General features: G+C 28.3%; 10 protein-coding genes and 1 long non-coding RNA gene across 12 annotated transcripts; 4 read left to right on the forward strand and 7 right to left on the reverse strand.

Moving 5' to 3' along the window:
* The first annotated feature begins 1,523 nt into the window (after positions 1-1,523).
* LOC123297911 (ciliogenesis and planar polarity effector 2-like) lies at positions 1,524-3,631 on the forward strand. The gene is made up of 4 exons (XM_044879740.1): positions 1,524-1,729; positions 2,314-2,818; positions 3,108-3,341; positions 3,402-3,631. The coding sequence occupies exons 2-4, from the start codon at positions 2,563-2,565 to the stop codon at positions 3,629-3,631; spliced, it is 720 nt and encodes a 239-aa protein (XP_044735675.1). The 5' UTR covers positions 1,524-1,729; positions 2,314-2,562.
* Positions 3,632-4,829: 1,198 nt separating this feature from the next.
* Positions 4,830-8,067, reverse strand: LOC123297535 (gamma-aminobutyric acid receptor subunit gamma-4-like). Its single transcript, XM_044879236.1, has 4 exons — positions 7,949-8,067; positions 7,132-7,417; positions 6,124-6,255; positions 4,830-5,588 (listed from the first exon to the last, which is right to left on the reverse strand). Exons 1-4 carry the CDS (start codon positions 8,045-8,047, stop codon positions 5,056-5,058), a joined length of 1,050 nt encoding a protein of 349 aa, XP_044735171.1. The 5' UTR covers positions 8,048-8,067; the 3' UTR covers positions 4,830-5,055.
* LOC123297536 lies at positions 6,500-15,274 on the forward strand. Its single transcript, XR_006535247.1, has 3 exons — positions 6,500-6,583; positions 8,405-8,407; positions 15,263-15,274. It is a non-coding gene; the product is annotated as an uncharacterized LOC123297536 (long non-coding RNA).
* A 5,386-nt stretch (positions 15,275-20,660) lies between these two features.
* LOC123298372 (protein king tubby 1) lies at positions 20,661-24,779 on the reverse strand. Its single transcript, XM_044880360.1, has 5 exons — positions 24,725-24,779; positions 24,503-24,623; positions 24,337-24,417; positions 23,238-23,401; positions 20,661-21,506 (listed from the first exon to the last, which is right to left on the reverse strand). The coding sequence occupies exons 1-5, from the start codon at positions 24,764-24,766 to the stop codon at positions 20,706-20,708; spliced, it is 1,209 nt and encodes a 402-aa protein (XP_044736295.1). The 5' UTR covers positions 24,767-24,779; the 3' UTR covers positions 20,661-20,705.
* A 2,099-nt stretch (positions 24,780-26,878) lies between these two features.
* Positions 26,879-39,319, reverse strand: LOC123297912. The gene is made up of 17 exons (XM_044879741.1): positions 39,111-39,319; positions 38,919-39,051; positions 38,653-38,765; positions 38,464-38,584; positions 37,945-38,377; positions 37,486-37,700; positions 36,739-36,942; positions 36,378-36,514; positions 35,468-35,494; positions 35,217-35,402; positions 34,503-34,845; positions 30,213-30,692; positions 29,872-30,040; positions 29,352-29,811; positions 27,973-28,174; positions 26,943-27,898; positions 26,879-26,885 (listed from the first exon to the last, which is right to left on the reverse strand). Exons 1-17 carry the CDS (start codon positions 39,233-39,235, stop codon positions 26,879-26,881), a joined length of 4,311 nt encoding a protein of 1,436 aa, XP_044735676.1. The 5' UTR covers positions 39,236-39,319.
* Positions 39,320-40,040: 721 nt separating this feature from the next.
* On the reverse strand, positions 40,041-44,145 carry LOC123297670 (uncharacterized oxidoreductase YjmC-like). Of its 2 annotated transcripts, none has more exons than XM_044879419.1 (8): positions 43,990-44,145; positions 42,096-42,923; positions 41,344-41,532; positions 41,096-41,211; positions 40,937-41,035; positions 40,683-40,878; positions 40,479-40,627; positions 40,041-40,406 (listed from the first exon to the last, which is right to left on the reverse strand). In XM_044879419.1, the coding sequence occupies exons 1-8, from the start codon at positions 44,099-44,101 to the stop codon at positions 40,239-40,241; spliced, it is 1,857 nt and encodes a 618-aa protein (XP_044735354.1). In that variant the 5' UTR covers positions 44,102-44,145; the 3' UTR covers positions 40,041-40,238. The 2 variants fall into 2 exon arrangements, with proteins under 2 accessions (XP_044735354.1, XP_044735355.1); XM_044879420.1 differs by having other exon boundaries at positions 42,096-42,853; positions 43,990-44,087.
* A 5,068-nt stretch (positions 44,146-49,213) lies between these two features.
* On the forward strand, positions 49,214-159,681 carry LOC123297539 (probable beta-hexosaminidase fdl). Its single transcript, XM_044879240.1, has 5 exons — positions 49,214-49,270; positions 84,305-84,384; positions 155,714-155,925; positions 156,318-156,567; positions 156,965-159,681. Exons 2-5 carry the CDS (start codon positions 84,373-84,375, stop codon positions 158,498-158,500), a joined length of 2,010 nt encoding a protein of 669 aa, XP_044735175.1. The 5' UTR covers positions 49,214-49,270; positions 84,305-84,372; the 3' UTR covers positions 158,501-159,681.
* Positions 117,992-134,553, reverse strand: LOC123297540. The gene is made up of 3 exons (XM_044879241.1): positions 134,315-134,553; positions 120,034-120,181; positions 117,992-118,418 (listed from the first exon to the last, which is right to left on the reverse strand). The coding sequence occupies exons 1-3, from the start codon at positions 134,488-134,490 to the stop codon at positions 118,074-118,076; spliced, it is 669 nt and encodes a 222-aa protein (XP_044735176.1). The 5' UTR covers positions 134,491-134,553; the 3' UTR covers positions 117,992-118,073.
* Positions 159,682-162,460: 2,779 nt separating the features above from the next.
* On the forward strand, positions 162,461-164,802 carry LOC123297913 (probable beta-hexosaminidase fdl). Its single transcript, XM_044879743.1, has 3 exons — positions 162,461-162,531; positions 162,608-162,857; positions 163,264-164,802. The coding sequence occupies exons 1-3, from the start codon at positions 162,461-162,463 to the stop codon at positions 164,800-164,802; spliced, it is 1,860 nt and encodes a 619-aa protein (XP_044735678.1).
* An 11,164-nt stretch (positions 164,803-175,966) lies between these two features.
* On the reverse strand, positions 175,967-181,108 carry LOC123298416 (DNA-directed RNA polymerase II subunit RPB1-like). The gene is made up of 3 exons (XM_044880410.1): positions 181,097-181,108; positions 177,414-177,678; positions 175,967-176,561 (listed from the first exon to the last, which is right to left on the reverse strand). The coding sequence occupies exons 1-3, from the start codon at positions 181,106-181,108 to the stop codon at positions 175,996-175,998; spliced, it is 843 nt and encodes a 280-aa protein (XP_044736345.1). The 3' UTR covers positions 175,967-175,995.
* An 8,284-nt stretch (positions 181,109-189,392) lies between these two features.
* On the reverse strand, positions 189,393-234,657 carry LOC123297487 (synaptic vesicular amine transporter). The gene is made up of 10 exons (XM_044879160.1): positions 234,468-234,657; positions 192,211-192,432; positions 191,978-192,140; positions 191,858-191,916; positions 191,094-191,360; positions 190,929-191,030; positions 190,644-190,870; positions 190,387-190,570; positions 190,186-190,319; positions 189,393-189,499 (listed from the first exon to the last, which is right to left on the reverse strand). The coding sequence occupies exons 1-10, from the start codon at positions 234,592-234,594 to the stop codon at positions 189,428-189,430; spliced, it is 1,557 nt and encodes a 518-aa protein (XP_044735095.1). The 5' UTR covers positions 234,595-234,657; the 3' UTR covers positions 189,393-189,427.
* Between the last annotated feature and the right edge of the window lie 53,701 nt (positions 234,658-288,358).

Below are 288,358 nucleotides of genomic sequence, written 5' to 3' on the forward strand. Positions count from 1 at the left end.
GACAAATGGGGTCATGGCATACCTAATCGTAATTTGACATCATAAACCTAAAATATGAAAAATTGGCTCTTATTGTCTTATTTTCAATTTCTCGTTTCAGCAATATTCGCATTAATTTTTCTATATTCACATTAACTTTTTTTCTTCTAAAATTTCAGTACCGTGTATCTAGAAAAGTATGCTTCTCGGCTATAAGTGAATTAAGAAATTTTCATTATTTTAACGATATCTACCATCTGATGAAATACTGCTGTTATATCTTGGAACATTTTGTATATTTTAACCTTTACCAAACAACTCAAATAGAAAATTCAACTTAATTATCTTTTGTTCGTATAATAAAGTTGAATTAATCCAACAAAAGGTCTTATAAATATTTATAATATCATCATGTAGTTTGGTACAATTATGATAATATTTATTATACAAAGAAATGTCTAAACCTATGGTTGTGTTTAATTTTAAGAAATTAAATCATTTTGTTTTATTTTTTTTATTTACAGCAAAATAACATTGTTAATGATAAACCACGAATGGACGTGTTAGAATATAATGTTTTACGCACACATTGTAAAATAGTTTAAAATGCAAAATAATTTTTAATTTTTTAATTTTGCATTAATTTTTTCTTTTTTACCATGATATTTTATTTAATTTTGTTATACTACATAGTAAATTTTGGCAAAATGATTGGTAATTTTTTTTAAATCTGATTTCTAGATTTATATCATTTAAATTTAAAAGAGTACCCATATTTTATATTTTATTGCTATAATTTATTTGTCAATAATGAATGACCATCAATCGACCAATATACAAACAAATATATTTATTATATGTATAATAAATCGATTATAAGTGAGATGTGCAATAAGTATTATTGAGTTTAATATTTTTGTAGTTTGACAATTACATACATTATATGCAACTGGCATTTCATATGTGTAATGCAAGTCACTTATCATACCAAATGCATAACTACAGTGTTTGACAGAATACAATTTATGTTCTGATCATGTAGACTTATCGAATATGCTGGAGTTGTCATACCAAGATTTATTATCCTATATTCTAACCATTATTTTATGTTTTTTTTATTATTTTCTTAAAAATGTAGCTTTTTAATATTCGACACGATATTTTACGAATAACTTATAAATTATATTGTCTATTCATGATCACGAGTGCATTTTAATATATAATTAATACATTTATAATATATACGACAATAAAGTTTTCTTTTCTTATCCATTTTTATCCATGAGCTGCATGAAAAATATTTAAAAATTGATTTGTTGGAGAATTTAAAATAACCTTTAAAATATGCTCGAGTAGACGGCTAACCCAAGTTTCTCATTCAATTAAGTTCTTCCCAGTAAAGGAAGTTATTGTAATGGGTCCGATTTTCGAAATCGAAATTTTCAACATATCTTTACGTTTCATGGTTAGGACAAGGAATTAACACCAATTTGGAGAAGAAGTATGCGTTTGTGTGTGTTTACGTATATATGTACGAAGTTTGTTTTTTGTCGTCGATTTCGCACGAATAAAACATGATATCGACTTCGTTGAGGCGATCCGAAAAGAATCTCATGACATTCGGTGGAGTCGTTTCTAGTTGGTCGAGTTTTTATTCGCACCATACCCTACCCACGGCTTGTTTAGCTAAAATTCACCTTTGTGCGAAATATCGGTACCAGGGCCCTACTATCTTCAAATCTTTCGGAAGGTAAGGTTAAATTTGACCACAAATTTGAAAAGATAGAGCAAAATTCAATTTCTTGGATTTTGATGACGCCATAAAGTTCAAAAAATCCATTTTTTCCTAAAACATCCAAATTTTATCAGATCTGAATGAAATTTTTTTTAAATCTACTAATTTTGGGTTTCAAAAAAAAATTTCCTATTTTTGATGTTTTGTTTTAACTAACATTTACCTTCGTGTGAAATATCGGTACCAGGACTCCACTATCTTCAAATTTTTTGGAGGTAGGTTAAATTTGAACACAAATTTGAAAAGTATGACCCAAATTTTGTATAATACCATTATATTATTAAAATTGGATATAATTTAGATGTTATGGAGCAAAATTCAATTTTTTGAATTTTGATGACGTCATAAGGTTCAAAAAATCAATTTTATTTAGCTGAGTGCTTTATTCAGTTATTCAGGATTGTGGGCATTTGCCTGTAGGAACGTTTATATTACGTCCTAAAAAGTCTTCTGTGACTTTTTGATTATAAGTGTTGAAAATATTTTCTTTTGTTATTTATTTACCATAATCAAAATCTCAAAATATTTTATTATTTCAGATTGTGGTTTGGGCTACCGACACCTGTCATGCATACCCATGTACTTTTAACACTTTCTATTATGGTACCAATCATATAATACTTACCTATTGTTACAATAGTTACCTGAACACATATATCCTTCTTGATCAAAAGATGGCATAGTTTTATAATAGCCATCAACAAACAGGTGGCTAAGCAGGTGTCAATTTTGTTTATCTTATTTAAAGGTATTTGTTTACTAATAAATAAATGTTTATCTGATAAACAATGGCATACCCCAGTAATATAATTTCAAATGACTGGCATCACATTATTGAAGCAGAATCAGTAATCCAAACTCTTTACGACCAAAATGGACAAAGAAGACAATTTGGTATTCTAGAAAGACCAGGTATATATTCTAATATAGAAGAAATTTCATACAAATTATGGTTTATTGGCCGATCTGGAATAGGAAAAACAACAGCCATTAATCGATTAGCTGGAGAAACAAATCAGCCACAAACTTATGTTGAAACATCAGGTAAAAATGTAAAATAAGTTGTTAATTTTTTTTAAACATTTTTAATTTTTACAGTTATCTAAGCACACCCTAAAACCTAGATCTATTTTTGTATTAAGTTATACATTTCGATTACAATGTAGACATCATCAGTATAAATTGTCTAATCGTACTCGTCTCTAATTTGGTGAAATAGATTGTAATCGAAATGCGTATTTATAATATGAAAATTGATTTTCTCTCAAACATATCTCCCTACTATTCTCATTATTTATATCTGTTACTGATAAAAGTTAATTTATTGTTTTAGGAATACGAAAAACAAATATATTTTGGCCAGCTAAAGTTTGGGAAAAAGTTTTTTTATTCAAATTGAACTGTTGGGAATGTGGAGATATTAGTGGGAAAAAATACAGTCATATAATTCCAGCTTGTCGCGATAAAGCTGATATTATAGTTGTAATATTTTCATTCACAGATCCCACAAGCCTGCGAGAGGCACAAAATATTCTAACAAGTATAGGAGACTCGACTGCTAAAATTGGTTGGTTAAACGTTAACTTGTATCGTCACTTTTATTTATTATTTTCAATTTTTTGAGTAGTTTTAGGTGTAAGATATAACCCATATAAACCAACAGCTGTAAAAATATCTGATGTTCAAGAATTAGCTAATATTTGTCAGGTTGAAGTGGCTACACTTGAAGAATCTGGAATTCATGAAGGTATATCTGAAATGTCACGTATTGCTCCAGTATTGAATGTTATTTGTCAAACATTATGGAAAAGGGATCAACAATTCGTTTTGATACAATCAAATCCAGTTCAAGTTTAAATTATTTATAACATTTTTTTTTAAATTAAAAAAAATTTTCTATAATTATGTTTTACTCTTTCATTTCTTCAAAAAAGTTCGTAAAAGTTACGAAAATCTAAATCATTTGACTATTAAACATGCAAGTATTTCCTTAAAAATTTTTAAAATGGATCTCAGAAGACAATCACCAATTGAAATCGTTTTTTATATATGTGCTTAATTTTTTTCAAATTTGAACCAAATTTTTCCCGTTTTTTACAATTTTCTAGCACTACCTCTTTGATTAAATCTAGAAAATCACAAACGAACTTTTTGGTTCGATATTTGTTAAAACTCGGTATATAAAGTAATTTTAATCAAAAATATTAATCGGGTAAATTAATTTTCTTTGACACCTCTCGAAGTCATGTAGGAATCTACGTATTTTGAAAATATTTTTGGCGGTATATCTAGAACTACTAATCTAGCTGCCAAATGGACCCGCTTTTTAGTTTTCGTGTTAAAATCACTTTATGTAAGTACTGAGTTTGATCGAAATGGGAATCAACAAATTTTTTTCCCATTTTTTGTAGTTTTCTTAATAACGAGCTTTATTGATTCGGAATTGAATAAAACTCAGCATATAAGGTAATTTTGTCACAAAAAATATAAAAACATGAATACATTTTATATATGTCTGGTTGAATTAAAAAGTTTTATTCATTTCAATTTAAAAAATGGTATTCACAGACTTTGAGGCACCTAATCCTTTATTAATATCAGTGGTTTATTAGGGGGCGGGAAGAAGGCCAGAGTCCGGGCCTTCTTAGCAAACCATGTATCAGGCTATTATACGAAATATTACTCAATTAGTATAAATTTCTATGTTATCTATTACTATGTTATCTATGTTATGGTATGAAAATATTCCTACTTATAATAATTTTAAATTATTTTAGCTAATTTTCTTTAATTATTTCATACTTGAAGTTTTTTATAAAAATGCATCACTTTGTTATGTTACTGAAAAAGTGAAAAATAAAACCCAACGTTAAAATGGCGGCGTATTTGTGTATAGGTGGAGTTACCACTTTGCCTGTGATGGTAACTCAGGCAACCATCACAGGCAAAATGGTAACTCCACCTATGGGCACCCCTGTGGGCTAATTATAGGAACCGGGCCATCGTTGGTCTTACTACCTTAATATTAACACAATTTCGAAAGATAGCCGACGAATAAATGTTATAAAAAAATTTATTTCGTTAATTCTATGTTTACAAATTATGTGTAATAATATTTGTCTCAGGGTGTTGCTCGTAAATGGCGAATACATTTCGTTTCTCTTTTTTTGGTTATTATGTTCGTTTCTCATTAATTAGAATAATTTTCAAAATTATTGGCATAAATAATTTATTCTAGACATTTCGTGTTTGTCATTCCATTTTCGTTAGTTAACTGAATTTTAAAACGCTTTATATGTTATGTAAAGCGCACAATAAATCACAAACAAAGTAAAGCTTAGAGTTGGAAATAGCAACCTCATAATATTATCAAACCATGGTGCAAAAGATGATTTAATTATAACAGGTGATGTTCTTTCATGTTTATGCCGTTCATATTCCATTAACGATGTTGTTGCTGGTGGTGCACTGGGTGCAGTTGACGTATAACTTAACGATAACGACTTTAAATATGCTATCAATATCGTATGCATAAATGCGTACAAACTTAATATAATACATCCCAAATACCAGATATCTAGTGCTGTTAATTTTGGTGAATAAACCGAACAAGATACGGTACTGTATAAAAATATTTCACCAATTATTGGTAACATTGATACGTAAAATCGAAATTGGTATACATCTTTAAAAGACATCCAAAAAGTTGTGTAGGACATTATGAGCAACAATATAACGGGGATAAATTTACACAAAATTATACGTTCATATCGTCGTTTAACTGTTAATTTCACCACTACGACAGAAAATTTTCCTAAAAAAAAAGAACATGATTTTTTACCAAATATTCCATATTTTTAGGGTACTTGACGGATCTTAAACTTTTATTTATTTTACTGGCATTAGCTTAAAATTTTTTAAGAATAATAGCTTACATCATTTTTTGGCATATTACGACTTTATCTCACATTGACTTGTTTAGCGGAAATGATTGAAAATTTTTGACACTTCTCAACCAAATGAGACCATTATTCATTTAACAGTTTCATATTTGCTGAGATATTTGAGTTTTAAAATACAAAAAAATGATTATTACCGAGAAATTTCAAAAAAATAAAGTTATCGTACTGACTCGTATACTTGAACTAATATAGACTTTTCGAAAAAGCTAAATTCTCGCAATAGCTTCATTTGTTGCTCATATCCTATTTTCCAAAACAATAAAGTTTATCCCGATATTTTGAATAATATTTTTACTTTAGGAATTTCAAAAGGTATCAAGAGATTTCTTTATGTGAAACATTAAAAATTGGTCAAATACTCTGTTCAAAATCTCCACTCTAATTTACCTGAAGGTCTTATATCCACTTCAGAATACGTTCGTACATTGATTAAATCAAAATCATGAAGTTGGGCCAAAGTCTGTATTTGAACAGGCATTTTTGTCCACACCAACATTACTTCATCAATTGAAAATCTATCTGCAAAGAATGGAATAGGGTATTTTTACTCTACAGGAGAAAAAAAATTTAAAAATACATTTTTGAGATTGCTAACACAAAAAGTAGTCGGAAAATTTTAGTTCTAGTTCATAAAATAACAAAATAAATTTTAAAATTCAATTCAAATAGTTTTCAGGTTTTTTAATCTGTTTTTTAACACATTGAAATATTAGCCGCTGTGTTGTTACCGTTATACGGCTAATAAAAAAGTTTAAATTATCATACAAAATATCAGCGCATTTGTTTGCACAGCCAACTGACGTCATGACCACAGAGCAATATGACGTCCACTGCGTCCAGCGTTTTCGTTAAACTACGTGATGATGATGATAACAGACTCAAACTGGGTTTCAGAAAGCGTTGAATAGATAAAAGGATCTTAAGAAAACCTAGTAATTTTCAAAATACTTTTCAAATGCATGAACAAAGTGTTTAACAAAAAAGTAGGGTCTTTTAATGGTTTATAGTCGTTGCATCGATCATTACTGTTTTTTAAGATTTAAGCCTGCTTGTGGCTGCAATATTAACTTCTTGCCGTCATTAGTTTTCCCAACATCGAAATCGCATCTTTTGGTTCGAAATTAGGCCTAAATCATGACTTCCATCAAAGTCATGTATAAATGATTTTTGTTTTAATTTTTGTAATTTTCTCAAATATCTAATTCAGAAACTTCAACAAAATAAAACAAGTAATTTTTTGCCCAATTTATATTTAAATTATTTTTGTGGGTAATTTTTACCAACAAAATGACGAAAATATTATTAAATTTAGTGACAACTCTAGTTTAGAGGACATGTTGGCCCACAACTTAGCAAATCCGATCACTCATAACAATAAATTGAAAAAATACTTACATGAACTCCACTTAATTAAACATTCTTGTGTATCAAACGGGTAATGCTTAAAATATCGGCTACATTGTACAATAAAAGTTTTTTTCGAATTATGTGTAACACGATGACTATTTGCACGCCAATATTGAGTTATTTCGTCTTGAACTCGATTTGTAAATCGCCCTTCAGTTAAAGTTATTAAAGGTTCCCAAATTTTACCATTCACAGCATCGGTTTTAGTTTTATCATTATTTTCGATACGGGAATCTTCCCATTCAAGATTTAAAAGTGTTGTGATTTCGACTTCCTAAATTCACAGAAAAAATATGATAATTCTTAAAGAAACATTAATAAAACTTATTTCCATTCTTAATATTTGACTTCAGAAACGGGATAAATGAGATACTTTCAGATCTTTACCATCCTCCGACTTGATGTTCCCACAGAAATTGACCCAAGAAATAGTGAACCAAGGATACTCTTGCTTACAATGGAAGGACGTGGTACTTAAAGGAAAGTTTAGAGGAAATAATGCGCATGTATGGGAATCGATATACATCACGCAAGAAAGAATGGCAAAGATTCCTGCTGGATAAAATGTAGAGGTCTAGCTAGCGAATATATAAGAAAATAAACTTGTACGTTTATGCTCGTAAATATATGACACTCTGGCCTACGATTAAAACAGCGCGCAACTTTACAGAAAATGGAGACAGTTGCTGAAATTTTTCGTATTTTATTTCAAAATATCTTTTGAGAATGACTAATTATCATAAAAAAAATGGTATACCAAAAAAATTAAATTCATATCATAAAAACTGTAGCTATATTTACCTACCATTTGATTCAAATTAACAAAATCCATTTTTAAAATAATTAAAGTGACATTTACAAAAACTGAGTTACTAGTTTCAAAGAAATCATTAAAATGTACCATTTCACATTGTGTACATGGTCTTATCACTTCAACGTCACTATAATCGATTTCAGTAGTATTCGTAAGTTTCAACGAACTTAATAAAAATGCACAAATAATTAAAATTAATCCCATATTTTCCAATTCATTAAAATCATTCTTCGGTACAAAACTAACACGTTCAATGTAATTTATCGAGAATATTTTTTGTTATTGTCGCATCAATATATTTTTTTATACAATGCCTGTTAAGATCATTAAAAGAATTTTATAAAAACAAATGTGTTAATTTTATTACAATATTAAAATTTATTAGAATTTCATTTATGAATTTAGATTTGATATAAATAAAAAAGAATAATTGCAAAAAATGAAAAGTTAGTCAAAATTGTTAATTATAATTTCTACATCCTTAAATTTTTGCTTACCAAAGACTTCAAGCTTCAACTATTTAATTGTTTTGATATACATTCTTTATAGCCAGTTAATAAATTAATTAATCATTATTATGTCCCTAAATATCTTTAATAAATCACCTTTTCGGAGAGCCCGATGATCAAATTCTCTGAAGAAAAATTAAGAGGCCTTTGCAAATCACAAACGAAAGATAATTATTAATTTATATAAAATTAAAATCGAATGTACTGATTAGTTTAGTGTGCCTAACGCGTTTATTGGAAATTTTGGCTTTTGTCTACCCAGCATTTTCAAAAGCTCCTGGATCCGGATTTTGAATCGGATATGATTTGTTCACGTCTAAATGTACAGTGTGTCCACGGATAGAAGTAACTATACCTGTAAATTTTCTTATTTTGCATTTTAAGAAAAAAAATCATTCTTTATTTTGCTTATTCTGAAAAATATGTAGGCATATTTAAAACTTCTAAATAAAATCAATTTACATGCATGTAAAAAATGATGTTTTAAATACACAGATCTTCTTGATATTTTGTATAGAGTCATAATTGTTAATTGCGAGCTTTTCTTAGTAACATTTTGAAGGATAGTTTACCAAAAAGAAAAATAGTGATTCCAAATTTTTGGCTACCGTGTACATTGTTAGAAGTTTTAACCTCATAATAACATTTGTCCCATATATGGGATAAAATATTTTACAACCGTTGAGCCCAATTGACAGATTGAAAAATATTATAACTATCGGATAATTTGAAAGTTTAAAAATAAAGTTTACTTAATAGTTTTTTAAAATTTCCCGTACATGGCACATAAAATATCATAGTTTGTAATTTTTCGTCATTTAAAATAAAAAATGAATGTCCCATATTTGGAACAAAAATTATCAAGTGATTTAAAAATGAATTAAGTGGCTGGTTATCATGAGGTTAAAGATGTCTACATACTTTTCATAATAAGCAAATTTTTTTTGACTTATTTTCTTAAAATGCAAAATAAGAAAATTTACAAATATAGTTACCTATATCTGTAAACACACTGTATATATTTCTTCACGTATAGAGAGTGTATATGACCAAATAAATAGTCGATAATCAGCGAGATGTTACATTACGCCGAAACAAGCATTTTGTTTAAAAAAAAAGTCATGCATCCGGAAACACATAGGGCAAAGATATCCAAAAAATGTTTCGAATATCTTTGCCCTAGATGAGATCAATTTCTGATCAATGACATTCTTTATTATACGAGCTAAATGATCAAAATATTCCATCGATAGTCAAATAAAACTACAAGAAATTTAAATAAAACAATACACTGTTTATTATTACAATAGTGATCAATCGTGAGAAATTACAATTAAAAATACGTTCTAATTTAAAATAAGTACAGTATTATCCTATAATAATGACTAGAAGTAATTTTTGTCAACTATTAATATAATAATTTTCAAGTAAAGGAAGTATTCATATTTAAAATCATAACATTAATTATGATATTATGGTAATTATTTAAATAATAAACAATCTGAAAGTTAAACGATGGTACATTTGAATGCCATAAACTCGAACTAGTTGAATATAGTAATTATCATTTACATGCAGTAAGTTTATTTAGATTTGTTCATGTTTATTTCATTTGAATGTACTTAATAAAAGGTATCTTAAAAGATATAATTTTACAGTTCGATCTGAATAATTTGTACTTTAAGGATATTCCAAAATAACTCTTCGTTCTTTCAAGATTTGATGCCAAAAATTTAATTTAATTTAATGATTCCATTGGATCAATTTTTAGCAAACATTTATTCGGTTTTCGCTCAATAGGTTGTTTCGGTATTTAAAGAATTTACGTTAACCGTAGTGAAATTAAGCAGATTGTTATTTTTTGTTACTTTTATTAGGTACGGATGAATTTTTGAATAAAATACGCAGTTATTTATCCTCCCGATTTTCTCGGACTTCACATTATTTTATCAACTTGCATATTATATATTTCGAAAATAAATCAAATTGATATTCCCATTTTACGTTTTTAATGTAATGACATCAGATCCTAAAAAACTAAGAGAATTGAAGAACTATCGATTTATATTATTAATCCGATACGATTATATTCGACTTAACAAATTATATTTTACGATTTTATCATTTACCCGATACGGTTATATTCAATTTTTTTGAATACTTCCTAATCTGTTAGAAGAATTAAAATAAAATTAAAATGACACCCTTGCAATGTTTATAGGAATGTCAAGAATTTATTCGAAACTATAAAATTTAAAAGATTTCAGTACATAATATTTTTAAAATAGCCTCTACAACAATTAAAATATCACTTATTTATAAATTTGGACAGTTTGACATACTTATTATTTTCGATTTTTATCAATTACATGATTTTGTTTCGCCCAACAATGAATTTGGAATTCCTTCAAACTACTATGACCTAATTCGACAATTTTCACTGTCGTTTATTTTATTTTGTCGTTTATCTTGAATTTATAGAAAATTTTTGGATATAAATTTTTTGTATATATGTTCGATTTATATTTAATTTTTATTTTAATGACAGAAACAATTTGAAAAACCTGGACTGCCAGCTTTATCATAAATTTATAGAGATTGTACAATTATTATTATTTTTTAGTATTAAATAATCAATCTATTTGTATTAATTGTAATCCTAACATTTTAGGATTGTTTGGTCATTAGATTTTGGATTCGCAATATATTCAAAACAAGAGAGTGAAAATTGTCAAATTGGACTAAAATTGTTGTTTGCAATAGTCCCAAGATATTGGTATGTATAGTGTGAGCTAATTATCCTTCTTTAAGTTGGTTAATGGCCTACTTTTGTTTTTTGTTTATTAATTATTTAATATAACTCTCTCCCGGCACCCAGTCAAAAAACTTTTGACTTATTATCCAAGTCAACCCTAGTAGCTCAGATGGTTAAAGCGTAACGAAATCCGTTCGCAATATACCTAGGGTAGCGGGTTCGATTCCCATCGTCACAAAAAAAATTAATTCAATTAATAGCTGTGATGGCCTGGTGTATTGCATGGTATATGCATGAACGAGATGCACTCAGCCTCTGAAAATAATTAAGGAACTGATAAATGAAATTATCAGCGTAAAAGGTGGTAAAACACATATATGGTATCACAATGTAGCTCTATAGCTTAAGTGCGACCTTTGTGGACAGCCAATATAACCTAACCTAACCTACCCATGCTATACGCATTTACAAAACTAAGGTTATAAACCAAGTTTGTTACTGTTGTTGTACGTCTCACACATATACTAGGAATGAATACACATATATACTAGGATGAATACAAATATACTCCCCTCCATTAAAAATAATCCTAAATGGTGAATAATTTTCATTTTTTGAATGATTCGAAATATAATATTTTTCAAAACATTAATTTTGTAAACTCGACAAAATTAAGGCTTGTCGTCTCCTTCCTCCTTCACCGGAAAAATTAAAATTATTGCCGTGTTCTCACGCTTCTTCCACACTACGTGTGTTAAAAATGGAATTTTTAATAGCATTTATCTCATGTTGGGCGACATAAATTATCTGCAAATTTAAACAGCGTGTGTATTAGGTTTAATCACTTATATTCGGCGTAACCCATCAGTAAGTAATGTTCCCATAAATAAGTAATGTTCAAACCATCCAAATTTGAACAAAACATTATTACTATGTAACAATTTTGATAAAAAAAACATTGCATCATAAAAACTAATCATATTAATAATACTAATATTTAACACACGTGTTTTTATACTGATACAAAAAAAAAACAGCTTATGATATAAAAATGCTTTCGTCAAAAAATATTTTTGATGTGTATACAATTATCCGAATTATTTGATTTACCTAAAGAAAATTCTTTCTACATGTTGTGTGAATAAAACATTCTTGATAACATTTAATTTAAATTCAATTCCACATTTAATATTAAACATTCACTTAAATTTTAATTATTTTTTCATGATTTCGATTCAGGTTTACATAATTATTTTGAATTTGTTATTTAATTTTTCAAATAACAGTCATTATTTATAAAAAATAAATAAATTCAAAAAATAGTCTAAAACATTTTAAAACATAATCTAAAACAAATTATTTCACCTACAAGCCCGCTAATTAAATGTCATTTATCCGCTCGAAAATACAATTAAAATCCCGATATCATATTCCCCCTTAAAGTAGTGAGCACCATTGTGTTAAGTTAACACGGGTAGTGATTTACAAACACTGAGTAACCACAAGGAATACTTTCAAAATTCTCTGATAACTTTTCAGTATAATTTCTCTTACTTTCCCTGATTTTTTAAAAATTTATACAGATTAAAACCACACTGAATTTTAAAGTCACTAGAAGGAACAATTTTGGGGCAAATAAACTTGATTCTTGTGTTTTACATCATAGAATTTCAAGCGATATCCGTATATTTGGGTACTGATTATATCATTACCTTTATATTTGATTTTTATACAATCTAAAAAAAAATTTTTTTATGAGAATTTTTAGTTTTTTTTTTTTGAGAATTACAAATGCCACGAAATTGTAGTTCTTTTGACTATTAGACAAATATTTTCTCGGAAATTGCCTGAAAACAATCCGAGAAATCGTTCTTCGTGTAGAATTTTAGACGTTATCTCAGAAATTATGCATCTAATCTTCAAATAAAAACGATTTTAGAATTTTTTTATCAAAATTGCCTTATGTACGTTTTATTGAAACTGGAAACAGAAAATTGTTCTCAATTTTCTTAAGGAAAAAAATTGAAAAAATCACAAATAACTTTTTGTTTCTGTATATAGAGTAATTTTAACCTAAAAATTCATTAATTGGATTCATTTAACTTTTGTTGTACGATACCATATATTTCTCCGAGGGAGTTTTGTCAGTGAGAAAGAAGAGAAATAATTTTGTTCAGTAAATAAAATTTTGCTTCCTTGTGTGAAGTAACCGATCGTTAGATATTAACTAGCGAGCTATTATTGGTATATGATTTGTCGGGTCAATTAATTATCATTAATAGTCACTATTTACATTTATATTACTAATTCCATTTTCAAGTCTATAACTTTCATTTATCCAGGACTGTCTTTACCAGGGTACAAGGGGTACGTGGCACCCGGACGTAAACGCTTGAGGCGCCTATAGATAGATTTACGAAGACTAATAAAAAACAAACGATTTACAAAAGTAAGCGAGGTTGATTTACGAAGACTAATGAAAAACAAAGGTTTTACAAAGATAAGAAAGGTTGATTTACAAAGGTTAAAAAAAGCGGCGCGGTTTGATTTTCGCACCATGACGCCCGATATGGTTAAGACGACCCTGTATTTATCAATACACTAAACACTTCCGTTTCCCTTAACTAAAACATTTGCTAATACCGACAATAATCACATACCAATTTTACCTACAAAAACACTAAATAAATCAAATATATAAAAAATTTAATGACCGTATTTTATATCTCCGACATAAAAACAATATTTTAAATACTATATGGTACTATACGGTATTTTTAAAATTTTAAAAACTAAAAAGATTTGTTCTCATTCTTCCATGGTGTTTCAAGCGATAATTTTTTTTTTAAATATCTAAAATTTAAATTGAGCATGATTTTTTTGTTGGTAATTTCCATTTGCTAAGTTTGCTAAAATATTTTTTTTAATACAAAAATGGCACCAAAATAACACTATACGTATCACCCACGTTACAAAATACAGTTTCTATTTTCATTGATGGCGTTAAATTTTCAGAGTTAAGCCCTCGACGCGTTTAAAGGGTTTTGTTTTTTACATGTTTGCTGGCTTTAACCTACTTGAGATAAAGTTTGTAAAAATATTGTTAGGCAAAGTTTTTTCCTAAAAAAGGACATAAATTTCCAAAATTGATTGTCTGGTAACGGAAATCACAGTTTTTAGATTGCAGTATTTCTCAAGACACTGGACAATACACAAAAATTTTTTCAATGCTTCAATGCATTGTTTTCCAATGCTTGATTACATGAGTTAAGCTATTGTAATAAAAGTTGTGAAAGTATCTACAACGTGGGGATAGAAATCACTATTTCTTGTAATTCGATAAAAATTCCGTTACTAATAAGTCTTGTATACAAACATGAATTTACTTATTTCCAAGGAAAAGCGATGGCCAAACCAATTTAATTATTTTCAAGTATCCATTATTAATTTGAAAGAGAAAATTTTTCTAAGGGCTGCCATAACTAGAAGTTCTTAGCTGCCTATGGATACACGGGGACATTTTTTCACAATCCGAGATCATAGATATATACATTTTTGTTTTTCATGATGAAATAAAACTGAAAATTTTTGTAACGTGCGTGTTAAACAAACTACAGGTATATAAAAAGTTATGTGATTGAGCGCTCATATATTAGAAAATAATCTAATTTGTTGATGAATAGATTAAAATTCTCATCTTATAAAGTGAAATTATGAGTATAAATAAATACCTAAGATTATTAAAAATATATTTATAAATTAAATAAAACTTTAGTAGGGTTTTTTTTATTGAAAAGTTTTTAGGCGGCTAATAAATTACTGGTTTTAGATTGTCACCAATTTCACTAATTAGTCTTAAATAATTATAAATAAATTTTATCAGGCACTATTGTTAATAAAATAAAATCTAATATTCCATATAAATAAGGAATATATTTTTTTATACATCACCTCCATTGTTTGTCATATAAAACATACCGTATACAGGCAGTACCAAAAATGTTTACGATCAATAACTACATATACTGACATATTCTCGAGTAAATTTTTATATAAAACGTAATAATTATAATTGAATACTTGACAATAAAATTAACGAAAATGATTGAAAAATGGAATGTTTTCTTATTTAGACATTTAACTATTTTGACGTCTCCATAGCATATTTTAATAAAGTTTCATTTTTTAAGGTATTTCAATATCCAGTGCACGTGTAAAAATGAAAAAGATACCAAAAATTGTAAATTTTATGTATCAATTAATCGCCCTTTTATACGACTTTTGTGAAAAAATCATATCGATTTTCTGTACGTTTTACGGGAAATTACCTATCAAAGTCAGTGTTTTTATCAAAAAAAAAGAGCATTTATACCAAAAAACGTGACTTCGATAGTTAATTTCTCATAAACCGTATACAGAAACAATATGAACTTTTCACAAAAGACGTATAAAAGGACCATTTATTGAAAAAATTTTTTTTAATTTTTTATACCATTTTCATTCCACTCTTGGTCACAAAAATGCACGTGTTTTACCATTCTAAGTGTTATAACTATAACATTATGTGTGAATCACATGTAATGTTATAGTAATAACACTTAGAATGGTTTAAATCGTGCTTTTTGAACGGCATGAAATATATATTGATATCGAAATACCTTAACTAGAGGTGTTTGTAAAACGTACTAAAACTTTATAAAATTATTTTTTAGTAGTTGATTTTATGAAGTTCTTTTCCCGATCGAAATATTTAGTAATTTCAGTTTATAAAAATTTTGAGAATCAAATATTCAATCATTTTTTACATACCTATAGACATAATATGACATATTGAATTTTTTTAATATTTTGTACAAATACGAGTAAATGGTAGTTTTTTAGTCGGACGCTAGAAATTTCTGTGTAAAATACAAAATACATATAACATGTTATTAAAAATATGTGTTCCGTAAAAAAATTTTCATTTTTAATGCACAAATTGCATTCTACTTCATTTATATTTTAACATTTAAAATCCCAAATTTATGCAAATAAGTGCTTCACTTTTATTTTTCCAATAATTAGAACAAAATTATTTAATTATATCCCTTCTTTCATAAAATTTTATATTTATTTATAATTTTATAAATTGGGGTTATTTAGTTGATCATTAAACGCACGCAACTTTATGCCCACATTACGTGTTATTCAAAAAATGAATTCTAACTTTCAAGAATGTTGAATTGTTTCATAAAAGTTTGCGATTCAAATTTTGATACATCATTATACATATATGAATAAAAACAATCGGTAGTCCGGACTGTATTATTTGCATAATCTTATCATTACATTAACATGGCAGTAAAAATTACACTTGTTATAAAATCAGTTCCTAGAGTATTTAAAAAAAAACTATATTATTTTACTTATACTCCAGTAACTCAAAACAACGTAAATCAGGCCTTACTTTATTAATACATTCAAATACAATAACGACATACTCTATTCAAAATTTGTACAAAACCCAACTGCGTTAAACTGAGTAAAACTGATCATTTTGTTATATCTGTTATTGGACGTATAGAAATGAATTTAGAATATATTGCTTTTTTTACTTATTGTATATTAATTATAAATTATATAATGTATTAAAAATTAACATTAAATATTTTTGCAATCACAAAACCTACTCGGGGTTTTTCCAGCTCTATATTATCTTCGCTTCAATGAATATGATTTAAAACAAGTATGGATTCGTGGAACTTCATGAAAGATGTTTTAAATATGCTTTTTCCTGCCAAATAATGGAAAACAAAGAATCGATTTTGAGGAATAGAAATTTTTGTAATGTTACCAATGCGACGAAGCATACGACTAAAAAGATTCTCTAAGTTTTAAGAAACATGTTGCACACAATTTTGTAAAACAGTCACCTTATTTATAACGTCGCCTAATGTATATTGACCACAAAATTGCCTTTGTTACTCAAGGAGGTAAACCAATCAGTGTAATTAAAAATCTTTTTTTTGTAATAATTGTTCAGTCAAGTCAGCATTTACAGTTATATAATTCCTAAAAACTATTTGCGGTACTGGGACTTAAGTTTTAAGGTAGCACGAACGCTAAGGCAAGTTTAGATTTGTGGTTGAAATTATTTGTATCTTATTTTCAACTTTAATGATGAATTTTATTATAACTTCATAATTGCAGACGAAAAATAAGAATACAATTTCCATCGACTAGTTTTGGAGAATGTTAAAAATATGTCTACTTTTGAAGTCATTTATTTATTTAAATAATTGGGCAATCTAAAATTTTCAGAATTGATTTAGACTTAGTACAATTTCATTTTTAAAAAAAATCAAGCCTTTTATCCAAAATTTCCCTGGCGCTCATACATCCTTAACTATTTATAATAACGTAAAAAACAAAAAACTTATAATCATACAGTACACCAAAACATAAGTTGCAAAATAAAACCATCTTTTTAAGACGAATCGTGCAATCATAACCCAGACTTGGGTACATTGTGTTATTTGGAATTATTTAAATGCACTGACATCCATTGAAACACACGTTACAGCCCTATTTATCAAAGATGCTTTTAAATTACCGTAAATTCGGCCTAAAGAGATTAATTTGATAACTGCCCGTATTTTTTGTGATTAACATTATTTAATTCTTTTCTATACGTCTCGATGTCGACGTCATTAATTTTTTAACATTTGTGTATATTATTCTATACATTTAATAATTTAGTAACACTTTAATGACTGGCACATTTAATATATTATTCAACAATAATTATATTGTGATATCAAATATGATATGGAATGTTTGCTTTTTTTTCATAATTTTGTTCAAAATTCGTAACATTTATTTTTTTCATATTTAAATATTATAGTCTATAATGTTCAAATTATTATCAGAAGTGTAATCATAATATATCATCAAACATAATAATATTAAATCAACGATTCAAGGCACCTTCACAGTTAAACTCATACACACAAAATATTTTTCAAATTTTATCTTTTAAATTTTGAGAATCTTATATATTATAATACTAATTTGATTAAAGCATTTTTTGTATTGGAATTCAGTCTAAAAATAAAAAATATACCTAAAATAAAGATAAATTGCTCAATGACATAAAACATAAAAATGATGGAACATATTGAAAAGACATTCTCAATTTTCTACGTAAAACTAATTATATATCGGATGTTTGTTTGTAAAAATAATTATAGAGAGCTTTGTATTGTGAAGTTCCATATTAGAATTTCGAAGGATAAAACTTCCAGCTGCCTTCGATATTTTCATTTTTTATTAAAATACAGTCTCACTAATAGAGACTGATTAAAAGCCCAGAGGTGTCGGATTACTGATTTTTTTCGGATTACTTGGATTGTATAGAAAAATTAATGTTTGTATTGTGCATATATCATTTTTAAGTGATTATACTCCCACAGACGTAGAGAAGGGTTTACTAAATGTTCAGATTACTGAGACTCTACTATACTTTTAATATTTTAAATGGTTGATTCTGACATGTTCCGTCTAATATAGACATTTTCAAACTGTAATAGTATTGGTTGAGTTAAACAGAAATATTAAAATGATATTTATGAACAAATCCCTGTCGGGAGGCTTAAATATACCCGCCGGATATTTCAGAATTTGAGTTTTACCGGACCCTCCCTCCAAGTAATAGTATACGTGGCCAGAGGTATGCTTTTTTTAAAACAGCTTTTTAAAATTGTTTTGTTAATTATTTTGAATTTTGTTCAGTTGTGATGTGCTAATCGTGCTTGGTGGCCAAGCACAGTTTTTAATTGGAATTTTTGAAACAAACACCCGCAATGAAAAAATTTGCAATGCAAGCAACTAAATATACTAACATATAAATAGGAGTGTGTGAATTTGGATAGAATCGAATAATAGTATCAGATTCGATAAATTTAATATTTTAAATAATTCAAATTCGTTTTTAATTATTCGATTTAAAAATTCGAATGCGAAAAATTCTAATGACCATACATCTGCTAGATTAAAACTATTATATGGATTTTTTACCTAACAAAACGAAACATTAAACTCTAAATGAACACACCTTAACGATCCGATATATGCGTGTATCATTTTTTATAATGTGAAACCTCTAGGTAGAATTTTCATGAAACGATGGTAGTTTTTTTGGAAAGTGCAAAACATTAAAAAAAAACATAAGAAAATTAATAAGAATGTCAAATAATAATTACGTAGGTAATAATTCCTCAAAATATGTTCTTTGTTGTTGTTATAATAATTCCATTTATCTTGAACTTATATAAATTACATTCTATTGATTACACTTCTGTTAGTATAACTAACAAGCATCATTTATATCAATAAAATTAATAAGCTCATCAATAAAAACTATCCAATTCAATAATAATTAAAAATATACACAATTTTACTGTTTTTTAAAAATAGGCACATTAATTATTAATAATTAAAATTACGTTACACAAATGTTCAAAAATAAACTTATCAATTTATTATTTATTCAAAAATATTGTATTTAAATCGAGTCAATTTACATAACGGATGTCACTGATAAATAAAACTGTTCAATGACTTTAAAATAAATTGATAAAAACGAAATAAAAATTGGAACGATTATTTATATAAATATAATCGAATATACTCACAAAATTCGAAACAGAGCTGTCTCGAGTACTTTTACTTTGGATTTAAAAAAAAATTACGATTGAACGTCTTCATTTTTCGCAACTAAAACTGAGATCATAATTTCAATAATATTCGAGAATTATCTTTGGTTGGTTTAATTTTTAATTTTCTAATGTGTTACATTAAACTATTTATAAAAAATTGTACATGGTTGCTATAAAAATAAATTTAATTTAACGTAATCGAGGACAATTTGCAGGAGTTTTTGGAACATTTTTAAAACACCATTAAGCACAATTAAAACAAATTTAAATTAAATATTTAATGTAATCGAGGCACAGTGTGATATTTTTACAATCTAGCTGTTAGATCTAGAAGAAGTTATTAAACAGTGTGCCTGTTTAGATACCATAAAAATAAATTAATATTAATATAATCGAAAATAATTTATTTTCGATTTTTATTTTCATTTCAGAATACAAATTTCATTAAAGGAATCGTAAGGTTTATTTTTGAACTTAAGTGCACGTCTCAGCCAATTTTATTTTCTTTTTAATTGAAGATAAATAAAACTATAATGATAAAAACATTTATTTTAATAAATTACATATTGCAATATAACTTAAAAAATAATGTAAAATAATTTTTCTTGTGCTTAAAAAAATATTACTTGCTAATAAATAAATTTGAGCTCGTCACAACTGAAATGTCTCATTTATAAAATATATTAATACCGCTCATAGTTAAATTTATCTTCTTAATATATATTTGGCTAGTTATTAATAAATATAAATTTAATTCACTTCAAAAAATTTGTATGTTTTGTTTTTTCTTACTCACAAGCTAATTTGCTATCAAAACTACTCAAGGCAATTGCAAAGGCTTGCAAAGCGCACATTGGATAACGGTAATCCATTGTAAATACATCTTCTGCGACTCTGCCAAATTGCATAACAATATAATCAACATCACTGTCATGAACAATTTGAAAATTTTTCACTGACGCTTGTGTCACACGACCATGAAAATTTAATACATAACTTTGTGTATCTTCATTCCACACTGGTGTTTTATTATGTAATTCAATAATTTTGTACATATTTTTAGTTTTCCAACTTTCTAACAACGTTTCACTATCGTCTTGTGGAATTATATCGACACGACGAAAATCTTGTGTCATACCTGGTAATATAACAGTCATTTTTCTAGGTCCTTTAAAACCTAACACATTTGTATCGTAAATAACAGCTGCCAATTCTTGTCGTACACTTGGACCATCACCTCGACCATCGTTTCGACGTGGTGCAACACCATTGTCATATACTGTAAATTGTGTACCTAATAAATTTGATCTTAATTTTCCAACAAATGAATCCGCGGTTCGTGATAGGTCAGTTGGATCAGTCGATATTAAATAATTACTTGTAGTACTCTTTTTTCTTTTTCTACCTGCCAATAGAAATACTTTTTTACCATAATCACGTTCTAAATGTAAAAAATATGTTGGATATAAGCCACGATCCATTCCTTTACGATCTCGTGTTATACGACACTTATAAAGCATTTTTTGATTTGCGGGTTCTAGTACGAATTTTTCTACATTTCCTTCAATATCACCTTCCAATTCTGCACTCTGAAAACACATAGAATATATAAGTATTGACCAATCACATCAAAAATTAATCTATGATTGGATAGATGTGAGTTCATTATATTTATTTGATTAGATTTGCTTTCCGAAATTTTTTGTAGTAGTTCAAATATAGATGTCAGCATTTTTGAGTTGTAGAAATACATAATTTTTAGAAAAAAAAGAATACGTAATTTGGATAGTTATTAAGATTGTTGTCTTCCTTCAATAAAATTTGTAAAAATGTTTTTGATTATATGCACGGTAAGAGTTTATAAGCTTGTAGTGAAATAATGTGTAATTTTTATCTCTGTGCCACTCAACCGCTTCTCATACAATATATAGTGTACGAACGGTTCTTTTAAATTCTGTTAATATAGTTTCTCTCAACTACAATATCCTAACTACAGTCATTTTTATTCAACAATAAAATTGATTAACTTTACGTTATTATATTTCCACAATGAAGCGGTTAATAATTTGGGTTTCTTTTTTTTAACTCAGAACAAATACATCAATGTTCAGTTAGTTTTTTTTTATATCTTATGGTTTTTTTCTAGAATTAAAAAAAGTGGTAAAAACGCAACCTCTCCTATGCTCTCCGTGTTAATAAATAATCCAAACTTTAATTAAATTTCTGAAGTTACAGACCGTTAATCGACTTCAAATTTTAATGGTAATTGTATTATAATATTCAACAACCTCAAGATAGATAGAGTACTAATAGAACGATATTTTTTAATATATCAGTAATCTATTAAATTTTTTACTAATGTTTATACCGCTTAGAAATACTATTGTTACAAAAACCTTTGATAAAAATGTTCATAAAAATATCTTATTAGTTCATTTCCGACTGCCTATCTATACATAAACACGGTAACTCAGAAACGAAGAGACAGAGAGCTGGCACGTTGTTATTTTCATTTGTTTCTATTATATAAGATCGAATAAATAAAAATTGTGTAAAAGTCGCAGCCAATTATCTTAATTAGCTGTTCAGTTAACATCCTAGCTTTTTTACTAAACGGCGCCGTTTAACTAGCGGACTAAATGATATTCAGCCGCGTAGCGTACAATATAACATTTAATGAACTGGCTGGCTGATGCTTAGGCTATTCATACAATAGGATGACCATTTCACAAAAAAAACATAATATCTGACATTAAAAATTGTTTAGTTCCATAATTTAAAATATAACATATTGTTATTTGGTAATCATGAGATCAAATAGCGTAAGTCAATAACAAAGTATACATGTAAGTAATTAAAATATTATTTGTTAACGCAAAGTATCTCTCAAAGAAAATTTCGTCGCCATAGTTTGTATCTGAGTACCACAACTCTTACCGTGAGAACCACTTTTTAATAGTACTATACTTAATTTCAACTTTTAGTTACTGCACTTCTTCCATTATATTTTTAATTTTTTTTTTTTTTGCGTCAACGCAATCAAACTGTGGAAAACATCAACAGTTGTTTGTCGACGCCATATTGACAGTGTGTGGATTTAAACGTTATCGATCCAAGTCATTTGCCTGAATGGCTGAATATCGATCAGGCTGCTAGTTGAATGGTGTCGTTCAGTAAAAAGACTAGATCGTTAATTTAACGGCTAAATAAATTTAGTTGGCTGCGACATAAATATTAAGAGTTTTTCAACTTCCTACGTAAGTACATATATCAGCAGTTGCTTATCGCTTGGCCAAGTTTAAAAAAATATTTGTACTTACCACTTGGGGTTGGGCACTAATAAATGTAGGCTGTTCGTTGGCCGGAACAATTGATGAATTCAAACAATTATCAGGTGTAAGTGGAATTGGAGTGGACTCTTCATCCTCGACATCATTTGTTTCATTTGAAGGTAGTGTCATTTCTTCAATATCTAAATCTAGCCCTATTTGATTGAAAAAATGTATTACTTTTAGAATAAATTATAAATTAAGAATAACCAAACTACGGTGTTAATTTAAAATCAAGTCATACATAAATTAAAATCAATTCAAAGTCTTACATTCAAGTAATTCTTTTTTTTAAGTAAAAAATATAGGCGAAGACAATTTTTTCGTATTTATCACAAGTGACTGAAGGATACCGAGAACTTGTGTGTACAGGGATACAGGGATCAATGTGGCATGTGTGTCCATGCCACATTGATTCTAGTTTATTATACTAAAATTTTTTAACAATAACTTTTTTTCCGGACGGTAGTGCACTGAAATTGTCGTTAAGCCGCGGTTATGGATCAATCTAAATAGCCTTTTGTATGATTTTTGTTTGTTTCGAAAGATATTATTCCAATAAGGATGAAAAGATATAAGCTAGTTGACTTCAAGAGGAAGAAAACAAGGTTAAAAATGTTAATACAATTCAATCAGAGTTTTCTCAAGAGTCTAAGGTTTCTACCCTCTAATTTCTACTTCAAAACAATAAAACGAAATCATTATGAAAGCTACACTACATAAAATGAACCATGGAATCAATTCCTTTTATGACGAATTTAAGAGTACACTCTGTATATTTTAAACTTAATAGTTAACATGTATTTTTAAATCACTAACAAACAATATAATTTCATTTAAAGTCCTTGAATTAATTAGAGGCAATTAACAATCGTTAGTAATATTATTCAAATTACGTCTAAAATGTTAGCATTTACATTTCTGACGCCTAGTTAACAATAAACATCATTAATTTTAAAAAAATTGATTTTTTCATTTCCTTCTGACCTAATTATGTCATAACTTTTTGAGTGACATTAAAAGTTTATATAATTTTCATAGCAATTACATATTATTCCTATTTGGCTAGTTAATTAAAAATGAAATGTACCTTGAACCTGAGGTGTTGCGGATATATTTAATTGATCTGGATTTTCTGGAGACATCATATATTGCATAGGCCCATCATACGCTACAAAGACAATGGAAAATCATCACTTAAACTGAACAAAATACACACCTGTAATACACATGTATGATCACAAAAATTTAATTACCGTGTAGTTCTTTACCCCGATGCGCTGAAGTAACCCTTAAACTTGATGGTCGAATGTTTGTGGATTGTACCATAATTGGTGTTTGTCTTTTTTGACGCATTTTTTGTTCCATAATTTGTCTCTATTGAACAAATAAAAATACTTTGTATTAATATTTAATGAATGATTAAAAATAGATGTTATGATGAATTGAAATTTATATTTAATTATTAATTACATTACCTGCTGTTCTAGTTTCGAATTTCTTACATTTAATGAATCCATGTCTGTAAAAAAATATTTCATACACGTAAATAATATTTTAGTTTATATGAAAATATAATTATAAAAAAATATTTTTAAATTAATCTCTTGCAATTGTAAAAAAATTTGTTTTGTTTATATATGAGAAACAGAAATACAGTTTATAGCGGTATTCAGTCACGTGACACAACTGTCATTGAATTTGTTTGATCGAAGTTTTCATAGAGGGCTTTGATTAGTCATACAAATATAATGTATTCCAGGCACGTCCCAGGCTGATTTTCATCTAGAATAGTAATTTATTATATAATATTATTGTATTGATTAAATAATACGTCTGTTGTCATCATTCACCTAATTTTATACAATGATATATGATTAAATGTATACACGTTTGATATCAACAATGAAAGCTTTTTTTTAATGTTTCAGAATGCGTGTAGGTACAGTATAATACGTATAATATAAAACTTTTGTATTCGATCATATACATGTTTATAATTTATACTTGGTTTATACTAAAAATTCTATTACCCACAGCTTCAAAAATGCATTTTGAATCTAGCTGTGTTGGGATAATGGTGTGGAAATTTGACTTAAAACAAATTTACTAAATAAATTTAACTTTAAAATAATTTATTCTAATTTAATTCAATACGAGAGATCAAAGGCTTACAATTTCCTTTAAAGTCCCTCTACTCTCCATACTCAAATAACTTTATGAACTGATATTGGGGATTGAATAGCGATTGATTTTATATACTATTATAATTTTATACTTTATTTAACATGTGGTATCGGCTTCGCCTCGAACGACAATGAAAATGAGATCTGAGACATTCTTATTACTTTTGCTCTCTAGGCGTGTAAGATAAACTGATTTCCACCAATGGAATTTCTACTCAACTATACTCATATTTCGTTTTAATAAAGAACTAAAAAAAGATCCAAAATTAGTTCAATTTACATATTTGTGACATCAATAAAATCGTTTATTTTTACTCTAGGTAAGAGTAACTTTTACTCTAGATTATTTTTAGTCTTAGATAAGAAAAAATAAATTTTCAAGTTGCCTTCCATATTTTATTACATAAATAAGTATGTTTCCATAACCCCTATAACTTAATTTCTGTCGATTCTACACGACTATATTATCTGAAATAATTTGAAAGGGGTAGTTCGTCAATTCTAATAAAAAAATGTAGCACTTGGTCACAGACTTATATTAATTATAGATTAGGAATATGTAATTTAGCATAATTGCTAATGCTATGTATATTACATAATATCGCTTTTATTTGCATAATAATCTATAGGAGTACACCAACATGTTGACAATCACTGGTGTTATTTCTTCAGTGTTATCAGTCTATAAAGTCTGATAATACTAAGTGTGTGCTTTATGTACTTTTTCTTGTATATTATTTTATAATAAACAAGTGAATACAAACCATTGACTGAGTTAATTGTTGAAATACGCTGTACAGAAAGTGTCGAATATCAACAATGCATTTTTTTTTTTATAAATTAGAAGAGTTTAAAAAACAACACAATTATGGCGTCATTTCGGTCGCTATTTATTTGATTTTCGAAATAATTTTTTTTCGTTTTTCGAGAATGTTTCACAAGACCACTTGCTGAACCTACCTGCAAATTTAGAACTCTCTATCTTTTATAGTTATGGAGAAAATGGACACCAAAATTTTGACTTAATTTGCGCCCACGGATAAACAGTTTCGTTTACGAAAAAATGTTTCAAACAAAATTTGTTTATTTTTTATAAGAACTATTTTTTACATTCAAACTTTCGTTCTATCTCTAACGGTTTACAATATGGGTACTTGACCCAATTGACATATGTTGCTCATTTTCGAACTCACACTTTTTACGTCTTAAACACGCTATACAAATTTCAGCTTATATCTCTTTACAACCGGAAATGGAATAATTAGGTGATTTTATGAGCACCTATATTAAAATTTTGTATGTAGCATCAATATATTTAGGCGTTAAAAAATTGGGACTAAACTTACTATACCTTGATGTTGATGATAAAAAAAATGTAAATTAATTTTTTAATTAAATTATGTACAAACATTTTATTTTAATCTTAATGTAAAAATAAATAAAAATTTACATGCTATAACACAAGTTTTGTTACATTCTAATAAATAACAATAATAAACAAAAAATTTAATTACTTTTTGTTATTTTCAACAACAAATTCATTAAAGTTTGAAAACGTTCGCGTATTTCAGGAATAGTCCTGTGTGGTAATAATTCACCAATAATATCAAATTTATTCTCACTATCACATTCTTGTTGAAATGTTTTTAAAATAATTTTATCCTCGTCGCGAGTCCATCCAAATGAAATTTGTTTAGTAACTTCCTGATTATCTGATACACTTGAATCACTGTGAATACTTTCCGCTTCAACAATTGAATCATTTTCACTCTCTGAACATGTTGCGGGAATATCTTCGTTGCCTTCTGATAAATCTTGTGAGGATTCTTCACATAAATCAGAACTTTCAACACTTCGATTTGGACTTAATTTTAATTCAATTGACTCAACCGATGCATTACAATCATCCCACTCCATGGGTGTTGGTTCTTGATCACTTTTTTCAATTTTTTTATTATTTTCATTATCAACATTATCCCCAGGTGTTATTGCCATTGAATCAACATCATTTTCAGTTCGAGTAGAATCTATTTTGACATTCGATTTAATCGGTACATCTTTTTTCGTAAAGTTTAAATTTGACTTATACTTTTTCTGGCTAACATTATTTTCCATATCACCTTTTTTGACTTCATCCTTATCACCTTTTCTAACATCACTTTTTCGAGATTTGATTAATGAGAATTTTCGAGACGAGTTAGTTTTAGGTGATTTCGTTAATTTTTTTGGTGAATTTTTATTACTTTTTGTACCAAAATGCTCATCGTCATCGAATTCATTATGTGAATGTTTTGATGGTGAAAATGGTGTTGATTTAGGTGACACAGCTTCTGATCTTCGTTTAGATCGATTCTTGTGAGCGATACATAATCGTTTATTCTGTTCTTCCATTGAACAATCCGGGAATGTAACACTCACAGGTTTAGGACCTTTACCAGTTTGAATAAATACTTTTCCTTGAATAAACTAGAAAAAAGCCATTTTGAAATGAAAATAATTTTGTTTCACACTAAAATTAGAAAATCTTAATCAAATTTTACCTTTGTTCCACAAGATAAACAATGGCGATTGCGGGAAGAGTATTCTTCGTTGGGTGAATTATGACATGTGCATATACAAGTCATGGTTCCATATGGATCATCCATATCTGGTACTTTCAATGATTCAAAACATTCAACATTTTCTTCTACATTTTTGCTTGTTGTGGAATCATAATCGATATCTTCCCATACCGTCATTAAACTAAAAATTAAAATTATTTCAGTCTAGCATCTCTGGTCAATTGAAGCAAACTTGTACTCAATTTTTGGACTTTTGAATATTTTTTGAGGAAACTAGCAGTTTTAGCATTACAAAATATTTGTGATTTTGACGATTTTATTTATATTCTGTTTTTTTGTAATTTAATTGACAAGCTTAAAAATTGGCAAAAATGTATATATATATATATATATATATATATATATATATATATTGCAAAAATTGCAAAAATCTAGTTAATTTGAGTGTTAGATAATTTTTTATAAGTCTGAAATCAAATCGAAAAATCGTATGAGACATTGGACTCCTAAAAATTATTTAATAGAGTTATTTTGATCCAAAAAAATACAAAAACTCAAAATTCAATATTTTCAGGAGATTTTTTGCGGTATCTCTAATACTACTCATTTACGATGGTGGAAAAAATATTTAAAGAAAGAATAAGTCTTAAAAACTCCTAAGAACTCTGACAAAGTCTTGGGAACTCTGAATTTTTAAACATTTTTGGACTGTTTAATTCAGAGTTATCTAGATTTATTAAGTCTGAATTAGATAGTCCAACAACGTTGAGAAATTAATAGTTATTCAGAGTTTCTAAGAGTTCTTAAGACTTTTTCAGAATTTTGAAGGCTTATTAAAATTTGTTCTTTCTTCAAATATTTTTTCGATCAGAGTAGTCATCAAATACTTTTTGTTTTGTTTTTTGTTGAGTATTTTTACCTTAATTATTCAAAAACATAGACAACGAAAATTTGAAATTTCTTGGTATTTATTTAAGCGTAGGTAAAAAAAATCAAAATATTCAAAAATCAGGAATAAGTAAAATCAAAAACATTCCAAAAACTTTGCTTTGATTTGAATAAGAATCATTGGCTAAGGAAATTCTCAAAAATAAAAATGTATTTTATTGTTGGATAGTTTCCAAAATTTTATGATGCTTCTTATATTTTCCTGATTTTTAAAATAATTTCCGATTGCTAATATTCCCTGACAATCCCCATTTTTCATGATGTTGTGGCCACTCTGTAGACTAAATCTGAAGAACTAAAAATAGAACCATATTTTCGGTATATGGTAGTCTCCTTCTTACATTAAGAGTATTATCTCTCCCACTTTATTATATTCATGAGTATGATAGCACTAAAATATTTAAATTTACCTTTGGGGTGGTTTTTCTTCAGAAAATATTTGCAAAAAATAATCAATTAAATAAGTATTTCCTTTCAACAACGGTAGTATTGTGGTTTTAACCAAATCAATATTTACACCGTCTTGTCCACTGAGTTCCACTAAACTATTATAAATTTTTCTTATTTGTGCTGGTTGTTTATTGTAATATGTTTCCAATTTTCGAAGAAATGTTGCCATTTTTGAAAACATGTAATATGGTATCAATTTTTCAATTTCTTTGGCTTGAGCAGGTGTTAAAAATGTTATAAATTCTTCACATAAATCGGGATGTTTTGGACTTAAAATAGCTGTAACTTTACTGTAGAGATCTGTTACACTATCGGAAGACTCATCATGATCACTTAAAGTTGCTAAAAATAAATTGTAATCTTCTGGAGAATTCTGGGTTAAACGTTCTTTCACTTTATTGAAATAGGCATGTGCGAAATCTAAAATCAAAATTTAATTAAAAACTTTTTTCTTCCAAAATTGTTAGAATTTGAACTTACTATTCGCTTTTTCTTCGGCTACTTTAGGACTTTCAGGGGACAGTAATGCTCTGACTGTTTCATATTCTTTCTGCTGCTTGGCTTTTTTCTTTTCGGAAGCTGTTATCTTTGGTTTTGTCTTTAAGGTACAATTGCCTTTAGTAGGTGTACTGGTTTCGACATCTTTACCCTAGATAATTTTAAATTTAATTAAATTTAGTTCGAACGTAATCTTTCGGCAGTTTAAATAGTAGGTTCATATAAATATTGGAGGAAAAATATAAAGAAACACGTAAAATTAGAGTTGAGAGTTATAGTAAATGCTTGCTAAGTCGGATCCTCCGACGTGCCGACGTACTTACTTTTTTTTCTTCTGGGTTACAATTTTCTGGAATATTTTTGCTTAATTTTTTTTCACCTCTTGTAGGTGCTACTTCATTACATACATTAGAATCTGAATTGATATCTGATGTTGACGACGATTCTTTTACCACTACAATTTCATCACAATTTTCAATATTTTCTGAAGTTTTCATAGGTGTTTGTTTAAAAGGACTGAGCCCCGGCATACTAGGCAACATGATGAATGTATTAGCAATCAATTTAGCACCTGGAGACTTCGATTTTAGTTGAATGCTTGGTGATATCGATTCATTTCGTATAATTTTCACAGGCGTTGTATCTTTTAGAATGATCGATTTGAATTTAACATATTTCGGTGACTTGACTTTAGGTTTCCAGCGTTTTGGTATACGATTTCGTATTGATTTGCTATAGAGTTTCGGTGATGGAATAGGAACCCTTAATTGGGTTGAATTGTCTGATAAAAACGGTTTAATTTGCTGAAAAGATTATTTTAAACTTAATAATTATTAATCATAATCACAATGTAAATAAAAATAATCAAGTTGACAGTTAATTTAATAGTATACAAAATTAACACAACCTACAAATTAACTACACGCGTGCCATCTACATAGATTATATGGATACATATTACAAAAACAAGCGGTAAACCATATAGTCCAGTGCCTTGGAGTTTTGACCTCGGATTTCCATAATAGTAAATAAATTTGTATGGTCGAAGTGGAATTGTGTTTTTTATAGCATAAATTGAAAAGCTTACCACTTTTTTTTGTGCTCTTTATTTTTCGATTTTCGAAAAAGTTTATTGTTTGAGCATATAATTATATTTTAAATAGTATGTATATCCAGTATATAGGAAGTATATAGCAAGGTAAAAAAAAAAGCAAGCAGAAGTTTTTATAGCCTGCTCACGACGTACAGAGTGAGTTTGCGTTCGTAAAGTTCAATTGAGTATCTTTTAAACCGTTATAGATAGAACAAAAGTTTAAATATAACAAATATTTCTTATAAAAAAATAAACAACTTTTGTTTGAAACATTTGGTAATAGACTACAAGCTCATGCTAAAATTTTACGGGTTAAATGACCCACCAGGAATTATGTTTAAAAGATGTTATATGCAAAAATAAGTTTGAGTACCATGGCGTCAGTTTAGCGTGGTATAGGTGAGAATATGAATGTCACATCCCAGCACCAGCAAATATGTACGGCGTTGCTGGAAACTAACTCTGCATAAGTATTCGAAGCGAATTATATAAATGCCGTACAGAAATATCCAGTAACTTCGATACCCGAAGTAAAAAAAATTTTTGATTTCCCATCAATTTTCGAAGCTCGTAAGTGATTTATTTCTGTAAGGCATTTATGTAATTAGCTTCGAATGTAGAGTTAGTATCAAGCAACTCCGTAGATATTTGCTGGTGTAGGGGCGAGACACCAAGGAGTGCTAAAATTATTTTTTCGTATAGGAGCCTCTTTTATAAAATGATTCTTCGTGGGTCATTTCACCCGAAAAATTTTAACATAGGCTTGTAGTCTATACTTACATTTAAAAAACTTAAATTTTCTTTCTTTATTTTTTTTTTTTTTTTTTTTTTACGTTTTTGTTAATTTTCAAATTGCGAAATGTTAATTTCAATAATCTTTTCCATTTAATAAGGATGTATTCTAATGTTCGTGCTTATTTTTGGGAACTTGGGAAGTTTAAAGTATTTATTTTATGAAAAAATAAAATTCAATTTAATTATTTTAGTTTTAAATATATTATTATTGACATGTAATCAAATTTTTTTTTTTTTTTTTTTTAATTTTAAATTAATTTTACAATATTTTACTATTGATTTTTTACGAGAATGTAGACACCTTCAAATGGAGTTTGGTTGCTGGCGGGTACGACTAGTGCCCTTGGGTTTGTATCGAGATTGTGATTGCGCGACAACATCTGAATAAAAAAAATCTAATTGATAATAGACCTCTTCAGTTTAAATTACGATTCGTTTTTTCGGACACAATGTCTGAAAATTATTCTAATTAAAAACGCTAAATATCATGTACCTTTCTTTGTTAACAGCAGCGCTATTTGACAAAAGTAAAAGATATTTAGGGTTGTTTTTTTTATTACTAGATTGATTTTTGATATTCTGTACGATACAAAAACGGATCATAATTTAAAATGAAAAAATTTATTGTGGTGTGCCGTTGTCGTTCTGGTTGGTAGCAGGCTTCAACAAATTTTTTATACCATGTATATATGAAATATATAAGTTTCATCCCAAGTTTGTAACGCTTAAAAATATTGATGCTACGAACAAAATTTTGGTATAGGTGTTCATAGAATCACCTAATTAATCCATTTCCGGTTGTCCGTCCGTCCGTCTGTGGACACGATAACTCAAAAACGAAAAAAGGTATCGATCTGAAATGTTTACAGCGTACTTAGGACGTAAAAAGTCAGGTCAAGTTCGTAAATGAGCATCATAGGTCAATTGGGTCTTGGGTCCGTAGGAGCCATCTTGTAAACCGTTAGAGATAGAACAAAAGTTTAAATGTAAAAAATGTTGCTTATAAAAAAATAAAAAACTTTTGTTTGAAACATTTTTTTGTAAACATCACTGTTTACCCACGAGGGCGTTAATTAGGTGCAAATTTTATAGTATGTATTAATATAGGAATATCAAAGTGAATATCTTTTGTTATTTACGTGACGTCAAAAAAACAAACGATTGCGCATCAACACTTGCGCATTATATGAGAATATCAGTTAAATATGTCAGATATGTATGTATGTGAAATGTGACAGAGTTATCAACACTGCCACATTACTGCCACACAGAGTTATTCAAAACTATTTATGCATGGTATTTCAACAATTAACTCAGTCAATTGTTTGTTTTCACTTGTTATTAATAAATAACAAATGATGGAATTTAAAAAAAAATTTTAATTTTGCTTTTTTCGTTGAAAACGAGAAAAAAAAAATTATTATTAGATTCTGCTATCAACCAAAGTCATTATTAGAAATAACATGTATAATTTAGAGTACAGCTACGAGAAAACCACCGTTTAAAATTTTTATTTTAGTTTTTGAATACAAATTGATACTGAAATTAATCATATATGCCTTAGTCTGCGAGACAGCACCCTTTTTGTTAAATGATTAAACATAGTTTGAAATTTTATGAGTGACTTCATTTTGACAAGTCTACCAAACTTTCTCTTTACGATTTTATTCGAAAGTGCTGCGTTTTGAAATGAGCATGATAACGTCAAATTTAAGCTATCGATCTGTAAAAATGTAGCAGGAAATTTGTCGAATACTAAAACCACTTGATAACATTAATTATTAAATAATAAAATATTTAGTCCGACAAAAATACTGCACCGATGATGTCTACCACCTGGAACATGCCGTACTTAAGTATTTTTGTTTTTCGATACTAATTGTTCACTTTTGCTGAATTGTTTAATAATTATTAATTATATCAAGAGGTCATAGTGTCCGACAAATTCCCTGCAGCACTTTTCAGATATATAGTTTAAATATGACGTTATCGCACTTTCGAAAAAAATCGTAGAGACAAAGTTTGGTGGATTGGCAAAAAAGAAGCCACTCACAAAGTTGTCAGTATGTATTGATCATTTAACAAAAGGATGCTGCCTCATTGACTACCTGATTGAAGGTGTATTCAGGTATAAAAGTAACGTAAAATCAATAAAGCGTCAAACCACCTGCCGAACGGTTCCAAACGTGCGGTCGCAATGTGTTTTGAATTGTGTGCCTCAAGCTACAAATTCGTAAATGTTTTGAATTTTAATGAAATTTTTAATATACTCTTAAAAGACAATTTATCGAAGCACGAACATCAGGCAGTAACATCATTAGAAAAAGGAGACTCCTAATATTATCTACGTTTGAAATCTTTCTAGATATCAACTAAAAATTTGTAGGAACAGGGAGTACGTTTGTATTAAAAATATCTTCATTACAAAATGGGAAAAAAAAGCATTTTTTTAATTTCTATCCAGTGCTGCATATCGGTTAAACAGGACATGCCGTTTTATATCAAAATATAAAACTCAGAGGAAAATCGCTTAGCATCCTAAAGTCCCACTTAGAAAAAATATATACCGCAAAGAACCACGATAATATAATTTTAAACGTTATTTTTCTCAGACACAAAAGTGACTACCATAGTTTTTAGATTAAACTCTTCAAATATTATAAAAAAAAAAAAAAAAAAAAAAAAAAAAAAAAAACTGTAAAATTACTGAGCTTATACAACTTACGTCTAACGAATTACGTTTTGGTTCTGGATAAATAAAACTTTTCCATGGTTCATTTAAAATATCTTTGTTCTGTCGGTTCACTGGAATACACTGATACGTGGGTAGCACATAATGAGTTGTTGGCGGTGCGACTTTGTGTTTAAAGTAGTAATTTATTGGATTATCAGTTTTTTTTCCATTTTTCAAAGCGAGAACGTGAGCTCGCAAACTCATAAAATCTTTTGCTGGCATTAAAAATCGTACAATTAATGTACATGCATCGATTATTGATGCTTTTCCATTTTTTACTAACTTTTCTGCGTGTAAATAACTGATAAACTGTTCCAATCCAATTGCTATTAAACTAAAAAAAAATATATTGTTATTTTAATCTCCAAATTTTACACAAGTAGCAGATATACATTTTTTAAGCCGGTTACACACATTTAAAGGACTTTTCCACAGCGGGTAATCGTCTTCCTAACAAAATTATCGTTGGCAGAAAAACAATTCAAAGATATGAATAATTTACATAACAATTCTAAAACTAGTAATTTGGTTTGATAATGAAACTGACTCCTGACTGAAACAACGTCGGCGAAGGGTTTGCTATTCTATGTGTAGACACTAACTTTTAATGGAGCGCGCTGTAGAAATATTCGCCATTTGTGTGTAACCATTTACTTAAACTTTAGGTTACTTGGATCTAAAAAAATCAAATTAACAACTACTTACGAATCTTCTGATAATGTATAAACTATCCTATTACTATTCGATGATGGAGCAGATACCACTGGTAAGAATGGCATGCATGGCAATAAAAATGGATACATAAATACATCACTCTTTGATATGGTTTGTAAAAGTAACGGTGGTAATTTTGGTTGCATTGTAGTATATTTTCGTTCCTTATATGTTATGCTGCAAAATGGTTACGTTTTTAACACACTCAAATTTATCAATTAATTATTTTAACAATTACTTACAATCTTTTTATTTGGGCATCAACAAACCTGTTCGAAATTTAAAAAAAATAATGAATAATGTAAAATATTATTTTAAATATATAGGAGCACTATCATCATATATCAGACAATATCTAATAAGATACTACTTTCAGCAGTGAAAAATAAATTATAAAAGATAAAAATTAAAATTTATGTAGTAATATTCTTAAATATTCTGATTTTGAGTCATAAAAGCACATTATTGTTTTATTATATTAAAATTAAAATTCGTAATTTTTAATATGTAAATCACGTGACCTAAAACACGAGCCGCCATAATGAGACATCATATAAGCAAGAATAATATGCATTAATTCTCAATTTTTTGGTCGCTGTCATAGTAATTGCAGTTTATGTTACCATCAACTTTATTTAAACATATAATAATTACGTACCCGACTGCTATTTTTACCAATATTGCGTCACCAAATGAATGACACCCCTTTTGCGAGAGTAAAAACCGTTGAAAATTTAAACGAAATTTAATTTAATTTTATGGCAAGAAAGCGTTTTTTGGCTATATATACTTTTTTGTGGCTTTTTATTAGGAAAATCAACATTTTGAAGTAGTTTTTCAAACATAGTAGAATACCGTATTTTTATGTTATCGTTAATTCAGTGAAAATATAAAAAATTTAATGTTTTTTTTGTAAATATCTGACGTGTAATTTAATTATTGAAAATTTGGAGCCCAGAACACAAGAGATTTAAGAGACATTTTTTCCACTTTGAGTTTTAGTCGAATTTTCTAAAAAATTTTGTTTAATACTAAATGTTAGCATTTTGCATTGGTGATTTTATAAATGAGTTATATTAAAACAAAAGAATAATTTCCTGCAGATGATAAACCTTCGTTCAATTTACGTTCATCAGACGTTATGGTACTTACTTCATCATTTCTTGTGTGTCAGTATCATTACTCGAAATTTTATCTTCCCAAAATTTCATTAATTTCAAAGCATTTTTTAAATTTTCTGCATTTAAACAAGATTTTGGATTTTTCTTTGCCTTTAAACCAATTTCTGTCTAGAAATTTTGTTATAATGATTAAAAATTTTTTTAATAATATTTTAAGCCGCGGCTGCAACATACAATACACATAGGCGAGTAAACAGGCACACATATCATCTAGCAAAGAATTGATTTTTTTTGTTTTTGCGATTTTATATCCTTATTTGACTCGTCTATGTGTTTTATGTAACCTTTAATATGTAATATGTGTGGCCGCGGCTTTATTATTTTAAACTTACCACCATTTCTTTTACGTTTTCGGAAAATTGATTATAAATAGGATGCTTATAGGTTTGCAGAAAATTTTGCGTTAATAGTTGAACATGTTGTCTTAATTGTTGTTCCAATAATAAAATTTGCTGTTTACTAATGACGTTACATGGACTATAGACAGCAGGATATTCGATGAGTATGGGTTGACTAGTTTCTGGTTCTGTAGTAGTCTGTAGATTAGAGAAGTTATTATATTTATGTCGTAAGGATTTCGTTGAATTGACATAGTAGGGATACAAGCTGCTCCTTAAAGAGAATATCTTGAAAATGCCAATCTTAGATAGAAGGAGGAACGTACTTGTAGTACTACAATACTACAAGGCAGATATGATCTGAGTACAATCGTAGGCGTTTTGAAATTCTTATATCGCTTAAAAGGACTATCGCAGGAATTGTCACAGTGGAGAAGAGGAAGAAACCTCTCCGACCTGAAGCCCTTCAAAGCACTCTTGCTGTTCTTAAAAAGCTCCAAATATTTTATGGAGTAGTGGAAAGGATGGGCCAAACCTTTTTCGGTATCAAAACGGACCCTATGGTCCAAAAGTGTCCCGCCCTTGAACAGTCACTTTAATCTAACCTTACCTACGTATTAGGGGAATTTCAAATAATAAGTAAGATTCTCATTAATTAATAAGTAAGAAGCTCTACTATTCTAACAAGCTTTAGTTATGGTACGGGTTTTATGAATTATATATAAAAAAAAAAATACTAACATTATTTTGAGACGTTGAAGGCATTTCTTGCTTATCATTTTGAGGCTTATTCTCTGTGATAGCTGGTTGCGTTTCGGAATCGTTTTCTGTTGTCTCATCATTTGGACAGGGTGGAGTAAATAAGTCAGCGAAATCAAATAATTCAGCAACTAAATCATTCAATTCACGTTTTGTTACTTTAACACCTCTATCTGCTCTTAATTCTTCTTTATCGACTGTAAAAAAATAAAAACGGAGTACATTTAATATTTGTATGGTTTGTATGTACACTCACTGTCAGAAAAAGTGCCACAGTTAAAACCATTCTAAGCGTACGCATCATATGTTATGTTATAATAGTAACACTTAGAATGTTTTAAAACGAGCATTTTTTGTGACATTGAGTATACAAAAGATGATAATTAAACTTTTATAGGAAAAATTAACTGTTGTTTTGGTACTAGAAAACAGCTTTCTTACCAGCATCGATTTCTTCATCAGCCAAGATATTATATTCAGGATCAGCTTCATCGTCATCTTCATTAGTTGCAGTAGTAACAGCTTGTAAGGGTAATGTAAACTCTTTTAAAAAATTTCGCCAATCATCATCGTCACATTCAATATCATACATATCCGTAGTGATATCTGGTGGTATAAAAGCTTGTTCAATACATTCTAAAGGTGTATCACTAAGTGATAATTTTGATCTGGTACGAAGTGCGATATTTTCTTGCGTTGGTTTTGAAATACTCACAGACGGGGACTTTAATACTTTTGTTGGGACTTTAAATACACCATCATCAGTCCAAGATGTCTGTGTACTACAATCTGCAGAGTATGAGTTTGAAGGAGTTGCTGGAGTTGCAGGTTGTGAATCCAAATCACTTACAAGCGTGCTCTGGTCATCATCGCTCTAGATAAATTAAAATACTATTAAAAAATTTATTTGAAAAAAGGAGAAACTTTTTCTTTTTAATTAGGTAATTAAATTGATGCTACCTCATCCTCGCCAGGTATGTATTCATCATCTTCTTCGTCTTCGGGTAGTTCTTGATCAATAAGAACATGAATTTCGGATTTATTAGTTCGTAACGGAGCAGCCTGATTTTTAAACAATTCTCTAAAAGAAATTAATCAAATCGTGTACTTTGAGTACCTGTATATATGATATTATTAAATGAAACTTACTTCACTTTAGCTCTGGTAAGCTTCGGTTCAAATGTTAAATTTTCTGTTCTAAATGGTTCGTCATTTGCTGAATTTCTAACAAGCGCTAAAACTTGTTCATTTGTTATGATATGCTAAAATACAAAAAATAATTTACTATTAATGGATGTACTTTTTAAATTTAGGTACAGTAAAGAGTAGCCCCCGTGAAATTTAAATAGGTACATAGCCAGGATCTACTAAAAAACATGATAATAATAAGTGCTTGGTCAGAATTAAATGCTTACTTTCAATATATTTTTAACATTTTGGGCACTCATATTTGTGTTTGCAGCTTTTTCTTCCAATTGTTTGTCAATTTCCTTATCAATATTTTCTAAAACCGCCTTTTCATTAGAATCCAGTTGGAGTAATGATTTTCTACAAAAAAATTTTGTATTAGTAAACGATGTTTTTTATTGATAGTTTCATAAACATACTTTTTACGTGGACTTGGACATTCATCGATTTCCAAGCCATCGGAATCATCATTATAATCTGATAATTCATCTTCATAAACAACAAATTTTAAAGAATTCTTATTCGCATTTCTGTTCGAAGTCATTTTTCTTGGTTGAACGTAAATTTAAAAAGATTTATATGAAAATACTTGCATCACTATGAACTACATCACAACCTTTTTATATTGTTTTATTTGGTAAATGTTTTTCAAGAAGAACTATGTTAATTTTACTAACCATGTTTCATTTTATTTGACAACTTTCATTTTTTATTCAAAAGTGTTTACCTACATGTCATAACTGTTTGGGATTTTAAATGATATGGTGTCGACATCTATTATTAGCCATATTAACGTTAATATTTAATTGTTTAACCGCTCCGCACTCCAATAGTTTTCAATAAGTTTAAGAATCCAAACTTTTCGAATCCTATTTAGAAAATTTGCAGTGGGGTCGCAGAGCGAAAAAATTCCCTTTTTCGTAAAAATGCAATTTTTCTACAGTTAAATTCTAAAGACTTGTAAAAAATAACTGTGTAAATATCTCATTTTTGGAAAAAGTGAACTTTACTCACTTTAACTCACTATCTATCGGAAAAGAGATACCTTAAAAATCCATAAATCGTTTCCAATTCAATATTAAAATTTTACTAATATTTCAATCAGAAATATCAAATTTCTGATTTTCTAACGCTGATTGCGAAAATTATTAGTAGCACAAAATTTATTCTAATTTGATTCTACATAAAGCCCAGTTTATTTTCATTTTTACCATATTTTAATTTTTGTTCCTATATAAGTTCCAAACGAAAAGACAATTGAAAAGACAGCCTTCACTGATTTCTCTGAAAGAAAAGTGATATGAATACAACAATTTTGTTTTTGAATACTAAAAACTCAGATATTTATTGATGAACACAGATAATACATTTTCAGTGTAAAATTTGCGTTTATGAATTGACACATTATAAACATTTAAGTTAAAACCAATAAAATAGAAATTGTACTGTTTAAACATATTGGACGTTGCTTGTACCAAATGTTAAACTTTGATGAATCCATCTGCTACAACGGTTTGGTTTGATGAATTCATTTGCTGTACAGTTGACTAAACATTGGGCTTTGCTTCTCCCAAGTGCTTAACTTTGAATTCATCTGCCACACGTTGACACTGACCCATTTGAGCTTTCAAATACTTGATACCTCCATCCATGTCAACTTGATCCGCAAATTTTCTTTCTACATCCCCAGGCATAAGTACACACTTCCCAGGTTTCTAAAATAATTGAAATATTCTTTAAAACTGAATTTACATTAGATATAGAAAATTTTAAGAAAATATTCTTACATAGGGTGGCATATTTCTTATGGTATGAGAGAACCACTTCAATCTATCAGCGAATCCACCAGCAAACATTTCAGGATTTATAGCGACATAAGTATGAGACAAGAAATGATGGTCTTTGTCTTTAGAAAGTTTTGGGCCAAAATCACTTCCTATAAAATAAAAAAAATAATTATATTGCTTATTTCTTCTAAATTACAATCTTACCAGATAGCATTCCAGTAATTGTTTCTAACATTAATCCAAGACAAAATCCTTTATGTCCCCCACAATCTTCACTGGTACCTCCTAAAGGCAGTAAACCACCTTTCTCCAATACTAGTGCAGGATCCGTTGTTGGTTTACCTTCAACCTGAGCCCATCCCGATGGTAATTGAGCTTTCATTTTACTGAACATTTCCACCTAAGTCAAATTTCAAATGAGATTTTTCATGCTGAAGTAGAAATTATTTCTGTTTTACCTTGCCCATACTACCGACAGCTGCTGAAAAATCGATATTGGCTGAATCGCAGATAGAAATTGGTGCTGCTAATGCCACTTGATTCGCTCCAATAGCAGGCTATAAAATAAAGTAAATTAATGGATTAAATTTCAATGTCATGCACTTATAAACACTTACTTCCATTGCCCTTGTAGGAATGACAGTCGGGGGTTGATTAGAAATTGCCATACCAATTAATCCATTCTTTGTAGCTCTATCAGCGTAAAATGTAGCATATCCAAATGGCGTTGCATCTAAGTATGGAATTGTTGAAATTCATATATTATATAAAATTAGAATTTCGTATCCTAAAAGTAGTGTAGATAAAATTGCTACGTGCATTTAAGGTTACGAAATCCTAAAAAAAAATCATAAAATTTACACACTTTTGCAATTGACAAATCCAAGGCCACAAATTTTAGCTTTCTTGATAGCTAAATCCATGCAATAACACCCTACCACTGCTCCTAATGCATGTTTTCCGTCAATATATGCAATACATGGGCTTTCATTTAAAATCTCAGGAATACTTTTGCCACAGATCTTTTTGTTCTTCAAATTACAGCAAGTGGTTTCTGGATAAAAGAAATTGATTAAATTTTACATCACTGTGTACAGTCGTGCAGAATCATAAAGGTATGACATGAATCATAACATATGCACGTTTTTCTTGGATCGTAAAATTTGAAGCCAAACTCTAGAGGCTTGACCCCTCCGCACACTGGTATGTATCCTGCCGTGAACAACTGTATTATTTCTGTTAATCACACGAACTCTGTAAAAAAAGCATGAGAGTACACTGTGCTAGCTCACTTTCATTTTTTACACACTGACTGTTCCTTGCCATGTCTAGATCGATTCAAACATAGTAAGCACGTAAGCAGGGGGGATGCTGAGAGTGCTGAAGCTCCCCTCACCCCTCAAGGAAAGTCTAGAAAATTCACTTAAATGTCAATGATTCATGTGCGCTTAATCAAAAACTAGTATTCTATTTGATTATCATAGTAGATATATAAGTTGAAAACTTAACTGGAACTTGCTAAATGAATTTCAAGTAATCACACATTAAGGGATTCGTGAAGTCCCTTTTTACGATGAAAACAGAACTGCTATATCAAAATGTACATATATACCATACCTAAACGAGCCATTCCATGACCGAAAACTCCCCTAGTATCCGCAAAAATCATCATGTCGGCATGAAGACTTGCATGCTCGGGTGAAGCACCAGCAGCCACAAAACAATCATACATAAATCGTCTAGCTTCCTTCAAAGGTATTGTAGGCATATCATTGTTTTTAGAATTCTCAGGGCATTTTTCTGGAGGTGGTCCACAAGTACATTTAGGTTCTTCAGGTTTTGAACAGCCATTTGTACGTTGGCCGTTTGCTCCAAGTGCGGCCTGCGCTTGTGGTGCTTTTGCATTTGATGGCTTAGTTTGTTCTGTATTTTGTGGTGTTACAGCGTCTGTTGGTGCTTCTGTTTCGCATTTAAGAAGAGGAGGGTCACATATTGACCTTGGATGTTCTGGAGGTGGAGATCCACACTTAGGGGGCTCTGCTGCTGCAGGTTGTGGCGGACATTGTGGTTTCGTTTCACAGGGTGGTTTGGGCGGCTCAGGTTTTTTTTCTGCACATGGTGGTGGTTTGGGTGGGTCAGGTTTCTTTTCGCAATGTGGCGATGATGTTGGTGATGGAGGTGGTGGTGGTACAGGCTTCTTACATTCCTTACTAGGTTGACTGAAAGCTACTAGCGGTGGTATAGGTTTTGGAGGTTCTGGCGGTGGTGGAGGTGGTGGAGCTACTCCACATGGTAGTGGAGGTGGTTTTGTTGCTTCACATTTCTTGTCTTTCTTTACTTCACCATCACACGACTCTTCTTTTTTTTTTCCTGTACTACACACTGGTGGTTTATTTTCGAGTATATCAGAACATTTTCTGAAAGGCCATGATTTTGGGACTGCATCTGTGGTTAACATTGTAAATTTTAACAATGAACTTTTGAACTTTTTGAAAATTTTGTTGAATTGTATAAAAATGAAATTTTTTTGTCACATTTGAATGTGTGGACGAGTAAATTTTGTTAATGAAACTATGTAATTATCACGTTACCATAGCAACATTGTAAAAGCTAATCATTCAAAAAAAAAAAAATTTTTAATCCTTCCAAAGAACTTTACAGAATTAAATTTTGATATTTTCTACATCAATCATTTTGCTCGTTTTCGAGTCTGGTGCTTACGAGCTTTTTAATTTAGATCAAAAATCTCGTTTAATTTAACTTGTTTTTATTAGCTTGGTATGTGTCTACGTATCCATGTAACGGAATCTTTGAATGTGATTGTCGTCGAATTGATTGTCGCACAAAAGATCCGATGACAATACAATAATTTAATAAGTGTGCCCGATTATCATCAGGATCTTCAGGATTAAAGATTTTATAATATAAAAACTTAATACAATTCTGGTGGAAGTGTAGATAACATTCTATAATATTCAAATAAATAGTAAGTAGTTTAAACAACTAAAATTACACGCTTTTTTAGCCATTTGAACTAAAAAGTAAAATAATAGTTTTAAAAAATTAAAAAAACGCGCTTTTGTAATTAGTTGTAATAAAAAAATAAGAGTAATTAAGAAAAAATCATTTTATCGTAAAAAAGCATGGGCTGCTTCTTACGATATTTTATAATGACTTTACTTTTACCAATATTTTAAAAAAGACTGCCTTAAAAAATAAAATATTTTCAATAATTGAAATCTAGCACCCCACGCTTTTTTGCTATAAAATTAGTTTTTTTCTGGGCTAGTTGCAAAACCGGGTTTTGTAAGGTTTTTTAAACTATTATTTGGCAAATAATGCATTTAATAGATATGAAGTTTGCATTATAAGCCTATGATATCAAAATCTCAGAACTTTTCGATAAGGCACCCATAAGTTTTAATCCCTTTCTGCGTTATAACTTTCTAAAATTCCCAATAAACAATATTATTAATATTTAATTGTAATAATATCTTCAGAACAAACTTACTTATGACATGACATCTATTTAACATATTATTCAAATGATGATATGCTTTATGGTAAATGACTGTATGTTGACATAATCGGGTCAGTGTTAGCAGATTTTGCGGTTTTAACATATTATTGATTTTAACTTAAATGTTTTAATGAGACACTACAAATTTTGAAGGAAGCCAAATGATTAAAGAAGTAGTTGTTGGCAGATAAACAGAATGAAAATACTAACTATAGCAACATATTATAAATATTATTTTGAAACCAAGTAGTTATAATGACATTTTTTAACCCTTAACTGCTGCTATAATGTTACGTATACACGGCTACACGAGGCCTGTATTTCAAGCCAACAACCCAGTGAGTCAGTAAAACTGACTTCATGTAAACAAAAATATCTTGGTTTCTACTTTTATAGCCAGCAAGCCAGTAAAAAACTATCAAGTCAACGCTAATCTCAAGCCATGCAATCCAGCAAGTTAGTAAAACAGCAAGCCAGTAAAAAACATTTAGCCAGAGTTCCACCCAGCACAATAAAACAAAATGAGTTCTATATTTTATTATGGACCTACTTCCATTGCCTTACTACACTTTGGTCACTGCTATTACTTCACTGGCCTAAAACCAAGCCTGCAAAATAAACCAACCCAGAACGATGGAATATACTTCCGTGTATCCAAGATATTATTGAACACGATTTACTCTTGCGATTTTTCTACAAGCGATTTCTTTAAAAATTGTTGAATCAGGTCTCCACGATTTCACAAAGAAATTCAGATGTTTCTTAAGCCTGATTTCACTTTTTTATCTCAGGGGATGCGTACTTTTGAAGTTCGATTTTTTGTCATTTATTCAATGTTACCAACGAAAATTTTGAGATTTAACAAAGCATATTTAACCCTCGTTGTTACGAATTCATATATACAGATCCGAAAAGGAACATTTAAAACTATGATTTGGGGAAATTTTGGCCCGTATTATTATAGATTAATTTTTCAGCCATATTAACAAAATAGAAAAGTCTGCCTGTGTTTTAAGCTAAAATAATTTCATTGGAGGAGGTTCGAACCTCTGTATGTAAAAGATCTGTATGTAAAAGTGTGTAAGGCGTTTAATTCTTTTTATTAATTTTGATTAATATTTTGAAGGAATTTGAAATTGTCCAGCAAAGTGGGAAGATAACAGCTAAGTATATAAACTATAAACTATAAATATTATTTAAAACTCAATGTAAGTTGTAATTAATTATATTTTTCAATTATGACATTTTTATAGCCTGTATATATGAAATATATATCAAGGTATATGAATTTTAGTCCCAAGTTTGTAAGGTTTAGAAATATAGATGATATCAAAACAATTTTAGTAGAGGTGTTCATAAAATCTGTGAGCACCATAACTCAAAAAGGAAAGAGATATTGAGCTTTTTATAGCGTGCTTAGGGCGTAAAAAGTGAGGTTGTGTTCGTAAATCAGCAACATTGGACAATTGGGTCTTGGATCCGTAGGATTCGTCTTGTAAACCGTAAGAGATAGAAGAAAAGCTTAGATAAAAAAATGTTCCTTATAAAAAAATAAACAACCTTTGCAGGAAACATTTTTTAGCATCTTTTTTTTACCCTAGAGGGCGCAAATTAGGCAAGTACATAAGTTTTCATTTTATCCAAAATTGTAAAATATAGAAGGTTGAAAATTTGTAGGTAGCTTCAAATATTTAGTCTATTTATTCTAATTTCATACCAAACCTGTCGAATAATATAAAGGGGGCAAATAGAAAATTTTTCGAAATTTCGAAAGGGCCGGTCGACCAGAAGATCATAATTTTATTTGACATAAATGTTTTTATTTTTTTAAACTTATATAATTTATAAAACAATATGCAAGGTGTGGTATTCGACACTGTCTATATAGCGTATTTCAATAATTACCTCAGTTAATTGTTTATTTTCACTTGTACATGATTTTATTTCAATGTAGCTGAAAGCTTCGTTTTACATTTAGTTGAACAAAGAAACCTTATACAAAATATTACATAAAAAGTGAAATTTTATTAGGCTTCTAAATAATTATTGTATACCTTTTCATACAAATATTCATTGTTGTCTCGTTGGCAGATACTCCGCTTCTTTCTTAAACGGCTTCTCTGTAAATTTGGCCCCCGTTATACATATGTCTGTTGTGATAAAAAAATAAATTACCTATGTAAATTGGTGCTTAATTCACAGAGATAGCATCCTTTTTAAAAAAGCGTGTTGTAAGAGCGAAGTTTATTCTGAACCAAGACCAATGTATGTATAAAGGAAAATTCATAAATAAAAATTTGTGTGAATGTCATGGGCATTCAAAAAGATGAGTAAATGGGACCTTTTTTCCGCCTACAAAAAGGTACTATTGAAATAAGAGGAAAAAACCATTAGATTTGTCCTTCGAAAATCAATTTATTCTTTATACTTTCAGAAATAGTTTATGGATTAGCTACCTGCGTTAGAAAAACATTTATTTGAATATCGTGGCCACTTATGATGTCTACATTTTGGCTTTTAAGCTTTTATTACGTATATTTAAATTAGATGGCATTTATTTCGGTTTTTTACAGGTTCTTTTTAATACGCCTTGTATAAAATAAATACAGAAGGTATAAACTTGGGGAGAGAGGAATTGTATTATTTTGGAAGAATTAAAATAAATAAATAAATCTGGTTTTGAATGATTTATTGATTAATATTACGGGTACTTGTAATACAAAAAATACTACAATTGCGATCTGTATTAGGGAGTAATTTTTCATATTGTTCACAAATTTTGATTCACAAATATATTATTGAATCGGATCGCCAAGAAATTTGGATAAAAAAATCAACAATTCAAGGCTACATATACAGGGTTGTTCAATAAGATGTTACCACGTAAATGGGAAATATTTTCCCCAAATAGTTCTCAAAAAATCACGTTTTCTGGGATCAGACCTTCTCATTAATGCCCTTTATAATCAGGTAAATTTTTTAATACCCATTTCGGAGTAAAATTTTTAGATTTGAGCTGTTAAAATGAGCGTTTTTAACATATAAATCCTGAAGTTTTTTTAAATGTATGCTTTATTATGTAACAAGGCTAATTTTCTTAAGATTAATTTATAAAAGTAATATTTATTAGTTCAAAGCAACAATATTTTCCTACAAAGAAAATTTTAACAAGCGACACTCGTTTTTCCATAAAATACATTTAAGTGATTTTCTCTAAATCTTTAGGCATCAATACCTATTTCAAAAACTATGGCATATATCGAAAAATTTTACTTTTAAATTTCGTCCAATTTTCTAATAGAATCCATTCTCAAAATTTGAAAGGAAAGTTTAAAATATTTTCATACACTCATTTTTTTTGTTCTGTGTCTTTTTTTTTTATGTCGCGTCTCTCGCATTTAAGTAGTAACATATTTTTGGCAAAAGGTTCCATCGTTTACGTGGAAACATCTTATTTAACAATCCTGTATATTAATTGATAGCCTTATGTAGTTTTTATTTCCATGATTAAGAAAATTGAGAAATAATATTTTTCCAGGCGAAACGAATTTGATATCCTACCGAAGAGACGAAATATTTTCCCAACACGATCGGGTTATTTTTTTAAAGGCTCTTTAGATTTCTCTCGCAATCATTCATAATTTGTTGAAGAAATATTTTGTCCAGTTTGGTTTTAAGAAAGGATGAAGCCTGGGTAACTTCAACTCTTACTTGACTTGTGTTTATTTTTTTGGTATAGCACAAGTAGCTTAGGAAATAGTGGTGCATACATTTCGAAAAAAATTTAAGTATTTAAAGTACAAATTTTTTCAAGATTAAAATTATCAACATAAATTGTAGAAAATAAAATTTGATATCAAAAATTTGGAATTTTTCGTTTGTAGAAAAATATAAAAATTAAATTTTAAAAATATTTTAATTATATTTGTATTTTGTTACGCTTCTTAATAACTAGACAATAGGTCTAAATTAGTTAAGCGCTGAAATTTGAATATTAAGAGGTCATATTTTGAGATAATTTCCTAAAGGTGTATAGCAATCAATTTTTCGGTTTGGAAGTATGTAATCCTGACGGCGCTCATGGATGTTAGTCAGTATGATTTTGAAACGCGAGCAGAAAAAATATTTTCTCACCTCCGGGCAGAAAGTGTCAACTTCCTGCAAACTGTGCAAAACGAAGTTATCGCTTTCCGCCTCCGCCGGGGAGAAAAATAGTATACACACTACGGGAGCAAGTAAAAAATGTCTCAGATTTCATGTCCATTGTTATGATTTCATGTCCCGAGATGCATAGCAATCAATTTTTCGGTATTTAAAGTAAGTAAAGTCGATTTTTTAGACCCATCCTAGTGTAGTAGTCGCGGATACACCTCTCTGAATGTAATCCTGGCGGCGCTTTGATGTTGGGCAGCATGATTTTGAAACGTAAGCAGAACAAATATTTTCACACCTCCAGGCAGAAATCGCCAACTTCCTGCAAACTGTGCAAAACGAAGTTGCCGTTTTCCCCCCTCCCCGGGAGAAAAATAGTACATACACATCTCATGTTTGTCACCCTCGGCTTCACCTCGGGCGACAATGAACATAAAAACCTGAAACCTTCCTTACTTTTGCTCCCTAGGTGTGTAATATACTATGCTCCTCGAATAATTTTCGTTGTCTATTCGCCATCCTCTCCTAGCTTACGAGAATTGGGAACTGACGAACTAACTGTACATACCTACACTACAACTGACTTGGTACTGTACAATATATACATTTTATTTTTAAACAGACATCACTACCACTCAGTACTTACACTTACACAGGCTGTAAGCTAAGCAGTGGCATATTATACTATATTATATTATATTCTGTGTTTAGTGGAGTGGGAAAAATCTCTTACACTCTCTTCTGATGACGATGTTTTTTTTGTATGTTGACGGCGATTTACCTGTTTCAATATAATAATAAACTCAGTTCAGGTGTGTAGTATTCAGTGTTGTTTAACTTTTAAACAATCTTGTGTCTACCGATTAATTGTTTTTAATAAATTAAGCAAACATTTCATTTATAATAAAAAAGTTTTTATCAAAAGTATTATTACTCTTTTTTGGAAAAATTTGTGCGCGTAAAGGTGTATTATTCAGTTTATTGATATTGTGCATATTATTTATTGGGCTTTATTTATAATTTTGTGTTATGTTTTTGGAAAGTTTTAAAAAATTGTTTGCCTAAAAAATTATGTTATTTTTTTATTGTTTTATGGCCAGTAATCAAGTGCGTTTTTGATGTAAGTAAGACTTCAAAAATGTATTTTTGCAAATATTCTAACAAATTGGTATGAAGCAAACTTTTTGATAATGTATCGATCTTATTGGTTTATCGATTTTTGTTTTAAAGAATAGAAATATTTCTGTGTTAAATTTAAAGCTTAGTATTTTGTGTAATCTATTCAAACTCCAATTACATTACTCTTACATATTATTAATTGTAAGCACGTGTTTGTATATCTGCTTTGTAAATGTAAATAAATAATTAGGTACTTATACCTATGTATGCAGACTTATTTCAAGGGCGGATATCTTGTAGTAACTTTTTTACCTGTTTTTTAGTATTGAAACCTGAATAAATGAATTACTGACCAAAGTTCTTTGACATGCCTGTATTAGAATGGCTTTTTTTTAAAATCTTAGCTTGTAAACAAACCGCTCTGATTGCAGGATACGAGATTATATAATAAGTGGATTTTGCGACGCTACTTAGAAATAAGTGCAAAATTCTAGTAAATACAAAATTGTTTTATTCTTAAATAATAGCTGAACTGAGTGTCCACGAGCGTAAAGATAGCACCGGCACCACATACATCGACAATCGTTTTATCTTAGATAAGATACATGGGGTATTCTGTCCATGGTCCTCTCGTCTTAGTTTTTTTATGGTCCGGGAGCGGACTGCTAAATCGTTTGACCCATCTGTAACCGGCTCAAACTTTGTAATAAAGCGGCAAGCAAACCCGTAAAAACAATGGGATATGGCATCCCTACCACACCGGAGGAGGAGGGGGAAAATTTATAACGCCATATCGAGATGCCAACTTTACCCATAAGGTAACCGGGTAATTTTCAAGTGAAGTTATAGCTTTCAATCTACTTTTTCAAGGAATGATAGGTTGACAGGTCAACTTTTCTTCCAAGGTTGCCATACTTTATCTATAAAGTTGACCTAGCAAGTTATTATTTCTTGAAAAGGTAGATTGAAAGCTATAACTTCACGTGGAAATTACCCGATTACCTTATGGGTAAAGTTGGTATCCCAATTTGGCATTGCAAATTTCCTCCCTCCTTCGTCGGTCTGATAGAGTTGCCATAGCCAATTGTTTTTACGAGTTTGATTGCCGCTTTATTACTAAGTTTGAGCCGGTTACCGATGGGTCAAGTGATTTTGCAGTCCGCTCCCAGACCATTAATTGTATCATACTTATAGACAACGTCAAATAAAAATAATACAAAATAAAAAAAACATTTTTCTACCTACGTCCTACACCGTGGGCTGCTTTGTGTTGAAAATTGAAATATAAAATATTATAAAAAAAGTTTACCTATTATTATTCCACGTTTTTACAGTTAAATTTTTTTGGTTTGTTGTTAAAAAATGGGCTATCCTTTATGGAATCCAATCACAGTCTAATAACATAATGAGAATACGGTACACGTTCTGCCGAAGATTTGACGAAGAAGGTTTAAGAATATTATATACTTTCCTATTGAAACTGAAATATTTATAAATTGTTTGATTCTAAAACTATCCCACCCCCCTTCTCCTTACTTGTTCTGTGTTTGGCCCCTGATAATTTTTAGCACGTTAGCATAAATGAATAATCGATGCGTTTTAATGTCTTTTGTCACCTGATCAAATTTGTTTAATAAAATTATACGGGCGGTACCGTAATATTCATTAAATAATGTAACTAAAATCTTACTGTCATGCTCACAAAGAATGGTAAAAACAGACCTTTTTAGGTTGTGCGATAATATCTATAAATTTTCTACAAATTATGGTAGTTTACCAATTGAAAATTTTAAAAAATTTCACTTATTATGACGAATTTGCACGGGTTGTTTTTCACTCGAGTAGAAGAAAAATACTCCATTTAATGTAATTTTATGCCTTTTTTGTATACGTTTCGCCTGGACTATTGGTATAAAATATGTTATAATATTTCAAGAGTTGAAAATAAGAGTTAAAAATAATTACTTCTTATTTTCCTTAACTATGATAGACTCCTGTAATAAGGCTTATTATTACTAGATATAAGAACATAATCACGAGAGTCATAAAAGCAATGATTTAAAAAAAAAAAAAATAATGAAAAAACCTTATAACAATTTATTTATTAATTCTAATCAATATTTTAACAAATTTAAATTTATTAATATTACCAGTTTAAAATCCTTAACAATGTACTACTATCACCTAACATTCACCCACAACATATTTGTAATAGATCAATGTGCGAATGTGCGAACTGATTGCCGAGTTTTTCGATAAACTCCCGGACATTTAATTAACTAGATTTGTACAAAAATCGATTTTTCGGACATTTAATTAATTGGATTTGTTCAAAAGTCGAATTTTTTTGTTCATATTTTAGTTTTAGAAGTTGTATTATAGTGTAAAATTACAAATTTTTTTCGTTTTTATATATTTTTTTTTTTTAAATAAAATAACTCCTGCATTTACGTAGTATCCCATAATAATGTACATTTACCTTAATACGGAAACTATGACACCGCAAGTATGTATTTCATCAGTTGAGGAAATCAGCTGAAATATAATAAGCATCTAGATAACGATAATAAAAATAACTTGATAACAATAATTGAATATTAATACCTAAGTTATTATTAGTTCTTAAATGAATTGTTAAAAGTTTTTGAGTTACATTCTACAAAATAAAGATATAAATATAAAAATATAGGTGATAGCCACTATGGCGCTAATATAAATCAATACTATTAATCAAACATTTGTTATTGTTCTCAAATTACAATAAGAGTATGCTTTTTGTCAAAAAAGTGTTGTCAATTAAATTATTTTTGGTAGCTAGATGTTTCTTGTCGACAAAGCGCTATCATCACGACAATTATTGTGTGCTTTTTATCAAATTTTCTTACTTATTACTTATTTAATTTAGTTATCTGCCTCAAATAGTTGCTCATGACTTTGATCTAGACGAGCTCATATCAGTTGAGATTCCTTTAAACATATGGGTTGCACACTATGCCTTCAATTTTCTTGATTTTAAAACAGAGTTGGGAAACTTGATTCAACAGCTTTGTCTCACTTCACCTTAAGTGTATAAAAATTCCATCGAAATAAACGATTTTGGATTCTGTTAAATCGGAGTCACAACCTATTTCGCTGCTACCGGCCTATTATTATAATAATTCAATTAATTTCAGTTGGACATATTTCCTTAAAATGATATTCAGCGCCCGTATAATATACTGGATACATAAATTGTATGATTAACGTCGTATTCAATGAAGAGAAAGAGATATAGACAGAGCATGTACGATAAAGATAATAAATCAAATTGTGTGAAGGGTAGATTGAAAGGGCTTAGGAGAATTACGTTATAAAAAACGTAACTGAGGAAAATACCAAGAACGTTGGTTAAATTTTGTTGAGATAACAAAATTAAATACCAAAAACAAAATACCTACTTAACAAATTTGAAATTTTCGGCAAAAAAAAAAAAATTTTCTAAAACGTAAATATTTATTTCTTTATATCATATATGTATATTGTAATATATTAAGGTATACTAAGTTTAGTCCCAAGTTTGTAACGCTTAAAAATATTGATGCAATGAACCAAATTTTGGTATAGGTGTTCATAAAATTCATTTCCGGTTGTCTGTTTGTATGTCTGTTCAACCTTCTGTCCGTAAACACGATAACTCAAAAACAAAAAGAGAGAACAACATAGACCAATTGGGTCTTGAATCCGTAGGATCCATCTTGTAAACCGTTTGAGGTAATACAAAAGTTTAAGTATAAAAAATGTTTCTTATAAAAAATTAACAATGTTTGTTTGAAACATTTTTCGTAAACATCACTGTTTATCCGCGAGGACGCAAATTATATACTATGTATTATATGGAAATATCAGCTATGTGTGTTACATGTAAGTAAGTGTTGTTCCCGTGCCCGCTCTAGGGAGGATAAGTCAGGTAACCGCCCGGAGCGGCAAATCCTTAGAATATTATGTACAGACGCAATGTTGCTGTTAGAGCTACCGGTCTATATAAAGCGAGATTGAGATATTTTAATACAATATAAAGTTTTGTTTACAGTCCGTTCAAACCAAAGTGGCACTGTACAGGAGAGAATGCAGATACGAGTGCACATACATATACATCATATACACTCTCTTGCTCGGTGCGACTTTGGTTTTAACGACCTCTAATTGTGTAATCATTTTTGTCAATACAAGATCTAGGATTCTAGAAGACGAGATCGATAGCAGCATGGTTCCCGTGTGAGCTGTAATTAAACCATAGGTCCTTTAATATAATACATACAGGGAAATAAAAAACTATTTTGTTATTTAAAATTTTTTGATAACAGAAAATAGTTATAGGTTACGAAGTGATTTTCCGCTGAAAAGCGATATCTGGCAACCCTGACCATCATATGAATCCGTGATAAATGAATTATCTAATCTAACAAATATCTGTTTGTAATATATTAAGTAAATTTTTAAACTATTTAAAGAAGTTTGTTTTGTCTCAAAATTTCTATTTATTTAAAGCACTTAAACATGTGGAATCAATAACATGAGTATATGGTTTTTAGGGGAAGATTTCAATAAACAAAACGTTTTATAATTGAAGTATAATTTTTTAAATAAAACAAGTGAAAACAAACAATTGACTGAGTTAATTGTTGAAATACCATGTATAGATAGTGTTGATTACTTTGTCACATTACACATACATACATGTCACATATATATAACTGATATTCCTATATAATACATACTATTCAATTATCGCATAATATACGCTTTCACGGATAAACAAAAGTTGTTTATTTTTTTATAAGACACATTTTTTACCTTTAAACTTTTGTTCTATCTCTAACGGTTTACAAGATGGGCCCTTGGACCCAAGACCCAATTGACCTATGTTGCTCATTTACGAACTCAACTTTTACGTCGTCAGCACGCTTTAAAAATTTCAGCTTGATATCTCTTTTCATTTTTGAGTAATCGTTTTTGACAGACGGGCAGACGACAAACAGGCAGACAACAGAAGGAATTGGTTATGCCTTAACTAACTGAGCTAATAAGTGAAATTTACAAAATTTAAAAAACCGCTGATAAATTTTTCGAGTACGGAACTTGAAACATAGCTAAGAAAACTCTCCATTAAATTACCTTTCAAACGAAACAAAAAAAATCAAAATCGGCTCATCCGTTTAGGCGCTACGATGCCACAGACAGACAGGCACACAGCGGTCAAACTTATAACACCTCGTTTTTTTTGGTTCGGGATTAAAAAATTGCAGTGTTGCCAATTCAAAGATGTGAACCTCTATAAAAACATCCTTTATACATATACCAAGAAAAGAAAATATAACTAACAAAACTATTCTTTGCGATCTACCATCTACAGCTTTGTAATTTAATGCATGACGAATATATGGTTGATTTGGCTGTTGCTTTATAAGCAAAAAAGTAATTTGAATTTTATAAGTTTGAATATTTTTTGCAAGTTTATAAAATTGACGCAATTTGGGTAAATATTCGTTCATATTATTTGTATTATAATCATCCATTTAATACTTGTTTGCTTTGAAACAGATAATAATTAAACTTTTCTAATATCAGATTAATACTTAATTGGTAAAAATTAATTATGCGAATGTATATTTATTATTAAATTATAATAATGATGAATTATTCAGGAAATAAGTGGGTTATAAAAGTTTTAATATTGTGTGGGTGTATCTATCTTTATGAAAAAAATATGGGTAAGATAATTATTTCAAGGAGAAATTATCATAATGAATATTACGTACCTATATAAAGTTGTTTGAACACGAATTGGCTAATTTGAAAATCAACTGGACTAAAATTAAATGATGAGTTAAAATTTGATGTACTGAAACGTATCCGTTGACGTATAGTTTGCTATTTTAGCACAAAATAAATTTTTTTTTTGGTAGTATGAGCGCCTAGGCTTGTTGGTTAAAGACTTGTGGTTGAAATTATTTGTACCTTATTTTCAACTTTGATGACTTGATGATTGAATTTTGTTTCATGAATGCATGACAAAAATAAGAATTAAATAATTAAACAAAATTTTCAAGACCAATGTTAAGCTTGCTTTTGAAGTCATTAATTATTTAAATAAATTTTTTTTAATTGATTTAGACTTAGTTCATCTTCCCATCTTCATATAAAATAAAAAATTAATCCTTTAATCCAAAATTGCCCTGGCGCTTGTACATTCTTAGAAATTGCAAAAAATATTGGGGAACATAGTGTCAATCGATCACCTTCATAAGGGCAGGTTGTCGCTCTGCATGTTTTAATGGATAACAATTAAGGGTATAATAAAAAATTATCTACCATTTGCATCAGACTCAGGGGTTTACGGATAAATATCGAAAATAGTGGTTGTTTTCAAATAGTATCAGTGATAACTAACTTTTTCTTTAGGATTGATATCAACACGTGGAGCGCTAGAATTGGCGCCACTTCTGACTAAGAAGCATGTAAAGTAAACTGCCTACAATCTATAAAGGAACTGATCGAATTTACATAAAAGTCGATTCGTTTTAAGGATGTAATTTTGATTATTTCGCTAAATAAGTATGCTATTCGCTCCGTGCATAAGTTTTATTTCATGTAGTAACCATAGTAATGACACACTACTTTATTAATGTAATTGTATGGATGGACATATAAATCTATGGGTTATATATAGACAATCATACATATATATATTTCTTGATCTATTTTTTTCAAGTGTCATTTTGTGAAAGGAAATACATGAATGAATTGTAGATCAATAATCAATGATCTATGTATCAAGTTTATGATTTAATAAAAATAAAATTCAATGATTTATTTATTTGTATTTCGTATGTAATTTGAGCGACCTTGAAATTCATTTGTAAATAAATATTTTGAATGAACGATTATTATACGATTTTAATATGTATTGAAGTCAATGTTTAAACTAAAGAGAACTTGAATTTACATTAATTATTAATAGAGTTCATTTTTTGTAATCACAACATTTCAAATCGTTTTAAAATTCGACATAAAATTATAGTTTCTAAGATCTTAAATCCAGTGATTGCACAGATAGAGGATATTCATGCAAAACCTGACACATAAACAAAAAGCTTTGAGTATGAGAAATTTAATGAAATAAATTACCTCTTTTAACAGCAAATATGAATCACAAATATTTAATAGTATTAATAAAACCATTAACATTAAATACTAATAAATAAAGCACAAATCTTCGCCTGCAATATAAAAAATAATTCTTACTTAATTGCACTAACAGACATAGCAAACGTAAATTGAATGAAACGGTAAATCGAGAGCGTCAACAATAATAACATGCATTGAGAGCAGGTAGATTGCGGCTTACAAAACAAGCGGTGAGCTAGATTCAAGTAACTTAAGTGACCTGTTTGTGATGTAGTGGTTATCTAACTACACCGAAAAACAACTTTCAATGCAAAACAAAAGAGTTGAGTAATATCATTCTTAGCATTTTGTTGAATATTTACAGATTTTAGCAATTTTGAACCAGCGAGGTGAATTACCCTTAGTGGGGGGATTATATCGAAAATTTGACTTTGGAATAGTGATCAGAGACCCCTAAAACTCCCGAGTATACGTTTTTAGCCCATATTTTTAATGTTTTAAAATTTTCAAAAATTATCTCAAAAAATGGATTCTAATGATTGGCCTTATTGGCCCATAGCAATGACTAAAATTTCTAGCGGCAACAAGTTAGATGTAGATTTTGATATATGGACCTGCCTGAACATTAAAAAAAAATTCTCTTTGAAATGCTAAAATGACACGACTACTATCAGATTGGAATATTCAGAATATAAAGAATATACAATAATACCAATCAGTACCATATGTGTGAATGTAATATATCATGATCTTAATTGTTAAATGTATGTTATGGTGTACTTTGCAATAGTAATCATATGTTCGATTATACATAACATACCTACGTAAATATTTAAAAAATGATACGCTAAAAAGTGTTATAATCGATACGATAACATTGTCTTGATAAGGATTCTTTTTTCGTGTTTTTTTTTTTTTATATAATATGGTGCAGGTAATTAATTAATAAATTTATTTTGAAATTCAGAAGATAAGATAATAAATATGTATAATTTGTGGAAATAATACAATATTATTAAAATCGGTATTTTTTGAAGTTTTATTTGCAGTTTTTTCCTCCGTAGCCACACCTTTCTATCTAATAATTTGACGCATAATAATTTGTATTTCAATAAAAGCTATTTCTACTTTTCGTACCCTGTTTATATGCATAAAATATATCAGAGTATATTAAGATTAGTGCCAAGTTTGCAAAGCTTAAAATTATTGATGCTACAAAAAAAATTTTGATGTAGATATTATTAAAATCACCTAATTTCCGTTTGTCCATAAGTCTGCCCGCCTGTCCCGTTTTTGTAGCCTACTCAGTTTGTAAAGGTGATATTCTAGCTCGTAAATGAGAAACGTGGGTCAATTGGGTCATGGGGCCATTTTCTCCAAAACTATAAAAGATAGACAGTTGAAAATTCGAGGTTATGTTCGATTTGTGAGTCTTGTAAAGGATTTTTTTTAAAACGAAAATTTTTTTTTTCTAGAGAATACAATGAGCAAACGCTAGCGACGTTAAATTTAACCTTCGTGTACTCGCGCACGGTGCCTCAGACCGAAAGTTTATCTAGTCTGTATATTTATAATTATATACTTATTACGTAATACTGTTTATTTTTCTTTAGAAGAGACTATAACTGAATAAAAAAACTGAAAAAATATTAGTACTTTAATTTTATTAGGTAGAAACTTTTAAAACTAGTCTTTTAAATCAGCCTCTTAACAAATTACGTAATTTTTGATACTCTAATTTAAATAACATAATTAAACTTTATTTTAAAAATAATAAAATAGCACAAAATAGTATAAATATCAAGTATACCCTCAAATGGTATCACGTATACTCGTGTCGGTCTCACGGACCGATAACAGTACGTAAGTAACACACGCCCACACGACATCAGCGCTTGCACTCCACTAAACAATGGCAAAAAACAAATGAAGAAGCTACTAAAATTCGCAAAGTCACAGTGTTGACAGTCTGTGAGAAAACAACGAGGAATTGATTTGTTGGTGGACCAACGCGCGAGTATACGAAGGTTAAATTTAATCAACAATATCGACAACAAATAAAATAAAAAAAATTTTAATAAAAATAATTAATTTCAATTTAATTGTTTCGAAAATATTATTATCAGATAAAAACATCGCTGTACGATTAATCGAATGTTTTGCCCACTCATAGTTCAGACATATTTGGTACCTGGTGCTCAAAAGTAACGGTAAAAAAATATGTCAGATATTCTTAAAACCCCTTAAATAATGTTCTGGGGACTACATAACAGATTCATCACACAATGCTCTACCCCTCCCAGCTGATCTTCGATACAATGCATAAGTCTATATTGTCGGAGAAAATTTAACTAAAAATAGTTGAAATATTTTCTTTGCATATACGTATTACTTGCTTGTGCTCGATTTTATTTGGGTAAATAAAATTGATAATCAAGCAACAAATGTAAAATATTTGAGTGATTATTGTAAATACTACATTTTCTAATTATCACGATAATTATTCAATATATTTACTAAATGTATTTTACTAAAATTGTTCATTTATAATTATTATGTCATCATTATTTGATATTTAAAAAAAATCGTAGAGCTGGAGCTGCGTTAGCTAAGCGAATTCCCTCATAGATAGAAAAAAAAACCACTTTTTTCTTAAAATCGAGTATTGCATTTTTAGTTTTTCCAGAATTTTTATTTAACAAACTAAGGGTCTAGAGAAAAAATCACAAGAGTACTCTTTTGCTTATAAATGATAAAAAAAAATACAAAAATATTTTTTATTTTGCAAAAATTCAAAATTTTGTACTTTGCACCATTTGTATTCAGTACCTGGCGAATGATTATTCCGTTGGGTACGGAACCATTGAATGCATAATTGTTTAACTATGATAACCTTCTAAAATGCATGGTATTTAAAGAAATACTGTTCTCAAAATAATTTAGTAAGATTAAAATATGAATAATAATTTAAAATGCAAATTTTTTTAAATAAATTTATTTATATGCAAAAATAACATGGAATAACTTTATTATAACGTGGCATAACTTCAAGATTATTTAAAACACTTTCAAATCAATTTAATTTCTACTGAAGTTTTAATTAAAAAAAACATTCCTACCTGCTGCAACAGGCAAAAAGAACTTTCTTTACTTATGTAAATTATTTGCGGTTGAAAAGAAGAAATTTTACGTGACGTATAGCTCCTTAGATTGTGGTAATGATTACGGATTGCTTAGCGTGATGAAGTGTGACATGGAGGAAGGGGAGGCTCGTTTGTTTTTATACCATGTATATATGAAATATACATAGTATATTAAGTTTAGTCCCAAGTTTGTAACGCTTAAAAATATTGATGCTATGAAAAAAATTTTGGTATAGTTGTTCATAGAATCACCTAATTAGTCCATTTCCGGTTGTTTGTTCATCTGTTCGTCTGTCCGTCTGTCTGTCAACACGATAACTCAAAAACGAAAAGAGATATCAAGCTGAAATTTTTATAGCATACTCAGGACGTAAAAAGTGAGGTCGAGTTCGTAAATGAGCAATATAGGTCAATTGGGTCTTGGGTCCGTAGGACCCATCTTGTAAACCATTAGAAATAGAACAAAAGTTTAAGTATAAAAAATGTTCCTTATCAAAAAATAAACAACTTTTGTTTGAAACATTTTTTTGTAAACATCACTGTTTACCCACGAGGGCGTTTATTATGTGCAAATTTTATAATATATATTAAGTAATATGGGAATATCAGTTATGTGTGGTGGCTATTTAAGAGTGGATATCTTTTTTTATTTAAGTGACGTCAAAAAACAAACGATTTCGTCATCAACACTGTCTACACATGGTATTTCAACAATATACTCAGTAAATTGTTTGTTTTCACTTGTTTAGATTGGACTGGGCCTAGGAATTGTGACGTTATATTGGCAGAGAGGTTGCGGAAAATGTGATGCTGTGTGACGAGGGATGGGTTCAAAAAGCATTTTTTTAATAACTACTTTGAATGTGTCTATGTTTCAATAAATAATCACAAAATTTTTGACAAATTTCATTCTTCCAACATTCTTCCACAAAATTTGTTGACATAAATATCACAATATTCGAAATAAGAAATTTTATTAGAAGATTTTATGTCGAGTATCGTGATATTTATTCCAATAATTATGTCTCAACTTGAAGTAAACAAAGGTTTGATGAATTTATAATAAAATTCATAATCAAAGTTGAAGATAAGGTACAAATAATTTCAACAAGTCTAAATTTGCCTTGTCGCTCGTACTACCTTATATCTTTTCACAAATTTTAGAAAAATGAAAATTATAATTTCTCTTACATTATGATTATATATTTCTTCGTATATCACGCTTAGTCTTTAATTGTTCGAATGATTATAATAATATAACATGACAAGGTCATATCATGTTATGAAGAAAATATAGTTGTTGTTTAGTTGAATATAAAAATTTAATTATTTGCATATTTCTTGTTTTTAATTGTCCTCGTTTATTAAGCCCAAGCAAATATCAATTATTATAACTATGCCATTTAATTGAGATTAAGTGTCCTTCAATTGTGTCACTTCGATAAATATATCTATCTATTTATTGTATTCCGCGTTTTAGTTTAAAACTATATCAAGAAATAAACTGTAGACGTCAGAGAAATTATATTCCAATTCGTTCAAAATAACGTATTAATTAAGCAATCTTTCTTTTTTTCTAGGAGATAATTATTGCTTCTTCCAGTATTGAACAAAAATAATTGTTGCTATTGTTTAAAGTATTTTTGTTATCAGTTTATTCAAAGTTTAATATTAGTAATTTTTAACAGCAAAAAACTAATAAAATAAACTATTATAATTCAGCCAAAATAAGTCAAAACAAACAATTGGCTGAGTTAATTGTTGAAATACTATGTATAAGCAAATAAAGATATCCACTCGTAGATAGCCACACATTCATAGCTGATATTCCCATACTATAATACAAAAAAATATTTCAAACAAAAGTTTTTTATTTTTTGATAAGGAACATTTTTTACCTTTAAACTTTTGTTCTATCTATAACGGTTTACAAGATGGAGTCCTACGGACTCAAGACCCAATTAAGTTATGTTGCTCATTTACGAACATAGTGGCACTTTTTACGTCCTGAACACGCTATAAAAATTTCAGCTTGATATCTCATTTCGGTTTTGAGCTATCGTGTCCACAGATAGGACGGACAGACGGACGGACAACCGGAAATGGACTAATTAGGTGATTTTATGAACACCTATACCAAAATTTTATTCGTAGCGTCAATATTTTTAAGCGTTACAAACTTGGGACTAAATATAATATAATGTATTTGTGTAGAAATAATAAAATGTAGAAATCTCCAAAATGTAGATTTTGCAAAGGACGTAGAATTTTAAAATGAACGTTTCTATGATTAAGTAGCATAATTATTAAATGAGATGAACTTATTCACCCCTTATTTTTTGGTGACTGTCTACAATAATACTTTTTTAACATACTGAACTTGTATAAGGAGGTCCTTCCGCCGCCAATGTTAATTAAAAATATTAGATTACAAGGAAATATAACTGTTTATGATATTTTTATCTATCGTATAGTGAACTTACACTTGTTAACTGTCTTACAAGAAAGTAAGACCCTACCAACTTTTCTTGAATTATACTACCAGTTATCGATTAGACAGCAAGAAAATACTTTGATATAAGATAATATTTTCTTGCTATACTTTAATTTTTAAGAAGTCAAATAATTATTTTATTGAATTAAGGAGGTCCTTTCGCCGCCAATGTTATTTAAAAATAAAATGTACAACATACTTCCAGCCAGTGAAATGACTACCTGCTAATGCTGAAAAACAGTGAACATTATTGAAGCAATTTGACCCTCCTTCTTTTTGATTTTTCTTCAGGGTTATAAATATAATATTGGAACGTAGCGATTTTAAATATCGAAGGGGCGTAAGCCTCTGTAAATTTTTTTGGAGTCTAATAGCAAAGTGGGCAAATGGGTCTTACTAGGATTAAGCGAGTCGGCGAGTCGAGAAGCAGCGAAACTAAAAGCAATGGAAAATTAGATTAACGATGTGTATTAAAGCGTACGAGTAGCGGCTAGTTTCTACATATATATATATAATTGATATATTATTATCGTATCGTATGTAAATTAGATAATGTAAAATAAACATTTTTTATTAGAATTTTGTTAATCATGTTTTATTCATGAAACAAAAGTGAATCATGAATATTGTTTTAAATTTTTTCACATACTGTGTTTTGACTTAATTTTCTGATTTGCATGTACACAGAATATTTAAAAAAAATTCTCATTCAAAGTACAATAATCCAATAAAACACAAATAAAATGGACATATTTGTGTTTTTATACCATGTATATATGAAATATACATAGTACATTAAGTTTAGTCCCAAGTTTGTAACGCTTAAAAATATTGATGCTACGAACAAAATTTTGGTATAGGTAAATCGATCCGAAATATCGTTTTTTTCGAAAATTACTCGGCCAAATAACTTTTTACGATTTTTTCGAATTTTTCTAAGGGGTACCCCTTGAAGAAATTGCAAAAAATCGATACAAATTTATCGTCTCCAATTTCGATAAAACTCTTTATATAAGGTAATTTTGACCCAAAAAATACAAAAATCGTTTTTTATTTAACGATTGGATCGCCAAATAAACTCGATTTTTGAATTTCTTGGGTCAAAATTACCTTATAAACTGAGTTTCATCAAATTCCGAAACAAATAATTTTTTACGATTTTTTCGAATTTTTCTAAGGGGTACCCCTTGAAAAAATTGCAAAAAATCGATACAAATTTATCGTCTCCAATTTCGATAAAACTCTGTATATAAGGTAATTTTGACCCAAAAAAAACAAAAATCGATTTCATTTAACGATTGGGCGAATAATTCTCGAGATAATACCGGAAATCGATCCGAAATATCGTTTTTTTCGAAAATTTCTCGGCCAATCGCCAAATAAACTCGATTTTTGAATTTCTTGGGTCAAAATTACTTTATAAACTGAGTTTCATCAAATTCCGAAACAAATAATTTTTTACGATTTTTTCGAATTTTTCTAAGGGGTACCCCTTGAAAAAATTGCAAAAAATCGATACAAATTTATCGTCTCCAATTTCGATAAAACTCTGTATATAAGGCAATTTTGACCCAAAAAATACAAAAATCGATTTCATTTAACGATTGGGCGATTAATTCTCGAGATAATACCGGAAATCGATCCGAAATATCGTTTTTTTCGAAAATTTCTCGGCCAATTGCCAAATAAACTCGATTTTTGAATTTCTTGGGTCAAAATTACCTTATAAACTGAGTTTCATCAAATTCCGAAACAAATAATTTTTTACGATTTTTTCGAATTTTTCTTAGGAGTCATAAGGTCATTTGGGTCTTTGCTGCGTAGGACCTATCTTGTAAACCGCTAAAGATAGAACAAAAATTTAAATGTAAAAAATGTTCCTTATAAAATATTAAACAACATTTTTTCGTAAACATCACTGTTTACCCGTGAGAGCACAAAATTGTATAGTATGTATGTTATGGTTATATCAGTTATAGTATCAGACAGAGTAATCAACACTGTCCATACATGGTATTTCGACAATTAACTCAGTCAATTGTTTGTTTTCTCTTGTCATGTTTCATCTTTGCACGTACCTAGTACGTAAAATACCTAGTAATAATTGTAGTAAATAAGGTTATGGTCTACTTTTAACTATTTTATTAACGGTAAAAATAATAATTTTAAATAAAACAACAAAAAAATTATACTTTCACCAAATAATAATACAGTAGGTATGATTTTAATATGGTATACTGTTCTATAATTAACTATAAATTTTTGTCTAACTTGAATTGCTTATGGCTCCAATATCTTCAGCAGTTTTAAGACCAAGTTCTAATCTAGGAAGACTTTATTTCTATAACCACTAAAGTTATTTAAAACGGTGTTGCAATACATATTATATATGATTTCTTTAACTGGTCTGGCTTTGGTATTAAAATAGAAGGACTCTTTTTGTCCAATCTTCGTTTCGCAGGCGTTATAGTCCTGGTAGCTGTTAATTAACATTTTGAAGGCTTATATTTCTGTTTGGTGTTAAGAATCAAAATTTAGTGCAAGGCAGAAAATAGACTAATCGCTGTAAATTGGGTCAGTTTATGGACATGTACTTCCATTTTGCCTCCGATTAAATATTGAGGATCATCATAGATAGGGTGAATTCTAGGAATCATGCGAGTGGGTATTCATGAGAAGGTTGTTGCTTCGAAACTGTATAAAACGAAGTAAAAATTCTTAAAAAAGCGGGCCTTAAAACCAGTCTGATTTTGAAGATACACGCGATTTTACTCTTATGTTACTCGTTGCTAATTTGGTGGCGGACTGCACATCGATGTTTTCGTGTACCTACAATTTATACTGTTCAAAGTATCTGTCAAATTGTAGTGTCATTTATGTCAGCCAATCGGCTTCCTTCAGTTGACTAGTTCTTGACCAGTGAGCATGATCCTTCTGCGCAAGGACATTAGAGTATTTTTTGACGTTTAAATTTTGACGTTTAAAATAATAAATTATAAATCAAACTAAAATTAAAAAATTATAAATAAATCATGAAAGTAAATAATCTTTCATTTTCACAACGTATTACCAATTTTAGAAATTCAACTTTGATTTTGCAATTTTTATTAAATCCGAATTTGGAATAGGTCCCTTATCCAAGTTCATTGTTTCATTACCCAATTTTTGAATGTTGATACTTTCATAAGCGTCTAATTCGCAAGGATTGGGTACTGCTTTTAGAAGTTTTAGGTTCGATTTGTGTTCGAACATCATCCATTGATGTGAAACGATAGATAGGGTTGTTTAAATTCCATATACCGTTCCCATGGTTTGTAGACGAAATAATTCTATGGATGCTATATAGTAGAATTAATGTTTTTGTATGAATTGATTCATTTATTAATATCATTTGAATTGAAACCTTACATGAATATTTATGTTAAGTTCATAAACATTATTCATATATGATGTTATATGAATTGTATATGTATAATCATCCGCTACCGTATATATATGAGACTATAATATACTCACATATGAACTCTTGCATATAAGACAAATTTCCTTCCGGTAAATATTAATGTTAATTGGAGCGAATAAAAAAGTAAGAAATTATATAGGGTGTTTGTGAAAATATTCCAAAACATGTGGTAAAGTTCAATAAAATAACAAAACCGATGGTCATAACAAGTTAAATTTACAAAATTAAAAAAACCCACGACAAATTTTTCGAGTACGGAACCCTAAACTCTCATTTGAAACATATTTAAGAACACTCCCCATTGAATTGCCTTTTTCCTTAAAGCCTTTTCCAAACTGAGTCGATTTGAAGATCATCGAAAATTTTTAGTTTTTTCGGGTACGGAACCCTAAATTCGCACTTGAATAACAAGAACACTCTCCATTAAATTACCTTTCAAACAAAACAAAAAAAAAAAATAAAAATCGGTTCATCCGTTTAGGCGCTACAATACCACAGAATGACAGACACACAGGCAGACACACACACACATAGCGTTCAAACTTATAACACCCCTTTTTTTAGTTCAGGGGTTAAAAATACAGATTTTAGTGAAGTCTTGTATGCTTTCAATATATGCAAACAGCTAACAGAGATAAAATTTCTTTACTTTTCCTCTTGGTTCCAGATAGCCGCAACAAATGCGGCATATTTGCAGCGTATGTCGTGTTTTTTTAATCAATAGTTAATTACAGAGTTCGACCTGTGGGAATGTAGGAAAAATTTGGATAATACATAGGGTAGACATAATCATCGGTCTCGCGGATTGAAGATCGACTTACCAGACCAAAACATGGACCCCGCATTTTGAAATTGAAACTCCGATAAAAATTGACATCCTCTCACATTGAATATTCCCTCCATGGATTACAAAAAATCGATCCCAAAAAGATAATTTGCTCAAATCTGGGTTTCTGACTTGGACATATTAATGGGCCACTAGTTTATTTTAGATCTTGCTCGTTGGTTTCCTAGGAAGGTTCACACCAGTTTTAAGAAGTGACAGTCAACCTAAATCATTTTGGCCCCCGAATTAAAAAAAAGGTTTGTTATAAGTTTGTCCGCTATAAGTTGGTGTCTGTCTGTCTGTGGCATCGTAATCACAGAACGGATGAACCGATTTTGATTTTTTTGTTTTTATTTTGAAAGATAATTTAACGAAGATTGTTCTTAGGTATGTTTCAACTGCGATTTTAGTGTTTCGTCCCCGAAAAAACTAAAAATTGGCGATAATCTTTAAATCGGGTGAGTTTGGAAAGGGCTTTAAGTAAGAAGGTAATTTAATGGAAAGAACCCGAAAAATTTGTCGGGCGGTTTTTAAATTTTATAAATTTCACTTGCCTGCGACTTTTTATTTTCGAAAAAATATCAATCAATCTGTATCCCACTAAAATTGCAATTTAGTACAATCAAACTATCAAAGTACTATAATAAAAAATATTAATTAAATTCAATAATTTCAATTCTATTGTTTGTATATTTTTTACTGTGAAGTTGATTGCTCCGGATTTACCATATTAAAACATTTTTATTTTTTGTTATTAAATAAGAGGAAGTTCCCTTTTTTTGCTACTGTGTAGGCACACACATATAAGAGGATCGTTTATACAAATATTACAGACAATATTATTATTAATTAATATCCCCTTTTAATATAATAATTGTAATTATATTTGACGACATTGAATGTTATATTTTATATATACGAATACGATCGTTATTATCAATACTAATTATCATTGAGTGTGAACAACTGTTCAGTTTATGTTACAAAATTATTATTTATTTAAAAATCAGGGTATGATTTACTACTGCTCTTTATGATTGAACTGTGTGCTTCGTACCTTATGTACTGGGTGATTCGTTTTTTCATTGAACATTGAATAAATCTATCCGAGCTGGCTAAAAATGTATAAAATGGCTTTTCGTATTATATATCAATCACGATATTGTCTATGAATTATTATTAGAAAAAAACCTAAAGAAGAGAGAACCATAAATGTTTTCGGGTGGTGCTTTCTTTGAAAAGTTTTATATTATTTTTTTTGGTAGGTCTAGTTGCCGCATCTAAAATGTTGCCAGGATAACTGAGACAGAACGCTCTTATCAATTTTTTTTTTAATTTTTCATCGTGCACAAGTGAAATTTGCAAAATTTAAAAAACTCCTGACAAATTTTGCGGGTACGGAAGCCTAAAGACGCACTTGAAACATATCTTAGAACACAGTTCATCCGTTTAGGCGCTACGATGCCACAGACAGACACTCAGACACACATTCATAGTGATCAAACTTTTTTAATTCGGGGGTTAAAAATAATTTTTATGAATATAGCTAAAGCATTTTGAACTTTGTTACAATTTTTCAGATTAGAAGACACTGGCTACAAATGAAAATTTAAATAAACACCCTACAAATTTTTCGGGTACGGAAGTCCAACCTCGCACTTTTCCGTACTGAGTACGCTCTTGACCTATGGGTCCGTAGAACCCATCTTGTAAACCGTTAGAGATAGAACAAAAGTTTAAATGAAAAAAATCTTCCTTATAACTTTTGTTTGAAACATTTTTTCGTAAACATCATTGTTTACCCGTGAGGGCGCAAATTAGTCGTAAATTCTATAGTATGCATTATATGGGGATATCAGTTACGTATGTGTGACATGTATATATGTGTAATATGATAGAGTAATCAACACTGTCTATGCATGGTATTTCAACAATTAACTCAGTCAATTGTTTGTTTTTACTTGTTTTTTTTATAAAATTGTTTCTAAAATTGTGAGTGAAAATCAACAGTGAAATTCGTTTTTCCAAAAAAATGAAAATATTGTTCATGATTAATAAAAAAAATTTTGCCCCATTTTCAACTTGAACTTGGTTACATTTTAACGACAATATCTTGATATATCAAAGATCGTTTGTGGTTTATAGTATTAACCAAGAGTAAAGATACAAGAGCTGGTTAGATTTAACACACCCGAGCTAACTAAGTAAAGAGATAAAGAGATCCCTTAACTAAGCTTCCTCAAGCTCAAACTTTACTATCGCGATTTTAATGATAAAATCCGGACCATCGATAAAATTTCAAAAAAAAAAAGCAATGAGAAAAATGGCAAGATCGTGATGATTGTGCTATGCTCGAAACTTGTGATCAAGAAAAGACAGGAGCGGGACAAAGAGATTAGTGAATTACGATAGGAATGCGATTAGAAAGAAGAATCGCTAGAGCTTCTGTGCTGTGCTTAAAGGAAATGTTTCAAAACTTGGGTTTGAGAGAGCATAGTAAGTTTTTAATCCAACTAAAAACAGTGGATGTTTATCATTCGAGTGAATGTCAATAACCACTCCGGTATTGACATTCACCGATTCTTTCATCGATCGACTCCCACAGTCTATCCGTTTTTAATCGTGGCTTTGTTTAGTTGCGGAGCATTATTTTATTTTAAAATTGTTTAACTGCGCACGTAACTCAAACAAATCACTCTGTATATTCTATAAATTCAATAAAGAATCACATATCATAATAATATGTATGTAATATCCCTCAATGTCTGCCTCTAAATGTAATAAATGCATACAAATATTATTACCGTCTATTTGATCTAAATTAGTTTGTATTTACATTTATATGCCTTTGTGAGTCACTGACCAGATAATTTAAATTCATTGCCAATCATTTTAAATGGCACGGCGTTAAAGATGGTTTTGATACCCCCAACATCAACAAATAAAAACTCCTTCATTTCGAAATAAATTAACTTTTTTAACTGGAGATTCTGAATTTGTTTTTTGAAAAATGGAGGTTTCTTTTAAGATTTTAAGGTTTATCTCTGCTCAAGCCCTGGGGATTAGCGGGGGAAATTCGAATTCCATTTCATTAGATAGGTTTTGCCCATGCTTGTTTACATACCATTCAATATTTAAAGCCATTTGTACACCGATGGAATGCAATTACAAGCCAACTTGTTTGCAACAGTTGTACAAAATTTGCGTACGCCGATCTTCGTCAATTAACGCAATACTTCTACCATTTGCTATTAACTTTATATGTGAATCGTACACACATAACTGACAGTTTTAGTATTTTGGAATTGATCGACCAAATCGAAATTTTATAATTAACTGGCTGTGAACTACTCGTTCGCTGGGCAATTTCAATTTTAAATATAACAAGGGAATATAAATATTATCGAAGATAATAAATGAGAACTCTAGGATATGTCGAAATAAATTTCGATTTTTGCCCCAATTCCTAGATCAGTTTTTTGTATTTTTAAAATACGTATTTTCGACTACCAAGTAGTCATCATCAGTAAGAATTAGCTAGTGAATGTTACTCTTTGCTAATTTGGCTCAGGACGTGCAGTCCGCCACCAAATTAGCAAAGAGTAACATTCACTAGCTAATTCTTACTGATGATGACTACTTGGTAGTCGAAAATACGTATTTTAAAAATACAAAAAACTGATCTAGGAATTGGGGCAAAAATCGAAATTTATAACAAGGGAAAACAAACAATTGACTGAGTTAATTGTCGAAATACCATTTATGGACAGTGTTGATTACTCTTTCTGATACTATAACTGATATAACCATAACATACATACTATACAATTTTGTGCTCTCACGAGTAAACAGTGATGTTTACGAAAAAATGTTGTTTAATATTTTACAAAGAACATTTTTTACATTTAAATTTTTGCTCTATCTCTAACGGTTTACAAGATAGGTCCTACGCAGTAAAGACCCAAATGACCTTATAACTCCTTAGAAAAATTCGAAAAAATGGAAAAAATTATTTGTTTCGGAATTTGATGAAACTCAGTTTATAAGGTTTTTTTGACCCAAGAAATTCAAAAATCGAGTTTATTTGGCGATTGGCCGAGTAATTTTCGAAAAAAACGATATTTCGGATCGATTTCCGGTATTAGCTCGAGAATTATTCGCCCAATCGTTAAATGAAACCGATTTTTGTATTTTTTGGGTCAAAATTACCTTATATAAAGAGTTTTATCGAAATTGGAGACGATAAATTTGTATCGATTTTTTGCAATTTTTTCAAGGGGTACCCCTTAGAAAAATTCGAAAAAATGGAAAAAAATTATTTGTTTTGGAATTTGATGAAACTCAGTTTATAAGGTAATTTTGACCCAAGAAAATCAAAAATCCCGTTTATTTGGCGATTGGCCGAGTAATTTTCGAAAAAAAACGATATTTCGGATCGATTTCCGGTATTAGCTCGAGAATTATTCGCCCAATCGTTAAATGAAACCGATTTTTGTATTTTTTGGGTCAAAATTACCTTATATACAGAGTTTTATCGAAATTGGAGACGATAAATTTGTATCGATTTTTTGCAATTTTTTCAAGGGGTACCCCTTAGAAAAATTCGAAAAAATGGAAAAAAATTATTTGTTTTGGAATTTGATGAAACTCAGTTTATAAGGTAATTTTGACCCAAGAAAATCAAAAATCCCGTTTATTTGGCGATTGGCCGAGTAATTTTCGAAAAAAACGATATTTCGGATCGATTTCCGGTATTAGCTCGAGAATTATTCGCCCAATCGTTAAATGAAACCGATTTTTGTATTTTTTGGGTCAAAATTACCTTATATACAGAGTTTTATCGAAATTGGAGACGATAAATTTGTATCGATTTTTTGCAATTTTTTCAAGGGGTACCCCTTAGAAAAATTCGAAAAAATGGAAAAAAATTATTTGTTTCGGAATTTGATGAAACTCAGTTTATAAGGTAATTTTGACCCAAGAAATTCAAAAATCGAGTTTATTTGGCGATTGGCCGAGTAATTTTCGAAAAAAAACGATATTTCGGATCGATTTCCGGTATTAGCTCGATAATTATTCGCCCAATCGTTAAATGAAACCGATTTTTGTATTTTTTGGGTCAAAATTACCTTATATAAAGAGTTTTATCGAAATTGGAGACGATAAATTTGTATCGATTTTTTGCAATTTTTTCAAGGGGTACCCCTTAGAAAAATTCGAAAAAATGGAAAAAAATTATTTGTTTCGGAATTTGATGAAACTCAGTTTTATAAGGTAATTTTGACCCAAGAAATTCAAAAATCGAGTTTATTTGGCGATTGGCCGAGTAATTTTCGAAAAAAACGATATTTGGGATCGATTTCCGATCGATTTACCTATACCAAAATTTTTTTCGTTTTTTTCTATTTTAACTCTTTACAGCACTTTTTTCTCATTAAAAAGTAGCATATGTCCTTTTTCAGGTTCTATACTATCTTGGCACCAAATTTAAAAATGCTTTCCAAAACTAATTAATATACGACTGAAAAAATAAAAAAATATGCATGGAACAATGATTAATTTGTTCAACTTAACATTTATATCAGCGTGGCTTACAATTGTAGTAACCTTGAGAATTTTTTTGTTAGTATGGAAACATTCTATGTGTTTAAAAAAAAAAGACAATCAACGAAATATCAATCATTTATAACATCCTATTTAGTTGTATTTTTTAATACAAATATTATTAGGAGCAGGATTTCTATGCATTCTACTAGTTTCTATTAATCGACATAAAAAAGTAACTTATACGGGCATTGCTATTTGTAATATGGGTTGATTCAAAAGAGAAACATCTTCTTGTTAACCTTTTATTGGAAATCTTTAGTACCGTGTTATATTGTACTTTCTTTTTTTTTTTTTAAATATGGCAAGGATGTCGGAATTTCTGGTCTAAAGTGGGAGAAACAAAAGATTTTTAGCCTAAAACTTTCATAACTTCAACAAAATATTGGCATAAATACATACTTAGCCATCTGAATCAATAGTTAGTTTAGGTTCAGGTTCATCTTGATATTTAAAATTGATTTAGGACAAAATTGACCGAAAATAATTTCTGTAATAGTGCCCCATTTTTGAACGCAAGGGCTAAAATTGCAGAACCCAACCAACTCCTCTATAGTCGATATACTCAATGCAACCAACTCGCTATTACAACAATATTCCTGGCCTATAAAATTTTCGGTTATTTTGTCCGGATCTATTTTTTCGGGGTCTATTTTTTTCGGGTCAACTTTATCTGATTACCATTTGAAATATAATATGAAGAACGATTTGACGTAAATAAAATAAAAAAATTTCATACGTGCAGTCAACTTAATTTTTTCGTCAACAGCCCAAAGAATCTTGTTATGGTCCCTTTCTGGAAAACATAAAAATCTTTGCCCTGAATTTATAATATATTTATTTACTCAACAATATTATAAATAAAATTATTAGTTTATGAGTTTATAAGTTGAAATATCCAAAACTAAAAAAAAAATATTGTATAATTATTTGGTCAATTATTGTTATAAAATATAATTAGTATTTATTACAAGGACACTAGTTCCATGTTAGTAACAAAAATTACAGCCATTTACAATGGTTACATGATAAAACAGCTAATTAATATATTTCTTTTATTATATTAATTGCGAGTAGTCAGATTAACAATAAAGTTATTAAGTTAAGAAATAATATTTTTTTGGAAAAAATATAAATACTTATGATTGCAACAACATAAATTTTTGAAATGTTTAATGGAAAAGCTTTCTGATTTTTGTTTAAATTGTATCTTAGTACTGCCTTTTTGTAAAATGTGATATAATTGATTCATGTCAATAAATATTAAATTGAGAAATTGTCATTATGCTAACGGTACTTATCATTTGATAAAATCTTGCAGTTATAACTTGGACTATCCTGTATATGTAAATATAAACTTGTAATTAATATAATCTGCTTATCTAAGCCCAATTTAATTGGCTGTAGGATGAAATTATACAAAGTCTGAGTCTGCACTAAGCAAATGAAATGCGAATTACAGTACTAAATAGATAGATGCACCTTTATTATTCGAAAAATAAAAAACAATGTAAATTTATATTCGGTAATTGAAGAGGTTAATAGAAGTCAATTTTGTCAGCCTTCATTAAACAAAAATAATATTTTTTGAATACAATTTATATTCATACAACAGCATTACAATATATAATGCAAATGTAGGCAGATTTTAATATATTGGCGTGGGAACTATACACTAGAAAACAATAATCAGTAAAAAAAATTATTATAATAATTACCAAGCAGTTTTCAAAACGTTTTTTTGTTTATAATCATTGAAATATAAACATTGTTAAGTATATAACACCCACGAAAAAAGTGCAATCTTAACGATAGTAATTTTATTCAATTTACCGTCATTAACGCAGCGTATGCTGCATAGTCTAGAAGCACATTCATTTTTTTATCAGATAATTATTTATTGATATTTTAAAAATACACCCAAAAAAGTGTTTAAAAAAAACTTCAAAAAGTTGAAACTTTAATTAAAAAAGTTACACCTTGATAAAGAAAGTAATAAAAGTTTGCTTCTTGATTGACACGCTTTCATTTTTCTCCTTTTTCAAAGTTTTTAATTATTTTAAATAGTAAAAACAAAATTATTCTTGTACGATAGGCGGTTATGTTATATGAAGAATACTTGAACGAAACTTCATTATAACTCGAGATTTTACAACCTTGTTGGAAAAAGTAGTTTCGAGAAAAACGCGTTTAAAGTTTTGAGTAAAGTTTTGTATTACAGTTTTATATTACACTTATATTTCATTAATCGGTGATTCCTGATTTATAAAATTGAAGATATATTTTTGAATATCTTGGCTTTGAAAATATAATAATAATAATAATGCCCTTGTATCGTGAATGGCTTTTGGTTCTTGGATATATTGCTATAAAAGTCCCTCAATTCAGTGTCAAATCAGTGTTTCCATTGAGCTCTGTCAGGAGCCACTCTCTTCCAGTGAGAGCCAACTATAATTTTTAGTCATCTCCAGTTTTGTTGGTCGATCAAGATACATATTTGTGACTATAGTCATTGCTCTTATTTGCGTTGTTTAACGAGTGCTCATCTTTCACAACCTATGTAATGCAGGGCAATATGTAGGTGTTGAAAACTTTAAAAAAAAAAAAGGAAAAAAACAAAGAAAGGCATTAAAAATATAGGTGCAAATATTTTTTGAAGAAAGTATATTATATACTTTTTAAAGTAACTATAAAACCATGAAAAATTTCAAGTCATTTGCATGAAAATTGACAGTTATAATGAAAACAAAGTTTTTTGTACCTTTCTTTTTATGTTTTATTCAGCACAAAAACTGAAAAATTTACCACAGGAACTAAAATTAATGCTTGCCGCTTTCCAATTTACTTTATTTAGGTTCTGAATTTTAGCAGTTTCCGATATATATTTTTTGAAATATTGCAATTTAAATGCAACAAATTTTTTCGAAAAAAAAAAGTCTTTTGAAATATGATTAAATAACTACCACCCTCCGGGCAAGATCGCACAATTTTTTTTAACTTCGTTAAGTACGCTTTAAACAATGCAGTCGAATAGTTTTTATAAAGATTCATAAACTGTATCTGGATTCCGAGGTATAAATCTTACGGCTCTCCATTAAGAATAGAATATCGCCGACAAAGCATTGCTTTATGCTTCATTTCTTACTTGATTGTATGAAGAGTGTCCATCGATGACTCTCGTAGCAGTTAGTTATAAGTAAATATTCACTTTTTGTCAAGTGTTCATAACGCCCTTCATCTTCGTAATTTTGAAATAGTTTACCGAAATGAAAAACATTGCCATTTTATACTAATAATAAATAATACTAAATTATACATTTATCACCGAAAGTTAAGGAGGATCCCTCACCAGTAATAGAAAAAAATAAATTAGTAGAAAATGATCCAAATTTTTAGTATGTTGTAGTTAACGATACATATTATTAAATAAAAAAAAAATTTGGGTATCTTATCGATCAATTAAGTTAAAGTTAAAATAACATAATCATCCTCATATCATGATATGTTATTTAGTGTATTTTTAATTAATTAATTACTCTCTTAATTGATCGATAAGATACCCAAATTTTTTATTTATTTAATAATATGTATCGTTAACTACAACATACTAAAAATTTGGATCATTTTCTACTACTTAATTTTTTCTATTACTGGTGAGGGTTCCTCCTTAAAGGTGTGATATCTAAAAGTTTTTTTTTTGTGTGAGTAGAAAAAATATTTATTGCAGAAAAAAATAATTCGATTAGAATTACCAATTTCTGAAAGTAACTGCTGATAAGAAATGTTTGTTAATAAACCTATGCTTAATTTAATTTTCAAGCAAAATTTAAATAAATATTAAATGAAATATAAAACATTCTATTAATTTCCATTTAATGTGATCAATTCAATTTAGTTTAGTAAGTATGTACTTACAGTTCCATAAGTTCTTACCCATTCTTTAGGGGTTTTTTTTCAGTTTTTGCACAAAAATCGACGTTTTTTAGATTGTTTTTTCGAGCAAATTTATTTTATTAAATAGTATATAACAAAATCTATTTATTTATTGTTGAACTGCACACCATGAACTATGAAGTATTTTCGAACTTCGTGCCATTATCCCTGAAATACGCGCCTTGATACATGATATGGCGCAGTGCAGGAATCTCAAAATTTCTGCCTTTGAAGTGTAATATACTATTGATTAGAAAATTATATTTGATTACAAATAATTTTTTCTTTTTACCTACATTGTTTTTTATTGTTTAGTAACCAAGACCGTGTAGTTTGAAACTTTGAAATTGGGGAAAACCAATTTTAACTCATTCATTTGCACCTTTATTATAAAATTTTAAAATTTAAAGCATTAATGCGATGTATTTTATATGGTAATTACTTATATTGTTAAGTATATTACATAATGCAGGAGGTATGATGTTATATATTTTGATGACCTCCAATTTGCTTGCTATTGAATTTAAATTTACTACTCATTTAAAATTGTTATTTAATATAATTCAAGCTATTTAATTCATGTTACCAAGATCTTTACCAGATACGGTTTGGTTTACAATAAGTCGATTTAGCTAAATTTAATACAAAATTGTATGGTGTTATACAGTCCCAAAGAAATTACTTAATTAACTTTTTTGAGTTACAAATACAATTTAAAAGTTATTTAAGAATTAAATTTATGTAATTTTCTTAAATGCATTTTCATGCAGTTGTAAGATCCGACTAATTTAGAAATTACTTAATTAGGTAACTTTATTTAGTAACAATCTTGCAATTTATTAAAAAATTCAATTTATTTAATTTTTCTAAATGTTTTTTATCCATTTCAAGATTTTCTTAAATTTGAATTGTCTTAATCTTAATTATAAACTATATTGCCGAAGGAAATGGAGCTTATGATGTCTTCATATTTAAACAAGCAAATTAACAAAAATTATGATTTTTATTAAAATATAAATCTGAATTGTATAATTTTAAAAAGCCATGTTATAACATGAGTACATATAAAATTGAATTAATTGTTAGATATTATTTTTTAATAAAGTAACCTAGGTTTTGTTTCAATATATTTATTGTGTAGATGCTTAGATTCAAATAAATACCATTATAAGCTAGCTATTGCTTTTGTAGATGATGGAATTATGACAAATTCTGGTTTGCGCAAAAACCAGAATTTTGACATACAAAATTTTGAATTTTTTCAAAATAAAAAATATTTTTGTATTTTTTGATCAGTTTTAAATAAAAAAGTACTCTTGTCATCAAATGAAAAATGAAAAATGTGTTATTTTTTTCAATCTCTTAGGGAATTCTCTTAGCTAACTAATTTTTCTGAATAATAAATTTAGAATTTATTAAAATGAAACAATAAAACATTAAATTAAACTTTTAAGACATTAAAAGTTAATTTAATGTCTTAATTAAACTTAATTTGCAATTTATTTAAAAATCAATTACTTAATTCAGTAATTTTTTTAATGTTTTCTTAAATTCATTAAATGTTTTCAAGTTAGTAAAAAAATAATTTGGAAGCATTTTCGCACACTGTATATATACAGTTAAAAAACTGAAACGAGTCGAGGTTTTAAATTGGCCACGAAAATTTCACTAGGGTCCGGCATACAAATCGTATCTATCCAACTGAATTTAACGACGTTTGCAAAATATTTAAATTTCAACAAAGCCGCGAGACACAGTTAGTTTATAATATATGCGGTATTGTACTAATGTATAAGTAGTAGATCGTATTGTATTGTTTTTTCAATCTTTTTAAATAAACACCGCATACATAGTATAAATAAATAGTTTACAATAAAAATAATTTATAAATAATAATAACTTTGTATATATTATTAATTATTCTATTCTTGTAGTGATGTACTGATGACGTATTTATTATTATTTTTTGCATTTCCTGTATACATTAATAGTTAAAAATGAAAATAAACATTTATGTAACCATTTTTAATACATTATCTTCAAAATGTTTATTTGTATATAGGTAACCACACAAAAATACTTCTATTTACTACGGAAGACTATATTCACCTTAGTATACAAAGTTGACATGACGTGTCTGCAGACATGACGTGTTTAGGTATAGACGAATCATTTTAGACGAAAAAAGTGTAGTAAATCGGAATGCTGACCTCGGAATCATGATCAGCGATTCGAAAACCCCTGGGTTTACTTTTTTGACCCATTTTGTGTAGTAAGGCGAGAATATTGCTGTTTTGGGCCTACTGGAGGCGAATTACCCCAGAAGGGGGGATTATATTGGAAAAACCCCGAAGTTTACCTATTTGGTCCATTTTTCGAATATTTACATAATGAAGCGATCATCGTCTCCGGAAACCCCCGAGTATACTTTTCTGGTCCATTTCGTTGAATATTTTCAAAATTTTAAAATTTGTAAATATAATCTCAGAAATGGATTCTAATAATTAGCTTATTTAGCCAATAGCAATGGCCAAACTTTCTAAAAGATGTTTTTCTCTCTATATAGGTCCATTTAACCCTCTTAACATCTTCTTCTCGGACACTAAGTAGGCCTCAGGCTTATGGCCTTTAAAGTTTGCCTTGCTTGCAAAATTTGCCAATAGCAATAAAGAATATATGGATGTATTATGTATAATAGATTCATACAACTTCGTTGATAAACCCGCCTATTTGTCCCTGCGCTGAACCTACTTCAAATTTTGTTGACTTGTTACATATTCATCCAAATGAATGAGATGAGATGAATTTATGAAATTTTAAGACAAACTTTCTGATTTGCCTTGCTTTGGGTCAAAAGCTGGGAATTCCCAAACTCGCTTTACAAACGACAATCAGCATATGAATGCACAAACGGACATTGAGTGATTTTTTGGTGTGAGAGCGCATAGACTATAAATACTTTAAGTAGTAACAAATTCATTTATTTTAAAGCTTTACACAATCATTATAAAATGTTAACACGCATTTCCTGGTACAAAATTTTATTGTAATTATATTTTGATTTTAATCTTTAATATTTTGTATTTGTAAATACAATGAAATGATTTACGATTAAAATTTTTTAAATATTAGTAAACGATTATACGAAAATTTTACCTATTAAGGTGTTCAATGAAGATTTTTTGTAATATATTACTCAATTCTAATCGTACTAAATAAGTTGAAAAGAAAATCGTTATTTGAAAACGTACCACTTTCGAAAAAAAATATAGAACAAAGCTTGGTAGACTCGTCAAAATGAAGCCACTTACGAAGTTTCAAGTATGTATTAATCATTTAACAAAGCACCCTTTCATTGAGTTGAATATGCATATAGATCAGGCATGAGCAAACGGGACTCACAGAAATCTCTGAGATTTCTGTAACTAAAGTACGAGTAAGACAGTGACAACCTAACCAGTGACAAACAAAAGTTCGTTTAAGACAGAGAGATAACTTTTTTTTTCTACCTATCTCATTACTATTAGAGAAACTGAGATAGGTAGAAGAGTCGTATTCCCGTCTCGTTTCCTCATCTATGAGAAATGCGTACTTGGATAAAAAGACACACAATAAAGTTTATGGCACACAATAAAGTTATAAAAATGGTGACTTCGACTGAAAATAACTCGCTCATGCCTGATATAGATATTCAATACAGATAACTTTTGTTGAATGAATTACAATGTGAATATTGCACATATTTTACATATTCTAAATATTGTAAAAGTAACAATAATAAAAGTCTAGTCTTGAACTATGATGTTACAATCGTAATTTTTTTCCCGTGTAGAGATTATGTTTTTGGGATTCGATCGAACGAAAATCAATTTTTCGTAACATTATAATATATTTATACATTATATATTGGATAGTTAATTATCGCCTTTGAAGCTGAAAATCTTCATGGTTGAAAAATCTTCATCTCTTGTATACTTTCCATAGTCCATAATAATTGAGGAATAATTTGTTTCATTTTTTAAACTGCCCCGAAACAAAATAGAATCTTTGAAATGAGCTGTAGATAATTCCGATCGAATCTTATTTTCTCGAACATACAGCTGTTTAAATATTCTGTTGGAAAAATTTGATAATTTCTTATTTGTATGGCTCGATATTTTTTTATAACTAGATTTTGTTAAATTCCATAGAAATAATTGGCCAAGAAAAGAAATCTTAAAAATATTAAAAATTATCGACAGCAAATTGATTTTCTTGGGCATAAAGAAAGCGATTTTTATAGGCATTATACAAAGACACTTCAGAACTGATATTCAATTGAAAAAAAATAAATTTTAACCATGAAAATAGGTAATAAAATTATTCTAGTTACGGTTTATTTAAATTAATAATTGTGTATAAATTTTTATCGGTAGAGTATTTTTTTGGTATTACATAAATCACTTGTAATGTGATGCATCGTTAATCATGCTAGCGTAAATTTTTAATTGTAATCATATTTCACTGAAATTATTTTATAGAAATATTATTTTATTATAAACTTGTCTTGTAGATCAAAATATTAATAAAAGTTTAGTATTAAGCAAGAAGAGAAAAATATTGCATTAAATTTTGTTCAAAACGTACAAAAAGTTTTTATTTTTTAAATAGACAGAAATTTAATGGTAGGATTCGTTAATCCGTTCTCTGCCAATCATGAGATGTTTCATAGTTAACTTATTTGTGCCTATAATAATGCCTAGTTAAAATCTTTGTTTGTAAAAACTGATAATAGCCAGAAATAAACTGCCCTAAACAAATTTGGGATTATTTAAATTAATATATGACTTCAAAAGTAGACATATTTAACATTAGTTTTATGGAAAAACTGTAGATGGATGATATGCTTTCCTAGATTTCGCCAAAAAAAGTCGGTGGTCTCCAAAATTGAAAAAACTATTTAAATTAAAATTAAAACCTAAATAAATTATTGAAAACAAAAAAAAAACATTGTGCCCGATTAATTAAGGATGTATAAGCACGGTAAACCACGGTAGTGGCGACACAAATTTAAAAAAATATATATTTTCAATTTTGAATTATGTTATAACTTGACAATATAAGACGAAAAGTAAGAATAAAATATTTGAAGTTATTTTCAAAATATTGAAAATTGAAAATTTATTTAAATTATTTAGCTTTCGATATTTCGAAAACCAAAGCAGATATCGAAAAATTTTATTCATGTTTTTCGTCTACATTTATGTAGTTATAACAAAATTCATCATCAAAGTAAAATGAAAATAAGATACAAATAATTTTAATCACAAGTCTAAACTTGCCTTGGCGCTCGTACTACCTTGATAGATTGAATCATCTATTATTAAGATGGAATGTTTAAATATAATTAAACTTTGTAAACTATAAGATAATGATGGCGGTATTATTAACGTACGGATGCGAAACTTGCACAACGAGTGCATAGCACGAGTTGAGAAATCGCAGAAATACGTTAATATTTTGTTATCTACGCCTCTAAAATGTGAAAATAGACGGTAATTATTTAAAAGTCATTAAAGTTACTATAATGGTTTCTTATTTGTATAAATTTTGACACTAATTTGGCTACTCAAAAATGCCTGACCATTAAGCCCACGAATAATGAGTGAGATAAATAGTTTTTATCTCACGGGCAAAGATAAAATTATTTATTCTCTTTATTTGGCAAATATTCGATAAAAACTAAACTAATCATTAAATCCACTTTTGTTGATTAAAAATTGATCGATTTCGTTTATTTTACCGAGGTAGTTTTTTCTTGTATTCAATATATTGAATCTATTACGTATTCAATTCGTTGTAGTTGATAAATTCAATCGAGAAGTTGTAGAAATCATTTTTTTTTTTTAAATTTTGTATCAATTTTTAATGTAAAAGAAGTCTATAAAATATTGGATTATTCAACTTTTATGAACAAATTTTAAGAATTTTGACCAGGCAAGGGCAAACGTGGCTTAGAGAAGTCCCTCAGACTTATGTAACTAATATACTAGTAAGACAGTGATAACCTAACCAGCGACAACCAAAAATACGAGTAAGACAGAGAGACAACATTTTTTTTCTACTTATCTCATTACTATTAGAGAAACTGAGATAGTTAGAAGAGTCGTATCTAAAATTCATAGTTTGAGGTAAATTAAAGATTTTTGTTCTTTAGCACAGAGTCTTAAGTTCGCATTCGCAATGTGCATACATTATTTCTAATATTAAATTTCAACTCATGAAATTTTACGTAAGAATGAGTTTAACACCTTCTCCTCCCACATAAGCACATGATAAGAGTTTTTAAACTCCCTTCCCTCAAAATGCTTACGTAATTAATGAATAGCTCCTAACGGGTAGTACCAAACTACCAAATAGATAATACTAGAGTGATACCCACCCACTTCGCAGGATTTAAAAGTAAAGATTGATAAAGACTATTTTTACAGAAATCTGTAATTTATGGTAATGTCAAATGACTACTTTTGCAGAAATCTGTAATTTATGGTAATGTCAAATTAAATTCGTTTAAATTTTTTTTTTTTATACATCTTTATAAATTATATCTCATGTGTTATTCTGAAGTATGAGCTATATTGTTGTACAGTTTCATTAAAAACCATTCGCTAGTTTTAGCGTAAAGGCGTAACAAACAAACAAAGAAACATGCTTACTTTCGCATTTATAATATATAGAGATTAATTATCGAACTATTTACAATGCGCCCTTATAATATTTTATAAACTTTCTGTATAATAATGTTCGTTTTAGTTTTTTGTATTTTTATTTCTTATGAAAGATTGATGTTTGATATAAAAGCATTATTTTACTTTTTATGTTTGGTTGTTATTTGCTGTTATTGTAATAATATTACGTTCACGTTATTCTGCACCGCTACGCCGACATCAACATCAACAACCACTTTACTTCTTTCTTCGTTTTGATATTTTACCTTTATAGACCATACCATAGTCAGAGGTAACGACTTTGATTGTCTGTTGTCGATCTGCTTTTTGTAGCACTGAACAAAGAATTGTTTAAATTCATTTATTATATCCATCTCGCCAATAATAATCATTGGTGCGTTTTATTTTATTTGTTCCTATTGTTGTTTTATATGTAGTCTAGTTAAATATGACGCTAGCCTATCGAAAATGACATTTTTGACTTCGGAATATCACCCCTATATGGTTTTAGTGAATATCTCAGACGCTGTTTGTCAATCAAAATTACTCTAGAAAATCATTTTTATCTTAAAAGAAGACAATAACATTTTTTTACTGATTTTTCTCAATTTTATCGTGGTTGAAAAACCTCAAATAATATATTTTAGTTTCAGAATTTCATTTAACTTGGTTCATAGGGTAACTGTGACCTCAAAAGTACAAAAATCGGGTTCACTTTTCAACAAATTTTTAAGATATCGCCTTAAACCATGTGCGAGAAATCAACCAAATTAGCGGCCAGAAGTGAAATAGTCACCAAATTAGCCACGATTAGTATCTCTCCGGAGAACAATTGTGTTTGCCTAATTCATAATAGTGATGACTGTATTATAGTCGAAATTCTTATTTATAATTCAAAAATTAATCTATGCATTGGGGCAAAAACCAATAGTTCTCAATTATGTTTTATTAATAATTTAAAATTTTATATTCTTATCGAACCAGAAATTGAACCATGGACTTCTCAATTTCCGGGTGAACACTAAAGCCACATAATGCTTTGACTTGATAATGGTTTCACCCACCCACATCATTATTTGTTAATCTTTATTTATTTAATTACAAATATATTTACAATTACATTTTGATGTGGGTGGAGTCGACAATGTGATCAATTCTGCACTCCCATTAATTATAAATTGTTCACACTGCCGCTGCCTGGATTTGAACCCGCAACCTACGTCTAAATGGACAAACAGACAAAGACAAACGCCTTAGACCGCTCGGTCATTTAGGCTCTCAAAAAATATATAAAATTGTTATAAAATTTTCAAAACGTCGGCGCCTTCTTACATCCGACTATAATTGATTCTCTGTTGTTGTTGTTTGGTTAGTTAACTCACCAAACTACCCATTGTAAATTTTTTGTGATTTAAGTTTACAGTCATTTTAAAATCACTTAAAATTATATATAGGAGTGAAATTTTGCAGCAAACAAAAACTGATCGAAATTTTTTAAATATTTTGCCATTGTTGATGGTAGATTATTTCGATTTATTTTTGGTACGTTCTGTTTAAATAAAATTCAAGTGTTTTTTTTTTGTAGCAATATAAACCAGAATCCGTTAATAAACTTCGTGAGATCGAATTTTAAATCAATGCTTTTTTTTTGTTTGTTATTTCATAACATAGAGTTAATTATAAATTTTTTGTTTACAGATTGCTGATTTTTATCTATGGGTTGAAGAAATTGAAGAAAGCATTACGTATGGATTTGTGAAATTTGAATGCAAAGAACGGTAAGTTTGGAAGTGCAGAAAATACTTCGAAGTTCAGTTTTCCTGAACCCTATAAAAAATGCACAAACTTCAGAAATAATTTATAATGGGGTTTAAAGTAATTGGAAGCTACATTTAAACATCTTTATCCATCTCCCAAAAATTGTAAAAGTCTACAAAATACTATTTCCTTTATTTGAATAAAAATTATAATCCAAAAATTTAAAAAAAAAACACTTATAACAAATTTTAATTAGATACAAAGTGTGCGATTCTGAAAACGCTATAAAATAAAAACACATCAATTTTTCTAAACATTTATGTAGTTTTCTTAAAGTTTTTTATCAAAATGTATTTGAAAATGTTATAAAAATAATTTGCAAAAGATAATATCTTTTCATTTTACAGTGCGTTTTCAAAATCGCACATTTCTTTGCCTCATCTATTTTCATTACTATTTTATACTATTTTTTTTCTAAAAAAATTTGAACGAAAGTATTGTATACTAACAAAGCAAAATACTGCCATCTCAAAACCATTTCAATAGATCTTGTATATTAGACAAAAGTCATAAAGTTAACATAAATGCCGTTTAACGAAATGATTATCCATAAATTTTCCAACTTATAACTGTAGGCGTTTTAGCATTCCAAACCGATCTTAAAACTCAATTTTCACCATCTTGAAATTAAACTTTGTAAGTTTTAAAATAGAATTTGAATATGCTACGATATAGAAATTTATAATATGGTGGAAGTGGTGGAAGAAATTTTCGATTTATGACTCTTCCTACGCGACCTATTAAAAATTAAATCCATTTCAACAATGGCCGGAAAGTTGATAGACGCGATATTTCTTGTATATAGGGGTTAAAATTATACACTTTTGTATAGGTCTAGCGCCATCCGTAATATTTGACATTCCCTCCAGAATCGTTAGAAATAAAGGAGGCCGTTGTCAAGGTCGTGCTTAACAATATTTTCCATAAAAAACTTTTGCTGGAGATTTGAAAAATGTTTAACTCAAAATAAGATGACGTCATTCATGAATAAGGAATCTTTTTGTATTTTTTGGTCAGTTTTAAGCAGAAGAGGGAATTCGCTTTTAGGTATCACAGCTCCAGCACTACGAATTTTTTTTTCTATGCTCCAATTATATGGGAATCAAATGAAAGGGTTTGCTTAGAACAATACGAATAATATATGTAAATGGACTTGTCAATCAAGTCATGCTTATCAAATATGTATATGATAAGCATGACTTGATTTTCCTATCGCTTCCACCATATTTGATATAAATTACTTTTTTTAAATTTTATATAATAAATTTAAATAAAAAAATATGTTTTTATAGAAAAGCTTTTATTGTACTAAAAGGTAGAAAATAATGATGTCTCTATGAATCACTCATACATGATTATTGGTAAATAACTGAGATTCTAAAATGGCTGTCAAATACTCAGTCTGGCTCTGGACTTTATTTGTTTATTTTACAAACCAAAAAATATTTTTTTTTGTTAATTTTCTTTTAAAAATAATTTAATTGATGTTGATTATACTTAATTTAAATATACACAAAACTACATTACATATTCACCATCACCACATATGAAGACTTGATGAAGTTGTCTAGACATCTTAACAATAGAAGTATATAATATAGTATTTTATGAGCAAATAATTTATGTATCGACTTTAATAAAATATTGCTCTTGTATTTTGTATATTTCAATGTCTAATTTTTAAAATTATGAAAAGGTAAGTTGAATTGAGTTTTTCATTTTATTTGCACTTTTCTTGAGAATTTTTATTAGAGTATTTAATTATTTTATACTCTTAGTTTTCAGTAAGTTTCTTTGACTACAGAATAGGGTATTATCGTAAGTCAAAAATAAATCATGAAATTTGAAAAAAGTTAAAATTTATGTAAAAATATACTTAAATATTCTGATTTTGAGTCATAAAAGTACATTTTTCTTTTAAAATATTAAAATTAAATATCGAAATTTTTAAACTTTATATCACTTGACCTAAAACGCGAGTAAGTCCTGCTGTGATGTCATAGCGGTATGAGTCATAGACCATCAATTAGTTCAGTGTAGACAGCTGGGCATAATGTACACATAGATAATAAGTATTTATATATATTATAATCAGATGTCTATGAATATATCTGTCAAACTTATTTGTGTTATTTCGTATAGTGATACCCATATTACGTCATAAAATTGGATGCCCGCGTTTTTGACAGTTTAAAAAAGGTTTAAAATTTAATTTAAGTTTTTGGCAAGAAATCGTGTGTATTTTTCCGAAAAAAATTTATGGTGGCTTTCTATTAGCAATATCAACATTTTGAAGTACTTTTTCAAAAATAGTGGAATACCCTATTACTGAGCCTTAAAAAAAACACACACGCAAATCTAGTTCAATTCCCTATGAAACGAAAATTTAATTGCGTTTTTCTGCAATTTTTGAAATTTAAAAAAAAAAAAAAAATGGTTACTGTTTTGGGTTAATTTAGCAATGAAATATCCCTTTAAAAAAATCGAGACAATAAATTTATTATTCCAGAATTTAATGAATATTGGAATATAGAATAATTTTGACTCAAAAAGAACAAAAATCGGATTAATTTTAACTATGAAATGAGTTGGAAATGGTTTAATTTCGTAGTGAATCAGAAGCATCTAGAAAAATATTCATCGAATCAGCCCTTGTTTACTCAATTACTCATTACTGCAATAAAATAAATGACTGCCTTTGCTTTTTAAAGTCCGGTATTTGTTTTGTACTTTAAAAAAGTTAATTTCTTCTTTTAAGCCCGTGCAAGATGACGAAAATAATGTGCAGCAAATGGAAACCAAAAATTATCTAGTTATCTTACTGAGTGGTGCGTAAACAGCGAAAAATCGCAAAAACTCGGAAAATCCTGGTAATAAGACCAAAAGATGCTTCTAACTTGTATTTCAAGTGCGAATCAAGTATTAACTGATTGAATAAAAAATGCATGAATATAATAAAATAATAGAAGAGATCGCACAGCGAATAAATTAACAATAATAATTAAAAACTTAAATACAAAAAAAAAAAAAAAATTTAAATGTATGTAAAATGTATATTCATGAAACTATTTGAACAATAGACATAATAATAGACTAACGGTGATTATAATTACCTTTAACATAAATGTGTTAATTATATTCGAAAATAAATATATTAAAAAAACAAACTAACAACTGTCTCTAATCAATATCACTTACATGTAAAATAATAATAATCAATGTAATGAAATACGTAACTGAACATATATTTTATTATATGTAAATTATAATTTTGTACAATGTAATAATTAAAATGGTAGCGAGAAACGGTTTTATATATATTTATTGGACAGGGTGATCTAACACAATGGTTTTGCTTTTAAAATCTGGAGTTGAACTGCGTTCGTCTTTACTATACACACATAACCATTAAAAAAAGAACGAGAGTAGTCGTGAGCACCCGGTAGGAATTATAGTCCTTTCATACCTTGGTACAATATAAATGTAGCTATTTTTCTGAAAATTTAAGATATTTTTCTGAAAATTTAAGGAATTAATTTTAGAAGTAAAATACTTGTTTCATTCTTTAAAGAATTTAATTTTATAGCTACGTTTAGTTTTTACTGTATGAATTAATTGTAATATTAGTTTAAAAAGATATACTTCTGATTTAGTAGTTAACCCAATATGTGCGGACAATACGTTTGGTTTGATCAGGATATTTATGACATAACATAAAAATTTCATTTTACTTACTTTAAATTATCTCTGTTATCTTTAACTTCTGATAACAAATACAAATTGACAATTATAATAAAATATTATTTTTCCATTTTCTCAAAATTCATGGCAACCTGAATCGATTGAAAAAGTTTGAGTTTTCTAAGTTATCTAGATAAAAATAGTTGGTTTTTGGTGTGTTTTTTTTTTTTTTTTCATTTTTTCTGGCTTTACCTCTCAAGTAGCAAACAAAACAGAACGGTATCGTGCGATAAGGAACATAGTTCCAAAACTAAATGTCAAAAACTATTATATATAACGGAAATTTATAGGTTTTGATTTAGTTTGGAGCATTTTAATTCCAACGTACCTTAAGATCCACCCGGTACTCTTTTAATCAAAGACATGAGAAACACCGTATCCAAGATAGTAATTCTTAATCATCTCAGAGAGTTATGAGTTAGATAAGTTTCAACAAATTGCATGCGAAAGGAACAAAAATAGAATTCAGTCTAATATTTCTATATAGAGTCTTAGATTGTATGAAAAAAACTTTCAAACAAAACTTGTTTGCCTTTATAAAATAAATATTTTTTGTTCTTAAAGATTTTCTGTATCTCTCATCATTTTAAAGTTTTCAAGATTTGATCTAATTAACGAGATTTGGTCCATAAAGACTAACGTTAGTATTTGAGCTCTCTTAGTAGGTTTTACTCTCCAGTTTATCTAGAGAGTGTAGAGTAAAAAAGTAGTTACAATGTAGATACACAGAAGTAAGAAAGTATAGATTAGCTAGACTAACATAATTCTATTCAGTATACTGAATAGAGAAACTTTTTATACCATGTATATATGAAATATACATAGTATATTAAGTTTAGTCCCAAGTTTGTAACGCTTAAAAATACTGATGCTAAGAAAAAAATTTTGGTATAGGTAAATCGATCGGAAATCGATCCGAAATATCGTTTTTTTTCGAAAATTTCTCGGCCAATCGCCAAATAAACTCGATTTTTGAATTTCTTGGGTCAAAATTACCCTATAAACTGAATTTCATCAAATTCCGAAACAAATAATTTTTTACGATTTTTTCGAATTTTTCTAAGGGGTACCCCTTGAAAAAATTGCAAAAAATCGATACAAATTTATCGTCTCCAATTTCGATAAAACTCTGTATATAAGGTAATTTTGACCCAAAAAATACAAAAATCGGTTTCATTTAACGATTGGGCGAATAACTCTCGAGATAATACCAGAAATCGATCCGAAATATCGTTTTTTTTTCGAAAATTACTCGGCCAATCGCCAAATAAACTCGATTTTTGAATTTCTTGGGTCAAAATTACCCTATAAACTGAATTTCATCAAATTCCGAAACAAATAATTTTTTACGATTTTTTCGAATTTTTCTAAGGGGTACCCCTTGAAAAAATTGCAAAAAATCGATACAAATTTATCGTCTCCAATTTCGATAAAACTCTGTATATAAGGTAATTTGGACCCAAAAAATACAAAAATCGGTTTCATTTAACGATTGGGCGAATAACTCTCGAGATAATACCAGAAATCGATCCGAAATATCGTTTTTTTCGAAAATTTCTCGGCCAATCGCCAAATAAACTCGATTTTTGAATTTCTTGGGTCAAAATTACCCTATAAACTGAATTTCATCAAATTCCGAAACAAATAATTTTTTACGATTTTTTCGAATTTTTCTAAGGGACCCCTTGAAAAAATTGCAAAAAATCGATACAAATTTATCGTCTCCAATTTCGATAAAACTCTGTATATAAGGTAATTTTGACCCAAAAAATACAAAAATCGGTTTCATTTAACGATTGGGCGAATAACTCTCGAGATAATACCAGAAATCGATCCGAAATATCGTTTTTTTTCGAAAATTTCTCGGCCAATCGCCAAATAAACTCGATTTTTGAATTTCTTGGGTCAAAATTACCCTATAAACTGAATTTCATCAAATTCCAAAACAAATAATTTTCTACGATTTTTTCGAATTTTTCTATGGGGTCATAAGGTCATTTGGGTCTTTGCTGCGTAGGACCTATCTTGTAAACCGTTAGAGACAGAACAAAAATTTAAATGTAAAAAATGTTTCTTACAAATTATTAAACAACATTTTTTCGTATACATCACTGTTTACCCGTGAGAGCACAAAATTGTATAGTATGTATGTTGTGGTATCAGACAGAGAAATCAACATTGTCCATACATGGTATTTCGACAATTAACTCAGTCAATTGTTTGTTTTCTCTTGTTTAGGTATATGTTAGAGAGCTCTATACTACTACAGGAAGGTTGGCCTAAATCTTTCAATAGTGTAAATAGTTATTTTTCTAGTAAAACTTAATGTATTTTTGCAGGATCTCAAACTTATTTCGTCTGCCGCTCACTTAGAGAAGCAATTATTTTTCAGCGCCTCCTATATATAGTTTTTACTCGGTATTAATGTGTACAAATATATTAATACTAAATCACAGCCTTACACCCCCTTCCCCTCTGTATATCTCTAGCGCTCACAAGGAGGCAATATCGCCCACTTTGAGAAACACTGGCTAAGATGTACGGAAAATTGATTGTGCTGAGTTTAAATTCTTAGATAATTTTAAAACTTTTTTTGAAAATAATGAAAATTATTAAAAAATTTTTATTTTTAACTGTGTATTTATTTTATCAAACAGTGCGTATTAAAATTTAAACGTAAAACATTAGTTATTCATAACGTTTTAATTGTAGTTTTTTGTATAAACAGTACAAGCGAATTATTCAAATTTATGTTGAAATATTTTAAATTTCATTTATTATTTACGTGATTTTTTTGTTTCAATAATGTCGCTCGCATAATTGATATCAAATTGTAAATACGAACAATTTATTATAATTTAGAAAATTTTGGGGTATTTTGCCCGTCTTTAGTCTCTACAGTTATTCACTCTAACCTTTCATTTACGTTTTTTTTTGAAACCCATAAATACAATCGAGTTAGGGAAAAAAATATTTAACCCCCTTTACTCTCAAATTTTTGTCTAGTCACTACTTTTTGCTCGACATTTCTTGTTTTCTTTCTTAACATTTACTGACTGAACTAAAATGGAAAATATGAGTCAATGCACTTAAAATTACTATGAAAATTTATGAGATAGTTTTATTATTCATCTATAACTTTGTCATTTTAATAATCACAATGTCCATTCAACTTGGATAGTTGAATAATTCAAATAGTGTTGTGGTAAGATAAAATATTTTATGCAATGACCTTGTATCTAATTTTGTTTTAACAATTTATTACAAAAGTAATAATTCAAATATTTCCTTTGTATGTTTTCAAAAACCATATTTTATCGCCGGACATAAATAAGTGACATTTCACAGAAATAATCCTAATAAACTTCACACAAAGTTAACGACATGAGATGGATGAGTCAATAGGTCAGTAGGATTACCTGTATAAAAATGAGAGGCCGTTGATATTAGTGAATTTTGTAAAGTGAAGATTAGCTATGCAACTAGGATTTCCTAATTGATCTTAGTTACACCGAGGAATATTTTAGGCAACGTATTCGTGATCAGCACCTCGAAAATCTTCGAGTAATAATTTTGAATCCATTTTATAACAATTTAGAGATAATGCTGGGGGTCAGGTGTACAACCAGGTCGTCCTGGTCACTAAGTGCATCGAGGAAATTTTTAAATATCATATTCGTGACCAAAATGCCCCGGGTATAAAGATGACCCATTTTGTTAATGATTAACCAAGTAATAAATTTTTTTTATTATGTCATAAAAATTTTTCATGGGTGGTACAGAATCAAAATAGGTGACAAATTTTGTAATTGACTTCCTGAATCGAATGCAAAAAACTATATCTCGATCTATCCTGCTCGAAATAATATCGATATCAAAACGTTTTTAGTGTTACATCGACGCTCCTAATGTCATCTGTGACAATCAGTTATTCAAGCAATAAATCTTCCTGCAATTAAAACGAAACCCTAAGATTTTACAAAATAATTTTATTATTAATTATTATTATTAGAAAAAAGAAAATAATTTATTTATTTATTTATATCTTTTATAGGTATTAATAGTTTTTCGTTTGAAAATAAGACAAACACTGCAACGCACCTTCGATTCGCTATATTCGGTTCACTATTATCGTCGTACGGCGTAACACGTAATCGTACTTGTGTATATAATTAGTTGAACTATTTAACTGATATATTAATTGCCAATAATTTTAACATAGAGTTAAAAACTCACTCACATATCAACAAAGGTATACAGGCAATCAAAAAAATTGATAGTATTTGAAAAAATCTTATATCGTTCATATTTTAAATAATACATTTATTAAAATGATGGCTCGTTATGTTTAACTATCTGCATTAAATTACTTGTAACACATGTCCTCATAATTCTTTGTCAAAAACAATTATGGGAAATTTTCAGAAAAATTGTGGAAATTTTTACAGGCGGAATTATGGAATTATGATCAGCCCTTAAAGAAATATAAAATTGTTGAAAATTAATACAGGGACTTTTGGGTCGTGGAATCAAAGTTTAATATCAATTTTAAGTTTTTTAGTATTTCAAGGGGTTTAAAATTATTAGATTTAAAAAAAAATTTCATTCGGATCGGATAAAGTTTGAGTTTTAATAAACGAAGTATGGAATTATGCTAATTTTGGGTCATATTTTTTAAATTTGTGTTAAATTTAACCTACCGCGAAAAGTTTTGAAGATAGTAGGATCCTGGTACCGATATTTCGTACAAAGGGGAATGTTAACTTTATAATAACATAAGAAATGAAAAGTTCGACCCAAAATTTTTGGGTTTCAAAACAGTCACATTCAGATCGGATAAAATTTGGGTGTGTTGAAATTGTTTTTTTGAACTTTATGACGTCATTAAAGTCAAATAATTGATTGTAGCTCTATCGCGTCCAATATGTATTCAATTATAATAAACCAAGAATGTAATTATACTAATTTTGGGTCATATTTTTTTAGTTTGTGGTCAATTTTAATCTACCTCTAAAAGTTTTGAAGATAGTGGAGTCCTGCTACCGATATTTCGTTTAAAGGTGAATGTTAGCTAAAACATAGCATCAAAAATGAAAAATTAGACCCAAAATTATTGGGTTTCAAAAAAATTTTTATTTAAATTGAATAAAATTTGTATGTATTATGAAAAAAATGAATTTTTGAACTTTATGACGTCATCAAAAAGAAATTGAATTTTGCTCTATCCACCAAATTATATCCAATTTTAATAATAATAAGTATGGACTTATACTAATTTTGGGACATACTTTTCAAATTTGTGATCAAATTTAACCTACCTCTTAAAGTTTTAAAGATAGTACCTAGTTCCCAGGTACCGATATTTCCCACAAAAATGAATATTAGCTAAATAATAACATCAAAATTGAAAAGTTCGACCTAAAATTAGTGAATTTAAAAAAAAATTTTATTCGGCTCGGATTATATTTGGCTTTTCGAATCGTTTTATATTGATACAATGTTATTTAAATTCGAGTGTACCCACCAGGAGATGATGTACCTTCTATTAAATGACGTACGTCCAGAGAAATACGTCTAACTCTGCACCTATAAAACAAATGTGGTATTAATAGATTTTCCTAAAAGATATTATTTATATATTTTATAAACGTGTTTATAAACTGACTTTAAGTTATTGTAGTTTTATATTTGAAAATATATTCGTAATCGTGAAATATATAAAAAAAATTTAAAATTTTTATTTTAAACATCTTGAAGTGATTAAGTTTGTGTGTTATGGTTATAAAATGCTAAAATACATAATCAGTTGTGTAATAATTACTTCATATTTAAGTGCTTTAACAAATGTGACAAATTTTGTGCATGGCGAAATAATGTCATTTCGAGTTAATAATCATTAATATTTATAATGACTAAGCAACCTTTTTCATCGCTCTAATATTTTTTGAATTATATAGATTTGATGGTAGATTAAAAATGATAATTAACTTGAGTAAATCGTAAGACGTTTACTTGAAAACATTTCGAACGAAGACTAATTATGTCATTACTGCTAGAAAACAAAGCTAACTTAAGTCATCTGTTCATTAATGTACATCAGTGGGTCATCAAGAATCGCCGAAAACGCGACAATTTTGTTAAGTTTTTCAAGTTTATGAGAATTAAATTTTTATGGTGTCTCATTTTTAAACTCTTTATATATAGACCGTGGGACACCACGTTTTTTTTAAAATGATAAATACATACTTGAAACTTCGTGAATGGCTTCCTTTTGACGAGTCTACGAAACTTTCCTCTACGATTTTTGGCGAAATGGCTGCGTTTTCAAATCGGATACTATGATTACTTGATAACATTAATAATTATTAAACAATAAAGTATTTAGTCCGAAAAAAATACTGTACCGATGAGAAGCTACTATAGAATTGAACTTCTTTTCAAATTTTGTTGGATTTCACCTTACTCTCGACTGTACTATTATGTTACTAGTAGTGTCCCACTCGCAGGCGAGAGTTAGGAGAGATCAATTTTACAGTAGGTTCCGTCATGATTTCTTCATATCAAGGCTATACAAAGAGTTTAAGAATGAAAAAATCAAAAGTGGTTAAATTTTCGTAAATTTGAAAAACTTTTGGTTTTGTTTTCAACGTTTCTTAAGGTCCGAGGGCACCTATCGCCCGCCCTTAGGATCGTTAGTGGACATTAATGAACACTTGACTTAAGTCATCTTTTTTTTTTACAGTCATGCCTTTTCTTACAGTAAATTTTCAAAATTTACTTTACTTATTGTCAGTTTCCACTAGTGGAAATACTTCGCATTTGTAACAAACAAAAAGTATAAGCTAACGATTTTTCAAATATATCTCGAAGAAAAATAAATAAAAAGCTGAAACCGCTAACCCATGACCACTAGTGTGTTAATATAAAAAAAATTTATTATTAGAAAAAAATCATAAAAATGAAATTATGAAGGATATTTTTACTATCAGTCCGTTTTCCAATTTTATAATGTAGTTAATCTCGTTGCGTTTAACACATAAGAAATATTCCTTAGATCATGTGACCAGAGGCTCCGATATTTTAATTACACATCTGTGTTTAAATTTTTTTAATTAGTTCTAGTTTTTACTTGAGGCACATGGTTATAGAGGAGTACATACTGGCACGTCGGTCGGAAAAAACCTCTTACTTCGTTATAAGGCTCAAGAATTTGTTTGGCGAAATCTTGTACAAATCTTGTTTAGTTCACCGTTTTCTATATATTAACAATTTAATATTTGGAAAAATCACAAAAAGCCATTTTCCATTAACAAAATTCTTTAAAATAGCTTTTCTTGAGTTAAAAAATCAGACTTTTGATCTTTATTCCCGGCATCCTTTTTTCCCGACGGATGCACTGGTATATGCTCTTCTATAAGTAAACATAATTAGATGAATCGATCTTGCAATAAATTAGTACATTCAGTTTAATTTTAGGAAATTAATGATTGTTTTTTCAATTTCGAGTGCAATAATAGTTAATATTATTAGAAAAATCAAATAAAAAATAGCTTTAAAAAACATTTATATTAACTGCCACACTTAATCAAATTTTATTGCTATTTCAACGTATTTAGTGTAATTTTGCAAAAAAAAAAAAAAAAAAACAAAAAAAAACAATTATATACCTTGCAGAAAAATATTATCAACAATCGTTTTAATTACAAAAATCTTTTTACAGTATAATCCAAGATCCCAGAGCAGTATGAAATACGCCAAAAAACATCTAGAATTTCCATTTTAAACATCACTGAAACCATTTTTCCTTTTTTCGACGTTGTGCCTTTATAGTGTACATATGTCTGTTTCGCATAACTCAAAAGCCAGTAGTTGCAGAATTTCAAAATTTTGAATTTTAGACTTTAAATTTCCTTGTACAGCAAGATCGAAATTTTTAGATTTCAATACCAATATATTTTTGAATACCCTTTTACCATTAGTTGACTACAAGTTGTAGGTTAGGTTAGGTTATATTGGCTGTCCACAAAGGACACACTTAGGCTATAGAGCCCATTGTGATACCATATATGTGTTTTACCATCTTTCCGCTGATAATTTCTTTAATCAGCTCCTCAATTTCCGAGACTGAGTGCACCTCCTTCATGCATATGCATCATGCTTCATACATATGGGCGCCACAAGAGCCCATCACAACTATTAATTAAATTTTTGTTGTGACGGCGGGAATCGAACCCGCTACCCTAGACATACCGCGTACAGAATTGGTTTCGCCTTAACCAACTGAGCTAAAAATTGGTTTAATCTTATATATTATTACTCTAGCAAGTTTTTTTTTTGTCCTATCCTTATCTTCCTTATTCCTTTATTAAATTCCATTATTCATCTCTCATTTTCAAGTTTATTATGTCTAGGTTTGACGAAAAATATACTCTCAGTCTAAAAATGTACCGCTTAGGAAAAACACGCTAGACGAATAATTTGAACGAAAAAATAGTTAAATAAATTTAAATAATAAGTTTTATTAGGCAAACAATTAGGTTTTTACAGATGCTCTTCTAATATTTTAGACATATAATACTCAAAAAATTATTAGGCGCACATGTTAGTTTTTACAGATGCTTTCCTAATTCTCTAGACATATAATTACTATTTTTAATACATATTCTCCTAATATTAATTTAAGAACTTTTGATATTTTTCACCGCTTTTCTAGGAAATTTTTGTTTGTTGTTTTTAGCCCCAGGTACAGGGTAGCCACGGGTTACGGTAACTACGAGATCGAAATTCCGCACGGATCGAGCTATACGATACTAATTGTTTTGATCCATCTCAACCCTTTTTAGGTATTTCATGATATACCTACTTATTTAGTACTGACATGGTTGCTTGGTCTAGAACATAAAAATCTTAAAATAATGTGTGTTCCACATCATAATAACATATGTTTTTGTGAATGTATATAATTATGTATTTATTTCAGAAAGAACAAAATATTTTTTTGGTGGTTCTATTATGTGTTTTTTTAATTAATAATATAATTTTTTAATCGTAATGTTAAAATAATTTTGCACAAACTAGTGAATTTTAATAATTAATATTGTATTTGGCTATCTAAGTCTTTTAGTGTTTGAAAAGTGATTGATTAACTAATTCTTTTACTAAAAACAAATAATGTAATTTTGTGAATGGATCATAATAATGGTAGTGTACAAAAAAGTTATTTATTTTTATATTCGAATTGTAAGTTGTTTATGTTACAGCCAAACTTCTTTAAATCAAACTATACTGTTGAAACCACTTGTAAATTTTAAAACTACTTGTAAAAAAGCAAGGTAATTTTACAAAACAATGACATCATTTTCAATAACTTACTTCTTGTAATAGTTATACCATTTGAATTTTCGAAAATTTAAAAAACCCCTGACAAATGCGGTTTTCTTCTTGTAGCTGTCCAAATTAAATCAATTTTCTTAAAACATAGCTTAGTACATTTTTGATTAACTTACCTGTCAAACAAACAAAATCTGTTCATCCGTTTGCGTTCCACGATATCACAGACAAGCATATTGACCCACACACACACACATATATAGCGTTCAAACTTAAAATACCCATTTTTTTCCGCCGGGGGTTTGAAATATTTCAAAAGTATTAAACTTGCTATAAATTTGTGTGATTTTACTTTACAATATATTATTGGTTTTTTTAAATTTTTTTTTATTTTTGATATTTTTTTTTATTTTGTAATGATAAACACTCCTGTAGTCTGTGGTCATTATCGTTAAGTTTTCAATAAAAATTTAGGTTCATAATAAAAACGATATTTTCAAAAATCAAGATTTATCTAATAACAGTATATAATTTTGATCCGGAAATAAACTAACATTATTACAATACTAAGATAGCACCTATAAAGCACTTGGCCTAGTCAAGAGAGGGTGACAAGTGGCAATAAAGTCAAGCGAGTTATTTTCTAATAATTTGCAGTTAAAGTTGCAGTATATGGATATTTAATTTCAAAAATTGGGTATGTTTATATTTTATGAGCGCCATATTCCTACTGTTGTCAGTATTTTAGAAAGTACAAAATATCTTCTAGGCTTGATGATAAAAAAAAACTGCGTACCATCCGAGGTTCTAAAGGCTACGGTAGACTTCATTGAAGGGAGGGGGGTTTCCAAAGAGGCTGGAAGGCGAATAAAACTTAAGGACGCCATTTTATATTGAAACATACCACTTTCCATACCTGAAACCAAAATGTGAGAGCTATTTTTCTTTTATTTCTGCTAATTTTATCGAGATATAAAGAAAGTAAAGAATATCACTGTCAAACTCAAATTCAATTTTTGGCGCTTTCTTTACTTAAACACACTAGCTTTCGGTCTGAATGCAAAATGATATAATCGAGAGTTATTTGTCTACTAATTTTGCTAAAATTATCGAAATATAAAGAAAGTGAAGAATTTATGATTGTTAATAACAGGAAATGTTGGAATCTTATCAACGAAATAATTAATTAAATTATTTAAGTTTTAATACCATTAATCCAATTTAAAAACATAAAATTATTTGAAGGTGCACTGTTTAAACCAAACCAAATTTAATTAAAATAAAGGCATTATTTCAGTAATTTCATTTGAATGTTTTAATTCAATAATTTATATTATTACATATAGTTTCAATAATGTATATTATTATTACATATATAGTATTTGGTAATCAAGCTCTCCTCGAATAACTCTGTCTCATGTCCTCTGTCTAGTTTTTAAAGGTATAATTTTAAGTAGTTTTTCTTATATTGGCTATCCACACTTAGGCTATAGAACCCTTTGTGATATTAGATGTATGTTTTTAACACATTTTCCGCTGATAATTTTATTTATCAGCTCCTCAATTATTTTACACATTTTTGATAGGCGTGAAACTTTATAATTTTTTTTAAGATTCTTCTTAAATATTCATTGATAGAAAAACTTTTAATTATAAAGAATAACGGTTTTCCAGATAAGGAAGGTTGAAGTTAGAATTGAATTTCAACCACTACGATTATACCCTTTACTCTATCGATTCGATATGTCATAGATATTTGGATATGTTATAGGTATTCATATTGTACCTGCCCCGGGTACTTTTATTTTTCGAAAATCCCATTAATTATCCCAATTTTCATTGTTTAGATCTAGGTATAGTGGAATAAAAAAAAAGCAACTGAAAACCGTCAGAAAATCAGACTCTATGAATTGAAATCGTTGTAGGTCTTAATTGTTAAAAAAAATATATTACATTACAAGGGCAGAATATACTGTGGTGTAGTAAAAAACGCACAAATGTCGGACTTTCAGCCTCTCTACAGAAGCAGCAAGTACATACTTTCGACCGAAAATAATGAATAAGTGAAATATACAAAGTTTAAAAAACCCTCGACAAGTTTTTCGAGTACGGAACCCTGAACTCGCACTCAATGGAACTCTAAACTCGCACTTGAAATATATATAAGAACACTCTCCATTAAATTACCTTTTTCCTTAAAGCATTTTGAAGATCGTTGCTAAATTTTTTGTTTTTTTTTTTCGGGTAGGGAACCCTAAATTCGAAATATAGCTAAGAACATTCTCCGTTAAATTACCTTTCAAACGAAACCAAAAAAATTAAAATCGGTTTAAGCGCTATCATGCCACAGGCAGACAGACACACATAGCGTCAAACTTATAAAATCGCTTTTTTTAGTTCGGGGATTTAAAATAGGATACATCACACGGGCATAAAGTTTGAGAGCCTTGAACTGTGAACCATGTATATCGATCATATCTCGGGCAGTACAGGAATCTCAAACTTACTGACCTAGTAATGTAATATACTTTTTTTTCTTAGTTTTTTAAACATGCAATACCTATACCGATTTCAATTCATAGAACCTAATTTTTCAACGGTTTTCAGTTTGGTACTGTTTATTTTTTATTAAGATGGTATGAAATTTAAGTTGAAAATAATAAATTTAATTGAATACAATACTTCTTTCTGTTTATTAATTTTATGGATTTTTTTTTTATATCTTGCAAGAATTAATTTGTGTAACGTTTGTGGTTTTAAAATATAATACAAGAATATTATTATTAATAGTTGATATTGATATCACTTTTATTCATTATAAAAATTAATTAAAAAATGTTTTTTTTTCCTTTTTAATTTTATTAATTTTAAATTATGTGCATCTTCAGCATTATGGATGGTATTATAATAAAATTAGTTTAACAATTAAAAAAATTGTTCATATATAAATTATAAGTGGTTTAATTATATTATTTTGTTGATTAAGTGTGGCCGTCAAGGAAGAAATTATGTTTTTGTATAATTGTGGGTTTTTTTTATGACAAACATGGAAATATTTGATTCTACGTTGAAAATTGTGATAATTCAATCAAAAATTACATTTTTTTTAGAACAAAAAAAAGTTTTTGCTTACATAGTAGAGTCTTGATAATACGAACTCTCGATAATTCGAAAAGTCCAATTATGTAAGTCACTTTTCTCCCTCCTTTTTCTAACCGCACGCTACGCCTGTGAGAATGCAATCGATTAAAAATGGTGTATGTAGTAGGACATTGATACTTTCATTTTTGATGCAATCCTAGTAATAAGAAAAAACCATGGTTTCTATTGAGTTTCGATTATCGAGATTCTACTATACTTTAGAAAAAATCGGCAACTTGTGTTAAATAATAAGCTCTTGTAACAATAAATTAAGGAAATCAATTGTTTACTTTTTTTTCTATTTTAAATATCAAATTTTGTACCTTTCTTATTGATTAATAGATAAAAGTTGTGCTATTGTTGAAAAAATAATTATGATGATACATGCAAAATACATACATGGATATGGTTTGAATCTTCGATAACTAACAAAAGTTTTCTATCTTCGATATTATTCAACAGATGACGTTACATGAATCGAATTAATAAGTTAATGGAGAACATCTTCCTAAATATCGAATTTTGTCGAATTTGTGTATAATAAAGGTATTTAAAAAGCTATTTTATAATAAATAATTTTGTGTTACCCAATAATTTTGTTAAGAATAACTCAAGTGAAAAAGATTATTTACATAAAATAATAAATTGGCAAGAAATTGTAGAAAAATATTTTTGTTTTCATAATATTTCAAATGTTTTTTTGAAAAATGAGATGCCTTTAAGCAATTATAATTGAAACAAATAATTTTATGATTGTCAATAATAAAAAAAAATTTTTATCATAATAAAATTGAATATTTAAAATTTCTACAATAATAGTAGCAACACAGTAACATATTTTGAAAACTAGGTGAAGTACTTTTTTAAACAAATTTTTATGTTATATAAAATATATAATATAACTCACCTTTTGTAATACATACAGTTAGTTGATAGCAGTGTTGAGAAAATCAGGTCTGATTTTTGTTGCTAGGAATAAAGATCTCTATCATTTTGTATTGGAAAATATTTCGACAATATTTTTTCATCATATTTTTAAATATGAACTATTTTTACACCACCTACTTACTTACGTTTATTCTAGCTTTCGAAATATCTTTTATAGAGAACTTGCATTAATTTTCTTTTGCCACAAATTAATGTATAACTGAAAGAATGATTCATCTAAAGTTGAATAAATTTGAATAAAAAAAACGGTAGTGAGATATTTACAACCGATGAAGCTGTTAGTAAATTGGTTTCTATGGAAAAATGCGTTATAATATAGTGAAAACCAGTTAAGAGACAAACCATTTATTATTATTCATATTATTTTATCATTTCTCCGTGCGATGGCGTAACGAAAGCGAAGTGTTGGCGTCACTGCCGTTTGAATTTTTAGTTTAGGAAAACCGTTTTAATTGTAAATTTGCATGAAAAATTAATTAAAAAATAATAATAATAATTTTTCTTAGTAATTTTTAGTAAATTTTTGAAAAAATAAAATAAAAAACATTCCAGTTTTCTATTGAAGATTTCCTTTATCTTCGGCTTCCCTTATTCCATGGGCTTGACCAACTTAAATTACGAATTGCGTCGAAAGAATTTCCATATTAGGTGAGTTCAAATCTAATGAATGACTTATTGTGTCATTCTCACCAACACTTTAACACGGACACATATTACTCTGTATTAATGGTCTGCCTTTGAAAAACTAATTCATACTGGACCGAATCACGAAAATCGAGCAAAATAACGAGCATTACATTAATTTTTATATTTTAGATATAAAAATTGAGAAAAACAATTTATGATGATAACAAAGTTAGTATTTTTTTGGCAGGTTTACAAATGCTGATTAAATTTTAATTAGAGTGAGTTTTTTGAGTTTGGCTTACCTCATTAATCAATCCAACTATTTTCCTTTTCTTAGAAAATTTTCAAAACAAAATAATCGAAACTTTTTTCGTCGTATTTCAAATAAAAGAAAAACCAAAATACACAGGACCTTGGAAATTTTAAAAATTATACAATATCAACGAATCATAAGTATAACTCATTTTGATTAATTTAATGAATTGAATCAATTTATGAATCAGTATTGATACACCCAACACTTACTGCTACTGCAGTTTTATGTTGGCAGTCAGTCTATAATGTTTAGACTTATACAAATACATTGCATATTATAATATGTTTTCATTCGTAATATGTGTATAGCTAGCTCATAGAAATATACAAACTTTTGATTTGATGAGCTTTATCATGTACATACGATTTGGAAGTTTATTAACATTATTTAATATGTACAATTTTGAAAATTTATTACAATGTATTAGTTTTTTTAGCTGTTATAATTTGCAACATTTAATCGATACATCCAAAAATCTCGAGTCTTCGAATCCTGTATAAAAATTTACATATTGTTGTTAGGATGAAAAATTTTTACATTTGTTTCAAATTTTTGTGGAGTTGTGTTTAAGTCAAAGTTGCTCATACATAGCACTTTAAATAGCTTTTTCCATCTCAACACATTATACCGCTTGCATTTGAAAAAATAGAAAGAAACGAAAAAAACTACACAACTATACAAATAAAATAACATAAAACACGGAGAGGCTTCATGTAATTGAGTTACTTACATAAAACATATTTGACGAAACTGGTTACATCCCATTCCGAATATCTCGAGGATCCGGACACGAGTACCAGCTTCTGCGTAATTTTTTCGTTTCTTTCTATTTGTTAAAAGAAACATACGTAATGTTAAAACTTTGACTTAAATAAAGTTCACAAAAATTTGACATCCTTTTATAAACCGTACTATTCGACTCTAAAGGCCTTCAAACGTGGGGATATGTCTAAATTTTCAATTTGCAAAATCGAACCCATTACAATATCTATGCCACTGGGAAGTTAACAAGATAGAAGAACACTTTAAATTAGAAGAAAATGTGGTTTAAATAATCAGACATTATTTTATTTAATTTAAGGGGAATACGTTAGCTACAGAAACAGGTTACAATGGCGTCCAGATAAATTTTCAAACTCATTCCAAGTCCAAAATTAAGTCTAAATGAATAATAAATAAAGTCGTCGTCGAATCTAATTAATTTTCAAAAAAAAAAAAAATCAATTTTCAAATTAAAATGCTACCTTTTGATGACGAACAAATTTCTATCTCTAAGTGTTATTCGATCTTTTATCGCTTAGGGATCTGAGTTCTGACCTGCAGCTCAAATTCTAATAAGATACTCGCCTTCAAACTCAGTAGCTTTTGCCGGAACTCAACTTTAATAGATGATGTATTTTAGAAGATTTTGAACGTAATATTAAAATAACCCACTTTTGTTGCGGTTTCAGTAAACCAATGGCTAATTTTAATACTAAAAGCCTGTTTATGAAAAATTATTCAGGTTTTTATAGTTAGGTATTTCATAAAATTGACAATGAAATAATTTTTTTTTTTTAATTGCATTAAGCTTACTCATCTGGCTTCCTGGAATTTTTAAATAAAATAGAAATAGATTTTTATTTGTTGAATATTTAATTATTTCACCCTCACTAAATTTAATGGTATGCAAAATTTCCTGTAAAATGGGATAATAATATAAATAGGATTTGAAAATCTATTAATTAAATTTTTTAATAATCATCTTCCAGAAAGAAGATGATAAACATGCTTATTTGACTTGTAAAAATTATTAATATTTTTCGAATTTTCAACACTCTTATACCTATTAACTTCTCGTGTAACTGGCAAACTATGTTAAAATCTGCAAAATCTTACAATTAATTTTGACCTACATCTAATGGTCCGATTAAGTTCTATATAACAAAACAAGAATTTATAAATTTCATCCTAATATTCTGACTAGGATCACCAAAATAACGATCTTATCTTTATTAGTTTAATAATGTTATCTTGAAATACTGATTATATTCTCAGCAGTCGAGAGGTATAGTGTATATGATATTCGCTACTCATGCAGAAGGTCGCCTGATCGAAACCTATCCACGTCAGTATCTACACAATTTTTTACTTAGCTAGCCTAAAATATAATAACTTTTTTCAAACCGCCACCAAAATGTTCTCAAATCGTCCGTAGTTCGAAAACAACTCGTTACAAATTTTTCTGACCTTGATAGTTTTTGATCAGAACGATCTGAAGAACATTTTGACATTTTGGAGGCGGTTTGAAAAAGTTTCACAGAAAGCCATGCGCAAAGTACAAAATTTTGAATTTTTTCAAATAAAAAATATTTTTGTTTTTTTATCAGTTTTAAGCAAAAAAGTAAACTTGTGTTTTCTCTAGACGCTTAATTTTCGAAATGAAAATTCTTGAAAAATTAAAAATGCAATATTCGATTATATATATATAATATATATATATAAACTAATATATATATATATAAAAATGGAAATAGAATTAGTATTCCTTGATATATTTTTCACATGTACAATGGATACGAGGATACAAGAAGACGGCACAACTTTCGAAACATTGCGGGCGTATATAATGCATCTTGAGTAATATTTACTTAAGTTATGCAGTTCAAAGTTCTGTCGTTTTCAAGACTTGTCCTATCAAGATGATTTAAATCGAACAAATGAGCAACGAATCTCAAGGTGTCTTATTTTCCCTAAAGGATCTTAAGAAAGTTTTTCATCTTATATGAATCTATTTATGCAATATAGATTTGTAATTAGTGATATTTTTAATCATGACTGTTTATTTGTTAAAACAAAAGTATGATATTTCTAAAAAATTTAAAATTAAATTATTATTATACAAAAAAAAAAAGAAGATATTAAAAATTAATTTTTTTTAAATAAACTTTTGAAAGGAATAAAAAGGTATAAATGAAACGCTTATGAATAAAATGTTAAAAAAATATATTAATGTTTATTTAAATTATTAGTTGAAACACGTTGAAAAATCAATTGTATTAATTTAATATACGATATTTAATCTCGGAAAAATTAACTTAGACATATTGCTGGCTTTAAGTAAATCCTTACAAATGAATAATTAATAGTCCTCATTGACCGTCTTCATATGTCAAAAATGTTCGGATGAACTTAAAGTGATCCAGATTGAATTATTTTTCATGAAAATAAAGTGAACAACATTTTTTGATAGGCCGGCATAGAATCGTAGATAAAAAGATAAATAAAATTTGTATTTAACTCATATATTGATGTCAAATAAAAGGTTTTAAAGATCTTAAATTCCAACTATACTTACAGCTATTTTGAATTTCATCGACCTTTCATATGGAATCAGAATTTTGATCTTTCTTTGTGCTATGATTTTTGTTTTTTTTTTTCCAATTTGCATGACCGAGTTCTAGTTTTCTAACTTTTTTTATGCAAAAAAACAACTGACATTAAACAGAGGAAGGATATGTACACGCTACTGTTGTGGATATATAACAGATATTCCAACATAATAATATATGTTGTAATTTATGCAGTAACTATAGGATTTGGTTCCAACAGTATAGGAACTGACATGGTTTTTTATGTAAAAATCGTATCCGCATAATGCTTAATAGTTTCATAGTTGTTGTCAATAAACAAACTAAAAGTAAAAAACGCTTTAGCTAAACTAAAAAGTAGAAAATAAGTTCTTTTAGTTAAAAAAAATAAAATAGAGTCATTAAGACAAAAATTATGTTATCGTAAAAAAGCCTGGGGTGATAAATATCAATTATAAATAGGTTTTTGAAAGATATTTATAAAATTAAAGTCTTTATAAAATATCTGAAGGATCACCCCACGCTTTTAACGATAAAATTATTTCTTTCTTAAACACTCAATTTGTCTTTTTTTTTTTTTTGAACTTATAGAAATTGTTTTTGTCTTTTTAGTTCAGCTACTTACAAAATAGTGTTTCTTTAACTTTTATAAACTATTGTTTATTTTCTACTTTTTAGTTCAGTTAGGAACGAAAGAGTGTTCTTTAATTACTTTAACTATTTATTAATATTATGAAATGTTATTTGCGCTTCCACCATCAAAGTTTTTTTAGTTAATTGCTAATCCGAAAAATCCTGATTTGGATAATCGAACAAACTAAATAATTTAAATTATTGTAATGTCATCAATCCTTGATAAGTGTGTGAAGCTTCAATTCAATTCGACTTTTCGAAGTTGGTGAAAATCATTTTTAAAGATTCCGTTTTATAGATACATAGATACAAACAAAAGCTTATAAAAGTGTGTTAAAAAAGTTTAAGTTACAAGAAAATAAGTTCTTATCAAGGTAGCATTAACATTCTTTATTATCTTAAATTAAGTATTGAAATCACTAGCTCAAGAAATATTTACTTGTTGTAAGAAGTTTAACAGCCAAGTAAACGCGTTTATTTCAATCGAGTAATATTTTTTTGCGGCGTGATTGCGAGCCGTAAAACCGAGCATTTTGAGATATTCGACCTCGAGCTCCTGAAAGAAGCTAAAATAAAAATTTTTGTCCTTACTGAGCATTACAGAACATCAAATGAATCTGTAACCTCGCTGTCAGCCAATCTTTTCAAGAACAATTGTTATCCTCAAAAGGGAGTTAAAATGAAATTTTTGTTCGATCGCGTAGTTTATGTAGTACTCGATACCATCTAGTTTGAAGGCTAGACAAATGTTTTTAGTTTAACATCTTCCAGCAATGTAAAGTCGAATATCTCGAAAAATTTGGGTTTTTCAACCAAGAAAAGTCTTATTACCAACTAACAGCCTATCAACCACGGATACAGTTAAAATTTTTACATAAAAATCCATGTCAACCTCCTAGATTACAATACGGAGTTGAGTGTATTTGACTGTGTGTAACTGTAGAGTTTTTCATATTATATTTTTTGAACAAAAAAAGCGAGAAACTTTTTATATTCATTATTAATATGGAAATATTATATTAAAAGTAATTCCACTTCTTTGTATTTATTAAAGAATAAAATAACATGAGACACATAATTCTTTTTAATAAATGAATGCCATTATTATTATTGCAGTGCATGTGTACTTTATTTTTTTTTTAAATACAGCTTTTTTATTGTTGTTGAACTTTAAACGATATTATTACTAAACTCGGCGTTCATTAAGCTCTAATTAACGAATTTTGTATAATTTATTACGATATATATAAATTAATAAATGCTTATTTAACTAAATGTATATATATTTCAGTCAATTTAGGTTATTTTATGTGTAATAAAAATATACTTTTTGGAACGTTCCTTAACGCCGCGGCCGCTTGTCATGGTGAGCAAACGAGTGGGCGATCAAAGCTACACATCTGTTTTATTTACTGTACCAATGTGACTAGGAAAATGACTTTTTGTGAAATTTTTTCAAATCGCCCAGAAAATGTTCTTCGTAATGTGCTGATCAAAAGGTCTCACAACCACAAAATTTTTTAACGGGTAGATTTTGAGCTAGGGGCTATATAGCTATAATGTATGTGTAGTTTTGATCGCTCGTAGCTCGAAAAATACCCAGTTAAATTTTGTGGCTGTGAGAGCTTTTGATCAGAACGATCCGAAGAACATTTTGGGGGTAATTTTAAAAAAGTTTACAGAAAGTAGCTTTGATTACCCGTAGCTCGTTTTGGATCTGAACGATATGAAAAACATTTTTGGAGGTGGTTTCACAGAAAGCCATTTCCTAGTCATATGCTAAAATTATAATATATTAATAGCTTTGGTCTCCTGTAGCTCGACAACTACTAGTTAAATATTTTTGTGGCCGTGAGAGCTTTTAATCAGAATTGTCCAAATAACATTTAAGGGTGGACTGGAAAAAGTTTTACAGAAAATCACTTTCCTATCTAATATTGCGGGGTCCTTTGTGTTTTGTTTAATTGCTATGGATTATTTAATACAGTTAACAAATCATTGTTAAATATTTTTATTTGACTAGCCTTTTTCCTTTTCTATTCATTACTAAAAAAAAAAAAAAACTGGCATCTTCATGAAAGCAGATGAAGAAAATTTGGAAAATAGGTCCGTCCTACATATTGACCAATATTTCATGATGTAGCCATGTCCAAAAGGCTTTTTCGGAATTATTTCAGTTTTAGAGTTTTATATTTCCCTTCTAATAGACCTTTTTCATGAAAAACAGAAATGCTTTTTGATAATTTTTAATGAAAATATAGGTCGAGTAGAGCCTGTAACTCGAAAATTACGCATTTTTAAGAATAAAAACACTATGAAAAAGAATTGTAAAAAAGTCACAATATTTAAAATAATTTAAAACGATTTTTTTTGGCTCCATCGCACACATGATCTGTGTGATGTCAATCCGACAAGCAATGACAATAAAACAGTGACAACAGTCGTATTATTATATCATTATTATCAACTTCAAATGACGTCAAACCAACCTTCGTGTAATATCGTGTGTTTCCGAATCGTTTTCGCCAATTTGATTTTTAATGATTTTCATTGTCTGTTTTCTCGGTCATATGGCTCCAAAAAAATCGGGGAAAAAATTAGTCCATTTATCAAGACATTTATTTTCATTTAAAAAAAGAAAAAAAATGTGAAAAAGGTCTATCGGGGGTAACGAGATGAAAAAATTAAATGATGACAAACGTCATAAAATTAAATAAAATACATTTGAAAATATAATTTAATTTGATTGACTTAATTTTTACAAAAAAAAAAAAAAAAAAACAACAATAATTCTATGAAACAAGCGATAATCACTATTTAAAAAAAAACCCACCAATTTGCTTGACAACCATAAATTATTTTATTTTAATTGCCATTTTTTAATAAATAGTGGGAGAGCTGATCGTAGTAAGACCTTCCGGATAAATTTTAAAATGCATAAGACAAAGTACCGTATTGGAAGTCTAAGAAGTTTAAAATACAGGGTAAGATAGACAATTGTGTGATTTGGAAAACGCTATCAAAATAAATTCTTTCAATTTTATCAAATTATTTTTTTACCACCTTCACTTTTTACGTCCTAAGTACGCTAAAAAAATCAGCTTGATATCTCTTTTCGTTTTTAATAGTCGGAAAGCCGGCCGATAAATATCCTATGGGTCAGATACATAAATAATATTTTGTGAGCAAATAATACTACCCTAGATGTAAATGACGGCACCCGCGAAATGAGCCAATTTTGCCCGCATGCAAAAATATAATGCATTTTTTGCAATTATTTTGAACGCAATTTCTACTCATTAGATTCATAGGTATAATTTATTTAGAAATATAGATTTTTATGCGAAGAAAGATAATATCGAGGGTCGACAAGTCGAATCTACCCCCTTTGCTAGTCGCCCTTTTTACATAAATTTTTTCTCAACAACTCAACAACTTCTTAAGTAATCCAATACATACAAAGTATAGTATCGAAATTAATCTACAAACTCTAAAATTCAGGTCGACAACGTTCATTCACCGGGACTTATTGTCGACCCTGCGTGAAGTTCAAAAATGTCTATTTTAATTCATTTAATCATATACACCGAACAAACGTTGTTAATGTTAATCTACTGAATCATTGACAACCAAAATTCGAAAGTTAAAACGAAAGCGAAAATGAGTTTCGGGTAAGTAAACGTTATCGATTCTTATTTAATAGTAATTTTAGAGTATATAGAAGAATTTTAATGCTACACAACGGTTGTCAATGATTTAGCACATTAAATAAATTCCGGGTGAATGAACGTTGCCGACCTATTTTTTTTAGTAATTTTAGTGTTTGTAGATTAATTTCGATACTATACTTTGTATGTATTCGATAACTTATGAAGTCAGTTGAAAAAAAAATTCTGAAAAAAGGGCGACTAGCAAAGGGGGTAGATTAGACTTGTCGACCCTCGATATTCCGTTTTTTCGCACCAAAATTTATATTTCTTAATAAATTCTACCCAAGTATCTTATGAGTAGTAATTATGTGCAAAATAATTGCAAAAAATCAATTATATTTTTGTATGAGGACAAAATTGGCTCATTTCGTGGGTGTCGTTTAAATCTAGGGTAGTTTTATTCGCTCACAAAATATTATTCATGTATCTGATCCATAGAATATTTAATCGGGGGACTCTTGGACTATTAGTTATCGTGTAGTCAGACGGACGGACAGACGAACGGACAATCGGAAATGGATTTTGTATAACACCTATATCAAAATTTTGTTCATAGCATCAATATTTTATGCATTACAAACTTGGAACTAAACTTAGTATACCTGGATATATTTCATATTTACATTGTTTAAAAATACAATAATACTGTATCCACCACCCTATCTATCTACTCTATATTCATACTCAAAAAAATATTTTTCTGATTTTGAAATTTAATTGCAATTAGTAGTTAGTAGTAGTGTGGTTTTTAGTTATACAGTAACATGATATTTTTTTAAATTAAAAATATATTTTTTAAATTTTATGATTATATAAAATAATAAGGTAAAGTTTACTTTTCTATATGTATTCATATCTTACATATTTTATTTTGTATTATATAAAATGGATGGATATATCCTAGTGATTTTGTTACTTATTATTTTATAATAAAACGTGGTGTGTATAGGTACTCACTATAAGAATTAAAGAATTATTATTTTTTAAAAGCTACTACTATAATACTACCTTCTTGAAATGTGTTCTCTTTTAGTTTAATATAAAAATATTCTACATACAGAATGTATCATCAACATTTAAGGTATTTCTATCGCAATAAGATAGAACACGTTACTGTAGAAAGAGGGAAAAATAAATATTAGTATATTACTTCAGTAAATCTGTCAACACTACAAAAAATACGATAGTATATTATCCATCTGTGTATTCGTAGAGAGCGCTATGAGAACGACATCTGACGGCAACATTAAATCATGCTCTTAGAAAATTAGTTAATATGTGTTGGAATGCCAATTATTTATTTTATAAATTAGAATTCAATTTTTTTCCTTGGATCAGCTGAAAAAATTAAGTAGAATAAACGCAATAACGAATACAAATATTTTGTGAACTATCAATTTGACATATTTCATCTGTCAAAAACTGTTTTTCTTTACTTGTATTTTCTTTACTTAATCTTTCAGATATAAAATGGAAATAATTATATACCTACTAAATATAAATATAAAATTTATTTTAATTCTGAATGTGAGCATTATTTAACGAAATTTTGTCGGCATCGAGGACTATGATCTACTCAGTTGAACTATTTTCCCAGTTTACTATTTATAAGCATCTCGTAGAAACAGCACACCGAGTTAATTGAACAATAAATATAGAGGTATCTAGCGAAAGACCCTGACGAAACTCTTACATTTTTCATAAACTATAATATCCGCAAAAATTTATCATGAATCAGAAAAACGTGCTATTTGCGACTCCTGTTAGCTTCACGATAATCAGGCATGGTCAATTGCCTATCTACTTAACACTTTGCGTTATGTTTTTGTGAAGTTAGGAGCATTGAATGGTTAGTATTGCAAGATTAGCATATAGTAATGTCAAAGGACCCCGCAATATTAGATAGGAAAATAGTTTACTGTGAAACTTTTTCTAACCCACCATAAATCTGCCATCTTCAAAGGGGTAATTCCAAACATTTTCTTTCAAATGGCCATTTTTAAAAACAACCAATACATGCTGTATGTACTATAATTGTATCATTTAAAAAAAAATAATTCCTGTATTATATACGTGCCGTTTTTGGTTTGTAGACATATAATAAAAAGTCGTCTTACTTACCTTGTTTTATAAACTTCTCTGAAATATAAAATAAATGTAGGTATACCTATATCAGATCAACGAACTTATTCTTACGTACCTATATTTATATATTCTGATAAAAATTGAAAAACATTTCACATAATATACTATTTTATTATATTGAATTATTTTAAAATTTGAAGCTTATTTCTTTTTTTTTTTCAATTCAATTAATTTGATAATATAATTGACAGCAGCCACACACATTCATTGAATGTGATATTCTTCAAATTGAATTATTTATTTATATAAACGAATAAATTTGTACATTTTTATTATTTATATTGTGTTTATTATGCATTGCGATTTGAGATTAGTTAGTTACACGTAAACATTAAAGTAGTTTGGCTATCATAGTCATTATGTAGTACATAATACTTAGATTGAGTATGTATACATATACTTAATGTAAACACACCACTGCATGTTTATATGTTTTTTTGTTTATCTTTTCAACAAAATACTCGCACGCTTCCCTTGCTCTCACTTACCCCCTTTTCATAACACTCGAAATAGGAATTGTTTTATAGGTAGGAGAAAATCAGTTTTCAACCTTGTTAAACAGATGGTTATAAATTGTATCTCGTTCATTCTTATAGAGCAGGCATAGGCAAATGTGACTCAGACAAGTCCCTCATACTTCTGTAACTAAATAACGAGCAAAATAGCGACAACCTAACCAGTGTCAACCAATAATACGAGTAAGACAGAGAGACAATATTTTTTTTCTACCTATCTCATTACTATTAGAGAAATTGAGATAGGTAGAAGAGTCGTATACCCGTCTCGCTTTTTCCTCTATGAGCAATGAGTACTTGGATAAAAAGACACCCAATAAAGTTTATGGCACGCAATAATTTTTATAAATTATAGCTCATGTGTTATTCTGGTCTGAGCTATATTATTGAAAAGTTTCATTCAAATCTTAAAATCCATTGAGTAGTTTTTGCGTAAAAGCGTAGCAAACAAACAAACTTTTTCGCATTTATAATATTCTAGCTTAATACCCGCCCGCTTCGTTGGACTTAAAAGTAAGACCACCGTCTTATAGACTCCACCTGTCTTCCTCTCACTTATCCCCCTTCCATAATACTTGAAATAGGGGTAGGGATTGTAGTAGGTACTATATTTTAATTTCATATCAAATTGAGAGTACCTACGCTAGAAGACATTAACTCGAAAACACATGTCCTTGGTCATGATATCCAATAACCAATGGTCACGACATCCTGTTCATTCACAGTAATTTTATTACTTACTTTCTTAAATTTAAGTTTTGAAGTCCTTGACATAGCTGGCATTGCTGAACCCGTAACTTCAATAAATCATATAAAATTTCATCTTATTTGATGGGAGTAATATTTTGGTATAAAATTAGAAGAAAATTTAACGAAACAGTTGATTAATTTGTATAGGCTTAATCGAGTACTCGAGTGATATCTTTTATTACTAGCTAGTCTACTTTCACTTCTGAAATATTTAATACATCATGTATGATATTTATAGAACACTCTATACATTTTAAACAATGTTATATGTTGGTGTTATAGATAAGATGGCGAAGAAACTGATTGACACCATTCTCTCTTTAGATTCAATTTTCAATTAAATTTATGTGGTATTCTAAACAATTTCATCAATAAATTATTTAGATAATTAAATTATTACTAAATTGTCTTATTATTATTTCTGAAGTAAATTTATATAGAACTGTCTATCTTGAAAATTACTATTTATTAAACTTTATAACTGTAAATACTCCTATCATCTCAGTTAGATTCACCTCGGAATCTAACGGAATAAGCTGAATTTTGTACAAACCTTTATTTTGATAGTACAAAAGTTGTCACAAAAATCACATATGGTCACGCTTTTGCGTCCTTGATGCTCAAGGTCAAAGGTTTCGAAAATCAGTTTTTTGTGAATATCTCGTTTCTCTTGCCCTCAATCGTATAAACATAATTAAATTTTCCTACACGTTTTGTCTGAAACTTTTTTTTGCACGTTGAACCGCTTTGGAAGTAGAGGGTGCAGAAGAAAACCGCATAATAGACTGGTTCACGATTGACCCTGTTTATTATACGGTTTTTTCACTTAACTATCGATTAAATACTACTTAAATAAATATTTAATACCTTTTGATGCTATGTTTAAGGAAAAGTTGGGCTATTAACGTGGTATCTGCTATCATTCCTTCGAACCGACGAATTTTTGTCTGCCTGCTTTTAAAGAAGTACACGATTACCGATCTTTTCTCTAAAATTTTAGAAACATAGTTTCATAGTTTTATCTAAAATAAACTATTTTAACCATATCTAAAATAATAATCGTAAGAACTGCAGACGTATAATAAATCGGAGGCATTCCGAAGGTTTTTTTTAGATCTTTGTAGGATTTCAATTAGCAATGTATTAGTGGACTCATCATTAACGCTAGAACTGTTTTGATGTCCTTGAACAGTTAGAAATGATTCGGGAGTAGTACCCGGGAATGGATACCCCCTTTAAGTATTACAAGCGACTAAATGATCTAAGTGTGTCTATCAGCTCCTGATAACTGTTACAATCTCAATGAAAACCGTGAAAAATTCAAAATACAAACTATTTAATTAACCTTAATTCAATTAACAAGTTTTGTGACGCACAATATTATGCAAGATGTAATAAATTTATATTAAAAAAACTTCTTTTCTTGTTTATTTAACATCTTCAAAAATAATAATCATTAACCCTCATTATGTTACGCAAATTATTAAGGGGAGGCAATATGAGCCAAGAATGCTTACAATACGTTTAATTAGCAATATTCTTCTTCTTATTATTATACAGAGTGTTTTGATCTTGTACTGCACTATTTGAGTTATGTGTTCTCTACTACAAAATACAGAACAATCAAATAAATTGATTACCGCTTATTATAATCTTGTGATAACAAATATTGCAAAGGGGCAAAGTGAAATGGATACAAATACTGTACGACCAAAGTTTGCCATACGTAGGTAAAGGAAACACCGAAACAAAGTGACTTTTAGTGTCAGTACTAGGAGATAAATGACCAGCTTCGAGTATTTATTCTTTACCGTTTGCAATTCGTCGAAATCTTTATCGACCGGGAGGATAAAGAGTGCCATTTTCTCTAGGGCGCCTTTCATTGGTTTCTAACGTTTTACGATTCGGTATTCTTCGGTTTGGAAATTTTTCTTGATATCGTCGAACATCAACACCATTAGTATGTAACTCGCCATAATTTAAAAAAATGTCTGTTCTCTAAAAGTGAACAACAAATTTGTTGTAGTATTTGTCATGATATTAAACAAATTTTATTACCTCACAGTATTGCCTCACACGAAAACGCACAGAACATTCTTAATACAGTGCCGTGCCATTCCCAAGCACCCTGTACTTTCTAATTATTTCATGTGAAACTCCTTCAATGTAAAACTTTACCAGCTATGCTTATTAGGTTTGCATTTGTAGGCCCTAACTGGATTTTCTATCTTTTTCAATTCAAAAGCTAATTCGTTATCATAATAACCAGTGGAATATTTCCCAAAATTCTATGTGTATTGAAAAAAATGCTGCAAATGATTTTACAAGAGCTTTGATAGTGTTTATAGTTTATAGGATAGAAGAGTGTTTATAATTTCGGAGAAATTTTAGTTTTCTCGGTCGATTTCAACAACTTCTGTCTATCATTTTTGCAGCTGAGAAGAAAAGCTTAAAGCTACATTTGAAATATTTAGAAAGAACACTTTATTATATCTGTTTACAAAACAAACAAAACTTTTTATACATCAGTTAGAATATATATAAAGTAAAATTGTTTAACGAATTTATTTTCTTTCGGATTTTATTCATTTGGCATATTTTAATTAACTGAATGCTAGACAATTAATTATTTATTTTTCAGTTGATATATGATGCTAATTTATTTATAATTAAATTTTGATTTTCTTTATTCGACAGAAAGAAACTTTCATAGGAAAACTCAGGTTAAATATGCTGTTTAAATGTTTCGGAAACAGCAGGCTATCTGTTTAATTAATTAATATATGCCCTGTCAGTTCAGTTTGATTTTCCGTTTCATTTAAATTCGAAAGTTTGTTTCTTTCTTGTTCTTTTTCTAAACAAGTTTATTTTTTCTCAAATTGTTCGTAATGAAATTGCTATTTGACTTACGAAAATGGTTTGAGATTTTCAATTACTTATTATTATCGTGATTATTATTATTCATTTTACTTTTCGTAGTTTTTGATAAATCCCGTCTTTATGTTACAAAATCTGTCTGATTTATAGTGTTTGGGGTAAATATTCTGGATTTCCGACCTGACGACCTTGAGCATGTAGAGCGAAAATCATAGACACTACACCATTTGGAGGTTTTAGTTTCTGTCAATATTTCAAGATGATGTTATTAAAATAATAAAGATAAGATCATTCCTGGTAATTCTAGTCAAGATCACAGATTATAAAGATTTTAATTTTTAATTAAAAACAGATCTGCAATTTCCTGACAAATTTTTACTATTTTTAGGTCTAAGATGGTGCTTTACTCCAAGTGACTCTACACGATTAAATGATTGGGTCATCTATTAGTTTGGAGAACAATAACCTATTTCAATGGTTGTTGGGGAAACAATATTTTTATATTTTAATAAGTTTCTTTTGTGTATTCTAAATTGATTTATTAACTTTTTTTGGACTATTTGTTAGTGACTTTATTTAAGTGTTTAGGTCATTTTCATTTTGTTTATTAACTATAATTAGTATAATTTAGTTAGGTGGTTTTATATTTTCTGATTTTTTTATGGTGTGTAGTGAGTTTATTTTAGTTTTTAGGTCTTGTAAATCGTGGTGATTACCTTGGCTGTGTTTATTTGTGATTATTATTGACTAATAACGAACTAAAATGGTTGGACATTGCATTTAACTTACACCAAACTAGTAAATAATAATTTTGTTAATAATAAAATGATTGCTTTTTTGTTTCAAATATAGCAATAAATTTTTATTATTTTATGAATACGTGTAATTTTATTTTAAAAACCTCAGTTTATTTTATAAGAAGACAAATAACACCCAATTCCCGCTATTAAAAAAAATAGTTCACTTACTACAGGGGGCTTACTCCAGTTAGAAGTAGGTTAAATTTGACTTCTAAGATTTTATTATCTTCTTAGCTACAAGTGAAGTTAATATAAGCGTGTTAAAAAAATGTGGCATTACGAACTGAACTTTTAAAGTGTTTCCATTCAATTTGCCTTTCGTGCGGTCTAAATTATTTAAAAAAACGCAAACAAAAATTCTTTTATATCTATTTATTTATATTTTTTACAATTTAATAACACTAATAAATATAGCTTCTTTTTTGACAAATATTGCCTGTAATTTTTAGGCACACTGTAAAATTAAACTATGTTAAGTTATAATATTGAAATTGTAATATTAGATCGATACCTGCAAAAATAAAACATAAAATATAGTAAAAGCACCATAAAATTTTTAACTATTACTTTTCCAACGGTATTTAATTTTGTTTTCTGTCTCTGTTAAACTAAGTAATAAAAATTTATGAAATAACAACCACTATTATTAATAACTTTTTATACAAATACTTGAATTTCGCGCGTAGCTGTCGACTTAATAAAAATAAAAACTATATCTCGATATGTTTATCTTTATGTTTTACCAATAAAAATTAAATAAAAAATATCAAACGTAATCACCGGCTTCTAAACGTAACGCGGCTTCGTATGTAGGAAGGCCTGTCTCATCACTAGGTAATTCATCTCGTAAAACTACTCCACTAGTATTATTTGAATTTGTCCTTTGAATTTTATTATTATTGTTATTACTATTATTGTTATTTGTAAAATTAGTTTCCATTTCAAATTGTTCGTCGCGTGACGATGCTATTGAATGTTTATCCTTCTCAGCTGCAATTACTGTTTCATAGGCGGGTGGTGGTCCCGGTGTTGGAACACGTGGAATACATGCAGCACTGTTACCATATTGATCCACATCATTTGCCAAAAATAAACCAGCACTTTCATAACACTGAAAATAATATTATAAATTATTTACATATAGTACAAATAGTAATTTTAGTCCAAGCTTCTCTAGCAATCAAAACTATGTTATAAAACACGTAGAAAAAATTGCTGTTTCTAGTGAATAAGGTGATTACGTCACTCAAATTCTACATTAAAATCGCAAAACGCGATATATAGCTGTGTAATCCGCGAAAAACTGCAAATTTTGGGACTTTTTTTAGTTTTTGAAGTTCAATTGAAAAACTAAGAGCTTTATATTCCTTATAAAAAATAAACAACTTCCGTTTGGAATTTTTTGTTGTAAACGTTATTGTTTTCTCGTGAGGGGTCAAATAAAGGCAAAACTTGCATTTGTTCAATGATTTGTTACATTTGTTCAATGATTTCCAGTGATGTGTTTAGTGTGGCAGGCAGGAGCTCACGTAAGCCTCTGTTTAGATCATGCTATAATTTGCGAGTTCATTTTGTGTGAAGTGACAAAAAAATAGACAAAATTCAATTCCTGTCTATCTAAGATTTTCAATTATTTTTCTTTCTTTAGCTGTTTTTAGCGAATTTTTATTTATAAATATTTAGAATAAGTATTATTTCTACTCATTGATATTATTTTTTTAAATTAATTTATTTTGTTTATTAGTAACTCCCTTGCTAAAAATCTCCTAGCATATTACTGATAATCTTCTTATTAGAATAACAACAAATATGGTAATCCGCCAATTTTATCCCGGTAGACATTGGAACAAACTATTGAATTGTTTATTAATATTTTGGTGTGTTAATACGTGACATATGTGTTACTGTCATGGGAGTTTGGACTATTATAGTATAAAGAGAATATTGTGTTTGAGGACGAATCATTTTATATGCTTGAGAATATATAGGTTGATGGCCTCGATTGGATATTTAAAAAAATTTGTTTCTCTAGTAAATTTTTATTTGATTTTATATTTCCTCTATTTATTTCATTTTATTCTATTATGTATTCAATTTGAATATTAATTTGCTTTAAAAGTAGTATTTTTATGAATAGGACTGCATATTTAATTTGATTTACAGAAAATGATTATATGGGATAATCCAAAACTGTATCATTCCTTTACAGTTTTGGAGTCGATGTATTAATAACAAAATATTGTTTTGTTACTATTATCGTTTGAAATTTTGAGAGTTTTTAAATTAATATTAATCACTAATGACGCCAAGCAGTCAATATGGCATTACTAAGCAGGCTATAATCTATACAACAACAAAAAATCAACAGGGGTTTATGGAACGACTTGACTAGAAATCTAGAAAATTGGGCTAATTTTACCCGACTGCTAAGAAGTCGGGTTTTTGATTTTTTTAATTATTTATTTTTATTTATTAGACAGTTCATTTATACATTTTAACAGTATTATTGTAGGTAACTATGGCTTTTATATTCATAAATTAATTCAAAGCCTGCAGAAAACTGTTAAGCCCGTTATCCTAGTTTTATTTTAAAGCACTATGGCATGGTAAAGTGGTTTTTATGACAAAAAAAGTTGTAGTTTATATTGCGTAATAATCTAGATGTTATAAACGCAGTATAATTTAAAATAAAATTTGTGTTTATTCATCACCAAAATTTTACTTACATGTGCTTGTGCTGCTAACGTAAATACTTCTAAGGGTACTTCTGGCTCTCTCCAATACGGTGAATATGGTTGTGAATTTTTTCGTATACTTCGATGACAACAATAACATACAAAAACAACCACTAATATTACGCCACTAAGCATAGCTCTGAAATTAAAAAAAAGAAACTATAAATACATTTTTGTATCCTCTTCTGTGTAAAAGATTGGAGAATGAAAATATTGTGGTTACGCTGGGAAGAGAGAATATTGGATTTTGATAGAGCTTAACATTGCTGTAACCTTAAAATTGAGCTATGCACTTTTATTAATTATTTGGCAAATTATATCAAATATTGGCCTGAAAATAACCACATTTATTTAATAAGATATAATATATAAATTCAATATGTTGTCACTAAATTTCCATAAAATTGAACCACATATCAAGGTCACTTTTAAATTTCAAATAACGTTGCAGCACCAGGTGTAATCGATGAAGTACATATATAAATAAATTCGGTGAAATAAATATAAAGTATTGAGAAATGCATAAGGTAATGTTTTATGTAATTTAAGATAATGATATTTTGTGTTGGGAGAAAAGATGATTTGTTGGTACTGATTAATAAAAAATAAGTCATAGTCTTGAATTTAACATAATATTTCCGGCGGTAATTTGAAAGTTCAATCGAGTACATAACGGATGAGGAACGCGAAATAAGTTCTTTTTCATAAAATAACTATTTCGAAATGATATAAATTACTATTTTCAAAGTGTATTCCTTATAGGCCAATGATTTTTCTATTTTAATCACTAGTGAATGCAGAGCTGTCTCGACAGACTTGCCTTTACAGTACGTATGTTGTGAGTTAGATATAATCCTTGTTCTCATACCTTTTACGTGTATGTACATCCAAGAGGCTCTCCAACGTCTTGAGAAGAAATGATGAGAGGTTTATGTGTCGAAAGTTCTTGCAGATACTTTGTAATGCACTTCCCCCTTTTGGAATAAAAACGACCTTTACCTGTCTCCATTTTTTAGGAATGTGAGTCAAGTCTATGCAGGCCTTGTAGATGACTTCCAGCCATGGAGTCATTCTGTCGGAGATCGCCTGGCATTTGATATTTTCTTTATCGATAAGCACTTCGGCGAAGTTATACAAAATAGCTGTAGCCTTTAAGCCATTATATTCCCGCTGCTTTTGACCAGAGAAATGGTTATTGACTAGAAGCTCCAGAGTGCTCAAACTTGATTTCGTCCATTGGCCAGTGATAGTCTTTCAGATATCCTGGTACCGCCGGACTTGTAGAGAGAATTTTTCTTAGTCGGAACGCCTCCGAGGGCTTGCCTCTATTTTCTCGCAGAAGTATGCTCAAGAGGTCCTTTTTGCAAGCCTTAATTCTTTTTTGTAAGTGTTCAAGCTGGCGTTATAAGCGTTCCACTCATTTGTTCTGTTGTCCTGATTGAATAAACGTCGACAATTTTTCCTCAGGATGCCAATTTCGGGAGATCACCATGGAGGTTTTGATTTCCCCTTGGCTATCGTTGTTGGGCACGATGCTCTAGTAGCTTCTTTGCATTCCACAGTTTCCACTATTTGGTCTAGCTCTTCCTTAAGGTTAAGGTTGGAGGGACCAGAACCCTTTCTGGCTGTAAATTTTGAAAAGTATCGGCGTACATTTCCCAGTCTGTCTTACGTCTGTTAGTATAAGTATTAACTTTGGGTTTTGGTACGTCTATGGAGAACTCTATATATCGATGGTCCGAAAAAGAGTGTTCGCTTGAGACTTTCAAGGCCTCAATCATACCGGGAGTGAATCTGAAGTACACTAACTAATTTATCACTAAAAAATTGGTGGGCGTGATATTGAGTTATTCGTCCTTTTTGTAGCGCACATAATTCAAATTTAACACTTATGGCTGCCATTGTCAGAACTGGCATTGAAATGAGACCACGCGGAAGGCACCAGCTTTCAAATAGAAAAATAATCATCAAAATCGGTCGAAAGTTCTGAGGTATAAACATTAAAATAAACATTTAAAAAAAAATGCAGTCGAATTGAGAACCTCCTCCTTTTTTGTTTGAAGTCGGTTAATAACCAAAAATTTTGTTTCTTTCTGACGAGTTTGTGAGTATAATAAAACTTTGTTATAAGAATGAATCGTTCATTAAGAAAATATCGGATTTATATCTGGCCATTGCTTTTCGCAGCTTTGTATCGCATTGTTCATTGGGAGCACTCTAATTTTTAAATACAAGATTAGTATCAAACAAGCAAGTCCGAAAAGGCAGGAAATTACTAAATTTTGTAAAGAAAATGTTTAATCGTCTCAAACTTCAAACGGATGGCTTAATAGCTTAAAGCATCCCTTCATCTGTTCATTTTCCCACCGCCAAATCTAGATGATGACAAATGCTTAAACATACACCGTTTTAATTGTATTGTGTAGGAACATGAAAATGCAACTAACATTATTTGGCCTGGTACACCATTTACTCTCGGTGAACAAATTGCTTACATTTGTCCACGACCACCAAAAACTTACAGTATATATGGTCCTCTTTAGGCTATAATCTTTTTTATGATTTGATAGGATGTGGGAATTATGTGGGTATCTTAAAATTTAAAAAACTAGACATTTTTATAGTAATATGAAAATGTCATAAATCAACATTTCCAATTTCCACGACTGTATAATATGTAGAAATAAATCATATTTAGATATATTGATATTTTTACCGAATTGAGGGTGTTCTAAAAGGTCTATTCAACATTATACCAGATATTGTACAGACAAGTATCGAAAAAATACAACATTGGTTGAATAAGTGGCGTATTCAAGTTAACGAGATGAAATTTCATTTCTCAAAGTGAAAGTTAACGTTCACTTTGAGAAAAAGAACGTGTTCAGCTGTTATAATGAACGGTGTCAGTTTTCCACAGTCAAATGAAGTCAAATATCTGGGTATACACCTTGATAATAGACTTACTTGTCGTAAACACATCTGGTTGAAAAGAAAACAGCTAAGCTTAAAATTTTCTATTTTATACTCGCTCTTGGGTCATAATCATCAATCCATTTTGAACTAATGATAATTAACGATATTTTTAGATTTTAACGAATATCTGGGACAATTGAATGTTTTCATAGTTCAATTTTTTGTTGAAACTCATTCCAATTATTTAATTTGCTTATTTCGAGTGAAAAACCATGAGGATAAACGATTATTACCAAGAGTACCTCCTTTTTTATCTTTATCCTCCAAGGGATATCCCTTTCTACGCTACTGAATTGATGATAAATATAATTTGTATCTGAGCTTTTTTTGTCCTATAAAGCAACTTTAACATACCCAATTTTAGTAAAGAAGCATTTCAGAACTTGATCTATACTAAAGGTCAGTATTGCGCTATACACACATTTAAGGGCAATCCTGTATATTTTAAGAGAAACCGCACAATATATATGATGTATAAACATGTATCAAATTACCTAGAAAGCTACTAGAATATATAATAATTTAAATTTATAACCAAAAATAAAGAAAAATAAAGGCAATACAATTTGTTTTTATTATTGAAAATATATGTCTGACTCTGAGAACGGAATATCTACTAGATGGCTTTTTTTTTCCAAAATATTATATATTATTGAAAATATATATTTGTTTAGTGGCCTTGATAAATTTAAGAATTTGTATACACATTTTGGCTTGAAATATTACAGCAAAACCTTTATCAATATTAATACCCCATGCAAATTCATTGAAATCAACTAAAAAACCTTCTATATTAAAGTAGTCGACCCGTACGGAATTGTGCGCACCCAATCATTTTGTGTGACATTCCATTCTTTTCAATTTGAGATTTTAAATCTCAAATTTAAGAGAAGTGGCACATTTCTACTTTTTACTAGGTATGTTTTTAGAATAATACATTTAATCATAGATTTTTAAGCAAGAAATAATTCTATATATTTGTAACGTCTTCAGTTTGAAAAGTCGGAGGCATAAATAATTTACTTTGACGTAAAGACATTAAAATAACCTGACAATTTTATATGACATTTTAATATTTATCTAAAGGTGATATGCAAAAGAAAGTTATTACAGTTATTTTATAATGCATTTTTTAATGTATAATGCAATTTTTTTTCTTTATATTATTTTAAATAAATTTTACATTACCTAGCTTATAAATTCGATTGACGTTAAAACATTTATTCAAGTTATAAAAATAATAAAATTTCTGAATAATTTAGTAGTCGAACATTTCGCATTTTTCCCCCCTGTGGAATTTTTCGTGACGAGAATTTGCGACTATTTGGAAGCGGTTTAGTATGTACTTCGTAATATTTACCTAATAAATGCGTTTGTCGGGGCCTTACTTGCGAATATTTGAATTTTTTCAAGGAGTTCACCTGTAATTAAAAAATGGTCCGAGCTACAACTGCTTTAATATTGAAAAATACACATAAAAATGCTTAAAAATAATTAATAGTTTAAAATAAATACGTTTTTGTAACTAAAAGGTAGAAAATAATTTCTGTAAACTATTATTTATTTTGTGTTTTTTATACTATTATTTATTTATCAAAAATTTAGTATAAATATGGTGGGAGCGCAAATAAATGTATATATTTTCAGATATTAGGATAATTAAATAAACTTATGAAATTATTATATTGCCATCGGCTCTTCATAAGTTCAAATTTCGAGTTAATCCGACGTTTGGAAGGGGATCAAAGTTATGTTCAAAGTTTCTGTCACATATTAACAAACGTACTAACACACTAACATACGTAAGAAGCTAATAAAAGCGTGTTAAAAATAACCATTTTCAAAGCTGAAAAGTAAATATAAGTGAATAAATTTTTTTCTGTTGATATTCGAAAGTGGTCAAGAGGAAACTCTCAATCGGCCAATGTCTGTTCTTTTGACCCAGAACTGATTTTTTAATCAAAGAGTGAAAATTTTAGAGAAATGATATTTTTTATTCAGATATCGAATACACGCTTTTATAATGAAAACAGATGCAGATGAAAATAATAAGTTGGGAGTTGGATAATTGGACAAACTTTTAATATCTGTATTTGTTCGTAATAAAACTGAAATATGACATAATTTAAGAATTTTTTTTAATGTTACATATAATATATAAAATAGATCGTGAGTCAAAAATGCAGAGAAATTAACATGATTCTTTATGTCTGCGTTTTTGAGAATTAATAAAAGTTAGTTTAATAATAATCGAATTTTTCGAAGACTTTTGTCTGCCTTATATGTTGGAAAGAAATTTATAAAGCCACGGTTAAAATTCCAATTCCTTTATTACCAAACTTACGTTTATTTATCCGCAAGAGCAATTTTAGATTTCGGGTTAAAATTATTTGTGCCTTATTTTAAACTTTGATGATGAATTTCATTATAACTTCATGAATGTAGACGAAAAATACGAATAAAATTTTTCGATATCTGCTTTTTTTTGGAAATATCGAAAGCTAAATAATTAAACCAAATTTTCGATATTTTAAAAATTACTCCAGATATCGAAAACTTTTATTCTTACTTTTCATCTTATATTGTCAAGCTATAACATAGTTCACCACCAAAATTGAAAAAATATATATTTTTTAATTTGTGCTCCGAAACCGTGCTTATACATCGATTTTGTAAGCCTATGGTATTGTAAAAAAGTTTTGGTTTATTGCACGGTACATACATATAAAACAAATATATGCTTTGTAGTCAGGTAATGAGTTAACTTTACAATACCACGCAACTACAAAAATATATAATATATTGTGTGCAAGTGAGGCTTATAAATTTGATAATATAGATATCGCTCTTCTCAATACTCTAACTATAGTCGTACCTGTTCATCAAATGATGTACTCATAATTAAATAAAAATTTTTTATTGTTATATCATCAGCAACCTTATATTTTTATGGTATTATTATAAACTACAAGATTGTCTAAATATCTTAAATTGTTTTTTATCACACTCTCTAGATTTTTTTGATATAGAGATATCCAATTGAACAGGATAACCTATATGATTCATTATTTTTTCAGCCAACTTTGAACGATAAAATAATAATAAAAAGGCCGGTGACTTAGGAATTTTTTGTAATTTTTGGAAACTTTGTTCAAAAAATGTATTTATAAAGTTTTATTGAAATCCCTATTATTATTCAATCCTTGCATATCTACTTAAATATGCCTACTTTTGAAATCATTGATTTATTAAAATGATCGAGCAAAGCCCTCCCACCCCTTCACGAAAATTTTCAAAATTGATTTAGATTTAGTCCAACTCCATATAAAATAAAATCAAGCTTTTTATTTACAATTGTCATGGTGCTAAAAAGAACCATGGATATTTCGCTTCATATTGGGCTCACGTTCTATAATAATAATAATTGCAATATCAATTTCTAAAGTAAAATTATATACGAAACGAACTACTAATAAATTTTATATAAACTATTAAGCTAATGATTTCTCTTCTATCTATAATATTATGTTTGTTTTGTGTTGATCTAGTTTTACTTTCTGTGACGTACGTATGTCAGCCATGTCTTCATTAAACATGTCGTATAGTATATTATGTCACAATATATTATATTATAACTATATATACACATATATTATATTTTATAAGCCGCATGCATATTGCGGTTTTATTCTAGTTTAATTATTATTTTATCATTTGTTTTAATTATTCGTTTTATTTAAGTGCGGAATGGGATGTATAGCACAAAATAATCAAAAAAGTTCGTATAAAAATACACTGAAAAAAAGAATTATTAATATCAACCGATATGAGGTTGCCTCAACGTACGGGGTTGAGTGGTGAAGTTGACACAACGCATTGTTTGTATGAAAGTAATATATCTACTGTCTAACAAATATTGTTGTTTTGAAATGTAACATAGTTTTAAACAATCTTTTTTTGATTGGTTATACCACTTATAAATATTATATCAAAATACTGATGTGATTGTCCCAACCACATGAGCAGGTTTATTAGGTTCATTTTTTTATTTGATTTTTCGAGTCTGCTATACCGATTGCGCTACTGATGGTTGTTTTATTTGTACACAGTTATGCAATATATACTAAAAATGAGTTTATTTCAAACTCACTGTAAGTTAGCAATAACAATCTTCATGTAGTTGACACAATCACATATGGACTAGACATGAAAGCTATGTTTTCGTAATAACCAAATCCTATGTTTAAAGCAGCAAATATATCTCAACTTAGTACAATTGTCTTTTACATCAATAAAATGCATGACTTTAAACTAAAATCAATCTCTTTCATGGAAGTAATGATTTTTTTTATTTAACTTCAGTGATTTTGTATCAATGAATTCATATTTTAAATTCAACCCCATTCTATTGTAAATACAAATATTTAGCTGTACTTGTTCCAATCATTAGGAAATTGTTTGAAAGTATTTTTACTTTATTTCAATATGAAACGGCCAACTTCCATATGAAGTTGTCATTATTTTACTTTTTTTTTCAGTGTATGGTCCAAAATAATTTATTGCTAAAATATTAGATTAAATAAGTATTTACGATACAAGTGGGATAAAAACATTATTAACGTACGCCTGCGAAGTTTGCACAACGAGTGCGTAGTTGGACAATCCCAGACATACGTTAATTATCTATGCCTCTAAAATGTGAAAATAAACGGTAATTATTATTTAAAATTTGTCATTATTATTAAAAATATGTCATGGTTTATTAAGAAAAATAGAAAATTAAAAAAGTTGCTATAGTAACTGAATTCATTACCGCCCTTGTACGGGAATGAAATCATTATTACTCTAGGGCGGTAATTAACTTTTTTTTCCCACGCATACTGAGTGATAAAAGTACTTCTTTTCTCACGAGCATAGATAAACAATTTTTATTGTAAACAATCAAACATTCAAAGGATTGTTCAATTTTATTTTGTCCGTATAAGGTTCGACTTAACCAGTCGATTTACATAGAAATCTCTCGCTTCAGGGATAACGCCGGGGCTTTTAGTGCTACTCTTTTCTACTCTTTTTATAAAAACATAGTTAGCAAGGTTGGTCCTAGGTAGGTAGCATGAGTATTATTTTTGAAATAAGAAATATTGATGAATTATGTCTGTACGGCTTGGTACCAATATGGTTTATATATTTTATTATGTCAAATCAAAATATCAAGAAAAATAAAAAAAACGAATAAATCTATTTTTAATTCGTAATATTTCAATTGGGAATGTATAATATTTCATAATAATATTTAAGGTTGGTATCATTTAGTCAAATCAGCAATCATTTTTGAATCGTCTTTTTACAATGCGTTTAAATGTTTCCGATAAACATCCGAGATAGAAGCCAGTTGACTTAAGTTTGTTAGCTCAGTTTATTTGCTAGCTCGTAAGTTTGTCGTAATTTTATAAGCCCACGATTTCTGGAATTGTTGAAAATGTACACTCATAAGAATTTTTGCATAACTTTAATTAATTTTTAGTTTTAATTTTCCTTCCAACTTATTTTCTAGCCTCAAGATTCAATCTTATTTTCAAAAATGGTAATAGGATTAAGAATACATTTACAAAATAATTATGGAATTTTTGTTTGAAAAAATTTCTTCGAAAATTGAATGGATTTAGGGAAAACCTAACTAATATGATTATTGTAGATAGTCTATGCCTTTCAGGAATTGTATCGAAATAAACTATTTTGAAATTAGCATGTATTATTTAAATTTCAATGCTTTTTTTTACTTTTCGAACAATATTGAACAACCAAATTGAATTTTCGTTGAAAATTGCAATTTTAAATTTTTCTAACTATTGATATGCTGTACGTGGATTAATTATATTTAGTTTCCAATTGTTTATGAAAATAACAAACTAATTCCAATTATTTGTTTCATATACATTGATTGCATCGCTCTAGTGTTCGTGGAATTATATTCTCTCGTAGAAAATATCATATCTGCAATTAAATTTTATTTTAGGAAAAATATCTAACTGATTTAGGGTAGGCAACCCGCAGGGATATAATATGTAATTAACACAAGATGTCTAGGTAATTAAATATCATTATTACATTTATAGAATATAGTACTTGAATAATATATAAACAAGGTGTATCAGAAATAAAGGTAAAAAGTTTAGCATCAAAATTTAAAATATCACAGTGGAAATGGCTTCTTTTTATAGCAATTCTACTTCTATGCTTTTTTTTATTTTTTTCAGTATTTAATGACAACCGGCTATCCACTAACTTGTGATCCAAGGTACATTGTGTGATATTCATGGTAAAATTTAACAGTATCAAATTTTATCACGTTTTACACGTTAATGTACTTAGAATCACTTCGATGTACCTAGAATCATCGATACACAACAATTTAATATTTTTAATTTTTGATTTCGTTAAAACTTCGTAAAACTCATTATATTTGCAATAAGTTTAACTTTATCGTCTTTGAAATATTTTGTTCTGCTTCTTATGCTCAATTTTCGCTTTTCATATTCTCTTTCCCGCATGGATTATATTACAAACTAATCTAGCGTCGTTATTTTTTTAGGAAACGATCAAGAGAGTGATTTTCAAGACTACGAGGTTCCTTCTTGAGTCAGCATCCTCTCTATTACCCGCGTTAAGTCCTCAAATTTTCCATTTTTCGAATGAGTTTTGCGAAAAAAACCGGATGTGACAAAAGTTTTATAATATATGTTATTCAGTTTTACTGAACAGAAATCTGTAAGAAGCAGTTAAAAATCATGTAAAGTCTTTTAGTTGCATACCTGCGAATTAGCGACAATTTTTCTAACATTCTGTAACTTTCAAGAACCATAAAATATATAATGTCGTTAAAAGTGTATTATTTATATCTATCTTAAAGAAAATATCAAGCAATACTTAAAACATCAAGTATTATAAAACAAGCTCTCTTTTGTAGTAAATAGAGGCACTTATATGCCTTGTTGGATAATACAATACAACACAATGAAAATGAAATAACGTTCTGTCAAGTGTATTTTAAAAGAATATTTTAAGCACATTAAATATGTTTTGAATTGAGTTAATGAGTGTTAAATTTTAAAAATTGCAATAAACAAAAAAGAAAATTATATGTTTTTAAGTAGTTTTATTTGATATTCTTTTTTTTTTACATAGCATTTTTTAATTAATTAAATTTTCTTATAGGCCGGAATTTGGCCTGAATAAAAAAACTTTTAACAAAAAAAAAGAAACGACTTAAAAAAAAAAAAAAAACAATTCAAAAACAAATTAATATTAAAAAGTAAAAAATAACAAAAATATAATGTAGTTACAATTGTTGTTATTTTTGGAGTCGACGTGTCAGCCAAGGAAACAACTGTGACAGAACAGTTTGCTACATTAACTTGGCTGACACCTATTCCAAAAATAACAATAATTGTACCTACATGATATCTTCGTTATTTTTTACCTTTTAGTGCATATTAATTTGTTTTTGAAGTTGGTTTTTTCTTTATTAAAAGTTTTTTTATGTTATGATTATTAGTGAATCTGAAGTACACTAACTAATTTGTCACTAAAAAATGAATCATCCAAATCGTTTGTCGTGATACTGAGTTATTCGTCCTTTTGTCGCGCACATACTTTATGCAAATTTCAGACCTATATGGTTTTCACATGGATACCATTGTCAGAACTGGACCAAATTGAAATGGGACCACGCGGAAGCACGAGCTTTCAAATAAATAAAGAATCATCAAAATCGGTTCACCCAGTCAAAAGTTCTGAGGTAACAAACATTTAAAAAAAAAAATACAGTCGAATTAAGAACCTCTTTCTTTTTGGTTTCAAGTCAGTTAAAAATTGGGTGAGACTCGGATTCTAACCTAATCAAATTGTTTGAATATCTTGAAACATAAATTATAGTTTGTTACGATAAAAATGTTACCCTGTAATCAAACGTAATACGTAGGTAAAAATAACAATTTTCATAAAAATTATCTATTTTTATATGTATTCGATCACACATTTTTTTATTTATATAATATACAGAATGGATGCGATAGAGAAGTGTGCGATTTCGAAAACGCTATAAAACAAAAATACATCAGTTTTTCCAAATTATTTTTTATTATCTTAATATATATAAAATTAATTAACTCTTTTTTGCTTTTGCGTTTATCGGCAGAGAAACAAAATTGTACCTGGATGGTTCAAATCCTACAGAATGTAAGGGATAACTTATACTTGTGAAAGAATGTGTGCCCCTGAATGGACGCCATTTTACTCCATTTACCTAATTTTTTAGCTCATTTATACTTTGGTTATTTTATTGAAGGCTTTTTTATATAATTTACTTTTATTAGTTAAAATAAAATTTATAATTCATTTGAAAATACAATTTATGAAATTTTCTTTGATATTTTTAGAATTATGTTCCTTGCTTACGACGCTATTTTCATAGTTAATTATCATGAAATATTTATAGTATTCTCATTGAGCAATGGTCTTGTGATTATGGTGGCCGCTCCTCATGCAGATGGTCGTCAGGTAAAAAACCTGACGACCAGGTAAAAAACCATCCGGGTTAATAGATTTTAAAGTACCTACCCGGTGTCCCACAAAACCTCTCGCTATTATTTGTTTATGTATGTTAATATGGAAACAAATTAGATGGAAAAATTGATGAGTTTCGATTTACAGCGTTTTCAAATTTGCATACTTCTTTGTCCCACTTATGTTCTTAGAAAAAGTTTTTTTAGAAAGAGGTTTTTCTTCTTCTTATTACTACATTATTATAGACAGTTTATTAATTTAAAAATGACACCTAGGTGATCGATAGAAAAAGTATTTTCAAGTATTATTAGAGTTTATATCTTTTTTCTCAACGGTGAAGTTATGTTAAGAAAAAATCATACATCATTTTCATAAAATTTTTTGTCAAAGTTATAAATATTTTATTAAGTAGTATAGATTGTTATAAAAGCTTATACAAAAAATTTCGAATTATTTTTCATATTTTAGCATTCTTTTTGTATAAAATTATTTAACACCAAGCGACTACTATTCCGAGTAAAAATTTGCGACTAGATTACTCAGCAAAGTGGAACAAATATTTTTATATTTAAAATTTTGGTTTGTAGTAAGCACTTTCTATTCGGTCGAGCTACTCAACACGATTTTCTTAAAAAAACTTGTCCTTGGGAAATTTCTGATATGCAAATATTTTAATTATACGTGTCTAAATAAGCATTTTCCACATCATTAGTGAGCTCTTAATGACTCGTTGGGATTTTCCTGCTCAAAGTAATTTTATATGTATAAGCCGATAGATTAGATAGATTATAATATAACAATAACCCATGGATTTGAAGAAGGTCCAGATCGATGAAAAGAGGCAAATAAAAACATCATTTTATTTTGTCTATATTTTTCATTAGCCTCAGGTCAGACACATCACTTTCTTGGACACAGTACTTTCTTGTTGTAAGTAAGGCAATACATTATAGTAAGCAAATTGATTGGCGGATTTTTATTTAAAGCCACGGCAAAAAAAATTTTCAATTTGAAAAATATGATTGTCTCATAAAACTGGCCTATGATAAATTTCTGAGTTGACAAATATTCGATTGTATGCATTAACTTCCTAGACAGAAGTCAAACAGTGACGTTTTTCCGGGGTAAGAGTATTGAAAACTCGCTCAGCGGCAACGTGACACGCGGTCTCGTTAGAGATAATTTTAAGAACTATCATTATTTTGTTTTTCTAGTTTAAAATATACGTTTTTCCAGGCATATTGTACTATTTGACTGCAAAACGAGAATCTTTCAATTGTGCTACTTTTCTGGTGCACTGATCATATGATTCTGACCTCTGAACATAGCGAATAAAACTAACAAAATTAAACTACATATTCTCTTTTATTATATTGACATAAGAAATACTAATGTTTTTTAATAAAATAATAAAAGTATTGATTATAAATAAAATTTTATTATTCAATTAATAAAATAATATTTATTCGAATTTAAAACAACATCTAAATGAAAAAACTATAACATATTTACAGTGATGCGAAAAAATTATTCTTAAATTACTTTCAAACAGTTCTAGATAAAATGTTGAAATTTATAGGAAATCAAGGGAATTACAATACGATTCTTCTAACGACTATATCATTGACCTAAGGTCGTACTCTATTGAATGAGTTTGACAAAAAATTAAATGTAAAAAATGTTGCTTATAAAAAATTAAAGAACTTTTGTTTGAAAATTTTTTTTGTAAACATCACTGTTTACCCACCAGGGCGTTAATTAGGTGCAAATTTAATAGTATGTATTAATATAGGAATATCAGTTATGTGTGTGTGTCTATTTAAAAGTGGATATCTTTTATTATTTACGTGACGTCAAAAAACAAACGACTGCGTCATCAGCACTATCTATACATGATATTTCAACAATTAACTCAGTCAATTGTTTGTTTTCACTTGTTTTTTTTTTTTTTTTTTTTAATTTTTTCTCTCTCGATACTTTTTGCATTACTGTGTGTTGATAATTTAAGGATAATTTTTTTTTTTCATTTTTTCTTGCATGATACTGTTTGAATATCTGTGCATTGGAAAATTCAGTGTATTAATTTAAGAAGTCAAATACTTATTTTATTGTTTAAAGAATTGAATATTATAGCTACTTTATGAATATTATAGCTACTAGCTTCTATATGAATTAATTGTAATATTTGTTTAAAAAAGACATACTTCTGATTTAGTAGTTAACCCAATAAGTGCATACATTACCCACAATTTGTTGGATCGGGATATTTAATATGGACATAACATAAAATTTCCTTGTACTCACTTTAAATTATCTCTATTATTTTTCACTTCTGATAACTTACAACTCATTTTTTTAATTGAAAAACATAAATTTTCTAGGTAACATTCATGTTTTGGTTTTACCTCCCAACCAGCAAACAAATCGTAGCATGCGATAAGGATCATAGTTCCAAAAACTAATCAACCGACGCGTTTTATATCATCAGAATTAGTTCGAGACAAAAATTTTTAGTAAGTTTTTCAAAAACTCGATGTATTAATTTGACCTCCTTTCAATTTAAACAAAAAGGAATTCCGCCCCTTCCGGTATTACATTCATTTTGAACTAACAAACATTTCACCCCTTCATCTTGAACCGTTTGAAGTAATTTAAGGGTTTGCGAACTTTTTTTCCATCACTGTATTATGATAAAAATAGAATAACTTTTACATAGATAGAGTTTACTTACCCTCCTAATAAAACATTTACATTACCATGTATAGAACCATTTCCACGACCACTACCACTATGAATACCGCCTCCTGGTGATGTAGTCATATTTGCTCCTAATATTGTGTAAGTACCATTTAAACCACCATTACTATGTCCAACTGCAGCTAAAATAGCTAACCGTTTCATAGACATGACACGTTTTTCACAACTATATTTTCATTAAAATTAATTGTTTTACTAGGTCTTTACGTCTCGTCTTTTTATTTGTATTTTTTAGTTTAAAAAAAATATTTTTTTCTTCACATTTTCATTAAATTTAATTTACATATTTATATTAATTTAAAAATATATTTTTAGAAAAAAAAAAAGTTTTATATAATAAATTTAATTAATACGAAATCAGAGTTTTATAATTAAACATATTTTTGTTTGAAAATTTGATTCACGTCATTTTTATTTAATTTTTTTTTTTGTTACGTTATTTTTCTTGTTGGGTGATTTATACCATGGTGAAGTGTCCTGAAAATGAATGTAAAAAATAAATTATTAGAACAATCCCATTTCACTCATTTCAAACAATTTCCATTAGAAAAATTAATTTAATTATTTAGAACATAAAAATTGTTCATTTATTCTAATTTATTTGTAAAATGGAGTAATGAAAATTATTTTTCCATTAGAAAAGTAGTTTTCATTCAAGTTGATTACATTATTAAACTAATTGAAGTTCCCAAAAAGTTTCCAGGGAGTATGGAGGATGAGGTTTCCATAGGGTATGCCTATTCAGGACTGAAACCAATTCTTTTCGTCTATAACATGGTACCTTAACCGTCGTTTAAAATAATTAGACTATGAGACTAATGCTATCTTAAAACAATTCAAAACAAACGATTTACTGAGTAATTGTTGAAATACCATGTAAAGAGAGTGTTGATTACACTGTCACATTACACATACATACATGTCACATATACATAACAAATATTCCCATATAATAAATAGTATACAATTTGCTCCTAATTTGCGCCCTAACAGGTAAACAGTGATGTTTACGAAAAAATAATTCCAGCAAAAGTTGTTTATTTTTTAATAAGGGACGTTTTTTACATTTAAAGTTTTGTTCTATCTCTAACGGTTTACAAGATGGGTCCTACGGACCCAAGACCCAATTGACCTATGATGCCCATTTACGAACTCGACCTCAGTTTTTACGCCCTAAGCACGCTGTAAAAATTTCAGCTTGGTATCTTTTTTCGTTTTTGAGTTATCGTGTTCACAGACGGACGGATGGGCGGATAACCTGAAATGGACTTATTAGATAATTTTATGAACATCTTTGCCAAAATTTTGCGGGTAGCATCAATATTTTTAAACGTAACAAAATTGGGACTGAACTTAGTATATCGTTTTCAAAAAAATCGTACTTATTAAAACGTAAAAATTTAGTATTTCCCTCCTTGGATTCGGCTCTCTAACCGATATAATCTTGTGGTAGTGATTTAAAGGGTATCAAAAATTTGGTTAGCCTAGCTTTTGGTCGGTATAGGAATTAACTTAATGAGAAAAATATTTTGTACTAAAAGATAAATCTTGAATATTAATTTTTCCTTCAGATTCTAGTCATTATCAGTCAGTTTAGCTTGGTTACTGATAAGAGATAGAAGAATACTTAAATAAAAAAAACTTGTTCGTTAAACAAAAGCCTTTTCTGCTTGAAACATTTAAGCAGAATGAAAAAATGTAATTTTGAAAGTCGAACGAAAGAAACTGCAATTGAAAAATAATTTTGAATCCAACTTCTACCCAATCTATCTTCAAAAAAAATCATTTAATAAGAAATTTGAATTGACTTTTAAAATTAAAAATAGATTTTAAAATGACTCTGGATACTCTGAAACTCAAATGACATCAAGGATACAGGGTATTTCACATTGAAGGGTGGCTATAAGAGCATAATTATATAGACCAAAAATTGTAAGCTACTAATTTTCGAGACGAATGACTTCCACCCATATTAAGTATATTGATGATTTATCAATCAGGGGAATTTTCCTTTAAGAGATTTTGTGTCAATTTATCTACTAAAACAAACATTTAGGATAACAAAATATAGTAACCCCAAACAGATTTGAATTGAAACCTCAATAAATATATGTATTACGTTGATTTTATATATACAGTGTGATCATTTCAAAAGTCCACCCTTAATAACACTTGACCTGATGTGATTATTGCTTTGAGTGAAAACACGTCGATTTAGATAAGTCTTCGTCGATATCGATTGGGAAGTTCAAAAATGGTACCTAGAGAATTTTAAGTTCCACTCCTAAACCCCTTCGCCCCTAGCCACCCTAGCTTTGCAATTTCAAATAGCACCTCTTACCTTGTTATACATCATTTGAAAGTACATAAAATTCTCTATACACTATGATAAAAAAATGAAATCGGTCTATTGGTTTTTAAAATGGACCACAGAAGATTGTATTCATATCTTCCATATTCTGTTTAGTCTATCTTAAGAACCAATCGATCGATTTCATTTTTGTTATCATAGTTAAAGAGAAAATTTTATGCCCTTGTGAAACTTAAAGTTATCTAGGTATCATACCATTTTTTAACTTCCCCTTCGTTATCTAAATGGACTTATCTAGGTATCATAGCATTTTTTAACTTCCCCTTCGTTATCTAAATGGACGTGTTTTCACTCATAACAATAATCACATCAGGTCAAGAGTTATTAATGGTGAATACTTTTGAAATGATCACACTGTATAACATTCTAAATAGTCGATATCTCTTTATCATTACCAATAATAATGCATTATATATTTAGTTAAATTAGATTTAATTAGGCTAATTGACGATTATTTTAATACTCTTGACAAATGGTCAGGTATGCATTATGCATTCGTAACATGAACAGTGAATACACACATTAAATATACATACCAAGTGGGTACCTAATGTACCTACGTTACGATTACCTATATATGTACTAAGCATTTATATAAATGTGACTGACTATGGAGTGTTTGTTTACATAAATAAATATAACGAGATTAAACTAGATTCTGATTTCGTAGAATTGTTTCTACTTCTACTTCTCTCTCTGGTAATATTGGGGTTTTCATTAAGAATGATAGAATTTGAAATGTAAATTAAACAACTCTGGGCGACACGTTATAATTAATCTTAAGCAATATAAAACAACACATGCAAATTATTGAACTTAATCACAAATGCGATAAAATACTATTTCAAATAAAATAAAATAAAAAATTATATTTCATTCACAAGTAATTGCATTAAATGAAGGTATTTAAAACAAACTTTTTTGTTAATGAACCGATTTTGATCTAACATCTATTGAATTCGACTTTTATGTCCCGAATTTCCGAAACGTATTCAGTTTTTAGCAGAAATCTCTGTATTAACCCCCGATAATATAAAACAGAGTTAAAATAAATATATTAAGAAAAAAAATGATGTCTTAGGTAAAATTCGAAAAAATTCTCCTAGTTAATTTTTTTAATACGCTCGTATAAGGTAAGGTTATAAACTGATTTAAGAAACTTTTTCTAAATCCAATTACGAACAAAATGAACTGTATTAGATAAAAATCGGTTCAAAATTAGTTATGCGACCCATATTTTACCATAATTTCCTGCACTAAGTTGCTTATTTTCAGTCTAAAATTCGATCATTGTAAATATAATTTTTTTCTCAAACAAAGTGTAGAAATGAAATTTATTCGAAAGAAAATTTTTAATTTTTGGACTTTGAACGTTAATTTTTTTAGAAACATTAAACTTAGCGAAATAATAGTAATAAATTGTATTATTCCCTATTTTACTCGTTATACAAATTTCAATTAGTTATGTATTTTTCCTATAATTAGTCGAGAAATTCTTAAAATTTAAAACGATAATTAACAAAGCCCTAACTTGTTAACGATGCATTATATCGAAGAACGTCAGATAATTTTTGTCTTATAATAGACTTTTGTCCTAAATTGGTTTATACATTAGTCTGATTTACACCAAAAAAGAATTATTAATAAAAAAAAAATTATGCATTATGTAAATTATGCATTTCCAAAAACCAATTCAAATTTACTTCGAAAATGTAGAGTGCCTCTTGACATCACGACTTGGCATGCAATCATTTTTGTGTATGCAACTTAAAGCAGTTGTAATAAAGTAAACTGCTTCGCTCTTTTAAAATGTAATGTTGATTACATAGCGTTTGTTATGGCGTGACGTAATACTTTCAATACTTTCTGATTTGCGTTTGTTGTCACGTGACTGAATACCTAATTTTACTAAAATTATTATATAAAAATAATGATAGTCCTTATTTTTTATAGAAAATAATTTTGTGTATTGTTATTTACAGGTCATTATTAACCATTTGAAACTTTTATTCAATCGATTTATTCTTAGTGGAGCAAAGCCTATTACACCCCTCTATACTACTATACTATTTTTGGTACCCTGCATATTACAATAAAATTTATGGACACACTTACTTGAAAAATGCATATGGAATAGATGTTGAATTTTTTTTAAAGTTTTAACGTTATTATGTATTTTGAACACTAAAAAATCCATGGATATAAACTTTCCTAATTTTAATCTAGTTGACACATCCGCACCGGTGCTTGACTAATACTGCGAACCTTTACACCGGATAGCAATTAATTTTTTTATGGATGTTTGAATAGTGAAATTGAAGAAATTGTAAAGATTTTCTTGTAAGAGAAGTAGTTTTGATTAGTGTGAATGTGAGTGGGTAATTAATTTTGAATCATAAGAAGGGGTTTGACTCAACGAGCCTCGTTGATTTGTATACATATGAGTCAGTGGCTTTGTTTTGGTGGTTGAGAAAGTAAAAGCAGATGTATACTTTTGAGTGGTTGGACGATTGGGTAGGTATAAATTGCTGGTCCGAAGTATGGGTGATTGTGTGTATGTGCGGGAGTTATTAAGCGATTTTGGCAGAATGAGTGAAGCGTAAGATAAGTTTTGGCTACCTGGACGATTCAGTAAAAGTAATTGGGAAGTTGTAGTAGGTGAGTATTTATAATTTTTGGAGTAAGTGGACAGAAATTTCGATTGTGTGTATGTTAATGATTTGGAATGAGTGTTCGGTTGGCTATAGTTAAGTGAATGTGGCTTTAGTGTGTGGGAAGAAGCTAGTGTGCTTGGGTGGGAATATGTATGGGGGTGATTGTGAGTGTGGTTAAGTTTGTGTTTAAATGTATGTGGAATGTATGGGGTAAGTGGTTTTGGATGCGTATGTGTACATTTAGGTTTAAGTAGTTTTGGATGAACGTGTGGATAAACGTGATTAGCAGTGTATGTATGTGTGTGCGTGTGTGGTTGAGTGTAATTCGGTTTATTTTGGTAAAGAAGGGAGGCGCGGTTATTATACATTTAAAAATAGTATGTGCTAAAATTGAAGTCCGCTTTTATTTATATTAAAATTGATCTTTTGGAATTGGTTTTTTGGTGTTCCTTATCGCACGTTATCATTCTGATTTGTTTGCTGGTTGGAAGGTAAAACCATAAAAAGTGCAACAAAAACCGACATCTAGGTTACCTAAGAAACTTTTTCAATCGATTCAGCTTGCCATGAATTTCAGAAAAATTCAAAAATATTTTCTATAACTGTCAATTTGTATTTTTTGTCAAAATTTTATGTTTTATCATTTAAAAAAATTGAGTTGTGAAAGTTATCAAAAGCTAAAGATAACAGAGAAACTTTAAGTTTAGTTGTCTGTAGCATCTAGTTGTGCACCTTTCCTTTTTTACTTCCTCGATCAAAGCGATATCGAAAATTTTCTAAATGTTATGAAAAACGCGTATCGCGACTAGTTTTAGTATTATGATGTCCACATTGTATTTTTTTATTTGCACTAGACTGTTAATTTTCGTAAATGCAAAAAATTAATTATTTATTTATACGATATACTATTTCACTTATATTACTTTTTTTTCAATTAAGCAAAAAACATTATTCTACCATAAACTTTTTTTAACAAAATGTCACAATTTTTTTTTAATTTGAATAAATGTGTGCATTAATTGTTTAATCAATATTCACAATAATTTATTCATGGCCATAAAAGCATTCTTTTCATAATTATTAAATAATTTATTTTTAAATTTATTCTTTATTTATTTAAAACATTGCACTAACGTACTTCTGCGTTCGCTTGATTAAAAGCACCTATGTATAAATGATTTTTTAAGAAATTTTTATGATTTTAAGAAATTTTCTTAAATATATTTTTAGTATTGTTTCATTATAATGAAATATAGAGATATATGAATGTAGAAATTTCTACATTTGTACAAAAGCATATGTTAAACCAATCGAAATGTTTGTTGTTTAGAAATGAAATATACAAAAATGGTGGTTGCTACCTTATTATTTTATTGTATCTAGTTCGTGTTTAGTAAAATCCATATTACGATCTCTGAATATATATATAGATTTCTAGTATTCTCGTCAAAATTTTTTCTGCTGCCAGTTTTTAAGTTTAAGTGATGGATTCAAATATTATTGGATTAATCTTAATCCAAATCTTTTAAAGCCTTTCAAAATCCTTGAAAAAAGTAATAGACTTTCAATGAATCATATTCCAAAAATTCGAACGGAAATTCTTATAGAAATCATGGAAATCGAAGAAGTACCAACAAATATTTGTCACTGTCCAGACAAACTGGACAAACTGGATTTTCATTTTAATTTCATTGGTATCTAATTTCAGCTACCCAAAAAACTTTCATGACCAGTTTTCGAGATTTCGCCAAAAATATCTTAAAGTATATCCTAGCATGTAGGATTTTGGATGATATCATAGAAAATACCCGAACATCTGTCGAATTATGTGCAATTTTTTAAATTAAATTTTAGCGGGCTTAACGTAATCGAATTTGTGTAGTAAAAAATTGATCTGTCTCAAATAATAATACTCAAATAACTATACGAATTTTTATTGTTTAGCTCTTTAACTACAAACAAATATAATACAATTCACAACACTTTTATTTTAATGTTATTATGGTAGATGAGTTTTTCACTTCACTCGTTCTGTAATTAACTTATTGTAATCTCTCGTGTTGTAATCTAACCGTACTGTAATCTCTCTGCTAAGTTTATATAGTTACAATCAATTGTTATAGCAAATTCTATAACTGTCACGTATGTTCTATTGCACATATCTTACTTCTAATTGTTACCATAGAGCCTAGCAAATTCTAGAACTGTTATGTATGTTTTATTGCATATATTTTACTATAAAACGATATTGTTTGTTTCTTTTTAGAATTGTCTAAATTACATTTGTTTTTTATATGTGTGCTAATTGTTAACACCACAAATCGATTACAAATAAACTTATAACCAGAAACCCGTATATTGCTATGATAAGAAGACTTTAAATTGTTTATGGAGGCTATGTGATTTTCACATTAAGTGCTTAAAAACGTTCATTTCATACCTAAAACAATTTTCAAATGACACTACAAAATTTAAATATTCTCGACTGAACCTTGAATAGTAATTTATCATGAAATTAAAGAAAGTCTCGTACAATATATTTGAATATTAACAAAAAGTAAATTACAGTTTTTTTACGCAATTTTAATTGTTTTTTTTTTTCTAAACAATAGTGTAATGAAAATTTTAAATGTAGTTTTTTTTATAATATAAATAAAATCGAAAGTTAATAGCTATTGTTTATAAAATTAAAATATTCATTAACACTGTAATTAATATAGCTATGAACTTTTTTCTGGTGTGGCCAAGATTTGATGCAATTCGAAGTTGCAATGGTACAGAAAATCCATCTTTGAGTATACGATTTCGGAGACGTGCAAAACACTCAATATAACTGGGTTTTTAATAAATAGTCAATACCTCGTCAATACAATTAAGGCTATGTGGCAATCACGGCTGACACAAGCCTTTTTATAAAGGAAATATGTTTCAGAAACATCTATCTTTATTTTACCGAATTTGATTGCTCGAAAAAATGTATCTGTAGATTAAAAGTTTTTGGTATTTTTATGAGAAACATTTTTGTAAAAGATATTGAGCAAACTGTGCGAAAACTATTGGAGATTAGCAAAACTTATAATTCTAAAATTTTTTCAGATAAAAAACCGACAATTTTTATTGGGATTTTTTTTGGAAACTCAACCAATCTTGTAAATTACTAACATCAAAATCAGCTCAGCCGATCGGGGATTTATCATATTTTATATAATTTACAAAAATGTTAAACTTCTCGTTTATGTCCATGCAACCATAATATGCCACAACGAAGCGTGATAGGGTATAGCTATACTTGAGTTGTTTTATCGAAGCCATTTTTTTGAACTTTAAGGTGTGTTTTCGAGCCTAATAATACAATTTCATTGATTCGAAATTATATTTTTGCTAAATATAAGTTATTTTAAATCAGAATTAAATGATCGAACTACTTAAATTAATCTGTGTGCTTTAAAACTGTACTTTGTTTTTTTGTTTTTTTGTTTTTTTTTTAAATGTTGGCCTCTATAAAACAACTCAAGTATAGTAAGTTCTCTGCTGGAATATAATTTTCTAAAATTTGAGTAAAAATGCAAACTAAATTTAAATTAATCTTAATAATAGATGACTTCAATTAAAATTTTATACATCCGAATAATTTAACGTATTGTTATTATCCATGTATATGTATAGCAGTGGTTTTGTCATAATCGAGGGATGAACGTACATCATGTAATCGAGAGTTGTTACGGATTTCAGTTTTCGAAAGATAATCAATATATTTATTTTAAGCTAGAAGAAATCGTTGACAAATTTTTTTAGGCTTGAAAGAATAATAAACTGTGAGTCTGATTCACACACGATGGATTCCGTACCGTCTTATTTTTAAAATTTAAGTATTTTCTCTGTAAGTCTTGTTTTTAAAAATTTGGGTACTTCCTCATGAGATACAGAAATAAAAATCGTAGGGATGTACACTGAAAAAAACAATTTGAATACCAACCGATATGAGGGTGTCTCAACCTCATCGCGAGATTGTATATGGCGAATGGTGCAACTAATGTGATATGGGGTTTAGAGGTGAAGTTGACATAAACGCATGAGTTGTTTGTATGAAAGTAATATACTGTCCAACAAATTTCAAATATTGTTGTTGTTTTGAAATGCAACATAGTTTTAAACAATATTGTTTTGATTGGTTCTACCACTTATAAATATTATAAGAAAATAGTGATTATTAATATTATAAAATTTTTCAATATGTTTATTTCAAACTGTCTGTTAACTGGTAACAACAATCTTCATGATGTTGGCTCAATCACATAGGGACTAGACATGATAGATATGCGATCATAATAACAAAATACTCTATTTAAAGCAAACGATTACACGATTACTTATCCCAACTTAGTAAAATTTTATCAATAAAATGCATGATTTTAAACTAAAATCAATCTCTTTCATAGAAGTAATTTGTATCAATGAATTCATATTTTAAATTCAATCCCATTCTATTGTAAATACAAATATTTAGCTTTACTTATTCCAATCGTTAGGCAATTGTTTGAAAGTATTTTTACTTTATTTTAATAAGAAACGGCCAACTTCGGGATGAGGTTGTCATTATTTTAATTTTTTAACCCCCAAACTAAAAAAAAGAGGTGTTATAAGTTTGCCCGCTATGTGTGTGTCTGTCTGTGATATCGTAGCGCCTGAACGGATGAACCGATTTTAATTTTTTTGGTTTCGTTCGAAAGGTAATTTACGGGGAATGTTCTTAGCGATATGTTTCAAGTGCGAGTTATGGGTTCTGTACCCGAAAAATTTGTCGAGTTTTTTTAAATTTTGTAAATTTCACTTGTTTTTAGTGTAAAAATTGAAAAATAATTTATATTATGAAAAAAATTATAAATTTTCTGGAAGCATTTAAATTTATTTTCTTCCCAACGCCTTTACCATACGTTGATTTACATACGTTCAAGTTTTTTAGGCGTGGGTTTGATATCTAATAGGTCAATACAGTAACTTCAGAGAAAATATTATTTTTGCTTTTTTACAATAATAGAAGCTTGTATGTGCATTTTTTACTTAAAAATTAGATATTTCAATTATCTGTTTTGAATTATTTTTTGAAACGCTGTAACATCCCTAATATTTTATACATTTATATTAAGAGAAGATTTGTCTAAATTAACATAGATGAAAACTATTAAAGTTTGTTAGAAATTTGACCTATTTTTTATTTTATTCCAGTTTTGTTGTATATGGTATATTTCTATACGTGTCGGGAAAAAAAGGAAAATATTTTGAAAATTATTTACATTAGCATTTTTTAATAATAATCATAAAAACTCATATATATTTATAAAATTTTTCTATATGACAGGCAAAATGGTTTTTTAATTAAAAATAAAAATTATTTATATCAAAAGGTACACTTCAGAGACTAAATTTTTTTAAATATATTTTTTCATCCCTAAAAGTGGTTATTTAGTGTTTAAATTAATATAATTAAATATAATAGTGCTTTTGAAAGGATAAGAGGAAAAAATTAGTTCATCAACAAACTCAAAATGATATTTTATAGAAAAAAACAAACGTGAGAGAATTTTTTAGTGGAAATAGTACGATTCTTACTGTCATAAAACTGGATAACAAAAATCTGACAGCAAAAAATAGTTTTAGTTTTACGTAACCATAAAATACGTCATCTAAAATTTCGCCCCATTGAAATCTTTGCTCCTGCCTTGTTACGTTGCGTCACATGCAATCCCCCTGGAAATATAACAAAACAATTTTTACTCTCCTATAAATAATCTAAAATTGACAAAGTATCGAACAGAAAACGTCACATTTTCTTTAAGCCCTCCTTCCCCTTCTTGCCACGGTTCATCATGCCAAGCAATACTCTCAGAGTCCAATACTTCGCAGTGCAATTGACTTACCATTGTTCAAAAAATTAGCATCATTCATTTAATGATTTTAATCGCTTTTAGTATCTTGCCAATGATACTAAGATCAAAGGTAACAAGACAATTGGTCAAAAAACTCACAAAAGAAATTGCATTATATCGCTGAAATTCTACGATTTACTAGAAAAAAAGCTAATGATTTTTAAACAGCAGGGCAGATTTTCATCAATCTGTGAAGTATCGACTAAATCAGTTCAAAAAATACAAAATCGGCTGACTCTATTGGGAGCTTCAAACATAATCGGACAAAAATAAAAAAGTTAATATTATGTAATGATGGCAAACATTGGAACCAGTCATTTTTTTGATAAATTGAAATGTTCAATTTACTGATCTGCACTTCCACTCTTTTGAAAATGCTATCGTAAACTATGAAACCTTTAACAAATTTTCATCAAACATAGATCAGAGCCATTCTTTTTTAAATGACTTAAACTGACAGTTTGATTTATACTTTTGCTGCTAACAGACAAATACACAGAAAAGTTTGACTTAACGTAGATTTTCAAAGTTTTAAATAGTGCTGCTGGATAGTTACTGCCAATGGGCTTGATCACCAAAAAAGCGGTGTAATTCGATAATTTATAGTAGCAAAAAAGATTTTGCTGAAGAAACCCATTGTGCAAACTAGAGATACTATTAATTCAAATAGAACAGCTTTTAGCTTGTGAGTTTCTACTAAATATATGTTTTACTGTCCTCTGACCTTTTTCCTCCCACTTCACACGATAGAAAATCATTTTTTTCTGTGTGTCGCGCAGCAACTGCCATTTTCAGCGAGTATTAGCTTGCGAATAACTTTCTTCTTACATGGATCATTTCAAGATAGTTATATTTTCTTAAAGAATTGTTTTTAATTCAAAATTGCATTAATATAAAACACGAAAACTGGTGAAAAGTATTTCAACCCCTTCTTTAATATACCCTTATTATGTAGATATAGATATGTATAAGTATTATGATCACGTGGCATTAAAACAAGTCACGCAATTATGACGTCATGCCTTTTATGTATGTATGTCATTTTCATTAGCTGAAAATACAAGGTGGTTATAAATCATTCTATATAAACGGAAAGAAATGGATTTTAGAGAGTAAATATTTGTTTTAAAAGCTCGTAAATTATTTTGTAAGTGCTTTTTAATTTTTTGATATGGATTCTGTTAATAATGTTGTATTTTTATGGAAAAGAAAAATTTTGTTGAAAATTATAAGAAATAGTTTTTCGTATATTTATTGTTTCACTTTTTACTACATAACTAATTAGAAGAGAATTATAAAGAATATGTTAGTTGATAAAGACTCGCACTTTATTTTCAGAACAATTAAATTTTATAATTTGATATAAACAAAGGCAAAGAATGTCCACCCTTACAGCCAAGTTTATAAAAACATGCTGCTATATGCGTACACTATTTCAGACAACAGGCTTGTAAGTTAGGTAAAGGCTGTCCTGGGGTGAAAAAGAGGAGAAGTCGTCAAAGAAAGACTGACTGAAGCGAGTCTATCTCCTCATTGCAAGAGCTGGACAGTGATACATCGTTTCTTCCTCCTCCTCACTGTGGCAGCTCCTAAATAATCATGAAGCACTGGTTATACCCAGTTGTTCAGTGTGCCTGTCGGCTAACCAGTGTACTGTATTAACCGCAACGATTTTACTTATATATCTCCTTTGAGGTGATATAAAACCTTCGGAACGCCTATAAATGAACTCAGACCATATCTGTCTTGTAGTACCACAATTGTGTTCTTCCCTTCATTTAAGGTTGACCTTTTTTAAGATACCTGAATTCAGGAGCAGCTTGCAGTTTGCAATCGGAACTCCGGATTTCTAAAGATGTTTATGTCTGAAAGCATTTGTGCCATTTCTAACAAGCTCGTTACTTTCACAATTCCCTGTTTCCTAGTACATTTAAGGACGTTTAGCAGTGCTGTAATACCTTTGAGGTGAGATAGACTGAGCTAAAAGATTTTATGAGAATGTGTTTAGTCGTACACAATCGGATGCTTCGTAAAAAGCCATCACTTCTGCTTTTTTCACGCTACACTGATCCGCAGTGGAGGAGTAAGGGGTGGCTAAGGAGCAATTGCTCGCTAGACTCTCGAAATAGTTAGGAAATCACTATATCAGTGTCGGTGTGAATGCCTTACTCATTTGACCATTGAGGGAATAGTAACATTACCAATATTTATGGTGGACGAGTCAATATATTATAGGCTCCAGGCCAATACTGGTTGGCGATATCATAATACTTCTGATGGATATAGCCCTATGCAATACTGTAATATTAACTAGGCTAACAAAGATACTATATGTAGTATCTGTTTCTATACCATACCAGCATTGTAGTGAGCGCCATACATGTGTTACCGGGTATTTTTTTTGAAATACATAGCCCCTAATCCAAAGATACGACAATAGGAGCGATAATAATAGGAGCGAAGACCCTTCATCCAGATGTATGAATTTATCTTCGAACATAAAAACGAAAAGATACCAGACATAACAGAAAAAAAAAAGTTGAAAACCGTAAAAATACATTTTAAAATCATTAAAAGCCATACATATTTTTACGGTGCCCAAATACCTCCCCAAAAAAATCATTCTTTACATTTTTATATCCATAGTTAGTCAAATAATTGAAACATTTCCAAAAAAGATTTTAATAGTTTAAGGCTACCGCAAATTTTCTTGTTAATATAACATCTATTTTAAATACAAGGTTGTTCAATCTATTTATTTACTGTATACACATTACAACATGTTATTGAATAACAATAAATAACACAACGGTCAATGTTATATGTTATATTAAATGCAATTTGTAAAACTCAAAGCTCTTATTACATGTTGAAAAATTAATGTTAAATAACATTTTATATAATAAATTATTGATTATTTTAAATAACACAATAATTACAGAAACACGATCATGTTACTAAACTAAATAGAATAGTTTATGTAGATGAAGAGTGAAAAGGAGAAACACGCTAAGGGTTGAGCTTATTTAAGGTAGAATGTTTGTAAACTCACTTTTTTACAGAATGGAATAAAGTTTTGAGTAGATGTTAAGAAGTTTTGCCCAAAAAAAGATATTCGCTTTCAAAGTTGAAACTTTGCATGGGTTAAATGTACCAACTGAAAAATTTTAAATCATATCATAAAAACTTTTCTACTGGTTTCATTTGAAAACAAATTAATAATACATAATATATGACGAATATTTTGGTATCAAGAAAATTTTGGACCTAGTTCTTTAAGTTTCGTTAATAGTCAATTTAGATCTTAAACGGTAAGAGATAGACAGTTTAAATTAGAAAGTTGATCCCCATAAAACACTTATATTTTTTGTTTAAATTAATTTTTTGAAAATCGTTAGCTTTCGGAGGAAATGCTTCTTAAAAATATGTCATTATTGCATTTAATCGAAAGAAAATGCGCTTAAAGTTTATAGAGAATAGTAGGTCAACGTCATGGACACAGGCGCCCTTGACAATAATGCTATAATGAAAGGTGTCAATTTTCGAAAAAAATGTTTTGATGAAAAGTTTTTTTACGAGGATCTAAATTTGCTATTATAGAAATTAGTTCCTTAATAACTAGTTCCAATCTGATATCAGAACACGATGTCCCTCATCAAACTCTGCAACTTTTGTTTGAGTTATTTTTTGATTGGTTAGCTACAAATCATTTTATATTAAAATGGTCCACGCTGCATAAAAATGAGATTTCTCTTCGTGTAAAAATGAGGACTATTTTTAAACGGTTATGAATCACAGTATGCTTTTATAATACTTACCGTGATGATTCCCTGCTTTTCTTTTACTTATATACGAATTTAAAACTTTTTAAGTAACTTTTATGTGTTTATGATTATAAATAAATAATACATATATTGCAGCCACAAAAATAGTTCATTACCAATTTACCGAATTATACCACTAGGAATAATAAATAAATAAGCAAATTTCACACTAGCTTATACAAGGAAATACGGTGGGCTGACCTAGACAACTTTCCCCTGTGTAATGTAGATTTTCGTATACATACAAACTGTATGATAATATACGGAGTTGTTCAATAAGATCTTACCACTTACATGGGAAACATTTTGTCCATAAAAATGGTAACACTTGAATGGGTGAGACGTGTATTTTAAGAACATTTTATCAGAGTTATATTTTATTATAAACAAGGTGTTCTATAATTGACTCTCAGAACTCTTCACTTCTTAAATAAGTTTATAAAAACGAACGAAAAGTTCTTTAACATATTTCGACTAATTTCCGAGGTAAATAACCAAATAAATTAATAAAAAACTAATAATAATAAATTTATTCAATGGCGGAACACTTTGAAATATAAAGATGTCGTTATCAATGCATTTAATTATCATATTATCTATCTCATTTTTTAAAATTTTTATTAATTCAACCCAGTTACTTGTGTGAATTATAACATACCATGGTAATTACTGGGTGGGTTTAATAATAATTTAGAAAGTGCGATAAATAATTTGATAATTAAATGCAACGATAAAGATAGGAATTTTTATTGTATTATTGACAACAAAAATTGCTATCTTTATCGTTGCACTTAATTATCAAATTATCTTTATCATTTTCTTAAATTTTATAAACTCCACTCAGTCACGATCAAGATATCCTTCTATTTGTAAGTGCTCTGTCATTGGGTAAATGTATTCATTGATGTGGTTAATTATCTCGGAAATTAGGTCTTATATCGAGCTTTTTCGTTCGTCCTAATTTACTTATTTAGGTCCGAAGTCCGAAGTTCTAAATTAATTATAGAACACCTTGTATATAATATATAATATAAAGAACCAACTGACTGACATATCAACGAAGAGCCAAAACTGTTAGGGCTAGAATCGTGAAAATTTACTTGTGAGTTTCTTACACACTGTAGGTGAGCATTAAGAAAGGCTTCTTGGAAATTTAACTTCTAAGGTCATGAAAAAAGGGACGGAAGTGATAATGCATAAGCTCAAAAACGACTTAGCCGATTAAAAAAATTATTTCACCTATAGAATTTCAGATTTCACCATGGAAAAGGCTATAACGCGGTATATATTTAAGTGGGAACCTCTTTTTGGACAAAGTGATGACTATTTACGTGGAAGCAACTTATTGGACAACTCTGTATGTTAGAATCGGTTCATACCAACATGATCTTGAACTAACTAAAGTCAGTTTGTCTGGTAGCAAAATAATAAAATGGGAAGCAGAATCAGAAATCCGCGTTTGATATATACACATAATACTTCTTTTTTATAACTAAGGAATTCTTATAGAACGGTAAAAAAAACATAACAATCTTTTTCGGATGTTTTTAGGTACATATTAAAATGAATTATTACGCACCTAAATATATGAATAACGTAAACGTATTAAGTATCGCTACAAGGAATATGATATATCGATTTATTGATTTATAATAGCATTTTGTTAGCATGGAAAAATAAATATCTAATATATACATTTGTAAATAAAATTGAATTTATGAATACTACTACAAGAATGCAAGACCACAACTTTTAAAATTGCAATATCAAAATGGAACTTCTCATGTTATAGCTTTTAAAAAACACTTATCGAATCTCTTATCGAATTTAAATTATACATATATTCGAAATTGTTTAATAGAAGCCAATTTGCAACTTTTGTAGTAATAAAAATTGTAGCATTTTGATTTTGTATATATTAGTTTTAATTAAAAATGGGAAATCAAAATTTTCATTTTCTTTTTAGTTTTATTATTGAACTACAACAATTTGAATATTCAAACTTTGTAACAAAGGTTGAAGTTTGTGATACAATGTTTATTAATACATGTACCTACATTATAATTTAGAATCTAAAATTTATAACGGTTAAAAGAACTTAAATCAAAATAAAAAAGGTTTGCTTGTCTTAAAATAACACTGAAAATTGTCTTAAAATAAGAATGAAGCAAGCATTTAATGAAAATTGAGGAGAACATTTTGTTCACAAGATTTTACGATTTTCAAAAAAGCTTTATTAAGTATATTTAAAAAAAAGATCGAGAGGTGTCGTGGGACACCAGGTAGGATATATATTCCTTGTCCTTATTGCATCTGTTATCGAGGTTTAACTTCTGGTAACTTTCACAACTCAATTTTTTAAATGATAAAACATAAAATTTTATAACAAAAAATACAAATTGACAGTTATAAAAAGAATTTTGAATTTTCTCAAAATTCATGGCAACCTGAATCGATTGAAAAAGTTTTAGTTTCCTAGGTAACCTAGATATTGGTTTTTGGTCTCCTAACTGCAAACAAATATCATGCGATAAGGAACATAGTTCCAAAAATTACTTGTTTTAAATTTTATATTAGTTTTTTAAATTTGGTCATTTTGACCCAAAAATTACAAAAAAGTAATGTATTGTCTGTCTATTTTAAAATCCGACATAGTCAGTTCATTGGATTTTATTTTTGAGAACCATAATTCGAAACGAATTTTAATGAATGTCAACGTCATTTCAAGATATGACGTTGACAGTTCATTGAATTTTAAATTTGAGATCATCCAGTGAATAAACCAATCCAGTAAATAACCCTGTGATTATCCAGTAAATTATTCAGTAAATAAACTCCGAGAATTCGAAGTAAAATTTTTTCCAAATTTTTACGATTTTCATCAGAGAATAATAAATTTTTTTGTTTTCGCTTATTTTACCCAGCTCTTGCGTCACAAATTTTTCTAGTCATTGTGTGTATATGAAAAATAAACTAAACAATAAAAGTAGTCACAATTAATAATAATAGATCACTATGTATAATTGTATTATATTTTATGTATAGGAAGGTCTACAAACAAAAGAAAATTACATAAAGATTATTAATCATTTTTGTACATGATGTGCTTCTTAAATATTGATTCATACAAAATTGTACTCTGTAGTCGGTTTATAGTATTATTGTGTATGCTTTATATGAAACAAATAAATGTTTCTTAATTAAAATTTGTAATAGAAAATCGACCACGAATATTCTTTCATTTGAACACTCAATTATTAACTTGTCTTTTCTATTTATTTATTTAGTAACAATGCTATTCGAGCTTGCTTATTCTATGGAAATGTTTAAGTGGCCGGTGACAGCAACAAATATTATCAATTAATTATATCGTTTATGATCTTCGATACACGAAACTATAAAAGTTATAGTTTGGAGCAGCTTTTGTTGGGATCCGTGCTATATACAACCATATGTACCACATTTAATTTACTGTCGGCATTTATTTCATTCTTGATATTATTAATATAGTAAAATAACAAGGTTGGGCATGAAAAAAAAATATATTTGCGCTTTTTATATGATGTACTATTGACTTTCATTTTACTTATAAATCATACTTTTGTTCTGTGACTCAAATTCTGTTGCTCTTGTGCCACCGGTTAAATTTGTACACAGTAAGAAATGCATGTCGTTTTCTACAATGCTGGTATGGTATATAGATAGATACATATATTATCTTTAAGAGCAGAAGTAATATTACAGTATTGAATACGGCTATACACCAGAAGTATTGTGGTTATCGTCAACCAGTATAGATCTAACGGCCAGTCTGCATTGACTCGTCCGCCGTAACTATTGCTAATGTTATTATTCCCTCAATATAGTATGCAGTATACCGTTCACACCGATACATAGTGATATTCACAATAAATATGTTATCGTGTTTGTGCCGCTGCAGCCAATATTACTTGAAAATATTTACTACCGACGCCGGTCACGTAGACATTTCCCTTGTTCTATGGCTATTATAACTCCTCTAGCCTATTTGTGGTGTTCCTCGCTTCGTGTTTGTTGTATTATTCGAGAACAAATAATGAACATTAGTCTTTTGTATATTGTTTTTATTCTTTTTTCGTTTATTTTTAGTGTTTAATGTATAGTTTGTTGCTTTTTTTTTTCTTTTTGCACTTCTTATTCTTTTCTTGTGTATTATGTAATTTTATTTTATTACTGTTAAGTGTAAAGAATAGTAAATTTTTAAATTACATTTTGAAATGAAAATGAAAAATATTTATACGATTTAAGAGGTATGATATGTTATTAAGTTCTCGACTTGTAGATTTTACAGATATTACTGCGAAAAGTCAATTCCCGTGTTATCAATCAAAAATATTAACGGAAATAGGATTTTATGATGCTATTAACAATTATTTCGGTACCCCAATCATTAATCGAATAGCTATTACATTTAACAATCTAGAAAACTATCGTGTCTACGAATGGTTGTTGGCAGAATAATATCACTCATTACGAAATGGATAATCAAAATTTTGGTTTTAGATTGACTTACATACATATTATTAAAAAATGAAAAAAAGAGTTTAAGTTTAATTTCGAATAATTTTTTATTATATTGCTAATAAAAGTTTTTTCATGAAAATTTTACCACTATAAAATATTTTATGAACTTATAGTTCAAAAAATAGTAAAAATTTAAAAAATCGAAAAATATAATCAAAAATTCTCAAATGGATGAACGAATTTGGACGTATAGGAGCTCATTTTCTTCAGAAAATTATTGAGATAAATTTTGCATATACATTTTCATAGCCTCATCTATTTTGGCAATGGATTCCTCAAAATATATTGCCACTCACATTCATTGTGGCATTTCAGAGGAAATGGAAAAATGAAAAACAAATTTCCGTATTTCATGATTTTTGTTATTTATATAGATATATATACATATAGTATATATCTTAATAGTAAAATATAAACGATATTTCGGTATTTTCTGTAAGACTATTCTCTAATCTCGAGAAAAATAATAAAATAAGTAACATCTTATTCAGAACTCTATCATGAATTTATTTAAATATTAATTCCGTTTTTACAAAATATAATTTGAAATATACTTTTTTGTGTCATCATTCTAATAAATTGCATAAATATCGAAATAATAAAGAGAAAAAAATTATATACATATTTGCTAGTCTTTATTAGTCCAAAAAATTAAAGGAAAAACTGCAATTATAATTAAGTTTCATTCCTATTTCCTTAAAAAAAACATTTTGCTATATATTGGTATTTTCCTCATTTTGATTAAAATTTGTAGGAAAATATGACTGCATATCGCATTTTATAGAAGAAAATGCTTCTACGAAATTAGAAAATTTTTGAAATTATTTCTTCATTAAGCGAATACAAACATTCTTAAATTAAAATTGGGTGTTGCATAAATGATTTATTATAAGATGTAGGGTATCGTCAAAAAAACATTGTAGCGGCCAAATTCACTTCATCGAAAAATATATAAAAAACCTCCGAATAATTCATACTTAGGTATTTAACTCAGTTTGCTAAAAACAATATTTAAAAAATTGGCTTCATGAAGATTTAAAAGAGACAAAAATTAGAAATATAAAGAATGTAAATAAAATTTAAATTGGGTTAATAAATTGATTCTAGATTTTAAAAATGATGATTCATTTTTCTTAAAATCGAATATAGCATTTTTTCAAGAATTTTTATTTCGAAAACTTAGCGCCTAGAGAAAAAAATCACAGGAGTACTTTTTTGCTTAAAACTGATAAAAAATACAAAAATATTTTTTATTTTGAAAAAATTCCAAATTTTGTACTTTGCGCATTCTGTCACTGCAACTATACCTATCTCTCACGATAGCTGGACCTAATCGCTGGTTATAACAACTTCCCTTTCAGCACTATTAGAACGATTTCAAATATCATTACAATATATTAAAAAATTAAACAAATTCGATGCTCTTGAAATAAGGTACATACAGTGCAACCTTAATATAACGAACCTCAATATAACGAATTCCTCGATTTAACGAATTTTTCGCAATCCCCTTGAATTGTCCATAAGAGTCAATATAAAATATACCTCTACATTACGAATATTTTTTGCGAACAGCCTCTATATAACGAATTTTCAACTACATAAAAAATTTAAATACCTCTATATAACGAAATTCGTCAATTCAAAACCTTTATATAACGTATAAAGTCCCACCAATATATGACAGTTAGTATACTCCATAGTATGTAATTCATGTCGCGAGAGGTTCCGACACTTTTTTCCTCTTTATAACGAATTTTAGACCAACTTAACCTCAATATAACAAACCTCAGTTTAACGAATTACTTGATATAACGAATATTTACTGGTTCCCTTCAGATTCGTTATATCGAGGTTGCACTGTATAAAGAAAAAATCTGTATCCTTTTTTGTAGTCGGATTCAAAACTTTTGCAAAACCATTCATTTTCTGAGAGTTTCCACATTATTTACAACACAAATGAAAATTCTAAATTTTTATGACACCTTGAAAAAATAATATTTTTATCTAATCGTAATTTTTGTTTTGTTTCAGATTTTGAGAACAGTGGGTGGTTTTGGTAACCGCATGGCTTTAAGCAATAATGGAGGAATGCGCCGAGCGCTTTTTATTATTTTACTTATATTTACCTGTGTTTTTACGTATATGTATTGGAATCAGATGCGAACTGATGACGCAGTTTCGTTAGCAGCATTACCACAACAATTAAAACAGCAAAAAGGAGTAGGAGAAGTTTACGATGAAATGTAGGTGTATTTAATATCCTTTATAAATTATGTTTTTAAATAGCTATTTGTGAACGGTGTTACAATGATTTGCTGTTTCCAATTTTATTTTTTGATGTTGTGTGACAGGGGAAAGTATTCTGCCTAGGATCAATATAATAATGTTAATAGTTTCTTCGGAAAACACATCATTTTTATACAGGATTTATTTCTTTGAAAATTTAAATCTTAAACTACTGTTGAAAAAAACTAAATTTATATATTCTTTGTGATTCATGGTACAAAACCATAATATACCATGGATTTCATCCTGATGTTCACATTAGAGAATAGTATCAAAAGGTCTCTTTTGTGAGCGTTCAGTAACTTCTTGTATTGCTTTTTTACCTCATGAAGTAAAATTTTATTTTCAGATATGCATCTTCAGAACCAGAGGTTGTACAACCATGGATTTGGGTTTGTACAAATAATCACTGTGAGCGGCGTCTAAAAAAGCAAATAGGCACAAACGATGAAAATAATGGACATTCCTTTCGTACTTGTAACATGTTATGTGGTTCTACTCAATTATGGCCACAACCTACAGGTCCCATATCATTGGGATCAAATTCCGTATCATTCCTTCCAAACCATCTTTATTTAGAGGCAGAAGTTCCAGCTGCAGTAAGTTCTAAGGTTTTTTTTTAAACAGCCGATATTACATCACAGGCAAGACCCTTGCAAAAAGAATTTACTTGCAAAAAGTGTAAATTTTTTGAGCCAATTATGTCAGGGTACTCCTGTATTGGATAATTGGATATATCCTACTATGATCCTTTTTTCAGCCCTAGCAAATATATAACTGTTTAAACACAAATAAAAAAGTTAAAAAGACTCTGAACATTCATATATCAAAAATAACAACCATTACCAATAAAAAGTATCGATATTTTGGAAATTAATCATCCTCACAAAGTTTCCATTTCCATTTTATTTTGATAACAAGGAATTTTTAGGGATAATTATCTAGATTCTGCGTTACAGTTTGAAACAAAATTTTTAGTTTTTCCTTTTTTTCCAGGTTTTACAAATGGTAAATACAGCATTCGAAATATTCAAAACTAATGTTCGTGTGATGTCTCGCACAAAAAATCCATACACACCTGGTGTGCAGAAATTTATGGTCAAAATTAAAATAGTAAAACCCATTCAGCGATTAAAATTAGAAACATCAGAAAGTTATACACTACATATACGTTATTCACACGAATCGATTATATGTTCAATTGAAGCAGACACATATTTTGGTGCCAGGCATGGACTCGAAACATTATCACAGCTAATATGGTGGGATACTGAAATGAAAAGTTTGCGGGTATTAAAAATAGCAAATATTGTTGATAAACCAAAATTCGCATATCGTGGATTAATGTTAGATACATCACGTAATTATTTTTCAACTAAAGCCATTAAACGGACTTTGGATGGCATGGCAGCTTCCAAATTAAATGCTTTTCATTGGCATATAACAGATTCACAAAGTTTTCCATTTGATTCACCTCGCGTGCCTGAAATGATTGAAAATGGTGTACATAATCGATTAAATGTGTACTCAGCAAAAGATATCATTGAAATATCCGAATATGCCCGGATACGTGGAATACGTGTGATTATTGAAATCGATACACCAGCGCATGCAGGCATGGGTTGGACATGGGGCCCCTCAAAAGGCTTAGGTGAATTAGCTCTTTGTGTTGGTCAACAACCGTGGAATTTATATTGTGGAGAACCTCCATGTGGACAATTAAATCCTCAAAATCCTCATGTTTATAAAGTACTTGAAAATTTGTATAAGGACATTATCGAATTAACCGGTGAGACAGAAATATTTCATATTGGAGGTGATGAAGTTAATTTAGAATGTTGGAGTCAACACCAACATTCAACGTCATCAAACACGGATCGTTTTAGCAGTTACATGGATTTACACGAATTATGGGGAAATTTTACAATAAAAGCATTAGCTAGCTTAAAGGCTGCAAATAATGATAAAATTCCATCTGCAACTATTTTATGGTCAAGTAATTTATCCAAACGTCCTTACATTACCAAATATTTGGATCCAGAGCACGTTGTAGTTCAAGTATGGAGTCCAATGTCATGGGAGGAACCAAGTATGTTATGGGACGATGGTTATCGTACAATTTTATCTCATGTCGATGCATGGTATTTAGATTGCGGATTCGGTAAATGGAGAGAACAAGGAGATGCCGCATGTGACCCATATCGAACATGGCAAAAAGTTTATAAACATCGGCCATGGCTCAGATCACGAATACCCGAACATAAATGGAAACTAATAGTAGGAGGGGAAGCTTGTTTGTGGACAGAACAAGTGAATGAAATGGCATTAGATGGTCGATTATGGCCTAGAGCTGCTGCATTTGCTGAACGACTCTGGAGTGATATACCAGTCGATAGTGAGTCAATTGTAGAAATTCCAGAAGATACTTATACAAGACTGGATACACATAGGTATCGTTTGGTTGACCGTGGTATTTCAGCTGAAAGTTTATGGCCAGAATGGTGTACTTATAATCCTGGTATGTGCCTTTAATGGCAACAGTATTGAAAATATAGTTATTAGTCATTTGCCAAATAATTTCGGTATAAAATGTTAGCAAAAATTGTGCCTTAATACCAAAGAGTTTAAGCAAACATATTTTCTATACGAAATTCCATTGAAATATATTTTTAGACAAAATTTGAAGAATGCTAGGTATAACAGGGTTTTACCAACAGTATTTTATCTTTTGAAGCAATAAGAAAGGACAATAAAATTTAGCTTAATTAATATTCATCTGCAGCTGGAATATCATGAATTTATGTTCCTGCAAACACGATTATCTACTGACTTTTTTTTAGTAATTTTTTAGTAAAAAAGGTATTGAAACCTTTAAGTTAACAATAGTACATTGTTTGAAATAATCTGTGACCTAAGAAATAAGGAGACGATAGCTGATGATGTATAAAAGGCATGATAAATAGAAAGGGAATGTAACAAAACGACCATTTGAGACTGATCGTGGAACAATTATAATGGAATAAACATATCTAGTTAGCCAATCACAAGTCGTTTTGTTTTTCGTTTCATTTCTACTAAAATTTACTTAGAGCAACTATGAAAGGGATATTATAGTATTTTGTTAATATGAAGATAATGAAATTGATTAGCCAAAACTACTTCAATTCAGTAGGTTGCTTTAATACCAACAAACAGTTAACAAAAAGTTATAATCTATCGTCCATGGTATCAGCTGAAATTAATTTGTATGTACATATTGTAATCCGCGTTTCAAACAAATAAGGGTTGTAATAACTCAAGTTAACAATCCACAGATTGTAATTCATTTAAAATGTTGTTAAATCAAAAGGTTTTAATTACTGGACTGTACATCCATAATAATAATATAACCGCCTGGCAAAACAGGAAAAACTTTATTGACATCAATTTTATAGTGATACAATGGTAACAGGTATGGCAAAGTCCAGATATTAAAATCTTCGATTAAATCATTCAAGTACTCCATGTTTTCGTTACAATCCGGTTATTTTCAAAATAAACATTCCCCCAGTTATTTTAATGGTGCACCCAAAATGCAAATTTGGAATTTAATTTCTTTATAATTATGTATATAATTTATTCCCGTTATTAGTAGTATTAACCAGTATTCCTCAATAATATTAATGGTGCAACTTTATTAGTTAGTAAGTTTCCATTTTTGTAAATATACGCTTAATCATAGTTCTAAGATAAACAAACAATTCTGAAACAACAAAATTGAAAAATATACTTAAATTAAAAATGAAACAAAATTTTATAATTATTTTGTTATTATTTCCGGTCCAGTAAACCTGATATCCGAAGGACCCGGGTTCGAGTCCCGAATTCTGTATAAGTTTTTTGGTTTTTTCTAGTTTTTCAAATGAAAGTACGTAATCTGCGTTTTCTATTGAAGTTGTAATGTAAGAGCAACCTCTTACAAAGTGTACATTCTTACTCTCATATGTTAAGTGGTATAATGTGTTCGGGTGACAAAAGCTATTAAAATTATCATGTATGAGGGACTTATATAAATTACACAAAAATTTGAAAAATAAATGTAAAAATTTAGTTCCATAATAAAAATATGTAATTTGTATCACTTATACAGTAGCATGAAATGTTTGTGTGTTCAGTATATACAAATGGAATAAGGACATAAGGCGGTTACACAAAATTTGAGTCACTCAAATAGAAGGTACAGGAGTGATGGAGTTTCTACCCGGGCTTGAGAACCAGATTCAGAGTAATTTTTTGTTTCTTTCTATTTATTCAAATAAATATTAATATGTTCGTAAATTTAGAAATACGTTATTTATTTATTTTTTCCAAAAATTATTTTCTTGCGTTTTGGTAAAAATCTTTACATTAATATGAAAATCAATAAATCAATAAAAGAAATGAAAATAATTTATGAAAGTGAAATACTGAAATAATACTGTGAAACAAATAAAAATAATTATTTATCATATAATTTGTTTATATATTATATAATTTAAAATAAATGTGTAATCTAACAATAAAATATGCCGTCGCATACCTTAAAATGACTAATCAAATTCACCTAGGTCCAAACACAAAAATCTATCACGAATAAATCAAATTTCTGAAAAAAATCTTTAGATTTATTTTTAAAACATTTAAACCAATATTTTATATTATAGAGAACTAGCATGTTTTATAATTTTAAAATTAATGCAAGTTCTCTATTGGAAATTTTCTTATTTATCAACGGTCGTCAGGGCCGTGCGAAAGATTTTTTCTGTAATATGAAATTTTAAGAAAATTCTCATATTGAATGTATTATGTTTTTCATCATTTCACTAAAAATTTAAAGTTTTTGATCAACTTTCCGGTCAATATTAATAAGCTTTTGGGCGGTTTTAAATTCCAAAACCCCTCCCTTGTACACGGCCCTGGTGCTTATGTTCTTGTTAAAGACATTTCAAGCCAACTAGTAATAGTAGACATTAGAAAACACATTAATAAGTATTTTAAAATTGTAGGATTTAAGTTGTTAATTGCCTAGTTTTATTATTTTTCCTAATGCCTGTATTTTAAGTAGACTTTTATGTGATAATTTTTTGTTGTTTATTTATTTAAAAAAAAGTGCTAGAACTTAGTTTACACTGTTATTGAAAGTTAATTTAATTTTTAGATATATGACTGTCGAATTCGCTCGACGCAAAGAATAGATAACAATTTTTTTCGAAGTAAAAAGTAATTAAATTATTCATGAAGCAATATATAATATCTTTTGAAAAAAAATATAAGGATTTATACAGACTTTAATAGTAGCGCGTGTGACCTGTTTTTTCTTGAAAAATTATGTTATTTGATTTTCTTCCTATGTAATATTTTTCAAATGGTCTCTGAAAATGGTCGTCACTTGACTTGAAGGCATGTGAAGAAACCATTTTACTTTTTTGTTTGTACAAAAAAACTGAAGATGTTATGGTTGTTTTTTTTTTAATCAATATATGATAGAGACTGTCACATTTACATGTTATGTTTAGTAATAATAAGAAAAATCGATTAGAAAAATTTTAACAATATCAGTTAGTTGAACCAATCAATGTGCTTGACTAAATGTTTATGTATTATAAATACTGTTTTAAGATTATTTTTATATTAAAAAATTAATAAGTAAATAAATGTCTTTTTTTTAAATTGTGTGTTTTTTTTTAGATAATATTCTATTTATATGAATTCTGGATGTCCTTGCTGCCACAATTTGACGATAGAGTACTTGTTAAATATATTAAACTAAAGCGAAAATGAAAAGTATCAATTTTCGACTTTCGACTTGGTTTTCGAGGAATCAAAGCCAAAAGTGAAAAAAAGAATACTTGGCTATTTTTTACTGAATTAATATGTTCCCTTGGAAACCAATACTTGGAAACCATTTATCCTCTGTCAATAAAATTTTACATTTTTCAATCGCATAAATAAGTTTAAAGTTGAAAGCCGTGCTAGCGCGACTCCATTAAAGACATGGTCTACCCATACATCAGTGTATGAACACAATCACAGGGTTAACCAAAAATTCAAAAAATCCCTAGACACGTGCTTACTGGACGCCACTAAAGCCAAGACCAACCCGCAATCAGTAATTTATTGCAAATCCAGGGTTAACCAAAAACCCAAGCTTGCAAAACCGTAAAGAAATTTTTCTAATAACTTTTAACAATTTCGAAATTAAGATTGATTCAGTTTTCGGAGTAAGTATATACAGTGAAGTATAAATAGGCCATAAATAGGCCTTCATATTTTAATACACTTCAGTAACCCTAGTGACTGTAAATAATAACTAATGCAAAAACAAATCTAAAAATGATTAATTTGCAAATTTTACTTTAAATTTGGCATATTTTAGTTCTAATTGAAATCTAAAAAGACGTTAGGTTCTTGATTACCGAATTTCGATATTATAAGAACAATACAAAATTCGTAAGGCCGCCCATAAAAGTGACAATGAAGGATATTGGAACAAGAGTCTGTTCATTGGCTTTCACGTTTTTTATAATTGTCGGGAGTAAACCTTTGTATAAACTTTTTTATTTCCACCTGATGCTTTATCAAAGCATAAATTGAATAATTTAGGCCAAATTAATTTTTTAGATATGCTTCTTCAGATCGTGAGGTAGTGCAACCATGGATTTGGGTTTGTACAAATAATCACTGTGAACGGCGTCTAAAAACGCAATTAGATAAAACTGATGAAAATAATGAACATTCTTTTCGTACTTGTAACATGTTATGTGGATCTACTCAATTATGGCCACAACCTACAGGTCCCATATCATTGGGATCAATTTCCGTATCATTCCTTCCAAAACAGCTTTATTTAGAAGCAGATGTTCCATTTGCAGTAAGTGCAAATTTTATTAAAATAAAAAATTAAAGTAAAATTCATATTGGAACAAAAGAACTCATATATGTACACATCACAGCCCAAAACCATTTTACGTAAATGCAAAAGTGAGTTATGTTTAGATAATTATGCCAGGGCACCCCCGTGTTGGATAGTGCGTTAATATTCTTCTACGGCCCCTTTCTCGTCGTTAGAAATTATAATCGCAAAGTCTATTCATGAATAAAGAAGTTAAAAAGTAGTTTTGATTAGTCAAAAGTGGTTTTGACTCAATGTTAACAAGAGCAACGGTTACCAGCAGGTAATAAAAGTATCAATATTTCGAAACCGGAAACAACAATTTTTTTATCTTGATTCTGTGTTAAAGTTTGAAACAAAATTTTGAGTTTGTCGTTCTTTCCAGGTTTTAAAAATGGTAAATACAGCATTCGCAATATTCAAAACTAATGTTCGTGTAATGTCTCTCATAAAAAATCCATACACACCTGATGTGCAGAAGTTCATGGTCAAAATTAAAATAGTTAAAACCATTCAGCGTTTAAAATTAGAAACATCAGAAAGTTATACATTACTGATTCGTTATTCGCACGAATCGATTATATGTTCAATTGAAGCAGACACATATTTTGGTGCCAGGCATGGACTCGAAACATTATCACAGCTAATATGGTGGGATACTGAATTGAAAAGATTACGGGTATTAAAAATAGCAAATATTGTTGATAAACCGAAGTTCGCATATCGTGGATTAATGTTAGATACGTCACGTAATTATTTTTCAACTAAAGCAATTAAGCGAACTTTGGATGGCATGGCAGCTTCCAAACTAAATGCTTTTCATTGGCATATATCAGATTCACAAAGTTTTCCATTTGATTCACCTCGCGTGCCTGAAATGATTGAAAATGGTGTACATAATCGATTAAATGTGTACACAGCAAAAAATATCATTGAAATATCCGAATATGCCCGAATACGTGGAATACGTGTGATTATTGAAATCGATACACCAGCGCATGCAGGCATGGGTTGGACATGGGGCCCCTCAAAAGGCTTAGGTGAATTAGTCGTATGTGTTGGTCAACAACCGTCGAATCGATATTGTGGAGAACCTCCATGTGGACAATTAAATCCTCAAAATCCACATGTTTATAAAATACTTGAAAATTTATATAAAGACATTATCGAATTAACCGGTGAGACAGAAATATTTCATATTGGAGGTGATGAAGTTAATTTAGAATGTTGGAATCAACATCAAAATGCAACATCTTCTAACACAGATCGCTTTAGTAGTTACATGGATTTACATGAATTATGGGGAAATTTTACTATAAAAGCTTTAGCTAGCTTAAAGGCTGCAAATAAAAATAAAATTCCCACAGCAACTATTTTATGGTCAAGTAATTTATCCAAACGTCCTTATATTACCAAATATTTGGATCCAGAGCACATTGTAGTTCAAGTATGGAGTTCAATGTCTAAAGGGGAGCAAAGTAAGTTATGGAACGATGGTTATCGTACAATTTTATCCCATGTCGATGCATGGTATTTAGATTGCGGTTTTGGTAAATGGAGGGAAGACGGAGCTGCCACATGTGACCCATACCGAACATGGCAAAAAGTTTATAATCATCGGCCATGGCTAACGTCATCAATTCTCGAACGTAATTTTAAACTAATAGTAGGAGGGGAAGCTTGTTTGTGGACAGAACAAGTGAATGAAATGACTTTAGATGGTCGATTATGGCCCAGAGCTGCGTCATTTGCTGAAAGACTTTGGAGCGATATACCACCCGTCGATATTGAGTCACTTGTAGAAATTCCAGAAGATACTTATACAAGACTGGATACACATCGGTATCGATTGATTGACCGTGGTATTTCAGCTGAAAGTTTATGGCCAGAGTGGTGTACTTATAATCCTGGTTTGTGCTTTTAATGGCATCAGTATTAACAAAATGTAGTATAAGAACCGAAATAAGGTTAACCTTCACCCATCTGCTTGCGTAATGAAAGCTATTTTTTATAAAATATAAAATGTTATTAAATTCCCCTGCAATGAGTTGCATAAAAAATATGGTCAAAACTACTTTTAATAAAAATGCCAAGAGTTTTTTTTTCCGTACGTTTCGCGCTTGTTTAACAGATTATGGTCTGTTCGAAAGTAAAGAACATCAAGAATATGCCACAGCTGAGTTTTCTACCTTTTTTTGATTACTGTCATTGTATTTATTCGAATTAGTCTTATTAGAATGAGGTGAAAATGATACCACCGGTCAAATCCGTTTTGAATTATGGTTTTTGAGATATCAAAATCTTTGCTGTTTACGAATTTAAAACCCAGTATTGCACTGACAACGAATAAAGCTTGGAATAAACAATTAATACGTTCAAATAAATAAGATTTTCGTAATATTTGTATCAAAATTACGAATGATTTTCATTAAATTGGGACCCAAATTTTTTTTTATATTTTTTGGCAAGAATCTCGTCACAAAAAAAAAAAGAAAGAAAAATCGAAACAATTTGATTAAAATTTTGTTTGGGCAATATTCAAGAAAACGTCATTTAAGGACATTTAGAACTGGGCCAAAAGATGCTACCGACTATTCAATGTACGTTTAAAATAAAATCTAACCAAGAGTTTATCGTAATTTTAAAAAAAAATCAGCTTTATTGAGATTATTGTTTTCTAATTTTGTCCAGTCAGTCGATTTTTGTATGTATAAATTGAATAAATATAAACAGAAAATAATCATCGTTTACCCCTTGTCAGTTGCACCAATGTTAATAATCCTAAAGATTAAGCTATTAAATTTATAAAACGATTATCTAAAAATGTTTATTAAAAATAATTATGATCAATAAATTTATACAGATCGTTTGTATGATATTGATGTTGGAATCTCCTCTATGCTTGCTAATGGCAAGCTGCCTTAGCTACATAATTTTGTAAATTTTTTCAGTTTTTATTCTAGTTTCAGTTTTTATCCTATTTTGAAATTGTTACTAATGTAAAGTAGAAAGGTTTTAAATTTTTGTCTAGACCAGTTTTTAAATATGTGTGCTTCAAATGACATTCCCTAATTAAATAGCAGGCAGAGACAGGCTTACTTTTATTTGGCTCTTAAGCCACGGTTGACTGCCACCTTTGTATAGCGAAAATTGATTAATAGAAACTTAATGAAAAATTTAAAAATTTAAGTCAAAAATGAACTATTCTTTACGCAGAATGTTTGTAATAAAAAAATATTTTGCATAAACTAACAGTCGTAAGTAAAAAGAATTTCCAATTTGTGTGAACAAAACTTGAATAAATTTCAAATAAATTAGTTGTAAGAAAATTTAATAACATGTTTTCCACCCCTGCCAGGAAGCAATTTCAGCTTGATATTTGTTTGAAAAATAATATAGCGCTATTTCGAGAGTTGAAAAAATTAATTCAAACAAAAAGTGAAAATAAAAAGTTGACTGAGTTAATTGATGAAATATCCTACATTGGCTGTGTGGAATACCAGTGGTATTATTATTTTATTAAATATGATAAGTTTAAAAACACAAAAAACGTATGTAGGATAAAATGGCGAACATTTCTCAACGAGAGTTTCGAAATTTTCGGAGAATTTATGGAGCCAAAATTACTTCACTTTTTGTCATTTGTTTTTAGCGATTGGTAGGTCTTTAAGCACAATTTTGAAAATAATCTCAATTAGAAATATGTAGTTATAATGAAAATTAAGCCAAACTACTTCTCTCTGTAAAACATTAAAAGTTCGAAAAGCTTCTAAAGTTAAAAAATTTTTAACAAAAATACTAAAGTTCGCGTTTGTAAATCTTGAACTTATAAGTTAATTCACACCACAAGAAAACAAAGCAAAAGAAAAATGATTATTTACAAAGGGGAGTAGAGAAGTGTGTGATTTTGTACATGCTGTAAAAAGATATACTTACCTTCTTACTACCTTAATTTACATGAAAAAGCATTTAAGAAAATCGATCGACCATTTTCAGATGAATTTTTACCACTTCTTGTTGAATCCGCTCTTTCAGTGCTTCAATATTGTTTTAATAAAATGCTTTCACGATAAAAACGGTATCCATCGTTCAGTCACGCATTGTGACTCAAAGAATGACAAGCGTGAAAGAGAAAATAAGGGAAACATGAGCTACTAATTTTTAACCCCCGAAGTAAAAAGAGGGGTGTTATAAGTTTGGCCGCTATGTGTGTGTGTCTGTCTGTCTGTGGCATCGTAGTGCCTAAGCGGGTGAACCGATTTTAAATTTTTTGGTTTTATTTGAAAGGAAATTTAATGGAGAGTGTTCTTAGTGATATTTCAATTTTCGAATTGAGGGTTCCGTAACCGAAAAATTTGCCGGGAGTTTTTCAAATTTTGTAAATTTCACTTGTCAATACAATTTATTTTATTAACAAAATTCATTTAAAACTATGGTTCAGTTTGCTTTGATTTCCAACATAATTTTCTAAGGTAGTTTAGGAGGTAAAAAGATAATTTGGAATAATTGATGGGATTTCATTTTACAGCGTTTTCAAAATCGGCAACTTATCTGCCCTACTCTATATTTGATAAAATGATATAATACTTCTGAATTGTTTTTTATTCCCAGACTGAAATGGTATTCAAATATAAAACTTTTTTCGTATTATAAACAAATTTCTAACTAAACTTTTCAGGTAGACGGTGTATCCTCTCTTTGATTGGCATATATAGAAATTGATACAAGACATTCTGAATTTGATAAAAAAAAAAATTTAAGTGTCCAAATGTCGTATCCCTTGTCACATATAATATCCATATAGAATTCAAATATATATTTCTAGAAATATATATTTTCTTATTTAGGCCTGTAGACATTATGCAGGCTCCCTTTAATTTTAAGTTTAGAAAGTAAAAACATTTGTTTTTATTAAAAAAAAAACTAATTCTGTAGTAAAAATTTACTCAAAGTATCGAAATAAACATAAAAATTATTTTTTTTACGAAATTTTGGTTATAGCTCCTATTTATTATGTAGTTTAAGAATCTGGTGATTCTCTAACGATCGCGGAAGTGTTATTAGGTAAGTAGGTTTTTGTTAGGGAGGGTACAGGGTCGAAAACTAACGTGTTCGGTATCGATTTATATGTTATTTCCCATGGCGAGTCAGATAAAAGCAATATCGAAATCTTTTAATTAATCCTTCGTTAGATAAGTGAGTTTTTACCTCGAAAATATTTACGAACATATTATTTACGAACCAAAAATAGGAATATGGATGTGGAAATTGGTGTTTGGGAGTGCGAAAGAGAGAAATTTGAGTAAAATCTTAATTTTTCGAAAATTTAATTATCTAAATGGTATCTTTTTATATTTATTTGTCGATGAGGAGTTGATTCGAAGATTCCCAAAAGAATGAAGACGTTAAACCTTATTTGTAGGGGTATACAAGTGGTAGATAAATATTATCAAATTATTTTGCTTTTTTTTTGAAACTTAGAGAAATATGTACAAGGAGAGAGATGTATTAGTAGATAAACAAAATAAAATCAGTATAATAGGTAATATGATAACCACTAAACAAACCACTAAATATATATAAAAATAACTATATATAAATCTCTAAATCAGTAAATACATAAACTATAAAATCAGTTTCGTTTATTCAGCATCGGTTACGTAAAGAAACGAATTTAGAAAACGAAATATTTCCAAGCATATATAGTTTCTTAAAACTTAAATAGCTGGCTTCGATTTTTACAACTTTTTCGCGTCAATACTAAAAGTATTAAAATAAAGTCTTAAATATTAAAATACTTTTTTTATGAGACAAATTAATTATTAAAAAATTTTTAATATTTCTAGATTGACATTCTAAGAGATTGCTAGCAAATTTTTCGAAAAATGTTTATAGCCTTTTTTTAATCCAAGCACCTTTTTTTAGAAATCAGTGCTTTAATTTTTCTGTTCTTGATTTGGAATTTGTTATTTTAAGTAATATCTTTATGATGTGTTTTTTAATGTCTTTAATACTAAAGGCAATACATGCATTAAATATACTGTTCTAACCTTTAACCTTATGGGCCTATTTGTACCCCTTCTTTCACCAAGAAAATTTACAGCCTATAACACAAATTCAGGAAGGTTAAAAATTCCATAAATTTTTGAAAACTTGAACAGGTACAAAAACCTGTGTGGTGTACTTGTTTCTTTACTTAAATTATCAAAAAAAAGCGCTTTAAAAATCGGCCGTTGTGGTTTTTTATTAATATATTTATGGGGTGATTTAATACACATTTGACTGCTTTTATTTTACTTTTGATATACGAGAGGCAAGAACGAAATATTTTTCGATCTAATAAGTGGCAAAGATTTTGTTGAATGTAATGCAGATAGCCCTTAAAAATAACGAAAATAAAATTTTTGAAATTTTTACTCGAGCTAGTGACGATTTTACGTCAATTTGCTATATTTTAAATTATATGAATGCTCGCATGGTAAGTGGTTATACGAGATTTTCCGTAACGGCAGCAAAAAATGTAGAATGCTTCGGGAACGGGAACGAAACTCAATTCGTTTTTATTAGTAATCAATTTCAAGTAAAATTTATTTCAAAATACCATTTAATCAGTAAAAATTATTTTACCTACTACAAATAATTACGAATAACTTCCTCATAAGATATTGCTTTGAAGTCGAAGTTAATTATATGTTACGAAAAGATTTTACTTTTCAGCGTCGAGTTTAAAAGGTACGGGTTTATAAGCAAATTATTCAAAAGTTTTAACTGAAATAATTTTTATTTTTTAAAGAAATTCATTCATTCTGATCAAAAATAAGAATAACAAGTTTCCAAGAATAATTTAGTAAGCTAAGCGTTTTCTAATAAATGGGGCCGAAATTTTCTACGTTAAGAATTTATTAGTTCAACTATAATAGGCTATCCAAGATATGTTTATTTATTTATTTATTTATTTATATAACTCTGCATTAATTGGCTAAGGAATTTTTATACGATTGTTAAATATATAAATTTTGAATACGATATTATGCGGAATTTTTTTAACGTTTTCAATAATTGAATGCTTTCTATCATTTTTGGTTTTATGAGGAAACACAACAGTTTTTTATTTCAAACAAATAAAAATGTTTAAAATAAAAAAATTTCATTTCCCAAAAAAGTCTAAACAACCGTAAAAATTAAATAGACCTTCAAATTTTAATATAAGTATGTTTACAAAACTCTAATCATGCATTTAAAAACACAACACTGTTTACTGGGAAAAGTACAATTTTCATAATTATAAGCGATAAGAAAAACAATTACCTGCCGTTAATAGAAACAATTTTCAAAATACACAACAGCGTTCTTAAATAAATTGTCAACAAATCCGTTGCTATGAACAACAAAGTTATAAAACCAAATCACCAATACAAAAATTTGTATACACACTTTTCAATAAAAAAAAGTTTTTAAATAAAAAATTTAAAAGCACACAAAATAAGTTTATTAAAAGAAAATTGTATCGTAAAAAAATTTTCACGTAAAATTCTTAATATTTTTGTTCACAGGAAAAATTAAAAAACGAACGTTATACGTTTTCCGTACGATGTGAAAATTATTACTACTGCACTTATGACGCAGATGATATGACGACACTTCTAAAACATTGAACCAGCTGTTTCCCTACTATTCCTGTGGCGCACTGTGCGCAACTAGTGGTGAAATCAAGTTAAATCGTTTCACAACAACCTCTTTTTCGTAAAAATGATAATAATATAATGTTATGTGCTATCACCCCTATTCTATATCACATGGTTTGAACAAAAATCTCTGTATTATTTGTATATGTTATACGTATATTAAAATAAAATCATTCGTTGAAGTTAGCGTTAAATTTAAGTTCAAATTTTAATTTTTAAAGATGTCTCCAAAAAGCTTCACTTATGTTTCCACCCATTAATCCCGAAAGGGCTGGTCGAAATGATGATTTTTAGAAACAAATATATGTTTGTAATCTTGATTTTTAGAAAATATCAATTAATTCGGTAGATACCTATTGATTTTCCCCAAAAAAAATTTATAGAAATTTTTTTTTTAAATAATTATTTTCGAAACTATGAGGGTTACTTTTGAAATATTTCGGAAAGTTTCAAGCAAAATTTGTTAAAAATATAGTTCAAAAATTGTTTACCTGACCATTTTTGGAACTATTAGAACTATGTTCCTTATCACACGTTATCAAAAAATTACTCCAAAAACCGATTATTTTTATCTAGGTTTCCTAAGAAACTAAAACTTTGTCAATGGATTCAACTTGACATGAATTTTGAAAAAATGCAAAAATATTATAAGTAATTATCAATTTGTATTTTTTGCCAAAGTTTTATGTTTTATCATAGATAATTGAAAATGAGGAGATACAATACAATTTTTATGTAATGTCATAATAAATATCTGGATCAAACCCAACGTTATGTACCCATATATTGAGTTGACTACTAAATCAGAAGTATGTATTTTTAAACTAAAAATAAATTCCTTAAAGAATTAAACAAGTATTACTTTTAGTTTTTGTTTACTTTTAATCATGTATACGATATTTATTTACATCATAGTCTCTCGATTATAATTGATGAATTTTAACATGATACATAGAGCGTAAACTAAATATTGACAAATATCTTGTCTAGTAATCTTAATTAAAGAGAATTGAAAAAAATTACACTCGAACCCGGACTTCTTGGTTTCATGAAACTTTGGCGCTTGACATGAAACCAAGAAGTCCGGGTTCGAGTGTATTTTTTTCAATTCTCTTTAATTATTCAAACAAGTATTTGACTTCTAAAATTCATGCCTTAAATTTTGAGAAAATATCTTATAAATAAAAAAAAGTTAGCGCTACATTTATAATATACCAAGATACGAAAGGAATATAGTTCCTACCGGATGTCCTACGACACTTCTCGTTCTTTTGGTTCACATACAATTCATATTTATTGAGATAATTGAATTCTCTAATTCAAAATAGAATGATAGGTACCTACTTTTTGGAATCCGAGGCGAATATCAACACATGAAAATTTTCCTGACTTCGATTTGACGCAAACTCAGTCTGTCTTTTTTTTCAACGTTTTTATTATACTGATTTGACTTTTCATTTTATGCATAAATATTTATTTTTCATATATATTTGTGAAAAAATAACAAATCATTCAAGGTTTTTGATTTAGTAAATAATATAAATTATAAATATTGATATGAAATAAAATATTAATTTTATTTCTATTTTTAGAAAATCACATTTGTTTAAAGGACCCCGCAGTGTTAGATAGGAAAGTGGCTTTCTGTGAAACTTTTTTAAACCCACCCTAAAATGTTTACGGTCACAAACATTTTTAACAAGCAGTTAACAATTTTTGTGGCCTTGAGATTTTTTGATCAAAATGATCCAAAGAACATTTTAGAGTGAGTAAGAAAAAGTTTCACAGAAAGACATTTTCCAATCTAATATGGTGGGGTTCTTTGAATCTCTATATTGGACATTAGTTTAACATTTTCCGGCAATATGAGTTTATAAATAATTTTGAATTTTAAATGAATAATGAGTATAGGTAATACACAATATTTAATTTTTTGAGAAAAGTTTGATGTGCGATTTTTATTATCCTTACTTCTTTACTAATATTATACATGCGAAAATAACTCTGAATGTTTGTCTGTCTGTCTGTTTGTATGTTATGTGTAAACTATTGAACCGATTTAAATAAAATTGGGTATAGACATAGTCTAGAATCTAGAACCTGAGAAAGGACATTGACTACTTGTTAGGGGATGCAGTTTTGTAATTACGTATGTAATTTGAACTGATGATCTCTTCATTATAATAAATACAATAAATTTGTCAAAGTCGAAGATATTTTTTTAGAACGCATCGAATCTAGAAATCGTTTATTTTTGAAAATTTCAAATTAAGGGGCAACTGAATAATAGCAATTCTTCAAACTTAGTTAACGTAACTGTTCGTTACAAATTCGTTATAAAAATTGTGTTTTGATGTTTACATTTAATGATTTTATTGTTTAATAATATGTGACATACATAATGTAATACTGTTGCAGTTAATGCTATTCCAAACTCTCTACCGACGCGACGCTTCCACCATTGTCCTTGCATTTGATCTCTGCATGATACTCTATGCAACATGCGGTGTTATTGTACATAGCATAAGAGCAATCGTTAAGGTAGGATGTCCGTTATATTATCATGTATACGTATGTGCTATTTGTGACAGTAGACGTGTAACTGTACATAATACTTATACATCATATTTATTACATATACAAATAATACGTACACAACTGAATATTATAAATTGTTTTTTGTGTTATGTTTTATAAGACGGGTTTTCTTAGTACCGAAAAATTCGTCATAAATTATGGTAGGTATTTTGAAGTTTTTGTTGAGGGAGTTTACGGACATTCTTCCTTAAAAACACACCTCTTGATGAATATTGTTGCATATAATACATGTAAATACCTATACTTAAAATGTCATTAAGGATGTACGAGTTCCAGAGCAAGTCTGGCAAAAGGCTTGATTTTTTTAGATTAAGTTTTGATAAGGCAAAATCAATTCTGAAAATTTTAAGGGAGGGAGTTGCCCGATTATTTAAATAAAAAGTAGGCATATTTAAAATTAGTGTTATGGGAAAACGGTAGATGGAAGATATGCTTTCATACATTTCTCCAAAACTAGTCCGTGGAATTTAAAAAAAACTATTTTAATTAAAGTTAAAAAAACCCGTTGTGTCCGATTAACTAAGGATGTATGAGCACGGTAATGGAGACACAAATTAAAAAAAATAAATATTTTAAATTTTTATGGCCAATTATGTTATAACTTGACAATATAAGACAAAAAGTAAGAATAAAATTTTTCGATATCTGAAGTAATTTTCAAAATATTGAAAATTGAAAATTTTGTTTAATTATTTAGATTTTGACATTTTGAAAAAGAGAGCAGATATCGAAAAATTTTATTCTTATTTTTCGTCTACATTTATGAAGTTAAAAAAATTCATTCTGATCACTTACGTTTATACGTAGTTTATTCTAGACTGAGAAGAACCAGGAGTAATGTCCTAACTACCTTCCTTGGAAATTTTTTACAAATACAGTGTGGGAGTCCAGACCTAAAGCTTATTTAATCAAGGATAGAGCTCCGTTTCAACAAATTTAAAAAAGAAACGGTAATTTTGACATAAAACTGAGCTGGTTTGAATAATTGTGCTAACATTTAAAAGTTAACACTTTCGGAAAATATAAGCAATTTTCGAAATATTTTTTTGATTTTGTTTATGCGAGCTCAACTACTTTTAATGCAATTATGTGATCCATTTGAAAATCAAAAGTTGGTTGCTGCATCTCCTTAGATGATGGACCAATAAAAAACTTTGATTCACTTTAAATAAACCAGATTAAAATTGATTCAGAACATTTCTCTTATATTTTCCAATTTTCACATCCTAAGGAAAAAAAGGTAGAGGAGCGTTGAAAACTGGCCATCCTGTATAGCTGTTTATATGCCTTTTTTGTTGAGTATCCTAAAAGAAAAGTTAATTATCTATTTTGTTTTTTGAGGAAAAATGATAATGTTGTGAAATAGTTTTTGTCGTTCTCTCAAATCTAAAAAGTCTCCAGCCAAATGTTAATATGACCTTTTTTCTTATTTCTATGAAGGAAGAAATCCCATATGAAATTCCCAAAAAATCATTTACTTTACTATTTTTGTTAAATAGTTTATCATCGTGTATTTCGAAAATAGAAAAATCTTCAGCCATTTTTTTTTAGTTTTAATGAAGCATAAAGTTTAATTAAAAGTCATTGATTATCATTTAAGAAAATATGCTGAGATAAATTAATTTTGACCAAAAGCTCAAAGACTATCTTCGATATTGTGATTTTCTGAATTTAAACTCACAACGAATACTTTTTCTAGTCGGAAAAAAGTCTAACGAAGAAAAATTATAATGCATGAGTATTACCGACATCTAACGTCCTATATTTGAACTATGTGTTTTCATATTTTCATGCATGGAAACGTTTTGAATACAATATCCTGCGTTTGATTAAAAACTGGAAATATATTATGTACATTTTCTCCATTTACATTCAGATGTCGTTGCTACGTATCATCATTTATTAGATATGCATTTTCCTGAATAAAGAAAAGTTTTGAATTGAAGTTTTTAAGAAGGATTATCTCAAAATTTTTATAAAATTCATCCAAAATAATATCTCTTTAGCTTTCGTGGTTGTTGATCTCGAATATTTAGTCTAAAATACTGCTCCGTATACCTGAGGATCAGGGTGTAATGGTTGCAGAACAAATCTCCAGGATTTTTTACAAAATTGGTCACGAAATACATCCAAAATCGGTTCTAGGTTGGTTTTCGATGTCGCTGATCACGAATAAGAAATATAAAATATTCCTCGGTGAGCTCGGCGACTATATTACGTTAGTTTTCCGGGTAAAAATTATCAATTTCAAATTTTCCAAATTTTTAACAATCCAAAACCCCCTGTGTAACATAATTTGGGCGAGATTGTATAGAATAAAAATAGGCCACAAGATTTAAAATTGAGTTCCTGAATCGAATGCAAAAATGATATGAAATTTTATTATTTTTGATAATTGAAACATACTCTATGATTCAAGCTGTCCTACTTTTTGTGATACTTAAATACATTAAAAAAAAAAAAAACTAGTGAAGTATTTAATATTCAAATTTTATTTATTTTTAAAATTTGAATAATAGTTTAATTTAAATGTAGCGACTACACTTTTAACTCACACATTTTTTATGGATTTCAGCGTTTTTTCGTTATGCCAATTGATATGGTAAACCTTGTATCTTTTTTATGTACCCAAAGCCAAATCGATTGTGAAAATTATCTCACCAAAACAAAAAATAAATAAATAAGCTTTTTATAAAAAATATTTTTTTATTATTTCGTCAAAAATTTAATTAATAACACAGTAAAAACAATCAACTACTTAATTTAACCTAAAACTTAAAAATAATAATACTTTTAAAGGCCGTTGTTTGACTCAATAATGAAAGAAATTTGATTTATCCACCAAATTCAAATGAATATCCTGAACCAAAGGAATGTGGTTTGCCTGGTTCTACACTATACGCATCATGTTCCTCATTCCTTTCAATTGCATTACTTGCTGCCCGGTATTGTGGAACTGCTGGCCTACTAATTGGCTGTTGCGAAACATATTTAGGTTGTGAAACATATTTGGGTTGTGAGACTGGGGAGAATGTTTGTGGACCTGCGTTTGTGTATGCAGCTTCACCACGATATGAGCCATCATCTTCATCTTGTGCATTATTGTATTTTGAATAGACTGGTGATGGTGCGGATTTATATTGTGGAATTGATGATTGATATTGTGGTTTGTATTGTGGCTGGTATTGAGATTGTGGTGGTTGGTATTGTGGTAATGGTTTTTGAGCACTTAATTGTTCAATAGCTGGATGTGGTTTTGGTATATGAGCACCTTCTAATATTTTAAATCCATCTTTACCAGCTGTATATTTGACACTAATCGTTTTGCCGTTTGGATCGACATATTGGTAGGCACCTGTTCGTGTGCCGTCTGGAGCAATTGATTCTCCCTGTTTTAAACCTTTAAAAGACGCAAAAACATGTAACATTAGTTGTTTGTGATTGCAGCATTTTACTTGTAGACCCTAAAAAGTCGTAACATGATTTTTTTATCTTCAGTAAAAAAAAAGAATAGTTCCATGAAAATAAGTTCCGAACGAGGTAGGAAGTAAATATTTTCTAGGTTCTAGAAAATATATATTTGTTTTACTTTCATTTTTAAGTAGCATATATTGTTGAATATAGCGTTGGGAACGTTTCCTCAAGAAATTTTTACTTCTTAAGAACAGCAGGAGAAAATAAACGTGAGCAAGAAAATTTTTATTATGTGGCAAGCTTCAAATTGATAATTATTTATTGAGGACGACATATAAATAAAGATAGGTGTTTTCGAGGTGGAAAATTAATTCCGTGTGTTAGATAATTTAAAAAAAACGCATATAACGTGTTATGAGTCTACACCTTGAACAAATCCAGAAAATTTGTGTCAAAACGGTGCCTTTACCGGTACTGAACAATATACAAAAATCTATTCAAAAGACTCTCTAATTGCAACGCAAAGAAACCAGCCGTTGCGATAGAAACCGTGTCAAATCTAACCATTTAAACAAAAGAAGTTTAAATTATCTAAAAATCAATCTAATGTTATGCCATTTGTATTGCAATTTTACGAGAGGAAAAAAAAGAAATTATTGCCTTTTTGGCATCTGATCTGATCGATTCAGCCTAAGCGTTTCATAACTTGAGGCCTGTCTATATTCTGGGAAAATGTGGAGCCAAAGAAAGCAAAAAAATTGTGGGAAAAATATTTTTTGCTCATTTTCCATACGATGATTTTTTGGAACAAAATAATGAAAATGGTATTAATATTTACCGTTATCGGCAGCAAAAGCGTAATTAAATCCACCATCATGTGTTAAGGCTTGCTTATGCATAATAATTGCTGGTTGGGGCTGTAAAGGCTGTTGGGGCGATGTATACTGTTGTGTATAATCAGCTGCTGCTGCAACTGGACGATATGCCTGTCGTGGTTCTTGATAGGCACCTCCACTTGCACTTGATCCACCGTCGTAATCATAATCACGCGCTGCGCCTCGATATTGTCCATTAGCTGTTAATAATACAGCTGACAAAATCACCTGGAATAAATTTAGATTTTTAATTATAAGAAATTTGTAAAAATTAATAGTTGTTAATATTTCCTAGCCTCTGAGAACGCCAAAACGGTCATTCGTCATTTTTTTATTTAAAAAATCTTATAAATTTTATATAAAAGTTTTCTAAAATTGATTTTTAATAATTAAAAATATTTATAAAAGTTAATTATATTAAAGTGAGACATCTTTAAGTGCGTTTTTAAAATGTGTATTAAATACACAAGCAATAAATATTTTCCAATGATTATTACTTCATTTTCAAAAGTAAACATTCTGATTAAGTATGGAACAGTTTTTCATTCAAATAATTTACTTTGCTTGAGCCTTTTGATAGGTTTTCTCTTAGTCAGTTTAATTGTGTCCTTCAAAGTCTGAATTGTCTGTAGATGATTAGCACAACATTTTTAATTGACTCATCGTAAATAATACAATTTTTTTTATTATTCGAGCTTGTATCGACTCATTTCATTCAACAGAAATATTTTACTAAATTCCTGTGAAACTCCGACTGTGAAAGAAAAAGTCGGAGTTTCGAATGGGTGAAATAAACGCTAGTTCAAAAACTGAACTAGAAATATGCTCCTTCATATATGATGTAACCAAATTTATATTTGACGTGATCGGAAAAAATTATTAAAAACAAAATTTTAATTACTTATAATCAAAAACCGAAACGAAAGTTATTAATAAAGTTAATTATGACTTAAATTATTTAATTAAATGCTTTAGGTACATAGTAGCTAATTGTAAAACATTTATACGACTACCAACCGATACCTACAAATGTTTTACTTTTAAAATAAACAAATAATTATAATGTTTAGGAATAATTTATGTTTTATTTTTTGTATTTTAAGTACTTTATTAAGTTAATTCCACCTACAAGATATAATAATATTACCTACTTATTTTATGAAGGACTTTCATTAAGAGTAGGTATTTTGTGTATTTTATGGCATTTTGTGTTAATATTATAATACCAGCCAAATTCATACGAATAATTGAATATTTAATTGAAAAAATGAGTGTTCAATTTGAGCCATTTACCCTGCATTATAGGGTATGAGCTATATCACCAATATTAGCTGAGTATTCATTGTTTGGTAAAACATTTTCAAACGCTGGCCTAGTAAATAACTGGACAACATGCGAACGTCTTCGAAACTAGAGGTTTGACTGAAACAACGCCATTGATGGTATTGAACTGAATTTATACATTTGAGGAATCGAAAAATTGTATTTTTCGCATACAGGCCTTCCAACGAAGCTGTAGACTACATTTGGTTGATACTATATCATGTTTATCACACAAATTGCCATAAAATATGTATAATATCTCATACACAAGTTGTTTACTTAATTTTATGTTCTATCACTCTTAACGGAAAACCCTTTGCTAAATAATAACATATATGGTAAAAAACTTTCAGTAAATATATGATCAGTCATTGGAACGATAAAAAACTCTTTTGTAAAATTGTATTACTAGTTTATTGAGTGCTATGTAGACTAAAACAAGTTGGTATATATATATACTATGTGTAATTGAAAGCAAAATTTTGTTAGTTTTTTCTTTTTCTTACGTATTTATTATATAACAGTAGCACAGAAAGTGAATTTTAAAACATGTTATATGTACTTATTTTTCGGAACCCTCAATAAATTGAATAATAAAACATATCAGTCAGTCTTCTAACAACCTGCTTTAATTTTTTTCTACTCTCAAAGATTTATACGTTAAAATATCTACTTTTAAGATTTTATACTCTTAAATTACTTCGCTTTTTAATAATTCTTTAAAAAAAAAAATTTCTCAGGTTAATTTCAATGGTTTATCATTTTATTCTATGAATATTATGTTGGTGCGCCAAAAAAAACCGAAGTTGCCAAAATATTTTGATTAGGAACGGATATTAAAGTCTGTAATCAAAAATTATGGCTGGTGATTGCTAAATTTTAATTTTCCGAGCTGACTCAAAATATTTAAACACCTCCATTTTTTTATTAGCTTAATATATATATCTATGTACCTATATGTAATGAAGTCTTTGAACGTGATTTTCACGCACTTCAAAACGTCGAATTAAATAGAAACCTCACACATTTATCAATAACCGATGACAATGTAATAATTTTATAAGTTTGTACGATTATCTTGATCAGAATCTTTATAATTAACGATTTTATAATGTAAAAAATTCACATAATTCTGGTGGAAGCGCAGATAACATTCTATAATATTAATAAATAATAGTTAACTAAAAAACACACTTTTGTAGCTAGCCGAACTAAAAAGTAGAAAATATAGAATAGTAAAAAAAACGCTATTGTAATTAGTGGAACTAAAAAGTAGAAAAAAGTTTGAGTGATTCAGAAAAAAAGCATTTTATCGTAAAAAAGTAGTGTTCCTTGAAAAAAGAATTATAATGAAATCATATATCTTTAAATGAGAAATACTTATATAAATATTTGAGAGTTGAATTATTTTGGAGACGAAAAATTTTAAGGCACGTTTTTTGCAAAGCAGTATTATTTTGGAGTTCCTATTTTGAAAGGTATAATTCTTACGACGTTTAACGTAGAAGTAGATTTAAAAAAATATTTTTAAAGGAAAAACTGCTTTTTAGTAAGCTTCTTGCTAACCAATTGTTATCCTGAGACAAGTATTAATTTTTTTCATTCTAACTCAAATGTAGCTGGAAATAGGGAATTAAACTACTGAATGGATAAGTTTCCTAATTTTCTCTCTTTATCTATAATAAATAATACCATGTATTTAAAAATATTATCCTTACAAGACTGTCAGGTGTCAACTTTTGCCGGATGTGTATATAAATATTTTTAAAATAACAATACTTCAAAACGATCATAATAAAAATAAATAATCCAAATTATTGTAAATAACAAAAATAAAAAATTGGTTAAAATGGAAAAAATAATAGCTTAAAATTGAATTTCAAAGAGGAAATCCTTAAATAATAGTATGTAGACGAGTATAATAGAGGTATGTTTACAGATTGGAACGAAAAACTGACTCCTTCGACTGCAAAGGATTTTCTATACAATATACAATTTTCTATTCAAGATTCAAGTATTTGTTTGCGTTTATAAGTCAATTTTTTCAATATTTGCAGTCGAGCGTTTTCTAAATTTTCTTTAAAGAAATCACTTTTCCAAAATATAATAATAAATTCACAATTCACTATGAAGTGACTCAATTTTTTTAATTTCCGCGAATTTTCACGTAATACACAAAAATAAAAATATTTGTGCTACAAGACAAAACCATGAACTTTTACTAGGTATGTAAATATAAACGCACAACAAAACACTACAAAATTTTCACAATTTAAATGATATAAATATAATACAATAATATTAATTGCATTTTTTTACTTACAAATAAAAACATTTTATAATAAATATTATTTCAAACAATGTTTTAAACAGTTTAAAAAATAATTTTTAAAAACGAAATATAATTTATTGATTGTGTCTTTTATAATAACACTTTTGGCTGTGTTGGAGAGGGATGTATATGATTACCCTTCTTACTTACCAAATGCATTTATCATTTTATTATTGTTCCCACTTGAATTGCTGTTTTTTTTTTTAGTTAAAAATATTTCTATGAATAGCATTCACTGATATTGTTATATGAAACTTATTGTTTGAAAAAATTACATCATTTAAATATGTATTTTTCTTTACTCACGTTGGATAAGTACTTTCTTTCCGCACTATTTTTTGTGTACAAATTGCTAGTTTACTTGGCAAGTAACTCGATGAAAAATTCGATATTCATTCTACAGAAAATAGAGTAGAAAGATATAACTGATACAGCATTCGTTAAAACAAGCACATCATCGTAGAAATAAAAGATCTGTGAAACTCGAGCGAATTACCTATTAAATGTGCCCGAGTGATAAAAGCACAATTCGTTCGTGTTGCTAATTTAACTATCGCCATTATTAACCACTTGTTGCACAATGTACTACTTATCTATACATATAAAATGTTTTGTCCTAATGGCTGACTGACTGTCTGGTGGATCAACGCACAGCCTAAACCACTGATCGAAGAGACCTGAAATTTGGAGGGTGTGTTCTTTGTATGACGCAGGCATCCGATTAGAAGAATTTTCCGAAGTTTTACTCCCAAGTTTGTAAGGGGCAACGTGATTCCTTGGTCTAATATACTTCAAATTTTGCATAAACTTCTATACATATAAAAAAAATTGTGAGATACAATTTATGGTCATCTGTTCAACCAGAGTTTTCTGATATACTCAATGACGACTATTTTACATTTTAAAAAATATTGAAAACTGTATGTGTACTTTTATTTGTGTAAAACAATCCCTATCCTTATTTCAAGTGTTATAGTGAGAGCAGGGAAGGTGCAGTCTTTAACGCGGTGGTCTTTACTCTTAAACGCAGCGAAGCACCTGAGTATAATGCTAGTTATTCATAATATTAAACGATTAAGCTGTAATTAATTAAGGTAGATGATCAAAAAGCCGCATTTAATAACTTTTATACCATGTATATGTACATATATGAAATATATTAATCTATATTAAGTTTAGTCCCAAGTTTTTAACGCCTTAAAATATTATACGATTCCGTAATCAACATCGTATTTCGACAATCACATATCGTATTTCAACAATTAACTTAGTCAATTGTTTGTTTTCACTTGTTACTTATAAATATTGATGAATGTTTAATTGTTTTTAACGTTATTTAGGAGGCACAAGGTTAATTGAGAAAATTTTTTTTAGAAAATTTCTTTTAATATTAAATTTCTTAAACATAATTAAATTATAAAATAATGGAATAATTTTATGTAAAATTTGATGGTAAAAAGCTTAACGAGCTCTTCACGCGTTTTTACAATTAGTTATTTTTCAAATATCAAGTACCTTACCCTTTTTAGCAACAAAAAATTTTAGATTATAATTAAAATCATTTTATTATTTATAGTCCGTTTTATAGTATAAAAGATGTAGATTACTACTATTTTTTATTTAAATTTGCTTGGTTAAAAAGCGTATGATATATCAAAATACGGTGGAAGTGTTGGGAAGAAGACAGAAATTTACTCTTACAATGCTAAAGAAATAAATACTCGTAAAAATAAAGTAAAGTATTTTAACAATTTTGGAACAAGAAATATTTTTTAAGGGTACTGACTGATTATCAATACGGTGATAATAAATTCGATGTTTAGTTTAGATATTTGATAATATTTTTTCAATTTATTATCGAATTTCAATTACTGTTCTACTGATATAATTACAGCAACATGCAAATATTTTTATCAGATATTACCTCATAATTACAACGATTACAATTCTTTAATTACAATTATCGAGCAATAAATAACAAATTATTAATTATAACAAATTATTAATAATTAAATCAATAATTAATTATGAGGTGATATTCGATATTAATATATGCAATTTTTATATAGTATCAAAAATAAAAATCAACAATAATTATCAAAAACTTGAAACCCGTAATAGTAAATAGGTAAAAATAAATGCCTTATTTCTCGTTAATATTATTCCTTTAAAGCATTTGTATACCACTAGTTCGGGCTACATCTAGGCAAATAACTTTCACAGAGTACATGCGTTAAGCAATGCATCTAAGTAAGAGGTATTATTGATGTTATATGAAATTGGAAAAATGACTTGTATCGTGGCTTCGATGTCTTTTAAGCTATACAACAGTTCTTCTGTTGTGTGCCTGCAGAAAGTGGGGGTCAACACATATAAATAATACCTCTCACTTAGATGCATTGCTTAACGCATGTATTCTGTCATACTCGTGATATTTATATGCCTAGATGTAAATCGAACTAGTGGTATGTATTTAATTATCTATTTTTAAAAGTAGCTTGTTTTTAAATATATTTTTTCTACACTAATGAGAAAAGAAGTAGGTACTTTTCTCACTCAGTATGCGTGGGGAAAATAGTTCATTACCGTCCTAGTGTGATAATTTATTCCTACACAAGGGCGGTAATTAATTCAATTTTCTATTTTTCTCAATAAGCCATGGCAAATTTTAAATAAAAATGGCAAATTTTAAATAATAATTATTGTTTATTTTCACATTTTAGAGGCGTTTTGTACAACATACGTGTCATTACGTATTATTAATTAACGTACTTCTGCGATTGTCCAACTCGTGCTATGCACTTGTTTTGCAAATTTCTCAGGCGTACGTTAATAATTCTTTTATCCCACTTTTATCGTAAATAACTATTGGTTTCTAAGAAAATTAATTTCTCAATTAAACTGCGGTATTATGCACTTCTATTTAGATAGTTACAGCCTGAAAAATAAAATTTATGAAATAATTATGTTGTGAATATTGCATGAAACATATTATTTGAATGTCAAAATTTAATATCATTTGTACATTATTATTTATTGTTGACGAAATAATTACTTTAAAAATTTAATTTTAATCAAATCACAACGTTTTTGTGCTCTTACACCTGCCAACAAAGTTAAACAAATTATTTAAACATCAAAATATTTGTTAACTACTATTAATTTTATAATGAATTTTTAATTATTTTAAATTAACAGTGTGTCTAAAAATCAGTGTATGAAAAGAATAAAAAACGCTTTGAGTTTATCGGAGACCCTAATTTTATGTAAATTGATTTCATAGGTTGAGCTATTCGATTAGTACTATCAAATATAATTCTTCATGGTTTTATAATGAACAGATAGTTCTATGATTTGTATTCATTATAGTTCTTCTGAAGGATTATAGAGGTATGTGTGGTCTTTCGAATTTTGCCCTTAATTTCCTATATCAATTTTTGTATTATTTATGCCGACCGTAACCAAATTAGCAACGAGTAACAACGCAGCAACATACGCTATTTATAAGAGTAATTATAATTAGCTAATTCATACTGATGATGACTAAAGTACATAATAGTCGAAATACGTATTTAAATAATAGAACAATTGGTCTAGAAAATTGGGGAAAAAATCAAACTTAAAGAAAATTGAGTTTTTAATCGTAAATCGAGTGTCGGATTTATAAAAAAAAAACCGCGTCTTCTTATTTTCGTGTTCGCCATTTTCTACCTTATCGAACCAAACAATCTGGACATGGGGGGAAAGAATGCAAAAAAACGCACTGAAGGAAAATTCAAGTTAAAAATAAATTGTTTTATTGAAGAAACCGAAGCCTCAAAAAAAGACCACCGAAACCAATCATTAATAGCTTTTAAAAATTTATTTCACACTATTTTTTAAATTTCACTCTAGAGGTATCAGAGCGAAAAACAAGAATGCCGTACATTACACTTTTTTTTTGCTACCTTATACCATTTTTAGAATTGTTTTTTTCTACTGAATGCAAAAAACTGCAACCCTCTACGTTTTTGGAAACGAAAATTTCAAGTTAAAAGATTTATTGATCACACTAGTACTTTAAGTCACTTAGTAAGTAATTTTAAGTTATTTTTATTGCTACATAATATGAATTTAGTAAGTGAAACTATTTATATTATGAATGAATGTGTGTATTACTTATGTGTCGCAAAAATTTACATTATATTATTTTTTGTTTTGCACCAGAAAACATTCTTTAACTTTTTAATTTTTTAATATTTTTGGTTAATAAGCTGAAAGTGCATACAATTTATATTGTAATAATCATTTTTTAGATGATTATTATCATAAATTATTAATTTAAATTATTTAAAATTAATATTTAATTGGCGTGCAACAAATATTTTGTTTTCGAATTGATTTTTAAATTTAATACCGTCTTTGTAATTTTCACTTTTATGACTTTTCTTTCTAAATAAGGATTGCCTTTGTAATTTTGAAATTAAAATCATCTAATTTGAAATATTTTGGGTCAGCTTAAAAATGAAACTCAGAAAATTAAGGCACTTATTTAGAACCATAAATAGATTAAAACCTACCATCTTATACCAGGCATGGACGAGTTATTTTAAGTCAAAGCCACCAGTGTTATAACTTTATTGGGTGCCACAAACTTTATTGTATATCCCTTTATCCAAGACCGCATTGCTCATAGAGGAGGGAGGGAGACGGGTATACTACTCGTCTACCTATTTCAGTTTCTCTTATAGGAATGAGATAGGTAGAAAAAAAATGTTGTCTCTCTGTCTTACCCGTATTTTTGGTTGTCACTGGTTAGGTTGTCACTATCTTACTCGTATTTTAGATACAAAAGTATGAGTGTCTTCTCTAAGCCACGTTTGCCCACGTATGTCTTATACCATAAGCCTAAAATGAAATAACCATTTATTGTTTCGTATGTTAACAAAGCAAATTTTTTATAAGTTTTAGCCATGGCCCAAGTGCACAATTTGATTTTATTGTTTTTAGACGATTATATTGTTTGCTTTTCGACTGTTGTAAATTTTCTGTTGATTCCAATTTTACATTCAGACAATGGCCAAAATGTTTTATCAATCTTCCAAAATGCAGACAAAAATAACCATTAAATTTTCACTTTATTATAAACTTCTATTCTTAATAACTTAATCTTTTATTCTTTGAAATATGGTGAAAATCTGATACAATTTATTTATAATGCATTATACCTTAAATAAGGAAATCGCTTTAAAAAGTATTTTTCAATAAGATATTTTCAAGCTAAATAATTCAACTGGATTTCCAATCTATTCCACTATTTTAATTTTTATTTAAACATCATGATATATTTTTTGCATTTTCTTCAGAAGATCTAATTCAATAAGAATTGCAAGAAACTTTGATTGCAATTTTTGTATCAGGAAGACTGACAGACAACGACAAAGACAAGAAGACGTAGTACAGTGTATATTTAGTGGCCAAGGCTATGGAATTTTGTCTTTTAGTAGTTACTGAAAATAATTTCCTCAAATTCAATCAGTAAGCAAAGTTTGAAAATGAAAATATTTTAACGAGACTAGTATCGCGTGTGGTTGTGAAGGTCTAAAGGGATACAAGTCTGATATCATTTTAGTGATATGAACAGTTCCGTACAGCAGTCCATATGAACAGTTCCCTACGAGCAGCTAATGTGAACGGATTATACTATAGCGTAGTACGTACATGCGCGTACATAATTCATATAGTTTTGAAAAACTTAAAAGTATATCAAATAATTTACCTTTTTTTTATCGAACATAGGGGTGGGGGTTAAGAACGTTACAATATTTTACTTATAAAATGAAGGTTTTAAGGAAAAAGGGTGAAAATTTTATTAAAAACACATTGAAATCGATCTAGCTTTGTACCATATATTGCACCATTTAATAATACAATTAGACAATTTACAACAAGAATTTAAACATATTACTTTGTTTTAATACATCCATTTAATATTAATTAGTAAATATTGATAAAATTTTTATTTTTTTAAATCAATTTTTTTTTTTATTTGAAAGAATAATAAACACATCAATAATTATGATTTTTGTTTTCATTAAATGTAACATAGATTATTTATTATAGATGAGATTTTTGTAATGTTTTTTTCGTAATTAATTTAAATATTTTTTTAAAATATTTATCTTGAATAATGTGGAATAAAAGTGAATACATTATATAGATTTATCTAATAAATGTCATAAAATTTATTTTTTACTTTTTTCAACATCGATGTTTTTGTAATTATTATTTTTAAATTAATAAATATTTTTTTATTTAAAAAAAATTAGATTCCAATATAGATATCTCATTACTTTTAGAGGTTATTTTTAGTTCATCATGCATTGCGAATTGTTTTTTGTTTCTAAATATTTAAAGTCTACATACGTTTAATACTTTCTATATATAGACTAAAAAGAGCGCGAGCCTCTTAGAAAATTTGAGTTTTTTTTCATTTTTTATTAAATAATCACATCAATTTAAAAATTAATTAGTCACACAGTTATGAATAAATGTTTTAAAATTATTTGTGTTTTTTTCGGACCCTTACCAGCTTTTTTTGTTCAACAAATTTTTTTGGTGTAGTAGCAACAACAAATATCATTTTTTTAAATATGCCATTAAAATTATTAATAAAATTATTATATTTTTTTTATAATTTTTTTTCATTTTTTTGGGATTATTGTCTATTTCACAATAACCTTGGGGAGAGCTCACACTCTACCTACAGTTTTATTAAAATTGAATAAAAGAAATCAAAAATTAAGCGAATAATTTATTTATGCTAAAAAAAATTAACGTCTAAGTAAAATTATAATTTTTTTAACTTTGCTAACACAAAATAACGTAAAAATTTCGATGTTTTTACGCCCAACAAAGTTAAAAGAATTTTTACTTTGGATAATCTGATGATCCCCCTTAATCGGCGACTTGATTATAAGCAAACGAAAAATGCAGCCACAAAAGTTTTTATTCAGGGCATTTTAATTTGCCGATTTTTTTACTCGAATGATTGATCAGCAATTCTTTCTGAAATAGTTTTTTTTTCGGCCATCCTTTATTTTTAGACATTTAATTTAAAATTAATCGAAAATTAAGAAAAATTTATATGCTGATTTTGATATTATATTTTTGAAATTTTAATATCTATAGGTATTTTTGTCGCATGCAAACTAATTTTAAAAATTCTAGAAAATTTTTGAATACGATAAAAGCATTTATTTATTATTTTTCTAATGCATCCTTAAAATTATGAAATATTCATCTAAAATTGTATACCAAGCATTATTATTTTTTTTCGTATGAATCAGGAGTAAATTTTTTTTTCATTGTCGATTTTTTGTTAATTATTAGAGGGGATAAGAGTATTTATAAAAAGGACATCTTATATAAAAAATTTCAAGGCCAAATTTGTGGGGTGTCAAAGTATCTTTTTCAACAACCTCGTTTTGTATATATTCGTATATAAAATAAATTAGATTCTGCGCAGCCATTCGAAGAACCCTTCGACGAGGACTTTGACAAATAAAAACAATTATTTACTTTAATTATTATATAAATCTATATACTCTTATCAATAAATTGTCTAAATCGGTATGTAAAATCTTAAGTCTTATCTGTCATTTTTTTTAAATTAAAATATTTCCTTTTAAAAAATATATATAGTGATTTTTTTTTTTATTATTATGGTCCCCAGGTATTGTCAGGCCTACAATGATAAACTCGTTTAAAAAATTAAATCATTTTGTTTTTAGTAAAGACAAATCGGAATACTAATTAAACTTGAAAAAAATAATAATAAGTGTTTTTAAAGTTTAATTAGTTTTTTTTCGACGAATGTTTTTTGTTGATTTTTTTAGCGGGAACTTTTCTGTGACCTTTTTTTATAAAATATTTAGGTCTTATCATATTTTGCACATATTTTTTCTTAAACTTATCATAGCATCATTTTTATTTGTTTTGAATATAAATATATTTTTATTTTTAAAGCCATTGAAGTGAATATAATTTTCTATTTTAAATTTTTGGCACAATTATTTAATAATAATACATACATACTATAATAATTTTTTTTGGATAATTTCTCGTTCACGAAAACATGTGTAGATACCTATTAAATTTTTATTAATAATATTTTTTTTCAATATTTGTTTTAAAATTATTATTATTTATTAAATATATATATATTGATATATATTTTATTCATTTTTTTTCAAAAGATATATTTATTTTATATTTATCTTTGATTTATTTATGATATATAATTTGAGTTATTTTTATCTAAAGAATATATTAAATATTTTCTTATTCATCATCTTCTTCATTTTGGTATGTAACATATCTAACTGATGAAGCTTTCTCGCCAACAATAAGTGACTGTAATATAAAAAAAAACAAATCGTTAAGGTTAAAATATGCCTTAGTTTACATCAAATGGCCTATATGTACAATTCTTATTATAATGTCTTTCAAATTAGTATTAAAAGCGCCAGTGACATCGGAATACTTGAAGTGGTGCTTCGGCTCTATTCCAGAGGCGTAAAGAGCTCAAATGGCTGTATTTGAAATATTAATTTAACCGAGCAAATAATAATACAAACAATCCACAACCGCAAAGCCGTGGGAACTTGTATTAACCATTAGGTATGTTAGATTATTGCTAGCTTACACGTAAGGGCCTTTGAATAACCTGAAACCTCCAGTGTAAGAGACGATAGGTCCGTCTGTAAATATGTAATGCACATAGAGAAGACCGCATCTTGAAAAAACGACAGAAATGGATTCAACAAATGTAAGACAAAACTTTGGAAGAGCACTAAGTGACAAAGCTATAACTTCATGCAGAAATTATATGCACTTAAAATATAATACCGGAACAAAAAAAAAAAAAAAAATAGAGCGATACTGTACGATCGAGATGAAAAAATGGAAAGATTTTAAAGCGAATTCCAAATTGAAGACCACTGAGTTTTTAAGACAAAGATTGATTGAGCCCTTAATTAAGAGTTATATTTGACAAATCAAATCATATAATTAATATTTCTAAACTGTTGAAAGATTACCTTTTTCTCTTCCTTTGTTGGAGGAGCTCGTAAACAATACAATAATGGGGCATAAAGGAAATTTAATATAGCAATTCCAAATAACATCCATTCAAAGCCTATAGTTTTAACTAATGTTCCACTCATGGCAGGTCCTGCAAATATCAAAGAAAATAATTTAAAAACAAAACTAATAATATATGACGTAATGTCCTCGCATACCAATAGCAAATCCCAAACAAAAAGCAACATCGCCTATGGCATATACACTTCCATAAACAGCTGAATGTCGTATATCAACTAAATATCCAAGTTCTGGCATCATAGAACTGTCAACCATACCAATTGCAAAACCTAATCCAGCATTAGGAATAATAAGATGATCAATCCTCGTAGCTAATGGAATCTACAAAGGATATTATTTTTTTATAAAACCATAAACAAATTTCAGTAAACGGTTAATGAAAACGAGCACTTACACACATCAAACATACTCCAATAATTAGTAATCCTAAAAGTGCAGCTAACCATCGGCCCATACGATGTCCTAATGGACCAAATAAATTTGTTCCAATTAAATATGATATACTCGCTGGTAAAAATGTAACACCTTGCTTCCAACGTTCTGCGCCCATTGTATCCATCATCCAAATAGGTAATGATGGTTCTAACATTGCAATACCCGTATTTGCAAATGTAATTGCTCCTAGAGAAGTACAATTGGTTATACATAGAGCTTAACTGAATCGACAAAAATTTCATACCTGCAGCAATTAAAATATATGGATCCATAATTAGAGCTTTTAATGATGGTGGATCTGATTCTTGCCGCACCACTGACGGTTGTAACATTAACAATTGCAAGACTGTAAAGAAAAATTAGCAATTATATTGGACAAGAAAATACTTTTCTTTTGATAAATACGTACGTCCATCTCCTAGCGCTAGAGCTGATAATATTAAAAAGGGTGCTGTTTTTCCAACAAATTCATACATAACACCTCCAAATGGCGGCCCAATTAGCACACCAAGAGCCAAACCACCTAGTGCGAAACCCATGGCATTACCACGCTCTTTATCATCAGGATATCGTTCTGCAAGCATACCCATTCCTGATACACTTGAACATGATGATCCAATGCCTTGCAACGCTCTTGCCAAAAATAAGACACTGTAACTTCTTCCAAATGCAAATACTGTATAAATTGAATAAACGAACAAAGTTTTAGCTTTAATAACATAAAGGTAGAAATAGGAAAAATGAGTCAATTTTCAGTGGAGCAAACAGTTGATTCACCTTTCTGTAGTATTTGAGTAAGCAGGGCTGTCTTTAACCATTTGACTACTCTTTTTTGAAAATATACAAACTCTAGTCATTTTACAACTAGATCGAGAATACACTTCATTTTTTATGTCTATGTACAGTGGCGGATTGGAGGAAAAATGCTCAGTGAGCAAAATATCCCTAGGGGCCCTTTTTTCTAGTTTTCGTTACTGAACTTGGATCTCCTCGTGGGGACTTTCCATTGAATTGTGTACTTAATGCGCAAAATGGAACAACAGTTTCAAATAATTATTTATTTGAGGGCAGGTGGGGGAGTCGTTCGACCGGGGACCCTAGGCACTTGCTCATAGCATACAGCAGAAAAGAGAGACCTGCGACTGAGTCAAAAAAAAGTAAGATTTTACTTACTTAAGGTGGACAAAAACATGATAATAAATCCACAAAACATTGGAATACTGTATCCAATCCTAGAAAAGAGTTGTTTTATGTTTAAAGAACATAAAAAAATTGATTGGTTTTCAAACTTACTTGTGCGTTAAAGGTCCAACAATAGGATTTGTTAAAAGTTGAACAAAAGCTTTGGATGCAAACATCATTCCCACAGCCACAGTTTCTTGTATTAAGTCTTTATGACGTTGCATATCTTCAATTTGTTGTGGGCTTTGAGTTGTTGTAGTACCATTTTCAGAACCTATTTAACAATTTTTCGATTCAATGAACAACAATTTTGAATTCAAGTGGAATCCAAAATAAGTACTTACCAAAAGGTGTTAATTCTGTGGTTGTAATTGCCGGGGACAATAAATATTCTAATCTACTGAATTCGGTTTGATTTGTTTGATTGCGTATCCATGCTAAACATGGATTAATTGTTGGAAAAGTTGTGCCAGGTATTGTTTGCGGTGTTGTGGTTCTTGTAAGTGCATCATGTAGCGTTGCATTAGGATGGTCGATATCGTATAAGAATTCAGGAATAATGGGTACTGAAACAAATAAAATTATGAATTTAATTTCTTGAATGAATTTTTCAAATATGGCATTGATAATAAGTTTTAATTATGTGATCAGCCTGAGTTTATTTGTTAGAAAATTTGATTTTCCAAAAATATTACTACTATTACTACAAATAAAATTATAGATTTATTTTTAATATCTAGAGTCAGTGCACAAGTTCTTACTTACAAAATAACAACTGATATAGAAACCTGTTGTCGATTTTTGTTTAGTGAATGTGTACTGAGAAAAATTTGGTCGCCACATATTAAAACATTTGTTTAAGGTATTTTAAATATGTTTTAAGTGCAATAAAACCAGGCTGTCCCGCAAATTTAGAATATGTTTTAGTGATAATAAGTTCTATTTTCCTTAAAGAAGTCATTTAGTCAGACTTAAATAGCTAAATCGTATCTAAATTGTATAATTGTACGGGGAATTGTTACAGATCGACTTTTTATTTTATTTAGAATTTGTAACATTATAAAAATCAATATTATCCCAATGAAAAATGATATAAAATAGTTAGTTTAACATTACCTAAATTACATTAAATTTTAATGAATCAGCTTTTTGTAAAATATTTCGGTTAATCAAATTTGGAAGATTCATCGATTTCCATGGATTCATCAATTTCCACTGTGGTAAAAATGACGAAAACAGCTATTTTTTAAAATCGGGTTAAAAAAAAGTATTTTTTAACCCTCGCTATGTGTGTGTGTCTGTCTGTCTGTGGCATCGTAGCGCCTAAGCGGATGAACCGATTTTGATTTTTTGGTTTTGGCTCAGTTTGGAAAAGGCTTTAATAACAAGGTAATTTAATGGAGAGTGTTCTTAGGAGAAAGTTCACTTGTTTATATTTTTAATTCATTGTTTACACCGTTATTACATAGTAAAAAATATAAATATTGTTTAAAAATGCTGTAATTAAGTGTAAAAAATTAATTAAAATAGAGAATTATTTATTTAAACGCAATCCTTTTGGCGCTTTCTGTTGATGACGTATTAATATATGACCTGTCAGTTGGTGACAGTGAATGCACTGTTTACTACAGGTGTAATATCCACGTATGTAGTAATAGTATATATTCATGGTAATACCATACAAAATATAAGTAATTAATACCATAGAGTATGTCAACAAGTCTGACAAGCCAAATACTATGACGCCACGTACGTTTTAAAATTTGAATTTTCGTTTTAGAAATTTGAAATTCTCTCACTGAATTAGTACTTTTATTATTTAATTTTAAGTAATTAAAAAGATATTAACTACTAAAATAATGGTTTAGTTCAAATGCCCAGCCAATAAAGTTACGGGAAAAAATACATTTGAACCAAAAAATTTCATGAATATTCCCTATTTAATGGAAGAAAAAAATTCCTTAAAATTTTTGCAATCATCGCCATTTTATAGATTTTCGAAATTAAGATTTATATAAAAAAATTAATAGTAGACATAATAGAATGAACAGAGACCATTTTGATGTTATAAAAAATAACTCAAACGACTTTCTCCTATATTTGTTAAATAAGTAAGTATTAGATGGCATAATTAAAATATAAAATCTATTTTATAAGTTAATAATAAATTTATACATTATCAAAATAAATTAACACTCATAATTGAATAAATATCGCAATATTTTTATTAATTGAAAATAAATTCTATCAATTTACTTGATATGAAGATGTGTCTGTTCTTAGATTATACCCGTTACAACGACTATCTTCTGTGTAGTAATTGCTCGTGCATATAAAATTGATTGAAATTTTATACCATAGTCATTTTGACTAGCTATATCTCAAAAATACAAACAAGATGAAATATCGTGAAAAATAGTGCTTTGGAGAGGCAATACGAAGAAAAAATGTTGGAAATATGAAAGAAACCGGTTGTAAGATTTTTACTTTTTTATATTATAAATATAATAAAGTATTGCGATCGAATAAAAAATCGATATCGAGGTTTCAACGGAAATACACGTTTTGAGGGTCCCTGATTCCAAAAAAAGTGGTTTTTAAAAAATGTTGTGTCCGTCGATATGTCAATATGTCGGTATGTCTGTTACCAAGCTGGAGCCTTCAATTTTCAATCGATTTTTCTCAAACTATGTACATAGGTTCAGTTTAGTCATAATTCCAGATGATTTTTCATTTTTTCCCTAGGCCTTTTTTCAAGGGTACTAAAAACAGGATTTTTGGGGTTTTCTCAAAAACGGCTGTAACGATTTCGATTAAACTTGGCACGAAGCTAGACCTTAAGGTGTTCCTAGGATTGGTATAAGCCACATATCCGGGAAAATTCGAAAGGCCCACACTCTTTCCAAATACAGGAAAAAGGGATTTTCTAGGGAGAGGTTGAGGGGACAGCAGTGAAACTTGGTATCAGAGTTTATATCAACAAGGTCCTAGGTTTGATATAACTCCCCTCTGAAACCCCTTTCCCTGGAACCGTGGAGCTGGAGGGGATGACATCGTCAAAAGTGGTCAAACAACCCTACCCAAAATTGATCAAATATTATTTAAAATGTCTTTTTAAGTAACTTTTGTAACTTGATAATCTTTGCTTAACCTCACTCTTACCAAACTACATCTTTCTAAATATTATATTAAATCCAATAAATACCTAAGCCTGTTCCTCATTATCACTTTACTCACTTTTAGAGTCCCGCAAGAGCTTTTCCTTGTTTTTAAATATGTAATTCTTACAATTGGCTGCTTTCAATAAAAATATTACAATAATAATATATCATTTTAATATAATAATATATTATTTTATAATATAATCAAGTCTTGTCCGATGTACCCGACCGTTTATTTGAGCTGTGTGCGGTTTTTAGTCCATAAAACTTTCTTAAAGTTTTAACTAAAATTTTGCATTCAAGATTTACAATAATACTCTTATCTTGTAATCGAAATTTTAGTTTTCAAATCGAATAATAATTTCTTTTGCAATATTTTGAAAATTCTTGGAGTCATAAGTTTTTTCATAGAAAATGAACGAATTTCGGACACCTAACAGATAGAAACTTGTTTAATATATATATATATATAGATTTTACTCACCAAAAACAAAATTTTGTTTGAATAGTTTGTGGAATAAACGATTAAAATGATTGCAGTAATAATTATTAATATTTATATTTTATAAAATAAATTACATGTAAATTTAACGAGCAATATAATTTTCTTTTAATCATTATTTTTTTAGTTATTTAATTCTTCTTGAATATCAAATATTATGTGATTGACATGAAGAAAATTACTATTTAACTATTACGTAATAAACAAGTTGTCAATATCAGTTTAATATCCAAATAAACAGATGAAAGTAAAATATATGTGATTTACACGTGGAAAAAGAAAGTGCTTTTTAGTCAGGGGCGGATTGTCATTTATGGGGCCATGAGCTAAGAACCCTCAAGTAGGCCGCTCCTGTTTTTAGTAATAATATTTTCATAGTAATAACTTTTATTTTTACCTTTTTTCGTGCAACATTACTGTGTGCAATCTTTACTAATACGATTAAGTAAATGCTATTTCTATTAAAAGGAAAAAAGAAATTTGTTCTATTTCTCTAAGATTCAAATAGAATTCTTTGATGGCATTTATAAACAGCCTAGGTACTTCCGTTTTTTTTTAATTCTCTTTTTAAATACAAAATCATGACACCAACAATAATGCTCATTTTCCGTAAGAGTGGTTTGCTCACGCCATCAAATAAACGCCAATTAAACGGTCGTGTTAATTATTTTATCATTAAAATCACAAAATACTAAATAATACTATTTTAACTAAAAGATAGTCATTAATCGATAAATCGTAATTGCAAAAATTGATGAAATACTGACAACAAAAAAACGCAAAAAATTTATGTTTTTCGTATAATCAGATTGTGAATATATAAATCACATTACACTTTATAAATATGTTACAAATCAGTTTGCTATTGTCCGTCGTTCTTCCATATATTCGACGGATCACGATTGATAATAATATGTACAATCATGAACAAAATAAATATTTTTATCAAAATACGCTTAGCAAAAAAAAGTACACTTTCTGTTTCGTTAAAAACACATAATATTTGTAATACACACAATAATATCGTCCGTCTGTGAACACGATAACTCAAAAACGAAAAAATATATCAAGCTGAAATTTTTACAGCGTATTCAGGACGTAAAAAGTGGGATCGAGTTTGTAAATTAGCAACATAGGTAAACATAGGTCAATTGGGTCTCCGTAGAAACCATCTTACAAACCGTTAGAGATAGAACAAAAGTTTTAGTGTAAAAAATGTTCCTTATAAAAAAATAAACAACTTTTGTATGAAACATGTTTTCGTAAACATCACTGTTTACCCGCGAGGGCGCAAATTAGGCGCAAATTGTATAGTATGTATTATGGGAATATCAATTATGTTTGATATCAATTATATGTTTGATATGTATGTATGTCTAATGTGATAGAGTAATCAACATTGTCTATACATAACAACAATTAACTCAGTCAATTATTTGTTTCCACTTGTGAACTATCTATTTTATAAATTAATAAAAAATATTTAAAGGAAAAAATAGACAAAATTTGTTTTATTTTTCCAAAATTCATAATAAAAATATAAATAAAAGTTTTTTTTTTGTGTGTGTACGATTGTACTGAACGACGTAGTATGTATACAACATATTGACTAACATATTTGTAGACGTTAGTATCAATCTCTTCTATACTGTATAACAAATCCATTTTCATTTCATTTATTGCCTTGCTTACACACATATACATAGTATATGTGAGCCTTATTTTCAAATTCAACTGGCTATACAAGTAGTAGAATTCCCTTAAACTATACTATGTGTGTAATAATAATGCTCTAGGTCGGATTAGGTATGAGGAATAAATTTACACACTTGAATAACTTTCTTATCAGTACACACATATGATGATGCTGTTTTTTTTTCTTTAATATACAGTATTCGACCACACTACATTATCACCCATATATGTATATACGGTACTTTATCACAGCGTATAACATATAGGATTGGATTTGGGCTTTAGGGGACCAGATCAATGACTTCCTTGTTAAGTAAAATATTTTTTACTTTAAATCCTTGTCCTTAGCCCGAAAAATGGGCCGAGAATCTGAACTGGGCCGGATTTAACTATAGCGCCACCCCTGAGCAAGTGAAAATTGTCAAACCATTGTCGAAATTTTATATAAAGTGAATAAAGTTTCGATATACAATTTTTAAATAAAAAAAATGGCTCAATTTCCTTGTTAAGTAAAATTTTTGTTACTATTGATCCTTGTCCTTAGCCCGATAAATGGTTCTGATCTAGGTCGGATTTAACCATAGCGCTACCCCTGAGCAAATTGAAAAATGCCAAACCATTACCGAAATTTTACATAAAATGAATAAAATTTCGATATACAATTTTTATATTTAAAAAAAAATAGCTCATTCATAGCAGAAAATTTATTGTAAATAAAATGTAAATTAATTGTAAAATTACATTAAAATATATATAAAATTACATAAGTCTATACTTTTAGAGTCACACGTGTCCAACTTTTCGATTTGCAAGTGCTCAATTAGTGCTTCACATAATGTAAGCGTTGACGTGTATCTGATTCGAAATAAGTTAGAAAAACTATAGCAGGGAATTTGTCGGACACTATGACCACTTGATATGTATTTATCATTTCAGGTTTGTATTTTTCATTTATGTTGTTTCAGGTATGTACTTGTCATTTTAAAAAAACCCGTGGTGTCCTACGGTCTATTATTATTTCATATAAAATATCGCTAAACAACTGTTTTTTGTTTACACAAATTGTTTGGGCCGGACCAAGTTTATAATTTTGGTCGAATTCATTTGGTTTAATATCAATACCAACAATTATTTAACAATTCAAAAAGTAATTTTTTAGATTTTTGATATTTTTTGGTTATTCGTTTGAAAGGAAATTTAATGGAGAGAGTTTTTAGCTATTTTTCAAGTGCGAGTTTAGGGTTCCGTATCCCACACAACTAAAAAATAGGCCATGGTACTCAAAACCGGTTCAGTTGGGAGACGACTCTAAGGAAAAAGGTAATTTAATGGAGAGTGTTCTTAACTTAACTTATGGTAGATGCGTATTGATGTTGTTGTAAACAACAGTTTGCTTATAGAGCTATCTTTTAACTACAAAATTTTCAAATATATGTTTTTTTTTTTGTTATCGAGATAAAACAATAAACTTCCTATCAGAAAATTAATATAATAGCAAAGAGAGCACAGGAAGACGAAAAGCATTGAATAAAATTCATGAACTTATATAATATGGATAAGTAGTAAAAATGGTATATAAAGGATATTAGTAAGTAGCCACAAGTCAAGCTCCTAACATAACAAAAGGAGTAGGTACAGTCTATGTGTTGGTTTCTTGGTTGTATGTAAGTTGGAGTTCAACTTCCTTCCATTATCATCATCTATTTTTCTCTACCCATAGAATTTGTTATTATAATAAGTGTATAACACTTACTTTTAACGAAATGTATTAGATAAATAAATAAATGAGGTACAAGAAATACTGGACGAAAAAAAACTAAATATATACTGAATTTTTATTTAAGAATACATTTTATATTGAAAATGTGCGGCGGTGATGGTCATATATTATTTTCCGTCTATTTGTTGATATGGTTTGTTCTTTTGTTTTGTTTTGTTTTTTGTTTTTTTTTTTTTTTTTGTGTTCTAATCTTTAATGTCAAGATATTTAATTTAATAAATCGGTTCTGTATGTTTTGTTTGTGTATTTGTATATTTCAAAACATTATACAGAGTGTGTCATAAATCATGTTGAATCACAGGAAAATGCTTTCGTTCCATTTATTATACAAGTCATCATCATCTGATTCAATGTCCTCAATCACTTGCTTTAAAATAATAAATTCAAACTTTTTTACTGGTTTAAAAAAGTAAAATTCTACTGAATTTAAATTTCATTTCACAATCTAACTTTCATTTTTGTTGACCAAATTGCATTTTAGGTAATTTGGTAAAATAGGTCAAATTTTAAAACACTCTTTTCGCGGTTTTACGCCTATATTTTTTTAACGATATAAGGAATATGTGGTTAAAATTTCAGCTTAGGTATCCATGCAAATTTTAAAGAAAAAACTAATTGAAAATCGATATATTGCTCTTATGGAAAAATCTAAAAAAAAAAAACATATTTTGAAAGTTTTTGATAATTTTCACTTTGAACGAATTAAACAAATAAAAAAAAATGAATAGGAAGTAAACATATTAGCAATAACGTAGAAAGAAAAAAACCAAGTGTCCAAGTGTTAGAATGATATATCTGATTGTTTTGCAGAAGAAAACAGTCGGTACGTCCGTCTCATTAATTGGAATACACGGCTCTTTTAGTACGTTTTGTATAATAATAAAAAAATATTTGTAAATAAATGTAATCCTCTCAAAAAAATATTTACAATTACTTTATTCAAATTCCAAATAATCATCAAAAATCAATTAGGCAAAATGTATGATCTCGAAATCTATCAAATAAAGTCACATGCATAAGAAAACAATTATTTCAGGTGCTCTCTTCATTGACTGGTATTGCTATTTTGAATTTTATAACTTATTTTGGATAAATTTATTCTCTAAAACTTAGAGATGTATGATACTTTTTGTGTAAATAAGGTTTTACGTAGGTATTATTTTCATATCAAGAGAGAGAGTTATAAAAATAACTCTAGGTGTTTTTGTAATACATTACAGGATTAGTTTAATAGAAGGTACTTTCCTCGTAATTTATTACAAACATACCTTCACGGATATTTAAAATAAAAATTTTCCAAGGACAATACATTCGCAAAATGGTGTCCAAAATATGTGGATTTCTAAATAAAAAATTCGTATTTTCTCGTCCTGAAAAAAGAAGTTGTTTTCTGCACTCAAATACGCTCATCGATACCTACACATTTTGATTCAAATTTAAAGTAAATTTAATATTTTGTTTTACACAACTTTATTATATAACCTTTTACATTATTATAACATGTATATGATATATATCAAGGTATACTAAGTTTAGTCCCAAATTTGTAACGCTTTAAAATATTGATGCTACCAAAAAAATTTTGATATAGATGTTCATAAAATCACCTAATTAGTTCATTTTCAGTTGTCTGTTCGTCGGATTTTTAACACTATAGCTCAAAAACGAAGAATGATATCAAACGAATTTTTATAGCGTGCTCAGGACATAAAAAGTGAGGTCTAGTTCGTAAATGAGCATCATTGGTTAATTGGGTCTTGTGTCCGTACGACCCATCTTGTAAACCGTTAACGATAGAACAAAAATTTTAGTATAAAAAATGTTCTTTATAAAAAAATTAAGAACTTTTGTTTGAAACATCTTTTCGTTAACATCCCTGCCTACCCGTGAGAGCGCAAGTTAGACTCAAATTATATAGTATATATTATATAGGAATATCAGTGAAATGTGTGTGACATGTATATATGTTTGGCTATCTTTCTTTACTTATATGACGTAAAAAAAATAAACGATTGCGTAATCAACACTGTCTTTACATGGTATTTCAACAGTTAAATTAGTCAATTGTTTATTTTCACTTTATTGTTATGAATTTAAATGCACTAAATAATAATCGGTTTATCATAAAAGCACGCATTTATTCATTTTATAAATGAAATATAATTTCAATAATTGTACTGTTTAGTAATTAAAAAGCATTAAACAATACATAGGTTTGTATAAAAAGAGAATTTAATAAAACCATACACCATTGATTAAATTGTTACAGGAAGTTAATAACAAAAAATATATGTCAAATTGTCAATTTAGTTCCGTGTTACTTATTACTTATTATATTTTACATAGGTTTTAATTTTAACATACATAAAATATGTCTGAATGTATTAAATTCTCTGTACGGTATCCCCTGTAAAGCGAAATTTTATGAGTCACTTTTATGATTCAAAGCATGGATCGGGAAATATGATTGTTAAATCCTCTGTTTCTCAATTTTAAACTACCTTCAGGGCTGCAAATATTGTTATTTTTATTCTTTTAGTTGCACTAATTAAAAAAATATATTGTAAAAACAGTGTTTAACCCATTTTAATCACAAGGGATAAATTTCATCAGACCTATGTTTCAAACGAAAATCGTCGGTATATTTTATTAGATGGAAGCTTGATCCAATGTTTCTAAGGCAGGCATGGGCGAGTTATTCTAAGCCGAGGTCACCATTGTTATAAATTTATTGTATGCCATAAACTTTATTGCGTGTCTCATTATCCAAGTCCGCATTGTTCATAGAGGAGGAAGTGAGACGGGTATACGACTTTTCTACCTTACTCAGTTTCTCTAATAGTAATGAGATAGGTAGAAAAAAAATGTTGTCTCCCTGTCTTACTCGTATTATAGGTTGACACTGGTTAGGTTGTCACTATCTTGGTAATTATTTAGTAACAGAAGTCCGAGGGACTTCTCTGAGTCACATTAGCCCTGCTCTAAGGGTTTGTCTTCATAGGTAGTCTTGTTTTCAAGGGTCTTATGTTTATCCGGTGTAATTTTTTCGAGAACTGTTTTGGAATTACTTCGAAAAATATTTAGTTTTTGAATGATTTCCTTGGATGTATCTCTCAAGATCTATATTTGGATTTATAAAAAATATCGAATATAATCCAGTTTAAATCAATTACCCACCACTTTTTTAAAGATAGAAAATCAATAAAAGATATCTCGGGCTTAAAATTGCTTCAATTATGTTTAGGAATATCAAACTTTAATAAGAAAAGAAATAATATTTTTTGACGGGTTTTTTACTAATATATTTGATAATAATAAAATTCAATATTTCTTATGAAATGTTATACTTTCTCTCAAACATTTTTGTTGTTACATATATTATTAAATAATTACTAATTAGTTATTTAATCAATTTATTATTTATTTATAAAAATACATGTCTATATTACTTTATATTATTATTACTCCAATTTCAATTATTATTTTTTGTTTATATGATTATATAATCAATTTAAAAAAAAAAAATGTTTATTTTAATTGTTTAATTTATGAAAAATATTTTATTGGTGTGGAAAAGAATTTAAACAATTTCAATTCAATTTAATATAAAATAATAAAATAAAATACATTAAAATTAGGTATAAATATTTATTCTTTTTATTTTAATTTAAACCTTCATGCTTAAATATACCAATAGGCTTAAAGTTGCAATTGTTTATAACAAATAAATTTTAAGAGGAAAATTAGATCAAGATTATTTATGGTATTTATAAATTTTAGTAAAATACCTTGTTGACCGTAAAAATGTTCATAATTTGATGTAAATAAATATATTTAATCAATTTTATGAATATATTTAAAGAAATTCTTTATGTCAAGGATTTATTTTTATAATAAAGCTATTGTTAATTTGGGATTGTCACAAATAACTGTTTTTTATTATTATTCAAAATTACCATTAAAAAAATAATTTTTTCGATTTGGATTCCGATTGAATAAACACAAATTTGTATTTGTGTGTCGTATAATTTTGTTGTTTCTTTGCTTGTCTTTATTTTCCATTGTCAGTTTTTTTACAGAAAGTGTTTGATAGGATTTATACCGTATCTCTATTATATTTTATGGCTTAAGAATCTAAGAACAAAAGATCAAGATACTTTTTAATGAAAATATATAGATGTTAAATTTTTTATTCTAGTTAGGTCTTTTAAAAAAGTCTGCACTACAAAGAGTTTTATAAAACATATGAAACATCACCTTGGACAAAGTTTCATTTTTTAAATTTTTTATTTAGCTCTCTTTATTCTATGATAGCATCTCTTTATTCTATAATGATCCTTCGTAAGTGCGTTTGGAAGGATTGATAAAGGTGAGTATGGTCATGTAGAAAACTAAAGCTTCTATGGTTGCGCGTATAATTTTTTTTTGTCTATAAATAGTGATATTATAAAGAAAGTTCGAGGAAACATATAATGTTTAAAACAACTCTTTAGCAACACAATGTAAAAAAAAATTTCAAGGTAATTGAAAGTTTCAACCGTCTTACATACGGTTTCAACCGCTTTCTAGGCTTGCAAATTTCCGCAAATTTACTTTGAATGAAAACCACGTTTAGTAAAACAAAAATTGTTATAAAATCATCCGAAGAAGGAGTACATCAAAAAGGAGTCTGTTAAAATATGCAATGTTTGTTGTTATCATTTTCCAAAAAATAATAAATTTATTATTAATATGATTATTATACGGTTTTAGTTTATGAATAATAAATAAGAATAATATTCTAACAACCTGTTGGTTATATCAGAAAACAGTATAATAATATATAGAACAGAGTAGGGATATTATTACTACTGTTGCTGGTTGCTCTGTGAAAACCATCGTTATCCTTTATACGCGTCACGATGCGATGTTTTAATGTAGTTGAAGAGGATCACTTCACATACACATACATAGTACGTGTATACCTTACCATGTAATACAATATTATTAGGGGAATAACGAAACGTGTTTTACTACACACATAAACAATACCAAGATACTACTACGAATGAATTACTACGAATGTGAAAATGTTTGCTGTTGTAAAACTACTTACTAAAAAGAATTTGTAAAATATCGAAGGTGGGTTAAAATCAAACTTCTTCTTTAATTGCTCGAATTTCTCGATAGATATTGCTGTACATGATATTATATGAAGCCAAATTAGAATTATTAGAAGAAAAGCAACGTAGAGAATGATTATATATAAGCATTTGTTGTCAAATAAGTGAAAATAACTTTATTAATCCTTATTCCAAAAAAGTGGTCAACCTCGGTATCTAACAGAATAAGTTGAATTTTTGTACAAAAGTTCATTTTGATAGTACAAATGGTGTGGGTCTACTTATGTAAGCTTAAAGAGGAGGGGTGAAAATTGAATCAATTTGATCATAAATTCGAAATCCCGAAAAAACTCCCTTAATTAAAGAGGTTTAAATTTTCAGAAAAATGGTATTTTTTATTTCGGGGTACCATTTATGTGGGTTTAAAGAGGTTGATGATACAAACTAAACATTTTGACATAAAATTCGAGATCAGTGACCTCGAAAATTCCCTTATACGTCGTCAAAAATCTTAAATTGCAAAAAAATGATATTTTTTATTTCCAGGGTTTCCTTATGTAAGCTATCAGAGGGGGGGGGGGTGTGAAAATTGAATGAATTTAGTCATGAATGCAAGATTCAGTAACTTTAAAATCCCTCTTAGGTGCCTCAAATGGAAATTTTATATATATCCGTGATATTAATAAAAACCTCCTTATACGTCATTGAAAATCTTAACTTGCAAAAGAATGGTCGATTTCATTTCAAGAGTCTTTCAGATCCCCGAAAGGAAAGAAGAGGTGCATAAAGAAGTTTATTACTAAAAAATATCTTAAATTACGGGTTCCTTAAGCATTTGGACTTAAAATCTTTTAAAATTTACCTGACTTACTTTACGATATAAATCCCTTTCACAATGGCGCGGGGGTTAAAACTAAAAAGTTCCGCTTTAAACTATAGAGACTTCTTTTAGGATAATTTTCTGAAGCCAATGCAAAAAACCGCCTAGAAAACAATTTTTTCGTAAGAACAACATACAGGAAATTGTGTCAAAAATTGTGACAAGAGGAGGGATGGTTCTCCAAATCTTGAAAATAATGTGATGAAATCTATGAATGATCAATCCGCTGATTCTTATGAAAGTTTTATTGTTTTAAAGGTGTTAATTATATTATCTCTTTTATTACCGATAAAAGCAGCATATAAATATTATGTATTTATATTATTAAAAAATATTTTTAACACTATTTAAATGTTTTTGTAGCTTATCAAACCCTTCTGATTGTTTCACTTCCCCCTATATTAATTTCAAACACTTTGTATTTGCCTGTTGAATGCTAAAAGTGATTTAGGTTGGAAAATATTATTATCTATGTGAAACACTTTTAAAATAAATGATGTAATTTATTTTTCACAGATGTGTTACGTTACTTTTTACTGACTTCGTCTTCATATTTGTCATATATTGGTTTTATAGCATGTATATAATACATACCTACAATATATTTATTTATATGACAATATAATCATTAGAAATTACAGTTTTGGTTTTGTTCCACTTCAATAGTATTGAATTACTTCTTATATATTCTGTATATAATATATTGTGCACATAGTTTATTGAACAAAAATTGAATTCGCATATTACATTTGCGAGTGTTAGTCTATTTATTAAATTATAATATTAGTTACAGTTCGCGCAGATATTCTTCGTGAAAATTCTAGCAACAGCAAACTTAGTTATGTCATGTGTAGATTATTAAATTTTTATGATGGAAGCGCTGTGATTGGCATATATTTTGCTGTTATCAATAGAGAAATTCAATTTTATTATTGACACAATATTTCTTCCTTATATCTATCTAATCACATATAGGTAGGTATATCGTGAACTCCATGTATTAACGCGTTGCATACTTTTTTACGGGGTAACGAATAGGTGCCCTAGATTTGAGGTATTGAAGTTCATTTGCAAGCAAACATGAAACTTATATTTTTATTTAGGTTGTTCTGTCTTTAACAAAAATACGAATTTTGAAAGAAAAATACTTTTTTTATTTCAAGCATAGTGCAATTCCTTCTTTTTTGTACTTGTACTTTGTTCTTGGTGTACTTTATATCCTGAGTTTTGGGTCCCTTATAAACTAGTCCTTCCCTTAATCTGATTTTGCTCAAAAACAATGACGCTCTTCTACTTATGTAATATATAGTAATTGATTGAAGAAGATTGAGAATTTGGAAAACAAATAGGATTTTTGAATTTGTGTTATTTTAAACTTATAACTCCAAGAAGTCCTCTAAAGTCTCAAAATAAAATTGTTAGCATTCCTTAAATTTTTATGGGTATTTGAGAAAAATCAACTTTACACATTGGGATTTTATCAATTGAAAAAACATATTCCGTCCGCACAAGATAGATACTACACGAAAACACAGTATTTTCCCCAAAAAAAAAAAAAAAATAAAGAAAATAAAAACTTATTAAAATTTTGATAGTATTATCTACTTGAATAAATATTCTACCGTTCTTGTTACGTTCCAATATGTTATACCGTTTATAATAAACCTTTTTTATAATCTTTTTGTGATAGTATTTTCTCCAATTTTCAATTATTCCGCTTAGATTGGTTGAATGATTTTTTACAACATTCTATTCCATATTTAATATCTAATGGTGATAAAACTTGTACCATCATGTTTTGGAGATGATGGGTTTTTAAAAAAATCCATTTTTAGGACTTCAAAATTGTCGCTCCTCGTTTGGATGTACCCAGTTGTTAGTAGCGTGGCGTTCTTATAAGAGCGCAGCAGTTTTGCATTGGATAGGATTAGTTTATGAATGAATTTAATAATATTTAAATTCGGAACTGCACAAAAAAACAATGTAGAACTGCAAAAATCAGAAGTATAAATTGCACAATTTGTGTAGAACTATACTTTAAAAAAAGTCTATTTTCTCTACATATTCTTCGAAGTTGTTAGTGGTCTGTCATTAACTGTATAATATAAAGTGGCTTAGGACTCACCAAGTATGAGTTGAAATCAAAAATCTATGAATGAAACAAAATCAAAACATTTAAAACTTATGAAAAGATTAGAAAAGCTTTATACAAATGATAATTTTTTAGATTTATTCTATTTCTTTCATTTTTTCTTAGGTTTGCCACTGCAATTCTTAGTAAAACTGATAACGGTAGTATAATTCGTCCTTCAAATAACTTCAAGCAAATGTTGTATGAAATTTTTTTTAATTATGCACCTCGCGGGCAAAACAAATCCTTAATACCTACTTTTGTAACATTAATCTCTTGATTTTCCTAATTGTCATTCCTATTATGTTTCTTCTTTGCTTAATCGATTTTGCAATTTTCAACCTTTCCATACTTGAGAAAAGACCCATAATCAAAAGTCACTGTCAAGTAACTTTGTTATCTTAATATTTTTTAAATACGTTTAGAGCCCTTGCCAAAATATAATTTTTTTTCTATAAAAATGCATTTTAATTGCTTAATTGACACAGTAAATTTATTAATGAGTTTTTTTTAAATAATAAATTCAAAATTTCTATCGCATATTAAATGTTTTACTTTTAAAATATGTAAACTTCCTAGAAAGTGCAATTAGTGTAAATTATTGAAGATTTATCAGCGAAATTTACACATATAACGATTGTTTGGAAAAAATGTTAATTGATGTTGAATTATTCACAAAAAAAATTTCACTAAGAATGAGTATTATTATCATAATAAGGGTTCTATAACTTATACAAAATCGGTATTTGAATGTTTTAGTCAAGTCATTGATTCAGAAAACATTAATTTTTATTTCAAAATTATTTACCGTTTAGTTTTAGTAAAACGGTTTCAGAAATTATGCTATTAATATCACGGATATATTTAAAAGTAAATTATTTCATTACAATTTAATTTTATTTAACCTTTTAGCTACCGGATCATATATAGGCCTCTGGTTTTTAAATCCCCCCTCTCCACTACCAAAAAGTATTTTTTTTTAGATCAAACTCTTATCGAATATGTACCGTCATGATCGCCAAATTTATGAAAATATTACTGGTGCACTAGTAATATAACTAAGCAACTAGTTTTTCTTTGGTGGATAAAAGTATCATGCCTGCATAAAATTTCAATGTGAGTTGCATACCAGTTAAGTTATCGATAAGAAAATAGGAAATGAAAATTGTTCTTTTTATTCGTTTTTGCGCTTTGCCCTTCTATATTTAAAAATAGGTAAAATAGTTCTTTCAGAATATTCAATTACGTAATTATTTTGTGTATATGCAAATGTTGTGAGCCAGAATGTTTTGCTTGAAATTCCGACTGAACTGTGTATTTTGAGCTCGTATGTCTTTTAGTTACGGAACTCTAAAAAATCCACATATTAAGTAATGTAATTGGAAATTAAACACGACTATAACAATTTATTTTTGAAAAAAAAAAATTAAAAACTAAATTTGTTGCTACAAATTATATAAAAATGTTACACACGAATAAATTCAAGTTATGATATCCATATTATAAATAATACTATGATTAAATTATTTAACAAATTAGGTAGATATCTCTACATAAGTACTACAAGTAACTTGGTAGCCATCTATGTACCTGCTGTATACTTCATACACTTACCTACCCAATAATGTTCAAAAAAGTTGAGCTCATACGATTATACCTAAAATTAATATAAGATTATTATAGCACAGTTTAATTTAGTTTGCTATTTCATAACGAATAGACCTACACCAGAATGTTTTTTTGTCAGAATAATGTTTCTATTCGATCACATGATCGAAAGCATAGTCAGACATTAATGGCATAAAATTACTTTTCCAATAATGATTAATTTTTTTGTTTTTTTCTTTGACACTTTGTTTTATTTTAATTTAAAATTGTGACTGTGTAAAAAAACCTATTAGAAACGTACAAATCAGCTGTAAAATAAAGAAAATCAAATAGGCTATCAAAATAAAAATTTATTTTTACTATTCTCTTATGGATGTTATTCAATTTGTTCAATTCTTTTATTCTTGCAGTATATCTATGAAAAATTGTGTATATCACGGATTCGATGCATGTTAAAATGTACTGATGCCGGTAAAGGAAATTGCACTGCCAACATTTTTATTAAAATTTCACCGAACTTCGTATCGAATCGTATTTCAAAATATTTATATTTATTTATTTTGTAATTATGAAGTTTCTACTTTAAGGGGACTTTTCACCTTGAGATTTTGTTGAAATTGATTTTTTTTTTATATAACCGTTAAACCTTTAGAGTATTAACCTCATATTTCAGAAGAAAAAAAAAATGTTTTTAAGTTATTCGTATATGTATAGTAAATAATAGGGTTTCTTTTTCTTTAAATGCGTTTTTCTCAGCTTCACGTTTTTCAAAATTGTTTTCAAATTGATAACTGATTGTCATTTCTATTGATTTTGTTCTAGTTGATCTTATTTTGTTCGTATTGAGTTTCTTCAAGTATTGATTACAAAAAATTTTGTTTTGTATAGCATTTTGAAGTCAAATTTTAAGTTAAGATTGTTTTTTTTCTTCTTTTAGACCACATGAAATTGAGATGTTAGGGAAACAGTTGAAAAAACCAATTGAATTTGACTATATCTACAGGAAAAATATGCCAGCAAAATCGGTCAAATATATTTTTGTAATCTTAAAAATATATATCCCTTTCTTATATATTATAAATGTGAAAGTAAGGATGTTTGTTTGTTTATTTGTGTGTAACGCTTTTACGCGAAAACTAATTAATGTATTTGAATGAAACCTAACAATAATATAGCTCATGCATCAGAATAACATATGAGCTGTAATTGATAAAGATATATATAAAAAAAATAATAAAAATCAAATTTAATCTGACATTATCATAAATTACAGATTTATGTAAAAATAGTCAATGTAAAACAATTCATGGCCATCTTTTCTGATATACTCAATGAATTATGACATTTAAAAAAATTGTACATATACTTTACCTGTTGTACATATATTTATTTTGCCTATGTAAGACAATGCCTACCATTATTTCGAGTGTAATGTAAAGGGGATAATTGAGAGCAAGGAAGGTGAAGGCTATAACGTGGTAGTCTTTATTAACATTTACTTTTAAACCCAGCGAACAAGCATCAAGCTAGTATAATAATTAAGAAGACTGTATATTTATAACTCTTATACATTTCTTTAAATTTAAACTCAAAGTTTTCATTTTATCTACAAACCAAGGTGAAAAGCCCCCTTAATAAGTTACTTACACAGTTACAAGTACGAGGTGTGTACCGGTAATCCATCAGGGGACTCATATAATAGATTCTTAAAACAGCTACAATTCATTTCAGATCAGTTCAATTTTTGTCACAATCAATTGTACATTTATACACGGTAGATACACCCATGCCCTTCAAAAATTGATATTTTAAAATAAATTAGAATAATGGAAAAAAAAGTATGAAAACGTTTGTGGTTTCAAAAAATATGTATAAATAAATAATTATGTAAACTTTTATTATATATTTCACATCCCAATTCCTTTTGTTACTGTTTGTTAAAAATACTGATGAAATTCATTATGTCCTATTTTCTATTTTACCTATATTTATGAAAATTTATTTGTATTATTATTGAAATATAAAATTATTGTATTATTATTTATTATTGAAATATAAATTTTACGCTTTTATTGTCATTATATTTTTAATGAATTTTATTATGTTTTGTTTATTTCAACATGATTTTGTTATGTTTTTTTGTGTTTCAACGTAATTTATTTCGATGAATTTTTAGTTTTCGACACGAGTAATTTACCTAATAGTACAGGTTATATAGAAGATAGTCTTGCCCATAATGCACTAAATTACAGGAGTTATTTTTTTTATTTAAATGCGTACAATATCACGTACTGAATGTAAATGCACAAAATCCTTACAAAAGTAGGCGGGGGGAAGTGCTTCCATTTTAAGGAAAACCGTTTTAGGCTATATCTCCATAACCGTGCATTTTTGACAAAAAATGGTAGTAATATAATTAAATTACATACTTTTTTGTAAAACAATTTTTTTTTTGTATCACTAACCATTTATGACTTATACGAGTATGACCATTTACTTATTGACTATATGACCCATATCTCTTCTCATACTTGTTAAAACAGAAAAATGATAATAACTTTACTTTTAAATCTACAAATTTTCTCAAACTTTTTTTTCTAATATTAATATTTATGAAGTTATAACGCGTTTAATTAATAATTTGCCTTCTTACCTGCAAAAGCAGCGGCCATCCCTTGAAATTTTTTTTAAGATTAAAATAATAAAAACTGAATAAAAGGAAAATAGATTTTGGACTTAAAGTGCACGGTTACGGGGTTATAGGCCGTAACGGTTTTTCTCAAATGGCAGCACTTCCATCCTCCAAATTTGTAATGATTTTGTGTATTTACATTCAGTACGTGATAATAAACCTATTTTTAGGAAAAAAAACTCCTGTAAATTATTGCAAGAAAAAATTCTCAATTATCTGTAGCTGTAATTCAATATTGAACGCGTAATATCTTTAACAATATTAATTTTAGAAAGAAAAGTTTTAAGTAAAAGTTTAAAAAAATTTATAGATTTAAAAGTTAATTTATTATTTTATTGTTTAAACAAATCTTAGCAGGAATATCGGTCAAATAATCAATAAGTAATCGTCATAGTAGTATACCTAAGTCATAAACGGTTAGTGATACAAAAAAATATTTTACAAAAAAGACAGGAAAAATTATCTACAATAAAGACTACTTCCACTTTTGGTTTAAAGTGCGCGGTTATGGAGATATAGCCCAAAATGGTTTTAATGGAGGCACTTCCCTCGCTTATTTTTGTAAGGATTTTGTGCATTAAAATGTAAAAAAAATTGGCATTAAATTACTTCTTTGTAGTCTGAAGTATAATGTGGACATACAAATAATATGTTGGTGCCTCTAAGATGATATAGTTACAAAATGTTCAAAATTTTAAAATGTTTGAACGAAAACATTTAACGTATCTTAAACAAATAACTCCCGACATAAACAAAAAAAAACTTTTATGTCCTTGTTTTCAATAAAATTACGGGTTAAGGCAATTAGAATCCAAAGGGTCTTGTCAATGCTGTTCAGGAATTTTGGATCGGATGTTAGTTCAAGTTGCTTTTAGTAATTTTTGGATGATAATTACTAGATCGTGGGACAGAAAGGGTGTTTTGTTAAATAATTAATACATATTTGTGAGTGACTTCCTTTTGACGAGCCTACCTAACTTATCTCTAGATCTTTTTTCGAAAGCTCTACGCCTTCAAATGAGCATGATAAATTAATATTTAAGATATCGGTCTGAAAAAACGCAGCACGGAATTTTCAGGCACTATTTTTTATAATTTTTGTTTATTAAAGCGTAACAAATTAACGTATTCTGATTTGTTTTGAAATAACTGATTTGAATAATTCGACCATGCCTTGATTAAAATAAATAATTAGTTGATACCAAATTTCCAACGTTAAAAAACTAATGTGTACTCAATAAAAATGAAACTTATCATAAATAATTTTGCTTATAGTTGATTTTTAAATTAAAATAGATTATGGTTTTGAAAAATAATAAAATCAAATAATCATACCTCCACATATGACAAAAACTGCATCAAAATTAAAATTTATTATCGTAAAAAATAAATCATTTTAAATCAATATAAAGGTAGATATTGAGTAATTCGAAAAAGTATTACATATTTTTTATACCATGTATATATGGAATACATGTCAAGGTATACTAAGTTTAGTCCCAACTTTGTAACGCTTAAAAATATTTATGCTACGAACAAACTTTTGCTATAGATGTTCATAAAATCACCTAATTAGCTCATTTCCGGTTGTCCGCCCGCCCGTCTGTGAACTCGATAACTCAAAAACAAAAAACGATATCTAGCTGAAATTTTTACAGCGTACTCAGGACGTAAAAATTGAGTCGAGTTCGTAAATAAGCAACATACGTCATTTGGGTCTTGGGTCCATCTTGTAAACCGTTAGAGTTAGAACAACAGTTTAAATGTTAAAATGTTCCTTATTAAAAAAAAAAACTTCTATATTATTGAATGTATTATATGAGAATATCAGTTATGTATGTGTGACATGTATGTATGTGTAATGTGATAGAGTAATCAACACTGTCTATATATAGTATTTCAACAATTAACTCAGTCCATTGGTTGTTTTCACTTGTTTTAAATAAGAATAAATCTATGTAGAACAAAATTAGTAATGTTATGAAATTTCATTTATATAATTAAAAGATACTTTTTATGGTAAAAAAACCATTAATTTGAACAAATTGAGTATAGCCAATAATATTTTTATAAACTATATAAATATTTAATATTTACAACTGAGCTGGTGAATATCATGAGAACTAAATTATGGTTGATAAGAATTTGAAACCTTTCCTAAAAGAGAACATTATTTCTGCTTGTTAAAATTTATGTCAAAAAGAATCATACAATTGTCTCGATTTTAAACTATTCTATTTGAAAATTTAATTTTTTTAAAATTTGTTGGACGGTAATTAATATTCCTTCAATTCCTTTTTTAGTCTTACTCTACTTCTACAACAAATTCAAAAAAATCTTTTTTAGTTTCAATATAAAATTCCGAAGGTAAATAAAACTCGTTTGATTGGAAACTCAAAAGTTTCAATGAGCATTAAGTTGTAGATAACTGGATCTTCAAATTAACAAATATCTAAAAAAATGTAATCACACATACGATTTATTTAATATGACATTGCTTCTAATTCGAATTCGTATATTTTGGAAATTGTTGTATTTTTTGGGTCATAGTTATCTCGTAAAAATTTTTTACGGAAATTAATAAAAGGTACCCAAATCTGTTTTCAAATTGTGCGCTTTCCCCAATGCTAGAATTTTCCCAACAAAAAAAATTATCTTCAACTCATTAACCAATGTAATTATTTCTTCTATAAATTCTATAAAAGAAAAAAAATTGAAATAATAACCTATATTTTCGTACATCATCATCAGATCAGAATTCTTACGATATATTTCACCGTCACAATACAAAATGGCCCAAGCTTCAATAACAGTTACAAATGCGTCATAAAACACTTAAAAACAAAGACTCGCTGGGTAACGCACCTTATTTCAAAATTTTGAAGCAGGCGAATAAAAATTGAAACATTGACAATACCTAATACACGAAATCTTGAGAAATATTTGTCTGAGTAGCAAAATATCTAGACTAGCTTTACCCTACCATTAAAGACCTGTCTAAAGGTATCGCACAGTTTTAGCTGTTAATTTTGAACATTTCTCCCCTAATCAGTAAGCCTTTGATCTGTTCATTCAACTGTTATTATATTAATAACCTTAATCCATATTGGCAATCCTTTCCTTGGGACGACTTTTACATCTTTCTTTATCTTCACCTGACGTAACAAAATTATGTTTTCAATACCCAAAATTGTATCCTTTAATCGGATATAACATTCCTTTTCTAAAAGTCTATAGATGAATTATTTTCATTTCTACTATACTTAAATTCTAGAATTGTTCACTCTAAGGCTAGGCTTTAGTCATTCTGCCACCTCTTTGCTGACACGACCTATACCAATATTTAACATATCGATGTAGATTGTTGATGGATTAGCCTTAAGGGTATTTGTTTTAACCTTATTTTTTTAGATGCTTAATGATATATTAGTTTAACGTACTGCCATGAGACCTTAGTCTATAATATTCACAGCCAAGATGTAAAGAATTCATAATAATATTTAGTACGCACACAAAAAATAGAAGAAAAAAGAAAAGAAAATGAATTGAAAAAAAAAGAAAATATAAGAAAAAAAAATGTATAAAAGGTATTATTCAATAGAGAAGTAATATAAGAAAATGTTGAAAAAATCAAAGAGTGTAGATGGCAAGGGAGACAAATATTTATTTATGAAGAATGGGTAATATTATATGTGGAACGCGTTGAATGGTAAAAGTATGAACAAAAAAAAACTGATGGTATGATAAATATGGCAGGGACTGGGGTGCGGTGATGGTATATTCTATAATGTTCAACATTTCTTTCCTACCTACCTACCTTTCAAGAAAATTGTATAGAACAATCATAAAAATTTTATATATTTGAATATAATTTTTGATAGAAAAGGATAGATTATTAATTGCATGCATGATTATTGCTAATTATGGACATACAGAAGTTAAAAAAATGTTTCATTTGAAATGACCTTTATTCACTTATCACTTCTATTATAGCACGGATATTTATATCTTGAATTAAGGTAGGGATTAAATACTTTTTGTATCTGAGAGTGGTTCCAACAAGGCGGTTCTTAGTTCCGCCTGGGAAATTAAAATTGCATTCAATAGAAAAAAAAAAAATACTAAAATTTAAGCTCCAAAAAAATAATTTTAGTACGTTTTTTTAGTTTTTTGCCGATCCGCGAGATTTTCCTTATTCCTTTAATATCAAATTTCATGATTTATCAATCAACCGTATCGTGTCGGTTTATGATGGAAAATATACCGCACTGCAGAATTCCTCACAGTTCGACTAGTTATATTTTGTAAATGATATGAAAAATAATTTAAACAAATTTTCATGAAATCAATCTTTTCGATTTGTTAAGACCAAAAGTAGGAATCATGCCTCATTGATTCTTAGGATTTAAAAAAAAAAAAAACACTTTTTAAAATTTTACGTTTTTTTAAGTTTAGTGAGGTTTCACATACCTACTCCAAATAATTTCAAAACGACATACTTTCTAAATGCTTGCACTAGCAATACTGTAGTTTTAATGGCTGGAAATATATGTTCAGGGCATAGTCTTACGGTTATACATAGACAAGGTGAGAGAATAGATTCAAAATTACATGGAAAATAATACCTCCGTCTCACTATGCATGTTACTTTTAAGGGTAATTATAAAGCTTTCATTTTAATCATTTAATTGCTGAAATATATAAACTATACTTTTTGCAGTTTTCAAGATGTCTGAGGCAATAAAAGCTTTATTTAATTTAGATTATTTAACACCTTTAGTTCTTTAGCTGAGATTATTTAACAGATTAACATTTATTCCAAATTTATATTAAAATGCTTATTTTTGTACTTGCGAGTTTATATAAGAAACGGTTATATTTGGTAAAAAGAAAGGACAAACACTAAATTTAAATTCGAAAAAAATTTTATATCATATTATTTTTGGAGTCTAAAAGATCCTACCAGCCATTGTTTCACCTGGTATTCGAAGTTTTCAACAGTAAACATTATAGATATTTTGGCTACAAACAAAAATCTCTACCTTCGAAAAAAATTATTTTTGATTACCTGTCTTCTTTAAAATAATGAAATGTTGGTGCTATAATAATTGATAACCTTTCGATTGAATATATATTGAAGTACGAACAGCAAATAATGATCTAAACAGCTGCATGCGTTACTTGCTGTAGTAATCTAAGTCTTTTGGTACCCTTTCGAGAAGAAAAGTAACAACAAAGTATTTAATACTGAATTTTATTTGTTTTATATTCCATTTATTTGAGATTTAACGTCAAAAAATACACTCAGTTATTATTTGAAAAATTATATTCTTAACGTAGCATCAAGTATATACTTTCTTGGATCAAGAACATTTTTAAGCAATCAAATACTCATTTTCTTGAATAAAGAATTTAAACCGATGGCTCCAGAAATATTTACTTATTTACATCATCAGCCACGGAAACGAGTTTACTCTAATTCAGTAATTTTTCTACTGTGATTACGAAAAGAATAATTAATCTACAACTTACTCGCAATATTTTACAAGAAACTATAAGTACTACTTAACCTACTTGAATAAGAAATAATACGCAAATTAAATAAATTATCGATTTTCATATTGTACTATTATTTTTGAAATAAAATAATATGAAAAGATAACCAACTTCTAACGTCATTTGTACGCGATTTGTCACCCGTGAATAACTTCTTTTGCAACTGTAATATTAATTGAAATTAATTAACCATACAATAGGCATGAAATCGTATTTTACTTGTATTCTTTATTAATTTAAAATTTTATTTTATTTCAAGCTAATAATATTAAAATTTATGTCTTTATTTTTGTTTGATAGATTCAAATTTTTGATATTTGACATCATGCTTTATTTTTTACAATTGAATTTTTTGTGTATAAATCTTAAGGCTTTCTTATACTTATACAAATAAATATCTTTTAGATTTTGAAGTTGATGAATGAATAAGTTTCTATATTTTTTTAATGAAAAGTTAATTTGACAGGGAGTTCAATTATGACAGTGTAAGTTGTAAAAAGTCATATTACAATTTTTAGTACATTTAGTATGGCAAAATAAAGTAGTTAAATAGAAAATAAGAAACCAAGGAAATTTTTCGTTCGATCCCAAGAATCTGGAATATGGTGGATTGTGTCTCGGATCCAACGAATTTACTAATTAGCAAGTTTATGTTTTAAAATTGTATATATTTATTATCTTCCTAAAAACTATAAAATGAAAATGAAAAAATAAAGATCTATTAACAGCGTTTTGAAATTCGAATCTTATACTTTTCTGCAAAAAAATTATGACCATATATCTTAATTTGAGATCATACCTTTTACAAAATATAAATCTTTTAATACACACTGTCAAGACTACATCTAACATACAAAACATCACTGTTTACTCGCGAGGGCGCAAAATAGGCGCAAATAGTATAGCATGTATTAAATGGGAATATCAGTTAAGTATGTGTGACATGTATGTATATGTAATGTGATAGGGTAATCAACATATTGTATACATGGTATTTCAACAATTACCTCAGTCAATTGTTTGTTTTCACTTGTTCTAGCTATTACTTGTTATGTGAGCTTTTCTGTAGAGCGAGCTTTTCATGAAGCCTGAAAGTTTAGGTCAAGTTAAATATCTGCGGAAAATAATAGTTATTTTTCGAGTTTCAAGCATATATCAACTTAAAAATGACACCCTATATAGAATGTAAATAACAAGTGTCTATGAACGTCATAAACCATTTGTAGATCTCTATGTACAGGAAACTAAATCATTTTGATCTATTATATATTGTAAAACATTAATTTGGAACATCCTTCAGTCTGAAACCTGCTACACGCAGATTCTTTTATTCACATACGTAAATAAGCTGAGTATATACGTACACATGATACAAGATATATACGTATTATATAAGCAATAGTCGAACTTTAAATGTAGGGAGACCTGATATACTTGTCAATTAATACTCTTGTTGAAATTATTTGGCAAGGTCCTCTATTAACATGCTTCTAACATAATATTCAGTAGTAATACTTTTGCCTTTGCGGTTATCACAATTTACCTACATCAAATTAACTAGTCCACTCTATAAAATACAATATATTTATCAGTGTGAAAGTTATATGGGTTGTACTACAAACTATAGAAGAAAATGAGTATGATTTCGGCTTAACAATTGTACATTATACTTGCAAAATTCAGTCTACTATCAAGAATGAAGAAAGAACACAAATGAATTTAGCCTATGATAATTTTACTAAACCAACTATGGAACTATACTAAATTTGGATCATTCAAATGTAACTGACCTTGAAAAGTTTTGAAGATAGTGGAATCCTGGTATTGATATTTCGCACAAAAGTGAATGTTAACTAAAAGATAACATCAAAAATGAAATTTTGACCCAAAATTAGGGTGTTACAAAAAAAATTTCATTAAGATCGGATTAAATTTAGGAGTATTATGAAAAAAGTTGATTTTTTGAACTTTATGACGTCATCAAAATGTAAAAAATTGAATTTTGCTCTATCACATTCAAATTATTTCCAATTTTTATAAACGAAGGATGGAATTATTAATTAATTTTGGGTCATACTTTTCAAATTTCTGTTCAAATTTACCCTGCCTCTAATAGTTGTGAAGGAAGTACGTCCTTGGTGCCGATATTTTGCACAAAGGTGCATGTCATGAAATTCTTTTCCGATCATAATGTCGTTAATACGCTTCGATCGACACGAAGTCGATATCATTTTTGATCGCGCGATATCGTTGGCGAAAAAACTGACTACGGGCGTGCGTACGTCGTACACACACACACACACACACGCAATGACTTGTGCAAGCCACGAAACGTAAAGAAATGTGGAAAACTTCGAATATCGGACCCATTATAGGTAGTAACTTCTTTTACTGGAAAATTAATAAATCACAGTAAAATTTTGACACTTTAAATATTAACTACGTTAAGAAAACAATTTTAATTTAATCTAAAATAATTTTTAAGCCCAAATAGAATAAAGTCAAAATAACAAAATGTTATACAAATAAATTACTTATGATACATTTTCATGATATTATAGCTGATACCCTGAAAATTCCTTACTTTGTAGAACTACCCATATATTTTAGAGAAATGTCTATTTGAACAAAAAACCAACTTCACTTATTTTCCCAAGTAGCTTGACAATACCTTACTCACACATACACACATTCATACATACATACATACCATACACACATAATAATAATGGAACAATTTTCAGTATTACATATAAAATATAAAGTATAAAATTATAGACTCATTTTTATATTCACTTAACTCTCCTCTACACATTTTTATATAACCAAGTAAAGAGTAAAGAGTAAAGAGTATGATGTGTGATCCGCACAGAACTAGATGGAGGAATGAAATAGTTAGTATTTGGTAAATATGGGGTTTGGGGTATGGGGTATTACTTCCTTATACATATATAATATAATATCTCATACTTATTCCATTTCTCACACAACAATAGTCACTAAGTTATCACCACACTACAATCTAAAAATCATAATGGATATAATAATCATAATAATCGTAGCAAAAAATTTTAACAAGCTGTGGTGGATAAGACTCCAGACACCAGATCAGCAAGTTTTTGAGTCGGTAAATCATTGAATTTATTGCTCAAGTATTGGAAAAATTACAGTTTATGTAAAGTAATCAATATGACGTCATAAGCAGTCTTAAGCCTTAATAAAAACAAGTGAAAACAAACAATTGACAGAGTTAATTGTTGAAATACCATGTATAGACAATATTGAATACGCAATCGATTGTTTTTTAACATATGAGTACAGAAATATAGAAATATAGTATGTATACATGTCACACACACATAGTTGAAATTCCCATATAATACATACTATATACTGTCAAATTTGCGCCTTATTTGCGCCCTCACGAGTAAACAGTGACGTTTACGAAAAAATGATTCAAACAAAAGTTGTTTGGTTTTTATAAGGAATATTTTTTCACTTCGTTTTATCTCTAACGGTTTACAAAATGTGTTCTACGGATCCAAGACCAAATCAATATATGTTTCTCATTTACAAACTCAACCCCACTTTTTACGCCCTGAGCACACTACAAAAATTTCAGCTTAATATATTTTTTCGTTTTTGAGCTATCATGTTTTCGGGCAGATGGACATTCAAACGAGCAATCAATATTTTTAAGCGTTACAAACTTGGGACTAAAGTTAGTATACCTTGATATATTTCATACATACATGGTATAACAACAGTGGTCTAGGATACGACCGAAAATAAAAAAATTTGGGTTTACTAAATATCTATCTATTAATTCAACGCCTGCTAAAACCCTATCTAGAGATATCCAGCGACAAAATCTTAATTCATGGGCAAATAGACAATCTTAAAAATAATATTTTCGATTTAGATTTTCGGGAAGAAAACAATAACTTTCTACCAAAAAGTTAAATTGTCAGCTTGTAGAGTGTTAGTATTTTTTCTATTATTTCTATCATTCGTAGAAATAAATATAGTACAATATTTCGTAGAAAGATAAACATCATGTCATTTTTGACAATAAAACATATTTTCCGACGAATTTTTAATCTGTTATTACTCCACAGTTCGTTTCGCGTTGAAAAATATTTTTTACGGACCGAATATATTTACTTACAAAATAGGTTTTAAAATGATGATAATATGAAGGTAAAAACGTTGTCAGTTATTTTAATATTTTAGGAAGATAATAGATAATTTCTAAGCAGTCTGGAAGTTGCGGTAAAAATGAACAACGAAAGAACAAGTTTTTATTTAATAAGGCAGTTAGAGTATTTTCAGGCAACAGGTGAGACTGAGCATCTCGGCTGAAAATAAGTAAATTACGAATATACATACAGGGTGGGCCATTTAAATCTATACACCTAAATGTCTCGTTTTGTATTTAATCTATAAAAAAATAACCTAAACGTAATTTCATAGTTTGATGGGAGACTTCATGTCTGTTATGATTCATCTGACATCAGATTGGACCTTCGGGTATCTTTAACAGCCAATTTAAATCCTAAACGGTAACGCTAAGAGATAGAATGACACTTTAAATTAGAAAGTTGATTCTCATAAAAGGACATTAACCTATGTTCATGACTTCGACCTTCAATTATCGATAAACTTTTCGCGTGCTTTCTTTCGATTAAATGCAATAATGACACATTTTTAAGTCGCATTTCTCGCGAAAACTAACGTTTTTCGAAAAAATGTTTTAAACTTAAATTGTTATTTTTTTTATGAGAATCAACTTTTTTATTTTTTTTAATTTAAGTGTTATTCTATCTCTTACTAGAACTAGGTCCAATCTGATGTCAGAACATGAGGTTCCCTATCAAACTTAGTAACTTTTGTTAGGGTTATTTTTTGATTGGTTAACTACAAAACGACATATTTAGGTGTATAAATTAGAATGGCCCACCCTGTATATATTAGTTTTGTATATAATCAGTTTATTTTATAAGAAACTTTGTGATTACAATCAAGTCTAATGAATACTATTAGAACTCGGCGAAAGTAGACAAGTAAAATCATATTTCTGATATCTGTTTCATTAAGATTTCGGTGCATGAAACTCACCAGAAATTATAACATGGGCAAAGACAACAAAAATTACATTCATTTAATCAAAATTCATCAGTTATGCAAATTAAAAATAAATTATCCGAACCAAGAATCAAAGAATGAAAAGTACAAAAAGTTTCTCACTCCTGTTTTTTTCATTATAAAAGAAAGATACCTTTTTTTTTTTTGATGGTGTCATATTTACATTTTAAATATTTCCTGGCTATAGATACATAAATTGTTCATCTAGAAAGAAAAATGACAAACCAATTGACACACGCTCACTTTTTTACCCTTCATATTTTGCACATCCGTGCACCCGCATACTAATAAATGCAGAATTCATAATAATTCATACTTGAATTATTTACATTTTTCTAGGCACGGGAAAGTAGTTTTGTTAGAGCTATAAAATAATTATAACAAAGAAACTTTTGAATCAAAATTGAAACAAAAGTTACTTTATTTATAAAGAAAATAGAGTATATTATCAATAAATTATTTGGACAAGAAGAAAAACCCTTTTGAATTTTCTTTTTTTTTTTTTTTTTTTGTAAAAAAAAAAACCTTAATTTTAATTATCTATATTGGCGAACTTGCTTAATTAGCTGTTCAATTAACAGTCTAAGCATTATACTAAACGCCCTGAGCCGTTCAACTAGCGGCCCGAACCGAAATGATAAACAAATGTATCGTCTGATACATAATTTAATGAACTGGCTGGCTGAATGTACTATATACAAGCTGCTTAATTTCCCAGCTCCTCCACCATATTTCTCGAAATTTAAAATAAACCAATTTTCGTCATTTAATACGGTAATTGGTTTATTAGCCAACTAAATATTTTAAAACTTCACTTCATGTAGTGGCAATATTGAAATTACCTAAGACTTTATTTGTAAATTTAGATCGATTCTGAAAAGTTTTCGTAATATAGCTTTCTCTCTCTCTCTCTCTCTCTCTCTATTGCCGTTATTTGAGTAAAACTTAACGAAACAATCAAGAAATGAAATCTTTTAAAATTCATTAATTTAAAAAAATGCAAAAAGGTTTTTAAATGTTCAAGGTAGAAAGATTATACTGAAGATAAAGTATCAATACTATTTTTCTGAAGTGCAATTTGGCTTTCATTTACGTAACTAACTATGCCGGAAGAATAACAAGTAATTTTTCTTATAAAACCTTTTCCATAATGATAACTTTAAATTAAAATTAAACAACTTGTGTGTAAAAGATCTTTATTAAACAATTAGTTATTATTTTAAAAGAGTATTTTCATGGTAATTTCTGTGATATATGATACCAGACAAAAGGCTTTCGAAGCTTTTCTAGGCAGCGAGATATAATTAACATCATGCAACAGTACATTCATACATATTGAACAACGCATGCAAATTATTAATTATAACCTGATTTTCTCATTTTGATGTTAAAAATGAGTGCTCAGATCAAGCTTCTTTTACAAGCAAGTGTTTTAATCAACGGTTTAATCAACGGTTTAGTAAATAATCAAACAACATGCGAACGTCGTCGAAATGTGTGGTTTTGTCGAGTGACATTATAAGACATTATAAACACAAACACGCGAAGCCACGTGTTACATTTTGCTAGTATCATATATCACCATAAAATACTCTTTCAAATCACTATAAAATACTTAATAAAAAAATACAACAATATCATGTATACAAGTTGTTTAATTTAAGTTTTGGCAATAGTAAGGGAGCCCAAGAGGGAATTTTTGTAGTAACTCGAGCGCGTCAGAATAAGATATGGGGGTTCCTAGGACCTTCCTTAGTACGTCTACCAAATATCAGCCCTAGATAAGGGGGAACGCGCGTAGGACAGACGGTCAGATTAGTAAAAACGAAATTGCGATATTTGAATTAACTCCAGCGCGTCAGATTAAGATATGCTGGATTTATTACATGCTAAAAAATGTACATTCCAATAATCTGACGATTTAAACGAGACCCAAAGATATGGAAGGCTTTTAATATTTTCGTTAAAACAATGCAGGTTGTTGGAAAATTATATACATTTAAAACCCAATATTGTTCATGGATATCATAATACTTATTTTTAGAATCTGCTTCAAGTATCGTCACCGTACTACCTTAAAAATATAAATATTTAAAAATATATAAATACAATCTAGGTACCAAAGAATAAAGTGAAATGACAGAAAAATGAATCTCTTCTTGTTATGGTTCTGTTATTATAAAATATCACTAATAATATGGAAATGATAATATTGTTGGCAAAATAGAGGAAAATTATTTTCATACATTTACCATAACATACAAATATTATATTATAACATGAATGATAATAACAATAATAGAGATATTCCGATATTGTACAACGGAAATGAAGGACAAAACCAAACATGTCAACTTCCAACACATAGACAGACACAAAAGAAGAATATTTTATCAACTTTCGGATCGAAAGTTGTGTTCAACCCGAAAATGTATATGATATCTTGGAAGAGTCAACAATAAAATGATAAAGATCATTATCGCGCGATTTTACCTCCTGAAAAGTAAGCAGAATACTTAAAAAATATTATGTGTCTATCTGTTTATCAGCCTTAAGTCAGATTTTTTGTCAGCGTAAATTTCCAAACTAATGAATCAAAATTTAATGGTAGAATTCGAGGTGGAATCGATTTGACTAATTTGGAATGGACTTATAGACTAAAAATGTTTGAGTTCCATTTGCGAACTGCAAGTTGCTCCTCAAAGAGGATATCTTAAAAAAGGTCAATCTTAGATGGAGGGAGGAACGTACTTGTGGTATTACAAGACAGATATGGTCTGAGTACAATCGTAGGCGTTCCGAAGATCTTATATCACTTCCAAGGGCCTCTGTTAGCAAAGTTGTTGCGACTATTACAGGACACTGGTTGGACGGCAGGCATGCTGAATGCCTGGGCCTGGCAGTGCATCACAACTACTGCAGCAGATGTCTCATCTCCTCTGTTACTGCCCAGCTCTTGCCATGAGGAGATAGACTTACTTGAGCCAGCCTCCAAGTCTCTAGCTCATAAGGAAGTTAGTTTAAAATCAATTACAAAATTCCACCCTGAAATACAAAAAACATGTCAACAAAAAATCTGCCGCCAACCGGACTTAATTTTACTAAAATATATAATAAATAATAAAGTTATTGACTTAGTCCCTAAATGTCATATCCACCATGGTTTTATGTCTATGTACGTATTGTGTTTTGTACGGTTTTTGAAAAAGGAACGATTTAATCACCATCATATTCACTTACTTCTGTGACTCCTGTCGTTGGCATAGCGGGTCATATATACCACGTTACACACTACTCTACAATAATAATTCCGTTTTAATATTCATTGTTTGATATATAAATAAATTGATAATAATCGTTCTTGTAAAATGGTGATGATATTCACAATAATTTTACAAAGTGTTCTAGGCGAATTGAATTGTTTTATCATATTATGCGATCTTTTTATTTGATATTAATCTTTATGTATTCATTCGATTGATTTGAAAGAGCTTTATTGTAGTCTTGAATTGCTGAATATAATTATAACATTTTGAAAACCACTGTCATATTCAACTAAGCACGTAAAGTAAGCACGTTTAATTGACAGTTGAGGTTTTTATAACAAGTTATTGTTTCTTGAGTCAACGATCCTAATACTTAATTCAAGAAAATAAATCTTTAACTACTTAAAATTTAAAGTACAAGGAAATTTTAACTTGCTAACTTGTTAAGAATATATTATCTTGCATCTAGTACTTTTTTACAATGCCTATGTTCTTAAAGAATTTAATATTTATAATTTTCAAGGTTACGATGTCTTCAACGCAAAATAATTGTTTGGTTTATTTATTAGAATAGTATGAAGTAATTGACCACGTGGTCTGCTTTATCAGTGAAGTCCCGACGCTTAAATGCAACGGGAAACATGAAGCCTATATACCATGTGAAGCCTATGGGAATATATCTGGAATCCATTGTAACCACCGAATCCATTGTGAAGCACTAAAAGGTAATATCGCAAAAATAAGGAAAAGAAGGCAGGGATACGACAGAGCAGAGATTATTTTATCCCTACAAGGCTGTAGGATTACACGATTATCTACGTAGAGCCACAGCAAATTTACATTTTTTGGACAAGATTTTTGTTCTTCTGCAGAAATTAACCGAGAAGAAGGAGCTTTGCAATAAATTAACTGAGATCAATGCATTTTTAGCCTCGGATCTTCAAATGAAGCTAGTTGAAGCTAACCTGCACCGAGTATCTTTAAAAATATACTTAATACTTCTTTCATTTTCATTATTTAAAATATTTGTCTATATGAGTGGCTTGTTAAAAATTATGCTTTAGGAGATTGCAGGAGATTTATTAATAGGTAAAATTCTTGATAAATATTTACACCAAAGCTATATATAAGAAATCTCTCCAAAAAATTAATTTTTTTCATCGAACTTTGTAAAAGCTTTCAACATCCTGTACACATGTCCTATACACAAAATATAAAATAATGCCAAAGGCTAAATTTAGGATTAACCACTAAACTCGAATGAGACAGGAAAGAACAGAAATCAAAGATGGTTTTTAGAGAAAGGTTTTGTTATTGAAATAATCTTAAACAATTTTGGTACACATGTACATAACACTTAACATACGTATCACCCAAGTTCATTTTATCCCCCACAACTTTATTATTCTATTTTAAACAACATTCAATGATTTCAAATTAATTGAAATTAAATACATAGTTCTTAATAGAAGTCCAGTAAGGGATTTTAAAATCTTCAGTCAGATTTTTAAATACACGATTACTTAAATTGATTAGTCAGGTTTTGCAATTTTATAGATTCAAAACTATAACACACGTTTGTACAAATAAGAAGTTGAATATTTTTGAGAAAAATCAGTCTGGATCTTGCAGTTTTGCAAGTCTTGCGAGACTAAGATCAAGACTGCAACACCCAAGACTACTACTCATATGAACTAAACCTAAGACGAACACTAAGAACTTTTAATTTTTTTCTCTTTTTAAGATGAATTTTTGTGAAAATGATTTTGTTATTTCTTGCTGAATAAATTTGTATAAGTCAACGAGTATTAATTTATTATTAAAAAATGTAAGTAATTATAGGTAAAAAAATATGATCAGACGAAGAAGGTATTTTGTTTTCAAACAAATAACCGTGTGATAAATACTTTGTTTAGAAACACTTTTAACTTATCAAACATAAAATACTTTTTATAAAATGTTTTTCATGCTTTCGTTATTCTTGAATGTATCAAGTAGCTTTTTATTTATAAAATCAATCTGTTATTAAAAAAAGGAAAGTTCAAGAAAATATCTTTTCAACTTGCGTTTAAAACAAATTGTTTAATTTTTTCAACTTTTTTGTAAAAAACTTTCGACAACTAGATTTTCGAACACATTTATATTTGATTGTCATTTTATCAAACTTCATGTTTTGTAGCATAATTTTCGAAACACTTTTTTTTTTCAAAAGTAATCAAAGTGCAATTAATCAATTAGATGTAGTGATACAATTGATCAAAAACGAGCAATTTATGATAAAACAAGTGAAAACAAACAATTGATTGAGTTAATTGTTGACATACCCTATAGAAAGTGTTTAAGCATTGACACTTGCATTATTTTTAATAAATTATAGGAGTTTAAAGAACCAACACAATTATGGCGGCATTTCGGTAAAATTTGTTTCGGTTTTCGAAAATTTCGAAAAAGTTTTTTTTAAATTTTTGTTTTTTTTTAATCCCTGTATTTTCTGTAACGATATACAAAACTCAATTGACCTATGTTGCATATTTACAAACTCAAACTCACTTTTTAAGTCTTGAGCACGCTACAAAAATTTCAGCTTGATATCTCTTTTCCTTTTTGAGTTATAGTGAATTATAAGGTTCGCTATTTTATGAACACCTTCACCAAAATTTTGTTTTTATTATCAATAATTTTAAGAGTTACAAACTTGAGAGTAAAATTAGTATGAACCTTGATATAAAATTTCAAAAATACCAGGATATAAATATCCCGTGTTTTATGAGCCCATTTTTTTCCAGAGGTCTTTACTAGTCTACAGTACAGAGGGGGGTATGACTTCGTGACTAACACACTCACGACACTTCGTGAGTGGTTTCATTTTAGTGTAACCTACAACATTTTTATTTACGAAAACTTTGGAAATTGGGGCGTTGGCATAATAAAACATACAGTCATTTAACTGACGTAGGTTTGAGAAAACGGCTGATGAAATATGTAGGCCAGTAGAACAACCGGCTAATTTTTACACAGTTGTTTAATAAATATAAGTAAAATTAAATGTACAAACTGGTCTACATATTTCATGAGCCGTTTTCTCAGACCTACGACAGTTTAACGACATATGTTTTATTATTCTAACGCCAATTTTCAAAGTTTTCGTAATTAAAAATGTTGTAGGTTACACTGAAATGAAGTCACGAAGTTTCGTGAGAGTGTAAGTCACGAAGTTTCGTGAGAGTCTATGTCACGAAGTCATACCCTTCTCTGTACTGTAGACTATACATTTAAGTCTTTATTTGACCTCCACCTAATAAAAAAGAAGAAGGCACAAAATTTTCGATTTCGTCTTTCGGAGAGAAACAATTACTTTTTATAAGTTTAAAAAGCTTTTATAATTCCATAACTAACTTTAATTTAAACCTGACTCTATACATTTATTTGAATAGCAAAAGGAGGTTATATTTAATGTTTAACAGCACTTAAATTTAAAAGATGTCAATGATGGTATGGTAAAATACTACTCACTTGAAACCTTTTTGAATTACTAACACTCGAAAAAACAGTACAATAATTAGATAAAAGACATATTATGCATTATACTAACACACATAATTGTACGTGGTAGGTACGTAAGTAGTAGTACAATGATTTCTCTTCTTAAAAAAATAAAGTTTTCTATTCAGAAAATGTAATTTTAAAATATATTACTTCAAAGAAGAAAAAATATTGTATAAAATTAAATAAAAGAAATAAACTTTCTTGGATTGTTCGTTTCTTCAAGTTCGAGAAATATTCAATAGATGTTGTTTATTTTGATTGATCAAAATTTTCATTAAAAAAAAATGTTTAGAATTTAATTTAAATATTTTATTTTTCGTGGGGTACATCTGATCTGATGAAGGATTGAAGCTTGAGATTGACAACTTTAAATTAAAATTAACGAAAACTATTTTTAATATTAATGAAACTAGCATTATTGAAAAGTTAATTAATTTTATGCCATTAATGGTTAGGTTACGTAAGAGTTTCTGTCCTGAGAGGGTAAACACTTAGATCATAGTATCAGTTGTGATACCGAAAAAAGGTTGGTCCATTCTCGGCTACTACCCCATGAACCATTTGGAGCTTTTTAAGAACAGCAGAAGTGCTTTGGCGTAAACGGACTTCTGGTCGGAGAGGTCGTCAAAGAAAAGCTGAGGCATCGATTTTTCTTCTTGCCCATTGTGACAACTTCTCCAATTGGCATGATACACTGTCAAGCCCATACGTTCATGTTATTAATGTGTGAATATGATTTCGGTCTTGTGGCCAAACTTTCGTGCAGTTATTTCCACTTTTTGAAAATTAAATTTTGTTGCACAACTTGAAATTAATAAAAAACAAGAAATTTTTTTTTGAATATCAATGAAACTGACGGTTTTGGAAAGATAATTTTATGACATTAATATTTGAATAAGATTTCGGTCATGTGGCCGAACGGAATCATTATTTTGATTTTTTTAAATATTCAACAATTTGTAAGCGTTGCTCTGGCGTAAGTCTATTCATTTAAAAATGGCAAACCAAACTAAACCAAAAGCAACTATCTGCAATCAAATCCGTTTTCAAACAAAAGAGCATTGCCAACTCAAAGATGTGAATCTCTAAAAAAGATATCGTTTACATTGTACACAGGTAGAAAAATTTCCCGCTGCATATATAATTTAACTGACGTGTTAGCAGAGTGATATTGCCAAGATTGGCTCTACTATTACACATTTAACATACTTTCAGTTTATTTCTACACTTTGTAAATTTCAGGAAGGTAATACGACGGATATCCTTTTTAACCAACAGAGCAACCTCATCTCTCTATATATAAGAAAAGCGTCAATGTCAGATATATCTTTAGCATCTGTCTCTATTTGTAAATCACTTCATCATCATAATATTCTTCTTGATAAATAAAATTATGTGTACAAGATGTTTCAAAATTGTACGGCACTATAATGAGCTTGTTTTGCAGTTCAAAATAATCAAAAAAGTTCGAACAACAAATGTCTGGTTCCCTCACGCTAAGTATATAAAAATCCCGACGCACTTTGCATTTTTTATTGTTAGTAATAAATTTTAAGGTAATTTTTTTAATCATCTTTAGATTGACTTCTAGATCAACTTCTCAAGATCATAACCTCTAAATCAATTTCTAGAGATCAACTTTGATATTAAAGTTTTAAAATCATGTTTTTAAACCTTCGGCTTCGGCCGAAGGTTGTGGCGATAGCCGATTAATCGGCTTCGGCTTAGGCTTCGGCCAAAAATCGACCTTCGGTCGGACACTACAAATAATTTACAATTAAATAATATTGCGACTATAAATTGAGATGTGAGCTATCCTATATTTCAAGTTGGATCAAATGGCACACGGTGTGCAAATCAAATTTAAAATCGGTTCAGTAGTTAAGGAGTCCATCGCGGACAAACAACGTGACACGTAATTTTTATATACAAAGATTTTATATATTACCGAATATTGATTATATAATATTGATTATAAATAGAATTTTTTCAAACTTTGGGGTACATATAGTTCACAGATGGAGAAAAATTTTTAATTTTAAAGTTGGGCCACCATGTATTATTAAAAATTTATTTTTTGCTTAAACAGATGATTTTTCGACATATAAATGGTGACAGACAGTAAAAAAAATACTGAAGATATTCTGAAATAAGTAAAGTAATTAAATATGTTCTTGAACCAAGATTGTCACTATGTTGAGAGCATATTTTCTTACAGCTAGTACTTTATTTAAAGTCCACAAAAAGAAAAAATATTTATATTGATAACACCACCATTCAATAAATCAATTTCCGCTTAATTCGTTTTGAATTCTTACAATTCTTAAAATACAATGTGAACAAAAGTTCCACCAAATGCGACATCGAACAATGCATTAAATTTCTACTTTATCTATATCTTGATTTATGAAAAAATATTGATTCTATTATACCTAATAACTCTCAAATATTATATTTTTTTTAGATTCTATTATATTTTTAAAATAGAGGAATATTTATAAAATTTTTGAGACTAATATATTTTTGAATCTAGCTTACCCCACAAATATTAAAGAGTGGTTATAAGCAGTCATGAGTGAGACATACGGTATGATAAGTATATAAGTTAACGTATAATAACTGTGAAACTAGCATACTATAAGTATAACAAAAAGGAAATGTTGAAGGAATAAGCTAACTGTACATTTTCTGTTAACTTTTAATGAGAATTGTTCATTATTATCATGTACCTATATTATAAATAAATTAAATAAATTCGTTCGGAAAACTAATATATCTATAAAATAAATTATATTTCGTATATTCTCGATTAATAATTTTAAAAATTAATTATTATTTTTAAGGATTCTAATTGTTTTATAATAATTAATAAATTTTATCTAAGATATTTAAGTACGTAAATAAGTCATCAAAATTCTTTCATATTTTATTTCAGTAAGTATTTTGAAAACTACCAAATTCGACTTTTAATTTGAAATGAACAAAATTCATGTAAAAATCTTGACAAATTCTATTTTAAGGCAGGCATATTTTAAAATTTTATTTAATTCGCCATAAAAATCCAATTTTTTCCTGTTTTTCAACCACAAAACTTCAAAAAATTCCAGTGTATTCTAAAACCTAAAATAAAATTTTAATCAAATATAAACTAGTGATGCAAACTAAAAAAAGGGGGTGTTATAAGTTTGACCGCTATGTGCGTGTGTGTCTGTCTATCTGCCTGTCTGTGACATCGTATCGCCTAAACGAATGCACTAATTTTGATTTTTTTTTTTGGTTTCGTATGAAAGGTAATTTAATGGATAATGTCCTTAGCTATGTTTCAAGTGCGATTTTAGGGTTCCGTACCCGAAAAATTTATAGGGGGTCTTTTAAATTTTGTAAATTTTACTTGTTAAACAAATTTTGTGGCATCTGTTTGATTCTGGTTTATTTCCCAGCGACAAACTAACTTATATCTTATTGAGTTTCTTTAGAAGGTAATTTTGGTTTAACAAAATAGAATTGTTAAGGGTCTTTCAGCATTCGAAAATTTTGCGGTAAGTTTTCGAAGACATGGTTTTCTTTTAAAAATTATAAAACTTTGTATAACAAAGCGAAGATGTTTATTATCCTGTGTGGATGTTTTCTTTTGTAAAAAGATTTAATGCCCCCATTTGTTAAAATGATGCAAGTTTAGAAAAAAGAAATTTAGTATATATTGAGGTTAAGTCTTTTTGCATTTATGTTCTTCATATTTTTTATGTAGTAAAACATAAGAAAGTGTTATGATATAATCACCGACATCCGTGCATATCGTTTAATTTTACTAACACTATCAAAGGTTTTGTATGTTTCATTATATAGAGCGAACAAAAGTAAAAATCTGAGTAAATATAGCACCATAATGTATTAATTAAATATAGACGTGTATCTCAATGACAATGTGGAAAAATACACAAATAAAATTAAAAATGGAAAATATCTTAGAGCAGTTTTTGGAATTCAATGCCCATTTATTCTTGAGTAATGTTATAATTTGAGTGTGACTTCTTTCATTTTTACGGAAAGTGCAAAAAATATACATGTTTGGCGTCCACAGATGATAGAAAAAGTAGCTATTTTTGTAAATAAAATATAGTTTAAAAAAAAGCTAAGTTATATATTGTGTACTTTTTAGGTAAAAAAAAAATGTTTAAACTTCGATGAGTTTCTACCTCATGATGCTTCCGCATGAGGGATAGATACCATCAACACAACACTATCTGGCCGTTGAAAATAAATATTAATATTTCAAGATAGATAATATTATTAAAGTAATATATGTATTGTTAATATTATCCTGGCGACCCTGGTCAGAGCACTATTCAATTCTCTGATAAAACTCACCTGAAAAAGAATGCTGGAATCATATGTTAAGAATTGGTATGCTATATGATTTAATTGCGCTTCCACCATCACTTATTGTAACTTAATTTTTTTAACTAAATATTTTTTGAAAAACTACAAATTTAAGCTTTACAAAATTTTACTCAATATGTTGTAAAACGCAATATCTGTTTTTTTATGAGAAGCATGGCTTTATCTGAATAGCCACTTCTAAAATCTACTTCTAAATCTCAAACACAATGTTGTTCACGCCACTTTAAAGAAACTTTCTCAATAGTCTTAATAGAAATAGAAATTTTTTATAGGTTTCATAATTCATGGTTTTTAATTTCAACTTTTCTAATTCGAAAATTATTGTAAGTGGGACGTTCTTTTACGGACATTAAATATTCAATCTAGTGGTAGGCATTTAAAATAAATAAAAACAGTTTTTATGTTTATTCTTTCAGAAAATAATAAATAATTTTGCCGAAAATAAATGTTAATTTAATTAATTAATGAATTTTCTTTGTTTAAATTACAGTGTGAACACAATTTCCAAAAATCCTATTCAATCGAGTGTTCTATCCTTTTCTTCCTTATTCCTTAATCTTCCATGATTCACTCGTCATTTTCAAATAAACAAATAAGTTGAACGAAAAAAAGTGTATTAGGCAGACATATTAGTTTTTGCAGATGATCTGCTAATACTCTAGACACATATTTACTATTTTTAAAACATGTTCTACTAATATTAATAAGAACTTTTGATTTTTTGTTCTACTAATATTTATAAGAACTTTTGATTTTTTTGACCTCTTTTCTACGAAATTTGTTGTTTGTTGTTTTTAGCCACAGGTACAGGATCTCCACAGGTTACGGTAAGCAAAAAATTACGAACTTTCAATAATTCTACTCAGCTCCATTGGAATTTTCGAAAAAATCTCGAAACTTTCGACAAATGTATTATAGGTGACAGTTACCCATATTATATTTACACAGTTTAAAATTAATAATTTACAATTAATAATTAAATATCGACGGGTTTCAATAAAAAATTAAGTGGTGTTAGAGTAAAACAAATACATTTTTAATTACAAGAAAATAAATTGATCTAATATCGTGACGTACACTAAAAAAACAAAACATATAAAGCGGTGAATTACAAACAAAAAGCATTTTAAACTTACCTACAGTTGTTAGAAGCATATTATCTAATAGTAATGCTATTGCTACCACCACTAAAACTAGCTTACGGGATTCTCGACAACGTTGAAGCCATCCTTGGATACCAGTACTTGAACAATCTATCGTCATGTTTATTTTTTTAAATGTATTTTTACTTCAATAGAACTACAAAGCAGTTGTGGATGGGAACTACAGGATCTGTAACAATTAAATTCACTTTCTAAATAATGGCGTGTGTAAAGGACAAAATGCAGGACTAAACATATTTTATAAAACACTTAAAAACACATTTCTATATTTTGCATTGTGCCGAAAGAAAACAAATTCAAAAACATACATTATGCTCCACTAAAAAGATTTAAAGTTGGTAGTTCCTGGAAAATTTTCTCTTATAACGTACGAACCTTTCTCGTTTGATTTTGTTTTGAACTGAACATATTAAATCTTTTTACTGTAGGTAATTAAAGAATACTTACAAAATCATGACGATTGAAGGTAATTTGGTGTTTTTCTTGATACAGACGGATAGATTAAGGTTTCAGTGATTGTTCTGGTATGTGAATACTTAGATTTTTAAGCCTATTGTGGTGCTCGAAGAAAGGCTTGACCTACCAGAAACAACTATTTTTTGAACCATTTGAAACTATTCAAAAAGAGTAAACGAGATTTGAAAATAGGCTAATGAGATTTGAGAATTGTTATGTCGAAGGAAGTTCTCCCTACGGGTAAAAAAACATAGGTAATCGCCTGTATCTCGAGTAAAACTTAAAGCAGGCAAAACCCTACCAGCACCAGCTCAAACAGAATGGCCGGAATAATTTATTTCTATGTCAAAATCATCTCCAGTTTCAAGATTCAGATACATCCATTCGTAAACAAAAAACAGCCTTTGGAATTGAATTAAAAAACCAATCGTGTAAAATATTTTTTAAATGTGTTTCAAGATAAATAAATATATGTATAAACGTATATAAATCTCTTTAATGTGTGTTTAAAACTGTAACTAAATTAACTATAATGGATGATGGTAGCATAAATGTTTTCACCCTAAGGTTAATTAAAACACCTATTGGCATGGCGTTAAAAAAATAAATTTATATATATAAACCTAATTTGTAATATTATCACACTTGTTTTAAAATTATGTAACATATTAGCATGCCTATACAGGTATAGAGATATTATATCCCTAATAGTGTGTGTATGTTCTATTGGTTTAATGTATACAATAATATGTAATTTTATTGATTAAATTAACCACTATAAAATAATTAGTATACAAATATTTAATGGCTAATCATATAGAAAACATTTACAACATATCTAAATTTCCCATATATAACATGATTCGTTATATATATTCGTTATATTTATTAAAACGATAGTTTTCCATAAAAATTCACAAAGTCTTAAGCACTTATATCCAATATAAACACGTTTTTTTGAGAAGACCATTTATTTTCCCTATATATTATAAATGTGAAAGTACGCATGTTTGTTTGTTACGCTTTCACGCTAAAACTAGCTCTATATCAGAATAACACGTGAACTATAATTTATAAGGATATATTTTTAAAAAATTTAAAAAAAATTTATTTAACATTTACCATTTTTTAAATATTTACAGAAATCTTAAGTTTATGGTTCAAAATGATGATTATGGATGGAGCAGATCTATTATCATCATTTTGAACTATAAATTAAAGAATTCTGTAAAAATTTAAAATAGTAAATGTCAAACAAATCATGGCCAACTTTTCTGATATACTCAATGAATCATGACTATTTTACATTTAACAAAATTGAAAAATGTGTATATCAAGAGAGGGTGCCCAGAGGTTTAGGCCTAGTGAAGCGGGCGGGTATCAATCTAGTACATATATATATAAAACGTATACATATAGAATATTTCTATAATTTAAAGATCCCGTTGTCCGATTTCAATAATTTGATATGGTACTATTCTTGTAGGCGATCTCCTGGAGGTCCTCCAAAAAAGTTGTCAGGCGGTGAGCACCATATCTCTGATTTGAATTATTGAAAATGAAAAAATCTAGAAAATTTCTTTACCTGATAGATGAATACAAGCATTCATCGAAGGAATAGACAAAATTATGATTTTTGACAAAATGGCGGCTTCCAAAAAAAAAGCTAAATTCTTCAAGAAATTTCAACTTCAAAGTGGTCTAAAATATCGAAAAAATTTTTTAGAAATCTTATTCCTTCGATTATTACCTGGAAAAAATATCTAAAATTTGTTTTTTTTTTGGTGCGTTTGTCTTCGTGAACATTTCTCGGATCAACTTGTAATATCCATTGGGATAGCCTTACATCGATTTTCTTCACTATCATCATAAAATGTGATAAATAGAATTAGATAAATCTTATCACAATTTATGTAGCACCACTTCTCATAAAAAATCAAATAAAAATGGTCCAGATACTTCTTTTGCTCCATTTCTTATCATTTTAATATGATAAGAGATGGTTCCTATAGTGTCATTACTAAAAGAATCAAAGTGCGAATGCCAAGAATTATCTAGTGCCTTTATTTACTGTTAAGTTCTAAACTGTAAAAACTTAAGTAATTCACTTTTACAATAATATTCAAACATTAGGCATTATATTTTTGAAATATGTGTACCTTATTTTTAGGATCAGATAAAAATACTAACACGTTTTACGGTTATAATAAAATGACAATATTATATTCAAGAAAAATGTAAAGAATTCATACTCATATCATCACTTCTTACTAACACAATTTGAAATATTTATATGTATTATAATAATAGGAAATAATAACGATAATCTAGGATAATTCTATGAGTTATGTGTAACGTCCATTTGTGATATGAATTTCTACAATCTTATATTTATATTATATAGGGGAGAGTGTGCAGTACGAAGTATCAAAGAGATCTCTTCTACGTTTCTGATCTTTAAAGCCATTTTTTATACCATGTATATATGAAATATACATAGTATATTAAGTTTAGCTCAAGTTTGTTTCGCTTAAAAATATTGATGCTACGAAAAAAAATGTTGGTATAGGTGTTCATAAAATCACCTAATTAGTCCATTTTCGGTTGTCCGTCTTTCTGTCGTCTGTTGCTCGTCTGTCTGTCCATCTATCATCAGGATTACTCAAAAACGAAAAGAAAGAGATATTAAGTTGAAATTTTTATAGCGCGCTTAGGACGTAAAAAGTGAAGTCAAGTTCATAAATCAGCAACATAGGTTAATTGGGTCTTTTGTCCTTAGGACCAATCTTGTAAACCGTTAGAGATAGAACAAAAGTCGAAATATAAAAAAATAAACAACTTTTGTTTGAAACAGTTTTTCGTAAACATCATTGTTTACCCGTGAGTGCGCAAATTAGGCACAAATTGTACAGATTGTATTATATAGGAGTTTGTTTTCACTTGTTTGAAATATAGTAATGGTAAAGTCTCTTCCTATACCACTGTTATTCCTACTCTAGGGAACATTATCATATAATGTACGAATTGAGACATTGAAAATCTACAAGTTTCTCTTCTCTAAGCGTTCCGTAACTATTTCACTAGTGCTACTTTTATTAACTCGAAGACCTTTTTTTCTCGACGTATAATACGCTAATCTAACCCATAACGAATCACAAAATAATTATAAAATTTTTTTTAATAATTGTCAAATTTATCATGTATCAGTAGTACAGAACGTTGTTTGATCAATATTTCAAGATGGTGGGTCTTTTATAAGATTTCTGCTCGAGAAATTTGTCTTTAGTCGAGACGAAAAAAAATCTCAACGCCTCGAAAACTGATGAATTCTGTGTGCTAGGTAATTAAAAAGAAAAAACGCATAAAGCAGGTTAAGTCTACACTTTGTACATATCCATAAAATTTGTTCAAAAACACAATGTGAATTAAGATGAGCAATTCAACGTTGGCAGTTGGCTTTTCTGGTACTGAAAATATTCCACCGGAGCCATAAAGATAAAGACTCCTTAATATGAAGCGTAACGGAACCAATCACTAAAAGAAATCTTGTCAAAGTAAGCCGCAAGATACGGTCTAGTAATTCATCAAATTACTAGAAGCGATTTTCTAAGAGAGATTCAACGAAAAAGGTTCTGTCTTAAAAACTGTCTTAAAAGAATCTGATTTATATTACAGTATTACGAGAGGAAAAAAGGAAACCATTCTATGTATTTTCGGATTAAATAAAATAAAATGTCAATAAAAACATGTCTTCATAGAGTTGCTATCCCTAACACCCTAGCAATGTTTGCCGAGAAACTATGTAATGATTTAAGGTAATTGTATCCAAGGTACTACATTTTTCCATATTATATATATTTGTTGAAATCCATTTTATATAAATTAACTTTTATATCTGCGAAGAATACGGTTTTATACCATTATATTCATTCGTTTTGGGCCAATAAAATATTCTTAAATATCAGAATTCGGGTTAAAATGACGAAAGTCAGAATTATTTCTAGAAAATACAAAATTTACAGACAAAGAAAGGAAGATCGATTTTTCTTTAAGATCAAGCCGTTGGCATCTTTTCAGATTAATGTATCCTATAAATGATCAAACGGTTTCAAATAGGCCAAAATTCACGAAACTAAAAAAATTTACTTGTTTATGAGACTCTACTGGATGAAAAGAAGGATGAAAATCAATTTTTTCTTAACAAAACAGCAAAACTGCATTCAAAAAGATAGCTGCAATTTTCCCTTTCATCTGCGGAAATTAATTCTGATATCAGTGCAATAAGTCGACCATCAAAATGCACGTTATGTGAAAAATTCAATTAAAACGTTAATTTTCTGAAAAAAGGGTCTGAAAATATAAAGTTTTTATAATATACATCTTTCATTCAAAATGAATTTTCTCAACAAATAGAAATTTTTGCATGAGGGAATTGAATAAATCTGTTTGTTGAAGTAAAATTAGGGCAACAGAAATATTTGTTCCATATAGAATTTTAAAATACACTTAGAAAATACAAATGGAAAATATACACCGAACGTTATTAAAATATTCTAAATAATAATACACTTAACTATACAGCAATTTTTCTTGTGCAATATATTTCATTTAAAAATTAATATTTAAAGGAAATATTTGCAATCAATTTATTTTTAATAACGAATCGATTATATTTTATTAAAATTTATCTTACATTTTTTAAACTGTACTTTTAAATTAAAACAAAAAATATTTTTTAATGATTGACAAAGAAGTATATATGAAGTATACACTTTCTTCATTAATTAAAATTACAGCTTTTGTGAGAACAGAAAAATTAATTAGAAAGTCTTAATTTTTCTTCAAAATTTGTCTTAAAAATGCTGAAACGAACAAATAATACAATATAAAATATTATTAAAAATCAAATGTTCGTTTTATACTGCAATGAAATTCGAATATGACAATTTTTTTTCAATTAGTACCATTGTCCTTTTCATTGATTTATTTACCGTTTCATAATAATTTTATCATTAAATTATTCGTAAAATAAATTCAATTTTGTCCTAAGCATACCGCTAACGGAATTGGTTACGCCTTAACCAACTGAATTAATAGGGCGACACTCTTTCATATAAGTAAAGACTGATTCTTGCTTTTGATTCCTGCTGCGTGTAATAGATTTATGAAAAAATGTTTCCAACAAAAGTTCTTTATAAAAAATAATTTTCTAATTAAAATTAAAATTAAAACGGTTTCTGTAGGATGCAAAACGCCAAGTAGAATAACTTTTACTTACTTATTTTCGAAAATCCTTGATTGAAGAAATTTTTTACTGGATTGTTTAAAATCGTATATATATCAAGAAATATAGAAAATAAAATTAAAATTAATTCTTCTTTTGAGAAGAAAACGAACGTAATATGAGAACAAACAGTTCTTAATTACAAAAAGGAGCAAGCAAAAGTGTGCAAACTAATTATATTTGTGTATATGTCACAAGTGTAGATGATTTTAATTGAATATTAAAATGTTATTAAATGCAACTTGAATGAATTGAATGAATAGAGATGAATATCTTATGTTCTAAGTGATGTGTTTGTGTATGAGTGTTATCGTAACTAAGTTAATAAGGATTTGAGTAATTAGTCAAAATTATTATAAGATTTAGATCATTGTACAATGTACATGTATGAGAAAGCTATGTTACCTACACTTTAAATCATCATTTTACTTGGAAGATTAGGAAATGTTTAAATGACTACAAAAAATTTGGGCAATTCTATGTATACATATGTTCAGTTTTAAATCGGGACAAATTTTATTTATTATGTCAAGCGATATATTGAATTTTTTTTTATGTTGTCACAGATAATCGTTTTGACGAAAAAGCGTAAATTGAAAAGACGTAAAAATTTATCTCCTCATCTCATTTTTTCGCATGACATTTGTTTGCTAGCTGAGAGCTAAAATCATAAAAGCTGCAACGACAACAACAACAACAAAAACCGATATCTAGGTTTCCTAGAAAATGCCAAAATATTTTTATAACTGTCAATTTGTATTTTTTGTCAAAATTTTTTGTTTTATCATTTAAAAAATTGAGTTGTGAAAGTTATCAGAAGTTAAAGAAAGCAAAAATAATTTAAAGTAAGTACTATGACATTTTTATGTTATGCCATAATAAATATCCTAATCAAATCAAACGTAATGTACTCACGTTTTCGGTTGACTACTAAATCAGAAGTATGTCTTTTTTAAACTAATACTACAATTATTTCATACAGTAAAAACTAAAAGTGGCTACAAAATGAAATTCTTTAAAGAATAAAACAAGTATTTGATTTCTAATATTAACTACCTCAAATTTTCAGAAAAATATCTTGTAAATAAAATAGTAAGAGCTACATTCCTGCTAGGTGTCCCACGACACCTCTCGATTTTTTTTTTTTATAATTAAAAAAACATTTATTTGGACTTGATATTAACTATTCATATGTAAATGTAAATACAAAATTTGAAATAAGTTGATTAGTAATTTGTAAAATCTAATTATGTTATGTGTCATAAGTTCAGAATTTTGAACAAAATTTCTGAATATTAGGCACCATTCTTGTTGAAAACGCTCACATAACGGGACAATATAGAAAATAATCGTCACATAATTAATTGAAATCGATAAAATTATTTATAGGATAATAAAAATATTTTTATTCGTAGCAAAAATAAATTATTAAAGTAAGTGAATTTTCATCAAATGATCCGGCACTATTTTATACGGCCTTTAAAAAAATGATTCTTTTACAGAGCCAAATAGGTATACAAATTTCAATTTGAATACAAAAAATCGAAAATTAATTTTGTATAATAGCGCCTACCAAATACTAATCCCCATAAATACGTTTAAGACCATTTCGTTTTTACCTTATTTTTTGACATTTAAAAATTAAAATATGAATTTGACAAATTAAATAATGAATATTGAATTATCAACATTTATCAACAACATAAATTATGAGCAATATCTCTCTGAATTTTAATATCTCTTACATTTCTTCAATTTGACATAAAATAACTAAAATTATAAAGCTAATCTAACCGCTTAATTTCCACAATGAAAACTGAAGTTGATTTTTGAAAATCTTTAGAAATATGCAAAATATGAACGTTTAATTAAATAAAGAGGAAGGTATAGATTAGTGACGTCATTGCACGGTATCACCATAGAGATTAGATATAAAATTCGGTTTTACAAGAAGGGATGGGCAACAATCTTTGAATGCTTATAGCTTCATCGTTTTTTAATCAATTTTATTTTAACTTTCAAATTTTGTTATAGTGTCAAGTCTAATTTTACATTTTTATGGGGCAAATTAGAAATCAGTTAGCTACCTAATTGAACATTTGCATAAGAAAATCCCTTGTTACTTGTACTTAAATATTTTTGTAAATGGTTTGAAAATCTGTACTTTCATATAAAAAGTTAAATAACACCATATAATATTAATTTGTAGACGCAATTATTCTCCGTTACCAATGGCTTGATTTGTTTTATTAAATAATATAATATTCCTACTATACAAAATGTATACAAGGTTTATGAACAGAGTGTTTACCAAAGAAATAATTTTCGATAGTATTTACTATTTTCGATAACATTTTATAGAACTTCACATTTACATTTTCTGAACTAATTTTTGTATGTAAAACTAATTTTTGTGTGTAATACTTTTTTGTATCCATCCTGTAAATAGATGTCCATATATATGTCACTTTGATTTATCATCTCAATTAATTCGACAGATTGTTTCAAACAAAACTTTTTGATTTTATGTTTTTTTTTCACTTGGCTAGTAAAAATATTTTTTTATCGCAATTAAATAAATATTGCAAAATCAGTAAAAAACTAATTTTTTTTAACAGTATTTTATATGCTTGGGCCGTTTTTTCTCAATTGTAAAAATACCGAATATATTGTTAAGGTGGTTGGTGCAGAAAAATATAAATATTCGCGTATGGATTTTACTATGGTTTTTCTTTATTCTCGCCTGATTTTAAACATAAATAACTTTTATTTTTCAAATGATCGATGTGGTTGAAACTTTTTCTATATTCATATAATCGTATCTCTCTTCGAGTAATGAATTTTTCAGATTTTTTCATTCTATCTACAATTAAAATCTTCTTTTTTTTTCAATTCCTTCAGAAATTATAAGAATTTCTCTCATTTTATTTCGATTAAATGCATTAATGACATATTTTTAGGTCGCATTTTCTCCGAAAGCTAACGTTTTTTCGAAAAAAATGTTTTAAACAAAAATTTTTTTATGAGGATCATCTCTCTAATTTATTGTTTTATTCAATCTCTTACCATTAAGGATCTAAATCTCTATTAAAGAAACTCGAAAAACTAGGTCCAATCTGATGCCAGAACATGATGACCCCCATTATACTCTGCAACTTTTGTTTAAGTTATTTTTTGATTGGTTAAATACAAAACGAGATATTTAGGTGTATAGATTAAAATGTCCCTGTATAGTACGAACAACCTTAAATCATGAGTAGGCGATTTTCAGAATAATCAATCAAATTTTCTTATACTAATAAATTAGAAATTCTCTATGGCATGTATACTATAAATTTAAACTTCAGTTCTACGAATGTTATAAAAATGACATTAAATAACTATTACGTTTATACAATGTATCATGAAAACAATAAATTGAAATTGTTAATTATATATAAAAAATAATAATGTCGTTTTATTCATGTTTTCAACTAGACATGGCAAAAAATTTTACAAAAATGTGGTGTTTTTTTTTTTTTTTTTTTTTTACTGAAACATTTTAGTTATTCATCGAAATCGTAAAAATAATACAAATTTATTTAATTTTTTAATAATAGAGAAGTTGCATGTTTTTTAATTTAATTTTCTTTTTCGATAGTTAAAAATTACTAAGAGAAATTTAAAAAAAAACTAATATAATATAACTTTATATAATTTTACAATTGTAAATGGTTTTTTTAAACTACAAATTCAAACTTATTAAATTACTCCTTAAAGTACTTCTTTGTGTTTACAAACTTAAAAATAATATTCGGAATTTTTAAACTTACAATAAGAAGACTGGACACTAGGCAAAAAACTTTTAACCAAATTTTAAAATATTACCCATACCTTTGTAACACCTTTCCCAATATTTTTCCATATGATGAGTTCAAAACTCAAAAATAATGTTTTTAACTGATGATAAATTAAACAAAAATTATTTTATTTTCGATAAAGAAATCAGTGAGATACTAAACGTAATACAATTAAATTAAATACATTTTAATACACAAGAGAATTTCAAAACAATTATTACTTTTGATAATTAATATTTAAAAAATAATAATATTTTTTTTTTTTATTTGACCTAAAATGATTTTTAAATACCCCCATACATTCACGAAGTATTAATATATTGAATGAAAGGTTAATAGTGCAATTTAAAAGACAATCATCTTTATCGGAAATATATAATCGTTTTATCCTTTCTTACAATTCTCCAATGGGGAATTGAAGTCAATATAAAATTTATGATACAAGAAAATAGTATATATAATGGTCCGCCAAAAATGAAATTAATAAAATCAAAAATAATTATGTTTTCAAACAAATCTCTTACGCCACTGACTTCATTGCAAATATAAAAACGATAAGTAGGTATTCTTTCATTTTTAATTAAGTCAGTGTCGAGAGAGTTTTTTTTCGAAACAAGATCATGGCACGCATTTATCACCATAAAGTAAAAATCATGAAGGATCCTAAGATGATATTGTGTTTAAATTTCACTTTTTGTGCACAGTTTTCCCAAAATAGTATAAGTGAGTTGCGAAATTAACATGGCACTAAAGTTATCTACCTCTAGCAGAAATCCTACTATGACCAATCGGACCACCTATTATGTGATTTTCAAAAATATTTAATAAATTTATTAGAGAGAAATAGAGAAAATATTATAAGAAAATTTGTATAAAAACTACGTCTATCATTTCTGGACCAACGTATATATTACAATACTATATTAAATATTAATAATACCCCATAAAATATATATTTGAAATATAAAATATCTCCGCAATAAATTCACATAATGAAATATTTAAACAATTCATTTTATCAAGAGAAGGGTACATTTTTCAATATTTAATATTCTGGAAAAAGTTTTATTTTTTTAACGGCAATAAAAGAGCAAGGAAGTCATCACACAAAAATCTGGTTTTTAATAATTAAATTTTCTATTATTATTATTTTTTTGTGTTTACTTTTAATCATGTATACGATATTTATTTACATCAAAGTCTCTCGATTATAATTGACGATTTTAATATGATACATACAGCGTAAACTAAATATTGACAAATATCTTGTCTAGTAATTTTAAACGAAGAGAATTGAAAAAAATACACTCGAATCAGGATTCGAACCTGGACTTCTTGGATTCATGCCAAGCGCCCTACTAATTGGGCTACTCGAGCTCTAGACACTTTGCACAGTAGTAACATCTTTTTGGACAAAATGTCACCCATTTACATCTTATTAAACAAGCTTGTATAACGAAAATTTTTCTTAACAAGTGTAAGTAAAATTGAATAACTCCCTATAGAGAAATAGCTGAATAGAAATTTTATTCTCCCAATAATAAATCTAAGAAAATTGATCATTCGTTAGAAGGCTGTGATACAGTTTTTTGTAAGTGAAAAGTTAAGGCTAAAGAGTAAAACCATAAATTATTCCACTTAAAAATTTTCTATCTATCATATTTTTAATAATTAGATCCAATTATTTTAAGGATGGCACCTGAATATTTCCTTAGAATAAGAATTATCCAAACACATGATTTTGTTTACAGAATTTTCATGATTTTTAATTAATCTATAAAGTTTATCAATGAGGTTAATTATTTATTTATGTTTATTTTCGATTTATTTATAAATTTTTATTGAATTTATTATTAAACATGTCAATATGCGTTCATAGTTCCTATTTGAACATACAGATCAAAAGTTATACAAAATAAATCGTCATTTTTAATTGTTAATAAATTAATTCATTTCATTTACAAGATTATTAATTAATCGTATTTCGATTAATCATAATTTTTCAACATATTGTGATAATTAAAAAATTGACGATTTACAATATGTTGTTAATAACAACTATATTTGTTAAATAAAATTTTTGAAGTGAAAACTTCTTTTAGCAGATTGAACACTTTTAGGGTGAACAAAAACTTGAATCATCGTCACCGTCTGCGCATGTGTTTGCAATTGAACTCCTCCTAAACGAATGGACCGATTTCTGATGAAATGTTTTGTGTGTATTCAAGTGAATGCGAGTATGGTTTAGATTCACAATTCAGTCCATTAAAAAATGTTTTATGGGTTCCGCACCAAAAAAAATAAAAAAATTAAATAAATGGTGGAAACGCATATAAATAATATTTTACATTACATCTTACTACTCAAATGTATTTATTTGCGCTCCCACCATATTTATCTAGAATTGTGAACAGCTATTTGAATAGTATTGAGGTATGATTTGTTATTATTCCGGTATTGTGAATAGGTATTTATAAGAGCTATATACGAGCCAGGAAAAAAGCCAGTTATTCCGAAGTTTCAAGGTTTCACTTCCGTCGACAGTTCCCATGACTGACTAAGTGGGTGGGCTAAACATAGTAAACAAAGTATAGCTATTAATGAATGGAAGTTGCAGGTTAATTAAGATTAATAATCGCTTTTTAAAAGTTATAATGAAATAAGTTGTAGGTGAAACGAAGTTCACGGGGTCTCGTATGTCATAACACTATAAGTAATAAATTAAAGTCTGCTGAAATTATATCTTTAATGTAGTTCGCGCCATCATTGTTTTAAAATGGTTCCTAAACGAAATTTCGTACTTGATAATTAATTATCATAGTAAAACAATTAAAATAATGATAATAAACATATAATGTTCTCATACAAAGTATATTTACCATACGTACAGGTAAATATATGATAATATAAATGAATTAAACTTTTTATCTAAACTCTAATTAATAATGACATTGATAAAACATTTTGTATATATTATTTATATTTAGTAAATATATTTTAAAATAATAATGTTCATATCATATTTATTAGTTACAAAGTAAATAATAATTTATTTATAATAATTAAATGATCTTAAACTATTACCACCACTATACTTGTACTTGCTAACTAGACTCTAATAATATATGAAATTTAGTTATACATATTATTAGATGTCTCTAATATTAAATAGATATGTGAAATATATACCTAATAAAAATGTTCTATGTAACAATTTAAGCTTTTGAAAATCACATAAAGAATTTTACTTTTAATTTTTCTACTCCAAAATATTTCGACTATACAATTTTCTTAAATAAAATAATTTTTAAATGATTCAGCGATAAAATATTTTTATTTCAGTAGGTGTATTTCTACCTTCTAAAAATTATCCCTTAATTTCAATGAACTACTTAAAAAAAAAATTAGTTAATATTTTTCTACTCCAAAATAATTTTACTCTCAAAGATTTGTTCTTCAAAATATTACAGCTCTTAAAGATTTATTTTCTGAAATAATTCTACCTTCACAGCACAGTACGCACATCAAATTTAATTGAACAATCTGACAAAAAAACTCGTAGGGGGTCCCAATATTTTGGACTAGGGTGAGTATTAATTATTCTATATAAAAGAACGGAAAAACAGTACGAATTAAAAATTCCACTTCCAAAAGAAAAAATATTTTGAAAATCAAGCAAAAGTCTTAGTCTAGAAGCTAAAACGAAATAATCATACACATACAATTTATTTATTAATTAAGTATGAAGATTCGTTGAACCTTAGAATTTTCATTTCACTATATTCGCATGAGGGCAACAAATTCATATTTAAATAGTTAACATTCGCACAGAAAAAAGGACTAGTAGCAGATAAATAATGCTACATACTTTGATTATTGTATAGTAAAAAAAATTATTTTCCTGAATTTATTATTATGAACAGCCAAGTATTTTTACTGTGTACTTGAAAAATAAAACGTTAACAGATAACAATTGCCAAAAGAAGTTTAATTGAATTCCTAGATTAGTTAGATAAATTGAATTGTTTTGGAACAAAAAGTTCTTTATCCCACGTAATTGTTCTGATTTCTTTGAAGTTTGGGAGGTAAAACCAAAAAAAGTGCAACAAAAAAACCGACTATTTTCATCTAGGTTACTTAGGAAGTTAAATTTTTTTCAATCGATTCAGTTTGTCATGAATTTTGCGAAAATGCAAAAATATTGTTTTAATTGTCAATTTGTATTTTTATCAAAATTTTATGTTTTATCATTTAAAAAAAATTGAGTTGTGAAAATTATCAGAAGTTAATGATAGCATATATAATTTAAAGTACAATGAAATATTTTATTTATGTCATATTAATATCCTGATCAAACCAAACGTAATTAATGTGCGTATATATTGGATAGACTACTAAATCTGAAGTATTTTCTGAAATCTTTTTTAAACTAAATATTACAATAAATACATCTGCAAGCAAAAACTAAAAGTAGCTATAAAATTAAATTGGTTAACGAATCATACAAATATTTGGCTTCTAAAATTAATGGCATAAATTTTCAGAAAAATATATTGTAAATAAAAAAAAGAAAGCGCTACATTTATAATGTACCAAGCATGGAATATAGTTCCTAACTCGCGCCACGACAGCTCATGTTCTTTTTTTCCCTTCAAATAAGGCTGAGATTTAAAAAAAAAAGCCTGCTTGCGCTAATATCCGATGGTTTCAAGAAAATTATCTCCAACCTAGAGTTGCTTTATTTTTTGTAACTAAAAAATAAATCTTTGTATGTTAATATAAACTTCATAGTAGATAGGTACACAAAATTAAGTGACTAGCTAGAAGAAACTTCACTGTACTTAAAGTCACTAGCTTGGAAAATTAATAATAAATTTGTATAATTGTATATGTTTATACAGTAGAATCTCGATAAGTTAAACCTCGGTAACATAAAAACCTTAGTTACTTCAAAAAATACTACGTTCCCTTCCCATCAGAGCCCAAAACCTCTATAGCTTAAAATACGCAACCTCTATAACTTAAATAAATAATTTCTGTTAGGCCCTCAGTAACTAAAAGAAATGTTTCCACAACCTCTATAACATAAAATTGTGTGAATGAGTCATTTTGAAAGAGTGTCAAAACAAATGGTTTCGATATTTATTGCTTGCACGTTTTTACTTGTTAACGTAAAAAATAACATTACCTATTGTTTGCTTTATCTAAATTCTTCAAAGCTTTGCGGTGGTTAGCTTTGTGACAACGACTTACTTGCATCATAAGTTTCTTGATTGTTGTTCTGGAAACATCGCTTTACTTACTGTGTGATAAAACTGTCTTAAAATGAGTACAAAAAGAAAACTAACAACCCTCACCTACGCTGATAAATTAAAAGCTATAGAAGCAGTGAAAAATGGATTGAAAAGGAAAGAAGTTGCGGCTCAATTTGGAATACATGAGAGTACATTGTCTCTCATCATTAAAAAAGAAGCTGAAATCTTGAAGAAACAAGAATCAGGAGGAAATCTTCAATGTAAAAGACAAAAAAATGCCGAATTCCCTAATTTAGAACATCCCATCTTTCTGATGCATTCAATAACATAGACCCTTGATAACTAAAAACCTCTATAACTTAAAATATTTTTTGTTTCCCTTGGACTTTAACTTATCGAGATTCTACTGTATATATTTATAAAATACATGTGTCCATCTATATGAACATAAAAAGTGTAGAAAATTAAACTGAAATTATGTTACGTACTATATGATAAGGGTTTGTCTATTTTCAGCAAAAACAAGAGATTGTTTATATGTAAGTATACCTATAATAACAAACTTTTATCAAGAACATAATATTTTTCCCAGTTATTTAAATTTTTCCAATATATACAAATTCTAAATTTCAAAACTGTTTCGGTATGTTCTAGAAAGAGACAACACAGAAGAAGCTGAAGAGTCAGCCAACCATTCGAAACTGAGTATATTAAATGGCTGCGTATTTCATGAAGCTATATGTATTATATATATATATATATATATATATATATATATATATATATATATATATATATATATATATATATATATATATATATATATATATATATATAGAGAAATTTATAAAATCACCGTTTTATTTTATGCACGTAGCTACCATAAAAAAAAAATTTTTATACATCCAAGCTTATCATTGGGAAGGTCAAAAAAGGCGTGATTTTCAAAAAATCTCTAATTGTAAGGAAGAAAATTATTAGAAAAAAATTATTGCGGTCGCGGTACTCCCGTTAAACGTAAAATAAATAGCTATATACAATTTTATTAACTTACTTTTCTAAATCTGTATTATACATATAATCTATTTTTGATTGATCGCCTAAGAGTCATAAACTTATTAATTGTAATAATTTATTAAATAATATTATGTTCGTTTGACAGCTAATTGAATAGTGAAGAATTTTCTTAGAGTCAAGTAGGCAGTGTTTCCAAACGCACATAATTATAGTATACTAATGTTGCCACTTAAAACCTCATTTGAAAACTATCTTAAGCAAGAAAAGAAAAATTTATATCGGTATTTTGTATCGGTAAAAATCTTGCACCCAGCATATTTTCCAGTGCATCGTTTTCTGTTACTCATATAACATATTTATTACATAACATAATATTGATTGGATACATTGGGTAAAAATATTTTCCATTCAATTAACTATCAACATTGTGAATAGAAACAAACTTGATATTAAAGTAAAATGAATGAAGCAAGATAAATCTATTTGAAATGTCAATAAGTTAGAAAAAGATGTATAGGTAAAAGGTGTAGTTAATTTATCACCCTTTGGCATTCGTTGTATGATGTATGTAAGTAGCTATATAGCAGGTTAGAATAGCTAGTATACTACACTCTCTGCTCTGGTTACAAGGCACAAGTAAGCAATCTAAGTGAAACATATAATGAAATTATATAATATTACGTTACAATGTTAACAGTCTATTTAAATGTATTAGGAAAAGATCTTTCGCCTAATATAGAATGTTATTAATGCTTGACTATGTTAAATTGATACATAGGGTCGTGCGTCTGCTTTCATTTGTATCTTAATTCTAAAGGTATCGTAGACTAAAGCATACGTAGATATAAGTGACCCCTATTTTGAACTAGAAATTTAACCTATAATTCCAATGGAATTTTAAGTCAAACTGTCCTTAAATGACCTGCTCTAACAACGGAACATATACATCAGACTTATAGCATAAATGTATGTATTACTAGAAAGCTTGATAAGAAAAAAAAATGGCGTGAAATCTGAAGCCTGGGAGCATACTTCTATCAGTAGCACACAGCTATCTTTATCCTAACTGAGTTGATATGTCAACTATCAGGAAATGGAAAAATAAACAAGGTAACAAGCCAAACAATTGATAATTGTTTGTAATATCGTAAGGCCAAGCTGACTCATTAGTAAGAGCCGGTAAGAAATACACATACGAGTTGAAATTATTATTAGTGACTTCATTTTCTAGAAAATTTCTCAAAGAGAACCATGAGAAACTACGAAAGATGTGGTACACTTTTTCACCTTCTGGTGGCCTTAACGTTTAAAATAAGAATGACACAACTACGCAAGCATCAGTAAACAAAATTAACTTGGTTTATTCATCAGTTACCTAAGAATTATGTGAAACCAGTTACACATTGTAGAAAGGGATAAGGGATACATGCCAAGCTTTGACCTCTCTTTTACAATTATTACTACTTATCATTTCTGTATTCAAAAGTATACTCCACTCCAGAATGAATATATCAGCTTCGTGTGAATAAAGTGTTACCTACATACGTAGTACTGGTAAAATTACCTTAGTTTTGATCCACTTGGCTTAAAAATTACTAATAATCCAAACACATTTTCAATTTTTATTTCAACACTTTCCTCTTGTTGTTAAAATATTTAAATAAATAAATTTACCTTTTTTCATTTAAAGCTTCACTTTCGGTTTCATTTAAAGCTTCACTTTAAGTGAAAAAAGCTAAATTGAATGATTTAATTCACAACATAAAAATTTGACAAATTAAGAATTTAAACAATTAACTTTCCTCTTTAGTTGCGAGTTAGATTAGCCAACTATCATAAATTACTCTATTGTATCAATATCAGATTTTATGATAAATAAAGAAGAATGTGTGCAAGAACCTAAATCAAAATATTATGCCCGAAGACTATTTCAATAATAACTAAGCTTTTGTGAACACAAATTTTGAAAGATATGAAAAAATTGACACTATCTCTACAAAAATACAATTCTTTGATAATAATAATTTATCGATTCTTTAGACAAAAATACACCTATATTCACAAACCTATAAAAAGTATCAATTGAATTTAAAACAACCTTATAATATAAAAATACTTGTTGAGAAGAAGAAATCAGATATAGGATTTTTTACTACTTGATATATATAGCAAGTATTCACTTAGAAATTAAAGAAATTGAGCAGTTTCTTATGTATTCAGTGTAGAATTGAATTTGACAAGAGATGATATCTTTACAGTGGACGTAGAAATATATCTTTAAAGTAGATGTAAAAATTTTTAAATAAGTATAAATCTTTTAAAGTAAAATTATTTTGGGCTAGAAAGATATTACAGTAAATCTTTATTGAAGGTATAATCCTTAAAAAGTATGAATATATTTAGCAGAATTATAAAACTACCGGTGTTTATTGATGTTGTTGTACGTAACAGATTGATTTCTGATAATGTGAGACCTTATTAAAAAGGATTCATAGAGTATCTCAAATGAAAAACCCAATATGATTAAAGACTTGAATAAATAGCGTGTTATTAAAGTCTATTGATTGTTTGCACCAAAAAAAGAATGCAGTTATAGTTTCTTCTTTCTAGATGCATCCTTTCTGTATACAATACATTATATGCTAACATTTGATATAAATACGTATAAACACGTCTCACGTTTCTTGTCTCGGTACTGGAACGTACAATATATACTTTTTTTTTTACTTGCTTTTAAATTAACACAATTTACTTTTCAAATGTACATGTATATAAGGTTTTATTACACCTTAGAAATTTTTTTTTTATTCTACACATATTCTATATATATTTAAAACGAAGTTATCAATATGAAAATATTATATTTATGACAAAAAAAAATATTATTTCTAATTTAAGATGATTTTTCCATCCAATAAATTTTTTACATCAAATATGATTTCGAACATATAAAAATTGTGATTTAAATAACTTGTGACTAAAAGTTACTTGCTCATAGAACCTTTTACACCATGTATATGTGTAATATACAAGGTATACTAAGTTTAGTCCCAAGTTTGTAACGATTAAAAATATTGATGCTACCAATAAAATTTTGTTATAGGTGTTCATAAAATCATCTAATTAGTCCATTTTCGGTTGTCCGTCCGTCTGTCAACTCGATAACTCAAAAACGAAAAAGGATATCAAGCTGAAATTTTTAGAGCGTACTCAGGACGTAAAATGTGAGGTCGAGTTCGTAAATGAGCAACATAGATCAATGAGATCTATCTTTTATAAATCGTTAGAGATAGAACAAAAGTTTAAATGTAAAAAACGTTCCTTATAAAATAAACAACTTTTGTTTGAAACATTTTTTCGTAAACAGCACTGTTTACCCGTGAGGGTGAAAAAAGGCAGAAATTGTATAGTATTTATTATATGGGAATATCAGTTATATATGTGTGACATGAATATATTGTGTAATATGATAAGAGTCATCAACACTGTCTATACATGGTATTTCAACAATTTACTCAGTCAAATGTTTGTTTTTACTTGTTTAAATATGAATTCAGATCTAGTTATGCCTTCGTGAGGTAATTAGCGTTTGTTTTCGAAAAGGAAGTAATCAAATAGATGCCCAATGCATTATTTTAAACTTGTATGGCTCGGGAATCACACATAAGAGAAAATCATAAAATTTCCAATAGATATTAAATTTTGAAGCCCTTGTATATATATTTTGTATTATATCTACATTGCATCTAAACTAATTACAATTACCGTCAAAAAAGGGTAACGTTTTCCACAAACCCAAAATCATTGTTTACCCGTGAGGGCGCAAATTAGGACAAAACTTTGGTGTCTTTTTTCTCTAAAACTATAAACGATAGGAAATTTCAAATAACTTCATCTAGTGGTCGTGAGATTCTAGAAAAACGTAAAAATATTCTAAACAATACTTTCAAGCAGCGAGTTCTACTGTCGAAGACTCCAGCTATGCTAAAGGCCAGTTATTCCAAAGTTTTTAGTTTCCAATTCCGTCGACAGTCCGCATGACTTACTATCTTTTTTTTTTCAACATTTTCTTACAATTTGCAAAAATTTTTACTAGAGGCTGAAAGTTTTTCTAAAAACGTTCTTTCTGAAAAATAGATTATGCATAGAATCAAATTTTGTGATTGAAATGGAATCAATCACAAAATTATGGCTGTACAACATCACGTTATAATGAAAATAATTAGAGCAGTTACTCATAATTTAGATGAAAAATCCGACGAAACAACAACGAATAAAAACTAGTAGAAAGTATGCTATGTTTACCTGCACTAGAAATAAGAGCTTTAACCAAAATTTCGTGAACGTACTAGTAAACAAAACATTATTACTTACAAAATACGCATTCATTCTTTCAAAAGACTTTTCTGTTGTTTTTTTTTCACAATAAAATATTGTTTCTTTGTGAAGCGATGATTGTCAATCATTATTTCATACAATATAAATTATACACATGGGATTGACTACTACTACTTATATTGTTATAAAATAAATTGTTATCTTCGATTTATTTATTGTACGAAAAAAAAAAAAACACATACACACAGAGAAAATGTGATTTCTCTTCATATTGTCAATAAAGTCTTTCATGTTAATGTTAATTCTTACTTCCTCGTTTCAGTCTTTTGTATTTTCTAAGTTATTATTGAGTATATCGATGTTGTTTATTGGGGGGTTTTAAAATATATATAATGCTTCTTAATTAATTAGCTTTTTTAGAATCGTTTGCTTTTCGAGAGATAATAATAATTGGATATATTTTACATACATTCAGTTTAGTATCATTGTTTATCGAAAACGTAAATAATGAAAACAGTCAGAAATTTTTACAGGTCTACGATCAGGTTTACTAAAGATAGGGTATAGTTATTGAAATAAATACGAAATAAATCAAAACAAGTTTATTTCAAGTATCGTGGTATTTATTTCAATAACTGTGTCTCAACTCGAAGTTAGCAAAAATTCATCCTTATATAAAGATAGGACCTTTTTAAGAATTCACCTGTACCAACTTTCTCCTCTACGAAAAAAGGGAGTGAGTGGAATTTTTTTCGGGGTTCCACTAAATCTACCGACTGTAAACTGAATTCACAAGGATTCACAACTTGTGGACTTCAATTGATTTTGAACATCCAAGGGTCCTGACTGAGGCAAGAAAGAGGAAATTTGAATAAAATTTAAAAAGTTAGTTATTTCTAACTCAGTACCTTCAGGCGAGCAAATTAGCTCAGAAATTGAAAATTATAAATAGTTACATTTACGCTTCGAAAGATCTCATGGAATAGGGAGTAAAAACTTACGATGAAACATCAAATCGTGGCTAACTTATCTTTCCAAAAAAAATCAAAAACTGAAATGAATATAAGTCGAATAACCAAAGTGCACTTAAATGTGTGTGAATATACAAGAAAGTCTACGGGCGGGAAAGAACAACTGCAAACCTCCTAAACACTAGGATATCGTGGAAACCAAATGGAAAAATAAGCGGAAAACGTAAGCATAAAAGAAACCTTCAGAAGTAACTTCGAAAATTAGATCGGGGCAACTTCTGTTGGAAAATCAATTAAAATAAGAGATGATAAATCATCCACTAAGCAGATATTGGTTCCTGGAAAACCGACTTTGATTGTACCAAGCTTTTATAAACTGGATGGTAACGTTAAAAGAAATATCTACCAGGAAATAAAGACGCAAATAAATTTAAAAGTTTAAGTTCAAGTTATTGGTATTAATACAAGGAATTGCCGGACATAAACGGCTCAGTGGCCGAAAAAGTAAAGGCGCAATTAACTTTAACAAGTTGACTACTTACTGGAAGGTTGCGGATTCGAATACACGCAGCGGAAGTCTTATTAATGGGACGGTAAATTGATCACACTGTCGCCGCTTGGATAAGAACAAAGTAACCGACTCCACCCACATCGTTAATTTAAGTGTATATTCGGATGTAGTTTAAAATGAATAGATTAGAGAGAAGATTAAAAATAAAGATGTAAGTGGCCTCTGTTATAGCTGGATGTCTGAAAAACGGAGACTAAACCTAGTTTCAATCAAAATTAAAATCTTTGTGTATATAAATATAGAATAAAAAGACAAAATAAAACGAATTGAAAATTCAGAAATACAAATTTGACTTAAACAGAAATATTCCCATCTATCGAATAGAATATGTTACTATCAATCATTTTAAATGGCTGTTTTATATTCTTATAAGTAAAATATACGTAATGTAGATTATTACATGAGTATAAAGAAAAAGTATTTATGTGAAAAACTTACGAGTTTGTATTTTGTTTACTTAAGGGAATAAATAAGTATATAAGGTTTGTTTGCAACAAGTAACACATTTTCTTCAGATATTTTTATATAAAACCATGCTATGAAATTGGTAAACACTTGCAATAGACTACACACCAGTAAGGAAAATGCAGCCGAGAAAAAAATCACTAAAATAACAGTTTAGATTGACCAAAAAAACCAAAAAAAAATTGCTTTTCTAATAGAGTATATTGATGATATTTAAATTTGGTTCAAATTTCTTTTTTCCGTAACTTTATTGGCTGGACAATTCAACTAAACCATTATTTTAGTAGTTAATATCTTTTTAATTACTTAAAATTAATTAAAAAAAGTACAAATTCAGTGAGAAAAATTCAAAATTTCTAAAACGGAAAATTCAAATTTTTAAACGGACGTGACATCATAGTACTGGCTTGTCAAATTTGTTGACATACTGTATGGCATTAATTACTTACATTTGGTATAATATTACATTAATTTCTATTATTCTACGGATTTTTATTAGAAAACTTTATGATTAGTCGCCTTTTTAATCACTTGTAGTTTATTAAATGATAATACATTTGTGGAAAACGCTAAGACGACTTTCTCAAGTCACATATAAGTTAAAAGTCATATTTTACACCTGCTATATAAAATTCAGCCTGCTATCCATTTTAATAAGATAATTAAATGACAGGCATATACGGTATAACTAAAACCATGAAAAAATTATGCGGCATAGACATACTTAATTCAATTTGGACAAACGTGTATTGGTTAATTTCGGAATTTTCTGGTTAAAAGTAAATATTAGATAAAATAATACGTTTTTTTTTCTATTTTAAGAATAAAAGAGATAATTTATGTTTTATTTACTCTACTGTATTAGATAAATATTTCAATTAATACCTCTAGACATTGGATGAAAAGTCACATTGAAATATGAAATGCTAGTACGGATTCTATCAAGAAGTTTTTTTGTTTTTAATTCAACTTCTATAAGATTTTGAGATGTTACTATAATACGCTAACTATCGGATCGGATATTTTACATGTGATTTTCTAAGTCATAATATAATATTTAAAAATTTAACAAACAAAAGATAAAAATGGTCAAAAATCACCCCAACTCGTGCTAAAAATAAACATTGAGTTGATTTTTTACAAAATTGTGTATACATATACACCGATCAAATTTTTAACGGTAATCAATATGTATGTCTATCAAATTATTATTACCAATATTGCTTATCATACCTATGTGATATATTAAAAAACTTTTTGCATTTTTTTAAATAAAATGTCAGTGTAAGTTGAATATAGAGGGTGCTTAGAAAAAGAATGCACAAAATAGCGAATCTATATCTTATATAATTTAATTTTCCACCCAAAACGCATCCCAAAAAGCACAAACTGTGCAGTTGTCTGTTCTTTTAATTTTGATGAAATGATTTTCGTTCAACATGCGGACGTTTCACATTAAAGAGCTAGTTTCTCTTAAAGTGCAAAAATTATAAGCCCCTCAAGTTGCACCTTCGTCTATGAGTTTTCGACCATAAATTGTGCTATCAGAAAAAAACGTAAAAAATGATTTGAATTATAATATAGTTTGCAAAAATAAAAATTCTACATCTACGTTGTACGAATTATCGTTGGGAAAATTTTAAATATTGAATAAAAGATATCAAATTATCTGATCTTCAAATAAATATTGCACAAAAGTTCATAGAGTTATGAAATTAGAATGCTCCATTTTTACCATTTATTTTTCAAGTATCTTTAAATGCAGAAATTGGTAAAAGATATTTTTAGCTGAAGTTGTGAAATCATTACCATTTCGCTGTAAGAACAAAATCATAAAAGAAGCCTTCAATGGTGCTTAGGTTATTAAATTTTCAGACGCTGTATTAGATATATTCCAATCCATTCTCTTTTGGGGGACTGCCAGAGGTGAAAATTATACGGATTTATATTTAAGTATTGTCCAATTAGAAGAAGGTAGAAATTTAATATTAAAAAAATTAATTAAAAGATTTTGGTCACATTCTATATAAAACAAATGAATATTATTTTTGAGCTAAATTGAATTTATGTAAAACCTCAATTATGTTTAAAATAAACATTTGAATAATTCATTTTAGCATTATATAATCACTAAATAATATTTAAGGAAGGTTTAAATTTATTCTACATCCAAACTTGATAAAATTGATTCTACTTCCATAGTCAAAACCTGAATTGACCTTACGGAAGTTACCTCAATTTTTCATATGTGTCAAATAGTTTGAAATAAATTTGACAGGTTGTGTACAAAAATTAATCAAGGATTGAAGCTAAAAATATTTGTCAAAACAGGGCCTCACTGCACTTATATAATCATTGCTACATAAAATCAGTATTTATAAAGTAGGTACGCAAGAGACTACCACAGACTCGGAGGAATTTACTGAATAATTTGCTTAATTTACTTGATTTTGGCGACTTTGTAGTAATTATATTTATATTAGCATAAATAATTTTTTGGCACCTCTGTAAAATTGTTGGGAGTCTTTTAATCGATACTGTTAATTGCTGCATTTTATCATATTATAAAGTCATATTCACCCAGGGGTCTATTATCCATAAAGCAAAGTAGGCATGTGCCTACAGGCATGAGGTCACAAAGGTGGAAGTTTTAAAACAAGCATAAAATTAATAATGTAAGTGTCTGCAGAAAGGGAGAAAAAGGAACAGTAAGCCTTGGAACTCTCAACAGTCAAAAAATATGAAAAGGACACATAGAGGATACGTAAGAGAAAGCTCTCAAGATATGAACCTGTCAGAGTGTTAGTTAGTTATTATAGACAAACTACAGTACAGGCGAGAATTGTGCAGCAGTTTTTACAGTCAATTTGTGTTTCTAACAAGCAATTTGATCAATTTGAACACTGAAGAAGTTCAAAATAGAGCAAGTATTTTAGTAACGATATATTCTGGTAATTTAGAAAAGTGCTTTTTTGATGAATGAATCCATCCACGTTCTTATTTAAAAAGATAGTTTGAGCCGGAGAGCTGCCTCGATCAACCAACCTGATTTTACAGGTTCTAAAAAATACAGAACTTGAAACAAAAGAATAAAAATAAGGTCTATATCTATATATAATATAAATGTCAATAAATAAAGCACAACTATACTAAAATCAACTTAACGAGGCCAACCTTGAAAAAAACCAAGTGTGTTTTTACATCACACAATTTAATTTATCTCTTTCTATCTTCTAATTTTGCATTAAAAGAGCTTATGTTTAGCAAAATTATAAATTAGATTAAATTAAATTGTACAACTAGATTCGAACCTTAAAGCTCCCAAGGTTGGCTTCGTTAAGTTGATTTTAGTATAGTTTCTAAGCTGATATTTACCAAGTTTCAACTTATATAAAGGTACAACAAATAATCAAAGTCAGAGTGCGACAATTTTCTACGTCCTTTAAAAGGAAAAATCTCATGAAATGGCGGTTTTTCTCATGAGGTAAGGAAAAATTGAGACGGTGGAAAATGAAATTATTTTCCCTTTTTTGCAAAAAAAAAAAAAAAGAAAAAAAAACAATACAAAAGTAAAGTAAAAAACGGCATTTGGTTAGGTTGTACATAAAAATGATAATCTTAAAAATAAATATTTAGGAAAATGATGAAAAAAATGAGTGAATTGAAGAGTTAATGAATTATTTAGTATTATGATATTATATTATTTGCCATACGGTTTATATGTGGTTTTTGTGGCTCTGTATTATAATGGTGGCAACGATATATACAAATGTTATGGAATCTTATTATGCATGTAATGTGGGACTGTGGGAGTAATTCATTAGAACTTCTCTACTAATACGAGAGTATATTTTATCTTATGTTTCTTTAGCTGTTGTTTTTTGTCATAACAATATTTTATTCTGATCTTTTTACTTCCTTGTACGAAATAAAGGAAGAATTATATTCAACAGAATTTCATTTGGCCAATTTCGTATCGTACTTTTTGACGAATTTCTAATTCACCGTAACGTCTACTTATACGTACTAGTGATTGGAAGAATATTCGCATTTGCTTAACTTTTTTACAGTATTAGAAAACATTTTACAGTACAGGAACACAACATCATTAAAAGCATACTTCAGTTGGTTTTGATTTGGAGTTAGTTTGCTATAACATTTGTCCAAAAGTCGATTTTTTTTTTTAAATTAGACTGTGTTACCATCATGGCAGTCAAATTTAACTATGATTAAAAAATGTTATTATCAAATTTTATTAATTATTAATTATTTAATTTTACAATGTACAATGTAATTTTACAATTTTACATTATACAATGGTATTATTATTTAATTTTTTGAATTTGTGATTTTGTTAATTATTTACATAATAGTTTTTTTCCATCCACATATAAGTAAATAAAAAATATAAATTTTAGTTGTTTTTTTATTACGCCGTATAACCGTATAGAATTTTTTTGTAATCAAAAATATTCGCATTGACAAGATATAAATCAAAGATTCATACATTATATTTTCGCAGATGCGACACATCACTTGTATGTATGGACTTATGTATCCAATATAAGTAACTGAAATAAACCATTGAAGTGTGAATATAATCGGGGTATTTTAAAAAGGAATTTAACAAACTGGAATTTTACGTTATTTTACGAAATTAAAAATTTTTCTAGCAAAATGAAATAAACAAACTTGTTACTTATAGTCAAAACAAGCCACAAGGTAGTCATGTAACATCATATTTTTAACCGACTTCAAACAAAAAGGAGGAGGTTCTCAATTCGACTGTATTTTCAATTTTTTTATGTTACCTCAGAACTTTCGACTGGGTGAACCTATTTTGATGATTCTTTTTCCATTTGAAAGTTGGTGCTTTCTGTGTGGTCCCATTTCAATTTGGTTCAGTTCTGATAATGGTATCCATGGACAAATGGACGAATAACTCATTATCATGCCAACCGATTTAGATTATTCTTTTTTTAGTGACAAATTAGTCAGATTCGATAAAAATCAACAATATTGCTATTTTTGAAGTCCGTTTATTTCGTTTTAGACCTTTACCCCCCAAAAATTCAGCGTTAGAAAACACTGAAGTTTCCTACTTGCGGTTACTAAGAAGTATAACAAAATCAAAATTAATTAAGTAGTAGAAAGTTCGCATTTTGATTGGTTATGCGAACTTGAGTTGCTCACAACTCTATCGGTTTAACAGATAGATATTTATTTTTTAAACCTCCGAACCAAAGAAGAGTCCTTTTTTTTGTTTCCTTTGACAGGTTTTCGTTGAGCAATTTAATGGGGAGTGTTCTTATATATGTTTCAAAAGCAAGTTTAGGGTTTGTTTGAAATGTTTGTTACAAATAAATGGATGTTTCTAATTGAAACTTAGACTATAATAAATTATTATTTGTAATTAATAATTTCTCAGAATTAATATTTTCCATAATCAGAAAATTATGTGGCTGACGACTTCAAGGTCATTAGCATACCTACATGTGTGTCAACATTATATTAGACACATATACTGAAAATATGCTGACATACATTTATTAGATGCATGAAACAGAATTGCATCAATATTACCAGTTTTATAACGTACCAGTGCTTGTAAAATTCATTAAACAAAGATAACAATATAACTATAAAATAATATTCTAATTGATTATACGGGAAATGGGGTAAATTAAAACCAAACGTGTCGTACAAGTAAATACAAGTATATATATATATATGCTTGTGTATGTGTGTGTCACAAGTGTGTGATGTGGTAATGATGTACTATGAAAATAAAGGACTAGAATATTATACCTAAGTGCAAGAGTATGGACTATCAGTTACTATTTAATATTTACAATCTAGTGTGGTGGTTTATTATCAACTGATGATGATGATATCTTTTATATGAGAGATATTTTCATAAAATATCTACCTCTATCATGAAGTTAAGTCCTTTAATATTTCAAATTAATAGAGGTGTATGTTTTGGAAGAATAACAAATAATGTTATGACATAATTATTTATCAGATGACTTTTTTATAAATGTTAATTTACAAAGAAATATACCTAAGTCAAAAATAAGGGCTGAACTAATTGTATTCCTTATCGCAAGATATTTGTTTGCTGGTTGGGAGCTAAAACCAAAACAAAACTGCAACATACACCAAAAACCGACAACTATCTTACCTAGGAAACTTAAACTTTTTCAATCGATTCAGGTTTCCATGAATTTTGAGAAAATACAAAAAATTTTTTTTATTTTTTGTAAAAATTTTATGTTTTATTATTTTTAAAATTGAGTTGTGAAATTTATCAGAAGTTAAAGAAAACGGAGATAATTTAAAGTAAGTACAATGCAATTTTTTTGTCAAAATAAATATCCTGATCAAACCAAACGTAATGTACTAGCATATTGGGTTGACTTCTAAATCAGAAATATGTCTTTTTTAAACTAAAACTACAATTTTTTCATACAGTAAAAACTACAAATACCTATAAAATTAAATTCTTTAAAGAATCAAACAAGTATTTTATTTTTAAAATTAATACCTTATATTTTCAGAAAAATTTCTTGTGAATAAAAAAGTAAGCGCTACATTTATAATGATCCAAGGTACGAAAGGAATATAGTTCCTACCCGATATCCCACGACATATCTCGATTTTTTTAAAACCATAAATAACATTAAAATTCCCCCTAGAAAACTTTAAAAAACCTATACCTTTTATATTTGCATTAAATATATATTAATTAAATGAATAATTATTTTTAAAAATTCACAGTTTAAATAGACACAATATGTGTCATATTTGTATCCTAATAAATGTGTAAAACAAAGAGTATAAAAATATACATTTTCACATTGATGTTCTCCTATTCATTAATTATGATTTTGGTATGTGAGTGTCGCTGTGTTATAATGCTTTTAATTTTATCGCAATGCAAAATGACTTTTTAAAATAAAAACTTTTATGGGTGTTCTATTGATCATTCTTATTATATTTCTGTAATATACATGGGCGTGCTATTCTGAATCAATTTTTTTACAACAGCATTAAACAGATGAGGAGCATGTAATTAATTAGAGTATAAACATGAAAATGTAACTGTATCTTAATATTTTTGATCAAGTGAAATTTTGTACTGATTTTGTTTAAAGCTAAAATTATTGTCTATCACGTGATATGAAATAATTTTAATGGAATGCTTTTAAGCCAAGCTGTATAATTTATTGACATTTTACATAAAATACAATAGAAATAATTGTTACCTATTATCTATTTAAAACATGAAAACTACGAATAAAATGTATTTAATTTTCTATATTTGCCGTAATTTTCGAGTAAAAAATATGTTTATATTTTTTATATACTTTCCACTCATTGATTCCCATTTTACTAGTATGTTATACTAATAGTTATTGGCTCCAGACAGAATTTTTGCTGCGTCCCTGTCTGATTTTAACTCACAGAAATGTTTGGAATAACGATTCTTCACAGACGAATGGATTAGTTGGCAAGTTATTAGAGAGAATGTATATATAAACCATTCTTCTAAATCGAGCCTCCAAAAAACAAGTCAACTCGTACTTAGCCCACCCAAACAGTTGCACTACGCTAGTAGGTATAACAGTAGTTTTTGGCAGATCACATTAAAAGAGTGGTACAAAATATACTTTCTAAAAACAAGTTGTAAATAACATTTCCATTAAGTGTAAGCTAAGGCTCGAAGAAAAGGGCGAAGAAAAGAGCAACTAAATAGATTTTCAACAAACATAAATAACCTCCCCCCGCCGGTAATCTGATGATTATCTAAACTTTTCTTGAAATTTTGGGAGAAAATCATTCTAGTAGTTGTACTCCTTACCTGCTTTTGAGGTTTGTGTCATGACAAAAATACTGCCATTAAATAAAAATAATGAGGAAGAGTTTTTATCTACTTGTCTGCTGGCTTTGTAAAAATTTTGTTTTAACAACTTAGTTGTTACTAAGATGATTTGAGAGAGAACAGAATTGAACTCATAGAAAATTATATCTAACCAGAATTTCATTTTCATTTAATATTCGGCATTTATCATTTAAACACCATCTGTTTCACAATAGAAAAAAATACAAATTTAAATAAATTAGTGACATAGAATATGTGGTTAAGAAAGGAAGGACTATCATTCGATGTATCCATGGATGGATAATATACAATAAATTGAAACAAAATTGAATTGTAAGTGAATTACACACACACATACACACAAACGTTTTCATTATGTCTATATACAAATTCAACAGACTCATAAATTAAATTATTTAAATTTGTAATCGTAATAAGTTTTGTAAATTGAATGATAGAATGATTTGTTATCAACACATATGTAGAAAATTAGATATATTGTATATATGAAAGGAAAAAGTTTTTGATCATCTATTTAAACCTGTATGTATTGTATATCATTATATATTTACTGCTAAAGTTTAATTTTCCATAAAGTTAACTTTCAATTAGTTAATATTATTGTCTATTGAAAAAAAAAAAACTTTAAATTATAACTTATAATTTAAAGAAACCCCCGACATAAAATCAAATCTGATTGATTCGTTTGTGGCATCGTAGCTATACTATTTCAAACAAACATAATCAAAAATTGGTTAATTCGTTTAGAAGCTTTGATGCCACAGACATACATACAGAGATACGTTAAATACAAACAAACGTTAAACTTGTATTACCTCTCTTTCAAGTAGGGGGTTAAAAATACACTAATACTTTCACCTTAAAACAAACAAATTGGGATAAATCTATAATAGAGTTTCATGTAAAGATCGTACTTGGGTACTGATATACTGAATTTGCCTGTAACATGTAAAATTACACTTAGTACTTTTTTACTGTGTATTTTGCGTAGGTACTTCTAAACATTTTCAAAATCCATCTTCACTTTCCTCTACGTGAAATAAAAGTTTTCGAGATGTGTTTCCGGTCTTCAAACAAACCTATACATTTTCCGGACTTACGCAAAAAATAAAATGTTGTTCTTTAAAAAAAAGTTTTATGATTACAAAAAACCTAAAAAACTCTAATCGGAACAAAACACTTTTTCAAGACTGAAAATCGATATAAAAAAAAAAGTAATAAACTCGCTTTTGTAACTAGCTGAACTAAAAGGTAGAAAATAATTTTTTTAATTCGAAATAATCATTTTATCGTAAAAAAGCGTGGCGTGTTTAAGTTCAATTTGGAAATGTTTTATAGGCAGATATTGGTAAAAGTAAAGTCATTGTAAATTATTTTAAAAAGCACTTCACGCTGTTTTACGAGAAAATAATTTTTTTGAATTTAAAGAAATTATTTTCTATATTTTAGTTCAGTTAGTTACTTACAAAAGCGTATTTTTAATTTTTTTAAACTAATATTTATTTTTTGTTTTTTATTTTTTAGACAATTATTTATTTATCAAAAAATAAGTATAAATATGGTGGGAGCGCAAATAAATTTATATATTTTCAGATATGGCTAATCCTGAAAATTCCGATCAGGATAATCCAATAGATTTATTAAATTATTAATTTCTCATCGGTTCTTGATAGGTGTGCCAAATTTCGAGTTAATCCGACGTTTGGAAGGGGGTTAAAATCAGGTTCAAAGTTTCCGTTATGTACTAACATACCAACAGACGTATGAAACAAAATGAAAGTGTGTTAAAATGAAATTCTATCATTTTATTACCAGATATTAGTAAAAGTAAAGTCATTTTAAATTATCTTAAAAGCGCTCCACGCTTTTTTACGATAAAATAATTGTTTTCTTAATCACTCTAGTTTTTTTTTTAACTCTAGTTTTTTTTTTAATTATTTTCTTCTATTTTGGGAAAAAAAAGTGTTATTTTAAACTATTGTTTATTTACTACTTAATTCAGCTTATTTTCGAATAGGGAACATATCGTTAATCCTGAAGATCCTGATCAAGATAATCAGACAAACTAAAATTTATATAGTAAATTAGTGTATTTTCAGCGGTTCTTGATAAGTGTACGTAGTTTTAATTCAATCCAACGATTTAAAGTGGGTGAAAATCCAGTTCAATGATTCCGATACATAGACACATATATACTACCAAGCTAATCAAAGCGTGTTAAAAACGGGTACGATTGAATTTGAAATATCAAGAGCAATTATCATTAAAAGTTCTCGAGCTTTGATTGAACGCAAAATCAACCTATTTTCTTGACAATTTTATTATAGGGATTTTACAGAATATCCTATTATTTAGATTGCCGGTAACAAAGGTATTAAAATCAAAACATCTGTATTATGAGTCATATAATAAATATAACGCAGTACTATTTTGTGTGTATAATATAATAGCTATTATACCTAAAGGTATATAATTCAATAAAATATTAATCCTTAAAATTGCAAACTATTAATATCATTTATTGATATTTGTACAGTAAAATCGTACATAGTGCGATAAATCAAGTGCGGAGAAATATTTATGGTAGGCAAAGATGGTTCTGGAACACTTCGTTTAATCTTACTCTCTAAAAATGAAATAGTGAAAAGTTAAACTATAATTGTAAAAACTATTTTGTAGTGACTATTCACTATTTGCTAGTGAGAAGTATTCAACTATTTGTAATATTGAATAGTCACTATTTTCACTATTTCAAACTAAAGAGAGTAGATTTCAAAAGGCTTAAAATGGATTATGACAATAAATGTCGGGAACAATATTTCTTATATCTTTAGCTTGAACTTTTTCGAATTTCAAAAATGCTTCGTTCAGGGTTTAATCGACTTAATTTTACGACTTCAATTTTTTCTATTTTTCATTTAATTGTAATTAACAATCTCGGCATATTTCCAGAAAAATCTTTCCTAAATTTATGAAACACTATAAATTTATGAAACAGGATCACTAGGATAATAAATTTATAATCTTATCTTTATTTCTAATATTATCTTCAAATATTAAAAGGTTTCTCAACGGTCAGATCGTGTAGTAGCGATCGAGCCCGATCTTCATGCGGAAAATCGTGAAGTCAAAACCCTTCCAAGTTAAAAAAATTGATTTTTTTAAAATTATAACATAGCCGTTAATTTCTAGTAAATCTGTCAATACAGTCAATTTCGTCGTATTACCGTCAATTTCTAATGAAAGTGGCGAAAAGAAAAGACAAAACGTCTGTATGATTATTTTTTTGAAATAAATTTCTTTTTTGTTAAAATTCACGATCCTTTGCAACCTCCTTCTAAAGGCTTTGCGATCCCCAGAGAGTCGCGACCCACACTTCGAAAACACTGTTTTAAACTATAATAATTTTTCTATACTATATATAGATTTTGTTTTGATCCCACAAATACATTAAATTAGTTCTATAATAAATTTGTTATATCAATTTATATTTATAGATATTTATTTGTGTATTTAAACGAATATTACTTTAGGATCGAAATTTTGTCAAATATGAGAATTGATAAACACAAATAATACTACAATTATTATTTACTATATTATATATAATTATAGAAAATGATTGAATGATTATTTATTTATTTTAAGTCGCTTTTAAACGTCAAAATCATTAACGACTACTATTTACAAAATTATCAATAAATATTTAACGATCATTATTTACCCCGAAAAATGGTTTGAAACTTCCTTGAAATCCAGGCGACATCATCAATTGTTGGAATTCCTTCAAATAACATTTATTGCCCACTTCGATAGTTTTCATTCATATTTATCCCGAAATTATCATCAAAACTATGATAAATGAATGGTATATATAAAATATATAAAATTTTGTGTTAATTTATCAAATTTGTGCCAATTGAGTATTCTTTATTGTTGGTAAAAATTACGAAGTAGGCTAACAGTTTTAAAATGGTTTTGTCAACGGGTGATTAGTTTAGTAATAAAATGGAGGTATCCCAAATAAACAATTAACTTTATATTATTTAGCAGGAATTTAAAAAATATAAAAACTCTTCGTTGAGAAACCCCCACTAATGAGTGATATATCATCCACCATGGTAGATAATTTCTTTTTAAATTGTATTCCCAAGTTTAAACTTTGGATCCGCTACTGATGCTTTTACAATAATAAATAGCAATTTGAATGTGTAAACAATTTTTAATAACAAACTAAAGCCAATTCATAGATATATATATAATAGCTGGTTTCAAAAAGTTCAATATATTTGACATACGCTATCCCGCAACAATAATACTTCAAATATTATTGTAAGCACTTAATTCAGATTTATAAACAAGAACTATGTTTTTTGCGAATTTTCTTGCGAAAATGTATCTATCGGTTTTGTATCGATGGTAAAATAGAAATTTCACAATAATTTTTTTTATAAAATTTACAACCTGCAATAAAGGAGAAATTGACCCTAGTAAGAGTTTGGATGACTCTAGCAGTAGTATACAGAAGTACATTTCAGTATTTGGTTTATGATTTATTTGAAGAATATCTATCTATAAATATATAGGAGACTTTCTATAGGACTCTCTATAGATATAGATAGTCACTCATCACGATATCTCTGGAACTATAAGACCTAGAGACTTGAAATTTGGTGTTCATGAATAAAACATTCATATTTTTCAATTATGGCTTTTAATAGTTCAAAACTTGGTCAGAATGTTTTAAATTACATTTAGAAATTTTTTTAACCTTCGGAGGGTAGAAAGGTGTAGCGAGAAAGTGGGAAGGAAATATCGAATATTTACAAATATACCTAAGTGGGGTATCAAATAAAAGAGCATGACGTGTACATTACAAAACTGTTATCCAACGCAAGGAAATGTGGAGGGAGGGCTGCAAGTGGGGAGGTTGCCCAGCAAAGCGGGTAGTTTCCAGCTAGTATTTTTATAAATGTACAGGAAGAATTTTTTTTAAGATAATTAGCCTTGTAACAGCTCTAAGCAAACTTTAACATCACAAATCTATAAATCTACCACCGTAAAGGGTATTAAAAAATTACCCCTTTATAAAGGGCTTTAATGAGAATGAATTTACTCGATTTAAAGATTTTCCCTAAAAAACGAGATTTTTTGTCCTTTTCTTAAAATATTATTCATAGAAATATGATTTGGGACATCTGATTACGATTTATGAACCCAGTTTCCAAATTGATACTTTTTGAGGCATTTAAATAAAAAACGCAAATAAATAAATTTTTACCTGTCTTGTGCAAAGATAAGAAAAACTATTATTTGATTTAAAGAAAAATTCTATTTTAAGGAAATCAATTGTCAATTAATAATTTGACTTGAGCTTTATCTAGTTAAATACACGCTGGGGTAGCAAACGAAAAGCTTTACCTGTGATGTCAAAATATATTAAATCTCTATCTTGTTATTAAAAAAACTACGTGCAAATATTCAACTTACAGACAGCTAAATGAATTTAGTTTGCAATTAGTAAAAACGTGAAAATGTTTTTAATAATTTTTTACTTTGAAATACTTTAAAAATGAGATTTCCATCGTTGATACAAAAGGTAACAATTAAAAAAAAAAACTTTGAAAATTGTATATAAATGCTATGTACTAAAAAAAATCTACATTTTAATAAATTCCATCAAACAAACTTCTCAAACTTTTCTCAATTTTGTTTTTTTATTTTATTTTTTTTTTTTTTTATAAAGCTCGAAGCATAGAAAAAGTAGTCATCAAGCATGTGCTAAATCACACACCGTAGAGCGTCCGTAGATATGAATAAAACATGTAAACCAATTTATTTTACATAAAATGAAACAACATGATCTCTACACAAACACATTAAAATTTTTTTATATTCTACGTCGAAAAAGATATGTTGTCAAAAACATTCAACTTTCAATCGAGTAACGTACTAGAAAAATCATACCAGAGTCAAGTGATATATTTTCATTTGAGTTTATTTTTTTGACACTGGTTGAAAATCAACGAAAGAATCTATTCAAATTATTATAACAGCAATTCTCTGGGTGACGAAAAATGTTACGAAATAGAGTTATTAAATTTGTTATACTTGAACATTTATTTAATTTGTAATACACGATTCAAATACATCTTACTTTTAGTGGCAACTTTTAGATTTAGGCGCCGTAATACACGAATCAAAGAATCAAATACATCTTACGTTTAATGGCAACTTTTAGATTTAAGTGCCTTACATTTTTAGCGAATTGCCGAAGAAAATGGAGCTATTGCTTTTGCACTGATGTCAAAAACGACTATCGCTCGGTGGCAATTAAAGTCCGATTTGAATAAAATTTGGTATCGTCAACTAAACAAGGGATTGGGGAAGTGGCTCAAAGTACAAAGCTTAGAAATTTTTACAAAATAAAAAATATTTTTGAATTTTTTGATCAGTTTTTGATCGCAAAAAGTATTATGTGATTATTTCTCTAGACGCTTAGTTTTTGAAATAAAAAATTCTTGAAAAACTAAAAATGCAATATTCAATTTTAAGAAAAAATGTGTTATTTGTTCAATCAATGAGGGAATTCGCTTAGCTAATGCAGCTCCTGCTCTACGAATTTTTTAGAAATTATGTTAACAAATCGTTTCTCAATGACATGTTTTATACAAATTTTTTATACGTATAAGGTTGGAACTCGAATGTGATTTTTCATCCATGTCATTGAACATATGATACAACATACTTAAGGCAGTCATAAAAATCAAAAAAGCCACAAATTAAAAAAATTATTTTTTTACGAAAGTTTAAATATTCGACTTTCAATATTTCGAAAAATTTTAATTTATTTTGTCTAGAATCGTGAAATTACAATCAAAGTTAAAAATAAGATAAAAGATAATTTCATCCCCAATTCTACCCTACTCGTTGATCGCTTATATGGACGGCGACACTTGGTTTTTTTTCTTTTCTATGATATTGCTAATATGTTTACTTTCTATTAAAAGTTTCTTTTTATTTATCTTTCTTAATTCCAAGTGAAAATTATCAAAAACTTTCAAAATAAGCCATTTTTTGATATTTTACCCAAACTTTGATAATTGATTTATATGTATTTCAAATACATATTTAAAAAAAAAAAAAAAAAAGCATGCCTAAATCTTTAAGTTGCCTACGATAGAAGTATCGATTTGATACTTGTTGACTTGATGACTTGTGTCAAATCTAAATACGTAGTATTTAGTACATAAGATTAAAAAACTTCTAAGGACTTTCTTGTTAGAGTTTTGTTTTCTGAATAGCGCTTTTTTTCGGATATTGTCATAACGAGGCACACTGTATATTGGTGGTTAATGAATCTACGGATCATCACAAGTAAAAAAACTGAATCATAAGAAAAACTGTTTTTATCGTTATAGCGATACGAAAAAGAAACCATATTATGATATAATATTACAGATTTTTATAGCTCTTCTTTGTGATTTCAAAAAAATAACTGATCTTGTCTCTACAAATTTATTTAACACATAATAAATCCGATAGACATTTATATTACAAAAACAGAAGATTTTTATAGACCATAAAATGAATGTGTTTATTAATCAAATTTACATAATTCCGAATCGAATAAAACACTTTTGGCTACATACAAATTTTATCTTTTGTATAGAATTTAATTGGGCCCGGGAGGGAGGGGGGTTAGTACTTTCATGTAAACATCCAAAACAAAGCAGCATTTTTTATCTAGTAAATAATTTAATTGTTGATAAGGGGCCGTTCATAAAATACGTTCGCACTCAAGGGGGGGAGCGGTTCTGCTGAGTGTGAGAAGATGCGACAGGGGGGGGCAGGGGGTCTAAGACAATGTGACGTTCGCGGCTATTTTTTTTCATTTTTTGTCAATAAAAGAGTTTTGTTAATTTATTTAATATAAAAATTTGTGTACTATTAATCAAAATTTGCTATTTTTAGGGGGACGGGGGCTTAGTTTTTGTGACGTAATATTTATAGGGGGTCACAGAAAGTGTGACACAGTGTGACAAATGCGGAGAGGGGTCTCAAAATCCTAATTGTAGCGTGGCGTATTTTATGAACTAAAATCAAAATGGCACACCCTGATTGTGATAGCAAAATTATAGAAAATAGTTTTAAAAACAATTATTTTTTTAACTTTACTAGCCTTTTCTAAAACGACACGCATTATTAAGCCGCGATAATAAGATAAAAAATTAAATAAAACAAACGTCATGAAAATCAACTCAGTTCTCAGTAACACAATTTGATAATATCGGTTAGAAATTGTGGCCCCTTAGAGCTTCCCTAATGAATTAACTTTTTTTATAGTACAAAGCAAATAGATCACGAGGTTATCCCTTTAATTAAGTCTTTACGATGGTTATCATTATTTAAATCAGTGGTAATACACTGATTAAATTATTTTTACTGACTTTCCAATCAATTTCACAATCAAATAAGAGTATTTATCTGTTGATTTACAATAACACAATGAAAAATCAAAATTTTCTGAATAATAATTTAGTTAGTTATTATGCTGATTTAAATATCGAATTTTTTACTCTTTGAACTATTCTAGACCTTTGTAAATTAATAAAAATTCGCACTTCTGTTAGAAGAGAGCTTCTGTATCCTCACAACTTAAATGAATAATTTGAGAATTAAAACTTGGTTACTTTGCAGATATGAAAAGAAAGTCGTTTTTTCCTAACTTCTTAGTTGCAAGCTTCATAAGCTTTTTTCTCAAACTAGTAATTATTAATACATAAGATTTGTTTATATAAATTGTAAATATATTAGCCATAAATTTGTTAGTTTGATTTTTAACAGATAAATCTATACTTCTTCAGTCTGTCAGTCAATTTTTACGTTTTAAAACCGTAAATACAGATCCTCCGACCATAGATTTCCCAGCTTAGAACTTCAAATAATTTAATCACAATAATGTATCTTTTTATCACAGTTTTAGTAATTGTCTTTATAAGATATAAATGCATCTCAAATTTTGTGATCCACTGGAGATTTTTTCATCGCCAGTTAAATAAATTGAATTTTTATTTGATGCTAATTAATTGCCCTAGTAGCTCAGTTGGTTAAGGCGTAGCGGGTTCGATTCCCGTCGTTTCAACAAAAATAATTATAATTAATAGTTGTGATGGGCTAGTGTAGTGCATGGTATATACATGGAGGAGGTGCACTCAGTCTCTGAAAATAATTGAAGAGCTGATAAATGAAATTATCTGCGGAAAAGATGGTAAAACACAAATATGGTATCACAATGGGCTCTATAGCCTAAGTGTGTCCTTCGTGGACAGCCAATACAACCTAACCTATCCTAATTAATTGCTAAAAAATATTATTTTATTAAGATACGTACGAATTATTTTTAGATAGGTAGGACACTCACTCGAAGGCCAAAGAAATTTTTTGCTGATTATATCAGATCCTCGATTATTTTTAGAACTTGACTTTTTTCGTTCAAACCAACCTTTTACAAGTATTAAATTATTTTTGGTTTGTGACGACGAAAATCGAACCTGCTACTACAAGCTTACCGCATTCGGAATTGGGTACTCGCCAATTACTTTTATCTAGCTTGAAATTCTTGGTATATGCTCTTATAGATGAAAGTTCTGTAGCTGTTGCTTTCATACCTATAAATTTTTTTTCAAAATACTTTTGTATTCATTTAGATTTTCTATATTTTCTAGTTTAGTATCGTAAATTTTTAATTTCAATAGATGCAACAATTCAATAAAATTTACATGTATCAAAATAAAAAAAATCCTGAAGGAAAAATAAATATTCCTATTATTGGATAGGATTAGTAGAAAAAGTATAGAAAATAATAACAAATATTCATTGATAAAAAAATGTATAGTTTTCCGAAAAAAAAAAAAACACCCGATGGCTTTATATTTTCCATATACAAAGTAACATTATAGATAAAAATATTTTTTATATCACAAAAGAGAGGATTACTGAAAATTTTTTATATAGATCAGTAGCGTAGATATAAACTGTCACATAAGTTTGATAAGCCAACTTATAGGTATACATTTTAGTTAATGCATACTTATAACAAATTTTCAATTTCAAACAATGTATATAGCGGGAACGAAGAAAATGCCACAGGTGATTTACGTTTTCAAATAAATTAAAAAGTCAATTTAAAACATTTAATCCCTTTTTATCCTTTTTTTTATTATTTCAATGTTATTTTTTATTAATTTTGTTTGTCAAATTCTTCTCAAAAAAAAAATTGCAATTTTTAGTAAAATTTCAAACCATTAAATTTTAAGACGCTCATTTTACTATATTATTGTTTTGGAAAGAAAAAGTTATTTTTCTATTATTTTAAACAAAGTTACAACTTACATGCCAATTATACATTAATTAACAGTAAATAATAAAAGTATAAAAGTTTTAAAAAGTTTCATTTATTACATTTAACTACAAACAAAAATTTTATTAAAAAAAATAATTTTCAACTTACATTTTCTGTGGTTGACAAATATTATTAATTATTGGAAAAGCGGTGTTTTATAATAATTTTGAAAAATTATTTTACGATTATAATCATATTTAATTTAAACATATATTATATTATTATATTATAACACCAACATCGCGTACAAGTTTTCCGTGCTACGTATGTCTTCTGTATGGGGGGCCAGGCGGCGTACAGCCGCCACGCCGTACCCGAAGACTGTGAGAGGCGGCCAAAGCACCAGGTACCCGGGGGCCGTTGTTACCGCTTTTCATAAGTGAGTATGCGCTTTAAATCAGACTTGATATAAATGATATTGCAATACAAACCCTCATATCATACATATAGAATAGCCATAGGTATTTCTATATAACACAACACATATTTTATATTACTGATATTTTCTATCTTTATCTATTATTCTTATTGGTGAAAATCAAATGTGAAAATTACTATTATTATCCATCTTTTTTTAATAAAAACTTTTTGTATATGTACATTTTTAAAACCACAATATAGGTACGAAAATTGTATATAATGGAACACATATAATATAATATAAATTAAAACAGAAAAATTAATTAAATAAGTTTCGATATATATTGTATTATATTATTTTTTTTATTATTTATATAATAATGCACTCTATCTACCTCTACATATTATGGATAGTGTAGATAGGTACCATCATAATTTTTAATTGACATGTAAATACAAGCATTTTTTTTTTTGTTGTTTTACTTGTAAATTATGTAAATACTTTTTTGTAAATAATAACGTACAGGCCATAAAAATTGAAATATTTATTTAATATTTTTAGTTTAGTTTTTATTTATTTATTTTTATTTTTTTAAATAAGCAAATTTAAATAAAGTATAAAGTTAGTTTAAAGCTTTCACGGCGAATTCAAAAAACGTTTTTTATACCATGTATATATGATATATATCTAGGTATATTAAGTCCCAAGTTCCAAGTTTGTAACGCTTAAAAATAATGATGCTACCAAGAAAATTTTGTTACAGTTGATCATAAAATCGATCGAATTGGATGTCTGTCTGTCTGTCTGTCTGTCTTTAAACACGATAACTCAATAACGAAACGAGATATCAAGCTGAAATTTTAGCGTGCTAAGGAAATCAGCGTAAAAAGTGAGGTCGAGTTCGTAAATGAGCAACATGGGTCAAGGTCTTGGGTCCGCAAGACCTATCTTATAAACCGTTAAACCGTTAACCTTAAAAAATTATTATTAATAAAAAAAACTTTTGTTTGAAACAATTTTTCGTAAACATTACTGTTTATCCGTGAGACCACAAATTAGTTTAGAAACATTATACACGGTAGGTCATTTTAATCTATAATGGCTAATAGATCGTTTTGTAGTTAACGAATGAAAAAATAACTTAAGCAAAATTTGCAGAGTTTGATCGGGGGAGCCATGTTCTGACATCAGATTGGATCTTCATTTTCTGTTATTTTAAATATCCTTTTTAGGTTCTAAACGGTTAGAGATAGAATAATACTTAAGATTATAAAGTTGATCCTCATAAAAAAACATTTTTTATCCAAACAATTTTTTCGAAAATCGTCAGCTTTCGGAGGAATGCGATTTAAAAATATATCATTATTGCATTTAGTCGAAAAAAAAACACGCTAACTACGGAAAAATGCTTTAGCCAAAAGTTGTCCAGAGCAATCGAAGACATTCGCCTATGTACATGACTTTGAACCACAATTATCGATAATCTTTAAGCTTTTTTTTTATTAAATGCAATAATGACATATTTTTAAGTCGCATTTCCTCCGAAAGCCAGCAGTTTTTTTTTATATTTGAATTTTTTAAAACCTACGTCTCACATGCATAACAGTTTATATATAACATGATTTTAGTTTTTGAAAATTAGTTTTAGCAATTGCGATGCGTTTATTGATTTCGATCGACTTATCATTATTAGATGTGTACATTTTACCCAGATTAGTAACTTTATCCACTTGTTTTAACTTTTGTTTTAAACATACGAGTGCATAAAATTTTGCGCTTTGTATTTAGAACTAGTGTGTTCAAAGAACTATCTTTTACTTCTGTTATAATCGCTCGGTCTATATGTATTCCTCATGGTAAACTACCTATGTACATTTTATTGCATAATCATGCAAATAATGATTATGTCAATATTATTAAAAAATTGTGTAGTCAGATGGTACACATCAGTTATATAGAAGAAATGGCACGCTATAAAAATTATGCTCTCATTTCACTGATAAATAAACAAAAAACAATTTTCCAGTTTTATTTCAACTATATACGCATTAATCATAACTTTAGTATTATACCTTCGAAACTTACTGTGTTATGGCAAGTTGGAAATTTTTATATTTATGAAAATTCTCGCAACTAGTGGGTTTCTATTGTTTAACAATCTGAAAATTTATTTGGATAACTCAAATATTACTTAATTATTAACCTTTGAAAGGTATAACTACGAAAACTATATTTTGCTCTATATTAAGATTTCAAAAAAAAATTATACATAGAACTTCCTTGAGCGGAATTTTTTTTTTTTTTTTAACAACTAGATAATGTAAAATTTGAATATTCTATTATCCAGTCAAATTAGTCCTTAAAATATAAGTTAGGTTACAAAATTTCCCATAGAGCTAAAAATTGGTATGAATGTTCAGAATACTATTATAAATGAATTGTGAAAAGTCCCCATCAATCCACCTTGTGCAAAAAATTTTATTGAGGGGGGAGTTTGCAAAAATAGGTTTTTCGGGTTTTTCAGCAGAACGATGAGTTTAACAGCAAAAATAGTGTAGATCAGGGCTTCTTAAACTATGGGTCGCGACCCCGTACGGGGTCGCGTAGCAAAATTATGGGGTCGCGAGAGGTAAAAATACAATTTAACAGAAAATGTTTTTTAACTTGTAAAATTATTGTTATAAAGATAAAATAACAATTATCGTAGATAAATATATCATAAAATCTTCTAGTTCGGAAAGATTGTTTGTACCTGCATTTCTATTAAGAGTATTATAATAACTTGAATAACATTTACTATGAATAATGAAATTTTATTGGAATTAATAAAAAATATAAATTTATTTTTATCAATCTCTAAAAGTCGAAATAATCCCGAGAAATAATTATCAACAAAATTTCTAGGTATTATTGCTGAAGAAACAGCTTTAACACATATTAAATCCCAATATCGTTCAGCGATAAAAAATGTTGAAGAGGTCTTACGTCCAGCATTTTCAAACATTCCACCAAGATTTTATTTGTTATGCAATAAAAAACAGACACATCCATCTCATTAAATTTTTTACTTATACTTTAATACTAACCACGCAACTACTTGAATATATTCGAGAGAATTAAGACGGTCAGAATCCACTTTTATTTTTGAAACTATAATAAACACAATTTTAGAATTTTTTGTGCAATTTTTAATTTTAGATTTTTGTATGTTTCAAAACGAATTCTAAACTTATATATTTTCATATGTATATGTATATTGTTACCTAATAAATAAATCATCAAAAAATATTAATTTATTTTCCTTTTATATTTGTATGGGGTCGTCAAGAAACTCGCAATCATAAATGGGGTCGTGAATTACAAAAGTTTAAGAAGCCCTGGTGTAGATAAACATTATAGATCATCCGATTCTCTACAAAAAGTGTTTCTACACCTTTTTTTCATAAGTATTGCCATTTTCGTGATATATCGGTTCAAAAAATTTAACAAATTATTTTTTTCGTTATGTGCCTATTTTTAGCTTTATGGGAATTTTCCTTCAAAGTGTAATTTGACTGGATAATTAGATTTTTTCATTTTTGAGCTTTTTTATTCACAGATACAAAGACACACATACGCGTAAAAAAGATATTGGTGGTTTCATTTTCCCTCAAAATTCTTGCAGTTTTATGTAATACTATTTCAAAAGTCATAAAAAAATAAAAAAATCATTTCGTTTATTGCTAGTTATGGTAAACTCACCTCATTGAATGTCCAATAATTTAATATCGCTTGTAAGAAAATAAATCTTTACAGAAAGTAAATATACCTTTACAAAAAAAAAAAAATAAATAAACCTTTTTTAATATTTCAATAAAATTTGATTGCATATTATTTTGCTGCTATAGTATACAATTTTTATTAGAAAATTTGTTGTAAAAATTTTATACATAAACGTTTATCTTCAGTTTATTGATTTTTTTTTTAGTAATATTTTTTATATAAGAATAATAAAAAAAATGGAAAAGTTTGTTTGCCCGACACCTGATAAAACACTTATTTGTCGATACTCGGAAATTGTTTGTGTGTTAGACTTGATAACGCCGTTTTTCCAAATTGAATTAAAACCTAAAAATGGTAGGGATCTTTTTATACATAATTTTATGAGAATTCTTTTTCATAAGCTCAAATTGCGAGCTCGTTACCATTTTAGTTTTTAACGATCCTAATCAATAGTCAAACACACGATTATTTCTGGTATTTTTGGTAATAATATTACCGTGGAAATTTAATTTAACACGTTGACCCCGAAAGCTACAGTTAACAAGTATATTATACATCAATCATTATACTCCACTCAGGCTTATATGTCATAATATATGTTGTATTCTAAAGTTTAGGCGGCTGTTTCTTATTATCCGTTTAAAAGCTGTTTCTAAATATCTTCTTTGCCTAAGTGTAAAATCATGCCTCAGGGTCTGAGTTTAGCCTTTATATATCTTGAATCAAAAAGTTTTTTTTAAAGTATTTTTGAGCCAAGCAAACTTTTTTTTTCTGTTAAATAAAATAAAAAAAACGGCGCTGTAATTTATGTATCCGTTTAATGGCAAGGACGATATAGACAGATACACAAGCGGACAAAAGAATCTGATAAATAAATTCAGTAATAAAAGCTTAAAACATACTTTTGAAAAAAATTAATTTTAATTAAAAGCCAACCAACATGAAATCAAATATATACTCAATTATATTTTATTTTATTAAATGTACACACTTACTGTAGAAAAATGAAGCATTTATTTGAGTGTAATCAACAAAATCATATTCATACGAACTTGTGCACTTTCGATATATGCCCATTAAGTGAGACCCTACTTTCAGACCTTAAAGATTTTAATTAAACTATTGAATTTTAAACTAATTAAACTATTGAATTTTATTTTAACAGTTTGGATAATTTAAAATTTTTTGACCTTTAACCTTTTTTACCTAACCTTACCGTTTTCGAGATATACGCATTTGAAAACACGGCAACACAAAGATTTTTTTGTGTTTCTGGTTGAAAAATTGATTTGAAAATCGTATGATATTATATTTTGGACTATTATAAACAGTTCTTGACTCTTGACATTTTTTACCTGAACTTAACGTTTACGATACGTAAACATTATGAAGCTTAAAAATATATAGTTTTTCATGTATAGATGAAATTGACATATTTTCTACTTTTTAATACAATAAAAGCTTGTCCTTTAGACTGAAGAGGTATATCAAATATGGTGGAATGGGAAATCGGACGCCATTTACATTAAGTACTATACATTATCATCTAAACTTCAAGGATAAAAAATGCTTAGAATTCACCAAAATATCAATTCCAATAGTTCTTTAAATGTAAAATAAAGATAATGTGGTGTTCGGAAGTAGAGTACTTCTCTCGGAGTAATTCGAAAATGCACAACTTTGCTTTAATATTAAGTACACTCAAATCAACATTCCCCCAAGCATTTGTAACTTATAGGACATCCTGTATAATGAATTTTTATTACAATATCACACTGTAATAAAAATCTAAGATAATAGATATCATTTGAAATACTAAAAATGTTGAAAGCGTTTCAATGTTTTATCTGAAAATTACGTCTGATATGTTCAATTAAAGGACTAATCAAATTAACGTTTGAACATTCAATTTATCTTATACAGTTAACTCAGTACTTTGTAATTCTTTACTGTTATATTTACAGAATGTTTCAAGGTGCTGAAAAATCAGTTTCTTCAAATTTATTAGCTCACTGCGCAATAAAACTGACTGTTCGAAGTGCAAGCTAATCGATAGTTCTATATGTAGACATAGGTTAAACAGATCGAACGATCAAGAAACTTTAACGCATTTATTTTACCATAGGTACAATAAAAATTAAGAATATTTTGTATATTTAACGCTTTATTCATTTAGTGTATTCGTTTCACACCGATATGATAATGTAAACAATTTAAATTAAAAAAACAAAATTTCAACTGGTTTTCTTGTTTGGTTTATATATGTACAGAATGTTCGATTTACATCTATGTACTCTGTCATACTCGTGATATTTATATACCTAGATGTAAATCGAACTTTCTGTATATAATCGACTATGTAATACTGCAATTCGATTTTTATATTGTAACAATAATTAGCTGTATAGAATAGAAGCACGCTTGGCATATAACTTTTCCTTCTTACAAATGCTGAAGATGCTATATTTATAAAAAAAAATAAATTCCAATACACTATAAGACGCAGAAAATACTTAAACCAATGAGAGAAGAGAATATTTAGAATAGAGTCGGTAAATTTACAGAATATTAAATAAATCATGATTTTATAAATAAAAAGAGAACTAAAGCTAAATTTTCAAATATTTAAAAACCCCAATAGAGAAAGATTTGAAACTTATGTAAAGATAATTTATTTTCTGTAATAGGTACAGAGATTCACATTATTAAATTTATCTATAATACCTACCCTTCTTTTTGTGTCGGGAGTTAAAAAAGGATGCAGAATTGGAAACAAATCTCAAATGAAGAAATGTCAAAATATAAAGCTCACAAAAAGAGTTGAGTCACAAGTGAAAGGGATGAATTTTTATCGGTGCCTAGCCAAACAATTTTAAAAGTGAAATTATTTATTTTCCTTGGGGCGGAGCTCAAGGGCAGTAAGAAGACTAGAAATCATTTTTAAAATTTTTCTCTGGTGACGAACTTGGGTAATAAATAACTTTCATATTAAATACATAAGTGGGTATCCAAAGTATTAAATATTCAAAATTTTGCTGTATGTATGAAAAATGTTGTTACTTGTTCTTATATTTAATTCGTCTCAACGGACAAATTCCCTTTCGTTTCTGGTTAAACTCATGTATTTTAGCGCAATGCTGTTAGAATCTCTAAATGCCGGATATGGAAAGTTTATAAATAGTCAAATTTTGGAAAATGGGAATAGTGAAAAAGAAAAAACATGGCCTTGATCAGCTCTGTTCTGAAAAGAACGGTGGTTCTTTTTAAAAAATGATCAGAAGTTATTTTTATCGAGTTAGAAAAGAAACTTAGACCCCGCAAATTTTAAGGTTTTTGCGTTTCAAAAATGCAGATTTCGAGGATGCAAAAAAGTCTATCTCGCTGCACGGTAAAAAAGATTTCAGAACTTTTCTCTGAAATTTTAAGAGCTATAAAGTTGAAAATTGCTATGTAGCTTCCAGATGCTGGTTTATATATACATAATTTCATACAAACCCATCTGATAATATTGAATTTCTATTATTATATTTTACTCTAGGAGAAAAATTTTTGAATCAAATCAATTTTTCTGTAGGACAAAAACAAAAAGAAACGATAATTTTTGGATTTGTATAATTTTTGGTGGCTGTGATTTAAAGTGTGTTTTTTATTAATTTCAATCTCATCTATTATTTTCAAAACTCAATGTTTCAGAATGTATGCAATAATTAAAGACAAATTTTCCTTTTTCTCTTTACAATGCATCATATCATATCAGCGTTCTTTAGTTTCGATACAGTTCAACTACTTTATTTTCATTTTACAATCAATGAACTTGAATTATTGAAAAATATTATAAAATTTAAAAACATGCCAAAGGGGTTTTGAAATTATTAGACTATGCAAACGAAGAATAAACATATCAAGCCGGAAAAAAAACAAAAACAAAAACAACAAAAAACTATCGAAAATCTTTTTAGAATACTACTAAAAATACGTAACTTTTTTCGAATACCTACTCAAATAAAAAATATGTAAAGAAAAAGATATATCTTTACCAATATAAATTGTTTCACGTTTCCAAGTTCCTTATGATGAGGTTTTACTATATTTATTGTAATTAGTATATCAAAGAAAAGAACACGTAATATATTTTCTTTTTTTTTAAGATATATTTTGGAAGTACGGAACTAAAACTTTCTTAATTATTTTATTTTTTTGTAGTAAGTACATCACAAATAATTTTTATAAAGTACAGTTTTGTGGATAACTTTGAGCATGAAGGAATATTTAAACAAAAATCCAGAAAGTCGTCACTGTTTTCACAAAGTTATTATCGATAGTTTTTTTTAATAATTTACTATGGCAATATAATCAAAATAAAAGGCTGGATATTCATGAAAACGAGAATCTACATTTATATCATTTTAGCTTATCAAAACGCTTAAAAAAATATACATTTCTAAAAATTTCGTTCCAAGAGCCATTCTCCATAAAAAATTATCAGATTTTTTGAGGCTTCAAAAAATATCGAATAGTCTCTTCATTTTTAATAACGGAAGCACATAAAAGCACATTTTACATTTCACTTAAGATGTGCTTAACTGAAAAAAATGTATGTAATTTTTAAGTAGATTTATTTCTTCTTTTAAAATTTATTTTCTATATTTTACGTGAAAACATTAATAGAATTTAATTTTTAACTACGAAAAATTAAGTGGTTAGTTGTGTAAAAATCAAAATTTTTTTTTTATAAAAAATTTATTTTTTATTATCACATATTTTTACATGCAAATTACATAATTGTTATGTAATGATGACGCTCAATTTTTGATATAAAAATTAGTTCACATGAGCAATAGTTTCAGTTTTTCGTTGTACACTTAAAAGACAAAATTAATTGAAAATTTGACGCTGTAAATATGCTTATAAATAATATTAATTCATCAAATGTTTTGATAATTAATTGTTTATAAGATTTTTTAAGGTGAAGAGCGAAAATAAGGAAGAATCTAAGGAACTTGGATCAATCTCAGAATGAAGTATAGGAAGCCATAAATATCACAGGAATGAAAACTTTATGGAGACAGAGATGTTATTGAGAAAAGATATCGACGAAAATTTTGATACTGTTTTCTCACCAATTTTTAAGCGTATTTTTCTAAAAATCGAGGCTTAAAAGGAGGAAAGCACGTACTACCCATAGGAACGCCTATGGGAGAAGCCATCGACCATATTCTAGTTGCTAAGCTCGAGGGAGCAAAATTTCAAAAAACGACTGCTTCAGTGTATAGACAAGGTGAAGCACTTATGCCATGTGCTTTTTAAGCCAACGTAAATGTGAATTGCAACAACTCCTCTTTTGAATGAAATCACCCTGACGCTCGACTAAGCCCACTCGCGTTTCACTTTATGTAATGATAACGATTAAATAGAGAATATTCATGACAAAAATTTTTTCGCATTTCTTAAGAAAATACCGTTAAAGTGATAACAAAAAGTGAAATTAAAATTGAAATCGGCCAAGAACAATTCTTTGATGGCTTTAATCTTGGTTTTTGTTAAAGTTATTCGAAAAAGAATTTCTCTCTGCATAAGAAAATTCAATGAATATTCGCTCTTATCTTCAATAGATCTCGTATCAACTAGATCGTATTAATTAAGATCTACATAATAGTTTCAATATAATATATGGAATCTTTTACATTGTTCGTTACATTTGTGTCGCATAGTTATGTAGTTAATGATCGATGTTTATGGTTTGGTAAGTCTGTATATCTATTCGTGCCCAATCTAGTTACAGTTATTACAGGGAAATGCTTTCATGTAATTTTTCATTGTCACGTTTTAATTGTGCTGTATACATACACAAATGCATACATGCATACATACATACATATAACGAGTTTTTCGTTAAGATAGTCCGAACTTTAAACATAAATTAAACAAATTTTGTAAGAGATAGTTCATCTCTTTTTTGGGATACAAACGGCAACCGCACTTTTGCTGGTAAGCGCTTGAGTGAAAACTGCAGTTCTTCGGGTAATCGAACACATATCATCGGTTTCGATACCAGCGATGGCATTCTTTGTGTTTATTTTAAAGTATTGTTCTAGTGTGGTCTGATAATTTACTAAAGCAATAAATTTTTCTTACCATACAAAAGGATACAAAGTCAATAAAGTGAAAATAAACAGTTGTCAGAGTTAATTGTTGAAACTTTCTGTTTTCAACATTACTATCTTCACAACTTTAAGAATGTTAAATATGACCACAAATTTTAAAAGTATGGCCCAAAATTAGTTAAATTCCATACTTGATTCATTAAAATAGGATATAATTTGGATGTGATAGAGCAAAATTTAATTTTTTTTATTTTGATGACCTCATAAAGATTAAAACATCAAGTTTTAGCTTACATTCACCTTGTGTGAAATACCGCTACCTGGACTCCACTATTTTCAAAATCTTAGAGGTAAGTTAAATTTGGCAACAAATTATGACCGAAAGTTAGTATAATTCCATGCTTGATTTATTAAAAATGAATATATTTGAGTGTGATGGAGAAAAGTTTCATTTTTGGATTTTAATGACGTCATAAAGTTCAAAACATCATTTTTTTTTCATAATGCACCCAAATTTTATCCGATCTGATTGAAGTTTTTGTTTAAAACACTATAATTTTAGTTCAAACTTTTCATATTTTATAATTTTATTAATTTCCCAGTATAGGCAGTGATCATGATGGGTCCGATTTTCGAAATCGAAATTTTCAATGTATCTTTACGTTTCATGGTTAAGACAAGGCATTAACACCAATTTGGAGAAGAAATGATATAAAATATATGTGTGTACACATACACACATATGATGTGTGTATGTGTATACGTACGTACGTCCGTTGTCATTTTTTTAGTCGTCGAAATCTCGTGGGCCAAAAAATGACTTCGTATAGATGTCGATCGAAGTGTATTAACAGCAATATGATTCGAATGATTTTCATAACATTCGATCGAGTCCTTCGAGTTGGTCGAGTACTTATATTTTTTAAATATTTATAACTATTTATTATGCTGGAAAGTTATTCGTGTGGACCTCAAGGGTCGCACCAGTCTCTACCCTCGGCTTGTTTAAGTATTAATTCGTGACATTCTTAATAGAAAGCCCTGCATATAATGATACACAAAATATTACTATGTAGATGGTTGCAAAGTAACCAGACGTTAACCGTAAATATCGTAAGCTTTTACTATCGTATTATATCCATATGCAAACGGTCAACTGTTAATCTACCACAACAAGCATTTTATTGTGAATAGACATCATATTATTTGATTAATAAATTTTATATTTACAAATGTTTTTATTTTTGTTTAAAATTATTAATGTAATTTGCCATTGGAATAATTAATTTATTGCTCCCATTTTCTTGCTTCTACGTTAGTCCCAGCAGGAGACTGAAAAATACATCAGTTATGACTAGCAATGTAGAAAAATTTCCTTTTCGGCATGATAGAAAAGCTAGCCGAAAGAAACCGTATCTGGTAACCACTAAGATTCAATTTTTTTCTTAGTTTGTAAAAATGAAAAAAATCTTGAAAATGAGAGGTGAATCATGGAATTTGAGATGATTTAAAATGTTCAAGTTACAACTCTTATTGTAAACAAGAATATTTGTTTCTAAGCAATAGAAAATCGGTTAAAAATTGACGGAGGAATAACTTGAAAATTTGGGGATGTTAGATAATTTTGAAACACATTTTCATGATATACTCACCCAGACCTACAACGTATGCCAGGTCGCTCAAAAAATGCTTTCAATTTATTTTTTTGTAGCACAGTGTTATGTATACTCTGCGTCCCAAAATTTACACAGATTTTACAATTCTAAGTGATATAGCTGTAACATATCATACAGTATCATACATTTTGTGACGCAGAGATATGTGAAAATTGTATAAAGTAAAAACTGCATTCTACTTGAATACTAAAATAAAATTCATTTTTAATTTTTATAATGAACATATTTTCAAAAAATGATTCTTCGAACTTTTAAATGAATTATTCATAATCTGCAAGAATACGTTTAACCCTTTTCGTCTTAATATATAGGTTACACATATGAATATTGTGTACGATGCATATCACTTATATTACAACTGTGAGCAAGGCAAAGAATTTTCAAAAATGTTCATTATCATTAAAATTGTTAAGCAGTCAAGAAATATTTTAGGTTGGAAGATAGATGGATGATGTGTAGGCGAGAGAATATGTGAAGAAATCGTTTACGTTCTTTCAGAATACGTTTAGAGAAATTTAAGTTTTTTATCTTAGATATTGCAAAAATTTATATAGACTAAACGAAAGGATTTCTAAAAAAAATAATAATGTTTATTCAATGCAAACCAATTTTGTTTCTCGTATACGTATTAATTAGTCAAAATGCATTTGGGAATATCCAAAATGGATTCAGGTCATTCAGGAACACTCAAAATGAATACATGATAATAATTGGATGATTATAATACTTCCATTAATCTGTAGAAAGAAGTAAAAATAACTATTTGGGCTACCATTAATATGGAAATTTGTTGACTAATTAGAACAAGGATGATGATCTTTATGATGGCGAACTTCATGTAAGTACATGTTCGCGTAGATCTTGAAGGAATCTTCGGAAAAGCTCGAAAATATTCAGAATATGTAATTTTTTGCAGTTTATGATCCTCTTATCTCAAATTAGGCGACTTATGTAGTATAAATAAAATAAAGTTCAAAAACAAAAACCCCGACGCTTTTACTAAATCGTACTCTTAAAAGTATGAAAACAATAAAATATTTTCATCCGAAGTTTTTATGATAAGTTAAATCGTCATTACAGTCGGGGGATACCTAAGATTAAAAAGTTTACCACAGCACGGAAATGAGGTCCCTCGATTTTACTTATCATAAAAATTTCAGAGGAAAATATTTTCTTGTTTTCAATCTTTTAAGAGCACGATTTTGTAAGAGCGGTGGGGTTATAGTTTCTGAACTTTATTTAAACTATTTTGGGGTCATAGTTTCGTGATAAAGTATAACAATATATATATTTTTGAAAAGTGCTAATTACATCCATTCATTTGATACATAACACCTCCTTCTAGAGGGCGTCATATTTAATTTAATGTGACATAGTCTATAACCAGCGGGCGATTAAGACGCTTTTAACGATACCTCATATATCAAATTATGATAAGTAGTTTAGAAGATACG

Source organism: Chrysoperla carnea, chromosome 4, assembly GCF_905475395.1.
Source record: "Chrysoperla carnea chromosome 4, inChrCarn1.1, whole genome shotgun sequence".
Taxonomy (NCBI): Eukaryota; Metazoa; Arthropoda; class Insecta; order Neuroptera; family Chrysopidae; genus Chrysoperla; species Chrysoperla carnea.

What these genes read in the sequence shown, in the direction of transcription:
- LOC123297535 (XM_044879236.1), bottom strand. Translation starts at nt 8,047, where the DNA reads ATGGTACATTTTAATGATTTCTTTGAAACTAGTAACTCAGTTTTTGTA. An exon ending in TTGTTAATTTGAATCAAATG is followed by an intron (nt 7,418 to 7,948) that starts GTAGGTAAATAT and finishes CTGTGAATTTAG; the next exon opens with GAAGTCGAAATCACAACACT. An exon ending in AGTGGATATAAGACCTTCAG is followed by an intron (nt 5,589 to 6,123) that starts GTAAATTAGAGT and finishes CTTTTTTTTTAG; the next exon opens with GAAAATTTTCTGTCGTAGTG.
- LOC123297487 (XM_044879160.1), bottom strand. Translation starts at nt 234,594, where the DNA reads ATGACGATAGATTGTTCAAGTACTGGTATCCAAGGATGGCTTCAACGT. An exon ending in TCTAGCGCTAGGAGATGGAC is followed by an intron (nt 191,031 to 191,093) that starts GTACGTATTTAT and finishes TTTTCTTTACAG; the next exon opens with TCTTGCAATTGTTAATGTTA. An exon ending in TTGGAGTATGTTTGATGTGT is followed by an intron (nt 190,571 to 190,643) that starts GTAAGTGCTCGT and finishes TATCCTTTGTAG; the next exon opens with ATTCCATTAGCTACGAGGAT.
- LOC123298416 (XM_044880410.1), bottom strand. An exon ending in CGCTTTTGCTGCCGATAACG is followed by an intron (nt 176,562 to 177,413) that starts GTAAATATTAAT and finishes CGTCTTTTAAAG; the next exon opens with GTTTAAAACAGGGAGAATCA.
- LOC123297539 (XM_044879240.1), top strand. An exon ending in GGAGAAGTTTACGATGAAAT is followed by an intron (nt 155,926 to 156,317) that starts GTAGGTGTATTT and finishes TTTTATTTTCAG; the next exon opens with ATATGCATCTTCAGAACCAG. An exon ending in AGGCAGAAGTTCCAGCTGCA is followed by an intron (nt 156,568 to 156,964) that starts GTAAGTTCTAAG and finishes CTTTTTTTCCAG; the next exon opens with GTTTTACAAATGGTAAATAC.
- LOC123298372 (XM_044880360.1), bottom strand. Translation starts at nt 24,766, where the DNA reads ATGGATTCATTAAATGTAAGAAATTCGAAACTAGAACAGCAG. An exon ending in ATTCGAAACTAGAACAGCAG is followed by an intron (nt 24,624 to 24,724) that starts GTAATGTAATTA and finishes TTTGTTCAATAG; the next exon opens with AGACAAATTATGGAACAAAA. An exon ending in CGCAACACCTCAGGTTCAAG is followed by an intron (nt 23,402 to 24,336) that starts GTACATTTCATT and finishes TCAATCAAATAG; the next exon opens with GGCTAGATTTAGATATTGAA.
- LOC123297540 (XM_044879241.1), bottom strand. Translation starts at nt 134,490, where the DNA reads ATGTCTATGAAACGGTTAGCTATTTTAGCTGCAGTTGGACATAGTAAT. An exon ending in GTAAATGTTTTATTAGGAGG is followed by an intron (nt 120,182 to 134,314) that starts GTAAGTAAACTC and finishes TTTTAATTTCAG; the next exon opens with AGCTATGCTTAGTGGCGTAA. An exon ending in CGTTAGCAGCACAAGCACAT is followed by an intron (nt 118,419 to 120,033) that starts GTAAGTAAAATT and finishes TATTATTTTCAG; the next exon opens with TGTTATGAAAGTGCTGGTTT.
- LOC123297912 (XM_044879741.1), bottom strand. Translation starts at nt 39,235, where the DNA reads ATGACTTCGAACAGAAATGCGAATAAGAATTCTTTAAAATTTGTTGTT. An exon ending in ATGTTAAAAATATATTGAAA is followed by an intron (nt 38,766 to 38,918) that starts GTAAGCATTTAA and finishes TTTGTATTTTAG; the next exon opens with CATATCATAACAAATGAACA. An exon ending in CAAAACGTAATTCGTTAGAC is followed by an intron (nt 30,693 to 34,502) that starts GTAAGTTGTATA and finishes TAATCTTTTCAG; the next exon opens with CAAATTAAACCGTTTTTATC.
- LOC123297913 (XM_044879743.1), top strand. Translation starts at nt 162,461, where the DNA reads ATGAAGGATATTGGAACAAGAGTCTGTTCATTGGCTTTCACGTTTTTT. An exon ending in ATTGTCGGGAGTAAACCTTT is followed by an intron (nt 162,532 to 162,607) that starts GTATAAACTTTT and finishes TTAATTTTTTAG; the next exon opens with ATATGCTTCTTCAGATCGTG. An exon ending in AAGCAGATGTTCCATTTGCA is followed by an intron (nt 162,858 to 163,263) that starts GTAAGTGCAAAT and finishes CGTTCTTTCCAG; the next exon opens with GTTTTAAAAATGGTAAATAC.
- LOC123297911 (XM_044879740.1), top strand. Translation starts at nt 2,563, where the DNA reads ATGGCATACCCCAGTAATATAATTTCAAATGACTGGCATCACATTATT. An exon ending in AACTTATGTTGAAACATCAG is followed by an intron (nt 2,819 to 3,107) that starts GTAAAAATGTAA and finishes TTATTGTTTTAG; the next exon opens with GAATACGAAAAACAAATATA. An exon ending in AGACTCGACTGCTAAAATTG is followed by an intron (nt 3,342 to 3,401) that starts GTTGGTTAAACG and finishes TTTTTTGAGTAG; the next exon opens with TTTTAGGTGTAAGATATAAC.
- LOC123297670 (XM_044879419.1), bottom strand. Translation starts at nt 44,101, where the DNA reads ATGTTAAAACCGCAAAATCTGCTAACACTGACCCGATTATGTCAACAT. An exon ending in TGGATTTGTCAATTGCAAAA is followed by an intron (nt 41,212 to 41,343) that starts GTGTGTAAATTT and finishes TTCCATACTTAG; the next exon opens with ATGCAACGCCATTTGGATAT. An exon ending in TTCCTACAAGGGCAATGGAA is followed by an intron (nt 41,036 to 41,095) that starts GTAAGTGTTTAT and finishes TTTATTTTATAG; the next exon opens with CCTGCTATTGGAGCGAATCA.